Genomic DNA, 288358 nt, shown 5'->3' with positions numbered 1-288358 from the left:
TGCAGTCCAATATGTAGTACAATATATCCACGAATAGGAGGAGCGTTAATATGTGAGAGAAAATCTCAATGAAATGTTCATCACATTACATCATGCCAAGTTAATACCCTGATCAAACTGATCAAACAGAAGGGCGGGCGATGCCTTGCGGTGTCGCTTCTTGGCTCAGGAAGTGCTAACAGGTGTGCCTTTCTCAATGTTTCCATTCAGCGGTGATGAACAGAAACGGTGTTACATCTTCTCCACAATGCTTTATTTACTACCTTCTTAAATAGTGCAACCAGTGTAACCTATGTTCATTTGCAGAAGGTCTCTGCAAAACCTCATTGCGATCCCCCCGTGTGTTCAGAGCTGTCGCTGAAATCTGCATTTTTTAAACAGAGGGTGTTTGTTTGCCCCCTGCTGCTGATGGCCCTTTGGTACATAGCGTGCACGGCTACATTTGGCTAGCAGCTGAAGTGAGCAGTGCCCACCTGGTGCATCTGACTCATAATCTAAGATTTGCAGCCTCAGAGGAGGAAGACAGAAGGCCGTTATCATGCTGAGTGCACTCACTGACACCTACCCCTCGTTTGTGGCGGAAGTAGCTATTTATTTATAATTTGCTCTTTGCTTGAAGGATGTAAACATTACATTACATTACAGTACGTCATTTTGCAGACACTTTTATACAAAGCGATGTTACAATAGTACATTCTGTCAACAGTAGTGAAATCAACTGTGCAACACAGTCTACATCAACCAAGACCTTTTAAAAGGAATACGCAGCACTTGTCAATACTTGAAGGAATAAGTAGCATTAATTAGTTTATTATTATTATTATTATTATTATTATTATTATTATTATTATTATTATTATTATTATTATTATTATTATTAATATTATTATTAATAATAATAATAATATATATTTTGTAGAAGGATGGTTCGTTAGGGTCCAGGTGTAGCCTGAAAAGGTGTGTTTTTAGTCTCAGCCAAAGGATGGGTAGTGCTTTGTCCATCCTGACAGAAGGGGGGAGCTCGTTCCACCGTTGTGGTGCCAGGGACGAGAAGAGTAGCGAGCAGGATGAGCGACTTATTAGTTTTGAGCCCACATAGCGATGGAGGGGGAGAGGTGATCTCCAAAGGTGGAGGACCAGAGGGGGCAATGTGAGGTTTGGAACCTGACCATAGATTGCAGATAGGGAGGAGCTGTCTGATGTGCTGCCTGTAGGCCGAGTACCAGTGTCTTGAATTTGATGCGTGCCACTGCCGAGATGGGAAGCCAGTGAAGGGACTGGAAGAGGGGAGTGACGTGAGAGAAGTTAGGTTGGTTGAGCGGCATAGCCAGCGGCGTCCAGTAGCCACAAATGAAACTGTGGGGCATCCCGGTGGCTCACCTGGTAGAGCGCCTACCTACCACAAAAGCTAAGTCCTTCGCGCGGCTGACCTGTGGTCCTTTGCCGCATGTCATCCCCTCTCTCTCTCCCCACCTTTCCTCTCTGCCTACTGTCCTATCAAATAAAAGCCCCCCCCCCCCCCCCCCAAAAAAAAAAGAAAGAAAGAAAGAAAGAAAGAAAGAAAGAAAGAAAGAAAGAAAGAAAGAAAGAAAGAAAACTGCAGATGGGCCTGAATAAAAGTGGATGGGCTACACAATTCATCCCATAGAGACACTGCATGAAATAGGCCACGCCCATCACGGGAGAAAGAGCTCCATTCATGTCCACACACCAGTGTCATTTTCCTTGATTTAAACATAGCTAAAAGCTGTTGTGTGGTGGGCTGCACAGACTATAAATGTAAAAAATCACCAATTAAAGTTTTGTTTTTGTAATGTACTTACGAGCAAAACAAGGAAGCCATTGAGAATTGGCGAGAAGAAAAATGTGGATCTAGCTGTCAAGGAAGTAAGTTGAAGTGTTCATCTTCCGTATATATGATCTTTGTGTGCAACACACGACATAGGAGAACGCCAGGATTGGGGGGGGAGTTTGTGTTTTCCCCCGTTTTGTGCATGGTTTCTGAATGATGACGCGCTCCGGCAGTGTCTCTATGAGTGAGTGTATATTCATATGCAAACACATGCGCCTATCAGACCCAACAGAATGTCATAACAGCCCGGCACAGCTGCCAAATAATCTCACACCCACCAGATGCAGACGTGGCAGCTCAAATACAATCAGAGTAACTCATTGGTTCCCAAACACTAACGTAATACAGTAGTTAGCTTACAGCTGCAGTTACATCAGTGGTTCTGCCACGCCCCCTTTTCATGATATAGAAACATTTACCCCCAGCCCCCCCCCCCCCCACACACACACACACACACACACACACACACACGCACACCACACCCCAAATGTGCCTTCGCCTACCATCTTTGTTGTGAATGAATTATTAATTGCACTGATATATAAACTCTGTTCTTTAGTTTGTTTTGCTGAAAAGAATAAATAAAATCAACTTCCAAAAACATTTCATAGTATACAGTAAATTGCTTTCTGACATATTTCTTGTAAACATTCTTGATTATATTTTCACATTTAACTTAAAATCTTTACATTGAACAGTGCAGCAAAATGTCACCACTTTTAATTAACAGAGAGAGAGAGAGAGAGAGAGAGAGAGAGAGAGAGAGAGAGAGAGAGAGAGAGAGACTTGTGGGTACCCATAGAACCCATTTTCATTCAGATATCTTAAGGTGAGAGGTGAAGGGACCCCTTTGAAAATGGTTTTCCCCTCACCAAAGTTTTGCCTAACTTTGGCGTTATTTAGCCCCCTAAATGTTGGTATCCAACTGACATGGTTGGTACCAAAGGCCAATGGATGCCTTAGGTCTCCTAGTTTCATATGATACCAGACACTTCACTCTGGCTTTAAAAGTGAGCCCACTACGGCCTCTGAAATAGAGTAACTGGAGAAATGACCAGTCGAGATCACAGCGATCAGTCGGGATCACAGCGATCGTGCTGTTCGCACGTTCCTCTGCGCCCCCCAGTTTGGGAACCACTGGGTTACATCAGCACTTGATATAAAAATAGGCTGCGACGCCAACATCAAATTCAACATCAATTTTTTTTTAAACATGTTACGTCAAATGCACAAGCGTGTGCAGAGAGAGCCGAGAGAGGCCAACCAAACAAAGGGATTGGAATGAGTGTTTACATGACACAATTTGATGTGTTAAGTCTCGTGATTGGATGGGCCTTGTACTGTATAGGCTTTAGAAGTGGGTGGCCCACCCATAGCTATGCCCCTGAGTGCTTGTGCAGTAGGCTAAGCAATGCTGTTGAATGTCCAGAGTGAATCACACAATACATGTTCCTTAGCTTGCTGGGGACTGAAGTACCAACAGAAACAAGGCTAGGGCTTTTAAACACAACAGTTCTTTCTTACTCTGTTTCATGATTTCGTTTTTAAAGTTTTTTAATGAAAGAAAGAAAAGTAAACTACCACTTGGCAGCCAGAGCAACCCTCAGATAAATCAAAGCTTTGATCAACACGTCGAGGCTGAATGGACCGTGCAGGAGGAAGTTGTTGGAGGGCTTCCCCGGCAAAAGGGCACCGCACTTAAAATAGCTCCTTTATTTATTGTCCCACATTGTAACTGAACGACGTGTCGGTTGCAGCAGAAAGCCAGCAATGATTGTGTCCCAAGTTATGCAAAATGACAGGCGCTAAATCAAAGGAACATGGAACTACACCTGACAGGGCACACTGATGTGTTCATCCTGTTTCAGATGAGCAGTCAATGCAACCATCAATTGAATTCAAAACCCAGGAGGGACACATTTGTCACCATTTCTCCACTCTTCAATTTAGCAAAGACCCTCTGTGCGAGGAGATCAATGAGCCCAGCCTCCACCTCAATCTGTTCTAAACTAGTTATGTTGCCTCATGCTGCATGAGATTAACCAATCAAACACCTGAAAGATTGTCTTGTATGATCTTAGAGCCAGTAAAGAAGATGGATGTGTCTTTAAATCTAATAATCACATCGTTTTTTTCTCTCTCTCTCTCTAACCATAGGGAACCTGTCAATTCATTCAAGATTCATTTATAAAATGCTTTTAACAAACTGGTTATCCCACAGCACTTGATTGTGTGTGTGTGTGTGTGTGTGTGTGTGTGTGTGTGTCTGTCTGTCTGTCTGTCTGTCTGTCTGTCTGTCTGTCTGTCTGTCTGCCTGCCTGCCTGCCTGCCTGTCTGCCTGCCTGCCTGCCTGCCTGCCTGCCTGCCTGCCTGCCTGCCTGCCTGCCTGTCCACACCCAGTGCAGCCAATAAGACGCAATATAATATATTTCACACCATGCCAATCAGACAGGCCTTAGCTTTTACTCACCCTTGATTCAACTTTGAACCGACCCCACCCTCCTCCTCCATTAGGGTTTTTGGGGATATTTTAGGTTTCAATCAGGAAAAATTTCAGAAACTTGTCATCACTGGAGACGTATATTGTATTAAATCTTACTTTCCATGTTTCCTTCTTTGTGACAGACATAGGTAACAGTAGAATCACCATTTTATGTTGCGATTACATTCAAGAGAACTTTACTACTACCAAGCTACAATACAGGGACAAAAGTTGATAGAGAATTAGGTTGTGGCTTTTTCTTACGTTTTGTAGCAACACCTGGGCTAAGACTATGTAGTGATTCACAGAGATGTCTACCTGGTGGCTGCAGGCCCCTAAGTGGCTGCATCAATTGTTCAATGGGCGGGGCTAACTTGGGTGTGTCGCCTTCCGGCGTGACAGGTTAGTGGTTTTCACAAACTTTTTTTGAATGGTGAGCAGCAACAAATATCACACAGCATTTTAAACACCTGTCAGTGTTGTGGGCAACATTCACAACACATTCACGATACTGTGTTGCCTGCCATTTTTTCATCAACCTCTTTTCCCTGCCAGAGTTTTGGGGCTCCATGGTCAAGGAAAACAATAACATAACCTGCAAAAAATCATAATTATTTCATCATCACCGAAGAGGCTTGCACTTCAGAGGCCTTGCTTCTCGCACTGTGAGTGCAGCACTAAATAGCAAATTAATCTACTGTCCTCTGTTTGCATATTTTATGATCCTCCAGATCTGCTGGAGTAAAGATCTGTCAGTGGGCCATATTTGCGCCAGCAGGAGAGGGAGCTCGCAGCGTTTACGAGTGTTCAACTAAGTCATTATAGGTAGTCTTTACAAGACCACCCTTCACACAAATGAATAGACGTGGCATGGAGAAATGCATGCACAGCTTGCATGGTAGCCTCTTTCAGTTGGCTGAGCATTTGTGTTAGTGGCCAAGGCTGACAGATTTGCTTCCTGAATAGGGATGCCTGAGTACACACCTAGTAATGGCGGCCAAGAAGTATTCAATCAGAATCTGTTAGGATTTCTGCGGTTGACACTCCAAACGTTGTGAATTGTCATGTGGACTGTCATCCTCATACATATAATCCTAATTTTGTCAAGATCTTCATCATTTAGTCAGAGAAAAAATTATAATCTGCTAATCTCTCCATATCCATAGGTGGTACTAACCTATGGCAATGATTACTCTCTCTCTCTGTTGCTGTCTTTCTCTGTGCTAGATGGTGTTGCTTGTCAAATTCGCCCAAGTCTCTCTCTCTCTCCTCCCTCTCAATCTCTTTATCTCTCTCTCTTTCTCTCTCATGCACACACATACTCTCTCTCTCTCTCTCTCCCTCATGCACACACAGACCCAGTGAACTATTCCTGCGCTACTGAAATGTCATCAGTGAGAGTGTGGGTGAAGAGAGAATAGGTAATGACTACACTTGGCCAGCGCCATGGCAACAGTTTCAGCTCATGCCTGTCTGTGAGAAGCATTGGTTTCCAGGGGAGGAGGGGGAGAGGGAGGGGAGGGAGGGAGGAAGAGAGACACACAAACAAACATATCAAGCCATGCCTGTCGCATAGAATAAACCCGGGAGGGAGGGAGACTGGGACGACTGAGACAAAGGTGTTTCCCTGTATGATGACAGCATCCCCTCTGCTCGACTTTTCAGCACGGCTTTAGAAAGAACGCTTCAAAACGTTGCCCTCCCTCCTAGTAAACAACAATAATAGTCTCACTACTTTGGTGAGTCTCAACCAGACACTCGGTCATTCATGCGAAGCGGGTCGGTGAATTATAAATGGCAATCCCACTTTGCACAAAGCAAAACAGTGCCCCTGCGTGAAGGCACGGAAGAAACCCCTTCGCCCTGCGTCAAATCCTCGCCGAGCGCCACAGACAAACACAAGAGCATTGATGCAAAGATACAACGTCTGGCAATTTAGATACAAAGACTCCAACTGGAGAGCTAAATGGATTAATGGGTGCAGACTAGAGGCTTGGTTGGGTTCTCCTCGGTCCATGTTTCCCCCTCAGCCATCGCCACAGACAGGCATGAAAGCCTTATCAAGTGAACAAAGGCGGTCCAGCCCTTTTGCCGAAGCGGTTCACACCCCTCTCTGACTGCCTCGACAACATATAGACTTGCACTCTTCAGTGGAGTGCTGACACTCAATGGACAAAGGAATGACCACAAACAGCTGCTCGTCTATTCAGTATTCAGAAAGGAAAAGGGGAACATTTTGTGCGATGGGTCCTCTTGCGAGCGCACCGCTGACACACAGACAAAGCACTCATGTCACATTTGCTTAAGGGAAGCCACCCAAATGTATGTAAAGAGAAATAGTCTTTTACCTTTCTGGGTCTGCCCCTCATCCATATCCTCTTCCATGCTGCTGCTGGTTCTAGGTTTAGAGCAACTAGAGATGGGAGGGAAAAAGCCTTTTTGGGTTTGCGGGTTTGAAATCGTATTTCTCTTCGGGGGGGATATCAGCTGATGGGTAGTCCACACAAAGCACTCCCGCTGTCTTTCTCTCTTTCTCTATTTCTTTCCCACTCTCTCTCTCTCTCTAGGTCTCTCTGCTGAACCCTGTGAGTGCTTGTCAGCAGTGATTTCTGTCAAGTGGTGGGGGCTATGAGAAGGATCACTGAGTCGTCGCGCTGCTGCCCATTGCGAGCTGCTGTGGCAAGTGCTGAAAAACCCTCCTTGGTCCCTGGTGGAGGAGCCAGAGAGGAGGGAGGAGGAGGAGGGGGCAGTCAGAGGGGGGTGGGGGATAGAGGGGGCAGAGGGGGGGTCTCGGTGGTAGTCAGAGAGGACTGCGTGTGGGTGTATCAAAAGATGGGAGGGCGGATTCTAGGCAAGGCAGGTGTGTGAAAAAAACATTTAAAGTGGTGCTTGTGGGTAACAGACTGAGCAGCAGTTGATATGGACCTTCTGGCTGTGTCATGTTGGGAGAGGGGGGTGTTCAGGGGCGTTGGTCATCCTTCCCCACCCAGCCCACCCTTATCACCCCTGGCTCTCTGAGAATGGTTAAGCCCGTCTGCCCCCTTGGCGGTGGGTCTACTGCATTAACTCAACCTCTCCTTAAATATGGGAGGGGGGACATCTGATTTCAAAATGGGATTCTCCTAATCTTATTAGTCATACAGATTCAATTATACCATCACCAAGGAGGTGTCAGCAGATCCTTATCATGTAAATGCACGCTTTATGGTGGTAAGAAAGCAAGAATAGGAGACATATACACAATGCAGTGCATGTATAGACTTACACTGGACAAATATTTGTCATTGTGAAAACCTCATAACTCCCAATTTTCATCATTTTCAAATTCTAACTTAACTTGATGAATTAGATGCTCCTCTATGGGCTGAGAAAGTTCTATGCCTCTTGGGTTCATGGAACCTATTCAAAACATTGGACAAACTGGGACTGTTTATCTTTCTAAAAAGTTGACATTTTGAAGATGTGTTTTCACCCGACAACCGCGACTCGAGTATGGTGAATAAGTCTGTATTATATTTGTATCTCTACACTGTGCAAGAGGGCTTTCTCACTGACTTGCAAGTCATGCAAATAATGATACTGTTATAATAAATCAAAGTTTGTTGTGCGGAAAATACATCTGTTCAGTAGCGATCCAGCCCAGACAGTGTGACAGCTACTGTGTGCATAATTTGAAATGCAAAAATGGTCAACATTTCGCTGGCCGAAACCTAGCAGTCTTATTATAGTATGTAGATAGAGTACTAATAACTTGTGAGGCGATTCACACATCACACTGATATACTGTAGACACAGCCAGATCACAGATCGATTCACACATCACACTGATATACTGTAGACACAACCAGATCACAGATCGATTCACACCTCACAATCACACTGATATAGACACAACCAGATCACAGATCGATTCACACATCACACTGATATACTATAGACACAGCCAGATCACAGATCGATTCACACCTCACACTGATATACTTTAGACACAGCCAGATCACAGATCGATTCACACCTCACACTGATATACTGTAGACACAGCCAGATCACAGATCGATTCACACCTCACACTGATATACTTTAGAAACAGCCAGATCACAGATCGATTCACACATCACACTGATATACTTTAGACACAGCCAGATCACAGATCGATTCACACCTCACACTGATATACTTTAGACACAGCCAGATCACAGATCGATTCACACCTCACACTGATATACTGTAGACACAGCCAGATCACAGATCGATTCACACCTCACACTGATATACTTTAGAAACAGCCAGATCACAGATCGATTCACACATCACACTGATATACTTTAGACACAGCCAGATCACAGATCGATTCACACATCACACTGATATACTGTAGACACAGCCAGATCACAGATCGATTCACACCTCACACTGATATACTGTAGACACAACCAGATCACAGATCGATTCACACCTCACACTGATATACTATAGACACAGCCAGATCACAGATCGATTCACACCTCACACTGATATACTGTAGACACAGCCAGATCACAGATCGATTCACACATCACACTGATATACTGTAGACACAGCCAGATCACAGATCGATTCACACATCACACTGATATACTGTAGACACAGCCAGATCACAGATCGATTCACACATCACACTGATATACTTTAGACACAACCAGATCACAGATCGATTCACACCTCACACTGATATACTGTAGACACAGCCAGATCACAGATCGATTCACACATCACACTGATATACTGTAGACACAGCCAGATCACAGATCGATTCACACATCACACTGATATACTGTAGACACAGCCAGATCACAGATCGATTCACACATCACACTGATATACTTTAGACACAGCCAGATCACAGATCGATTCACACCTCACACTGATATACTGTAGACACAGCCAGATCACAGATCGATTCACACATCACACTGATATACTGTAGACACAGCCAGATCACAGATCGATTCACACATCACACTGATATACTGTAGACACAGCCAGATCACAGATCGATTCACACATCACACTGATATACTTTAGACACAGCCAGATCACAGATCGATTCACACCTCACACTGATATACTGTAGACACAGCCAGATCACAGATCGATTCACACCTCACACTGATATACTGTAGACAGCCAGATCACAGATCGATTCACACCTCACACTGATATACTGTAGACACAGCCAGATCACAGATCAATTCACACATCACACTGATATACTGTAGACACAGCCAGATCACAGATTGATTCACACATCACACTGATATACTTTAGACACAGCCAGATCACAGATCGATTCACACCTCACACTGATATACTGTAGACACAGCCAGATCACAGATCAATTCACACATCACACTGATATACTGTAGACACAGCCAGATCACAGATTGATTCACACATCACACTGATATACTTTAGACACAGCCAGATCACAGATCGATTCACACATCACACTGATATACTGTAGACACAGCCAGATCACAGATCGATTCACACATCACACTGATATACTGTAGACACAGCCAGATCACAGATCGATTCACACATCACACTGATATACTGTAGACACAGCCAGATCACAGATCGATTCACACATCACACTGATATACTGTAGACACAGCCAGATCACAGATCGATTCACACATCACACTGATATACTGTAGACACAGCCAGATCACAGATCAATTCACACATCACACTGATATACTGTAGACACAGCCAGATCACAGATTGATTCACACATCACACTGATATACTTTAGACACAGCCAGATCACAGATCGATTCACACCTCACACTGATATACTGTAGACACAGCCAGATCACAGATCGATTCACACATCACACTGATATACTGTAGACACAGCCAGATCACAGATCGATTCACACATCACACTGATATACTGTAGACACAGCCAGATCACAGATCGATTCACACATCACACTGATATACTGTAGACACAGCCAGATCACAGATCGATTCACACCTCACACTGATATACTTTAGACACAGCCAGATCACAGATCGATTCACACATCACACTGATATACTGTAGACACAGCCAGATCACAGATCGATTCACACATCACACTGATATACTGTAGACACAGCCAGATCACAGATGGATGGATGGATGGATAGAGGCATAGAGAGGGATGGAGGATTGAGGGCTTCATGTTTGGACAGATGGGTGGATGGATGGATGAACAGGCAGGTGGATTATATGAAACTTTAATGATCCCCGTGGGGAAGTTGAGTTGCTGCAGCAGCTGAGAACTGGATATAGATGAGAATTAGATTAGAGGGTTGAGGTTCCCATGCAGGTCTGGAAAGTCCGGAACATTAAATAGTTTGGAAAATGTTGTGATTCAGGTCCGATACACACATAATTATAGCTTTTATGTTGTTGTAGACCCGTTTTGAGTCCATAGCTGTTGTTGATGTGAAGAATAATGTTCAGATATGTGTACGGTAGAGGGATGCTCATTGGGTCTGAACATACTGTCTGGGAAAAATGTCATTTTAAAATGGCAACCATGTAGGAACCCTGCCAGGCTGCCAATCGTCTCACATAAGCCCTTTTCCCACATGCGTACCGGAAAATTACCTGTGTCAATATCGGACATTTCCCTTCACACCTCTCCTCTGGCATGTGGGAATCTATCAGCGAAATTGCCTGTATGTGGGGGGGGGGGGGGGGGGGGGCGGCACTGCAGAGCGGGTGGGGAGTGACGTGTCGGCAAAACTCCGAATGGTGAAATAAGTTTGCTTGTTTATCCGTTCACCTGCGTCGCGTTGAAGCACTTTTTACAGACTGGCTTCATTTGATGTGTCCGGGCTTGCCTTGGCTGTCGGCAACGTTGCTTAGTCCCTGTCGGGCTGTGACTGAAGGAGGAGGACGGACTGTGGCCAGAGAGCGAGCAGAGAGTAGAGGGGAAAATCAGCACACACACACATGAAGCTGACATAGGCTACTGCTCTTATTATCACAAGATCATTTCGCCAGTTTGCTTTAATGTGCGCTAATGATTAGATTATGCCCGCTGGAACATTAAGCAACGTGTGTACACCTCGCCCATGAGAGTGTCGCGCAGAATATGAAGATAGACCGGGGACAGATCATGACAGTGTTATGTACCTCTGCGCTGCTGCGTGAGACTAGAGCCGTCTGGAAGCGAGAGAGACCAGGAGGGAATTTATTTTGGGAAGATGCTCTGAACAATTTTGACGACGTGGAATGGAAGCGTCATTTTCGCATGTCCCGGTATTACGTGCTGAGTCTGGTCCGACCCGCACGCAAGATCACCCGGTGGCGAAAACCACTGGAAGCGCGTTTGCGACTGGCAATAGTCCTTTGGTGGTACGCAACACCAGGGGAATATCGAACAATCAGCTGTGTATTTGGTGTTGGACTGTCTACTGTGTGCAACCTGGTCCACGAAGTCACAGCCCACTGATAGCGGAAAATGACTGGACCCCTTTCTCACCTGTCTGTCTATCGCGGCATACCGCTCTTCTGACTAGCTCAAAACTGGTGAAATGGCCGCGACGACGGGGTCGCGCTTATACCGGCACGGCGCCTTTCCCACATGCAGCCATTTGACCACGTTCCGGTCATTTTGCGGTACAAAGCGCATGTGGGAAAAGGGCTATACAGGCATTCTGATATTTGTCATTATGAAGAACAATCTTCATCTCTACAGTGATATGACCTAGTTAGCAGGGGCAAGATGTCTATCTGCATAAATCATAGTGAACACCAGACAAAATCTTTGAAACAAAGGTCTGGATATGATATGGAAATGTTGCAGGTGGAATGGAATGTCTAGGAACCCTGCAAGAAGAGCTTTCTGAGGATAATACAAAAGTAGTGTAAACACACCAACTGAAGCATTGAAGAGAACACAGGGATTTGGCAGTAGAGTGAGGCACATATTGAGCTATCTCAGAAGCAGTAGAATAGTGAAATCTGATAGCGTACAGTGTAAGTTTAACTGTTATGTAATGTGTTAAGGTTTAACCATGTAGGTGTTAAGACGTAATCTGCTGCTATAAAAAGAACTGTGGGCGATGAGTGATTTCAGATCAGTCATACTTGAAGCATCAATGCTTAAGTACTTAATTATTTGTGATAGTAAGGTGGGAAATAAGCATGATTTGATGATGAGACAGCTTTGCTATTTACTGAATTTGATTGACTGTCAGAATGCATACAGTAAGTTAGCCTAGGCCTCCAGCTGTTTCAAACAGCGGTCTGGCATACACCGACCAACAGACAGAGACACTGCGATCTCTCCATATACAGACGAACATTCACCAAGTATTGCTGCTGCATCTTGTTGGCTCATTTTTGGCAGTTTGTAAGTAAAAAATAATAATATAATTATTGTTGTTTTAAACCGTTTTTCCATTGTTCTCAGTGGTGATTGTAGAGTCTGTTGGGGCCTAGCCTGGGTGAACCCAGCCGCCACGTGACCTGCTCTCAGAGTTCTCAGTCACTAGCGTAGTGACTGAGAACAGGTCTGAGAGCAGGTCACGTGGAGGCTGGGTTTACCCAGGCTAGTTGGGGCCCTAGGCAAAAATTCCAAAAGGGCCCCTCCAACCAGCATTCATTACCAGCATTTGGTCTAATTGTGTGCCCTGCTTTCATAGCATTCATAGCTTAACTGATAGCTTATCTATAGCCAGGTTAACAAACAAACATGACACCATTGCTAGGTGAAGTTATTCAGATATCTCCCCTTTGGGGATGGGAATTTCATGCATTTTCCTTAACCGCTGCACACCTTAACGATCAGTTAATCAATTAATTGTAAAAAATATCTGTGGTATTGTCTCTGCACGCACGATGCATGCTCCTATCGCCTAGTATTTATAACTTTTATTAGTGACAGCGTCCAAAGTCAGCGTCCAGCGATAATGGAACGTAACGTGACGTTCAGCGGCGATGCTCGTCGGGCGATCATAAATTGCCCCTGGAGTTTCATTTTGATAATGGCATCGCAATATTTACATTAATAGCATTTTCGTCTTTTAGTGTGTAATGCTTCCATGCTCTTTCTTGTCTCCAAATGAATGTGTTAATAAATTATTGGTTAAAATTCTTTCTGTGGCACCCTTGATTAATTATTCAGTCTAATATTCCATATTGCCCACATGGACTAATCCTGTGTCCATTGAGCCCTTTTTTTTTTGCTACAGCAGTTGTGCTAAACAGATGCTTGGGGGAACTCCCTGTTGTGATTCGTGCTTTTGCCAAGAGATGAGATAAAACTGTTTAAATTGCACAACTCTTTTGCCAAAATCTTTTTTTTTTTTAATCTTCTAGCACTTGTTCTACATGCTAAAAAAACAAAAACACTGTGCACTGTTGGAGACTTGTATATAAGGTCAAGTCCTTATCATTGAGAATAAGGATGCTTTCTCACTGGGAACGATTGCTTTCGTTCCGTTCCGTTCCGTTCCGCACCCGGGAACGATTGCCCCCCCCCCTCCCCTCTCCCCCGCTGGTCAGCTTTCACATTACAACATTTCTTCCGCGCTCGAAAACGGAACAGAGTGCACTTGCATCATCAACTATGCCTGGAGTTTATCTTCGCCCGTGTGTTGTCTATGTGGTTCGGAACGGTTGGCTTTCACACTCGCAAGTGCTCCGTGCCCGGGCACGCCAATGCGCTCCCCAGACCACCTTTTCAAGTGGATCCTGTCACGGTTCCCTGTTGCGCACCCGGGCACGGAACGGAATGGAACGCAACGTTCACACTCGTCAAACGTTCTGAAACTGGGGTCAATTTATGGACAAGTGTGCTCGGGAACGGTACCGGGGCGCCAGTGAGAAAGCACCCTTAGAAGAAAACTCCAGCATGGTATAAGGAGGTCCTTGTGTGGGCATGCAGTGAATAAGATTCGCTGTAAGAGTGCGATCACACCTACATGGTCTTTGGTCTGAGCCATTGGGAACGTTTACTTGCATTTTGTTCATTTAGGTTCACACTGCGGAACTGTAAGCAAAGGGCTTGTACACAAAAGTCACATGGACTAACAAGTAGCTTGTTTATTGGAAACCTGTAATCAAGGTTAGAGATTTCAGCAGCGGTGGTTCTGGGCAGGTCAAAACAAACCCCATTCCAGTTGCTGTAAATTGAGCCAGCATGATGGACTCTGCTCTGTGCTCTTTGGCAGTAGGGCTGGGTATTGAACTTTGACACTTTTATGGTATCGACCGAACTACGTCAATACTGCCGAGTATCGATTCACTCCGAGTATCGATTCACCAAATTTCAATACCTACGAGTGCATCTCGGTTTTTCCGAGTTGTTCTTGAATGCAGCATGAGCATGGCGCACACGATTATGAAATAATGTTCTAAATAAATAACAATGTTGAGATTGAGAAGTTTGGACTTATTTTTTACAACTGAAGTTATTATTATTTTGAATTACAGAGAGTAAAGTATCGGGGGGAAAAGTATCATTCAGGAACCAGTATCGAAGTCAAGGTACCGGTAGCGGTATCGATATAGAACATTTTTGAACGATACCCGGCCCTACTTGGCAGTAATTGAGCTTCTAAGAAATCACTTAATTTGAGCACCAGGATCAGCATAATTTCCCTCAGCTCATTTTGTCATGCTAGGCTTTCCAGACATGAGGAACTGCTGCCTATCAGATGTCAACATGTGTTTCCTTAGAGCCAGAAAACCCTGCGTCTTTGTGGTCATTCCCTAGATGGTCCGCATTGCATGCTAAGTCTTAACGCTCTTGGGGGACAGAGACCCACATATTCAGGCATCTCCAAATGTTCCAGAGTTTCAATAAACTGCTGCTTGGTATCATGTACCCTTATAAGTCAGAAAAACATTTATTTTCCCAGTCTTATGCTATATTTAACACCTTAGCTGTAGTGAAAATATAAGCGGCCTCAGACACATTCTGCCGTGCGGCAACATCTTCAACATGAGTTATAGGGTTAACATTGTAGCAATACTGATAAGGACATTTCTGACATGTTAACAGGCAATTTACTTTGCAGTTATCATTAATTACCAATTAGCAAATTAATTGCCAGCCCACTGAGTTTTATCAGCGCTAAATTCTTGATTTATAGGCCTACATAACAATGAAGTGTTTAATTTTGAGCTTTATTTCCCCGTTTGTCCTTTAAAACCAAACATGCCTTACTTGTGTTTGATGAAACACAGCATGGAGTCTGTGGATTTCTCTGTTTCGAGACGTCCATGATGTTTATATACAGTAGCACCACGCCCACGTCCTTTATAAACAAAGAGGCAAGGAAATCCAGTTTTACACGAAATGGGACGTTTAAGTGCTATTGTTTGCATGTGGCACAGGGGGAAAAAATATATTAATTTGCAATTAATTTGATTCAGTCTCCTGGGATTTAAAGAGTTGACATCAACAGGCTCGTGGCTTCTTACTCATGCATGTTCAACTAAATTGAAAATATGCAAATAAATAAAAGCAGTTCATTAGTGCTCAGTGAATAAGGAGACATCAGTATTAGAATATCTTAATATGCATGTGACTTTTCACACATTTGTGCGCGTGCACACACACACATGCACAAACACACATGCACACATACACAAAGCGCCCCACCCTTTGGCCACACACTAGCTTAGCACGTCTTTGTATGGTAGACTTGCTGTGAGCGATTGGGGGAGGGCTTTTTTTCTAGGGGAATCCTTAGCTTACAAAGCCTCACAATACCCCCCTGGCTAGTCGTGTTCCTGTCTGTGCTCCCAACAAGGCGTTGACCCCCCCCCCCTCCCCCCCTCCCTCCCTTCACACTCTGGGTACCCCCCCCCCCCCCCTCCCTCCCCTCACACTCTGGGTACCCGTGATGGAGGGGAAAATGCGGCAGATGGTGGAACATTCTCTTATCGTGGGTTTCTAGCATCAATTGTCTGGCACCTCCCATCTTCATCAGAAGTGATGCGTAAGAGTGTCGTCTGTGTTTGGGCTGATTTTGGAGCATGAATGTATGCATAAGCTACTAGTATGTTCTGTGTGTTTGTGTGTAGGGCTGGCCCATGTGGACCAACAATCTCTGTATTTTTAGGCTGAATGGTGATACACGATATATATCTCTGTATTTTCTACGATGTGGGCTAAATGTCAAAGTCACATGTTAGATGTCACAAAGCAAGACTGTGATCAAAATAAAATGCAAAGACAGACAGTGTTTCCTTCCCTGACTATTGGTGCTTCCACAAAATGTTTACACAATGAGATTTTTAATAAATGATCCTCAGTAATGTGGATATAGTGACTAAGTGGGTAAAGGCAAATAATACAACAGCTACAACATTCTGGTAAGTTCAGAAAATGACATCACTTTACTATAATGCAGCCTTTAAAACCAGGAAAAGACGACACTTATGCCAATATTCAAAATCTAAGACGATATCACGATATCGATATATTGCCCAGCCCTAGTGTGTGTGTGTGTTTGTGTGTGTCTGCACATGAGTGTGTGTGTGTGTGTGTGTGTGTGTTTGACGTGTGTGTTTGACGTGTGTCTGCACATGAGTGTGAGTGTGTGTGTGTGCGTGTGTCTGCACATGAGTGTGTGTGTGTGTGTGCGCGCGCGCGCGCTACAGCCAGCACCCATGCTCATGACCAACAGAAGGAGCCAAAGAAGCTCACAGTAAGCTTATTAATGTCTCCTGGTCGCTCTCCAGTATGGGCTCACTAGTTGCCATAGCAACCAGCCCCCAGATACTGTTCGATAGGAGCGGCGAATAAATAAAAACATCACCCCTGTAACCCCCGTCGGTGCTTTTTGTTTTGCTAACTCGCATAGGCGTCACACCTCGTTCAAATCAACATCCCGCTACCCTTTTCATGGAAAATAGCCCAATTTGCTAATCATGATGATCGTGTATAACACAGTGGGGAACATTCTTTAAAAAAAAGAAAAGAGACGGAGAAGTCCTCCATGCTATTACGTATGACACATGTCCATGCATTTGCACAAACAACTTCCTGTTGACCGAAAAAAATCCTAAATTCCAATAGGCTACTTATATCAGCCAGTGACTGCACTAATTGGTCTTAAGTGGCGATGTGTGTCACGCCCAGTGAAGCTGAGGGAACTCCAGAGACACTGAAAGATTAAGGAGGTCACATTTTACAGCAGCACTGAGGGAAGCAGGGACAGAGGCTGCACTAGCCGCTCACTGCCATGGCAACAACATGGCTGCCTTTGAGAGAAACAAAGAGCTATCCTGTTTGGTTTTTCTCTCTTGAAAGGGGGAGCTCTTTTAGAAATCTGTTGGTCGGTTAAATAGTTTGGTACTTCAAATATGAAATATCGACTCTTAACACAACGATTGGTTGCCAAAAACTAAACAATACTTTTAATAGCTTACAATACATTACAGTAGACATTTGCAAAACTGGAGAAATAGTCATATTGAATAATACCAAACCCTGCAAGAATGTGTAGCATTTAGGAGTCATCTAGATGTTTTTAATGTGTTTTGAATATCATTACGGTGCATTAGCTTTGGATAATTTTTGAATAAAATTCAATAAATATATCTGCTCTATTAACATTCTCTTTGTGGGCTAATTTGAGGCTATACTGTTGCATGAATATGACATAAAAGCCATATCCTTCAAAATCCAATCTTTGCACACTTTGTAGGAATAGCATTGTATTACATTAGATTACATTTGATTCATTATTTCAGTCATGACATGGTTGACCCATATGCTGCTTGCTCTGTAGACCTATTGGACACACTCCAGAACACTTTAAGAGTCAAACTCCAGTGAAGCACGGCGGTAGCAGTAATCTGAAGATCATCTTTGGCTAATACTCTAATGAGGCTTTGGTGGAGATCATAACATGACTGCATTGTCTTATGTCTCTGTTGATATCTCCGCCTCTCGGAGCACATGAGAAGCTGGGCAGGCAGCCAGAAACACTTAGCATCCTGTCATCCCCTTTTTCACCAGGTTCACAGCTCAAGTGCACATTGAGGGACCAGGCCTGCTGAAAGATTCAGGGCTGAACAGAGCAGCCCTGATCTAAGTGAATGTGAATGGCCTTGTCACTGGAAAAACCTAACTCATGTATTCCAACTAGGTCTGTATAATGAGGACATTTGCTTTGCAAATTGCATAGATCTTCATTAACTACTTTGGTTCATTGGTAATACATAGGAGATGTTTAATACATAGACCATTTTGAAGCCTCTAGTTTGGCGTTTTGGCCGCTGCCATCTTTGTTCTCACGCAGCTCGCGCGAGACCAGGCGTTTGTTTCCCACAGAGCTGTAGCCCCGCCTGCTATTGGTCCGTGAACATGCGATCACTGGACAGGTGTCCTGTCAATCACGCCCAAAACAGTATTTCTTTTTTTAAATCATCTATTTGACTCTAAACGGGTGAGTTATATAAAATTCACCCCCTGTACAGTTGTCATGAAAGGTGAAATTAGCTGTAGAGAACAAAAGCATTTTTTGAACCAGGCTGTAAACATGTTGTTTACGGTATTTATGCTGTAGTCAGGCATTTTAACATGGAGTTGAATGGGGACTGACTCACTTTTGCAGCCAACCTCAAGTGGCCATTTGAGGAACTACAGCTTTTATCACTTCCGCATAGGCTTCATCTGTCCAAGTCCGAGCTTGCCGCCTGATGGTGGTTAACAAAATAATGAGGTTCATCCAGTAAGACAATGTGTCAGAGCCACAATAAAATATATATTTTAGCTCACGAGGGAAAACATAAGAGAGCTAGCTTACTAGAAAATGGTTACTAATTGTCCATTCAAGGAACTGCTGTTTTTAGTACTTCCGCATTGGCCTCAATGCGACCAAGAAAGCCTGCCACCTCGGTTTAATATAACATGTGCAGCATCCTGTCAGCAGTTTCTGCAGCTATTAGACCGTAAGTTGGAGTGGTGACGCAACATTACAGTAATAAAGGACGTGTGTGTGTGTGTGTGTGTGTGTGTGCGCGTGTGCGTGTGCGGGCGGGCGGGCACACGTGCATGGCCCCTGTGTATCATCTTTTAGGAGGAAAGGCAACCAAGATAATGGAATATCAGCAGATTTGATTCAAAATAAATTCCTAGGCTCGGCTGCTGCGCGGCCTTGCTCGCCCGCTGCGCAGCGTCGCATACCCAGCTCGGCTGCTGCGAGGCCTCGCCTGCTCTATTGGCATGCGCAGTGCACAATTGTGGCTACACTAAAAGAGTGCATTCCCAAAACTATACATTCATTTTGGAGATTCAGCATTCAAAATCTCTAATAGAGCAGTGGTTCTCAACGTGGGGTCTGGGTCCAGGGACCCCGAGGTGTCCTTTAGGGGGTTCCAGGGGTCTCCAGCAAAAAGGGGAATCATTTATTTTCACTATAATTCCTTTCATAACATACTGTAAGTAACACAATGACAATGTTTGACTATTTTGGTCATGGGTTTGATACACTTTGTGTAATAAAACATCTAAAAGCAGAAATCTTATCAGATGGGGGACCCTGTGACAAATGTGGTTATGTGGTCTAATTTGTGTCATTTTAGGGGGCTTTAAAGTGAAAAGGTTTGACAACCACTGATATAGAGGATCCAGGATCTACCAAGGACTACAAACTACTCTGATAAGTTTGGTTTGGCTTTTTAAGAGCAGGTGACATTTATCATCTACTTTACTGTCTCATGTTGGAACATAACAAGACATTTACCAAGAAACAGGACAGGAAATAACTTTAGTCTTTGCACATCACAGTGACTGGTAATTAGCAAAATCCAGCGGCCAAATTTACTACCGTACTTTACAAGCCAAATCTCCGAATCATAAATCACATGATGGCTAATGGAGCGGCCAGCCTTATGAGCCACAGCATAGCTGGTGGTAATTTTTCACAAAGCCTAGACGCTGTATGCAGATGGAACTAACAGTCTGTAGATAGCACCGCTGAGACAATGGGATGTAGCCATGGATTCACAAATTGGTGTCGTCATTCTGAATAGCAGCTGAAGCACTCAGCAAAATGCAAACATGCTGAGAAAAGTCACTCATATATGTAATAAGGTGGCTATACAGGTCGTATTCCATTTTTCAAAGGTATGGCTACAATTGTGTGGATTTATATTCCAGAAAACACTGAGCAAATCATTTAGATTCTCAGCCTGCTGTCCCTGTAATTGCAAATGAGATGCAATGCTGCCACCTCCTGGTGTGAACAGATACAGCTCAAACATGAGTGCAAATGTGAGCGGCTCCATCATTTTGAGTCACATTGACCCCTCAAACCATTTTGAGTTACTGGACAGAAATAGTGACCAACATACAGAGTATGGAGAGAATTACCTTCTCTTTGAACCTACAGCTTGACAAGTACTGTAAGTACTGGGAGAAATGGATTGTGTTTACATGTACGAACTGAGTTGAATCCCCCACTAGTAAGTCTGTTTTGTTTTGTTTGTTTTTCTATTATGTTCTACTTGTGCTTTGTTTCATGAAAATTTACAAAAATAAAGTATAAAAAAAACAAAAAAAACATTTTGAGTTATACTATTGGAAAGAGGAAAATGCAAGCTTTCTGGTGATGTCAAAATTAGCGAAAGATCGAGTCAGATTATCTCTTGACAGTTTCCAAACTGTTTTCGAGAAAAAGGGCCTAAGTATGACAAAGTAAGCTAGTTCTGTAAGCTGGTTCTAGTCACCCTACATTTATGAGCCTCAAAACTATATTTAGCTTTCGAATTTCACAATAATCTTTACACAGAATGAAAGCAGAAGCTTTATTTTATTACAATGTGGTGAACCCCAAAAATCAGCAGGCAAACATCAATATTTTCCTCATAAAATCACGTTTCTACACAAACACGCCAGCGCGACATCAGACTCATTTTGATGAAACACATGACCAATGGTTGAGGCACTGAAACATGACCTACGCCATAATAACACATAGTAGTGTCACCCCTTCTTTTCAGAGCAAGTCATACTTCAACCTCACCATACAACAGCAGAGAACAAGTCCCTTCAGTCTCTGGGAGCATCTGGAAAACAGTATAGCTCCACTCCATAAAGATGGCAAGCAAGACTGGCAGACAATGGCAAATACAGTGTTAAGTGCAACCAGGCGCGGACTGCATAATCGGGCACATCGGGCAAATGCCCGGTGGCCTGGCCTGGCCTGAGAAAAAAAAAAAAAAAAATTGGTGCCCACAGTCAGGCCACTCACTGAACAGCAGGCCAGGCGCCGCCTACTGGTTTACTAGTGGTTTTATTACTTTATTCAGGGTTAAAGTGGGTGCATCTCATTGTAAAATTGGACTCTGCCCAAATTGGGCTTCAAACGGCCCAAATTGGGCTTCAAACGGCCCAAATCTGGCTTCAAACGACCCAAATTGGGCTTCAAACGGCCCAAATCTGGCTTCAAATGGCCCAAATTGGGCTTCAAACGGCCCAAATTGGGCTTCAAACGGCCCAAATTTTTCGCCGTCGCCCTTCGGACGCCGGCACGCGCATCGGCCTGGCATGCTTGGTATCTAATGCCCGGCCTGAATTATGATCCCAGTCCGCCCCTGAGTGCAACTGCATTTACAAGGAAAGTGTAACACAGAAGAGGCATCAATGGTCGAAGGAAAACATTACAATGACTCTTGTTACTACAATTGAATGCTTCTTTGTATCCTTGTCCTTTGGGTGTTCTTCAACATCAGGAGGTTTTCTTAAAAGACCCCCCAAGATACACACACGCACGCACGCAGGCACAGGCGTGCGTACATACACAACCTCATGTGTTAGGGCAGTATGCAGTATATCTAAGAATATGGGAGAAAGCATAACTTTATTCACTTTACGTAACCTTTTCCCCTCACACTAAAGTGATGTTTGTGGAAAATTTGAACATCAAGTTATTGAGTCATTACTTATCAAAGGGATTTGATGAGTAATGACTGAAGGGAGTTAGACCCACCTAGCAACACGATTCCACGAAAACAGTCTATAATTGAAATTGAAAGATTAACACTTGGCACTGAAAAATGTGCTGTTTGAAAGTGAGGCAGTATCACACCTGCTTGTGCACCTTACGAACACATTTGTAAATTGAACTGTAAAAATAAACAATGTAAATACCAACCAACTGTACAGGGAAGGAGGTCATATTCTATTCTTATGTTACTGCCCTGCTGCTCCCAATCAACCTCACCTCTGCTTGGTTAAAATGGTATAAACCTCCTGCACAGTGGATGGTCCCATCGGTGGCCTCCTTCATCAGGTGAAGCTTCTGCTTTTGCAAAAACTGGGGAATTACATTTTCAATAAATGGCCTCAAAATAGACTAAAAAATGTCTGCAAGTTGAAGGTGATGAGACACTATTATGGAAATCCACCACTGCCCGGTTCACTTCCGACCCCAGCTGGCTGAGGGAAAGTGTCCCAGACCCAGACAGAGATCTGCAGCATGCAGTAAAGTAGTGTATCAGCGTAAGAACTCTCATGGGTCTGGCGTTGAGACTAGCTTCTCGGCGACCACTCATGGTCTCCTCTGACTGCTAAGAACCCTGCTAGTCACTGCTGTGCTAGCAGTGGACAGACACTGCCTAAATGGCTTATTTTGGTATGCTGATGCAACATATGAACACCAGTGATATACTGAGAAGAAGGGAATCTCTTGCGCTTCAGCTCCCCCGCAGAGGGAGGACGGTGCTTCTCAGAACAGGAGGATAATCACAGAAAAGGAAGAATCTGGAGCACACGCGTCACTGCCCAGCAAGCAAAATTACGTCATGATAACGTTGTGATGACGCGTTCCAGTGACGTTCAGGACTAGGCCAGATCACAGGGTGATTTGGGGATGATTTAGACGTCTACGCGGGAACGTCAAGCTGACGTAGAAATATGACCGTTACCATGAATGGGCATGTTCAGTTATTCTGCTATGTACACAGTGTATATTCAGCAACTTTATACATAAAGCTATAATTGTGTCCAGATTAACAATTTTATGCTACATTTTCAAAAAATATAATACCACCCCGTGTGGGATTTGAACTCGGGATCTACAACTTACAGGCCGGCTATTCTACCGCTACGCTAACTATTTGCTGAAATATTCTGCTGTAGGTTGGAGTAATATAGCCTATTGTTTCAAAACATGGACCCCTTGTTATTTTTATACCAGTATAACATCCAGTCGGGACAGTTTTATTAAAAACGATAGCTAATTTAATTCAAAACTGAATCTGGAAGAATCATTGAGGGTCCCCTCAAAATTTACAAGTGTCACCAGCCTGTACGTTTGTTTGCCAATGCTCCTGCACACACAAACAGGCTATGAGACACGGATAATACATAGCCTACCGTACAGTATACGATAGGATTATGGTAGAAACTTGTTTTTTATTTAAAACGTTGGCGTCAAGTCTGACGGTCCCTAAGCACTTGCGCACCGCCCGCAGCACATAGAGACCAATGTTATTTGTCCAGCTCGGAGGATCATTTAGGTGAAAATGAGGTTGTAGCTCGTTGTCTACCTTACTAAGATGGGGAGGCGTCGTGTGTGCAGTACACGCTTCGTTTATGAGCTATTGATCCGGGAAGTGCGAATCTGTCAATATATTTCCAACTTTACCGAACTTTTGTGGATCGCACATGTAACAGTTTACAATCTAAGCAGAACCCCGAAACACATGCTACAGCATGCAACTCCCAACTCAAATATTTACGCCTTGCAGTGTATTTTCTCTTTCAAAACAATCTGGCAACACGATATGCAAGTGAGACAATTGCAGGAGCAGGATTCGCCCGCAATTCATCTCCTCGTAGTCCCACCTCCACGAATAAACAGTTTGTTAATCAGCAGATGTCCGCAACTGCTGATCACTCGGATTTTGGATAAAAAATAGCCCAGGCTGAGAAATACGTGATTGATTGCAGCCATTTAGTTATCCTCATGGATATTTCAGTGGTGAGTGAAATTAGTTGGATAGTGATACTTGGGCCAGATCTGACTCGTCATGATATGACTTGAGCTGGCCCCAATTGGGCTCTCTCGATTCGTCCGGGTCCGTCCGTGCTTGCTGGGTGGTGAGATGGTTTCTTTTTAATAGGCTAAGTGCACCAACGTTTCGACGCAACGCGTTGCGTCGAAACGTTGGTGCACTTAGCCTATTAAAAAGAAACCATCTCACCAGTGACCCGGGTACCAGTGATATACTGTATGTATTCTGGCCTTTCTCTGGGTGTGATGGGGGGGGGGGTTTCCATGTTTGTCTATATGCATATTGGAAAAACCATATTGGTTCCACCTCATTTTGGGTCAGGAAAGCCCCTGGAATTGCAATAGGTTTCAAAATGTTTATTAATCATCTACTGTATCAGTGTACAATTTAGAGTACATTAGGTATAAAACGTGAAACTCTGATAACTATTGATATCGTATACATTGTGCAATTATATCACATATTTTGATTTTGTGTAAGGTTTTCAAAGTGCATCACCCTCTGGTAGCTATTGTAACTGTGCAGGCATCATCTAAACATTGCAAAACTAAATCACTACGTGTGTGTTTATATATATATATATATATATATATATATATATATATATAAACACACACACACACACACACACACACACACACACACACACACACACACGTGTGTATATATATATATATATACATTCTTATTTTTTATTATTTATCCAGGGAAAGCTTACTAAGCAGCATCCATGGCCTTTTTCATCAGCGCCCTGCTTCACATCCATCCAGGTGCGCACATTTTCACAGCCACAGTTTGGTGCTGCCTGTCGGCCACTGAGCGGCCCCTCTGTGACTAATTCCAATGAGCCGCCTTTTGCTGCTGTACTGACGGCTAGCTAAAAATAAATGGAGGATGAGTTCGGGGTGCCATTCGACATTAAAGGCGTTCCTCTCTGAAAGTCCCCCGGCCCGCTCGGCAGACGTCGTGCTTGTCATCTGTACTGCAGGTAGTTCCTGAGCGCGTTGGGCAGGCGGAGGCAGGAGAGGAGGTGCAGCCTGTCACGCCCCACACAGCTCCTGATGCACTGCCGACACAGCTGGCTCAGCAGCCGCGGCGTCGCTGGCAGGAGCAGGAGAGAGGGGAACATTTGTATTATGTGCTCCCACGCTCCATTTATTGACTGCTCCCAAAACCAAAGCCTTGACTTATGGCTGCAATCACACAACAGCAGGTGCTTTTCATTGGTGTGAATCACAGTGCAAACATTGACTGTGTTTAGCGCTACATCATTACATACAAGATACTGCCTCAAAGAAGAATGTCTATACCTTTACAGTGATGTAGGATAGGGATGCACAATATATCGGCAATCATATCGGTATCGGCCGATGTTAGTCATTTTTTTACATATCGGTATCGGTCCGATGTTGCAATGTTAATATCGGTTATCGGTATCAGCCAAATTCTTCACATTGAGATGAAATAATGCAGTAAATCTATGATTTATGGGCTTTTACAAATGTTTTTGAAATAAAGAAATGTATAACTTTTTCAAATTCAGTGTTTACATGTGTTTTTCAGTATGTACAAAATTTTATTATCATAGAAATGTGTTTTTATACAGATCACATCGACATCGGTAAATATCGGTTATCGGCCATAACAGCAATCTTAATATCGGTTATCGGCATCGGCCAAAATTTTCATATCGGTGCATCCCTAGATACAACAATCATGTAGTAGGTTATAAAGACCCTTCTACCTGCAGTGCTATTTATCCATCTATATTGTTTTGTGTTAGTTGCCTGAGTTTTGGAGATGTATATATAAAATATAACTATTTTCTTTTGACCAAAATACTCCCACTAGCTGCTGCTGCCCTAGCTGCTCCTATGCAGTCTCATGTAGGAACTAGCTAGCAGCTAGCGGGTGTAGTTCGGTCAAAAGGAAATAGTTCCTACATGAACCTGCTCATAAAAAGGTCTGTGGATTATCTTGAGTAACCGGGTCATGATTTCTGGAAAGAGACATTGCTGTTGTTGAGTTTATCAAATGTATTCTTTTGGCGCTTTGAGCACTACAAGCCGAGTGCCATCCAGTTCCATTGTATTGGAGAGAAGGCAGAAACTCTGCGGCAGATATCTCCAAAACTCAGGCAAATAGCACAAAACAGTATAGATGAATAAATAGTACCACCACAGGTGATTTTAGGGTGAGCTGTCCCTTTAAGATAATTATTTAATATCTGTTGGTGCAGACATTTGCTTTGCATCTCAAAATCTAGCAAGCTAGCACGCAGTAGCACACACACACACACACACACACACACACACACACACACACACACACACACACACACACACACACACACACACACACACACACACACACACACACACACAGTTAAAACAAGTGCAAAGGCCCATTAGCATGCAAAACACAAGTTACAGGTGAGCCTGTACCTGTACATGTACCTTCATAGAGTAGGAGGAAGCCCTCTGTGAGACTGCTGGCTGGAGCCACCTCTACTGGCCTCTGAAGCTCCAGGTTCCTGGCGTTAATGTCTGCACCAAAGTCCAGCAGCAGCTTGACCACGGCTGTGCAGTCTCCCTGTGCAGCTGCGTGTAAGGGAGACTCCAGGGATTTGCCTTTCTGTACATTTGCCCCTGTGTGCAGCACAGCTTGGTGTTACTCACGATGTACTCCTGGTTAGCACGCTGTGGCTAGCTGTGTTCGTTGTCTCCATCTAGGGATCATTACTGTATCATCATGATTAAAGATCCTCACCTTCCCTCAGGAGTTTCCTGGCACACTCCAGCTCTTGGCAGACGCAGGCCGTATAGAGCGCTGTGCCCAGGTGAGGAATGTCCATGTCCACATCGGCCCCCCAGGTCACCAGAGCCTCCACACACCCGCTATGACCTGGAAGTAATGGAGGATGAAGACAGTTGTCATTGTATGGCAGAGTGTTAATTAACACATTGACTGCCAGCCGTTTTTTTCTTGCTGTAGGTAGCTTCTGCCAAGCCGTTTTTTGAGGATTGTGGCTCATTTTACAAGAGCTGAGGATTATTTTCTGCTTGGAGTTTGTGAACATACAATATCTCAAAAGTACTAATAGAATGTGTACTTTCTCTGTCTAAAAGAGTTAGTTTGTAGAGTTAGTAGTTATGTAAGCATTAGCAGTTGAATACAGCATGGTTTTAGCGTCAGAAAAAATATTCAGAGATAAACGGCTTTTTGTGAAATTCGATAGAACTGTCACTTTAACCATTCATTTTTGGCTCTCTCTCTCTCTCTCCCTCCCCCTCTCGCTCTCTCTCTCTCTCTCTCTCTCTCCCTTCCCCTCGCTCTCCCTCCCTCTCTCTCTCTCTCTCTCTCTCTCTCCCTCCCTCTCGCTCTCCCTCCCTCTCTCTCTCTCTCCCTCCCTCTCGGGAGGGAGACGCACTAGGTTTAATCCTAGTGAGAGGGGGAGAGAGAGAGAGAGAGAGAGAGAGAGGGAGGGAGGGAGAGAGAGAGAGCGAGAGAGAGGGAGAGAGCGAGAGGGAGAGTTGCTTCAACTCCTCCCTCTTCTTGGCTGCAGCGGCCGTCACAGTCTCAGTGCTTTGCTGCTGTCCTGTGCCTGTCTGCACGGCCGCTGTTTGAGGAAGTCGGCATGGACTCGCTCGCTTCTTGGAGTTTTGGTTGAGAGAAGCTTTTGCGATTCTGGTCATATTTATGCTGCGTGTTTCAAAGTGTGTTCCAACTGTAATCTATTATGTAAATTTGCAATCCCGCATCGCCAGCAATCAGCGCGAAAAAGAAAGCGTTTTCCCCCATCCATTTTCATGAGAATGGCTGGGGTGAGAATGGCGTGACAAGTTAAAAAAAATGCTTTCCTTCCTCTAGTCAGGAGAGCACTGTTGCCACTTAGTGGGTCGGTGGAATGGGTTGTAAACGTTCGGTGGCTCCAATAATTATATAAGAGATGTAAAAGGGTTAGATGCACATCCCACGGTCAAAAAAAAAAAAATCATTTTTTTGACGACTCTACTCGTCGTTGGCAGTGAACAGCTGGATTGTGTTTGACGACTCAACTCGTTCTTGGCAATTAACGTGTTAACTCAACTACGGGCAATCGGAGAGTGCAGACCTCTGCCAAGGCCAATAGTCCATTCTGCTATGATATGCAAATTCCGTGAGTCGGATCAGAACCGCTCCAAACTGTAATTGGTTTCTTCCTTGGCCTACTGTATGCTACACCAGTGGTTCTCAACCTTTTTACACCAAGTACCACCTGAGAAATTAGTTGGCTCTCCAAGTACCACTATATGACCGATGTTAAAATACAGTCTATTCAGCTGCACAGTTTACGCAGGAGGCGCATTTATTCCTAATAACATTATTTATTGTTAACTTTTGTCAGCCACAGGCACAATGTACAAAGGGTAGCACTAGAACTAGCAAACTCTTCCACACAATTCTCATACAATGCACCTCAGTAAATGAGAACATAACCGTATCATTCTCACACAGCAAGTGAGAAAATTTAGAACTTTATATCAGAGCGAAAAAATTAGCTGCTTAGAGTTTAAAGATAAATAAATTGAATAAGAAGTAATTTGTACTTCACAGAGTTAACATACAGTGTACATCTTCACAAGTAATTGATACGGGCAACAACAACTGTATGGAAGGGCGTCGGCCGCCGCACCTGTATAAATAGAGAACATACGTGGCACAGGTAACGTTATATCAGTAAATGTACTTCAAACTCTCTCTCTCTCTCTGGAGGGTGCTTCATGGCGCCCTGGCGACCAATAGGTTTCTAGCCCGGGTTACTCCAGGGGTCGGCAGCGAATGTCCTTTCTGTGATGCCAATGAAACTGTTGTACATGTTTTTCATGGATGCCGCCGTTTGGTACATGTTTTTTATGAATTCTCTAACTTTGAAACTTTAGACGGTCGCTGTAGCGCCACCATTAGGACTATTGGCACCAACTTTCTCATCAACAAAGTTTGGCATGGGACTGGACCTATGTGCAAAGTTTGGTTTATTTTCATGCATGGGAAGTCCAACTTCCCGGGAGAATAATAATAATAATAATAACAATAATCGCAAATACAATAAGTGGCCCTGCCGCCTCGCTGGCCTGGCCACTAATCATTGCAGGTATCAGTGGATGCATTTTGCTATGGTACACATTATGTTGTGGAAATATACCTTTGCTGGTAGCTTGATGGATGGGTGAGGGGTGGTATACCAGGGTCTGGGGTTTGGCTCCATTTTCCAAAAGGACCTCTGTGCATGCCACACTGCCCACTGTGCAGGCGTTGAACAGGGGAGTGAACCCATCGATAGTAACGGCATTGACCTGAAGAACACACACACATTTTTATTCTTTTTTTAGCCTGTGTTTAACCAGGCAAGTTGACTAAAGCCATTTCTAAACATGCAGTGAATTCCTGAACATATCCAGACATTACACAGACGGCCTGCATGTTTAGCAGCAAATGTCTGTTGTGAGAACAAATGTCTGTTATGAGCGCGCTCCCGCGAACACGGACTTTACCCACCCAAGCCCCAAGTGCAAAGTCTGTGTCTAGTTTAGCAGCTCCCGGCTCATTTCCAGAGCGTGGAGTGAGCAGGCGGCTGGGGGTGAGAGGGAAAGCCAGCGAGACAAGATGATTATAGCCTAGACTAGGCTAGAAACAGCTCCCAAATAGACTAGATTATTATAGCCTAGACTAGGCTAGAAACAGCTCCCAAATAGTTATTTTTTTAAGTGATTTGGTCCTTAGAGACCTGAGTCTCTCCAGCCTTATAACAGAGATCATGTCTGTCAACTACAATTGGAAAGAGGGTGAAGAGGGGTTTTTCCATTCCTTCAGAATGAGTTTTTTGGCAACAGTTGTCCCCAGTGTCAGAGACTGCTGTACAGCTGTAGGGAAGTCCAGAGATGTCTCCGAGCAGCCGAAGATGGTGAGTTCTGCCTCCGGCTGAAGGGTTATTTTGTAGGCCTTAGAGTACCAGTCAAATATTTTTGCCCAGAATCCCGTCAGTGAAGGGCAGAACCAGAAAGCATGAGACAGAGTGCCCTCTGACATCTGACACCTGTCACACAGTGGTGAGACAGAGGGGAAGATCTTGTGCAACCTTTGCAGGGATGAGGTTAGGCGCGCTTCCACCCAAGACAGCCCAGCAGGCTGGTCCGGTGCTCCCAGAGAATGGGCAAGTATAAACTTGAAAAAAACGTTAGGTCCAAAAACCAAAGTAGGCCACTGGAGCGCACGGATCCATTTATAAAAGTATTTTATTCAAAAACTAACGTTTCCACGCCATGCGTCTTCATCAGAGTTATACAGAACAATGAGCATTTTTTCCATATATATCACCTCCTTCCAATCAGGGCCAATCCAGCCCAGGCTGGAGAGGGAGGGAGGTGAGAACAAGTGTAATTGACAAAAATGATAACTCATTTACAAGATATATTACACAGGAACCAAAACACCTCTTCAATAGAGACAGTTTACATCAGTGATATGTAAATAAATCACAGTAGGCTAATAATAATAAAAACCCCATAAACGCCTTCCATCAGCAAAGTAAAGTTTGATTATAGGGATGGGAGAGGAATAGGGAGTGATGGGAGGGACCAATATGTGCAGGAGGGCGGGGTTTCCACCTTTTATTGAGTACCTCTGCACCTCATCTTGTGCAACCTGTTGGTTAATCAGATATTGACATTCAGACATTGATATTGATATTGATTGATATTGGCGTGACAGTGGGAGTTTCCGCATCTGGCTGGCCCTGTCCTGAACTGGGCCCAGGCTTTTTCTTCAGCCATGCTGGGATTCTATCCCGTAGCACAGCAGGGAGTCTATCCTGCACATCAGGCATACATTTCAGCACTGCAAGCCCAACAGCAACAATCACCAGAAGCAGTACAATCGGCACAATTACAGCAGCAGTAGTCTTGCTTGCCAGACTCTCTACAGCAGCAGCAGCACCCCTGTTAGGTGGAGCTGGCCAGAATGGATTGTCATGGGGTTCACTCTCTTTGGCTCCAAGCCGGTTCTTCATTTGGCAGGAGATATTTTGGACCTCCTGCCATCTGTCATCATTGGTTATCTCCTTCAGCTGCATTGACTCTTCCCAGGCTCCACCATTCTTCCTCCAGCTATAGATGACTGGTCCAGCATTTGTGATGTCTCCATCACACCTCAGAGTGCACTTGGTCGAGGAAGAAGAACAAGATGGTGGCATACGTGACACCGAGGGCTTTGGGACTTCGACTAACCAGAATGGATTGTCATGGGGTTCACTCTCTTTGGCACCAAGTGGGTTCTTCATTTGGCAGGAGATATTTTGGACCTTCTGCCATGTGTCATCATTGGATATCTCCTTCAGCTGCATTGACTCTTCCAAGGCTCCACCATCCTTCCTCCAGCTATAGATGACTGGTCCAGCATTTGTGATGTCTCCATCACACCTCAGAGTGCACTTGGTCGAGGAAGAAGAACAAGATGGTGGCATACGTGACACCGAGGGTTTTGGGACTTCGACTAACCAGAATGGATTGTCATGGGCTTCACTCTCTTTGGCACCAAGTGGGTTCTTCATTTGGCAGGAGATATTTTGGACCTTCTGCCATGTGTCATCATTGGATATCTCCTTCAGCTGCATTGACTCTTCCCAGGCTCCACCATCCTTCCTCCAGCTATAGATGACTGGTCCAGCATTTGTGATGTCTCCATCACACCTCAGAGTGCACTTGGTCGAGGAAGAAGAACAAGATGGTGGCATACGTGACACCGAGGGCTTTGGGACTTCGACTAACCAGAATGGATTGTCATGGGGTTCACTCTCTTTGGCACCAAGTGGGTTCTTCATTTGGCAGGAGATATTTTGGACCTTCTGCCATGTGTCATCATTGGATATCTCCTTCAGCTGCATTGACTCTTCCCAGGCTCCACCATCCTTCCTCCAGCTATAGATGACTGGTCCAGCATTTGTGATGTCTCCATCACACCTCAGAGTGCACTTGGTCGAGGAAGAAGAACAAGATGGTGGCATACGTGACACCGAGGGCTTTGGGACTTCGACTAACCAGAATGGATTGTCATGGGGTTCACTCTCTTTGGCACCAAATGGGTTCTTCATTTGGCAGGAGATATTTTGGACCTTCTGCCATCTGTCATCATTGGTTATCTCCTTCAGCTGCATTGACTCTTCCCAGGCTCCACCATCCTTCCTCCAGCTATAGATGACTGGTCCAGCATTTGTGATGTCTCCATCACACCTCAGAGTGCACTTGGTCGAGGAAGAAGAACAAGATGGTGGCATACGTGACACCGAGGGCTTTGGGACTTCGACTAACCAGAATGGATTGTCATGGGCTTCACTCTCTTTGGCACCAAGTGGGTTCTTCATTTGGCAGGAGATATTTTGGACTTTCTGCCATGTGTCATCATTGGTTATCTCCTTCAGCTGCATTGACTCTTCCCAGGCTCCACCATCCTTCCTCCAGCTATAGATGACTGGTCCAGCATTTGTGATGTCTCCATCACACCTCAGAGTGCACTTGGTCGAGGAAGAAGAACAAGATGGTGGCATACGTGACACCGAGGGCTTTGGGACTTCGACTAACCAGAATGGATTGTCATGGGCTTCACTCTCTTTGGCACCAAGTGGGTTCTTCATTTGGCAGGAGATATTTTGGACTTTCTGCCATGTGTCATCATTGGTTATCTCCTTCAGCTGCATTGACTCTTCCCAGGCTCCGCCATCCTTCCTCCAGCTATAGATGACTGGTCCAGCATTTGTGATGTCTCCATCACACCTCAGAGTGCACTTGGTCGAGCAAGAACAACAAGATGGTGGCATACGTGACACCGAGGGCTTTGGGACTTCGACTAACCAGAATGGATTGTCATGGGCTTCACTCTCTTTGGCACCAAGTGGGTTCTTCATTTGGCAGGAGATATTTTGGACTTTCTGCCATGTGTCATCATTGGTTATCTCCTTCAGCTGCATTGACTCTTCCCAGGCTCCATCATCCTTCCTCCAGCTATAGATGACTGGTCCAGCATGTGTGATGTCTCCATCACACCTCAGAGTGCAATTAGGAGAGGAGGGAGAACAAGGCACAGACACCAAGGGCTTTGGGACTTGGCTCACCACATTAATCTTATATGTCTTGCTCTGGAGTCTGTTGTTGAGTTCCACAGAATACTTTCCACCATCTTTTTCAGTCAAACGTTTGATAACCAAACGTCCAGTCGATACATTCAGTTCTGTGCGGCCTTTAAATCCTGCATAGTATTCCACAGGCTCACTGATACTCTGGATCCATTCTGCCACCAAATTTACCCCGTGTTTCCACAGGATGCTGGTTAGGGGTTTGGAAACATCAGACGTGTCTGGCGTCAAGTCAAGTGATCCTTCCAATTCAAAGTATGTTTGCTCCTCTTGGGCTAACATTACCATGGAGACCAACAGCAAGAGTGTCAAGAAGCAGAGACACACACATCTGCCCATTTCCACTGATAAGCCTAAAACAAACGGCTTCCTGTAGCAGCGTTGCCAGCTGGGAAATGTTGAATAATATTAGGGCATACCTCGTCTTCTATTTAAAATATGTTAGTCCTAGCATCTATGTGTTAGTCCTAGCATCTATGACATCACCGATGATGTCACCAGTGCAGTGATTATGACATCACTCCTGATGTCATGAGATATTCGTGGCTCTGATGATGTCACATCACCGCTGGGAATGTCCTTCTTTGCTGCTTATTGTTAGCCTGGCTCCAGACCTTCGAGGCCACGCCCACTCCACAGTTGTGAATTTGGCTTTCTGTGCAGATAAATGCCTTTTCTCCGGTTGAAAATCCAATGACGGGCACTGATTGGCTAACGCTGTTGTTGTCAGTCAGTCTTAACCTCGCGTCACCAGGCTCTTCTCGCGAGAAAGAGCCTGGCTCCCGCCCACAATTGATTTTGTCACCCTACCTGGTTCCGGCCTAGAGCCCGCCCTAGACCGGATGGGCAGTGTTTCTAGCTCGTCAACTTTCACGTTAACTTGACAATTTGACCCAAGTATCAGAACGGCAAACAACAAAACAAAAGATGGACGTACCGAACGAAGTTTTTGAAGAAGTTCTTTTAGAAACATTGCGGATTCACAATCTCACATCTTTTAAGCCAATACAGAAGCTTTGAATCAGACAATTAATCGAGGCAAGAGACGTCAAGCTAACGGCAACAAAGACGTTTTTTGGCGCACTGCCTTCCGGTGTTCATTCTGGTTCCGTGGTTTACGCCCCATGACAAAAAGCGGGATGAAAGGTGCCCAGACTAGTCAGTCTTGCCTGTGAGAGATCGCTGCCTGCTGGAGCTTTATCTGTCTGGGCGGGGAGTGACGTTACAGCGGCCACGGTAAGTGAAGGCCTGCTCGGCCACCCGCCCAAGGAAATGTCCCGGTGCAGCCTGGCCTAGCGGAGCTGTTGATAGCTAGGGGGATGTTGATAGATCTTGCCTCTAGCTTGCTTGTTATGTCCAAGTCACGTTTTTCGTCAATGGTCAAATTCGTTTTGATAATCCTTTGCTCGTTGATATAATTGTTTTACAACTGCCAAATTTAGTAGCCAAAGTAGAGATGCCTGCTGCGTCTGTTTATGTTATGCATGACTACTACTAGTGCAGTGCTCTCTAGTGATTGGTTTAGGGAAGCCCGAAGCCCGCCCCCCTCATAGAAATGCTCTGAGCGCAATCTCTTCTGAATATCAGGCTAGCTTATTGTAACATCACAGATGTCATCCTATCGATTATGTCACTCAGCGTTGTGTCATTGCTGTGACATCATCACTCTCCATTGTGATGTCATCGCTGTCAATGTCAATCGCCATGTGACATCGTCACTCCTCATTGTGATGTCATACATCTTCTTTGGTGTTTAACGGAGGTTGGCATCGAAATTGTTGCATTACCGCCAACTACTGGATTCTAAATGGACTGAACTAAATTGAACTACAATAAAATAAAATAAAATACCCGCCCACTTCCCATTCTACTACAAGTCTACAGGTGTGCCTAAACCAGGATGCACCCGCTTCTAAAATGCAATTGACTTTAGGGGTGGTTAACTTCACGAGCTGGTAACTGTGTCACAGCTAGCACTCAGGAATGGCTACCATACCAAAATATCATCTACAGACAATGTATCTGATCAAAAACTATAAGCAGGTTTTGCCACTTCGAGTGACACCAACAAGTGACATTTTGAGGTCTGGCCCATGGACTAAGAGAGTTGGAAAATGATGTGCATATCTGATATATCTGCAAAGAAATCCAATATGGTGCATCCTTGACTTACATTCGCTCCTGCATCAATGAGAACTCTGGTGCAGGTGACATGGTTTCCCAGGCAGGCCTCATGGAGCGGGGTCACATGGTCTATGGTCAGAACATTGACATGGTGGCCCTAGAGACAGAAACAAAACAGACGTCACAAGTCGTGTTTCCATTACCCTCATAAATGCGCGAAATCTAAATATCGCAATAGAAATTGGGTAATGGAAACACGTAAATTTCGAAAAACCTCCCAAATATCGCAAAACGTTTTTGCGCTCTCATGAGGTGGTTTTTCAGACGTGTCGATATAGCAGTTTATCGCAAAAGTGTAATGGAAACAGTTTTTTCGCATTAGCACGTCATGTGACCCATTCTGCTTTGGAAAAGCAGCGAAAAATGAGGAAGAAACGGTTCGATAAGCCGTGGCAAAACCTCCGCAGCAATGGAAAACTTTGAAGCAACGCTAGCAGAAAGACGAGTGTTATGCAAAATAAATATAAAATAGATAATGTTTAATGGCAGAAATCGGTCCATGGTGACAGGCTGCCTGTGTGCGTGCATTTGGCACAGCGCGAGATGGGGATGAAAAGCAAGCACACACCGGTGCGGTGCGTGCTCCTGACTGAAGTGAATACAGTGACTGTGAGTAATACATTACACACGTTTCAGGTGCAGTGTTATAATTATAATAGCTACACAACATTGTGATTATTGACCAAATCAGCCTTTTCCCCCCTCCATCTCTAAATCGGACCAGTTGTAGGCTATTAGGCTATTAGGCTTTTTTCCTCTGCCTGTCGCGCTCACTGCATTCACCGCAGCCAGCAACATTTTGCGACTCATTTTATTTTGAATTGATAATCAGGCTCGTTTATATGTGTTGTAACTTCATGTTGTGATTTGCATTGACCATTGGTTGGATTTGAGCATGCAGGGGACGGGATATGGGGCAGATCCACTGTGGCAGGCAGCTGCTGGTAGGCTAATGGGAATTGGGAATTGCGTTCAGGTGTGCGCTCCGTCAGACCAAACAAAACTTCAATGGAAACGCCTACAAGTCGCAATTGTACATTGTCGAAGTTGTAGAAATATCGCAATTATTTTGCGAAAAACTGCAATGGAAACACAGCTACAGATACTGTAGGTCTGATGTTTAGAGGAGCATGCAGTCATCAATACATCACTGTTTACAGCGACTTGGTTCTGGCCTGGGATGCCAGAATTTAGTGTCGAGACCTTCTGGCGGTGCCGCATGTCTAATTCAGTGAAACGTGTGTGATTAGCCATATGATAACCCCAGTGACAAACCTGCGTTCACACAAACCCCCTTATCTCTAGCATGTTAGTTTTCTTGGCCGAGGGATAATGACCTCATGAGACCCTGTGTGTTGGTAGTACACTGTAAATGTGTCACAGATGAGGCGATGGACATGATAACCCTTACAAAGGGATAGTGTCCACCTGTAAAAAGAGGTTCACAGATGAAGTGATGGACATGATAACCCTCACAAAGAGATAGTGTTCACCTGTAAAAAGAGGTTCACAGATGAGGTGATGGACATGATGACCCTCACAAAGAGATGGTGTCCACCTGTAAAAAGAGGTTCACAGATGAGGTGATGGACATGATAACCCTCACAAAGGGACAGTGTTCACCTGTAAAAAGAGGTTCACAGATGAGGTGATGGACATGATGACCCTCACAAAGAGATAGTGTTCACCTGTAAAAAGAGGTTCACAGATGAGGTGATGGACATGATAACCCTCACAAAGAGATAGTGTTCACCTGTAAAAAGAGGTTCACAGATGAGGTGATGGACATGATAACCCTCACAAAGAGATGGTGTCCACCTGTAAAAAGAGGTTCACAGATGAGGTGATGGACATGATAACCCTCACAAAGGGACAGTGTTCACCTGTAAAAAGAGGTTCACAGATGAGGTGATGGACATGATGACCCTCACAAAGAGATAGTGTTCACCTGTAAAAAGAGGTTCACAGATGAGGTGATGGACATGATGACCCTCACAAAGAGATAGTGTTCACCTGTAAAAAGAGGTTCACAGATGAGGTGATGGACATGATAACCCTCACAAAGAGATAGTGTTCACCTGTAAAAAGAGGTTCACAGATGAGGTGATGGACATGATAACCCTCACAAAGAGATAGTGTTCACCTGTAAAAAGAGGTTCACACAGATGAGGTGATGGACATGATAACCCTCACAAAGAGATGGTGTCCACCTGTAAAAAGAGGTTCACAGATGAAGTGATGGACATGATAACCCTCACAAAGGGACAGTGTTCACCTGTAAAAAGAGGTTCACAGATGAGGTGATGGACATGATAACCCTCACAAAGAGATGGTGTCCACCTGTAAAAAGAGGTTCACAGATGAGGTGATGGACATGATGACCCTCACAAAGAGATAGTGTTCACCTGTAAAAATAGGTTCACAGATGAGGTGATGGACATGATGACCCTCACAAAGAGATAGTGTTCACCTGTAAAAGGAGGTTCTTCAGGGCCAGGAGACGGCCCTGACACGCCGCGTCATGGAGGGGCGAACGGTCCGCCCAGGAGCCTGCAGTGGAAACAACATTTTAGCACTTCTTTTGACATTGACATGATTTTAGCCATTTAGCTGATGAGCTTATCCACTGCAGCTTGCAATGCATGCAACAGAGCTTGTCAATACAAGTAGATAATGCTATAAGCCTTATAGTATCCTTATAGTATAAGGATGCTCATACGGGGTCTGTGAATCCAAATGTCGTTCGACCCGTTCAAGTCTCATGAGAGTTACAGCGTCCACATGAACACCACCAATCACCATTTATTCTCGGCCGTGCAGCGGCTTGTTCGTCCTGCTGTTCCTCTCTCTCTCTCCTTGTCCGCTCTTCAATTTCGGCCAACTCTTCGCTTCAAGCGTATACTCTGGCTCAAATCGATAAGGGCGGCCATCGTATTCAAAGTCATCATCCATATCCTTGAAATCAGACAAATATTCTGCCATTTTTCACAAAATCTGGTTGTGAACAAGACAATAGTCGCGGGGGAATGGCTCCTGTGCGCAGGTAACTTCAGAGCAGCCGGTGTGGAAACTCTCACGAGACTTGAACGGGACGAACGAGATTTGGATTCATAGAACCCCGTATGAGGAGACCAGAACAGCCCGGAGGGGTACAAACAGCCTCACGGATCATATAATGAGGATATGGACCGCGGCATGACAGAAAAAGTGTTATTTACAGAGGGCATGCAGCTTGCCCCGTTTGCGACCGTTATACCCTGTTTGAGGACACTACTCTGAGCTAAATATCTTCTATGGGCATCCGAATGAAACCAAAGTTATTTGGGTGAATAAAACATCATATTTTAAGCTGGAAATAAGGTCTGGAGTGTAAAAAACTGAATTCTCCTTTAAGCTGGCTTCCCACCCGCAGACGGGGCCAATTGTGCCTGTATGAACGCCCGACCAAGCCGGACGCAACACGGGGGCTCGAACCTGCAACGCTCATGGTAAGCAGGGAATCTACCGCTGCACTACCTACTGTACCCAGGTGCAAAACAATTTTTTTTTAACTGAGAATTGGTGGAGAATGTCGATTGCAGAATGAGTCTAAAATAGTTATAACAAATACTTAAGTTATAACAGATAGCTAAAATTACATGTTTAACTGTTAACTTGATCATAATGCCAAACTGATCATAATAGAAAATAGTGATCACTACCAGTGCACCAGTGAAAACTTGTTTTGCACCTGGGTGCAAAACAACATGATTGTTGTGTCGCATGTTTTACCTCATTGGTTTACCCCTCATCCTCATCTACTTGTGTGTTTAGCATATTCACATGTGAAATGCATGCAAATAGATAAGTATTTTGCAAATTGTATTGTTGATCTGTTGTAGCTTGTTTAGGCTTTCAGATGGGTGAAGTTGACCACTTTTTAATTGTCCTGATGCCGTAGACTCCACCCATTTGACACTCCAAACAGGTCAAAACAAACGTCACACATTTGTTACTGCCAGCTGAGAGATAAGGTGTAATTATTAAATGTTATTACTTTTGTCATAAATCTCACAAGGCACACCTGAGTCAATGTCCATAATGACGGCAGACGCGTTCCACACAGCAGCATTATCATTTTCCACCATTTTTAGTCATACAGTAGAATTTATGGCTAATCATCGACCTCATATACTTTCTATTAAACGCATGCCATTTCATCCATGCAGACCCCTTTCCTTAATAATGACGGACATTAATTTGAAGTAGGAGTATAAAAGACTCAGCGAGAGACATCAAACAGATTTCTCAGAAGAAGGAAGACCATATCTACAGGAGCGTGACTAAGACCCAGAACCCGGCTAATTAGTATTCCATGGAGTGACTCCACTGTGAATGAACCGTTCCAGTGAATGATAGCTACAGATTATGTCGTCATGTCTCTCTCTCTCCCCGTCTTCAAACCGCCTGGCCCAGAGAATGTGAAGTGTGGTTTTGGTTGTATGCTGTCTGTCTGTCTGTCTGTATATGTGTGTGTGTGTGTGGGGGGGGGGGGGGACTGCATAGCTCAGAATGGAAACTAGGGCAGGATGGGGGTGGGAGTTGGCGGGGGGGTGTAGATGCCATGACCCTGTTCTATTAATACATAAGAGAAATAAAAGCGTCAGCCTACTGTGTCTTGCTTAATGTTGCATTTACAGCCAGGATTTATAAGCAGCTATTAGGTTAATTAAAGAAAACTAAGGAGTACAATTATTATCGTTCAAATTTCTGCTCATCTGGATCCAATGTGAATGCCATTAATGACCTATACTCACGGGATAATGATGATACATTATTTATAGCTAGTTTGTTTACACTGGGCATGGGAGGGGTGTGTACTAGGGCTGGGCGATATGGACAAAGTCAAATATTGCAATATTGTTGACCAAATACCTCTTATCGATATTGCGACAATATTGTAAGGATGCCTATTGTTGCTTTCACAAAAATATTTACACAATGAGATTTTTTATTTATAAATAATCATCAGTAATGTTAATATAATGACTGATGGGTAAAGGCAAATAATAGAACAGCTAGAACAGTCTGGTAAGTTCAGAAAATGACATCACTTTACTGTACTGCAGCCTTTAAAAAAGACAACACATATGCCATATCACAATATTATGATATCCAAAATCTGACGATATCCTATTTCATGATATCGATATATATTTCCTATTTTTATGTGGCTTCATGATGGACCTACATGAGGTCAGACACACTCAACTGCATTATTTGTAGTGACTGTCCACTGAAATAACACATATTATAGCACATAATATACAGTATTGCTACCAAGGCGAATGTCCATAATGATGCAATGTATAGCAAGGGAGAAGCAACTGTGAGGAGTAATAACACAGCAGCTCAGCACGGTCTGTCACACTACTCACTGTGTTGTTGACCGTAATCATAGAACTCTGCTGATATCCTGGCAGCCTCTTTTCGGTTCCCACGGATAACGTAGAAGTATGTCAGCAAGTTGAGGGATATCTTGACAAAGAGCTTGAAGCAGAACAGCGCCAAGATGCTGAGGTAAACATTGCACAACTTGGCCGCAAAGGGCTTGTTGGTGAGTTCCTCTGTTGGGTCTGACATTTCCCCGCAGGCAGCAGTTTAACAGAAGAAGGCCTTTGGTTGTGCTGAAGAAGACCGGATCAGATCACTGCAAAAGCACTCTTAGCCTAGCTGCTTTTTCCACTACTGACTGACTGGCTGGCTGCTCCCCACAAACAGCTGCTACTACTGTGTGCCTGCGAGAAACTACTGCACATAATTTGACAATGTGGAATGTACACAGACAGACAGACAGACAGACACACACACCCACAGACACACACACACACACACACACACACACACACATAAAAGCTACAAATAAGAGGGGAAATTGTGCATTTTGGCATATAGCCTTTTTTTTTTACACCAATTTCATTCTGAATTAGCCGCTTTCAGAACTGTTTTTCGGGCATATGATGTCATCATCTCCACTCCACAGATGATGACATCATATGCCCGAAAAACAGTTCTGAAAGCGGCTAATTCTGAATAAGCCTGACTGAGACATAAGAATCAAAAGTAATATGCATCTGTCCAATCGACACATAATGACAGTCAAACCATTCCAACATTGTGAGCCAATTTCAAAATGCTGTGTAGCAGGTTCACTCGGTGAACTGAGTACGGTACATTTGGCAAAACGTGAACTTTAGTTTCTCTTTACAAGCGCCGCGCATGCGTACAAGACAATAATATTTCCTCGTTTGTCCGCGTCCGCGAGCATGCCACCAGCCATCTGAACGCATTTGTACTATCGCTATTTTTTCCCTTTTGCGACATATTTTAACAGACCTCCCGTTGACCAAATGAAATGAAGTGCAGCGAAGTGTTGTTTGTAATAGCAGCCGTTACCTCGTTGTTCCCTGCGCTGCTGTGTTGTCAGAATGTGAGCCTGGAGGAGACTGTAACTAACTTCACTGCCTCTTCACTGTATCGCGCTGATTTCGCCTCCTTCACAGAGCACTTTCGCCGTATCCATCAAGTCGGCAGCGAGGAATTTGATCGTCGTCATTTCTATTTTCAGGTAGGGAAGGACTGGAGAGAGGCGTAACATTCCTTCACACTCCAAAACACGCCACTCAAATACACGTTTGTCATTACTTTACAGTTTACACTAGTGATACAAACCACACCCCCTTCACCCCCCTTGCTGAAGGGGGGGGGGGGGGGGGGATTGGCGATTAGTACTGTTTTGACCATTATTTCTTGGAAAGGAAACAAATAATACAAAAAACAATAGTTTAAACAACACGTGATTTGGTATAATGTAAATGGTAGACTCATATGATATATTAAATCTGTAATTTTTCACTAGACATGTTGTGAACAAATGTAGCTTTATTGTACTTCAAACCTCAAACGCCATATTATTATGATAGTTGGGATTAATATTATTATTGTTACTATTAATGGTAGTAACCAGTAGTATTATAGTATTTCACCTTTTACAATTTAAGCAAATCTCCTTCAGACTCCCCTTTTTCTTCTTCTTTCTTTTCTTCTTGTAATAATAATAACTAGAAATCCGAGTGTGGAGAACTCTGGAGATGATGCGCCATGGGTGCAGTTATGCCTCACCCGCATCTCAGCCACTTTGCGGCCTCACCTGCTCTATTGGCATGTGCAGCGCACATGACACCACTGATGACATCACAACTGCCCAACTCGAGTGACATCACAGTTGGGCAACACCCTCAAAGCCAGAGAAACTCCAGATGAGCGAAACTCCGGATGAGCGTGCAAAGCTAAACACAACATGAGTTTGGTCAAACCCCCCAAAAAGTGCCCATGGAACATGAAACATGGAACATGGAACATAGTCTCCTCCCTAGGCAAGTTTATTTGTAGCACATTTCATACACATAGGCCATTCAAAGTGCTTTACATAAAATGGATAAAAAGAAAAGAGCAGTGTTACCAAGTAAAAAGGTCACAGTGCAAAATTATTAACGCTTTTTTTTTGCTTTGTGAGTGAAGTCATGTGCAGCATTATCTTAGATTATGCATTATTGTTAGTGAATTCTGAAAGTCTACTTTTACCGATTCATCCTTCTGGTGACCCCCCACCCCCCCAATCCAAATCAATGGAGTTAGGATAGCCTCACCGAAACCGGGTTGGAAAAAATTAAGTCAAGTCGGCCTTGCCAACTAAGGCAAATATGAAAAAAGAACACTTATTATACTGGTATCATATCGCTTTGCCACAGCTCACGTCCTTATTTTAGTCTTATTTTACCCATTCTCCTATAGTGAAGTTGGCTATATTTGGCTTCTCCTACAGTCAACATTAACGCTAACATACTGTGTTATTGCAGAATGCTATAAAAAGGCACGCATACCTGAATTCATTTTCTGCAGCCCCACCGTCTGCCAAGTATGGCATCAACCAGTTCTCTGACTTATCGCTGGAGGAATTCAGAGGTAGGCCGGCCTGAAATATTTTCAACACATACTGTATATGTTGTTCTGCAGAATTGGATTAGGTATCTTTATATCTATGATTATCATACAGTAACTGCATTTGAACTGTCTCCTCATTCCACAGATTTCTACCTGCGAGCCAGCGCTGACAATGCTCCTCTTTACTCTGGACTGAAAAGAGAGGGACTACCAGATACATTTGACTGGAGGGACAAGACTGTGGTGGCCCCCGTCCAGAACCAACTAGCAGTAAGGATTGATGGATAGAGATATATAGATAGATATTCAGAACCAACTACAGTAGCAGTAAGGATGGATGGATATATAGATAGATGGGCACAAAGCCAAAGGACACAAATTATTTGAGTACTCACGGCTCATAAATCCTTCTGGATCCCCTGTTCCCTTGTCTTGATTCTCCCTTTATGATTGAAGCGGATTTAATAAGTGAAATCAATAAGGGAAGAGTGGGTGGTCCTAATATTTTATACGCTTAGTGCATACTTATCTCCAGTCCTGTAGCAGTAGAGACCACTTTTAATATCAGTATTGATTTCTAAGGCCTTGAATCACATCAGAGAGGGGAAATAAATAAAAAATAGTGGATTTTACAATGAGAATTCAGCTTTTCATCATGGTTATTGGAATTTGTGCTGAAGAAATATACTGAGCTTCGTCTGATTCCGTTTAGAGAATGAGGTGACGTGTGCAAATGTGACACTGAAAACAGTTTTGTATTATTTATTTACATAATGTAATGTGCTTTCATTCAAGAAAGAAAGGTATCGACAAAGCAACATAGCCAGTAGCACATTTGAAATATAAACAGTTTCGTTATTAAAAATGTCAAAATGATACACAGCCCTAAAAGCGGAAAGTGTGTGTTAAAAACTGGAGCAGAGGAAAAGATCTTGCTCCGGGTGAACATGGTTTCTGTCAGTAGATGGCAGCAAAAACCAATTAGTCACAGTCCACTCACACTGGCTAAACCATTTAAACCCAGTCACTATATTCAGTACCCGACCTCAGTGTAAGATACCTTGCTAAAAGGCCTTTAAGAACCCTGGATTTGGTTTTAAAATAAATGTATATAATCCAATTAATGTGTTGTATTTTGTGTTAGGGTTCTAGACTAAACTAGACTTTTTTCTCACATCCATAGACTCCTGGCTTCAAATTCATTTTGGTTTAGGCTATCAGCTGTTATATATATATTTAGCGGATGTAGAATGGTTAAGGAATTCTATTCTCTATCAATAGCCATGTTGGACATGTATCTAAATTGCAAAGCACTCTAATAATTCTGTTGGGAGTGTCTTTTTTTTCCTCAATTTCTTTTCTTTTTTAAGAGACATTAAATTGATTTTGGCAGCAGGGTGGCAATGATCAGGGAGACGGTGTCCTTGAAATGAAAGTCCCAGGTTCAACCTCTGGGACAGTTTCCGCCCTGCTTAAAGCTCCAATGAGAATTGCATTTCTCACTTTCATGGTATAATTGAAGAAAGGGCCTGTGTTAGTGTAAAGTCATGTGCAAAGAGATAGACATGTTGGCTGCAGTGGAAGGTTTGGCTCTCACTCAGTCCTACAAGCTTTGTTATTATCTAACTATCAAAAACTAAAACAATAGTATGCTTAGTGTGTTAGAAAGCAACATCCAACTCTTCCCAACTGAGTTGAATCTTAAAGTTTCCAAAAGTAATACACTGACCTCTCTCCTCTCTGAAGGGCAGAAAGCAAAAAATATTATTTCTCCCTCAGGGGATCAAAAGAGTATCACAAGATATCTCTGGATTCTGTTGGATTTTGGATCTAGTCCTAAAGGATTTCCCCTACCTACATTTTCTCTTCATTGCTTTTTTCTTCTTCTAATAACGATCATTTCATGTGTGCAGTGTGGGAGTTGCTGGGCCTTCAGTGTGGTCGGGGCCATGCAGGCTGTCCAGGCGATAGGCGGCGCGCCGCTGGAGCAGCTCAGTGTGCAGCAGGTTCTGGACTGCTCCTTCCAAAACCAGGGCTGCAATGGAGGCTCCACAACCCGGGCCTTGAGCTGGTTAAAGCAGGTCTTTTATCCACATTAACATTTTTCTGTCCAGTATAACTTAGAATGAGTGCAATTTGGGCTGGGCAATTATATCAATATCGTGATATACGACTAGATACACATATTTGCGTAGGCCTACCCAGAAATCGCCGCCGTGTTGGTACATAGGGGGAAAAGGCTATGGGATTTCAGGTTGGGGATTTCCGTTAAATGGATGAAATAAGGTCTGTGGTTAACAAAGGCATGTGGGAGTGGTAATTTGTGTTCAGCAGGATAATCTTCAGAAAAGCGTTTTCTGAAAATCACGTTTAAAAAAACGCATTTATGCTTCAAAAGTCATAAAAGTGGTCCTCGTCTGTGGAGATTATTCTGCTGAACACAAGTTCCCACTCCCATAAGCTTTTGTTAACCACATACCTTATTTCTTGCATTTAACTGAAATCCCCATTCTAAAATCCCATAGCCTTTTCCCCTTATGAACCAACATGGCGGCGATTTGCTACTTTGGCTCATTCCTGCAGTACTCTATTGTCTTAGATTTTAGATCGTAATATTGGGATATGGCATAAGTGTTGTCTTTCCCTGGTTTTAAAGACTGCATTATAGTAAAGTGATGTTCTGAACTTACCAAACAGTTCTAGCTATATTTGCATTTAGCAACTTAGTCATTATATTATCCACATTACTGATGATTATTTATCAAAGATCTCATTGTGTAACTATTTGGTGAAAGCACCAATAGTCAGGGAAGGAAACCCTGTCTTTGCATTTTATTTTGATCACAGTCTTGTTTTAATAAAAGTGCTTGTGACGTCTCACATATGGCTTTGACATTTAGCCCACTTTGTAGAAAATACAGAGATATTGTGTATCGTCATTGAGCCTAAAATACCAAGATGTGATTTTTGGTCCCTAACTCCAATGGTAAAAGTCTTCCCTGCTGAAGATATATCTTACAAATACTGTATTTCTGTGTCCCTAAAATGGTCATCCATACTAAAGAAGCCCGTTTTCAATGATAACGTCATGTATTTACATTTGGTGGGGGGGATTGATCGCTGCTGTGAAACAAAATCAGGAAACTGCCCACATCAGGGTCTTCCATAAATAAGAGTGTATTCAAATAAGACACTCGCTGAGATCAAGTCTTTTCCTCGCAGACCAGAGTGAAGTTGGTGCCTCGGTCAGAGTACTCCTACAAAGCCATGACGGGAATCTGCCATTTTTTCTCCCAGTCACATGCTGGTGTTGCTTTGAAGGACTTTGCTGCACATGACTTCAGGTAACACACATTTCTGCAACTTCACTTTGAGTGATAATGGCTAAAAATTAACATTGAGGCGGAGTCATGTGGGATTTAATGTGTTTTTACCAAGGACAAACTCCTCTGTTGTTTACTGTGTCAACAGAGACATGGATGGTTCAGTAGCACAGAGGTTCCTGACTCTGGGCCAGTCATTTAGGCCCAAAGGTTACCTTGAGTTGAAGTTATTCAGATCCTCTTGATTTAATATTCAACAGAACATTTGCTTTTTAAATGTATTATTTACATTTTCTCATGTCTTGTCTCTGGACTGTCCTCTGACTGTTTGCAGTAAGGCATCAATACAAGGTGATGCGGTCATGGTTTTGGCCTTTGGGGGTTGATGCTGAGAAATATTTCTGAAATTTACAACCTGATGCTGACCTCTCTTGCTGCTCTGGTTTTTGGTACAGTTTTGTCTTTCCATATGCATGACCTGTATGGGATGGACCCTTTAAATGTATTTATTGAATATAAAAACTCATTGAATGGAACTTAGAAGTAATGAAAAATATCAAGATATATCAAGATGCATCTGTATGCAACATTAGGACAACCCATTATTTTCAGCCTTAACGCAAATATCGATGCCATGCTACCTTTTTAATACTACATTGATCTAGAAGGAAAAAATTTCTCTTGACCTGACCCTCTCAACAACAAGGTTTGTATTTTGCGGGGATATACAGTAAGTGAGATGTTTACTGCCCCATAGCACAAAATGACCATAACATGGGGGAATATCTCTGCTGATTGTTGTTTTCCAGTGGCCAGGAGGAGGCGATGATGGGCCAGCTGGTTGAGTGGGGACCTCTGATTGTTACTGTGGATGCTATCAGCTGGCAGGACTACCTGGGTGGGATCATCCAGCACCATTGCTCCAGTCAGCACTCTAACCATGCTGTCCTGCTCATTGGATATGACACCACTGGTGCGTACATATTGCTGCCGCACTGGCATGATTTTATTTATTTATTATAGCTTACATATTTGAAACTTGCTTTCACAAGTGGAGCATGGTTCACAATGTAAAGCTATTCTAGGCAAGGGCGTCCCGGGTAGTGTAGTGGGGTGCCTACCAACACGTGGGGGGCAGGTTCGCGCCCCCGTGTTACCTCCTGCTTGATCAGACGTCCAGGCACGATTGGCTGTGCCTGCGAGTGGGAAGCCGGATTAGGCGTATGTGTCCTGGTCGCTGCACTAGAGCCTCCTCTGGTTGGTCGGGGCGCCTGTTCGGGGCGGAGGGGAACTGGTGGGAATAGCATGATCCTCCCATGTGCTACCTCCTGCCGGTGAAGCTCCCCACTGTCAAATGAAAAAAAGCGGCTGGCGACTGCACATGTATCGGGGGAAGCAGGTGCTAGTCTACGGCTCTCCCCAGATCAGCAGGGGAGGAGCAGCGACTGGGGCAGAAAAAGGGGGAATTGGCCAAGTACAAATTGGGGAGAAAATGTGAGAAAATCAGGGGGGGTGGGGACTATTCTAGGCAAGATTAAAAAATGTTTTTATCACAAAGTGGGGGTGCAACGGAGGAGAGAAGAACATCCCCACTAATTGCGACCCCTTAGATTTGCCCTATTTGCCTAAATGAAATTCTGGCGTGACATGCACACTTCTCCACCTACAGAGATTTATGAATCAAAACGTTAAGAGTGTAACACAAGCTTTCTCCTGAACAGCAGAGAGCTGCGCTCTGTTCACAGAAAGCTGGACTTTGGTATCAAGCATCACAGACTAGCTGGCTTGGTAAACATGAGCATGCCGTCACATGTGCAGGTTACTGACATCGCATGACATGATATTAGGCTATTGTAGTATATTTTCCCCCCAAACAATTATCACTCGCTGCCATCTGGCACCACCAACGTAATTGCATACATACATACATTGTATGCATACATTACATAGTACAGCTTTAAAACACACAAACGTTTCAGAAATGCATAATTGTTGGTGTGAAAAGAAGGTGGTTCGAAGTTCTTGAAAAGTGGCCTTTGTGAAGACACAAGGGTTTTATCCGACATCGGAGAGATGTAGCCTGGTAAAACCACCCTGATCACATGACCTCACATTCTGTTTGGCCCTACATATCAGTCTGGACTTCCAGCCGCCCACATGGCACATGGATTTCTTGAAATGACAATGTAACCAATCAGGGAGAGCGTACCTGTTGATGGCGTGACCGGGCCAATCAGGGCCATCAGGTCATCAGGATGGTTTTACCAGGCTAGGAGACGTGTACTTACTGAACATAGCTAATACTTGGTTAGTCTTACATAAAATGAAAGATACTTAGGTAATTAGAATGGTTATCTCACTTGCATAAGTACTGATTTTGTTCTATTACTATTATTTTGTATTTGATAATTTACCTATTTTGTATACATTTGCGTCTTGTGGGCATTGTACAACAATGTGAGGGATTATGTAACGACAAAGTGAATCCTGTTACAATACACACACACACACACACACACACACACACACACACACACACACACACACACACACACACACACACACACACACACACACAAACCTACTGCTCTGTGTAAATAATTAAAACTGTGTGTGTGGTCTGTCTTAGGAGATATTCCATACTGGATAGTGCAGAACTCCTGGGGAACCACATGGGGGAACGAGGGTTATGCTTATGTAAAGATAGGTGGCAATGTCTGTGGTAAGTATGATTTTGCGCCTATATACAGTATGTTTTACTTGTATTCTTTTCCGGCAATATGTATACGTAACGACCCCCCTGGAGATTAATACACTGCCTCTCTGTTTGTCTCTGCCTAGGTATTGCAGATTCTGTGGCAGTGGTTTCTCTTTGACAACACTGTGTGTGTGTGTGTGTGTGTGTGTGTGTGTGTGTTTTAAGGTTGTCAAAAGTATTGATAGTATCAATATATATATATTTTTAATGTACACAATAGTCATTTGCAACAGTATCAATACCAGCAGTCCTTTCTCTTAATGAAAAATCAAACATACTACGGTACTGATTTTCCCCTCCATATCATTGGTGGGTATCCGTTGCATGACTAGAGCAGGGCTAATCTGCTGTGTTCTTAATGAGTTTTATTGGGCCTAGATACCACCGTGGTATCAACAGTGGTATATGAAGTATTAATATTTTCCTGGATGTCAGATCGAAGTTAGAAATTCTAGTATCGTGACAACCCAAGTGTATGTCTGTGTTTGTGTGTCTACTGCTGACAAAAAAAATATTTCTTTGCCTTCAAGTGTCACTTTAAATAGTTTTTTTATTGAAACATAATACTGTGTTACATTGGTATGATAAAATAAAACACTTTTTATGCTGAGAAATGTTGATCATAAACGAGTCATCAGCAATTTTACCACACATCACACACATACACACACTGTCAATAACACCAATAGATACACAGTACAAAAAAAGACATGTGGCTCAGTAAATATATTGCATAAGGTGTATAAGCGATTTTTTTTTACATACATTTACCTATACAGAGATCAATCACTGCACAAATACATAACAAAATTAATTTAACACCATAGTATACTTTACAAACAACACCCTATAGTACATTATTATTATTATATTAACATTATTTACATATTATGGTTTTAGTTTTACGCAGTGCAAATTGTCCCATTTTAGATGTCGAAATTGCGGAGACTATTGTTTTATACAGCAGTCTGATACTCCTGCCTAAGACACATCTCAATAGTCTGAAGTGGCTTCCTCTCTTTGACACCTTCCCCATGCTGAAAAACAAAACAAAAACAACAAACGAACAAACCTATTGGATTGGTGAAAACAGGTAACTGGTGTTGCATGGATGCTTTGATCAGCCACACTGCTTCGGCCAATCCATTTGCTTTCAGGTCTGCTATGGTGCACTTACATGATTTTAATGAGAAAACATCTCAAATCAATCTGAACGAGCCATCTGTTCCTGCTGCTATCTGCCTCTCACGGCAAAGCTTACAGTAACATAGTCTAAATTGGTCATTGATTTCTTGAGGGTAGTTTCTGTTTGAATCTGATGCTGAATGACTTGCACCTTATTTTTAATCAAAATCCAATTACTTTTACTTGCTGGAAACAATGTATTTTTAGTACGAATTTTATTGAGAAAACATAACAATGTTTTAATCTTCTGACCTTCCTCAAGTATGTCACAAGACCCAAACACTGCATGTCTTCTCAATAAAACGCACCAGTTTCTTGTTATTCTGAGGTCCGTTACAGTGAAGGAGAGGAAGCCAACTCAGGCGATTGAGACGTGCCCTAGTCTGAGTCGTCACTGCTGCCGTAGGAGCTGTCGCAGCACGCGGCCGTGTAGAGGAAGGTGTCCACGTTGGGGTCCAGCTTGGGCACCCAGTGCCGAGGCACCAGGAACGTGGCCAGGTTGAACAGATCCACAAACACCTTGTAGCGGTCACTAGAGGGGAAAGCAAATCCAATCAAGACTTTTGCTCCAAAATTAGATGCTCACAATTTGAAAAAGGTGAGTGACACGTACTGTACATGTAAAAAGATAGGGTAACTTAAATCTTGCTCAAGTCCTGCAAACGCTTTTACAGACAGGATCCTCTTAAGTATTGAATGAAAAGCTAAAAAAAAATCTCCCATTTTCTCCCCAATTGTACTTGGCCAATTCCCCTTGCTGTCCCGGTCATTGTTCCACCCCCTCTGCCGATCTGGGGAGAGTTGTAGACTAGCACATGCTTCCTCTGACACGTGCAGTCGCCAGCCGCTTCTCTTCACCTGACAGTGAGGAGTTTCACCGGCAGGGCGTAGGGCGTGGGAGGATCACACTACAGTATTTCCCCCAGTTCCCCTCCCCCCGAACACACCAGAGGAGGCAGCGACCAGGACACACCCTTAAATCCGGCCTCCCGCCCACAGACACAGCCAATAGTGTGTGTAGGAGCGTCTGACCAAGCCGGATGCATCACTGCTGGGAATTGAACCGGGTCTCCTCGGTGGTAGGCGAGTGCTTTTACCTCTACACTACCCAGACCCCGAATAGCTTTTTTTTTTTTATTATGTATCATCGAAATAAAGTCTTCAAATATACTCTCCATGTTTACATTAGTATGAAGTGACAATATGACCGGCTCATTTAGATAAGAGCAGAGCAGAGCAGTTCTGTTCTTATCTATATTCACTCTAAACTGTAGAGTGAGTATAGATAGGGGCAGAACAGAACTGCTAAAGGCTTTCAGATCCTTGCAGCGTTGTATTGCAAAGTGTGTAATTGCTATGCTCAGGTGTGTAAAGTGTAACATAGACTACCTGACAGTCGATCTCAGGTAGTGGTAGCCAGACGATCCCCCTGTGCCGGCTTTGCTGCCAATCATGCGATGCACCATGCATACATGATTGTCTAAAGCAAAAGACAGACAGAAACACCCATTGTGTCATGACCAGTGTTTTGGACCTGCATAATCTTCATTTCAGCTACTGCATCAATTGTTGCTTCTGCTTAAAAAGTGAGTGATAAAGCTATAGGCAATTTTTTTTAAAATATATTTTGACTTAATCGTTTTCCCCCTCTTGTTCAGGGATGAGCAGAAGCAGCCAGTGACCAGGATATTCCTGCGACGGCAGTAACTTACATCTCCATTTTGTCATGAGGGTGTCAATATCCATGAGGGAGGTGAGCAGCTGGAACGGAACCTGGAAGCGTGGCTCCTCCCTAAAGGTAAGAAGACAAGATTTTAGCTCCTCCCTAAAGGTAAGAAGAGAAGGTTTGAGCTCCTCCCCAAAGGTAAGAAGAGAAGGTTTGAGCTCCTCCCTATAAGTAAGGAGAGAAGGTTTGAGCTCTTCCCTATAAGTAAGAAGAGAAGGCTTCAGGATTTGAGGATGTACCGGTACTTTGAATGGCTGGTAAAGCAGTGCATGAAAAGCATGGTGGGTGGTGGTTAGAGAAGTGGGTCTGTGACTGGAATACCTAATAATATAGACAGGCTTGGGAACTGTGGAGAGGGAGAAGAATGAGTAATGTTCTCCTGCATCAGCAACTATGATCCTACAAAAGCCCCATGAGCATGGCCTCTAACCCGACTGCTCCACGGCCAGCAGGAGAAGACTATTTTGTCCTCGGCAGCTCCCAGGTGTGAATGTGTACAACCATGAAGCAAGCCGTTAACAAGATGTCAGTCATGTTTCCCTGGATGAATACATGTTAAAGCCCCTGGAAACCCAAATCCACAATAACATTCTAACTATGTCATTTAGGGTCTTATGTACATAATACTCAGCATCTAGAATTATTAGACATTAGTTTCCTTGTACTCTGTAGCACTTTGAGATTTATTGCAAATTAAAAGTGCAATACAAATCAATTTTATATTATTATTATTCAATCCAAATCTGAAATATTGCCATTTAAGTGTTTTTACTGTTTTATGTTGGGTTTTAAGTGGGCGTGGTTATGCTCAAGGCACAAGCTGCAAACCAATCAGGCCAATCAAGTGCCTCTACCCTGCAAATTAAAAAAATGCAACACAATGTATGAAGTTGTGCAGCATGGGGGGCGGGGCAGAGCACTGGGGGCACGTCACCAGACACGCCCACACAGTTTCAGAGCATTAGTGCATAGTTCAGAACTGCGTAGTTTTGCATGATTTTGAAAAATAATTTTATATACTTTGCAACATTTTTAATCATTCGAATTTGGCTGTGTGGTTGTGGTGTGACAAGCTCAAAACACATTTATTTTTGGTTTCCAGAGGCTTTAAGAAACAAATTAGGCCTTCATACCTGTAGAAGTAGATCATCAGAGCACCTTGGAGAGCCTTGTAAGAGAGCCGTCTCTCACCTAGTCAGACACAGGGAAATACACGACTTTCAAGGTAAAATCAGGCTGCTGGTAGAGTTAGAACCTAACATATTTAAAGCCCTGACCAAGACTGGATTAGAGAATATGGATTGGTTTGTTGTTTTAAGTCAGAACTCGGTCAGTAGTTGACCCAGTGCTAGAAGGAAGCACTCACCTTTGCTTACGAGATGGTCATGACGTTTTATATCAAACAGGGAAGTAAAGACCTCTCTCTGTTTGACCAGCTCAGCCATCATCTCCTCCTTCTCTTCAGGATCTGTAATTTTCTTTACAAAATAACCCCAAATGATTTGTTTTTAAATCTTTTTTGTCAATCATCTCTCCACACAAAACAAATCTATGGACAGCAAAGAAAGTTTGTTTTGGAATCTGGAAGGAAATCATCTTATACCTCGATTTTCTCCTTCTCTTTATTCAGCCCGGCGAAAATGTTGATTTCCAGCCTCTCCCAGAAATTGAAGCTATCCTGGTCCAAGCCAGGAGTTCTCTCCAGCCACTCCTGTGGAAGAACAACCCAAGGTTACATTTATACTCTATTCGCATTAGCAGATCTATGCTCTTATCCAGAACACGTTGCCATACATGTAAGTAGAATGTTACACCTACTCATGTATAAACTAGGTGTACAGTATGTCTTCAGACATACCTCGACTAGTTTTAAGAGTGGGGGTTCCTGTTCAGTGGCGAGCAGCAGCTCACTCTCATGGCCTTTGAAAGTGTCCCTGTAATGGCGTCTGTTGTACGGGACCCTCATGTTGTCTGGGACGCCTATCTTGTTCTCCAACAGCCGAAACTGGAGGCTTTGGAAGCCAGAGGCGGGATTCAGATATTCCCTGCACACACAGAGCACAGCACACAAATAACTTAAGCATATATGCACATACTGTAGGTCAGAGAGCAAACCAAAGGGCAAGGAGCACACAGTCATAAAGGGGTGCATCTGATGTTTTTACTGCGAAATCAAGGGTCAAGTTCAGAGACAGAGGTTATTTATAAGCCCACCTGAAGTCAAAGAAGTCCAACGCCGTCATTGTCTCCAAAACAGCAAACTGGTCGACCAACAGCCTGAATATCATCACAATCCTGTGGATGCGAGTGTTGACTTTGAGCATGTTGCGTTCATCACGGACCTGGAGAAACAGTAACATGTTCAGGAAAATAAGAACCGTATAATGATAGTTGTAGATGCATATCCTGAAAGTAGGGAAACAAGTGGTTGTGCACGATGTGTGAGAAAGTTCAAGCCTCTGTGAATGCATTTTATCTTACAACTGTTGTGGTGAATTTGAATCCGGTATCAATTCAGATTCTTTCATGACTGTTGTGGGGTGCAATATGTCAGTATGTGTCACTAGCTCCAGTTGGACATAAACGCAGGGATGTCTGCATCAGTGATTTTAACATCAAAGATAAACCAGACACTTTAGCCTGGATGATGATGTACCCTGACTGAACGACAAAGTCCAAATGTGTAGATAGGACAAGGATAGGTGTACTGCTATGGAATATAACTGGCATGTTAACAGCAATACTGTGTGATGGCAGGATAGTCTTTCCTTTCTGAAAATGTCTGATCTCCTCCTTTCATATGCTAGAAGGCTTTCAATCTTCAACGCTATCAGCTCAGATTCAATGATTTTAATTTATTGTGTCAAATTTACAAATTCAGATTTTATTCCAAAATTGGAAAAAATTTAACGATTATTCTGTATTGTGTTCAATGTTTTTTCTTCACAAACATAAATAATGAAATACACACAAAATAATTCTTTCTGCCCAGAATCATGACTCACATGTCCACTGATGAAGATCTCTCGCACCGAATCAAGTTCCCACAGAATCTGTTTGAACCATAGTTCATAGGCTGGAATATAACACAGGTGTCATAAAGCAGTTAGTATTATGTTACAACCTAAACCGATATAGCTGACTGCACAGTCATCGATAATCACAGTTGATCTGCATTCAGTCACTTACAGTAGTCTTTATTTGTTAAAACAAGTGGGAAAAACTGCATGTGGGGCGAAACAATGTCTTTTTTTATTAAAAAAATATATATATACGAAAACGAATGAAAGAAAAAATAATTTAAAGGAATGAATACAAAATTAAATTTGCAATTTTATTCCAGGGACAAAACAGAAGGAGCTGCAATTAAACAAGGATACAAATACAGTTAAAGCTACAAAGCTGGTTTTACCTTGATGGGTGACAATGAAGAGATGCTCATCATGGATCTTATTCCCCTTCAGTTCACTCTGTAGTACCTGGGCTTTGACTACTTTGTCAAGCTGAAAGTGTTGGCAGGAAATAAACAACTTCAATAACACAAAATGGACTAAAATGGAGGCCAATTCCAATCCGTATCAAACATAAAAAAGCGCAGTTCTGAAGGCTGATATGCATGAGAGGTGGTATTCTCTACCTGAAGGTAATCTCCATAGATGATACCTCCTTTACTGGCCTTGTTAACGCCTGCTTGAGAGCCATCCTCCTCCTCTTCTTTTTGGGGAGGTTTGTTTTTGAATAACCTGCCGTGTGCAGAAACAATGCATTGAGTAACTTTGTTTTTTCAACCGTTTCCATCTGTACAACAATTAGATTAGATTATGTTGAGCACTTAAACTAATGCAAGTGTTACAGGCTTGTGGCAAATCAAGTTAGAGAAAACACGTTTAAAAAGAATACAGCCATCGCTTAAAATGGGAAAATCTTTGAACGTAGCATCTTAAGTGTAACGAGGATCCAAACGTACAAATGCCTCTTCTCAAAGTATGGACATCCACTCATGACGATCCAAATGAGTTGCAGCAAAGTTATGATCCTCTTCCGCGAATAATATTTACTAAACTTGCCATAGAGACAATTCAGACTTTTAAAGGCTCACCTCATCCAATCACACGTGAGGATTAACTCGCCATCCGGCCCGCCTTTATTTGTCCCATCCAAATAGCTGTTGTTTAACTTCTATTGGTGTCACGTGTGTACTTTTCCTGCTAAAAGCACGGTCAAAGGACAATTTCCAAATAATATAATTACCGAAACAACTCACATTATATTTTTCTGCAGTTAGACATAATCAAACTGACATGAATATCAAATGTACTATAAGTATGAGTAAGTAGGTCAAGTTGACATTGTTTTTAAAATGCACAATTAATTCTCATAGCTTTTAGTTAGAATACAAACGTGTTGTTTTCAGGACACCTCAGTTCAGTGAGTGGATATCCTCAATGTTTACTCTAGCCCTTTGATGTGGATATCTGAATGTGTCCGTTTAACCAAATGTCACCACATTTAAGAGTGCAGTTACAGTAGTTTCGTGCATAAAATACAAAAAAATATGACCAAATTATGTGGTTGCGGGTACAGCAGGGTCAGATTTGATTTCCACATCGTCAATCAATACTAAAAAAATGCATTCCCTCATTGTACTGTTGTTACACACTTAAAGATAAATGCATTTACTAATGGCGTTATGTTAACTTTGTGGATGTTATTGTATTTTTAACAGATAATGAGATAAATCAACGTTCCCTGAACAGTCGTAAACATTCGTTTTCTGTCCATGCTTGTGCAATATAAGCTCATCCCAGGTATTGTGACCTGACCAAACCAAATCGTTAACTGACGTTAACTCTGTTGCTCACGAGGCTCCATCTGTAAATATTTGCAAGTTGGTTAATACTTAATATACTCCCTGCATAAAATCAGTAGGGTTCTGAAGGTGTGTGTGTGTGTGTGTGTGTGTGTGTGTGTGTGTGTTTGTGTTTTCTCGGAATATGATTGCACTATCCTCATGTCCCTGTACAGATTGTTGTCGTCTCGGAATTGACTGTTGAATCATAATATTGGCTCCTGACGTATGTACCTTAGGCATATGAATAAGTGAGTATTTCAAGCTAGTGTTTGTGTTGTTCCCACGCGGTGGATGAATCGGAGAGATAACGAGATGACTTACATACCTCTAGAGGGGGACAAAATCAAAGCCCAACCTGAGGTAGCCTTGAGCCCATAACGGATCAACTATATTTCCACTCCATAATACTCCTTTTAGGCCTGTATTATCAGCTGTCATACAGTTCATGGGAAAATATGTGTTTTGTTCTGCTAGACTGGTTGAAAATAATGATGAGTTCATGCATGGGCCTACCAGCAGAAACACTTCACGACACACTGGCAATCACAACAAGCGGAGCCTTTTGAAGAACAGTTAACCCAGTTTCATCAGTAAGATAAGATGCAGATCCCGCAATCAACGTCAATCTAAACCTCTCCAAGATCATTAGCTCTTGTTTTTCACCCACTCTCTTTGTAGACTTTTCAAGCAGAGTCTCAAAAGCCTGAGCAACTGTCCTCAGAAGATCAGAGGGATGATAACAAGCAACTATTTCTCAATTGGGACATGGTACAAGCCTAGCAAGCACTGAGGCTGCAGACTGAGCAGAAGCAGCGCCAGAATGCTTTGTTCTTGTTCCCGTTTTGCCGAGATGAACGGGAGGGATAGGCAGGGAGGATCTGCTCCAGACCAGATGAGACGATCAGCGTACATCTCTAAAAGGCCTTTTGATGGGTCGTCACGACAGTCGCGGTGTTGCGGGTCACCTTCTCCCTAAACTTGTAAATGACCGGTCCATCTCATGGATTGGGCGCACGTGCTATTTACGAGATTATCTCCAAGGTCTGGGTCAGTCACTGATTACAAGAATGTGAGGACATGGCCTGTAAAAGCACCATGAAATTTAAATGGTTTTCCTCTTTGCCTGACCCCGTCCTTGAACTCGGTACACATAGGTGTGTTTATATGTTTGTGTCCACTGTACCTTTGACTTCTTCATTCTTACAGCAATTTATTGAGACTTTTGTACACTAAAACCATAATAACTTTCACAACTTATGCCTACCCCACACTACAGGATTTTCAAATCCTTGAAGATTATAAAAATCTTGAGAGCCCACACACTACAGGACAGAGAGAGACGATTTTTTAACATTTCAATCTTGGGACACACACACAATCGCGTCTGTTCAAACGCAACCCCACACACTAGAAGATTATGCCGAAGATTCACCTTGGACGCAGGGCTCGACGTTAACTTTTAAAATGCCTATTCAGTGTGCGCACCGGGTGTAGTAGTGTCATTTCGTTTTCTAAACAAATTTTATTTTTTGTTTTTATAATGCATTTGCACTGAAAGGATTTGTTTAACTAATATTTGCGCGGACAGCCGCGTCCATTCGGGGTGTAGGCCTACTGTGCACGGCCAGGCGAAAACCGTCTGCACAGGTGTCTTGTGGAGGGGCTCGTCTGCTGATTTGACTCACTTTTCCGTGCGGACACTCGCCGATGCGGGAAGCTGAGACCTAAGCGCTTGTTGTAGGCTACATGCTTTGCAGTATAGCATTTAGTTTTCCGTCCCGTTCAAAGACGCACGGGTATTTCACCTCGATGACAATTTCCTCGTTCTTTGTTTATGTGCGGGGCTGCGAGCGGACGCGGACCAGATTATTTTGCGAAAAACTGTAATGGAAACGCAGCTACTACTGGCTCTCTGCTCAAGATGCAATCGCCTGTCGGGTTGTAAATATCTAATGCTGCCTACACACTAGAGGATTTTCAAATCTTAACCGATTTTAAAAACATGAGAGACCACAGACATAAGGACAATTTCATCAGATTTTAACATTAAAATCGCCTGAACGCACACACTAGACGATTCGGCCAGACTGCGAGACCACACACCAGCCGTTTGAAGTACAGACTCAAAGCGATTCCAGCAACTAGACTGTAGGCTGTTTATATCCCACAAAACCGCAATTTTTTCCCACAGACAACAGCAGATAGCTCTCTAAACATGCACCGAGCGGCGGGTCCACTTCAAGCAGGCAGACACCCTCGCAAAATGAGCTAAAACAACGTCCTGAGAGCTCATATTACAGCATATCCGCTCGCTTGAAGCAAACAAACCGCTCTGCTCGGCACATGTTTGGAGAGCCCTCCGCCGCTGTCCACCCTGTTTTAAGCTGCTGTGAGGATGCTGGGGAGAGAGGAGCTACATGGCTCTGCTGTTGCTCGTTTGTGAGCGCTGCTGCTGCATTAACATCCGGGTATGACACGTCGACGCGTCCCGGTCTGCTCGCTCTCATTGGCTATTGCGGGTTCCGTCGGAAGAGACAGCCATCGTAAATATCAAACATGTTTGATATGCCCGATTCGAGATCGGGCAGGCTCCGATTCAATCAATAATTTATTGACACCAGACACTTGACAATTATTTTGACAAAAAATCGGTTGAGACTAGCCTCGAATCGGGCCACGCCCCCCCGAGGGGAATCGGGCATTAAATCGGGCCTTTTATCCTCTAGTGTGTGGGAGGCATTACATGTTAGATATGCCCGATTCACAATCGGGAAGAGGCAGTCTTCCCGATTGTGAATCTTTGAACCCCACACACTACAGGATCATTTGGGAAGATTATCTGCCCGACGCGCTTCAAATCGGGAGCACCCCCGAGAAAATCGGTTGGGGGGAATCTTGGCCATAATCTTGCAAATTATCCTGTAGTGTGGGGTAGGCATTAGACTCCTAAACATGAGGGAGGAATTTATCACATGAAGCAAACATACACATCATTTCTATTGGGGCTCTTGCTTCGTCTTGCCTCACATATTAGCAATAATTAACACAAAACAAATGAAACAGTCTTTTGGTAAAATGTCTGTTTTGACTGGACTATATGGTCACTGGGTTTGGGGAGAATTTCAGCACTGTTTGTTTCTGATTTCCTTCACCTGGATGCTCATTGTGGGTGTTAAAAGGAAATTATGACTTACTTTTACAATGAATCAGATTTGGTGTTTCTGCAGCAAATGCCATATGAATTAGAAGCAATCAAGCCTTTTATTTAATTATTTAGTATGATATCTGGGCAACTGGAGTTGGTCCCCGGGTGCTACACTGCGGCTGCCCACTGCTCCTAGTTCTAGGAAGGTTCCTAGTAGAGGATGGGTCAAATGCAGAGGATGAATTTACCCATGGGGATAAATAAAGGATAACTTAACTTAATTCATAATTTTATTTTTGGGGCCGGTGTGATGCACAGCAGGACCCCTACATTCGACTCTGTCGCCGATTTGAGCACGGATTCAGGTTCTAAATGTCACTCCCAGCATGCATTTCGGCATAGTGTCACTCCCAGCATGCATTTCGGCATAGGCAGAGGCAGACCGCAGCAGAGAAGACGCCATAAGCTCCGGAAAGTTTTTTACAATTTAAAGTTTTATTTCATCACTAAATTAATTTCTGATGACTTTTGATGCCTACAAGCAGGGTAGTAGGTTTCAATAAGTGCCACTTTACGAACATTTATGGCAAAAAATGGCAAAAAGTTCCAGAGCACAATTGGCTGCATCTACATCAGCTGAGCTTTTTATTTGTGTAGTACTGCACGGACACGGAGGACGCTGCAGCTCCACACTACTTTTCTCGCGTCACCAGGCTCTTCTCGGCGAGAAAGAGGAGATTTCCCTCGGCTCGTGCACGAGCGGGGGCGAGCCCGGCCTTTGACAGAGAGAGAGAGAGAGAGAGAGCTCTGTGTCACTTCCTGAAAGTCTTCGCTCTTAAATGTTTATATACTTGGCCAATACGTATCTATCATACAAACAAAGCAAGCTGCCAAACGGTAATGTCTTCATTTAATTAATGTAGAACGCAAAACATCGTTGTTTTCATGTGTGTAAGCTATGGATGCATGTTGTGTGATTGTAAACTGTGTGCACTGTGTACAGTTTGCATAGACTGAAGGTGCGTACTTGTGCGTACATAATGTATGTTTTCTAAAGGTGTACTAACTCACTGTAAAACAGGGAATGTACAATTTGTCAGAAATTGATTAAAAAAGAATTAGGCCTAATTATTAAAATCACAAGTAACCCTAGTTATTGTAGAACCTAAATGGTTTCATAATTGGGAAAATAGGTCTAGATAAATAATTCTGTTTTGGATTGCGGTGCGTGGGACCCTTACATCATGTCACAGCTTGGTTTTCAGTTTGAGTGTGGAAGAGGCTGTCTGACAGAAAGAAAAAGCAAAAATAATAATTGGGGAAAAAATGAAACGGAATTTAGAAATAAATCTAAAGGATCTCATAGTTATACCTTGCTGTGTTTTGTCTGTGTATGAATAGTTGGTGGTACAGGACATCGCCATGCAGTGCAGAAATGGGAATTTTACCATGCACCGGCCCTATGCCAGGTTTCGACCTGGCCTTGTTTTTCAATCATTGCATCCCAAAAGAAATCAGTCCAGAAATTTATGAGTGGGGGGAAAAACAAAACAAACAAAAAAACGGATGTCTTTCTATTTTTGAAAGTTGTATGCATGGCCTAGTCCAGAGGTTTTCAAAGTGGGAGCAGGCTCCAAGCAGTTTCAGGGGAGGCTTAGTGAATGGAATTGGGAAAATATTACATTAGGTATTAAAAGGAGATCACATAGAACAGCCTAACTGTGTGTGATTTGGTTCATAGTTCAGAGATACACTAGTTTTGGGGATTTTGACAGTTTCCCCCACTTTCCCATAGTCGGAAGCAAATAAATGCCTTCAGACAGACCTCCTTTATGTATGTGGTGCAGTCTGAAGTAAGTCAAACAGCAATATCAGGCTATCTATGCTCAATTGTTGAGTGTCTATGGGATCAAATAACATAATCATGATCCCATAGGCATCCAGGAATTGAGCGAGGGGGGCTCCTTTTTCCGAGCTTTGTCTGGGGGAGGCCCACATTCTCAGACTTTGAAAACCTAGTCTCTTCACTGCAATTTTTTTTTATTGTCTTTTGGGATAAGTATACAAATGGTGTTTTTCTCATTGGTTAATTCAAAGCTAAAATATCTCTGCCTCAGTTAAATACAGAAAGGTTATGACCAGGACAGCCAACAAATGACTCTGCATGATTCAGTTGTCCCCTTAGGAGGGTTAATAAATTTACTGAACTTAAAACAGAGGAGGGCACAAAGGACTGGCATCACACCAAAACCTGGTGCTGTATTTCTCTCTGTCTCTCATTTTACCTTGGACAATTAATTATTCTCCATGTAAGGCAAGGCAAACTTTATATAGCACACTTCATACACAAGGAAAATCCAAAGTGCTTCACATAAAATAGAAAGAAATCCTCCCAATCCAACTCACCACAACTGCACTTTATGATATTCTTATGCATGCTGATAAAGGTGAATATGTTGGGAAAGTTATCAGTCTATCAGCAGTAGTATAAAGTATATATATATATATATAAAGTGTATGTGCATTGCTTGTATTTTCACTCATTATTTTGTGGGGAAAAAGGATGTCAATCTCTATTTTGTTGTTTTACAGACAATTACAATTTCCAGGGTGTTTTTTTTCTTAGGAGATTGTTACCTTAACTGGTGCAATGTCATCAATGGTATTCCTAATTTGACAATTAGTTTTCAACAAGGTCAATATAGTGCAATGCACAGTGGGCATTGGTAAAAGCTGCAGCATCATTGATGTAGTTTTGCCCTAGCTTGTAGTTGCAGATTTATAGACACATCAAAGAAAACACAGAAATGATATTGAAACCCCTAGTGATAATCAAGTCCAAGGTATGCCCCCGGTTGTGGGTGGGTTGAGACACCAAAAGCCTCTAGCAAAAATCTATGGAGAATTTGGACGTAGTTCAACAAAATACTGTAGTTGAAAGAAATTGTTCGAAATTTCAAAGTAAAAGCACAGTACCTATTCAAAATATGTAAAACCCCCAAATGACACCGGTCCTGCTCATTCTACTGCTAGTCAAAACACAAATGGGGAAAGTAACAGGCACTAACCTAAAACACTGGTTGTGATGCAGCAATGAGTGTATTGGGTCCCAGCTTTATATGGGAAAGAAATACCAGCTACATTGCAGCAGGGACCCCAGGCCATCAGTTGTTTCCTTCCTCAGTGTTGATATCAGGGAAGCTGGTGTGATACAGTGCGCGCGGCGCCTCCAGGATGGATGAAGGTCGAGAAGGGTAGAGAGGGGGGGGACGTCTGGGAGTTAGGGGGGCGCGGGGGATGAGAGGGGAGAATTGATGAGCGGGGCTTTGGGGGTGCTGGAGCCTGGGGAAGGGGTCGGGGGGTAAGTTTAACACCTGCATTCGCCAGTTCTTCCATCTTATTTATGAATCCCAATAGAGGGGAGAGGGAATGGAGAGCTCCAGGCTCAGGCTGTGGTGAATGTGACTGTAGTAATTCAGTGGAGTATGATATGAAGATATTTTATATCCTGACACACATCACGTCTAAATTGATGCTTTGTTTTCAGCTTATTTGTTTGACATCACACCTAACATTACCATTCGGTTCAATGAGATGACCATTCATTTGATTATTTAACTTGATTTTGCATGCATTCTGGGTTCCTAAGCAGTATGGAAAAGTATGGAATTAGATGTTAGTAATTTCCATGTCTGGATAAGTATGGAAAAACATTTGTGTTTCCAGACTATTGCCCAGGGTTGGATAGATGGATAGATATTTATTATCAGCATTGATGTTACTGTGCTAAGATTTTAGTTTATTAATTAAAAAAAGCGAGTGATTTGTAGCTTTGGGAAACTCAGAGTGAGAGCTCTTCCCACTGCGCAATCTTTATTAAAGATGGATTAAAGATTATCCTGCTGAACACAAAGTTCCACTCCCATATAAGCTTGTGTTAACCACAGACCTTATTTCATGCATTTTAACTGAAAACCCTAAAATTCTAAAATCCCATAGCCTTTTCCCCCTACCAACATGTCTGAGTTTGGGGTCATTGTAGTACCTCGCTATAATCTTCTGGCAAATATTTGGAAACATAGCACAGTTGGAAACAGTTGGATTTTAAACAATTTCTTTGCATAATAAACATCTAGCTATTATCGTGTGTGGGCCAGTGTAAAATACTGAAAGGTGGGGGAGATTTGTTGGTAAAACTTTTTTTTTAATGAAGTAGAGGAGGTAGGCTAATCAAACAAATAAAGAGAGCCTACAACTGAGATATGAACAATCTCCCACTCTCTCTATCTCCTCCTCTCTACCCATTTCTTCCTCACTGTCTTTCTCCATGTCCCTATCTGTGCCAGAGTGGACACACGGAGTAAAGTAAAAAAAACATTACTAGTAGAGCTGGGCAATATACGGATATGGGGATATGGCATAGGTGTTGTCTAGCTGTTCTATTATTTATTTTCCTTTACCCACTTAGTCATTATATCCACATTACTGATGATTATTTATCAAAAATCTCATTGTGTCAATATTTTGCGAAATCACCTAGTCATCCATAAAATATTGTCGCATAGGTGTAATTTACAATGGGGACATTTCCCCACCACTTTTCAACACAAGTCTGAGAAATCTGAGAGAAGTCTGTGGAATTTTGAAATGGAAATTGTGTAGGAACCCTGTTGAACATAATATGAGTTGTCTCAACATAAATAATAAAAAAACAAAATCAACCATCAACTATCAAAACAAATTCGGGCTCTGATGCGTAACCGAAGCATCATAAGGAATCTAGTGCTTCCTATTAAATGCAATAGTGTAATGATATTTGATTATGGCTCAGTTATTTCTCGTGTAACTTTTAATTCTAAATGGCTATGTTGTTGTATGCAAAAAATGAGGCTCAATTGAATTATAGAACATTTCCCCCCACTGCTCTGATGTGGTTATTGCATAATGATGTTAGGCCTTTGATGTTCTTGCAAAGTCGTGCCATCTCTTTTCTATCAGCCTTTGAAGTAGCGACCTGGTTGCTCGGCTGTGCTGCGGTCACAGTGTGATACTGCAGCAGCTCTACAGAGCCATGCCCATGCTGCTGATCATTTTGATATCATTGCTTTAGCTATTCCATTTGATGTCTCTTTACATAAACCTAAAGTGCATAGATGTGTTAAGCTCTGTTAGGGTTTGAGGATTTTAGTTGGTTTTCCAACATCTGAATTGCCATCCAGCAAAGTGCAACTGAATTATGCAACTATAACTATAAATATACGGTACTGTATATGCCTTTATGAAAGTGCAGTGATCATTCCTCGGTTTTATAACAAGTGTATTGCTATGATGTAGGTGGTTGAACACTTTCTGAACTGTGCACTTTGTACCACTAGGGAGCATCAGAGGACTTTTAAGATAATGAAAGATTTAATCACTTCTTATTTGGGGTAGCTCACTTGCTTATTTCAAGCCTTTTCAGTACTGGTGGGGGTTGAAACACTCTGTGTAGGGATAAGAGTTTAGTATGCATTCATTGTTTCATTGTTAAGGAACAATAGACAATAGCACACAGGGGAGCTTTCATAAGAGATTTCATAATGGGGTGTTGAAGGGGGGAAGTGTACTCTGACGGTTTGATGAGAACTCTGAAGGCCTATTACTCAGATCCTGAGTTGACAAACATTAAAAGAGACAGAACCTTTAAATATCTGAAACTTTAAGTTGAAGAGTCTGCGGGATGCTGGGGGAGCAGGTGGGGGTTGGTGGGGGGTAACAAAACAAAACAGCTTATACTGTATAAAACGGCCTTTGTGCAAAGAGCCTTCTCCTCAAGCTGGTGCAAAATGAATCACTCTCCTCAGAATGACTGCTTTGATGAATGGTAATATTAGTGAGAGAAAGCTAACCCTTTGGATTATGATGCTGAATGAGATTGTTTTTAGGCAACGGTCTAAATTTCAGCTTAGTTACACTGACACACCGAAATCTTTTCAGCCACAATTTACACAATTTAATTCAGAACGGCTTCAAACAGCTGACTTCAAAGCAGTGCTGGATTTGTCTTCTTTAGCTTTGTAGTTGAGATGGTATATTTTTAATCATTTATGTCATTTGTGTGTGTGTGTGTGTGTGTGTGTGTGTGTGTGTGTGTGTGTGTGTGTGTGTGTGTGTGTGTGTAATACTGAGGTCATGGAGAACTATTTAACCTCGTCTTTAGCAGGCATTATATCCACTTTGCCAACTTCGTGTCTTGAGTATACAGCTGCCTTACAAGGTTAGTTTGAGTAACCTGCCACTTTGAAAACACATTTTCTCCTCTGACAAAAAAAGGTTTGAAAACACATTTACTCCCCTGACAAACAAAAAACGGTTGACCTATTTCACGAAAATAAATGGCAAAACATTGTCCCAACTCTTAAAAAAAAAAGACCCCTTGCCCCAAAAATAACCCCAATGTCATTTTAATCCACGAGTGCATTTTAAAAACAAGTTATGATGATACCTACCGAGAACATGGATGTGATCTATATTTGGATCTACTGCAACCTTGTTTATGTGAGAAGGGTTCATAAAATATTTGCGTTGATGAAATATTCATCGGACAGGAAGCCAGGTCATAAGGCAGTATGCCCAATAAACACTAAATTTAGTGGAAACAATATTTCACTGCATGCTATAGATACATCACCACTTGTACATGTACAGGTCTCTGTTAATTAGTTCTTACTTCAACAGAGCTTTGTGAAGAAGCCTCATATTTTCCATACGGAGAAGAAAACTTACTTTAAACTGTAGTAAAAAAAAAACACTGCATGTCTGAAAAATGAAAGAAAAAAATCAAAATCGGTTGGACTTTATTTGTAATGTATAAACACAACATAAATTACTGTTAATATGACTAGTACGGACATTTATTGAATTTCATTAAAAAACCCATAAAACTCTTGCATCATTTACAAAACATGGTGTCCCTGTGCTATCCAAGACACACCTGTGCCTTTCCCCATCCCAACATAGGTACTTCATGCCTTTACTGTCCTTTGTTTCACAATGGATATTGGGTTTAAACATGTTACATTGTTTTTTTTTTCCTTTTTAAAGCAACTTAAGAATGAGACATTTTGATGTTTTACAGTGCTAAATCTGGTATACATAGTGGTTGTTTGGTGAGAATATCTCTAACATCAGAAGTCTTTGATTTTGACATTTGCTCACAGTCACTGCCTGATCTGCGATTGAGAAGCTCATGACTCACATACTTCTTCATTCCGGAGAAGTGCAGATATGCATAATGTAAACATTTCCTTTGCTCTTTTAATACTTCCTGTTGAACCAGACTTTACTTCCTGTTGAATCTCCATCAAAACAAGAAACATAAAACACCTAAAACAGTTCACTCTTTCCCCCCAAACACCACTATTCCTCTGCTCCTGGTGAAAGAGTCCAAAAGGCTTTTGTGCTACAGAGGAACTGACCTGTAATTGCCATGTTAAGGCTTGTGTAGTTATACATTTACTCTGTAGTCCCTAAGTCACAATGCACAGCATTGCTTTTGACCCCGATTTTTATTTTTTATTTAAATGTTTTAAACAAAAACACACTAACACATCTGTGTACATAGCCGCTTCTAACCTTCGATTACACTCATTTTGCCCACTAGTGTTTGTCTACCAAAACAAAGTCTCTTTGGCAGAAGATTCACTTCAGTTTGTTACCTTTTCCCAATTTCACTTTGTCGAAGAAAATGGATGTTATTCGCACTGTCTGCTAATTCTGGGTACTGCTCAATGGAGAGCACGTAGTACCCGTCATACCCCAAGACTTTGCCACTGCTCAGGAGCTGCCTCTTCTCCCCCTCTGTCCAGGGGCGGACCCCCTCCTCCCCATCACGTACTCGCTGCTGTTCTGTCGCCCACGCCCCGGCCAGGGCCCGCTGACGAGCCAGCTCCACGACCCGGACTTTCTCTTCGTCCACCGTGGAACCGTAGCGAATGTGAAGAGCCAGAGCCCCACGGCGAATCTCCACATCTGCGAAACGGCGAGTCCGACTATCCATGACTGTGGTGGACTGGGAAACGGTCACATTGACACCGTTCTCCAGGGTCTTGTGTCCGCTGGTGAGGTGCAAAGCAGCGAGGTCGGCATCTGGAAGGCCCGGCTTAACAAAGTAGTGTGTGTCTCGACCTTCGATAGTGAAGTGAAGGTCTTCCAAATAGAAGGCATTGTTGAGGATGGTTGCAACCTTGATACAGTCCTCACTGGCTACATTGAGCGTGTGAGTGTGCACACTGCCCTTGTAGATGGCAAACATCACAGCTCTACCGATGGGAGACGTTGCCGCTGAGAACCACAGCCAAGACTTTTCACCTCTGCGGCCGCGGGTGAGATGGACCTCTGGCAGGCGCTCAAATGACAGGAGAGAGTGCGCTTGTCTGGTTACCTCCTGCTGGACCCCAGAGATCGACTGTAGGAGAAGTGCAGTGAAACGTTAACTCAACATGCTTGAAACATGGCAGCACATGGCCATTTAGAAGCAGAGCTTTTCCTCTCCCTCTAAGATAATGGTGTTTTCAAGCTGTGTTCTCAAGCCGCGAGGAGATAAATCCCCCGTGACAATTTTGGGGCAATACATTTTGTGTTAAGGCCTTAAGTAGCCCAACATAAATAGCTTCCAAAAGGTTGTTTTAACAGCAGCAACACTAAAATGTGAAGAAGAAAAAAATAGTGCTAAAATGTGTTCAGTGGATAACCAAGGCAAGGTAGTGGAAAGTACACTTTGTGCTTGTTATTATGCAAATATGGCCCAATTAAAATTGATATGCTGTGTGTGCTATCAGGAAGAAACATCGTAGGGAAAAAAAGTATTTTGTTTGACTGATCCCCCACCCTATCAAATGCATATTGTCTGTTGGTTGGAGCAGAATTATTAAACAGACTCAGATTTTTTGCTATTAAATTCATTTTATGCTAAATATGTACCGTAAATTGTACCGTATAAGAAATGTTAATTAAACCTACCGGCAGATCATCCCAGAGCTGACTCTTCCTCAGTTCATAGGATGGCATGCTTAAGTCAAACTTTGGGACCGGAAAGCCAGGAATGGTGTTGTGTAGATGAAAGCCAAAGGTTACAAGCCAGCTATTCACATCTAAGAAAAAAAGATATGAAAGTTGCAGACAGTGAGATGGTTTACACTAGTTATATGAATACTGTATACATCTTCCTTAGATACTTTGTAAGGCAATGAGCTGAGGTACAAATATCCCCCCCCCCCCATTATTTTATTGTTCACTCAAGATTCTCTGGATCACGTGTTGGCTTGGTTCGAGCCTTAAAACTCGTTATATTTGGATTTATCGAAATGTCTATGGAGAAAGCAACAACAGTATCATAATAATTTCTTACCTGCAACATATTCTCTCAATTCATGCACTTTGCTGATGGGGTTGTTATTTCTGAACATGTATAAATTAAAAGGTCCTGGCTCTTTGCCAACTGTTTGCCAAGTGTTGACATCTGGGACAGTCCATCTTCCAGGCATTATGTCGTAGTCCCTCTCCCCAAAATGCAGCAGTTTGGTCAGGGGGTCATACAGTCCTCCATGGAACCCAAGCACGAGCTGAAAGTCTGGGTTTGAGTCGAAGTAGATCTCACCGAAGGCTGTGTACTGGACCTGTTTGACCAGGAGGCCGTTGCTGGTGAAGACAGCCAGGGGCGTGCCAGTGTTATCACAGGCAATGTAGAACTCCTCTCCGCTGCTTATCTCCATTGCAAACACGTGACCTTGGAGGTCATAGTAGAGAGAGGTAATCTCCGAACTGGAGTGGTTGTATACATGTGTAATCCTGGCGGGGTAGCTCAGATCTGCGTAAAAGTACTGCAAGTGTTGGCCCAAGCTAGTCTTGGTAGACACTCTACGCCCGAGTCCGTCGTAACGATACTGAATTGTCCACCCGTTGGTGCCCTTGCTGTAGACCCGCACCAGGAGTCCCTTGGAGTTGTACTCAAAGATTTCCGCTCCCCTCTGACGGAGGAAGCCGTCTTCGTCCATTCTGTACTGGACGTCCCCCAGGCGGGTGATGCGGTCTCTCAAGTCGTAGCGTAATGGCAGAAGCCTGGCACTGTTTCCTGGGTTCAGCAGGTGGAGGTTTCCGTTAAGGTCATATGTATAGCGCCACACCACTTTGTCGTTCAGGTATACGGTCTGTAGCTGGCCATCCACATCATACTCGTAGCCGTACTTGGTGGTGTTGGCAAAGGGGCCGATCTTGATCTCTCTCTTGGTGACCCGTCCCACATCGTCATACTGGAAAGTGATCCAGTACATGAGCGAACGGAAGATCTCATACTGGATCTCCTTGATGCGTCCGTGCGCATCAAAGTGCTTGGTGTAGGTCATGACCGCTGTGGATATGATCTGATTTATATCGTAGTAGATGACCCCAAACTTGCCAAACTGCTCCACCTTTCCGGAGATGTCATCGAACTGGTAGAGGTCGATGGGCAGTGGTGTTTCGTTGATGACGCCTTGCACGCTGGTGACGCGCAGGCTGCTGTCGTAAGTGTAGTCAAAGCGTGCGTTGACCATGCCGTCCTCGCTGAATCGGAATATCTGCCGGTCCACCAGGGGGCCCACTTGGCGGTAACGGATGGAGCAGATGAAGCCTTCATTCTGCAGGTTGACTGTCTTCAGCACGCCTGCCATCTCGTCGTAGGTGAAGCTGACCCTTGTGCTGTCATACAGGATCTCTGACAGCTTGTTCTGCCGGCGGTACCTGTACAGGATCCTACGGCCTGTACCAAGGTGAGAGACCCTCAGTAGCAGGCCATCTTCACTGTAGTCCACGGCCACCGAGGCGTTGCTCTCTGGGGGATGATACAGGTTCCTGTAGTAGCCCACTGAACGGATGGTCTGCATGGTGTAACGGGCCACGCTCGGCATGGTGACAGCAGAAAGCCGGTCCAGGGAGTCAAAGTCAAAGATGTACTGGCGCTGACTGTGCAACAGGAGAACCATGGACTAGAGAGAAGAGAGGAAAACAACACAAATGTTTAGAGTTACATAATTAACACGTTCACTGCCAACGACGTATTACTCCATCAAAAAAAATCCAACGGTTCACTGCCAATGACGTATTACTCCGTCAAAAAAATGTTTTGTTTTTTTTTGACCGTGGGATGTGCATCTAACCCTTTTACATCTCTTATATAATTATTGGAACCACCGAACGTTTACAACCCATTCCACCGACCCACTAAGTGGCGACAGTGCTCTCCTGACTAGAGGAAGGCAAGCATTTTCATGAGAATGGCTTCCTCGAAGCCATTCTCATGAAAATGGATTGACCAAAACACTTTCGTTTTCGCGCTGATTGCTTGCGGTCCGGGTCGGGATTGCAAATTTGCATAATAGATTACGGGTGGAATACACTTTGAAACACGCAGCATAAATATGACCAGAATCGCAAAAGCTTCATCAAAGCTCTCAACCAAAACTCCAAGAAGCGAGCGAGTCCATCCAGACTTCCTCAAAGAGCGGCCGCGCAGACAGGCACAGCAGCAGCAAAGCAGTGAGACTGGTGACAAGCTTGTGACACGGCCGCTGCAGCCAAGAAGAACGCCCACGGAGGGAGGAGTTGGAAGCAGAGGGGGGTTTCCTGCTGTTATGGAGGAAATTACTGTTCAAAACTATTGTTTAGATGTCTGACGTCTTACTGATGCCAAAAATGAATGGTTAAAGTGACTGTTCTATCGAATTTCACAAAAAGCCGTTTATCTCTGAATAATTTTTCAGACGCTGAAACCATGCTGTATTCAACTGCTAATGCTTACATAACTACTAACTCTACAAACTAACTCTTTTAGACAGAGAAAGCACACATTCTATTAGTTATTTTGAGATATTGTGTGTTCACAAAATCTTAGCAGAAAAGAATCCTCGGGTCTTGAAAGATGAGCCAGAATCCTCAAAAAAACCCTCTGGCAGAACCTACCTACAGTAAAAAAAAAACGGCTGGCAGTGAATGTGTTAACATTCAATTCAAATCAATTCAAATCATTGCAAACATTTTGACCAATACGATACTTAAAATAACAATTTGGCTGATAGCCAATACCGATAAATATATTTTTTTTACCCCTTATGTGGCAGGGAGAAGCAAATCTTCATTCTAAACAAATAACTGAACTATTTTAAAAGTTTTTGAGCCCTTCATCTTACTATCTTTGAATGAGCACAAATTCAATCATACACATGTAATTATGAAACAAACAACCTGATATAACCTTCTTTCACATGAAAAAAGATTTTGTGAGAAATAACTTTCAAAAAACTTTGAGAAGAATTTGACATGGCCATAGATTGCTAGGTGCGTGAGTCTGGTATCCAGGCAGAAATGATGTGACCCACTGGCTAAATATCAGGCACTGCAATCGGTGAATGCCATCCTTTTTGCTGATAGGCTAAACGGTTTCTCCACTTGAAATATTAAATATTGCAATATAAAGGTGCTACATGCAGTATTTCTACATCAATAAATCCTTACTGCATTAATTTTGCACAAATAATTTAGCAGAGATACTACTATAGCATAAAAAGTGTAAAAAACAAGACCATCGCCGAGAAGATGGGCAGCCTCTACACGACAGTATATTTTAGGTTGGATTTCAAAATCGGCTGGGTTGCAATGCAGTACAAAGGGAGATGCTTTAAGGCAAAACAGGGAGAGGGCTCTGTTTGCACTGTTCTCCCACTGCAAACAGAGCTCAAACTTTGAGACTTTCTTGCCGTGGCAGATGGTAGAACAAGTGAAATCCCGATCAATTATCGACTCTTCTTAAAAAGCTAGGCATGCAGAGTGACACCAGAGTGTGAGTGGGGACAAGTCCTGTCGACTCCTAAGAGGAAACTGGGTTCATGGGAAATGTAGTCTTATTTTAGAGCAACAGCAGCACTACCCAGAACACTGGCATGAGATAGGTTCTACTTGTCTAAGCCATGCTGTAATCCTTTGTTCACAGTGATTATACCAAGGCATCACAAGTAATTTGACAATGATATATTGATGCTTCAAAACGATACACATACAGCTGTCAAAACTGAGAATTCTGCTGGAAAAGATGATGTTCCTTCGTTTGTTTGCTAGACATGTTAACCTCTAATTATTGTCTAGTTAGTAAATTGAACATAATGCATCTGACAAAAAAAATAACTGTTTACTTTTAATTCCAACAAGAGACTTATTTAATTAATTTCTATGCACTTTGGATTACAGTCCGTCTTCCAAAGCTTTACCACCCTCCCTGTTAAAATGTCATGCCCAGTCATCCGTTACAGCACGGAGGTTCCCCATGCTCCCTGAGCTCTCTGTGTTCTGTGTCAGAGTGTTGACATGGTCTCCCCAGGTCACGCAATGAAGGGATGATGCCAGCAGTGGCAAGGGACATCTCTGCATGGCTTCAAAAGAAAGGGTTCTAAGATCCATTTGAAGAGTATGTATGTAACAGAGAGAGAGCGAGAGAGAGAGAGATATTGCAGTAGCATACAGATTGTGTTATTTTATTACTCAGCTTTGTTGAATACTAACATCCAGGTCTATTGTTTCTGAATAGCAGATCACTGTTTCACATAGGAGACTGCTGTTTCACATAGCAGACAGCTGTTTTACATTATATCACTATAGTCAAGAAATCTGGTCGATTTGGATCATTTCTAATCAATTTAACTCGCGACACCTGGTGGCAAAAACCCACCGTTAACCTAGGTTAGAAACATGGAATATTTCCATTATTACTTTGGAGAGCATAACACTTAGATGACTGGTTAAAGGCTGAATGGCTTGTTGCTATGGTTGCAGTTGTGCTAGTGGAGCCCATGGATGCTGATTTTAGATTAGGAACTCTTACAATTGAGGCAGTCGTGGACATTTTTGAATGCAATGATTTTCCACCCCCACCCGCACTCATTTTTCTTACTGTGTGTCCTGTTGGTCTCAGGCAAATAAGACTGCTTTGAAGCCACTCAATGGACCCTTTTCACGGGGGCCATTTTGTGTCGAAACGGCAGAATAAACACAGTTTGCAAACAAAACACTAATGAGGGTTTCCAAATTCAAATCATGGAAGTTGGAAACCCTCATTAGTGTTTTGCTTGCACCTGTGTTAACCCTGCCTTTTCGACGCAAAATGGCCCCCGTGAGAAGGGTCTATTGACCTCATAAGCAAGTCCTTAAAATCTTTGATAGGAAACCATCCAGTCTTACAGTATTTACATTTCTCTTTACAGCTATAAGCTCACTACTGATCTGAAAATCTGTTAAGATTTTCAGATTTTCTCCTGTAAAGTTAAAAACTGTAAAAACTGGACTGTAAGCAATCATGTCTGCATTTGTGTGTGTGTGTGTGTGTGTGTGTGTGTGTGTGTGTGTGTGTGTGTGTACGTACAGTATGTGCGTGCAAGAGGAGTTTAGGGGAGGGGTAGGTTACTTTGCTCAGGGTTGAGAATGTTATTATGAATGTCATTGTGTGACTTCATTGTTTTGCACTGTTTTTAATGTCTATTTTTTATGCGTAGTTAGTCCCTTAGGCAGGTAGACTGCCTAAGGGACTATAGATGGAAATTAGCTAGTAGCTAAATCTGGTGCAAAGCAGCTCTTCTCATTAACTGAGATTCATGTTTTTCTACATGGTCCTTGACAAAACAATATAACAAGGCTAATGTACAGGGAGCCGGTCATTATAGCAAAATAAGCCCCTTAAGGCTAATCTCCACGTTGTGCTTAATTGGCCCTGTCAGGGTGTATTTTGCAATAATTACCAGCATCCTGTACATTATCCCTCCATAACATTTCCTCAGATCATATTCTTTTCTCACCTTCTCCAGGTAGGTGTAACTCCATGTCTTCCCATCAGCAAACACTCTGGACACCAGGCGGCCCTGGCTGTCATACTCCACTCTCTCGGTGGTGGGGCCTCTCTGCAGGGCGCTGATCTGCCCGCTGCTGCCGCGGCTCACGTTAACGGGGAGTAGCTTACTGCTGGGCACCCAAAGCACCGGGTGGCCTGCTGTGTCGTAGATAATCTTTAAGAGGAACTTCCTGTGGTCGTCGTAAATCTTCTCCGTCCTCAAGGTGCGATCATAATCGACGGACAGAATGTTCCGTCCATTCACCTGCAGAGAGGGTTTGATTTCAGTAGGTGCAAGACAAAATACTAATAGTAAACAACTCATAATAATAATAATCATAAACATCTTATATAGCACTTTTGAACAATGGCTATAAAGCACTTTATATAGATTAAACAACAGTGCAAACTCAGAGTAGATTTGTTTTGATATTGGTTGGTGGAGTAGTTCACATGTTCTTTGTCGTCGGTTGCGTTTTAAAACGGCATGAACTGAAATTGCCACCGCGGCCGTCAGGGAGATTAACAACCTCTTCACGAGCTTCATTAAACTGAGAGACACTCTGGCAATCGTTCAGGTCTGCTTAAATCACAACTGGAGAGGAAAATTGCTGTGAGGCAAAGTAAGCACCCAAGTTAAGTTCATAACGTAAATCATGCTGTAAATCTCAGTGTCGCATTCTGAGGCGGGGCAATAAGAAGATGTGAACTTATATACAGTACTGGAATATTGATATCCTCTTTATCTGGAACTTTAAATGTTTATGTGACCCATAAAGCCCTAAGGACAGAAAGAATTGCAGCTACATTTTGCAAGATTGAAGACGGTGACATACAGTAGCAGCTAATGACATAAAATAACTTCATAAATTTTGAGCACGCGTGACCCCGGTGGGAATTGGAATCGCAAATTGTCAAGAGTGTCAGTGCTATGCTCAGAGCTACGCAAGACCACAGAAAACATCCCCTTTTATTGGCACAGAGGCTACTGATGATTTGCATGCAGCAGTAAAAAATAAAATAAATAAGTAATCAGACTTACTCTAAGCTTGCGTCCAAACACGATCACTTTCCCCCTGGCTTGTTCTTTGCGGAAGCGCCACTCGACCAAGTTTTGCCCGCTCTCCCCTGGCAAGCTCATGTTGCGTCTGGCTACCGTCGGGTTGGCAGCGCCTGCCAGGATGTGGGGCTCTGTCTGGTAGTGGGTGTCCATCCCGTTGGCATAGGTAATCCTTAAGGAGTTGTCAAAGCCCACTTGATAGCTGCTTCTACATTGGTCTGGTGATGGGGGGAAGGCAATTAAAAACAACGGAATGGCTAATTATGTTCAAGACTTAGTGTTATTGACGATCCCCCGAGAGCATTGGTTGCATTCAGTGGTGCTAAAAGTAACTTATTACTTCAAATTAGACCGTTTTCTGATCAAAGGGATGAAAATGAATAAGGCCTTAGAAATAGCTGGGCCATCTGGCTCTAGGCATCCTGGATATCATTTAGCTACAAGGTTGGTGCGTCTCCCTGACACCCAAAAACCCACACACTGAGAGAGCAATCATTTACCCGGTAGTCTTGTCAGACCCTCTGAGCTGTGATGATACATGACTTAAGCTTACTCAACATTGCCCCGGTGACCCCCTGAAACAATGACAAATAACCACCTTCAAAATGGCCGCCTGGCGCTTGTATAAGGAAGGTGCCTTACCCTGAGCCAGAGTGTAGAAGGCACGGATGGTCGAGGTGTTCGTGGTGATACTTATTTCCTCCTCCGTCAGAGAGCTCTCAATGTCCACGGTCAAAGCGCTGTAGATGTCTGTGTACAAGTTGTTCACCATCCCGGTGGGGAACGTCACGTTCATCAGCCTCCCTTCACTGTCGTAGCTGTTTGACAAAAAGAAGATTACATGACAAAGCTTTGAGAGGTACAAGGGCTTCCTCTCAATTATCAACTTGTTGAACAAGAGCGTCTATTTTCTTGTAATTAACGTGTCACATTTTCATTATCGCTTTGGAAAAAGGTTCCAGTTTTCAGCGCATGAGAGAAGGGGCTGCCGGACTGACCCAAAGTGCAAACTAATATTGGATAGGGGTGAATGACACACATCTCATCATCTGTCATTTTTTTAATATTAAAAACACCAACTTGTAATGAATTCAATTATGTGAATGATCAATCTACCATATAATGTCAATGGAATGCTTTAGCTATTTTAGTTAAACTGACAATATCATTTATAACAATGTGGCAAAACATGACAGCATATTACACATGGGTGAAGATTTCAATCCCCAAAGTGCACACTAACAAGCACACACAGGCCTCATTACATTGAGCTGGTTAGAAAAGTGCATTATACTCAAGTCATTAGATGAGTTGGTCATTATATCAAACTTTGCTTTTTAAATGTATGAATATCAGCTCAACATGTAAGATGCATTTATAATGCTGCTCTTCAGCCACCTGGCCTCCAGCAAAATAATTAATACATGAAACATGATTGATACTCCTGGTTTAGTCAATTGGAAAAAGAAAAAGTGGCATCCTTGATGGATATTGGGTTATTATAAGACTAACTAGGCTATTTTACAGATCTGAGGCACATTTTATAATTAGGTTTCAATTAAGTGTGCACCCTAAAGCACTTTGCAGGTAAGTTACCAATTATAGAGTAACCTGGTCCTGCGCTGAGGGGAGCAAGAACACACACACACAGACCCCCACCCCCTCTCACACATGCTCACACAGACACAGTATGAGTAGTACCGTACGTTCACTTCAGGACGGTGTCTAAAGCGCTTCAGTAGCAGATGAGGAGCTAAAGCAAAAGTTTGTTAAATAAATGCTAGAACTGTAAGGCTGCTAATACTGGTTCCTCATCCAATAGTCCATGAAAATAAAGCAATGCCTTCCTTTTTCTATGGGGGGGTGGGGGGACATTTTATGCTTTGACAGAGATAGTGAGAGAGACAGGGAGGTATGAGAGAGAGGTAGGGTAGGACATGCAGCAAGAGCCTCCAAATTATTCTTATTAGGCCTATTTTTTTTTTTACTTTTCTTTTGTCAATCGATTGTAAAGCGATGAAATGCATGTGATTTGTTTGAAAGGGGCTATATAAATAAAGATTGATTGATTGATTATGGTACACAGTCTACTCAGTGAGCCACTCCCAAGTCAATGCATTTTCATGTTTAAACTGTTATCTGCCAGTAGGCCTACAAAAACAATGCAGGGCTACAGAACGTTGTGTGCGTTTGCTTACAAAGTGGAGAGTTTGCATCAGTGTGCAGAACGTGGGAGTTATGTTCAATTTGTATTGTAGGCCAGTGCCATTAGAGATGCCGGGCGCCAAAATGAATTGCAACACAAATCTGTCTGACTTTGACATATAAAGATTTGCACAGATTGATCTCTTCAATCTCCAATATACTCACTCATAGAAGGTTGTCCAGCCAATCTCAGAGGTCTTTGTAGCCAGCAGACCGTTGTTGCCATGGTAAGTAAGAAGCACCAGCTCTTGGCCCTGAGCTGTGAGAGTTTTCAGTCCACCATTGGTCCCCATGGACAACCAGATCACCTGGTTGTCGGGGGCAACGATACGCACCGGCATGCGGTTGGGGTCTCTCCGGATTCTCAGAGTGTTGCCGTTGCTGTCGGTAACAGCTGTGATGTCATTCTCCGTGCTGTAGCTGAAGGTGTATTTGAAGTCGCCGGTGAGCAGGCTCGCAGTGTGCTGGTGGGTACCGTTGATGTCGAACACGTACAGCTCCTGGGCATCGGGGGAAGCCACCTCATAGGCAGTGGGACTGGAGACCAAAGTTGGCCCATTTCTAGAGATTGCCCGAATGCGGATGTTGCCCAGGTCTGCCACGTAGAGCGTCCCGTCTGGAGCTGCCACTAGAGAGGACGGGGCGTTGAGCCTGGCATCTTTGGCGTAGCCATCCCCTGTCTGGTAACAGTCACAGTTTGCATCGTTCTTGCAGTCGCAGTCAGAGGGCGCCCCGGCCAAATGCGTTATCTCACCATCCACAGAGACCTTCCGGATGCGGCTTTGCTTCCTCTCGTCTGTCTCGGCGATGTAGAAGGCCCCGTGGTACGACACGGCGATGGAAACAGCAGATTCCAGGGGAGTCAGTTGTGCCCTTTGACCTCCAGCCATGCCACGCTCCATCCCAGCCAACGGGCAGTGGATAGGTCGACCCGCTGCGATACTCACTTGACCGTTTTCTGTGATGCGCAGCACTATGTTGTTGTCCAGGATGTATAGGGAGTTGTCCATAGGACTAACCGCTAAGTCGGTGGGCCACTCCAAGATCACCTACAATACAAGACATCATTAGTCTATAATGAGGTATTAAACCTTTTCCATGAGATAAACATCATTATCATTTTGAATTAGAATTTAACAGCTGTTTACTTAAAGTAATAACCCGTGACATTTTCATTAAAATGTCTGTTTTGAATCTACCAGAGATTAATTTAGCACAACCTATACCCTGCACACTGGTAGAGGTAGGCTATTAACACACTTAAAGCTGTTCCTTGGATTTGTTGAGAAGGCTTCAGATTGAAGTTTTATATCGCCTCATGTACGTGGGAAATCTGAGCGTTCAAGTAGGCTAGACATGAATACCTATTGATGTTATGCATGTACCTGCTGCTCTTATTCAGCGCAACTTACAATGTGTGGGCAGGGAAGATGCTTCAGCAGGTTGATAGAGGCTGCTGCATGACTCAAACCCGTGACCTTTTAGTTACAGTTCAGTCTCTCTATCCATTATGTTAACCTGCCATCCACAACTGAGAATATGTCAAAGGAGCTGCTAGAGGGAAAAGCAGAGTCAATATTTAATGAAAGATCCTTTGGGTTAAGATGAGCTCCTATCTTCACTGCTTGTTTTTAGCCCCACTTTCCAACTGCAACTCTGACTTGAGGCTGGCGATACATGAATTTAAAGACTCATTTCTGCCACAGTGAATGTAGGGGTCGGGCTTCCTCAGATCACACCCATTTTCGAACATGACTGTCATCTTTATGTCAACTACACACCTGTAACATTTCGTGACCGCATCTTGCACGGTTTTGATGCTATCGCGTTTCCAAAATTGTGGAGGGGCCAATGTGTCTGTGTGGGGGGAAGGGCTGCTCGGATCACGCCCATTTTCGAAGTCGACCTTCTAGCTAGAATCTAGCTACAGCTTTAAAAAAAAAAGAATAAAAACAGGAAGGGAGAGATGACAAATGGGCTTAAAATTCACCATGGCCAGATGATCCTTTATGCTTCCTCTACTGTTGTAAATGGAGCGGCACGATGGCCTAGTAATTAGTGAGGTCGCCCCCACCTGACCGGACAGTCGGGGGTTTGATCCCCTGTGTGGCACAACCCCTTCAGTTGTAAACCTGTCCACTGGCCGACCCTTTGCCCAACAGAAGGCTAAAAGACAATTTCTCCCTTGTGTGAATAGTAAAGTACATATCGCATCTAATAAAATCAAATTTTAATTATTTCACACACAAAAACATAGAGCCCCATTACCCACATTTTGGAAATGTGAGCATTGGATATTACTATCCAAAGCTATAATCCAGGCAAGCCATTACAATCTGCTTGGGACAAACGTGCCACTGAACTGTAAAAAGCTTCATTGTAAAAGCAAAAATGACTGGTCTGGCCTCCAAATGTGTAATTAACTGTCAAAATGGTCCCGAATGGTGCTTTTCCATCATGTGAGTAGTAATAATACAAACCGCCTTCAAGGCTGCCCACTAGTTTCCTCTGAGCCAATTATCGGGCTTGGATGCCTCAGGATCAGATGGTCTACCCAAAAGCCAGAAGTCTTTACTGGCTCAAATGACTTGGTAATCTATTTGGCAATGTGGGCTCTGTTCTCTGTTTCTATTCTTGTCCCACTGATGATGTCATAAATCACTGGTGATGATATCAGTGATGTCACTTGAGCGTTGTGCATTGTGACATTACTGATGTCATCAGTGACATCACTGATGATGCCATCAATTATGTCATAAGTCACTGATGTCATCAGTGATGTCATAAGACTGATGGATGTAAACTTAAGGGACACCCACACCCCCACGCGCATATAAACTTAAGGGCAATAGCATTTTGTGAGCGACACAATAGAGCAGGCGAGGCCACGCAGTAGCCAAGCTGTGGGCGAGGCTGAGCAGCGGCCAACCTGCGTATGCGAGCTGCAGGGCGGGCAAGGCCGCGCAGCGGGCGAGCCTAGGAATCAAGAGCACGTGAGATGCCTAGTTAGCAATAAGTGGCATGCCTAATCCTCTGTCTGCCATCACATCCTTCTCTTCCTCTTGTTTTTGCACCTGTCAAAAAATCTCCTTGACTTTTCTTTCATATTGCCCAGCATTCTGCTATCCTAAATGGGATACAAGGATATTTGTGATATCTATAGTCAGGGTGATGTGGTTTTGACCCTTGCAATCCTTACTATTGATTTCTGTTGAGAGTTGATATTTTAACTGGACCCCTGGAAGACTCGTCTGTCACTTGTCCATCAAATAATGGAGATCCACAATAATGTTTGCATTTCTCGTGTAGTGTTGGTGTTCAGGCTTTTGAGGCTTCCTCTAATGTTTCACTTGTAAACTGCTCTGGATTAGATCGTGTAGTGTTGGTGTTCAGGCCATTCAGGCTTTCTCTAGTCTCGCTGGCCAGCCTCCCCTCCCTACCGTGAGAGGAGTCTGGCACCGCAGGTCTCCATAGTGGGATTGCGATGGGCGGCGCTTAGCGGCAGTGCCCTTGGAAAATAGTTTTCAACAATCCAACTTGCCGTTTTCAGCATGTAGCAACGAGCTAGCGTGTAGGTTTCTGTCGTTAGCTTGCTAGCTAGTTAGCGTTGTTGTTTTCACTGAGGCGGCAGGGCACTATTTACAGCGACACACAGGGAGGAGGGAGCAGAAGCCGCTCTGATTGACATGGTCGGAGCCAATGACAGAGTTTGTAATAAGCCGGGAGCGGACATCCGGCTGCCACCGAAACAGTCGCTCCAATGGGAGAGCAGCTGTAGAGCAGGGGAGGGTTCATCCCTGTTGCCTGTTTCCGTGGCGCCAGACTCCTCGGACGGAAGGGAGAGGAGGCTGGCCAGCGAGACTAAGCTTCCTCTAATGTTTCACTCGTAAACTGCTCTGGATTAGATTGTGTAGTGTTGGTATTCAGGCCATTCAGGCTTACTCTGTTTCACTCATTGTAAACTGCTCTGGATTAGATTGTGTAGTGTTGGTGTTCAGGCCTTTCAGGCTTACTCTGTTATGCTATGTGTGTTCTGAGTGCGAGCTGCTGTTACTTGTCCCAATTTCCCCCCGGGGATCATTAAAGTCTTTCTGATTCTGATTCTGATTCACTCATTGTAAACGGCTCTGGATTAGATCGTGTAGTGTTGGTGTTCAGGCGGTTCAGGCTTACTCTAATGTTTCACTCATTGTAAACGGCTCTGGATTAGAACGGCAGCAATCTAATTTAAATGTAACGAATGGACCGATAAAAAGCCCGATGTCATGTCTGATGGTGCACACGGGCAAGAGGTAGTAGGAGAAAGTGATCCTCTGGCAATTTCCTTCTCAACCACTCCAGAATTCACCTTCTGTGCAAACTAGATATACAGTAAGTCATGAACACATTCACTTCAATCTGATGAAAGGCTTTCTTGCTTTTTATTTTCTTCATGACTCATTTGTGCCAGGTGTGGAAACTCAGTGTTAATGGAGAAGAGTGGGGAATGAGGCGGGATATTAATGTTTGAGAGCAGAGACGAGAGCTACAGCTGTACTGTGGAAGAGGTTTCATGGTGTCGTAGTGCTATAAGCTATTTAATGCTGTGGCAGGACACTGCTTTTACACCACCTCATTCAATCACAGGTAGACAATTTAACTGGACAAAACCCGGTGTGATACTGCTGAAGAAACGCTCCCATTTGTGCTGAACCTCCGAGTGCGGCTTGGTGATGTGCGGTGCGACTGGCCAAAACCCAGACTTCCTTGTAGGGCAAAAATCAATCACCGCTCGCCAGATCAAAACAATTATTTTTCACTCCGTATCATCTGCTGTGAGCTGAAAACTCATCTCTTCAATCAACACTAAATCACATCCTCCTCCTCCTCCCTCATATTTTACCCCTTCAATTTCACTGAACATGGTCCTCTCTGTGTGTGTGTGTGTTGTGTGTGTGTGTGTGTCTACCGTACCTAATTTTATTTTACTATTGAACTCATTGGATTTATTTTTTATTTTTTTAGATGAGAACATCATCTGAATATCTAAAATCTAGATAATTGATGTAAATTCAAAAACAAAATTGCTCTCAGATGTCTTGCTGTCCCTTGAAAACCACTAAGTGTATTATTCATAAATGGATTAGTTCTAGTGTGGTTGGAATGTATACACCGTTATATATCACAGTATAAAGTCCACGATGAGTCATGGATGGGTAGTGTGGGGAAAGGGAAGCCACCAGGTGGCGCTGTGACATGCCCTGTGAGAGCCTGTAGGCAGGGTAAATCACCTGATTGACATCCATGCTGTTGTCACAGGTCAGAGGGCGGGCAGACGTGAGGTCGTTGGAACCCAGGAAAGTCGAGATGATGCCGTTTTGATCCACCTTCCGGATGGTGGTTCCATCCACAAAGTAAATCAGGCCGTTCTTGTCCACAGCGATGCCTGTGGAGATGAAAAAAAACAAACAAACTCACGTCACAGAGGGAAGAAGACGCGGCGCATCTGTGCTCGCATGACTCAGTGGACGCAACACGACGGATACATGTGTCGAGCTTGGCTTCCCATTATTCAGGTCACTGCAAAAAGCACAGCTATCAATAATTCACCTGCTGCTTTTCTGCTATTAAATAATTTCTCATGCAGAAGTGGGAAAGGCTGTATTCATACGGTATGTATGTATATATATATATATATATATATATATATATATATATATATGCGCACTAAAGCAGCTCTAAAAAACGGACCTCGGAGGTGGGGGTGTCAATGAGTGGTGTGTTTGGAAATTTTGTGACATCAGCGATCATCAACAATCTTGACTCCATTAGAGGAAGGGATGAGCGAGGGAGCGGAGTTGACGGCTTTGCTTCGGCCAGTTTTCGATGAAAGCGGCGAAAGACGGGCGGTTGCCATGGTGACAAACTGCGGACTAAATTGTCGGAATGATTGAGTGTCAGCTCAGGGTTGCAAGTTGGGGCCGATCTATTGTGGAGTTGTGGTAGCTATTTGTCCCACTCCCACACAGGGGAGAAATATATTAGCAGGCCACGCCAGGCCCCCATATCTCTCTATGTCACGGTGCTGCTTAATAGAGACCAGCACCTATGGGAATTCAATTATACCTCGCATGCCGTTTGACTATTTTTCACCCCGCCACGTTAAAAAGTGGTTTTAACGCGCTGTGATTTGGGATCTAATTCTAAAGAATGATAAGCGGTGATGTCGGGAAGATGCATGCACGGTGGAGGATCGTTCTTTTGCTTTTGGCACTTTTAAAAGATTCTGAATCAGCTTTATCTCCAGAGTGTGATTTATTTTTTAAATTAAGTCTTTAAAGGATAAGTTCACCCAAAAATGAAAATTCAGTCATGCTGGTAGAGGGTCGGGTGAAGTTTTTTTAGACCACAAAACGTGGAGTTGCAGCATTCTCCTAAATAGTTTAAGTGAATGGTGACCAACTTTCAAATGTAAAATAAATAAATAAATGAGAATGCCTCCATACTGCTCGCCTGGCATAATCCAAGTCTCCAGAAGCCCTGAGATGCTACGTTGACTTGAAATTACATTTACACCCTGTTTTAGCGGAAATCGTCACTGTAGCCATGAGCAGTCCCATTTTCACTTTCACTTTAAGCGCACTGCTACAGTGAAGAGTTCAGCTAAAAACAGTATAAATGACATCAAGTCAACTTGGGATCTTGGGGGCTTCTGGAGACTTGGATTAGGCCAGACGAACAGTATGAAGTTCCCCACCCCCACCATTCACTTAATTTGTTTAGGAGAATGCTGTTTCCCGTAAAATAACTACTTCACCCAACCTTCCACCGGCATGGGGGTGAGCAGATAGTGACAGACACTTCATTTTTGGGTGAATTTATCCTTTAAAAGCTGTCATGGAAGGTGAGTGGTTGGGTTTGACCTGTGGCTAGGTCCGCACATGATTGCTTGCTGCTAAAACATTGAGGAGCCGTGGGGGCCCATAGGGAATGGTTGGGAGCTGGCTATCTGACAGTCTGGGACTCAGACAGATGAAGACTGTCACTTTTGAGCAGAGCTCAGCAAATGTCTGTGGAGAGGAAAAACATTGAGCCATCTGCTCTTTCTTCTGTGGTCTCGGCTTCCACCCACGCCGTCGTTAGAGTCGCTGCCTTAGATTGCCTTCACTCAAACCTTTAAAAGCTACAGTAGCTGAAGCCCTGCCATTAGAGTTGGCATTCTGAGCGGGCGATGGACAGCCGAAAAATATCCTCTCAGCCCTTTTTCTTCCAGGAGATTTCATGGCAAAGTGAGCGATCGTAACACAATGGCTGCCTGAACGTGACCAACAGGTTGGGGATAGTTTGTACTACAGTAATCTAATAATAGCCCCTCACCTACACAAGATATGACAATACTTTAATCATTTTTGAAAGAAACATCTAATGAATAGGAATAATTACCGTAAGTAATGTACTAAAATATGTTTTTTTTAACTATAATCTTTTTTTTTTGACTGGACATATGAAAAGGTGATCAGTGGAATACAGCAAGATTAATTATGATGAAATCTAACTGAATACTTATTGGGGTAAAAAAAGCAAGAATTTTTTGAATTGTAGAAAAGGACAAAGTCTTCATTAACCTGGCTTCCTGAAGTCTCTTAAGAATATCCGCGTCGGTTTGGTTCTCACTTCTTTTTTCTACCCTCAACACATGATCCAGAGCCAAACTTCCTCTGTGGAAATCAATAGACCCAGGCAGCGTTGGCACAGAACCCAATGTGCCCATAAATCAAAATCTAGTCGCTGCCATCCATAACGGAGTAACTCATCAGCGTGTTCCGCCCCTCCATTCGAGTATCACATCTTCATTGGTTTTGAATGATACCTTTGGGTCCGGTGAGAAAGGCTTCCGGAGCTTTGCCTCCATCGCCACAGTGATTCTCATCAAAGGGCAGACAGTGCTCCCCGGTGCCTGCCACCACCTCTGCGTTGGCCTGCAGGTCCTTGGCCCCGGTTAAGGCCTTCGGCCGGTAGATCCTCCGGGAGTTGGTGTCCGACACGTACAGCTGGCCGGTTACCGGATCAGTCGCCAGGTAATACCGGTGTGCCGGGTTGTTGCTGCGTTGGGAAGAATAATTGAGTTATATAACTGCAGATGCTGTGTTGTGTTTTGTTTTCCCACTGATAATCCCATAATATGACAAATGTATTATTAAAATGTGATGAGTGAAATAATTTGAGGGGAAATGCCTCTAATAGACTGTAACCGAACTGACACCTACTGTACCTACCTAGAATTTTAATTTTCTGTCTGAATAAAACTGTCAAGAGTCAAGAGTTGATTCTACTAATACTCGGATTGTAAACCCCTGGTGGCGTTACACCTCTCCAAAGTGCCAACAATGTTTTAAGTATGCATTCGATTTTAAAGTGCTCTGTGTAATCTGTGTGGCCAATTATAAACACTTATTTCAAAGTTGAAACTGCTTTACTTTCATCTATTCAACCTTTTAGATTGTTCTCTTGGGAAGTGCTGGTGAATATCTTATATGTGTAATGAGATTAGGTAACCTTTTTTTATTTTCCATTTTGCATTTAAGGCATAGCAGAAAGTCCATGCCCATATTCAATCAGGTTATGTACTCAACATTTCAGTTTCATTCAGAATGTGATTTTCTCACACATATACAGTAAACAGTTAATTCAGGGTAACTTTCTATTCTATTTCTGACTGCTTCAATTAGCCTCGATGTAGCCTAGATGTAAACCTTATTATCAGCGTAACATTTGTAACAAAATTGCCATGCAAATAATCAAATGAAGAGAGGAATAATATATACTGTATTTTTAACATTGTGAAAACCTCAGCGATTTGTGTGAATTTTGGTGTGTGATTTTCCCACAGCAGAGGGGGAACGTGAAATAAAAAATGAGAATGGAAAAAGAGAGTGAGTGTGAGAAAGTGACAGGGAGACTTGTGAACATGGGAGTCAGAGAGAGTTTAGCAGGATACCTCAAAAATAGGGTTTTCAGAAAACAAAGCTCAAATGACAACTTTGGAGTGTGCCAGATCATTTCATTTATTATCACTCCCCTTTGGAAATTACTAAAATTGGCGTGTATTAACAACTCATGTATTCTCATTCTGCTCATTTAGGAGTTAAAAGGAGGGACAACACAGGATTGACTGAAATGTAAGCCAATTATGAAAGCCAATTTAATTATAGTTTTTCAGTGGCAGTTATATAAACTCAACGAATTAAAAAACTTGAATTAACCTTTTCTACTGAGGCAAAATAATCCATACAAAGCAGGTGCTTATTATTAATGAGCTCAAAACACTTCTTTTCATTTTCATGATTCACATTAACCGCCTTAATGTGAATAATAGCTTGCTTTACAGTAGTCATAAACATAGCTTCAATGTCTAACGGCACCTCAGTCAATACTGGTTGGCTTAGGAAGTGGATAATGTGACAGCAAAATAAATGTGGCAATGAAACATCTTTTGGAAATGATGGAGATGGTGTCATAAAACCTGACGGCTATTATGAGTGCTCAAAAATAGTTGGCTGCCATCAAATTCCTATAAAATAAAATAAAAATTCAACACAACATATATTGTGAACCCTTCCTTTTACAGTCACCCTGAGTACTAGATATTTACCTGGCAAGTAAAGTCAATTACAGCTACAACTACAAAGGTAAATAGTTGGAAATCACAGTTGAGAAACACATTTTCCTATCACTTTTCTTACACAGTTCAAATTATTACCACCACAACTGATTGAGTTATGGTAATTATATTCATAATTGACAGACCTATTTTTTTTTTTCTTTTTTTATACTGGCTACATTAATAATATCATGATGTATTAGTAAGAAAGACCTTTAAATGCAGTTGTCATACAGTAATGACAGGAACCTGCAAGTGCATCACAACAATCAGTGCTTTCTCTGACTTTCCAGCTTTGCGTTCTTGTCCAAGGCAATTTAGACGGCAGTATATTGATGCAGTGCATACTGTACAAGCATTCAGCAGAGATTGAATGAGAATATTTCTGCAGACCTGTATGGATGTAAGCAGTGTTTAAGAAAATGCACCATGAAATGAGAGGAAAAGGAAGTGTTATCAGTGCAAGGTCATTATTGACATAATTGCCGGTACTTACACAGAAACTGTTTCATAGTAGAATTGATGGGATAAAGAGAAGGTATTTCTGAGATAGTGTAATTCTAATTCTCTTGCAATTATGCTAATCTCAGGCTGTTACCATTTCTAAACTCTGACAATTACAATATGGTCACTTCAGCTGAATAACAACACATGTGTTTCAGTCATTTATCTGTGATTTCTTGCTATTTACCTACTAACTTACAGCTGTAAGGTCCCTGCTCTGACTGTTTGTCATATACACAGTCTTGGACACCACTGACAAGACAAAGTCAAATGATGCATCTCATTGCTGTATTCCCCATTTTGCACTAATTGCCCTAAGGGGGGGCACCACAAACTTACATTGTCAGACATTACATTCTCATGCACAATATCTTGGACGCCATATGGCACCTTGTCTTCCACTTTCCCTGCCGCATACAATCAAGAAATATGAGGCAAAATAATTTTGACTTAACTCTTCCCCCGCCAGCGTAAAAAAAAAAAAGAGCCACTCACCAGCAGTGTTTTTGATCATTTTCACTAATCTTTCAAGACCCACTGAATATTTTGTTCTATGAGGATGTTAACACTGAGGGCAGTGCTGTCCAGTGTTACACCAAAATATGCAGTACATGTGCATCAGTGAAATATGCAGTACATGTGCATCAGTGAAATATGCAGTACATGTGCATCAGTGAAATATGCAGTACATGTGCACCAGTGAAATGTGCAGTACATGTGCATCAGTGAAATATGCAGTACATGTGCACCAGTGAAATGTGCAGTACATGTGCACCAGTGCGTGGGCACAGGTTTCACTGCAACACCTGGTGCGTGTGGGAGCTCCAGTCTGTCCGCGGGAGGCGAGAGGCATAAGGTGTGAGAGCCGATAAACTGATGAACTGGCTAACTGAGAGGAGGGCTGACTTGACTACAATTGTCAGCGCCTGGTGAAGAAAATCCTTCAAGTTTGATTGGAATTGGTGGAGAGGTCTCTCTGCCGTCATCGAGTCCGCGTTCTCAGTGCCATGGGGTGGGTTAAAGCTGCAGGTACCATCTCTCTGACCAGCGAGTCTTTTCTATGCCTGTGGGAGTCCTGTGGCTTTCCTCTGCTTCCTGGTTTTTGGTGGAGCTTCACCATCGTGTGTTTTTAACCCTGGAAGTGCTACTATTTCACAAGGTGCCTAACAGAGACATCTATAACAGTGAAACCAGATTGCTGTGCACGTGATTGCCGATAAATTACATTCGATCATGTAAATGGCGGGGAAAGAGTTAATGTCTGCATCATCTTTTCTGTTCACATCTTAAGCTGTAATTAATTGGTAATTTTCTATTGTTAACTTGTATTTAACTGCTAAGGTAAATACCTAGGACTTATGGTGACAGTAAAAGAAGGAGTTATATTTATAGAGATGCTGTCCACAAATGTGACAAACAGTATGGAGAAAACAACAACGTTAATGCACATACCTGTGTCTAAAGTCTTTATTTCTATAGCGAGGTACAGACGGAGCAGGGAAAGATGGAGAAGAAATCAAGATTATTAAATAGTTCAATCTTAAAGGGATATTTTGACATTTTTAATTTCAGTTATTTATTTGCCTCGTCAGTTACACAGTTTTGCCACCGTACGAATAAGCTACTAGGTTTTCCTTGCTTTTCAGCTCAAAGCCTTATCAACATTGTTATCGTTCCTCATTGAAACGTGGGACACGGCTAACGAGCGCAGAAAGCAAAAGACAAATGGAAAGCCTTTTCTTGCAGTATCACAAGTGTCTAGTCTACTAGTGAGGACAAATAAACAGCTGAAATTCACAAGGTCAAAGTATCCCGTTAAAGATTTGTTTGGCAGAAAGTGGAGAGGGGACTGCGGCTGCAACCCTGTTACAAGCCGCAGAGAGGAAAAATAAGTACTTCTCCCCACCATAACGTGTCATCCTGTATTACCACTGCTTTTCTCAATGTGACCACCTCATATTGAAATATTGATTGTGCTACTTGTTACCCAGGCCACTGAAGCCAGTATCTAAATACACACTCTACATTGACAGCAGCAGCAGCAGCAGTTGAAAGACGTTGAGGGAATTCCATTTGTTTTGGTGGTTTGATAGTACGAGCAGCGTGCACTACAGTATCCGGATCTGACAGAAACATGTTGCATACTTTGAAGAGACCATCTGCAGGAGGCATCTACACATGCAAGCAATGAAGATAAGAGATCACACCTCTACTGGTTTATTATGTTGAACTGCCGCCATCTAATGTGGTCTATGGTTTCCTTAGTGTGTCTATTGTGTGAGACTACATTTAATATAACACAAGCGCACACCAGCGTTTTATATCTCTCGCCTTGTCGTAACGTGGCAAATGAGCTGCTTGGAAAAACAACCATTTTTAAACCATTATTTATTAGGGCTGTGGCGATTCACTTATCTCCCGATTCGATACTATCACGATTCTTGGGTGCCGATTCGATTTATATTGCGATTCTTAAGTATTGCGATTCTACGATTATTGCGATTCGATATTACGATTTATTGCGATTTTTGTTTATTTTTTTCTTTTCTTTTTTCAGTTTGTTTGCTTTTTTACACTAGATTAGAACATGGGAAAAGTTGAATCATACACTAGAGACTGTATATTATATATCATGAGTAGGGCTGGGCGATATAGTTAAAAACAGGGGCGGACTAGGATCATAACTCAGGCCGGGCATTAGATACCAAGCAGGCCAGGCCGATATGGGCCGACGCGCGTGAAATTTGGGCCGTTTGAAGCCCAATTTGGGCCGTTTGAAGCCAGATTTGGGCCGTTTGAATTCCAATTTTACAATGAGATGCACCCACTTTAACCCTGAAGTGTAATTATTACTTCAGACTAACTAATAAAGTAATAAAACCACTAGTAAACCAGTAGGCGGGGCCTGGCCTGCCTTTCAGTGAGTGGCCTGACTGCAAGCACCCACATTTTTTTTTTTTTTTTTTCCGATTATCGATTCTGGAATAAAAGATTGATTAAAAAAATCGTGACATTAAAAATCGCGATACTTAGGTGAATCGATTTTTTCCCCCACCCCTATTATTTATCTAGGGGAGAGTCTGCTGAGCGTGCAGCACGCTCCTTTTCAGCAGCCTCCTCCTGCTTCAGAGTGGCACAGTTATACACATGAGAGCTGCCAGGTACAACCACAGTGTTTTTACTGCTGGTCACTGAGCAGCTGCGTCGGGAGCATTTGGGAGAGAGGCACCTTGCTCAAGGGCACCTCAGCGGAGGGACGAGACAGCATTACTGATTCACTTTCCCCTCCTGGATCTTCCTAGCTGCTCTGGGGATCTGGACCACCGACACAGTACAAGTTTCTTTTTGGAGAGTCTCATCATCATATGCTTCATATACTGTACAGTATTTGTCAAGGATTATAAGTATGTGTCTCAGGGAGGATGATGGCACAATGTACATTAAATCAACTTCTGCCATTCTGAAATCAGCCAACTTGGGGGATGAGTCATTGGTGAGGGAAGCCAACTTGGCATGAGGGTGTAAATCATCCCAATTACACGCTGGAGACAGGATGTCTTTCCTAATTATGGAGATGGATAGGGAAAAGATTTCAAATTTGTATTGGGTAGAGAAAGGATGTGTATGACTGACATTCTGTCCTCCATTTTAAATCTCACTCTATTCTGTATCAAGTGTATGAGCACTCTCTCCACAATGACGCAAAGTGTAGAAATGTGAAGTGGGATCCAAACATGTCTATAAATAAACGCATCTGTACTTTTGTTTATGGATATGGCATAGCTTTTTGTCATGTGGAGCTTGAAATGAAAAACAAATATTTTGAAAATACTAAATAAATAAGATATGAAGAATCATCTTATGTCCTTGTATCCGATATGAAGAATCGTCTTATGTCCTTGTATCCTAACCATTTCAGGTTACACTAACCTTTCCTAACATTTGATGAAGGACGCAGCTTAAAGTCAGAAAGTTGTATGTAGACAGAGAAAACTCTTTGTTAGATACCCTCTACACAGGGACCCTATTTTGTTTTTCACCAGAAGCTAAAAAGCCCATCGAAATCGTCCTTGCGTTGTAAATCCAAACCAATCTGATATAACCTGCACTTCTGCTTCTGAAAACAATCGCCAACAACCAGAGCTGCGTGATCTTACCTGAGCTCCATGACACTGGTGACATTGCCAGTTGGGTAGATGCGGCGGATGTAGTTGAAATCTCCGACGTACAGACTTCCATCGTTGCCCCAGGCCAGAGCCACGGGTGCCAGCAGCTTGTTGCCTTGCGCCTGGCCGTTGCAGCTGGGGCAGGAGATGCTTCTGCGACGGCCGTTCCCCATGACAGTGGAGATCACAGGTGGCTGGAGAGAGATGAACTGGTTCTCCCCACTGCCTTTGTAAAGAATGCCTGGAAAAACAAAAGACATTTATACAGGGGGAGTCTCACTGCGAGCAGTGCTCTGTTTTTCAGGTAGGGGCGCCCTGTTCACATCCACACACACATTCACTGAACACACGTCTGATCTGCAGCTCCACTGGAGCAGTTGGGGTTAAGGGCACCTCTGTGATGGTAATGAGGGAGGGGCAAGCGCTGCTTTTTCACTTTCCCCACCCAGATTTATCCTGCCGGTTCTGGGGATTGAACCGACAACCTTCCGGTCACAAGCACACTTCTCTAACCTTTAGGCCACCATTGCCAGAGCACGGTGTATATTTGTCATTACCTGCAAGGATTGGACTAGAGTAGACAATGAGGTGAAAACAAGAACAAAGCTTAAGTAATTTAGTCAGTTTTGTCCTTGATTTAAGGCAAATTTGCCTTGTGACTTCTACAGTAGACTTGACTAATCACTACAAAACGACTAAAGTAGAACACATTTAAGTTGATTTAATATGCAATTGAAGGACAATTTCAAAAGGGTCCTTAATAACCACATCCAGGATCTGCTAGTTTACACATTTGTCTAATGGCCATTTCACTACATGGAAAATCTCTTTAGCAAAGTCAGATACATCCTTATGCTTTGGAGCTGACTAGACACTCGTTAGTCATAAATAATGATACAGCCTTACTTTGTTTATTACATTTGAATCTAATTCATATTAATGCTCTCGTAATAACTATTCCTTCCCTACCGTAATCTAAAATTCTGTCTACAAATAACTTGAACATTGATCAACCTCTTGCAGCTTCAAAGTGCTTTGAAAGCCCTAAACATCAGCCAATTAGCTGTACTTCTGAGGTGGCACCTGTGGCACCATCGAAGGCCACCCTCAGGGCTTTACGAGTCTTATGAATTCCACAAAGGTTCAGAAATTATGGCTCAAATGAGTTTACATTGTTTATATTAGTGTGAATATAGATCAGACAGTGATCTAGGGACTGGCTTTAAACGCTGCAGGGACAGGAGGCAGCACGCAGGCAAGCAGATAACCATCAATCCTACTGATGTATTGTAATGCTCCTGTAGTGTGTGTGTGTGTGTGTGTGTGTGTGTGTGTGTGTGTGTGTGTGTGTGTGTGTGTGTGTGTGTGTGTGTGTGTGTGTGTGTGTGTGTGTGTGTGTGTGTGTGTGTGTGTGTGTGTTATTATAGAAGCCCTTCAAATGGCTCTCTGAAAAACCAGCAGAATGTGAGCATATTTTATGTAAAGTAATGTTCTCTTAAACTTGACAGGGAGCCTGCTTCCCTCCAGTCACAGTGAGGGACTAAACATAAACACTGAGTTGCACCACCCCCCACCGGTAGCGCATGCATTTCACTGAGGACTGGAGCCACTAAATGTGGTGTGTCACGAGTACAGACCATGGGCGCATTTAGTGGGGTGGGGTGGGGGGGCAATATGATCATAAAATGTATATCCACTTTGCAGCCGCCCCCTCCCTCTGGAATACCCTTCCCAGTCACATCTGACTCATTATCTTTCATACTCGTATGTCATCTTTTCCCCCCAAAAAAAGCATTCAAAACCCACTGACATCATTTTCAGCAAAGTCCCCCCCCAGTATAAAAGTCTAAATCCGCCCATGGTACAGAGTAATTTTAGAAAAGTTGCAGATATAGCTGTTTTTTAGAGGGTAGGGGTAAGGCTGCGACTCTTCAAAGGAGAAGAAAAAACATCAAAGGAAAGAAGTACATGCTGGAAGCACTTAGTTAATATTCACATCCAGCATCAAGTTTAAATTCACACTGCCTCTGTCCTATTCATTAATGGATCGATAACGCACACTGAATGCCCACATAATGTCGTTCTCCCACGACGTTACTACGCGAGTCGCCGTTAACCCCGCGCGATGTATGTGAAATCGAGCGTGTGCCGCCATGCTGTTTGTCCCCTCTCTTGATTAGTTCCTCTCATTGATTTAATTGATTGAAGGGCGAATTCAAATGAAGACACGGTCTGCCGAGACTCCTGACAGGACGATCCCACCAATCCGTCTTTTGTAACCGGCAGCATTATACACGCGCCGCTAACAATGACGAATTGGTCCGGGTCCGGCGGACGGCGTTGTGCGTGACGCCATCAAACGCACGACCTTGGGACTGGAATTGAACTGTGATCCATGTGTCTGCTCACTGGCTGAAACAGAGGGTGATGATGAAACTCCCGCTGAACCAAAAGGGGTGACTCTGCACCTACAAACAGCAGAATGTGTAATCTTGAGTCTTAATGTGTGGTTGTGTAATCGACGACAAAGACATTTCTAATGCCCGGTGACCTGACGCGGTGTGCAGGACATGGATCAGTTGCAGCAGCAATACAGCGATCTAACAGTTTGGCTGGGCTTCAGCTAACTATATATATACATACACTGAGGTCACTTTGGCAGGCTGCCGCGGTCCCCCCGTTTACACTTCAATCAGAGTACACAGTACACACAAGTCTTCCCATAGGCTATTAGCCAGACTAATGGAAGGCAGTAAATACACTAATCAATCATTAGCTACCCCCCACTCTCTTTCCATACTTACCACACACTGTATGGATGCTACTCTCTCACTGTGACTCTCACACACTGAACACTGCCTTTCTAAATTTGGCATTTAGCTGTAGCTGGTATTCAGAGCAGCTTACGATGGGTGAGCAGGTAGGACGAGGTTCAGTGTTTTCCTCAAGGACGCATCATCATGACACCTGGCTATTGATGCATACTTTATTTTGAGTGGAAAATGCCTTTTGTGGTTCTCAAGTGTAGGGTTATAAATATTTTAGGCTTTCATTTCACACTGCTCTGGTTTTGAAACAGGGTTTAGCTGAAATCTACAAAACCAAATGAAACTTTTCTCAAAGATACGATACAGAAACTCTTGTGTACTGTATTGTATTGTGTTGTCTTAGCTGAGACAAAGCGGAACGAGCAGCACGGATACAGTTTAGCTACGTTTTTTTCCTCAGCAGACTAATAAACAACAACTGTCAATTTGTGACAGCGGTACTTGCAGCTTGGTCAGAGGGTATGGGGGGGTATGAGTCCTGGTTGCTGCACTAGTGGTCGGTCAGGACGCCTGTTCGGGGGGGGGGGCAGCACTACTGGCAGCACTACGTCCTGCCGGTGAAAACTCCTCACTGTCAGGTGAAAAGAAGGGGCTGGCTGGCGACTGCACATGTATCGGAGGAAGCTGGTGCTAGTCTACGGCTTTCGCCAGATCGGCAGAGGGGGTGGAGCAACTACCGGAACAGCAGGGGGAATTGGCCAAGTACAATTGGGGAGAAAATTGGGGAAAAACCCGAAAAAAGAAATCCCTAGACAAATTCTAACTAGTGAAAGAATGGTTATGACAGCCAATTAGCTCTATCAGGGGAGCGCCCAAAAGCCATAATCCATAATTAGAGATGTGTCCAATAATTGATCAGTATGAATGTGTGGAGGTGCGTTTTGGTTGTGGATGGGTAGACACAGATGTTTGTCATAGATGGAATAATGATAGTCTGGGGACGGAAAGTGGAGCCTGGCCCAGAGTCCCCTCTGTACATATGGCCGATAATTCCTAGCTACGCTGCTATGGCTGGTCTCTGTAACTAGCAGGCCAGCCTGCCACCCACACCAAGTATGTGCACTCACTAATTGATGACCCTTTGCTCAAGTGTTTTTCTTAGAATCATTACATAACATCTAAATGAGCTCAGGCTATAAATGGTGTGATACACGACATGAGATGTTTTGGATCAAATGCTATATGTTGTGTACAGGTATAATAACTAATCAAATAAATGATCAATGAAAAAATACGTGAATGAATCCCTAATTTGAGTCCTGTGGTGGAAAAAAATGGCTTCAACGCCGACATCACAGCATCCAAGGTGATTAATGGCACAAATGTTGAGCCGAGTCTCCGTACCTGAGAAAAAGCTCGAGCGCCCTGAGCAATGTCACCTTGGTGACTCCCAGAGAGTACAGAGAGATTGGTCGGGGCGGAAGAGCAGTGTGTCTTAATTGCACCCTGTCCTTTCTTTGCTCTCCTTTGCACTGTGTCATTCTCTAAGATACTGTACCACACAAGCTCGCACTGATCTGCCATGATAGAGGCTAAAAGCGGACAGGAAAACCACTCCTGGGGCTTGAAATGCAGTACGGCGCCGTGTGTGAGCTCCATGCCGTCTAAGATACTGGGCTGCGGCGCTCTGACTGTGTCCTATAAGAATGGGCTACGTTACCCCAGATAGAGACAAGTTGTAGATTGAGGAGAAGGCATATCCAGCAATTTGCCTTATCTAGTCCGACAGCCTCTGGAGAGCAGGGAGAAGGAGACTGCTTTTGCCGGAAAGGATGAGAGAAAAACTCTTTACTGGAACACATCACAGTCAAGCTCTCAGATGTTCGAGGCGGCGAGGAAATGAAGCGGGAGTGAGAAGAAAGAGTGATGGCAAACCTCTGCAGTCTGAGTAGCTGCAGTGGACCACCAGCTAGCCGTCTTGAGTAGCTGCTGCAGTGGACCACCAGCTAGCCGTCTTGAGTAGCTGCAGTGGACCACCAGCTAGCCGTCTTGAGTAGCTGCAGTGGACCACCAGCTAGCCGTCTTGAGTAGCTGCAGTGGACCACCAGCTAGCCGTCTTGAGTAGCTGCAGTGGACCACCAGCTAGCCGTCTTGAGTAGCTGCAGTGGACCACCAGCTAGCCGTCTGAGTAGCTGCAGTGGACCACCAGCTAGCCCTCTGAGTAGCTGCAGTGGACCACCAGCTAGCCGTCTGAGTAGCTGCAGTGGACCCCCAGCTAGCCGTCTGAGTAGCTGCAGTGGACCACCAGCTAGCCGTCTGAGTAGCTGCAGTGGACCACCAGCTAGCCGTCTGAGTAGCTGGACCACCAGCTAGCCGTCTGAGTAGCTGCAGTGGACCACCATGTCTGCAGCTAGCCGTCTGAGTAGCTGCAGTGGACCACCAGCTAGCCGTCTGAGTAGCTGCAGTGGACCACCAGCTAGCCGTCTGAGTAGCTGGACCACCAGCTAGCCGTCTGAGTAGCTGCAGTGGACCACCAGCTAGCCGTCGGGAGTAGCTGCAGTGGACCACCACTTTGCTAACATGTTGGATGAGGACATTAGTCAAGGTTTGCAGCATTAACCAATCAATACTGAGGCAGCAATGAAGGCAAACAGTGATATTTGGATTCATCTTCATGCCGTCTGAGGATATCGAACTGCATTCCCTGCCAAACCCATGTGACTCATAAATCTGAAATGTCAAGAAATGGCTGAAGTCGAGACTGAATAATTCAGTTTGGATTGAGAAAATGCGGGGGCTATACCTAGGTGCCTATACACGTCCTCTGTAATAACCATTAATACAGTATGTGTGTGAGGGGAGAGGTAGAGACTGCAGGTGGGTTTTGACGTGAGCAGCACTGTAAGAACCAGCACAACAACAACATCCCTCACAACTAGAAATAACCGCCTCGTGGGAGGTAAGACTCCACCAACAGGTCAACCTGCAGTTTACATGCATGTCTGTCCAGACTCATTACTGTATGTTGTGTAGTGCTGTCACTTCATTTGATCTTCTACAAAAACAGTGGAAGATCGTTTTCTCGGCTACAGTGGTAAGCAAAACATTGTGATGTCACAGTGAAGTTGACCTTTGAACTTTTGGATATAAAATGTCACCACTTCATAATTTTATTCTAGTAGACATGTATGTGAAATGTTGTCATCTTTAGGATATGAATGCTTGAGTTATGGCCAAAAACATAATTGTGATGTCACAGTGACCTTGACCTTTGACCAGCAAATTGTAATCAGTTCATCATTGAGACCAAATTTGTGCCAAATTTGAAGAAATTCCCTCAAGATTCCTAAGATATCACATTTACGAGAATGGCTGTACGTACGTACGGACGGACAACCCGAAAACATATTTTGCCGGTGCGGAGGCATAACAAAACATTTCACAATGGGATTGTAGCATGAAGCCCTCTTGGCTAACTGGTTATGCTCCTGACAGACAGGGGGGGGCAAACGAGACAAGAAAACAACTTTGCTTAACTATTCTTGAATCTTTGACATTTAGTCAGACTTCACGATCTAATTTAGGGTGTAATAGGACTGTGAGAAAGCCTTGGGGGCCTGTAGCATTTAAAAAGAAAAGAAAAAACTACACACCATCTGTGTTTTATTTCTGTCACTACTGTTTCTATGTACGTCGCCCATGACAATGTTCAAACAACACAGTCCAATCAAACTTTATGATAATCATCCCAGACACACAGCACAGATAAAACTAATATGAAACATAGCTCACATTAGCATACGTGATGCATGTAGGTATCTGTTGATCACAAAGACCCACATCTCGCAACAACTATGCCTCCAACTGTGACGCTTCCACACACTGAAGGCTTTGGAGAGGTGCGTGCTGTACTTTGACACAGGTGGTATGAAAGGCACCGCAGCAGTCAAGCTGTAGACATATTTCAATATTTTCTCATTCCTTTTTGCACACTCCACAAACTTTGTGCCCTAGAATGGCTTGACAGGTCCTATATGTCTGTCACTTTCAATGTTTTACAAAGTAGCCGGGCACAATCTGCATCATGGATCATCATCATCTGCATCACCGACTTTCATAAACCGCTTGTCTGACGCGTTTTCAACTCTCTCATGCGACCGACGACTGTTCTGCACAGTCTCGACTCTGAGGTTTGTGCGTGGACCATTACACACACAAAATGTATGTACGCGCCGTGTGGAATGAATAGTGCTGCGGCAGCCAAGTGTAGGTGTGCACGAAGAGGCTATTTACAAGACGGTGCCGGATGGAGTGTTAGGTATAAAAACATTCCTCGCCGTCTAGAGCTGCTCTGGAGGCAGAGATAATCTCATTGTTTTGCTTAAATTTCAGTTAAATTTCAAGCACAGTGTTTCTGGCTGAGCAGCGTCAGACTGAAGCCCAGAGAAAAAGGGCGAGAGAGGAGGAAGATGATCCAGTAGTAATAGATCAACAAAAAGGGATTGATTTGAAATAGAATAGTGCTAAATATTACCCTGTGAATTTCTTGACTGGGGGTTGGCGAGCACACAGACACACACCCGGGAAATGAGACGACTTCCTTCTGCTGCCCAAGGACAACTTTGAATGGAAAATGTCTGCTTATCACCATAAAAACACTTATAGTTCTAAAATTAAACCGTTTTAAATTATTTATTTCTCATAACACAGACAGTGAAGGCGATAAATCTGCACTTTCCTGCTGTATCTCGTACAGACTAGTTAAATTGAGAAGTTTGCCTTCCTCAGAATGATAAAATGTCAAGGGTTATATACTGTATCTTTTTGTTCAGAAAAATCAACATTTCAACCTCTCCATATTGCGTTTTTGACCTGATGATGGTTTAAAAATATGGAAGAAGGTCATGGGTTCATATTTCTTCAACGCTTCAGTCTGACAGCTCGGCCTAAATGGAAACATGCCACACTACACTTCGTAGAGCCAAACTGACCCACACGCTATACAGTAACACACCGTGTGTTTCTCCCACTCACAAATGGATGCAAACCCCAAGAGGTCACTGTTACTCAGCCCAGCAAGCTCGGCCTCCATCCAGCCGTATCTGTGAGGTGATGCTGGTCTAGGCCTCCATCCAGCCGTATCTTCTAGAAACCTGAGACCTGTTAGCTGCACAGCAATCAGAATGCACTCAACCTTTGAGAGGGAGGTGTGATTGTTTGCCTGATATGTCACTCAAACCGGAGTAGGCAGCATCATTAATTGAGCGAACAGCAGGAATGTACCTGATGTAGCCTGTGGCAACATGGCCGACATAAATATTGATGTCCATCATTTGGACAAAGCAATGAATGAAGCTGTAAGCCAGCGTGTCCTTGTTTTGAAAACTGAGCAGGGGCCGGTTGCACAAAGCACCTTAAGTTAACATTTTCTTTGAGTCCGAGTTGAGGTGTCCATGAAATGAAATCGGTTGCACAAGACACCCTTAAATCTTGTGCTTATGTTTTCCTTAAAAGGTTTAACCTTAAAGGAATAGTTTGGTTTGTTTGAAGTGGGGTCCTATCAGCTAGTTCGATACACTAACTGAATTAGGTACAGTGTTCTGGAGGCTGGGCGCAACGTGTAACGAGACCCGACACTCAGAGCAGCAGCCAAACCAGCTTTTTCTCTGTAAATATGTGGGGTCAAGAACTAAAACGTAATTTAGCCACCTAAAACAACGGCCACCTAAACAAATCAATATCTGTGTACATGCACGCTCTATTTTGACAATTTTCAGCGCTTTACTTTTCCGCCAAACAGCAGTTTCATTCGGCACTGCTTTTTCTCCCAACCGTACAACTACCGTATTCCTCCGCTAAAAGCCTGCACATAGCCGCAGCGCTGGATTACTCTGCAGATCAGCCGTTATTTTGGGTTCTTTTTATTTTTTTTATTTCTCCCGGTTTGTTAGTGAAGACACAACAAATAGAATACACGAACGAAAATATGAGTGATTTTGATAGCGAGGATGATATGCCATTCACCTTGGTGACAAGAGGATACAATTATGAACCAGAGAGAATACAGAAGAGGAACTTTTGCAGAGAGTGAACAGGCAGAAAGAGAGATGCGAGGAACTGCCTGCTGCCTAAATGCCGGGGTGCCCTGCAGACCTTTTTCACCATTCCCAGGATAAATTGGGGAAAACGTCCCAGACCAGAGAGGCCAGGTGACTTGTTGTCTCTAAAGTAAGTCAGTGTTTTGTCTCTCTTCTTCTAAGCCTTCCTGTTTTGTAAACCGCAGCTCTGTGCTCTGTCCAGGCTTTTAGCGGAGGAATACGGTAGTTGTACGGTTGGGAGAAAAAGCAGTGCCGAATGAAACTGCTGTTTGGCGGAAAAGTAAAGCGCTGAAAATTGTCAAAATAGAGCGTGCATGTACACAGATATCGATTTGTTTAGGTGGCCGTTGTTTTAGGTGGCTAAATTACGTTTTAGTTCTTGACCCCACATACTTACAGAGAAAAAGCTGGTTTGGCTGCTGCTCTGAGTGTCGGGTCTCGTTACACGCTGCGCCCAGCCTCCAGAACACTGTACCTAATTCAGTTAGTGTATCGAACTAGCTGATAGGACCCCACTTCAAACAAACCAAACTATCCCTTTAAGGGGAAGATTTAAGGGTGTTTTATGCAAACGATTTTATTTTATGGACACCTTAATAAATCGGCCCCAGGCCTTTATGTTATTTTTAAGCGGTTCAGCCGTGACGTGTGTGTCCATTTGTAGCATGAGGGGGCGGGGCTAGGAATATCATAGAGAGTCGGGGTTCGAGGGGTGGGTAGGGGGAGTGGCTTGGGGGCAAAGGAGGGCCAGGGCAAGGGGAAAGGGGCCATATAGTAGCTAGGGATAGGAAGGTCGTAGAGGTCACTGTTTTTGTACAGGTAAACAACACATATCATAGTGGATACAGTCTCTGCACACACAAGTGTGTGACAGGTGCGTCGGAGGAGGATATACAGTAGAACAGAAAACTCCAGAGAAGGGAGACGGTGTGCGGGAGTTTTCTGTTCTACTAAACAACACATATCAGAAATAATGTACGGTAATAGCTTTTCCACAAAGCTTCTATTTAATTTTCTCAGAAGACTACTCCTAAACCTGCACCTGGGTGTGGTTTTTTATAAACTACCGTAAATTCCGGACTATAAGCCGCGGCTTTTTCCCCGTTTTTTGGGCTTTTTTGGCCCCTGCGGCTTATATAACGGTGCGGCTTATCTATGGATTTTTTCAAAAAAAAAAAAAAAAAAAAAAATCTCTCTTTTTTAGCACTCTTTCTAACTATAAATCCACTTCTGTTTTAATTTCCTCTCTTGCCCTCTTTTAACAACATAACATAACATAACATAACACAACACAGGTAAGCAGAAAGAAAAAGACGAAGCAATCACCGCCATGAATGAGGAAATGACTCACCTGCTGGAGGCTGGAGATACACCGGCTTGGGCTAAACTTTTACTCCGTGAAACACTATCGATTAAGTCCGACATCGCTCAGAGGTTTGAGCAGCTTGAAAACAAGTTTGAAAACGTGCAGAAGTCCATCCACTCACTCACTAAAGAAAATAAGGCAACCGTGAACAGAGTTTCTAATGCGGAAAAGCGCATCAGTGCACTGGAGGACAAAAACAACACAGTGAGTCCGAAAGTGGATAAAATGCAAAAACAAATCGAAACCCTGCACACGCAGGTTGATGACTTAATCAGCAGGAGTAAAAGAAATAACATTCGCCTGATCAATGTAAAAGAGGGAGCTGAGATTGGTGACATGGACGCTTTCCTTGGCAAAATCCTGTGTTACATCCTGGACCTGAAGGAAGGCGAGAAACCACCAGAGGTGGACAGGGCACACCGGGCGCCTCGGCCACGTCCAGACCCTGGCCTGCCACCGAGGGCCATCTTCATCCACTTACTCCGCTGGCCCGACCGTCAACTCATCCTCCAGGCTGCGGGGAAGAAGCCCCTCACCTGGGAGGGTACGCGCTTTTTCGTCCGGCAGGACCTCTCCGCGTTGGTGCAACAGAAACGCGCAACATACAACAGCATCATCGAAAAGGTTAAAGTCAATGGATATCGCTTTGGCGTACTGTACCCAGCGAGACTCGTCATAACCATTGATGGACAGCGGCGGAACAAGAGCTCAAAGTGAAACTGCCGAATATCTTTTGAGTTGGACTGGTCAATAGTACTGTGAGTAACTAAAATAAAAAAATAAAAAACGGAATTCTCTCTTCTTTAGCACTCTTTCTAACTATAAATCCACTTCAGTTTTAATTTCCTCTCTTGCCCTCTTTTCACCACACCGCGGACACTGTGTGCACTGTAAAAAAAAACACAGGTGGTGTTGTGTTATGTTGTTTTGTTGAAATGTTAATAAATGGGAGCTTCCTCAAACAGCCATCTCTTGCCATCTCCTGCTGAAGATATATCTTACAAATACTGTATTTCTGTGTCCCTAAAATGGCGCATCCATACTAAAGAAGCCCGTTTTCAATGATAACGTCATGTACCGTAAATTCCGGACTATAAGCCGCACCTTTTTTCCCGTTTTTTGGCCTTTTTTGGCCCCTGCGGCTTATATAACGGTGCGGCTTATCTATGGATTTTTTCAAAAAAAAAAAAAAAAAAAAAACTCTCTTTTTTAGCACTCTTTCTAACTATAAATCCTATATAACTATAATAAGTTTTAATTTCCTCTCTTGCCCTCTTTTCACCACACTGTATGACACTGTATGACACTGTGTGCACTGTAAAAAACAACACAGGTGGTGTTGTGTTATGTTGTTTTGTTGAAATGTTAATAAATGGGAGCTTCCTCAAACAGCCATCTCTTTCCCGACAATCCCCTCTGTGCATGAACCCTTACATATGGTAATTAAACATTAAAACACAAAAAAAAAAAAAAAAACATTAAAACACCCGCGGCTTATAGTCCGGTGCGGCTTATATATGTAAAAAACAGTCAACTTTGCAGGTGCGGCTTATACACCGGTGCGCCTTATAGTCCGGAATTTACGGTACTGTTGTTTTTGTTCTTGTTTTGTTTTAAATGATCAAGATCTAGAGTCTACATAAACCTTTATGAATTTAATCGGCTACAGCAGCTGTTGACATTTTCTCTCTCTCAATAATGGCAAGACAAATCAGAAAGGAAATGCCTTGTGACTATCACTGTAGGTAACATCAAACAGTCCTACAGGTAGAATCAACCGTTTCTTAGAAACATTTGTTTTTCACATATGCTATGGCATATGCATTCAGCTGCCAGTGAAATCCAATCATCTATCTCATCTATCATCTAGCTCTGTGTCGGTATGCAGCACTGGGAAACTAGTTTGTAAATATATCTCTGCACCAATGTTACCAATACACATTCCAATACACATTCGGGCGCATTTATTGTACTTGGTGATTAAGTGATTCTGATTCTGATTCTATCCTAAGATTGGAGACTTAACGGTCTACATGTCTGCCAAATGGAATAAGGATTACCATGTATAGAATTGAGTATGTGGGCGATATTTATTTTTGTATGTTTCGATTCTGTGTCCGGCCACAGCTATACTGTTTCATGTGCGATCGGGCTGAAACTTTCAGGGGGTGTAAAGGGTACCAGTGCGGGTGACCTGACAGAGCCAGATTTTTTAATTAAGCTAATTAGCTAATGATATGATGTCATCAGTAATGATGTCAAAAGTTTAATTTAAATGGGTAAATAATAAAAATGAAAAATTTTGCTCCATAATGAGATGTCCGACATTTGAAAAAGCTGCACCTGTTACAGAATTATTCATATCACACAATTAAAACAAATTATGGCATTTTATAAAAGGATAGAAAACATAACGAACCAACCGCAAACTCCGATCTGACAGCATCTCTGCTGAGGGCCAAGTAAATATCAGCGAGCTGTGACCAAACTACTTTCAAGATGTGAGCTGGAGTGGGTTTAATGTCAAAACAAAGAGCTGGCATACTAACGATGCACACGATCCCGAGGCGTAAACTTCTTACTGAATCCACTGCTAGCACAGCCTACACAGTGGCATTGACTTCTCCAGCTTATATATAGTGCATGTCTTCTAGTACTGTAGCCAGATCGTTCGTGACCCAACACTATGTACATTTGATAGTGACAGAGTGACAGCTATCGTCTTGTTTCTACTGTCCTGTATATCGTACGCTTTCATCTTGAATGTGAGGTCCTGCTGCCCTTGTCCTGCACGTCACTACGTGCTGCGTTACTAGTTGTTGTTGACATGTCACAAAGACAAATCGTCGGACATTTATTGTGCTCGGCGATTAAAGTCATTCTGATTGATAGAGCAATATGTTAATTTAGTTTAGTGAATTAATGCAAGGGGTTAAACATGGCACCATTCGTCAGAGGCGTGAGCGCCCCCCTCTCCTCTCCAGCGTCTTCTTCCTAAAATAGCTGAGTTGTGTGGAATGGTAGCGAGCCCCGCGCACCCTGGCATCATCGCCACTGATTTATTCCATCATTACCGTGAATGATTGGCCCTTCAAAACTCTCCTCTATTATCTGCAGATGGGATGACGAACCATCTTTCATTTGGAGTCAAGTCTTTATTGCGGCGATTCAGGGTTAAGGATCACCTGTCCATAACCCTAAGAGACCACCTGTCTCTGACCCCCCCCCCCCCACACACACACACACACACACACATTTACATGCAGACAGTTCCGTTTTGCACAGACACAACTCTCTCCATGTCATTGCTTACCGTTCTGAATGTCCAATATGTGGTGTTTGTCCAACATCCAGCCCCCCATTGTGGAGGCATCCAGTTCGTAGCCTTGTAACGCCGCCGTCCTCTTCTCCCAGAGCACCACATCAAGGCAGGACTCATATTCATATCCCACTGACACTGCAAGTCATAATGGCAGACACACACACACACACACACACACACACACACACACACACACACCCACACCTCATGGTGAGCAAGGCTGCAACCTCCTCACCTGATGATGCCTATGGAAGTGACTATGAAGGTAATGAGGCCTGGAGTCTACAAGACATTCAGCACTCCTTGTGCTTTTTGCTCTATTTGTGGTTTGTGATGCTTCTCCATGATTGTGTAATTTCCTCCAGCTGGGATGTTTCAGAAGGCCCATGGGGTTTCTGCCTTTCACCTGCACAATTTGTGCGTGATTCCTCGCCTCTCGTTACTCTGTTTTATCATTCATGAATGCACAAAAAAAAACTGCTGATATGAATAATTGAAGCAATGAAAGCAGAGATCGGCTGCGTTATTGTAAACGCCATAATGGCTGAGATTTGGTTGCGAGCACATGCCATAAATGAGTCCTGCAGATTGTCTCATCAGTGATGCTTTTCACTGGAAGATGGTCTCAGCAGTGATGCTTTTCACTGGAAGATGAGACCTTTTGTGTTCAAGCATGAAAGCACTGTGACTTATTTAAAATAAATAATGAAAAAAAAACGTGTAGGTGTGTTTATTTTAGCCTATCACCTCTCCAGAGATTCCCATGAGTTCCTGTTGCCTGGCAACTAATAAGCTATAAGTACAAGTGATGTAGTTTGTAATAAACAATACAACTTCAAAAAAGATTGCACAGGATTACATTAGCACTATTAATTTATGTATGATCAAATAAAGTATTTGTTGAAGATTGTCATCATGTTTGTATTACAATTGTAATTATTGACTCTCCCTACTGGAATTTTACAGGCCACTGCCTCACAGGCAATATTTTATTCAGTGCACCGCTGCTGAAATATTATACATGCAAAACAAAGAAGTCAGCAAAAGAGCAGTGGCCTTCAAAAATGCAGCAGTCTGGGATTTCAAGATTTCACACCACCTGCTAAATCTTTATTACATACGGTAACAAAAGATGTCCCCGGCTAAATAACCCTCAATTTAAAAATAAAATCAATTTTCGGAGTTGAACTAAGGTTCATCGCCTGAAGACAAAGCAAAGATCCGATACTGGAGCTACCCTTGCACGACATTTATCTTCAGACAGCAGCCTCACAGCGGGAGACTCACCCACAGCTTCTGCCAGGCCGAAGACCTTCTGGTTGTAGGCGTCTGTTTTATCCCAGATGAAAGTGTAGGAGAGGTCAGGGAAGGCAGGGAAAGACTTCTGGAACTGTCGGCCCATGACGGCCACCATCAGGTGGACTTTCATCAGGCCAAAGGGGAGACGGTCCTGGGTCAGCAGCACCTTGAGGATGGGCTTGTAGCCAGCTGCCCTGGAGCTCAGGTAGACCAGGTTGAGGTCACTACCTGGTATGGCCACTTGCTCATGAAGGACCTGGGATTTTAATTAGCAGTCAGACTGATGCCAAAAACACGGAGCGGAGCAGGCAGATGGAAGTCAGGGATTTGACACATTTAAACGGAATGTGACACGGTCTGCTGAAAGAGGTAACAAGTAGGCAAGCGTGATACTTCCATAACCTGTGAAAAACTGAAAAGTGACCTTGGCCTACTTGATTATACCCAAAACACCAGTCCCTGTCACAAATGGATAGTCTTTAAATGTGTCACTCCTCCTACTAATTACACCATATTACACAGTTTTACATTTGATCATTTTGTCATTCAGTTGAATGCAACATGCCATGCATGGGAAATGTGGCTAGAGTTAGAGAACAACAGTCATACAGTCATGAAAGGTACCGATTGATAAGTCCAAAGTGTTTGACAAAACAAAATCACTCCTAAGTGTCATGTGTGCAAAATATTATCAATAGGTTCTTACAAACAACGTCATCTAATTACAGTGGGGATAATAAATTAATTATTTGCATAGAAATTCACTCATATTGGAATGGCACCACTATAACACTTGACACCTCTTACTCCCATTTCTCCACCACAGTCCCAATTCTTGACCAGGTTTCACCTCAAACTGAGGCTGCAGTCACACTGCAGTTGGAAGTGACATGTGACACAGATCTGATGTCTAATGTCTAGTGTCAACCGCAAAAAGCTGCATGGAGTCACATTCCGCAAGTCGGAATTTTGAACTCCAATTGAGGCAGGCAACCTCCATTCAACTTGTGTTTGAACCTTTGAATCAGAATTGGTCAGTGTTGCTGTGAGACAATTGAAGCCTTTGTGGAGATGTCTCATTTCAGTCAAGGCACATTCCATGATGAAATGGAAGTGTGGAAGTGAAGATACAACAAAGTTATGAAGTCTTTGTGTTCATATTGGTATCAGATTTTTTTTTTTTATAGATATTAACGGTCATTCATAAAAATCAGCTGTGGTGTGACAGCAGGCAGCCTAAAGGTCAGCCAGGTTTCTCCTGTGGCTCTTGTCTCACCTGGGTCTCAGGGATGATGGGACTGTCCTCTGGGGAGGTCTTGTAAAGGGTGGAGAGGGGCGTGGCCAGGATGAGGGGGCGGGGCCTGCTCAGACCGGTCAGGTAGCAGCTGGGGATGTCGTTCTCGTCCCTCTTCATCACCACTGTGTCCATTACATGGAAAACGTTCCAGGGAACCCACACCGTGCGGTGCAGCGTGGGGAACGGGGCGCGCTCGTAACTTAGAGTCAAAGAGGCGCCACCGTTGGCCAGCAGGTCAAACCTTCAAACACCATGAAATGAAAAGATGTGAGGCGACAGCCACTGGTAACACAAACTGTGTCATTTGGCAAAATGTATTCAGTACTACTATCTACAGAACTTTTTCTTCAAGTTTTCACATTTCCCCCCATTTTCTCTCCAGTTGTACTTGGCCAATGCCCCTGCTGTCCTAGTCGTTGCTCCACCCCCTCTGCTGATCTGGGGAGAGTTGTAGACTAGCACATGCTTCTTCCGGTACATACATTACATGCAGTTGGCAGCTACTTCTTTTCACCTGACAGCGAGGAGTTTCGCCGGTAGGACATAGCACATGGAAGGATCACGCTATTCCCTCCAGTTCCCCTACCCCCCGAACAGGTGCCCCGACCAACCAGAGGCAACCAGGACACATCCCCTTAATCCGGCTTCCCCCCCGCAGACTTGGCCAATTGTGCCAGTATGGATGCCAAGCCGGGGGTAACACGGGGTCTCGAACCTGCGACCCTCATGTTGGTAGGCAGGGAATCTACTGCTGCACTACCCGGACGCCCTATCTGCAGAGCTTTTGAGTGCAAACTAAAAATCCTTAACTTATCATATTCTAAAACTTCTCAAGTTGACAAAGCCTGATGATGTCTTTTCAATGGAAGAGAGCAGTTTTCCCTATCAAGTGTCTTCTCTCTAAGCACTTGGATCACTGGATCCAATGTATGACTTTTGTTTAACCAAGCATGGTGTGAGAAGACACTTAAGACTTGAATTTGTTTTGGAGTCTTGGCTTCATTTCTCCGGTGAACTGGTTTTAATTAGCACCACACTGCACAGGGTAAAAACTACTGGTTTGGAAATGAAGGGCACGTCTTTGAAGTGCTGCTCTATATATTCGGCTAGCTCCACTACGCAGGGGGCGTTAGCTCCACTACCCAGGGGGGGAAGCATCTTGTGTGGTGGTGACATTGCATGCAGTCACATGCACAAAAGCTTACACACCCATACACTCAAATGCATATGCACATCTCTCACACACACACAGACACTCACACACACACACACGCCCACAACTCACATGCCAACTGCCAAGCTGTGCAGCTGACCTGAAACCAGTGCCTCCTCAAGCTCTCTCCTCTCCACCATCCACTTTTGGCAGTGGGAGGCTCACAGCTGCAAGAGGCCAGGCTTTGATGGCCCCCCCCCACACACACACACACACACACACACACACACACACACACACACACACACACACACAGCCCTCCTCTCTTAACACCCTGAGCGGATCTGTTGGCTAACCAAGTGTGATTATCCCCTACCATTTATCATGCTCCATGTCGGAAGAGTTACAGGGCGGAATATGTGAAGAAATGAGCTAATCCACAGCTATCTGGGGACCCTACTGCCAAGGGTTGCGCTTCATAATAATAGCTGTACAATTCTCCGCCACTCATAAGCCTTTTATTTCATTCTGGCAACACATAAACAACACAGCTCCTTTCTGGTTCATGAGTGAGTGAATATCTCTGACAACTTTCCGCAAAATGAAGTTCCTAATCGTGGATTCCTTCTCCAGAATGTATGTGTGACATACAGTACATTTCTATTGTATGTGTGACACACAGTACATTTGTATTTGTATGTGTGACATACATTACATTTGTATTTGTATGTGTGACATACAGTACATTTGTATTTGTATGTGTGACATACATTACATTTGTATTTGTATGTGTGACATACAGTACATTTGTATTTGTATGTGTGACATACAGTACATTTGTATTTGTATGTGTGACATACAGTACATTTGTATTTGTATGTGTGACATACAGTACATTTCTATTGTATGTGTGACACACAGTACATTTGTATTTGTATGTGTGACATACATTACATTTGTATTTGTATGTGTGACATACAGTACATTTGTATTTGTATGTGTGACATACATTACATTTGTATTTGTATGTGTGACATACAGTACATTTGTATTTGTATGTGTGACATACAGTACATTTGTATTTGTATGTGTGACATACAGTACATTTGTATTTGTATGTGTGACATACAGTACATTTGTATTTGTATGTGTGACATACATTACATTTGTATTTGTATGTGTGACATACATTACATTTGTATTTGTATGTGTGACATACAGTACATTTGTATTTGTATGTGTGACATACAGTACATTTGTATTGTATGTGTGACATACCGGTACATTACATTTGTATTGTATGTGTGACATACAGTACATTTGTATTGTATGTGTGACATACAGTACATTTGTATTGTATGTGTGACATACAGTACATTTGTATTGTATGTGTGACATACAGTACATTTGTATTTGTATGTGTGACATACAGTACATTTGTATTGTATGTGTGACATACAGTACATTTGTATTTGTATGTGTGACATACAGTACATTTGTATTGTATGTGTGACATACAGTACATGTGTATTGTATGTGTGACATACAGTACATTTGTATTGTATGTGTGACATACATTACATTTGTATTTGTATGTGTGACATACAGTACATTTGTATTTGTATGTGTGACATACAGTACATTTGTATTTGTATGTGTGACATACAGTACATTTGTATTGTATGTGTGACATACAGTACATTTGTATTTGTATGTGTGACATACAGTACATTTGTATTGTGTGTTTGCACACCATTATGATGCAGTAATAGCGGGAGAAGGTTTGACTACACTGCGGGCAGATTGATTCTACCATTCCTGATGCAATGCATTTTAAACAGCCTTGTTCAAAATGGCCTCCACCACTGTGACATTTGCTTGAGGAATTGTTGTAGGGCACAATGTGCTGGGCTGCTGTTTCGATTTGCGAGCACTTTTTGGAGAAGTGCCATGACGACTCTCCTGCTGGTGGACAACTCTTTCTGTTTTATTTTAAATTCTTCGGTAGCACTCTGGGCTCTGCACACCACACCATGAATACAGTGGGTGTGAGGGGCAAAGGTCACACAGCCTACAACAGTGTACTTAAGTTTATCCGGACATGTGCTTGTTGTGTGTATCATATTTCACCTGCTTCCTGTATGTATGTATGCGTGCACAGAGACACACTTACATGCCGTCTTGTCGTGTCACGGTGTAGCCGTACTCCGGGTAGTGCAGGAACGACACGTTGACTCCAATCAGCGGCGTGGCGTCTCCCGTGAGGACCTGACCCCGGATGATTGACGCCAGGCTGCGCGGGTAAACAAACACAGAGAGAGGGCGCCAAGTCAACAAACAAACGCCAGCCGCCAGCAACAAGCGGCCACGACATCACCGCCGCTAAACAGCTGTTGTCCCATCGCCAAGGTTACGAGCGGAGGAGTCTGATTTACTGACCGTTAGAAAAACACACACGTCGGCTACGCTACTCGAGAAAACAGCCACCTGACGACCAAGATCCTTTTAAAAGCCCATAACTCAATGTGATGAGGTTTTTACAGATACTGAGGGACGTTCAGATTTAGCGGGTCGCCTTGTGCAAATAATGCAACATTGATATTCTGCAAGGATGCCAGCTAGGATACAAATGATCTTATACTTAAGCCTGTTTTGTGTGAAAGTAGTATTATGCAGAGACCACATGCAGAAGACTGTTTTTCTAAGCCTTGTATTGCTTTGAGGGCAATTCAGTTTGCAAGGCCAGCACAGAAAACCATGTGTGTCACAGACGTATACAACACATTATCTCGCCAACAAGATTCACAGTTATATTATTAGTCTGCTAAGTTAAAGCCAACTCAGTAAATTAAGTGTATAATACACACAGCAGATGGGCAGCATATCAAACATTTGTGTTAAACGGCATTCACAGTATTGTTAATATCAGCCTGACCTCATGGATATGAGAATTTCCTCCCTAAAAATCTTATTTTCAAGGTGTGATTGCTGCTTACAAAAACAACTTTTGTCTCATACCCAAGTCTTGCGGTTGCTAGTGTGATACATGTCTGTGCTTAACACTTATGATGAAAGCTAGTGAATCAGCCAGGGAATTGAGTTTAACCGGACTCTTCAACTCGGTTACAGATACCTTCTTGATGTGAGACATGGCACATCTCGGTGGCTGCCAAGTGTCGTCAAGAGGCACTTTATGAGAATTCAAAACAATGAATGCAACGCTCGAGGTCTCGAAGAATACGGAAAAGAATAGCGCCGGGGAAAAAATCAATACAAATGATTGGCCACAGCACTCTAGAGAGGTGAATTCGTAAACAGGGTACATGTGCAAACAGGATCTGACCGTAAGCTATATAGACATTAAAGATAGTATCCAGCAGGGAAACAGTCAAAAAAAAGTCGTGTTTTCTTTTTCCTTTTCCTTTTACGGTCTGGGGAGAAAGTGATATGCCCCCATTTTTAAACCTTTATTTATCTGGGAAAGGCTTGCTGAGCATATATTACATCCTCCTTCCCACCACACTCCATCCTCCTCCCCACCACACTCTGTTCCATTTGTACACTTACACACATTCACACCGGGGAGCTGCCAAGTACAACCAGTCTCCTACTGCTGGCCGAGCAGCAGCTCCACTGCAGGTGTGTGGGGGAGGATTAAATGTTCGCCTTAGGGCACCTCCTTAGGGCACCTCGCTGGTACAGTAGTTACTGTGGCATAGTTAGTTACTTACTGACATGCCACATTTGAAGGGAGGGCAAAGACAATGCGATATTTCCTCATCATCAACATTGAATCAATCTCCACTTCCTCCAGCGTGCGTGGTGCAGCATTTTGAAACAGTCTCCTCTCTGCCTTTGTCACTGGCGGCGAATGTGAGAAAAAGATGTCTCATTTGGCCACGTTATCTCCAGGTCATTACGGATATGCGACGGGCATGATCAACAGCTTGAGCAGCTCTTATTTCCTTCCCGTTACACGCGGAGCATGAGCATCCTCCATTCTTTATTTACCGTCTGGGGGGGGGGGGAGAAGGCCACTTAAAGAGCTCGGCGAAGGTTCGCTGCTCGTCTTCTCCCGCTGTCTCTCGATTAATCTTTTGAGAGCCAGGCCGATGCTACGAGAGCCGAGCTGACCCCCGAGCCAACGCCAAGTCGCACCACCTGCCGTAACCCCGCAGATGAATCATATCATGTGTGCATTCTTATCCGTCATTGTCTCAAGGCGGCTGTGAGAAACACCATTTGAAAAACCCAGTGGGAGACTTGTGTGGGGACATGCGATATGGCTGAGGGACAGAAAAAAAAGAAAAAAAGACCCACTAAACCACAACACGTTCTCTGTGCCGTACCAGGCAAGAGTTTACCGCTGAGTTCTGAAACCTGACCAGACTATGAAATCTGTTCTCTTTTCCTCCGCCTAATGGCTTCTTAACAGAGGAGGAAATGAATGACCTCTAACTCATTTCCCTTCTCTTTACCGTCAGATATGAGATGCTGAACGATGACACAAAACAGCCACTACTGCTGCTGCTGGAACACTTGATTCTCTTCTGGCATTATTCCAGCACTTCGGGCATTTTTTTCCCCCACATACTGTAAACTCTGTCAATACTGTAAAATGATTCACCCTATCACCTCAAAAACATGTTGCAAAAATATCTATGGCTCTCCGAACAAATTACACTTTAGATTATTGGATGACTGTTGCAATTAAACCCACTTAGCCACATTGTTTTGTTTCGTGTAGGCAGGGGTTGAACTCTCTTCCTCCGTAAAGTACCTCGAAAGGCAATTAATGTTGTCAAACTGAGTGCTATGCATGTTTGCGGAGTTTCTAAAATGCACCGTGATGTTTTTGTACTATAAAACTAACTTCTACAAGGAGATAAAAATGCAAATGGATATTTGGAGCTACAGAGCTACAGTAATGCCTCCGCCAGACACGGAATCCACAGTAAGCTGAAGACAATGAGGATGAGGATTACTGAGAACCCGACTGGGGGAAGAATTGCCTCATTCTATATTTTCAGTAAAGCATGCTATTTACATAAGGATTACTTTAAACTATTGGAGGAAATAGTCCTAAAGCCTTCTGCACACAGTTGACAATCATTTTCCTCTCCATCAGTCACAAAACAAACCCTGAACACATGTGAGAGTGCATTGAGGTTTCGGTGAAAAATGCAATTCTGGCTGCTCCGTGGGAAAATTGATATATCCTGCTGGTTTATTTATTGTGTGCAGTCTTCTTTTGCTTTTACGTCAAATGAGGATGAATTTGGGTCATTTCTTTGTCAATGTTGAACACCCTGGGACCCGTTTCTAGCCTACCTCGATGAGGTTAGGGGCGACGGGTGACTCGCCCAGCTGGTTTCTCATGGACCCCTTGCATGGGATCCCATGCACAACATCTATATCTATACAATTTAGAATGTGGGGAATGTTTGTTTGTTTAAAGTTCTGTGTTCGGCCACAGCTATGCCGTTTTAAGTGCGATCGGGCTGAAACTTTCAGGGTGTGTAAAGGGCACCCGTGCAGTTGTGTTCTTTGTGGAGCCCAGGAAGAAGAGTTGTGGCACAGAAGGGGATAGTAGTATATCAATTAATTGTCACTGTTGGTCGAATTTTTGTTGAAATATCTTAAACCTAGTCATGGCCATTGACCTGCAAAACACAAAAAGCTGTTACTGTTGTTTGACTTTGTAATGCAGTGGTGTCTTAACCCATTGATACCTGATGCATCATTTGTGTGTGTATCCCTTTAAGACCGTGTCTTAAAGGGATACACACACAAATGAGGGATATACGCGCAAGTGTCAGTGATATACACTGCATCAGGTATCAATGGGTTAACTCCTTATAGGATCTCTGCGTTGGGCCTGATTTCACTGTGGTTGTCTGTTTCAAGGTAGAATAAAACTCTCACTAATGCATCTTAACTTTTAAAGTGTGTAAGCCTGAACTGCTACAGTACACTTAATGACAAAATAATAAGATCAAAAAATGAAGTGTGAAATCTGAGGTTTCCAATGCAAAAAAAGAAGATAGTCTCTCAACTTGCTGCACTCCCCATGCCCCCCGTCTCTTGATCTAAGAAACGTAATCCTCATAATTTGATCGCATAAGGACTGTTTTAGCAAAGAACAAACTCATCCTTAAGATACTTAATCTTTGCCAGAAAAGATAACATCTGCTTGTGGCAACAAAGACAACGAGACGTGAGATTCTTTGAAGTTTCAGAGGAGTTGCACAAACACAGGTGTCTCTCCTGATTGGAAATGAGCCGGCGCCAGCTAGCGTGATGCAAATGATTAAAAGTGCTGTCAGTAAAGTCATGAAGCTGCTCACCTGCTGTTGAACGGGTTATCCCCGGGTACCACATGAGGGCCACCGGGACCGATCAAGAAGCTGACGCGGTCGTAGAAGGACTTGGCGGGGGGCTGGGCAGCGGCCGGGCCTTGGCCCTGGCCCTGGCCGGCGATGGCAGCGGGGTCGGGCGAGCCGCGACAGTACGTCTGACCCTGGCAGGCCACTTGAGTGCAGCAGTCTGGGTCCATGCAGTCGACCAGCCCATCTGGAACACAGGAGAGACAAGTCAGGACAGGAGAGACAAGTCAGGACAGGAGAGACAGTCAGGACAGGAGAGACAGTCAGGACAGGAGAGACAGTCAGGACAGGAGAGACAGTCAGGACAGGAGAGACAGTCAGGACAGGAGAGACAGTCAGGACAGGAGAGACAAGTCAGGACAGGGAGGGAAATGTAAATGACCTTATCGTGTCGAGCTCCGGTGCCCCTTAACAACTTCAACTCAAGTTAATTAAAGTGACAGGCAGCAAAGTATGAAGTATTTAAAAAGTCTGTCACCTAATATGAACTCTGTCTTAGCAAAAGTTCTGCAAAGATGTTGATTAGGGCGATGAATTAATTAGAAATCAGTTTCAGGACTGGGTAGTACAAAGGTTACAGTCAGTGAAATACAATATAGCGCTGTGCTTACAGCTGCAATCGACAGCTTTTCATCATCTGCTGCACATTTTAAGATCAATTGTTTTACAATCTGCTCTCTGACAACATTTGCATAATGTCAGTGATGTTGAATGTATAATTGATTTGTTTTGTTTGTTTGCACTCTCACTTGAGGCGCCACATCGAAGAAGACGTGTTCTAGTAGCTATTGCTCGTTCTTACCTCCCTCGTTATCCTTGCCGTCGGAGCAGAGCGTTTCCGTGGCGACGTCGCAGCCCAGCCCTCTCCACCCTGATTGGCAGATGCAGTGCCAGACGTTCTGATCCAGGACGCACCTCCCGTTGTTGTTGCACAGACCCGGGCAGCCGTCTGTCGACACATTGTGTATCCGTCAAACACCCGGGCCAATCACAACGGGTCAAACAGTGGAGGGGGGGGGGGGGGGGAGGGGGAGGGAGGGAGGGGACAAGAGCAGGGTGGTTTATACTGGACGGGGGCAAAGGAGGGACAAAAATGATAAAAGACAGTATCGGGTGAACATACAGTACAATACACCTCTGACAGGACTGGGGGATGGGGGGAAGAGGGGGGGGGGGGGGGAGGAGTCATTGTCGTTTCACATGAGCTTCAGGAAGCTGCGCAGCTACTGCAGCCAATGGGAGGGCAGGAGGGAAATGGCTGAAATCTGTTTATTCACTGTTAATACCGCTGTGCCAATGGGATGGTGCAAATCATACGGCTGCGTTGAGAGAGAAAAAAAAAATCCACTCCAATTTTGGGTGGTTTTCATATTTAAAATGATGGTTTGCACGATGGTTTATGAGTTACAGTAAGATAACACTAGTCGCACGGAATGTGTCACTTTAAAATCAATGTCTTGTCTTTTTGGAGATACTGTACACGTGGCTTTCATCTGACAACAGCAAAGGTAAATGAGCAACGGGCCCATAGCGAGTTCAACACAGGTGTTTTGAGGCACTCATGTGAAGTAACAGCAACTTCAAAGGGAAAAAAGGCAAGTACATCCTGTATGTAAATAGGAGTGTGGGAGGGTTTTCGATCTAGAGTCTCTCCACATTTACAACACAGAGCATTTTGTTGCCAGATCGCATTCCTTTTAGGGAGGGTGAGACAGAGAGAGCCCAAACAGAACTAACCACACCGGTGTTGTTGGTGTTCAATCTGGCAGACACAGGGACTTGAGACAGGGGAGAAGGAGGGACCGTGGAGTTGAGACAGGGGAGAAGAAGGGACCGTGGTGGAGTTTGCGTGAGGCTGGTTCAGACGGACAGGGGATGAGGGGACATACAGTATCGGGGGGGAGCGGGACCACAGCAGGTAACATTATGATCGACTGGGACATAGGACAGGTGTATATACGCCGTGCTAGGGAAGACAGAGAGCAGGGAGGGATTGTTTGTGACAATCTCCCTTAAGGGGGGGTGGGGGGGTGGTAGTGGTTCAATTTACCTTTATATCCTATCTTGACTGCTCCTATTACACAACCGAGGAAAGGGAAAACATTTGGAAAAGAAAATTACTTATCTCTGTGGTGGCAGAAGGTCTAAGACTGACAAACACATTCTCTGATTGTAACTTACAGGGAGCACACAAAGTGGGAGCTGTTGTACCTGCCAGCTTGTGGTAAATATCTGCAGGGAAGCTGGAGGGGGAGTTTTTCCTCAGGTGACTGTATCTTCGTGAAGGCAACACACATTTTGGCCTCCGGTTCTAATTTCAAGCTCTTCAGCGTGCGTGTAAGTCACAGTTGTTACGCTGATTGGGGGGGTGAGAAGCTAACGCTAAGTATGAATGACAGGATTTGACTGATGCTACTGGCAGAGAAAGGTAAGCGGTGAGCTCGCTCGCTTCTCGCCCAGAAGGGGGAGTTCAAATGCTTTGAGTAACAGCAGCCAAAAATAACTAGGTGGTGTTCACTTGGATCAGAGGACATTTGGCATGAAGAGTATAATTTCTAGAGTGAAATGAGAACGTTAAAGTGTGTTTGTTTTTTTTACCTGATACTCTGGAGTCCAGGGCTAGACAAGTAAGCCGAGAGGGAGTTGGAGAAAGAGACAGAGACAGATAAGCAGGCAGACAGACAGACAGACAGACGGACGGACGGACGGACGGACATAAAATAGAAACGAGAACGAATATAAGTAGGAGTTAGGCAAAGACATACAGAACAGCGGAAACACAAATAGAAAAGGAGAGCAAGTGTGTGAGAGAGAGAGGAGAGATGCTGCAGACAATAGATCCGTAGTTGAATGTAGGAAAGAAAATCCAGTATTTGGCAAATTGTAAGTGAAGAGGTTAATGAAAGGAGCTAACGATTAATCAGAATAATAAAAGCTTCCATGGTAAAGAGACTAGACGTGTCTGTCCAAGCACCTAGCATGGTGCCTATATGTCTACATACAGTATGAGGCAATACAAATTAGAGCTGGGCAATATATACATATTATATATCAATATCGTGATATGAGACTAGATATCGTATTATCGCGATATGGCATACGTGTTGTCTTTCCCTGGTTTTAAAGGCTGCATTACAGTAAAGTGATGTCATTTTCCTTATCACACTGTTCTAGCTGTTCTATTATTTGCCTTTACCCACTTAGTCACTATATTCACATTACTGATAAGTTATCAAAAATCTCATTGTGTAAATATTTGGCGAAAGCACCGGTAGTCAGGGAAGGAAACCCTGTCTTTGCATTTTATTTGGATCACAGTCTTGTCTTAATAAAAGTCGGCTTGCCTTTACATCTGAATGTTTTAGCCCACTTTGTAGACAACACAGAGATACATATTTGTTGTATCGCCATTCAGCATAAAAATACTGAGATATAATTGTTGGTCCATATCGCCCAGCCCTAACACACAGAAATTAATCTTAACATCTTAGGCTGAATAAAATATTCATCGTTAACGCTCTCCATCTGTGGTTGAGACACTAACACAAAGACCAAACATACTGTGTGTCTCTTGATTTCAGAGTCTTTGATTTTGCTCTGCAGGACGACTGGGACTGTGGTGTGTGTGAGAGCCAGCTTCATCTGCGTCGGCTTCAAACACACTGTCTGCTCGTCACAAGTATGTATGCGCATTGTCCTTCTGATAAGAATACATCACGCAGCCGCAAACTAAACACCCCCACAGACACACACACACACACACACACACACACCCCCCCCCCCCCCCCCCCACACACACACACACACACACCATTTTTTTTTTCCAATTTTGCCATCATCCCCACTTCATTGAGTCCAACCAAAAGGCACAGCGCTGAAGCCACAGAACACTACGACGAATCAGGAACACCTTAATGGTAAAGTGCAGCGCTGAGAAGGCAATGAGAACGGGTTAAGCCTTGCATATGAAAACAGGATCTGGGATGCCGGCGACAATAGCTCGGCCGAGGAAGTCCCTCCATTCAAGTCGTGGCCATGTAATGTGATTAAAGGGCGCTTTGTGCAAATGGCAGTTATTCAGGGTTTTGAAAGAGGAAATAAGCTCCCAGTTCTCTAAGAAAAGGTAAAGTGCTGCTTATTCAACGCCACTGCATCCAATGCAAGGAATTACTTTCCTGACGGGGGTCTTAAACAGGAAGGAAGAAAGAGAAAAGGGGACGGCGGCGTAGTCGGCAGCACTCAGGAGGGAAAGATTAATAAGATCAGGAATGTGACCCCGGCCAACGCTCGCTCGCTGCAATCTCTCCTCCCTCAGAGATGGCGTTGGGCTCTGCTGCACGGGGGAGTGCTGCTGAACCTCAGACTCAGAGATGGCGTTGGGCTCTGCTGCACGGGGGAGTGCTGCTGAACCTCAGACTCAGAGATGGCGTTGGGCTCTGCTGCACGGGGGAGTGCTGCTGATCCTCAGACTCAGAGATGGCGTTGGGCTCTGCTGCACGGGGGAGTGCTGCTGATCCTCAGACTCAGAGATGGCGTTGGGCTCTGCTGCACGGGGGAGTGCTGCTGATCCTCAGACTCAGAGATGGCATTGGGCTCTGCATGGGGGAGTGCTGCTGAACCTCAGACTCAGAGATGGCATTGGGCTCTGCATGGGGGAGTGCTGCTGATCTTCAGACTCAGAGATGGCGTTGGGCTCTGCACGGGGGAGTGCTGCTGATCCTCAGACTCAGAGATGGCATTGGGCTCTGCATGGGGGAGTGCTGCTGAACCTCAGACTCAGAGATGGCATTGGGCTCTGCATGGGGGAGTGCTGCTGATCCTCAGACTCAGAGATGGCATTGGGCTCTGCATGGGGGAGTGCTGCTGAACCTCAGACTCAGAGATGGCATTGGGCTCTGCATGGGGGAGTGCTGCTGATCCTCAGACTCAGAGATGGCGTTGGGCTCTGCACGGGGGAGTGCTGCTGACGAGAGAACTTGTAAATACATAATTAGGGTTTCAATAGCTTTGGAGAGCCGCAGCTTTGTTTCACCGGGAAGATGGCGTCACGGAGCGGCGGTTCGGGGGAGGTTGACGCTTGGGGGAATGCTACTTGACGCGGCGTGTCAGGGTTTAACTACGCGACCTCTGACCCCTCACCTGCAAAGGGTGAGGTGTCGAGGAAGTTTGGGCTAAAGGTCAATAGGAAGTGACATCTCAGAACTCATTATCCTCATTAATGCCGGCTGAAGTGCGGCCATTTCAGGAAAATTATATTCCAAAGAGGCCTTGTGCCGGCTCCTCTGCTCCCTCAATACCTGCCCTCGACTCGCTAATACAGCCGCAGCACTTCAGCTGGCAAAAAGGTGGAATATATAAATGGAGGACAGACAAAGAGACACAAAGTGGATGTTAGGCTGTTACAGAAAGAGAAAGATTCAAAGATTGGAGAAGGAAAGTGAAGGATAGCCAGCCAACATGGAGGAAACACCACATTTTTCTTTCTGTGGTTTCATACAAATACATGTCCGTTCTGCGATCTCTATTTTATTGTGTTTATCTTTTATTTAACCGGGTGAGCCCCATTGAGACTGAAATCTCTTTTTCAAGGGAGGCCTGGAAGGAGACTCTGCATTGACGATTGATATAATACAGCCGTGGTTCACTCGACACCCCGTTTCTCCTTGAACATTTGTTATATTTGATGCTGTAAACAGCCGCGGGCAGTTGGTCTTCCTAGAAAAAAAATCCAAGAAGGGATGCTTTCATGTTTTCACAAGCCACAACTGCTGCTTCGCTGTTTGTGCTTTCACGTTTTCACAAGCCACAACTGCTGCTTCGCTGTTTGTGCTTTCACGTTTTCACAAGCAACAACTGCTACTTCGCTGTTTGTTTGGAATCAACAGAAGAACTGGGTAGTTAGCACGGGCAGAGATAGATAGAACAAACAAAGAAAAGAGCGCCACCTACAGTACAGAAAGGAAAATACATCACAGTACTGGACACACTCTTTGATTGACAGGTGATCTCTGGGAAGAGCAGGGCAGCTTAGCACCAAATGGAGAGATTATTGTGTTCAGTCTAGAAGAAGAAGAAGAAGAAGAAGAAGAAGAAGAAGAAGAAGAAGAAGAAGAAGAAGAAGAAGAAGAAGAAGAAGAAGAAGACGTGTGTGTACTGTGTAAGTACGCATACACGCACACACGTGTGTGTTTGTTTGTTCAATTTTGTTCATTGATTGTGTTTATTTACAGTAGATCTAGCTAGACACGTTCCCTCTAAAGCCCTCTGAGACATGCTTGTGAATTACGGCTATATAACTTGAACTTGTGTCAACACGTATTGGATAGATGGAAAATCATGTGCTGCATAAGAAGTGATGTGATGTGTGGCAGCAGCAACAGAATCCAGCGTTGTGAGCTGCCTCTTCAACATACTGTATGCTTTAACCTGCACTGAAAAAGAAAGTGAAACTCATGCTACATTTTTCCAGCCGTTAAAAAACAACAACTTTAAGACTAGGCTACAAAAGGAAATTGGTGTGAGCAGACGTGTGAGCACACGGCGTCTCACCGATGGTGCAGTGTTCTCCGGTCCAGCCTTGGTGGCAGTCACACTTGCCCTCTCTGCAGACGCCGTGGTCGATGCAGCGCGGGTGACAGTCCCTCTGCTCGCACTCCGCTCCCGTCCAGCCCTCCTCGCATTGGCACGCCCCGCTGACGCACGAGCCGCGGGGACCACAGTCCACCACACACACCTCTGTAGCAGAGCAAAAAGCCATGCATCACACACACTGACAACCGTGTAGAGATGTAGCTTTTGTACTGGAGAAAAGCCTCGTCCTTACGGCACGCTCGCTGAATTGCAACTAGGGATCGAGCTCTGTCTTTTCAGGCTGGAAGTTACAGGAAATGGTCTGTAAACAAGTCAGCTGTGGGATACTAGAGTTTCATGTTCACTTGGATCTACTACTGTATAACCTTCAAGAAACAATTGTGTACTGTATCAGGGTTCCTACACATTTTCCATTTCAAAATGCCATACTTTCCCAGACTCCAATTTCCAGACTTCTCTGTAGATCTTTCAGACCATATTTGACAGTACAAAAAGCTAGATGTCTATTATGTAAATAGACGGCTTTAAAATCCAACTGTTAAAATCCAACATTCTGACTTCAGTCCACACTCCTACGCAGAAAGTTGGACATGAAGTTGGACGACGTTCCACTGTCAATCTCCGCCCAAAGAGGAAGTACTATTATTACCCCCATATTTTTTCAGTCTCTTTTATAAATAAGAACCGAAAATGAGTTGAAAAAAGTAAAGTAGTTTTCACAGCGTTCCACTGAATGCACCAGTGTTCAGAGGCAGATAGGGGCGGGATTTAGGTGTGACGACAGCGAGAAGTGAGCCTGTGATAGACGTGAAGACAGATGGTTCAGCCAATCACCTGCCAGGTAGACTTTTGAAAAGTGCTGGTCCTTTTCAGAGGCCGAGCACATTCCCAGATGGTTCTGTCAAATCAAACCATCTGGCAGCGTCAGGTTATCTGTGCAGGCTTCACTGCATAACTAGATGTTCAGACAAGCTTAATATTTGGTTATTTGTGATGCTATGTATGTATGTATGTATATATATATATATATATATATATACACACATATACACATGCAATTCAAACTAACAGAATAGGGGCAATAGTCTGTAAACACAAATATTTCTCTATACCGTATTTTCTTTTTTCCATACTTATCCAGGAAATTACTAAAAATCAAATTCCATACTTTTCCATACGGCAGGTGCAGGATCGATGTGTGGAGGGAGGTGGTTTATATATTGACTAGACTGAATCAGAGAGTTTATTTACACTTTGCATTAATGCATCTGCAGCTACTGAATACATCATCTGGTGATTAGGTAACCTGTGCTGCCCACACACCGTTGAAAAGTTTGTCAAAAGTAAACACCACATGCTAATATGAACTTTATTCTTAGCACAGGAGACTCAGAAAACCCTGCCACTGTTCCCTTATTATTTTTTTAAGTTCATCTGCAATGTGTGATCATATTTAATCTAAGAAGATAAACATAATTACTGGCATCTGTTGTAGTAGCTAAGCTTTTTTTTTTTACATGCGAAAATGTCAAGTCTTCACTGCTGCCTCTTGCTTTATTCATCTCAATAGACTTCGACATTTTGTTTTTACCATCCCCCACGACCCCCGACCCCTGGGGAGAGTTGTAGACTAGCACATGCTTCCTCCGATACATGTGCAGTCGCCAGCTGTTTCTTTTCACCGGCAGGACAGGACATAGCACACGGGAGGATCACACTATTCCCCCCAGTTCCCCTCCCCCCCGAACAGGCGCCGCTACCGACCAGAGGAGGCACTACTAGTGCAGCGACCAGGAACACATACCCTTAATCCGGCTTCCCACCCGCAGACATGGCCAATTGTGCCTGTATGTGCGACTTGTACACATCTTTTGTGTGTAGTTTTTGCGCTTTTGAGTGCAGAGTGGACTGTATAATTAACTGCAGAGGTAAACGCTGGGAGTCGGGTCAACTCATAATTCTTCAGCTATGAGGGCTCAGAAAGAGCAGAAAGGCACACATTAATTTGTGTTATTTCCTGGAACATAAAAATGCTCAAATCACTGAATCTATGGGTGGTAAGAAAATCACCGGTGTCTACCCGAGGAAAGCTAACACTCCGCTAAAAGCTCTATTCTTGGGTGAGAATAAAAAAAATTACCCTTTACTGGAACCAAGAGCTGCCATCAAGGCTGTTGAGTGGCACAGCTATAAAGCTTTCCACTGTGACAATGGCTGTCACAGTGCTGGAGGAAAGGCAAGTAGAGCCTTTTCCTTGATGGATCTCAATAGACTAGTGCACATTTTGTGTGTGTGTGTGTGTGTGTAGTGTAGTTTGTGCTTTTGAGTGTGAACTGCATACTGGAGTTAATGGGCTACATGCACAACTCCACTTTTCCCTGAAATTAGTCCAGCTTCTTTATTTCCTGTCCTACACTATTGGATGAAGTGATTAATGTCAGGTGTGCTGCAGTCACAACAATGATCAGGCACACCTGATTCATCAGTTCATCCAATAGTGTAGGACAGGAAATAAATAAGCTGGACTAATTTCAGGAAGTAAAGGAGTTGTGCATGTAGTCTATCGGAGAGCTAAATGGCAAAGTCTTGAGACCTGGGGGGGTGCTGCTCCCCCTAACAGTACTTTAGAATGAGGCAATAAGTCAATAGAAAGATCAGCAGGAGAAACCTTACCTATGCATGGTAGTAGAGTTATGGTTTCAGGATAATGTCATCCCTCAAGTCTCAATAGCTTTGACATTGTATTTGTAAAGCACATGATATAGTACAATACACCACAGATACACTACAATAAACCAAGAGCTGCCAGCAAATGACATTGAAACGCATTCAAATGAAATGAATGCATGTTAGAAAGCACAATCAAGACGAGAGATGAATGAACATTATTATGATGAACATTACAAAGAAATAATAGGCATCCGGTTATTGTGTGATATGATGGTAGACAGGTGATATGTTTAGCAATTTCAATCTACTGTAAGTGAGATTTACTCTGCATCAGATTCTGGGAAAGGTTTGATTAGCTTCTCAACAAATGGTCCCAATATCCGCTGCAATTGTAGCAACCGCTTCTTTCTATCAAATGGCATCAAAGGCTACACGCTGAAGTTAAAGTATTTCTTTGAATAATGGAAATAAAAAGTAAAGCACGCACATCCACTTGATGAGCAGGTGTATGACAAAATAATAATCGGTAATCAATAAAAGAATGTAGACTTCTCCCAAGTAGATTTATCTTTGACATTTCGGTTCACAAACGACCTTCTTTGAATAATAATCATTGGTTTCCGAGTACAGAACACAGACTCTATTGTCTGTACGGAACACAGGTTATTTGTCTTTTTCCCCCTACAGCCATTTTTAGCTCTTCTTTATCAAATGGTCCAGTAATTCCAGAAGCCACTTTATTACCTGTTTTATAGATGGAGACGTTCTCAAAAGAAACGGGATCTGTGGTGACTGTGTGGACAGTGAGGAATGACAATGCAATGACTTTATTTTGGAGACTCTGAATGCTCATTTGCGTGGCGTCTTCTTGGCAGACTGTCTGAGGCCATAGATACTTAAGTGCACTGCTTAAGTCTGGAGTGAGTGGGTCGCAACTCCGATTCTTCAGCTATGGCGTGTCAGAAAGAGCCGTTCTCATGAATTTGTGTTATTTCCTGGGAAATAATAAAAATGCTCAAATCACCGGTGTCTACTAGAGGAAAGCTAACACTCTGCTAAAAGCTCCGTTCCTGGGTGAGAATTAAACAAAAAAAAAATCATTTACTGGAACCACGAGGGCGGCACAGCATTAAAGCTTTCCACTGTGACAATGGCTGTCACAGTGCTCGGGGAAAGCAGCTCTAAGTATGTCCTCCATTTTTAAGTGACTAGATGTTCCAGGAAATCTATATCGTCCTATAACTGAAAAGTTGGTGACTTTTACAAAACTTAGTATATCCTGAAAGGAAAGCAAATTAGCCAAGAGACATCATTCTGCCCCCAAAAAATGTGACAAGTCAAGGATAAAATAGCTACTAATTTTTTTTTGTCAAAGCACGCCCACCCCATTCCCTGTACCGGGGCTCTTTTAACTCACTGTTTCCATCTCTCTGAATGGAGTTTTTCTTCGATTGAGAGACCTTGGATGGGTCTGATAAAGTCTAGACGACACTGTAGAATATTAAGCACGCCTCTGGAGGCCCACGATTCCAAAGGGATACCTCCTACCCATAGAATCTATGCAATCAATTTTTCATTAGTGCAAAAGTGTTTATCTGCTTTTAACATGCCCCTGACTTGAGCTGGATAGGTTGTGGGCGGTCGATCCGTGCTACGCGCTTGTTAATTAAAGTTTATTTAATTGAGGGCTGACTGCGGCATTAATTAAGAGAGAATCCTCCACCCACCCAGGTGGGTAAACTCCCCCAGCTTTCGGACCGCACCGAGGCCAAGCCTGCCCTTCAACGTTCAGTTCTGCTATCGACAGCCGGGAGATATCTTGCTGAGTGAGAGGATTGTGGCCACGTTTTTCGAAAGCTTTAACAGAATAACCAATTACCTCTCTTTAAGAATGCGGACTGAAAGAGAATCAAGAGAGACAAAAAAAAATCCCTGTTCACCAAAACAATCATTCTTTGTTCCTGGGCGCCGACCAAGCAGGCAGCATGCTGCTTTAGAGGTCTGCACACGCATCTATCATCTCAAACGCACCATCCTTATGCTTTCATTTTCAATTTTCACGTTTCAGCCAAGAAAAATAGATTTGACGGCCTTTTCTGCAGACAGAAAAACGCTGAAATTCCTATATTTAATTCTCAGACTTCATACGGGCTTTGTGTGTGGGGCTCTGGGACTCACCACACACTGAATGAGTCTATTCTGAAGAGGGAAACGGCGCATAAATCACCTGCATCATAGGCACAGATAACAGATGGGAGGGGCCAGCCTTTGAACTAACATGTCACCTACCTGTGTCGAAAAGCGAAACCCCCTGAATACCAAGCTCAGTAACAAATGAGGGGGCTCTGTTCTCAGCAGATGGACTAAAAGATTGTGTCAGAAAAGCTGCTCTATAGCTGCAATCTTACAAATGATTTTTCTCCCATTTTCTCCACAATTGTACTTGGCCAATTGTCCCGGTCGTTGGCCCACCCCCTCTGCCGATCTGGGACTGGGGAGAGCCGTAGACTAGCACATGCTTCCTCCGACATGTGCAGGCAGTCGCCAGCCGCTTCTTTTCACCTGACAGCGAGGAGTTTCACGGCCAGGAGGTAGCGCTATTTCACACTATTTCCCCCCAGTTTCCCTCCTCGCCGAACAGGCGCCCCAGCCGACCAGAGGAGGCACTACTGCAGCAACCAGGACTTATATCCCACCAGCTTCCCACCCGCAGACATGGCCAATTGTGTCTGTAGGAACGTCTGACCAAGCCAGAAGACGTACCGCTGCCGGGAAGTGAACCCGCCTCTCCAAGGTGGGAGGTGAGTGAGTGCCTTTACCTCTACACTGCCCAGACACCCAAAGCTGCCTGTCCTGAGCAATGTTAATAATATTATGTTTCATTCTAAAATGCTACAGATCCATTCAGAAAACAAAAGGTTCCCTAATGTTCATTGTTCTATTTAAAAAATATAGAATCTATATTTTTAGATGATTCAATCCCCAATAATGTCACCTACAGAAACTCAAGCTTTATCAATAGAAAATCCAAGGAAAAAGCGGTCACAGTATTGGACTATTTGAATGACAGGTGATCCCTGGGAAGTGGAGTACATTAACACCACAGCAGCGAGCGCATAGCACCAAAGATGCCAAAGCAAATAAAAACACACCTCTCAGACTAACAGCTTTCCACTCAGTAATTAAAAGAAAGTCAAAGCAGTATGTTCTGACCTACTGAGCAGTCGGCTCCGGTCCAGTTGGCCTCGCAGACGCAGCTTCCCGACTCGGTGTTGAAGGTGCCGTGAGTGGAGCACTGCTCGGGACATGTGCTCTTCAGGATCTCACAGCTGATGCCTCCCCAGCCTGGGTTACAGTGGCACTCAGCATGGTGACAGGCGCCGTGACCGGAGCACGCCGGGTCCACACAGTCCACTGAGGAGCAGAACCATCACACAGGACAGACACGGCCATTTAACACTTCAGACGGTCGTCCACACAGTCCACTGAGGAGCACAGCCACCACAGAGGACAGACAAGTCCATTTAACACTTTAGACGGGTCCACACAGTGCACTGAGGAGCAGAACCACCACACAGGACAGACAAGTCCATTTACCACACAGTCCACTGAGGACACCACAGAGGACAGACAAGTCCATTTAACACTTTAGACAGGTCTACACAGTCCACTGAGGAGCACAGACAAGTCCATTTAACACTTTAGACGGGCCATCAAACTTACTCACCTGCAAATACACACCAGACGCTTTCACTGTCTTATCAATCAAATGTGATTTTTTTGTAGAATGTAATGAACCTGTCAGACAGTTCAAATTGAGCAGTCCTCTCCTCTGTGGTTGCTGGTGGTAATCTTCCACCCTGCTTGTGACTTTCAGCCACTTCCCCTATTACAGGGTGTGTCCAATGTAGTGACAGCATAATTATGCACCATTAGAAGTACTAGGAAAAGGAGCCCAATTAGTGTCTAAACAGATCCAATCAATTACTATCATTAACAATTTGCAGATCAAGTTGCTGATCTGGGTTCATAATTGGCAATTATGACCAACATGATCAACCCGTTACCAGGAAGGGCTAATTAACGACACTATTGTACTTCCTCTGAAGCTGATTGCTCTGTGTATTTACATATTCGCTTGGACACTGATATTGATCGTTGACCTGAACCGATTCATCAAACCAGAGACCTAATGATCGAAAAGGAATATCCGGAATCAAAAGGAATTTCCTTCCCATATTGCTTCCCTCCAAAGGAAACCACAATATAATCATTTGCTGAACTCAATAGCATTTTTTCACATCAGGTCAGTGACCTGTAGATGTAAATCTAAGCTGATAATTGCCTTTAGACTGAATGAAGATCAATGAAGTTAAACGGATTGAAGGGGAGGGGGAGGGGGAGGGGGGGGGGAGCGCCCCTTTTCAATAACAGGAGAAGTCGATACCATTGACTGATTGGAACAGGTGTCTTCTACTCTCCAAGATGATGTGATGGCATCAGTGGACAGAAAGTCGTTCCAGGGGAAGAGAGAGTTGGTTTGTACACACGCTATCGATAACAACCCCCAAAGAATTATCCGCTCGGTGGAGTTGAAAACACCAATTGTTTCACCAATGGGCTGTGTCGATCCCCCCCGCGAGGTTCACACAGAGATATGCGGCACCTAGCTGCTTGAAATCCAGTGGAAAGAAGCTCTTCGCTTTACCTTGCTCGCAGTTGCTTCCCTTGTGGCCGCTGTTACACACACAGCTGCCCGCCACGCACAGTCCGTGGCCGCCGCACTGAGGGTCGATACACTGGGCGGTGGGAACGTCGCACTCTGTGCCCTTCCAGCCGCTGTAGCACTGACAGCGCCCCCTGGTGTACTGGCCATTCCCGCTGCACAGGATCGGACAAGCAGCTGAGGAGAGGTATGAAGATATTGAAGAGTTTATTGCCAAAATGTAAAAACAACAACAAGAAGAAGAAGGAAACAAACGTGTTCAAAATTTTGAGTCAGTGTTTCCATTTTGTCAACCAATGACTTAACCCATTGATACCTGATGCAGCATTTGTGTGTGTATATCCCTTTAAGACCACGAACTGCGTCTTAAAGGGATACGCACACAAATGAGGGATATACATGCAAATGCTGCATCAGGTATCAATGGGTTAAGTTAGTTACTATCTTTTAAGTTGAGGCATCATTTTGTAAGAGTAGGTCTCTTTTCAAATGGCTGATATCTTATTTTGGAAGACAAATTGACAAATAGATGCAATGTACACTACGACAAAGAAAACATTTTTTTTAAATTATTTTCACGTTCAATATCTAACTAAACACAATCACAGAAAATTGAACAAACTTGTAGAAGACAAGCATAGCAAAAAAATAAAATAAAATGGCAGGAGCAGATTTGAGCAAGACAAACAATAGCTATTCTACAGCCTACCCTACCCTTTCACATTTTAGAATAATAGTAAAGACAAAAACTATGAAATAACACAAATGGAATTATGCCGTGACCGAAAAAGTGTTAAACACAATATATATTTTAGGTTCTTTGCCTTGACGGGAAAGGTAAGGGATTTGTAAAGACATTCATACATACAGTAGGCATCAACTTTACTATTTTCACAAAAACTCTAATTTCCATGCATCATTGTATAGTTGTGGACTGTGTGGCAGCTACAGCTACAGATGATGCTTCTCATAGCTAATCATGAGCGGTCAGGATAGGAGTTACTAAACGGTCAATAAATACCTCTGGAACAGTACGGCCCAATGAATCCTGGGAAACAGTGGCACGACCCGGCCACACACTCTCCGTTCCCGTAACAGTTGTGTGTGCACTCCGTGACCATTTCTGTAGGCACAACAGAGCACTGAATCATTCTGGAAGTCACACCTATCAATAACTCATCAGCTCATCATAATGGAGTTAAAGTGTAAAAAAATTATATTTTGGAACAACCCAGTTGCTAAATCAATAAAAAAGCAATCTTGTAGTGCCTTATTCAAAGTGTACGAATCTTCCATTTTATACCATATTGCTGTAGAGAGAGAAAAAGCATCTGCATTTTATTTTTTCAGAAATGAAGAAATAAAAAAATAGAAATGAGTGAGAAAAATATTTTCTCCACTGATGCCCAGTGTTTTTAAATTCCACAATGACTTCTTCCTCATACCAAAGCTTTCATGGGCTCAGGAGTCAAGACTCTCATTCTACATAAATAACCACATAAACCATCAACTTAAATAAGAAAATCCCCACCAAAACTGCAGTCACATGTATTTTTATTTTTTTTATTTTTTTACTGTCTGCTTTCTAAGCATCTCTTATCTGCAAAACCCTGGAAAAAAGAAGCAGCATGGCATACATTTACAGCTATTGTCCACATCCCACTAAGGTCTAAGCCTCCATAACATGTCTGCTGCAGCCAGACTATCCCCCTCTAAGCCACTTTAAGTAACAGTCACACAGCAGGCATTTTAAATTACCCCAAATAATTCTATTTCCTTGACATATTTCCCTTCCCCCTGTCAGAAATCCCCCCGACATCACCCAAACCCCCCTCCCCCCACTCCTGAATGACTGATCATGCCCACACAAGCAATGCAATCTCTCTCTTGAGTGTTTACAGCTCTGTAAATCCTCTCTGAGTTGAAGTTAATCTGACACATCCTACAGAAAGATCTCGTGTTCATTCAACAGACCATCGCTCATAAGGGTCGCCCCCAGAAGACCGGGACCCCCTTATTTTGATCGGTGTTAAGAGGGCAAACTTTTTTGTTATTACTCTGGCCTGCATTGGATGTTCATCGAACCGTCGACGGACCTAGGCAATTTTGACCGCTCGCACGTCGATAGCTTCATATTTGTAGCGCTGGATCGATGGAACTCCCCAAAGGAAAAAGAAAAAACATGAACTCAACCTTAGTGCTTTTCCTACCCGCGAAACCCGCAAGGAAATTTCACAGACTTCAGAACACTGAAGAGGTTGTTAGTAGTTGGGATGGATCAATGCTGTGTATCATCTAGTCTACTGTAGTGTTGAGCACAATAATCCACTGCCTCCAATAGACTCACCACCTACATAGCTCCAACTTTGAAAAGAGCATCTTGTTTGTGTGGTAGATAGACTTGCTAACACCCAACTGTATGTGCATGCAGGCACAAATATTAGCAATAAGCAATTCCAATGTCATTATTACACATTAGGGATGCACAATGTTGGACTTTTTTTTTTACGAGATCCGATATGACGATACTTTCCAATTCTTTTGGCCAATTGCTGATACCGATATATGCACGCATTTTCCCCCCCACCTAATTTCAGAACATCAAGTCTCTCCTGTAGTGGAATTAACACATTATCATGCTTACTCCTGTCCTGATGGCCCACTGGCAGATGCAGACATAAATCATGCAATGCTTTTAAAAATGTACACATTCCCCGGGCAAAATAAGAAAACTACTTCACCTTAGGTAGGTTATGTAAAACATGCCATATTTTTTTTATGTAATTTATTTTATTTTATTTTATTTCAAACAAAACTGTCAGATAAATTCATTCATTCAAGCATTAAGTCAAGCATTGAGCATTTGGACATAATTAACTCATCATTTTAATCGGTCATATTGGCAGAAACATTTCCGGCTCATGCCGATATTTCATTTTAAAGCCTTTACTGGCTGACACTGATGACATGCTGATATCATCGTGCATCCATATATACACATCATTCAATCACACAGTCACCCGCTGCAGCAGCAGTGTCTGTGCGTCGTACCCTGTGTGATGGTGTGTGTCTGTGTCTCGTACCCTGTATGATGGTGTTGTAGGACACTGCCTCCAGACTGCGGCCGTCATTATAAAAGGCCAGGTGCCACACTCCCGAGTCCAGGTACTGGATGAATCCGGCTTGGTGCACGCTGACCGGGTGCTCCAGCCGGGCCCTGGTCTCCGGTTCGTTGGGGGTACGGCGCTCTTTGGCGATGAGCCGGCTGCCGTCCAATAGCTCTACAAAGTCATACTGCAAGAAAAGACCCAGAAGACACATTCATTCATTAACCGCTTATTCCTATTCAGGGTCACAGGGTGCCAGGCCCGGCTCCAGACCCAAATTACAGAGGGGGCATTTAATTAGCTTGAGGGGGGGGGGGGGGCACTCCAAGGGGGGGGGGGGGTGGACCTTGGGAAAGGAAGGAAAGTGGCACCTTACACACTTTTGACAGGAAAGTAACCAAATTAAATAAGTAGTGGGTGGAAATAATCATTAGCTTATTCTTAGTTAAACATGCAGTTTTTTTGAACATTCAATAAAGACAAATAAAAAATAGACTATGACTCGACACCCCAAGTGATACACACATGTTATGAGAGTGGTATATATACCCATCACATCAATATCCGTTTCAGTGTAGAATGTTAGTTCCTTGCTCTGCTCTCCCCTAGAGCGAGCGGAGTTACCAGGGGAGCAGTAAATCTTAAATCTTGTTTTCTTATTTGGCCGGGCAAAGACGGGGAATGGGTGGGCACGGCCCGGTCTGGCCCGCCCCCAACGCCGGGCCTGCGGGGTGCTGGAGCTTATCCCAGCATGTGCTGCCCAGAAGGCAGGGAAAAACACACAAACCATGGAGAGAAGATGCAAACTCCACACAGAGAGGAGTGGGGCTGAGGATCAAACCCAGATCTTCCTTGCTGTGTACAAGCAGCATCTACCATGCTGATACGCAGAGCTGGTATTTGATAGTCAGACTAATTAGACTGCAGGAAAGGGATAAGTGATTGTAAAAAGTTGTTTGATGTCTTGCCACAGTGTTGCCACAGTGATCTCTTGTGCCACAGTGATCTCTTGTGACACAGTGATCTCTTGTGACACAGTGATCTCTTGTGACACAGTGATCTCTTGTGACACAGTAATCACAATGATATCTTGTGACACAATGATCTCTTGTGACACAGTGATCTCTTGTGACACAGTGATCTCTTGTGCCAGTGATCTCTTGTGACACAGTGATCTCTTGTGACACAGTGATCTCTTGTGACACAGTGATCTCTTGTGCCACAGTGATCTCTTGTGACACAGTGATCTCTTGTGACACAGTGATCTCTTGTGCCAGTGATCTCTTGTGACACAGTGATCTCTTGTGACACAGTGATCTCTTGTGCCACAGTGATCTCTTGTGCCACAGTGATCTCTTGTGACACAGTGATCTCTTGTGCCAGTGATCTCTTGTGACACAGTGATCTCTTGTGACACAGTGATCTCTTGTGCCACAGTGATCTCTTGTGACACAGTGATCTCTTGTGACACAGTGATCTCAGTGATCTCTTGTGACACAGTGATCTCTTGTGACACAGTGATCTCTTGTGACACAGTGATCTCTTGTGCCACAGTGATCTCTTGTGACACAGTGATCTCTTGTGCCACAGTGATCTCTTGTGACCCAGTGATCTCTTGTGACACAGTGATCTCTTGTGCCACAGTGATCTCTTGTGACACAGTGATCTCTTGTGCAAAACGTGCTTTAGATGCAGTGCAGTTTTCTACCTGGCAGTGAGCGGTGATGCCCTGGCCTGTTGTGGTCAGTGCTGGCTCTGCTCCTCCCCCCCGGGCACTGAGTTACAACCGCTGCCCTCATCTCTATGAACTTATAGTGCTGACCTCAGCCCCTCCTCACCTGCATGCTGCCTCTCTTTCTTTCTCTCTCTCTCTGTTTTCTCTTGTCATTTTCACTTGTTTGTTTGCCCATTCCATGACTCTGTCCCAAGGTTTCTTCCAAGTTTCCCTACTGAGTTTTTCCTTGTGTGCATTCATTGTCTAAGGCCCTAAATCACATATATAGCTCTACATTGTAGGGCTATATAAATAAACAAACTAAACAACAAACTAGACTTAACAACAATCTGAGAGAAACTCATGAATGTCACACTGCCAGACACAACGAGAAAAGGTTAATGTATACAGTCCATTTTCCAGCAACAATAAGTTGTATGTCCCATTATTCAGCTGATATGGCCTTGGGCAGCTGTTGAAAACTATCTATTATGTAAAATTAACTCTGATGGGGACTTGTACAAACACAGGCATAGTGTTGATTTTGTACACTCTCAGAGGCAAATTAACACAGACATTCCGAGACTTATAATGCACTGTTGTCCATGTATAACATATACATAAAAAGAGATTCATTTTTATATATTTATTTGGATCCCCATTACCCACTAGAGTACCAAGGTAGCGACTACTCTTCCTGGGGTCCACACAATAAAGAAAAGCATCACATTGACTGACTGGACAATATTGCTTTTAAAATCATCTTACATAGGAAAATACTAATAGCATTGCTATCTGCTGTTTTGTTAGTTTGATATTGGTGTAATTAAATCCTGCAGCAAATAGACAGGCAAACATGCAAAGCTTACATTTTCTTTAACTAAAGGTTTTTACAGTAATGCTTAACATGATATGGGAATAACCACTGGAACGACTTGACAGTTAAAAGCAACAACTGTGTTCACACGTTCAAACTCGTCCGAAGCAGGGCTGCAACTTCATTGTCGATTAATCTGGACTAATCGATTAGTCATTTGGTTTATAAAATGCCATAAAATGATGAAAAATGTTGATCCCTTTCTGTGTTGATGTCTTCTTTTGTCCTGACCAACAGTGCCCAACCCAAAGATAGAAGAAATAGAAAATTTAAGATGCTGGAACTAGAGAATTTTAGTATTTTTTTATCTTAAAAATTTGTAATGATAAATCGATTATAAAAAATAGTTAGCAATTACATTTCTGTCGATCGACTAATCGATTAATCGTTCTAGTGTGAAGCATCAAGGCACAATGGTTTACAGCAAACCCCCCCCAAAAAATGTAAAGCACAAATGGATGGGAAAAGTGGGGGGAAACTATGGGTCCGGACCCAATTTGGGCCGCGGACCCGTGGGAGGGTGGGTCGCCAACTGGTCGTCATGGCAACTCATTACCGTATGTTTTTTGTGAGTTTGGGTCCCAGCAGGGAGACACAAAATGCATCTTTTGGGTCCCAAGATGAAAAGGTTTGGGAACCCCCTGCACTACAGTATATTTAAAATGCAGATATATTATTATCTACAAATTACAGCAGATTTGTTTGTTTCCTCAAATCCCCAAGTATTATTACCACGAGAAAGCTAATAAAAAGAGCACTTACAGGTAGAATACAGCATATAACTCATAAATAACATATACTGCAGCTCATATACTTGCCTGTATAACATGGACACAGCATAATCACATCAACAGTCAGATTTGGGGGGATTTACAGCGTAAGTAGGAGTAACGACTCATTGCTGCCAGCTGAAGCAGGCAAAGCGGTGCATCTGCTCTCTCTGCACCTGCTCAGCACCTGAACCTCATTTTGACTCAGACTGGAGACTGGAGAGGAGCGCAGCACAGAGCAGCTCAACCCACGCCGACAACTCCCCGAGCTCAAGCTAAGAACCAAAACTAGTCCTGTAGGGTGCAGACGAGTACAGCAAGTACAGACAGAGCCGCTGGCTGACAGGGCTCCTGGCTAAAACACACTGGAGGATATATTCTCTAACACATACGGGCACTTTGGCTGCTTTTTGGAAGAGCTTGCATTTGAAAACAAGGATATGGCTGTTTGCAGAAGGCTTTGAGTTAATTAACTGCGAAGACGTTGATTTTGAGTGACACTGAACTGAGATGTCAGATTTTAATTTCAGGCACACACAACCCAACTTTGCTGAAAAAAGTATTTTTTATTCTTTTTTATTTATTTATTGAATGTGTGAATAACGTCATCCAGCCACATAAAAACACAATTGATTTCAATATGGTTGAAAGAAGTAGGGGCGGAAGAAGACGATCTAGATCGGAATAAGGATCTAGTGCTCAACATTGTGACACACGTGGACGTCACCACCGACAACCTTTTCAATTGCCTTGCACACAGATACAGATTGGGAACAACGCGTTAAGCAAGAGGCAGGGGAAGTGGCCGCTGTGAGCTAAACCCTTTGGAGTGGAGCAGGAGGGCATGGGAGGGATATTAACCTGGCGGAGGTCGACTTCTTTGTGTTGCTGGCCGGAGGGGTAAGTAATAAAACAGTTCATCCCACAAGCCCTCAGCCTCCTGGCCAAGTGCATACATCTCGATCAGCTAGCCCCCCCGACTCATCGCAAGCCAACAATAGCAGGGAAATAACAGGCAGGAAGCCAAGCATGGAGAGAGACGGCCGGACACCCCGCGGAGAGGGGGAACGCTCCCAGCCTGTAAATTCTTCCACCTTTAGATTGAGCAAGACACTCAATAACAAATCAGTGTCAATCCACAACCCTCACCCCCCCCACACAAAAAAAAAAACTAGATCCAACTAGAAAACTTTTTTTTCTTCTTCACAACTTCGGTTTGTACCAGAAGAGACAGACACTCAATAGCACACAGAGGAAGTCTATTATCTGACAAAGGTGGGAAAGCTGATGCACTTAAAAGTTGCTCTTGTCTTCCCAGCTGTGAATACAACCAACAGTCAATATCTCTCATTGGGGTCTTTCATGCTCAGTTAAGTAAATGCATCGATTTAAGCTCCTGGTACCCGAACAGAATGCAATCTAAAGGTGGAGACAGTGTCCGGCATTGACAAGCTTGAGTGTCTGTGCAACAACCACTCCGGACGTACATTCAAGTAGCATCTTGTTCATTAGTACTCTTTGATTTTGTTAGTTTTCTGCCCTTTTTCACCTTGAAAATGCGGTCCCGCTCACCTGTTGTCACTTGCATCGGACTGTTGTCCAAATACTGGCCTTGAAGGAGAACTTCACCGAACAACAACGCTGATTTATTTTGCACATGATCTCACACATATCCGAAAACTGTAAACAGTTTTGCAGTCATTCATTTAGTTTGGCAGAACAGTTTTGCAGTCATTCATTTAGTTTGGCAGAACAGTTTTGCAGTCATTCATTTAGTTTTGACAGTTATTGAGAGTTGATTTGAGTTTTGGATATGTGTGAGATCATGTGCAAAATAAATCAGCGATGTTTTTCGGTGAAGCTCTCCTTCACTTGAGTGCTCGCCCATCTTTGCTAAGAGACAATGTCAAGAAGGGCGAGCTAAGAGCTTTCGCAGTCAAGTGTGGTGGAAAATAACCGTTGTCCGAGTGCTTCAATCACCATCGGCAGACACCGGACGTTCTGATGAGACGCAGCAGACATTTTTTCAAAATTACTTCAATTTGCCAATGACTAGCGTTTCATGAAGGGAATACACAAGCAGACAGACACAGACAGACACAGACACAGACAGACAGACAGACAGACAGACAGACAGACAGACAGACAGACAGACACCCAGGCCAAATAGAGAAGAAAGCTAACAAACTAAGCTGAAACTCATGTACACTCGTGTACACTACTGGTCAAAAGTTGGAAACACCTGGTTGAATATACTACAGGTACGTTTTGATCTAAAGGCTATGCTTAAATGTTTGGAATTTGTTTCTTAGACAAATTTATTTATTTATTCCCAAAGCCTTTGACTTTACACCTAGGCAAAGGATGGCTAATTTATCAAATCTAAAATATAAGATTTTGATGTCTTTACTATTATTCTAAAATGTGGAAAATAGCAAAACAATAAAGCAAAATTTGGTGTGTCCAAATGATTGACTGGTAGTGTGCCCAAATTCAAGTAAGGAATGACATAAAGACAGATATACGTAATGTCGAAGCCCCTTCAGTCTTCACCTGTGTGTGAGATGGTGCAAGTCCTTTCCGCCCATACACTCCTATGAGAGCGTTCTTCTGCACCGAGATGTTGAACTTGAGGAAGCGCGGCTGATCCATGCTCAGTCGAGAGCGCCAGAAGACGCCTGGAGGGATGCTCTGACCCACCCGCCGGCCGATCTCCACCTGGCCCGTGTCTATGGAGCTGTTCTCCTGGTGGAGCACGGTAGTCCTTCCTAGAAGACAGACACACACACCCACACCAAGATCATAGAAAGATTTACAGCATCAGAAAAACCCACAGTTGAGGGGATCAAGCGAGACATTCATCCCATCAGTTTCAAACCTTACACTCCCATAACCTTCCTGTGTAATCTTGATTATTTTAGTATTTGATCTCTGGGTATCAGTAAAACCTGCATTCTATTTTGTGCATACTGTAATCTTACTCCTTTGATCCAAGCAGGGAGCGAACAATTAGATAGTCATCTCTTTTTCAAATGAGCGCTGGCCAAGCAAGACATGATTAAAAGTAATGGTTCCCTATTGTCCATATGATGCACCGCTCATTAAAAAGAAAAGCAAAGACCAAATTGTCTCTTTATAAGACTCCAACGGGCCCCATCTCCCATCTTCTGTGTGGTGCTGGTGACTCAGAGAGCGAGGCTTTATATCAGATAAGCTCCAAATGGAATCGGTCAAATATACTGGGCGCTACCTGGCCAGGGCAATAACAGCAAATCAAAACAATTTGGCAGCGAATGATGCCCTTAAACTGTGTCCTTACTGCGCCAAAGATGGGAGAAATGGCCGCTATCAAAATGACTCATAACAGCGTCGCCGGTACGGCGCTGTTACGAGAGCAGGTGACATTGTTAAGGAGTGAAAAATGTGTAAAATGCACTCAAATCTCCACTGCCTATAGCTCTATTAAAGACAGAAGAGGCTCTCTGAATTAACTGTGCCAATGACTTTCAGCTCGTTAGGCGGAAGAGGTATGGACATCCTGGAACCTAATAACAGTATTTAGCCGTCACTCACAAGATGTGTGTGTCTACAGTACGTGTTTATACGCGCGCTCGTGTGTGTGTGTGTGTGTGTGTGTGTGTGTGTGTGTGTGTGTGCTTGTGCTTGTGCGCGCGTGTCTCCCAGTCTTCCAGTGTTTGCATATCGCCGTGTTCAATGTGTAATGAGGCCATTGCCTGTCACTTTAGCTTCAGTCAAAGTGAAGACTGGGAGCCAAGTTTACCTCTGGGGAGAATAATAGCCGGCTATCGATTGCCTTTAAACAGTCCAAAACCTGCCTCGTGCTATCTTAATTAGCAGTACTTATGAGGATTTAAATCTAGCCCAGTTTAAACAATTGAGCTTTTGCCTGGCCTCCTCAACTCAATTAATGCTTTCGTGGCCGTGCATGTTAAACACCTTAGTGTGCTTGGAGATTAATTTGGTGGCGTTTGCTGTAAAGGTGAGCTAGGATGGCCTGTCTGCTCGCTGCTGAATACAGAGCTGCTCCACCACGAGGATAAGGCGGTACAAAGCTGTCTGGAATCAAGTCTATTAATATGCGTAAGGTGGCAGGATCGCACGTGACTGTACAAAGTGATTTGGGGCAGTGAGCATGAGAACGCTTTCTGTCACTCGTCAGGCCGAACACGTCACTGCTGTCAGAGAAAAAACATGTGAATGCAATTTGCCTTTTTTTTTTTTTTACTTTTTAGGTTTACAAGTTAATTACATTTAATTGAACTGTTTCGGTGCTGTTTCACGACCCATGAAAACGGGTAAAAATCAAATAAAAAATCAAATTTGAAAAATTTGGGCCGCATTTTCAGGGTTAGTGGAGAGAGTGGAGAGAGACAGAGGCCATAAAAGGCAGGGCCAGATACAAACCCTGGACTGGACTTTGCCTACATGGCAAACGCTCTACCAGTTGAGTCACCGGGACAGCCAAAATAACACGACACCAATTAAAAAAAAACATGGCACATCAGTGACAAAGAGCCTTACTTCACGCAAAAAACATATTTCTAAATGATTCCTCCATAACCATATTAATTTTTGCATGACTACTCATTACTTCTCTAAAAGCTTATTTGAACGTCAATCAATAAATCTACTGTCAAGGTTTATTCAAATGTCAGTTAATCGTCTTCTCCTCACCGCTGTCAGCAGACAGAGCCGTCACTACGCTCGGCTGAGTGGGCCCCGCCCCCGTCTTCCCCACTCCTCCGTTTTCGAAAGCCGGTTGGTTGTCCAACTCTTGAAGCTGCCAATTGAGGCCGAAAAGGTGCATTGCTGAAATACACAAAAAAAGCAGCTGTGTGGGCTTACAGAAATGGATGGGAGGGGGGGGGTAGGAAACAAGAAAAAAATCAATTTAAGCACAAATTAACTGTGGGTGAGCACGATGCATAAATCCACTGCAAAAAAAAAGTGAGTTTAACTTCCAGCATTTGAGTTTTTTGTTGAGTGTACACAGTGCACTACCGTGGGTGGCCTTCACGTAAGCACGCCGCTGAAAGAGGCCAGACAAAGTCATTTCAATCAATACGTAGGAACCCTGTTGCTCGTGCTCGTTTCCTCGGGGAACGCTGTTCATTAACGTGCCAGAGTGTCGGCACACAAACGTAGCAGCAAAAGGCAGCAAGCAGGCAGGATCTCTATTTTCACACTAAAGCTTTCACTTCAGACAGCCACGACGATAAACAGGGAAAAACTCTTCAACTCCCCGAGTCTAATACAAAGCCAGGAGGACACAGAGACACAGCTACATGTGTGTGCGAGGGAGTGTAAGAGAACGACGGGGAGAAATATCGCTAATGAATTGAGTTAGGCGAGACGGACGCAGCAGGAGAGCGTAAGATGCTGTTGGAAGCAGCAACACCCTAGCTTTCTCTTACAATAACTAAACTGTGTCTGGGTTTCATTTGGCCAAACCTGCTTTGTTGTCACAGTATCGGATGCGATGCTTTGGGAAGCTCAGGTGCTTCTGTGAGCGCAGCACAGAGGGCCAATCTCCTTCAAAGTCACCAGCCAAGGAACATGCTGAGGAAGCATCTTGATTTCAGACCATTTGATCTGCGGGAGGAACTTTTTATCCAACTGCCTCGCTGGGAAGATGGATATTGACTGCAGCAAATTACTTGAGAGGTGGAGGTAGGGACAGAGACGTGGAGGTAGGTGGAGGTAGGGACAGAGAGGTGGAGGTAGGTGGAGGTAGGGACAGAGAGGTAGCGGTAGGGACAGAGAGGTGGAGGTACTGTAGGGACAGAGAGGGGGAGGTAGGGACAGAGAGGTAGCGGTAGGGACAGAGAGGTGGAGGTAGGGGCAGAGAGGTGGAGGTAGGGGCAGAGAGGTGGAGGTAGGTGGAGGTAGGGGCAGAGAGGTGGAGGTAGGGACAGAGAGGTGGAGGTAGGTGGAGGTAGGGACAGAGAGGTGGAGGTAGGGACAGAGAGAGGTGGAGGTAGGGACAGAGAGGTGGAGGTAGGTGGAGGTAGGGACAGAGAGGTGGAGGTAGGTGGAGGTAGGGACAGAGAGGTGGAGGTAGGTAGAGGTAGGGACAGAGAGGTGGAGGTAGGTAGAAGTAGGGACAGAGAGGTGGAGGTAGGGACAGAGAGGTGGAGGTAGGGACAGAGAGAGGTGGAGGTAGGGACAGAGAGGTGGAGGTAGGGACAGAGAGAGGTGGAGGTAGGGACAGAGAGGTGGAGGTAGGGACAGAGAGGTGGAGGTAGGGACAGAGAGGTGGAGGTAGGTGGAGGTAGGGACAGAGAGGTGGAGGTAGGTAGAGGTAGGGACAGAGAGGTGGAGGTAGGTAGAAGTAGGGACAGAGAGGTGGAGGTAGGGACAGAGAGGTGGAGGTAGGTGGAGGTAGGGACAGAGAGGTGGAGGTAGGTAGAAGTAGGGACAGAGAGGTGGAGGTAGGTGGAGGTAGGGACAGAGAGGTGGAGGTAGGTAGAGGTAGGGACAGAGAGGTGGAGGTAGGTAGAAGTAGGGACAGAGAGGTGGAGGTAGGGACAGAGAGGTGGAGGTAGGTGGAGGTAGGGACAGAGAGGTGGAGGTAGGTGGAGGTAGGGACAGAGAGGTGGAGGTAGGGACAGAGAGGTGGAGGTAGGTGGAGGTAGGGACAGAGAGGTGGAGGTAGGGACAGAGAGGATATCAAATGTGCGCCGGCGGGCCAAAAGCGAGATGGAACAGCTGTATATTTCCTGTCCACTAACTATGATGCACCATTTTGTGTGAAACGTAAGCTTTTTCATCAGCTGTTCTGTATGGATGTGAGTCTTGGCTCAAAGTCCCCCTTAAGCCAGTGATATCTCTCTACATGACAGCAGTGAAGTCCCTTCTAGGGGTGAGGTCAACAACACCTAACCTCACCTGCCTGATGGAGGCAGGACTTCCCTCTGTAGAGGCCCTAGTGAGAGAAAAGCAACACAGGTTTTTGACTAAGATGCAGCAGCGTCAGGGCATGCTAGACGACCCTCTGTGGTTTGTGCTCGAAATGACAAGAAACCAAAACAAAGTCATGATGTCACATATAACTGAGATCATAGGAAAGCGCAATCACATTGATAGTGACCGTAGAGAAATTGTCAAAAAGTTGTGGGCACAGGAGGGAACAAGGTACAAGACCTACCAAGCCATCAACCCAGACATGTCCGTTCACCCACTCTATTCCAGAAATGCACCATTTATAGAAGACCATCTCAGAATAACGTTCACCCGGTTCAGGTTATCTGCTCACAGATTACGAGTGGAAATGGGGAGATGGAGCCATACTCCACCTGAACACCGTGTGTGCTGCTGCAGGAATGGCATACAGAACAAGGAACACATACTTGTGTGTCCTCTCACACAGGAGATAAGGACAAAATATGGACATGACTCTACCCAACTGAGTTCTATCTTTGTGAACACTGATCAGAGTTTTGCTCATGTTGCATGCTTGCCTGGCAGAGTTGGAGCGCCAGCAAGTCTCAGTGGATTTGATGTCAGTATTGTATTTGTGATTATATAATTGGACTGATGTATAGTATTGTGTTATTTATTTAATTCTGTGATTTTTTTTTAATGTTTGGACCCAAATATTTTTAATATTTTGTCAATAAAAAAAACGAACTAACTATGGATAACGCACGCACGCACAGCCAAATCAATCAGCAGCTTGTTAAGAGAAGGGGGCGCATGTTTTGTTTAAAGGCTGCCACTGATGAGCCAGTACTTTGAGTTTCTGCCTGGCATCAATTAGCTTTCCTATGAATCTCCAGAATCTACTAATAATAACCCTCTCTATAATCATTCATTATCGAATGTAATGCGTATTACTCCCCAGGTGAATTCTCATCATTCATTCTGGTCGGTGTTTACATCCCACCGCAAGCCAATGTGGATGAAGCACCATGCTTGCTCGCTGACCAGACATTGCACGTGGAGAGGAAAAACCCAAACTCCTTTGTGTTGTTTGTCGTCCTCGGTGACTTCAATCATGGAACCCTATCCCATGAACTCCCCAAATACTGTCAGCTGGTTAAATGTCCGACCAGCGGAGATAATGTATTGGATCACTGTTACTGCATCATAAACAGTGCCTACCGTGCCATCATCCCCCACACTCCCCTGGGACACTCAGCCCACGACGCCATTGTCATTTGATTCCCACATATAGACAGCAACTAAAACTCGCTAAGCGTGTTGTGAGGACATCAAAACAGTGGACCAGTGAAGCTGTGGAGGACCTCCCTCCGTGCATGCGTGCACTGTACAGACTGGGATGTATTCAGGGCTGTCACGAACAGCCTGGATGAATATACTGAGACGGTCACATCTTCTATCAGTTCCTGTGAGGATAGCTGCATTCCAACACGCTCCACAGTAAAGTACATCAACAAAGAGCTGGTTCACTGCTGGGAGCTGCAGGGAGCTCAGACTGGAGAAAGAGGAAGTGTTCAGAAGTGGAGAGACAAACAGCAGTTTAAAAGAGTGCAAACGCAGGTTTGCCAAGGCAATACAAGCTGCTAAATGCCTGTATTCACGACTCCATCAGCAGGTCTCGGACAACGATTCAGCCTCTGTTTGGAGAGGATTGAGAGAGATCACAAATTACAAACCGTCGGCCAAACACACAAAAACAAAACTGTTATCTAGCCAGCTGCTTGAATGGGTTCTACTGCCGCTTTGACAGACAACGCAGCCCTGACCCCTGACCCCATCCCTCCGCGACACCTCTCATCTGCTCAACCAGGCCACCAACCCCTCCCCCCCTCAGACCCCTCCCCCCCTCAGTCCCCTCCCCCCGTCAGACCCCCCAAACAGCTCCAGTCCACCTACCCGGCCGTTGAAGTAAGCAGTGCAGGTTTGCAGGTGCCACCCTTCTCCTTCACCCCCTCTCTGACACTGTGTTTCCAGCGTGTGTGTTCTCTCCACAACGTGCCAACATGTCGATGTCGCCAATGACTTTTCTTTAACTGTGCATGTGTGTGTGTGTGTGTGCATGCATGTGTGTTTCGCCGTCTTTGAAGCGCTATCGGCCTCGAGACGAGACACTCTCTCGCTGGGGGCGGGGCCTAGGCTAAATCTCGTCCACACATCTCTGTGCTCGAACACACATAGTCACTGCTTACAAACTGCTTGATCAAAGGAGACATGACAGCTAGGTGAAATGACGACATGGCTCAACGTGCACACAAACACTTCTGATCATTTTGCAAAATATTGTGATAATGATCATTGTTCATGATTTACTTGGTCTCGGTTTCAGAAAACCAAATTATTTTACTGTACTATTGCACCTTAACACATATTTTTCAGTTGTTTCAGTGCAGTATTTCTCAAAGTTGCAGCAGTTTGTTTTAACTCTCACTGCTGTACTCTTAGACAAAACTTGCCATACTCTTACAGAAAACTTACTCTACACAAAATTCACAATAATAAATAATTCCTACATTATTACCTTAGGGTGCAGCTACAAGCCGAAGGCAAACTTTGCACAGAATCTGCACTCGTCATCTGCTTTAAAACCACAGTATCTCTATCTAAGTCTTGCACGCTTTTTGCAGGTGCGTTGCACATGCAGACAAAGGTTGTGATTGGTCACAAAATATCATTGCGTGATATACGACACCAGGAAGCAGGTGGATTTAAGCTACACCCAATACTTCAATATTGCATTATGTCAACAGCTTGCCAACAACACTTCGTTCAACTAACCGTTGAAAAACACATCAATAATCTCAACAACCTTTTTCTCCATTTCTGAAAAGTTACATTTTCTGATGCAAGGTTTCAGGAAACTGACCATAGAAATAGTTTAATCCAAAGTGAGAAATGTATGCACTTTTTTTTACAAGTGATTGTTAAGACAAAATAATAATTGATGCTACTTTTTAAAGAATAGTATTAGTAGGTTGATTAAGTCCTTGGTTGACCGGATGATAACACTTTTATATTTTGTATAGATATATTGAATGGCGAATGTCAGATAATGGTTTTGTTTTCACATTGGAAATGAACTCTTCCTCTGCACTGTTTTGCCAAGTCTTATATATTTTCTGTATACAAGACAAGTACGGTAGCGCTATGGTTGTGGTAAGCGGTGTTGCGTTTACACTTTACCGCACCATTGTGACAAAAAAAGAGCTGAGGCAGGAGGCAAAGCTCTCGATCTACCAGTGGATCTCCGTTCCTGCCCTCACCTATGGTCATGAAGGATGGGTCATGACCGAAAGAACAAGATCACGGATACAAGCGTCTGACATGCGTTTTCTCAGGAGGATGGCTGGCATCTCCCTTAGGGATAAGGTGAGAAGCTCAGTCATCCGTGAGAGACTCGGAGTACAGCCGCTGCTCCTTCGTGTAGAAAGGCATCCCGGTGGCTAACCTGGTGGAACGCATACCATAAAGGCTTAGTCCACGCAGCCGTCGCGGGTTCGAATCTGACCTGCGGTCATTTGATGCATGTCCTCCCCTCTCTCCCTCCCTGTCGCTCTCTATAGCACATACTGTCCTATAATGTCCCAAAAAATTATCTAAACAAAAAAGATAGATAAAAAGAGAAGAAAGGAGACAGTTGAGGTGGTTCTAGCATCTGGTAAGGATATATATTGTATTAATAGGAACTAATAATCTTTTAATATAGGAATTGCAAATGTATTCAATTTATATAATCAAAGATGTTCAATGTTCAAATTTGATTTGAGAGGTTAAATGTAAAGTTAAGACAATTACCAATACCAGCAGCTTCAGACAAACTCAACTGGACTTGGTCCTGATTGGCTCCCGTCACTTGCTGAAATTGTTCCAGTTCGGGTCAGTTTCAGCTTTTGAAGTGGAAAGCCTCGACTCAGCATATTTACCTCCTCTCAATTAGAGGAGCTGGTCTTGTTGGCCCATTAGAGACCAGTATTGTGACTGTTGTGCCTGTGAGGATTTACTCTTCAAATTCAATCAATAAAAACCCTTTTAAATACAATATTTCTTTGCAAAACATCAGGAAAACTGAGTAGCACATGACCTGTAAAGCATGGCACGAAATATGCACCAGCCAGCAGCCAAATGCTGGTAGAATATGCAAATGGGTGTAGATTTGCTCCACTCACCAGCCAAAAAAACAATGGAAATCTATTGAGTGGCTGGTAACGTTCACTATCCATTTGGCTGGCAGACAAATGTTGCATCCTGCCTGGAAGCTTTATATAGAGAAGTTTACATCGTTGCCATGTTAGCACAACGATGCAGCGTGAATCAATAGGTTAGCATCTGTACATGTGTGTTTGTCTCTGTGTTAATGGGACTGTCTGCCAGTTGACAGTGGAAAGTGGTAAACTATGAGTGCATGTTCTATTTATCCATCTATCTCTTTGAGACATTGTACCTGGCAGGTGAATTGGTGGCAGATGAAAGCGAGAAGAAGTGGACACCTGAGGCAAGTGGCAGAGGGGCTGCTTATCTCTGACACACACACACACCAGAGGAGCTCAAACACCAGACAGACACACACTCAGGAATGAGGCCAAAACTGCAATTCCATAAACAGCCAACAGGTCTAGAGAAACAACAAGCGATTGTTGGGATGAGATTGCTGTAAATGAATCCAATCCGCTACAACTGTCTGCCGGCAACGACGAGTGAACAAATGACAGATCCTGAGCCGAGCTTTTCCTCATGTGAACCCAGAGTTGTTGTGGCTGGCATTCCAAATAAAAACAGCAACCGATTCTCTCACACACAGCTGAAGTTATGCTCCACCCCCCCTCTGCCAATCTGGGGAGAGTTGCAGACTAGCACATGCTTCCTCCGATACATGTGCAGCTGCCAGCCGCTTCTTTTCACCTGACAGCGTGGAGTTTCACCGGCAGGACGTAACGCGTGGGAGGATCACACTATTCCCCCCAGTTCCCCTCCCCCCTGAACAGGCTCCCCAGACCGACCAGAGGAGGCGCTAGTGCAGCAACCAGGACACATGAATCCGGCTTCCCACCCGCAGACATGGCCGATTGTGCCTGTATGGACGGCCCGACCAAGCCGGAGGCAACACGGGGGCTCGAACCTGCGACCCTCGTGTTGCTAGGCAGGGACTCTACCGCTGCACTACCCGGCCCGGGTGCCTTCAATCCATACACATTTTATGAAATCAGATCATGAATAACAGGTAACAACACAGTCAAGTCAATAAAGGGATTGTGGACATGGATGTTGATAGAGCACATTTATGACCTATCCTTCCTGAAGAGGGCACTCCGCTCTCTATGCGCCAATAAAACATTGGTTATAGCATCTTCACAACAGAGATGTATTTCTCCTTATACGACTGTGTCACACCCCCCCCGCTCTCCATGCTGCATGAATCCCTATATCTCTGCTCAGGAGGAAAGTCACAGCAAGATTAAGGGCTTGGATGACAAGGGAGGCCATCAGGAGACATGAATCTCTAACGCTTTTATTGCTGTGGTCAAGACTCGAAAGGTTAGCAAGAAGTCAGCTTTGACACATGCAGTAAAAACACACACACCCAATGGCCTTTTCATGGGGAATAATGCCCAGCGGGCGCGTTTGTTTCTCTTCCCGGCCAAGTTAAAAGCACTTCCTGTTTGACAGAATGAGAGAGGTTTTTGGTTTCTACTACAAAAAAGACTTTATGGACCAACGGCTCCTTTAAAGTTGTGTTTGGGGCTGTTTTCCCCACGGGGTTTTCCTCAACTTCTGTTTGCTTTTTGACGTTGCCATCTGTGCTGGCCGATGACTGTTTTAAGAGGAGCTCCGGAGGATATGAACGGGCCATTTTGTTCTGTGAGCCGCAGATCAGAGCTGCAGGGACGATGATGCACGGCCCGTTGTCAAAGGGAGACGCCGTCAGGAATGTCTCCTCATCGGGGATATGTGGGCATATCTGACTGATAGCTTAGATAGACAAAGGCGACTGAATCATATCAGGACATCTGCAATTTCTGCAAAAGGAATGGCACCGAAGAAGAAAATACTCTTGGCAGAAATCAAACTATATAGATAAAGAGGCATGTCGGGCTCCATTCCCTCTCGTCAACTTGTCTATCATTTGTTACGTTTGGCAGAATAGACTGCCTAATGGCTGTCTAATACCTTCTGAGATACTGGAGGCATGTCTCCTTTCCAGAAGACTGAAAGAAATAAGTTTTTTCAAGCGCAGAATTTACACATTTTTGATATACATGAGTGACAGCTTGTACCGCACCTATAAATCAGTAAAGTATTCAGTGACACCTTTCATGCCAAAGCCTGGGTGAACACTTGATTCTGATTGTTTCTGAGCTATCCAGATCTGATTGTTTCTGAGCTATCAAGATCTGATTGTTTCTGAGCTATCAAGATCTGATTGTTTCTGAGCTATCGAGATGTAATGTAAATGCTCCCTTAAGCCATCAGCTGATGCACTCGTCATCTAAAAATGGGTGGATCTTGCACTTGGACTTGATTAGGTATTCACTAAGGCAATGCGTCATTTTCAACAAAACACACGCTCTTACCGATGCAGTAGCAGAGGATGATTGACAGCACGACAGCGACGCCCACTGCGATCAGGGCAGTGCATTTCCAGGAGCAGTGTTTGGGAGACTTCTTGAACTTGAAGGCCCCTCTGGACAGGCTGTTTCTGGGCAGAGGGCGTGCCGGTGTGGAGTAAACCGTCCCTGTTGCCATCGTGTAACCTGGGGACGCCGCACCAAAGAAAGGCGTCGTTCCTGTGCCCGTTTTAAAAAGGAAGTGTCTGTGGAAACAAAACACAAATCCACCACAAGAATTAGAGGAAAAAACTAGGGCTGTCAATCGATTAAAATAAATATCGCATGATTTCCATAGTTAACTCACGATTAATCGCAAATTAATCGCATTTTTTTAATCTGTTCTAAATCTACCTTAAACCAAGGTAGGCTACCTTAAACCTGAGAGCTTTGTGCAAAGATGCACTGTTGTATTAATATGGGTAGCTATTATTATTAGTATGGGTAAGTATTTGGCCATTGGTAATATTGTTATTATTGCTACTAGTTACTGGGAATACACATCTCTCAGGCTGCACTGTGTGAAGTTAATTGGTGCTATCCTCTACATCTCTCCAGCCACAGACAGCTGCGTGCATGCTCTCTCCCCCCTCTCTTTCTCTCTCTGTATCTCTCTCTCGCGTTCCTGTTCTCCGTCGGTCCCTCTCTCACTGCCTGTCTGTCTGTCTGTCTCGCTTTCTCTGCCTCTCTCTCTCCCTCTCTGTCTCCCCCCCCCCCCCCCCCGTTCTCCGTCTGTCTGTCTCTCACTCTCTCTGCCACGGTGAGACGAGACAGACGGGGAGAGCTGACGCGCTCCCTCTCTCTCTCTCTCTCTCACCCAAAATGCAGGACATCTTTCTCAATTTGAAGCTTAACTTGCCAATATACCCATTTTATTCCTCCTTTTCTGATCACGGAGATTTGTTTCTGCTTGATATCAACGTTAATGCTTCCTGATTTCCAAAACTACGGCGTGGACCAAGGCTCAAACATCACAGAACGTGCATGCGTTAATCGCGCGTAAAAAAAATTAGTGGGGTTAATAGGAACGATAGTTAACGCGCGATTAACGCGTTAACGCTGACAGCCCTAGAAAAAACACAAACTGGTGTAAAATTAGTACTATTACATTTCCGTTTGCTCTTAACCCATTGATACCTGATGCAGCATTTGCGTGTATATCCCTCATTTGTGTGTGTATCCCTTTAAGACCGCGTATATATATATATGTATATAAACTATTGATAACAATGATTGCAGGGTGGTTAGAGAGAACATCCCAAGACAGGCTCGATCTAATTATTGTAAACATTTTCCTGAGCAAGAAAATTAACCCAATTTGCTCCTGACCCCGCTAGTTAAATGCATCTACACATGCGTTCCCTTGGAAGATGACTGACCTCCTCTATAATAATGTACTATGTATGTAACCTTTAACATGTTTGTAATGTCTTGACTGCTCTATACCCCCCCCTTTTTTATTTAATTTGATTTGATTGAATTCTGTCTCATGTTTTTTGTATTGTGTTGTGTCTTGGTATACGTTATAATGTCTTGTCTCTTTAAATAAAATTAAAAATATATATTGGTAAAAAAAAGGGTCCATATGTGTGTCTCAAAGGGTTATGCGCAGTGGTGGAAATGGGGGAACACGGGGCAACAGCGTTCCCAGAGAAGAAGTCGAGAGGGAACGGGGTAACGCCGGCTGACATGACCATCTTTCAGAGGCTGTAGCAGGCTCATTTTTAAAGCTAGGGTGATATCCTCTGACACTAGGAGACATAAGGCATCCATTGGTACCAAACATGTCATGCTAGCTTGCCAGGAAGTTTAACACTCCAAAGTTAGACAAAATTCTGGCGAGGGAAACACTGGCATGGCCATTTTCAAAAGCTCTGTTCTCCGTTAAAATGTTTGTGCCGGCCACAGCTATGCCGCTTTACGTGCGATTGGGCTGAGACTTTCAGGCGGTGTAAAGAGCACCCGTGCGGGTGACCTGACAGAGCCAGATTTTTTAATTAGGTGATTGCCATAATTACCTAATGATGTGATGTCATCAGTGATCACTTGAGCAATTGAGACAACTGATGATGGCATAGTGACATCACTGATGATGTCATTAGTGATCACTTGAGCAATTGGGACAACTGATGATGTCATAGTGACATCACTGATGATGTAATCAGTGATGTCATACCATCACTGATGATGTCATCAGTGATGTCATACATAGGCATTGTGACATCACTGATGATGTCATCAGTGACACACACACACACACAGACACACGAGAGAGACTGAGGCAGAGAGGAGAGGGAGGGAGAGGGGGAGAGAGACTGAGGGAGAGAGAGGAGAGGGAGAGGAAGAGAGAGGAGAGGGAGAAAGAGAGGGGGAGAGAGACTGAGGGAGAGAGAGGAGAGAGAGAGACTGAGGGAGAGGAAGAGAGAGGAGAGGGAGAAAGAGAGGGGGGAGAGACTGAGGGAGAGAGAGAGAGACTGAGGGAGAGGAAGAGAGAGGAGAGGGAGAAAGAGAGGGGGGAGAGACTGAGGGAGAGAGAGAGGGAGACATTGCGTGCGTGCCAATAGGGCAGGCGAGGCCGGGCGACGGTCGAGCTGCGTATGCGAGCTGCAGGGCCAGCTCGGCGAGCTCCAGGGCGGGCGAGGCCACGTAGCAGGCGAGCCTAGGAATCGAGCATGCATAGCGTGCGAGATGCCTAGTTGCATAATTCATAATTCATTGGCTATGATTGGAAAGCTGAAACTCTTGTGGATTCAATGAGCCCAATTATTACATTCATGTGTGATGATGTTAGTTCTCATAATAGCCATTTCATTGTAGTGAGACTATTTTTTTAAACTTGACCTCACAGTATAAAATCACCTACTGTGTGACCTCTAGGATAATCACAGTCTCATGAAACTTTACAACCACAAACTAAGTCGGGCATTCAGGAGATGTACAGTATGGCTTTCCTAGGTATACCCAAGTAGGGTTCCCCCAGTAAAAGCTGCCCATTTCCACCACCGATTATGCAAAGAAATGAATTCCTAATTCAACTGTTTTCAGCGTGGAAATTCAAGTAGCCAAATTCCTGAGATTTCACCAACATACTAATGAGTCCCATGTTGAAGACATATTGCAAGAGGAACAGGGCTTTCATGTGATATCCCCTATAATCCTGACATTGGAAGAGGTGAACAAAAAGCACCTCATAAAAACAATCATCTCCCACTTGCCCTTTTACAACTGGGCCTCTGCTAATAGCCCATTATACCTGGGGTAATTAAGAGGGTTTAATCAAATGCACTACGGAGTGATTGTCCTATTAACTTTTAAACCCCACGTGAAAAGCTCTTAAGTAAATGAATTAAGCCTTGTTGCCACTCTTGCCACTACTTAGAGATTAATACCCCAATGCCTTTAGGCCTCAGAATACGACCAGGGAAATTGGACAGATTGACCATGCATTGCAAATACTCTTCCAATCCAGAGCCCAAGAATTTAATTAGAAACCACTATATGTCCATCCTGGGGGGGAGGGGTAAGGGGGGGCACTGCCTCATCTTTGCCATGTTTCTTCTAAATTGCTACTATTTGTGACAGGGACTGGTGTTTTAGCTAGCAAGTAGGCCAAGGTAAAAAAAAATTTGAGAGAGAGATTATGAAAATGTAGATTGTAAGCTTTCAAATGATGTGTCATACATTGAAATCTGAAAATAGTTGAAGAAGGTAATGCTTATTTGAATGTTCGTCCTCCTAAAAGCAACATTCAGAGAAAATCACCCTGAAAGTTGGTGAACAAGCTTAGCTCGCTACAGTAACAAATTCTAAGTATTTTGTGATCCTAAAACTATTGTGTTATATTGAGTGCATTCTTCCACTTCAAAATTTAGGTAATATGTGTGTGTGTGTGTGTGTGTGTGTGTGTGTGTGTGTGTGTGTGTGTGTGTGTGTGCGTGTGTGCGCGCGCGTGCGTGCGTGTGTGTGTGTGTGTATGTGGGGGGGGGGAGGGGGTTTCATAAACAACATTTGATCTTGATTTGTGCGATTTAATTTTGTCGACCAACGACTCATCTGATAATTCCATTTTAAAAAGTGCCATAGATGCAGTTTTGAAATGGTGGATAAGTAATTTTGGAAAGAAAAGTCAGAAAAAGAGTTTATCACACTTACTATAGCTTTATGCTTAACAAATCACATAAAAGGTGTCATGTTTATGACAAGAGAAATGGCTCATTAAGCAGCCAATGTGCACACTTTATACCTCCGATAAGAGCACACCTCCCTTTAGTTGCTTCTCTCTCCGCTTCCTGCTCACATCTTTGATTTTCTGCTCAAAGTCTTAAACAGTGTTTTATACACAAGTCAATTAGTCTGAGTTTTATGCTTACTATATATATATATATATATATATATAATATATCCCAGGAGGAGTGGTTGCCATGGCAGCCGCTAATTCAAATACAGCAATAAACTGATCAAGCAGTATTTGGTGATGAATTATTTGTGTGGCGTCTGTGAAGTCTCTATGCCTGATTCTAAAGATCAATAAACCCTAATTGTGTGCATAATCCACAGTAAAATCTATAGGTTAAGGACTGCAAATCTACATATAGTGACATTTACATAGGGTTGGGTACCGAAACCTGGTACCACTATGGTACCGGTACCTTTAGAACCATTACTTACCGGTCCAAATTGCAACACAGATTTAGGCGCCTCAATTCGGTGGCATGCCCGAGCTGCCGAGTGAAATATCTGCCCTCCGGTGATCTGAAACCGGCGCTACACGCACCTTCACTAGTACCACTTGAAATATTATTTCAATTAAAAAAAATCCACTATAGATCTGCTTTAAATTTAAAAAAAAAGTATCGTTTCAGGCACCGTTTTTAGCACCGGTACCGTTTTAAGCGTATCGTTTTAGCACCGGTATCGGAAATATATGAAACTATACCCATCCCTACAGTACAAATCAGAGTTTCCCATACTTATCAGATAGTTGCGGTGAGTCACCCTGCCTTAACAAGCTGCCAATCCACCTACAACTATGTCAGTAGTTTGGAGAGTTGTGTTTTCGCATGATTGTCTATCTATGCTGTTTGCAGAGGCGTTTTCACCTTGACAAGGATAAAGCTGGAGGAGGCACCACTCCAAATACATGTTAAGTGAAGTGTAATCAATCTGATTAGTTTATAATAGAGTTTTACCCAAACAGGATTGTTGCGACGTGCTTTACAGAGGAGGACACAAATCAAAACCCTAAAATACAATATATTGCTTCTGCATTTCCGCAGCAGCACTGAGGCTTCAGCTACTTCCTATCTCCGGAGAACATGTCGACGGGCTAAAAACTCCTCTGATCAATTTGTGGCTGAGAGAACAAATGTCAGATTTGGATCGTCTAGCTCCTCTATGGGCTGATTGACATGTGCTGTCACGGAGACAGGGATTCCTTTGAAAGGTTACGGCGTGTCACGTTGGAATGACAACGCTGTGGCGTCTGGAACCTGGGGAAGGCAGATTACTCTATCTGGAACAATCTGGGCTGTATCTGCCGCAGACTGGAACATGCAGTGGAGAAGGAATTGAGGTCAAAACTTGCACAGCGTCGGATGCAGTAGACGGGTAGTCAGACAGACAGACAGACAGACAGACAAATAGACACCCCTATCTTGGGAGTTAAGTGTAAGAGGACGCAATCTGATGAGGTAGACAGAAATGGACGTGGGCGTGTGTGTGCACACGCGCGTGCATGTGTGTGTGTGTGCACACGCGCGTGCATGTGTGTGTGTGTGTGTATGTGTGCGTGCATGCGCGTGTGTTTGTGTGCAACTATGCTCTCTATGGCACGGAGGCAAATACATATTGCAAGTTGCACAGATGAGCTAGAGACTATCTCGCTCGGTCGAAGCTTCCGCGCTCTCATTTTTGCCAAGATGGGAGTACTGTATATGATGTTCTTATGGCAACCAATCCGAGGATAAATCTAGTCCATTCAAAGATGACTAAAAGCATACTGGTTGCAATTGTGGAACACTTGGCAATATTGAAAACTGGTTACAGAAGTTCTAATATTGTGAAATAACTATTGTTATTGTGCAAAAAATCCTAGGACAGAAATTATTCAGAATAAAACATATTTAAACAAATGACGAAATGCTGTTTATTTTTGCTGCTTGCCTGCTTTTGGTTGGATGAAACTGCATGAAACTCCTAACAATGCAAGAAAATCCAATAATTACATGATGGAAGACTGAAAGCTATGAAACCACACATGTACTGTAATTAATATTTAACATTTGGCACTCTGGGTGGTTTCAAACTCCAGTTCAGATATATCGCCCCCCAGAGAGCCCGTTTGATTTAGCACTTCACATTGCTCATCATCAGTATGTACGGTGGAATTGTAAGTTGTCAAAATGTTTTTGTACCAATGTCACCACCAAGACAAATTCCTGCACGGAACAATTATTGTACTCCGCGATTAAAGTCATTCTGAGGGTTTGGACGTTTTTCATGTCACTCCTTTCTCGGCAGCAGACTGAACGGGTCCAAAGATGAAGTGCTTTTGGACATGATGAACAAACAGAGGAGCGCTGTAAATGTCTGCGGCTATACACGCCCGGATGACCGACTGTAATTGATTACAGCCAGTGTGACGCAACAAAGCACATTGCTATGCTAATCCAGCCAGCGCTGTTGATAGCAACGTGCTGAGTGAGAGAGAGAGACATAGGAAGAGACAGGGGAGAGAGAGACAATCAAAGAGAGCGTGAGACCAAGACAGAGGCAATGAGAGAAAGTGGACAGACAGAGAGAAAACGATATAGAGAGAGGGAGAGAAAGTAGAGAGAGAGAGAGAGAGAGAGAGGGGCAGCAGTTGAATGGTGGTGGTGTGTGATGTGCAGTGTGCCTGTCTGTCCCATTGAGAAGGCTGTAACACAAAGGCAGCCTGCAGCGTGCTCTCTCAACGTTGCTTGTCATCAGGATGACATTTGAAAACATCCTGGCGGAGGACAAAAGACACTGGAGTGGGTGGATTTGTCTCTCTGGCTAAGCTCCAGCTGGAGGGGTGAAGGAGCAACACTAGAAACAATGCAAATCGGCGCCCTCGGAATATGTAATCTGCCTATTAGCCGCCGTTTAGTGTTAGCATTAGCATTTCAAGGTGAGCACAAGGAATAATAAGGCCTCTTTAATCCACCGCCGCCGCGCAAGACTGCAGATGTGGCAGGCGTCGCGGTGACTCTTTACCACCTTCACACTCTCTCTCTCTCTCTCTCTCTCTCTCTGTGGATGCTCCTCTCCCCCGTATCACCACCTGCCCTCTCACCAGAGGGACTGCTAGCAGATGCTAGCACCTCGTCGGTGTGCGATGCTATTTCAGTAGCGGTGTTGCTTCTCGTGCCCACGGCACGGAAATCAGTGTAGGTGCCATCTTGAGACTGTTTGCACTACGAATTTTTCTATTGAAGGAGTTTGATTAGGTTTGGCTTATGAAGTGCTCAGCTTTTATGCATGATCGATTCAAGATGGTCTTTTGGTGTCCAACCTCCAGGCCATTAATGGCCACTGTATTCATGACAATGATGCTGGGGACATTTACACCAGCCACTGCTAGCTCAATGGTGATGATGAGTTTAAGCTGCAGGCAGTTCATGAAAGACTTTACTTTGCTGTTCTCAACACAGTTGTCAGCTACTGTAGGCTCGTCTGGGTAGTGTACAGGACGGTAAAGCAGTCGCCTGTAGCACTCCGGAGACCCGGGTTCAATTTCCGGTAGCGGTACTTCTGGCTTGGTCAGAGTTAGTTCCTACAGAGTGCGGGTGGGAACAGACTGCGGGTGGGAAGCCAGTGGGGTATGAGTCCTGCTTGCAGCACTAGCGCCTCCTCTGGTCGGCCTGTTCTGGGCGGAGGGGAACTGGGGGGAATAGCATGAGTCTCCACCCATGCTACGTCCTGCCCGTGAAACTCCTCACTGTCAGGTGAAAAGAAGCGGCTGGCGACTGCACAAAGTGCACATGTATCGGAGGAGGCCTCCGCTACTCTATGGCTGTCCCCAGATTGGCAGAGGGGATGGAGCAACAACTTTACATACAGAAGTACATTTGGGGAGAGAATGGGAGAAAAATTCAGGGTGTGTGTGTGTGTGTGTGTGTGTGTGTGTGTGTGTGTGTGTGTGTGTGTGTGTGTGTGTGTGTGTGTGTGTGTGTGCGTGCGTGCGTGTGTGTGGGGTGTGGGGGGCTGGTGATGGGGGGTTCTTGATAAAAAACAACAACAACACAGGTGTCAGCTCAGTCTTTCCAGGGAGAACCCTCTCTGAAGTACTGGACACACTGTTTGATTGGCAGATGATTTCTGGGGAAGCTTATTACTTATTACTCAAGATGGACACAACAAACAAAACAAAACAAAGAAGAAGAAAAAATATATAATTGAGGATTATCACTTGAAATGCTTCTACTCCAAAAGGCCAGTTAGTTGCTAAAATAGCGGTGGCTTGACGCAAGATAATTTGATTTCATGTGTGTCAACGTCCAACATCCCACCCTATCACACCCACGCACGCACACACACACACACGCACGCACACACACACACACCCACGCACGCACGCACGCACGCACGCACACACAAAGAAAACCGGAGAGGTGAAACAAAATCCTATTGGGAATTCTCTGGGCTATTCTTTGGCGCCCCTGAGAACAGTTCCTAACACGTTTTCCGTCAGGAAAATGGACTGTCAGTGGGACGCCGTACCACATGATGATTTTAGAGCCCGGGCATAATTTCATTTCAGCCAAAGACTCCCTTGACACATGAATCCAATGAGGATTGACAGCACATTTATAACAGCAACGTGTGGCGGCGCCGGGCCTTCAAAAGAGTCATTTAGAAATGTCATAACGACTGTTCTAGCTCAATCTCATTTGATCTATGAGAAAATGCTGAAGTTGGTTCCAGGGCGTGTAAGAGTCGACGCCTACCTGTATCTTCTCCAGCAGAGCACTTATATACCCTATAGTGCATGCATGCTACAGCCATTAGAAATCAATGCCACACATATAGTCCATATTAAATAAAGGACTGAGGTAGTGCTCAAGAATAATTACTTCACAAGTGCATTGGGCTGTTTTAATCTCATGAGACATGGCAATTCGCATAATAATGGGATTCAATGGAACATTATATGAAGCTAATTGAAAATATCACTATTTCTATGGAGTCAGATGGTAAAGAGGGGAACCAGAGGGGTTTATTAAAACACTCCAGACACTTTAAAGATCTGAATTACTTGAGCACTTGAGAATAACACCGGAGCAGTAACAGAGCTCAGTGGCCAACTAATTGAGCCCTTTGAATGGAGTGGTCTTAGCATAAATAAATAAAAATGAAGTCCAATAATAAGTTCAGAATATATCTTCAGTGAAAAACCTGCATTTTTCATTTAGAGAAGTGATTACCGGTAGTTTCAGAAGATGACTCCAGCTTCCAAGGCTGTCATGATTTTATTAATTGATGTATGAATTAAATTAGTAATGTAGTTCTGAGAAACATAATTTGTGTTTATTTCAACAGTTATTCAAGAGCTGTATGTTTCTATTTGTTTATGTTAGAGTAAATATTTTATCCTCTGTCACAAAGAACAGCTGGGTCCTAAATACTTTTTCATCTGAACCGAAAAGGAAAGAAACAGATGCACATATGTTTAGAAACACACCTCAGTTCCAGTCCTTTTTAACCTCCAGCTGTAAAAGAGTCTAAAACAAACCTTGTGTCTTGATGCTGATGCCGCAGGATACTAAAATCAGTGACTTTATTCACTCTCACCATATAATAATAATAATAATAAGCACAACAGTTACAGAGTGCAGTCGAGAGAACATTGAAAGCTACTGGCTTTGAAAGCTTGTTGGTATTGAGTAAAATTAGCACACTCGTGCGTTGAGGACCAGCCTTTTATGGCTGTAAAACACATAATTGATTACGGTTAATTACTGTAAAAGTGGCTAATGACATCGACAGTGTGATGCATTTTCTAAAAGGCCCAGTCAGGGAAAACATACAAGGCAGCAAATATGACATTATCAGATTGTGAGTAAAGGCTTTTGCACACCAAGTCCGTATTTTTGTCCGAAATTGACGCACGAAAAAAAAAAAGAATACGATCTCATTTGTGTCAATCATCATTGACACACCGAGTCCGACAATTACGTCCGTCATTTAAGTTTTCGGACGAGGTTCGATTTTCTGCGTTTTTCGCATCAGTCAATAGATTTTTGCGAGCTGGTACCGTCTGTTTTCAGATGACGGATTAAAAAACACGCATACGAAAACAATCGGACTGTGTGTGCAAAGACCTTTACACTTACGTGTTAGGCAGTCAAATGACACTTAGAATTAGATGTGCCTTATCGAGAGCAAAGAGTGAAACTGTAGACAAAACTTGGATTGCTAGATACAGTACAGACCCATATAAGGACTAGGGCTGGGCAATATAATCGATACGGCAATATATCACAATATTTTATTTCCCGATACTGTATCGATACTTGGACGCCATGTATCGCGATATTATTATTATTATTTTTTCCAGGCCATGCCATGCCAGGCCTCTGCATCTGGTGATTCCCACCCCTAATCGATACTGTATTGATATTTCCCATATCGATGCGTTCAGTAACACTCGACACTCAGTAGTTTTGACTAAATTTGTCCACTAACTTATCAGTATAAAGTGATGTACATATTATTACACTACCTGGGTGGTACACAGTGTGTTGTATCTTTAGCTCTATTATTTAATTTTGAGTAAATTCTGTAGGATATCGCAATATATCGCAATATGTATCGCATCGCAATATATCGTGATACAATCGTATCGTGACCCAAGTATCGTGATACGTATCGTATCGTGAGATCCTTGCCAATGCCCAGCCCTAATAAGGACTAGGCTGGCCCAAACCCCTCCTGAAGGCATGTTTACATCAGCCTTGTAGTTTACCTGACACCTGCAGTTACACCTGCAGTTACATGGTGAACCGGGCCTTCCCTTTGGCCCGGGCGGTTTGCAGCGGCCTCCCGTTCCCTCCCACCGACAAGCACTTGATTCAGAGTCGGGCGTGGTGATAGTGATTTATGCCTTGGCCGATGATAGGTGTGCACATATTGTTTTGTCGATAGCACTAAGACAGCCCAAGGTCGCCGCGCGGTTGGTATTCAATCACCGCATCGTCCCCCCATAACGGGAAAGAGTCGCTACATATCCCGATTGATTCAGTCAGATCATTAAGGAGGTTGTTCCAAAAAAAATCCAAAGTTTAGAATCATCTAAGCCTTGGAAATGGTCGCTACTCACCGGCAGCAAAATATCAGGCTGGAATGCAATCATGTACTCAAGGCCATTTGTGAGTCAGAGCGCAATGTAGCACACCTCATTAGCCCGGGATATTTTGAAGCCACTGATGAAGAGAGATGTAATGTTAACTGATGTTTCAGGAGGAACGCCTGGCAGAGGCTCTCTGTACCTTGCACAGCAAATCTTGATATAAAACATAATCCACTTACAAAGTTGCTTGTTAAGTTATAGCCACTCTGGCAAGATCCCGGACATTCACATCATTTAGCCGTACACTCTGCTTCAGAGCGGATGGAATTTGAGGTGCATAGAAAAATGCCAAACAGCTCCCTCGAAAAGATGGTTGGAGACGCGATGCTTCTTGATTTCCCGTAACAAATCAAACGCTGCTATATTAACCCTTGACAGGCTGGTGGATTTGGGGGGGTCTAAGATGAGGCAAACACGCCTTCATCTGAAATGGGTAAATATAGCTTAATATAACCGTTCCTTACATGATTTAGAAAATATTATCTCTGGTTTGTGCAGAAATAAGTGGATCTAGGAAACATTTTGGAAGGACACTTTGACAGCTGCAATCTTTCAATTCTCAAATTTTAAACTAGCTGTCGAAGGCAGCGGCTTGGCCTTTCTCAAGGCAATTATTCAGTTACTTTACATCCCCTTCCTTTTTGTGTCAATGGAAACGGCTTCCTGATAACACCTGGAGCTGAAATTCCCAGGTCATGTTTAAAGTGCCCATTCCTCAGCACATTACTGAGCATTACTGACTCACCTGCTCTCCAGGGCCACATTGCTGCCCAGGACCCAGCTGTCCTGCAGCTGGACACATTCCGCCGTGCTCTGCAACTCGGCCGCCAGGCCGGCTGTGGGCGGCGGGCTCGGGCTTCTCTGATTGGCCAGTGAGCTGCGGCTCAGGGACGTGATGGATGGATGCTGCCTATGTGGGGGAGGAGCCGGTGGAAGAGGGGGTGGGCTTTGCTGACTGGACAGGTGGTCCCCTGATATATAGGAGAGAGAGAGAGAGAGAGAGAGAGAGAGAGAGTTTAAATACATTTGTAAACCAATCTTGCAGTGTTTACACAGTTCTGACTTATTTGTATTTAGAATTTCTAACTGAAAATGTTCTATTTCCATTCTGTTACCTTTACTTACCTGTATATATTTCCTTCGTCAGTCATTTAAGCACAAACTATTCTCTTTGTACCTTTTAAGTTAATTGTACCTAGTCTAATGTATATTATACTGTATTTGATTACAATGTTGCACAGCTGGTTGCACACGTATTTATTATATCTTTAATTGAATGCACATGTTTAAATTAACTTGATCTACGCTTATGTATATTATTTGACTGCAATGTTACACAGCTGTTAATACACACTTCTTTATTCTACTAGATTGTTAATTGTATGCACTTTTGTATGCACTCATTCCAATAAAGCACATTTGAATTGACTTGGGAGAGAGAGAGAGAGAGAGAGAGAGAGGAGGGGGGGGGGGGGGGGTTGGGGGGGAGTTTAAATATACAGTGACAAGAAAAAATGCGATATTTTTTTTCTGACGATTAAAATGGCGCCCTTGGTCAAGACGCCACTGGATTGTTACGAGACAGCAGATGGAGATCTGTCGTGCATGCAGGATATGAAAACACACTGTCGGCCTATAGCCAACAGCCTATAGCCACCTAACAGACCCAGAAAAGTAAATACAACCCAGAGCAAGACATTAAAATGGGATGCAAGGGTTGCAAAAAAAAAGAGTGGAAATAAGAGCCATTTTTATGGCGACACACATAATTGTCACAAAACGCCACGCGGCTGACAGTCGGGTTCTCTTAAACAGAAGGTCACTTAGAGAGGCAGCTGTTCTTTTATGAGCGCTTAACGCGATGTTTCACGTTTGATTACAGCCAGAGAAGACTCTCAAATAACTAATGACCAGAACATCCATTAGAGCTCTGGGAGAACAGGTTTTCCAATTTCACACAAAGCTGTGTAATTGGCCCCCAGAATGGCATGTGGTGATTATCTATCCATCTTCCCTGTTTAAAAGGTAAAAAACCCACACTGCTGACGATTCCGATTTGCTCCACTGAGCCCCAAATGGGTGCCGTCTCTCTTGCCTCACCGAGGCCTGCAGAAGATGGAGCGAAGCTGGACGTTGTGTCTTTAAGCGCTGTTGTTATTTTTGCATTGACAGCATGAATTTTTATGAAGCCTGAAGGGGTTAAATTTAGAGCATGTTGGAGGTCGGTCGGGCCTCTGGCGTATGATTTAAAGTTTGCTGAATCAAACAACGGCAAAGACCTTGAAACCTTCTGGCCGAGGATCAGGATCTGAGCTGTGCTATGACTGAACACCAGAACAATTGTATTTGAAATGACACCGGGCGTTGTTTCGAAAAGACATTTCAGTGCCTATATGCAAATGTGTCCTTGTCTATATGTGCATTTGCTTTTTGCTTCTACACAAAGCTAGCCTGTCGATGCAGCCCCGGATCTGTTCCACAGTGCCAGGAGGAAACTGTATGACATTCAAAGCTACAGATACATTTCCGCTGCTTCAAGGTAGAATCCTTCAGGCTAGTGTGTGTGGACCACTGGCACTCCTGCAGATTAGCATAATGTGTAGCGGCCGGGACAATGTGATAGAATCTGTGCAAGGAACATTGTGATAACGATGCTTACCAAGTGGGAAAATTCTTAAGTGTTAATTGCAGATCGGCAGTAACGTGTTGTTGTTTTTTGTGTGGGGGAAGGTAGTAGGAATAATTTCCGTTGCTGATTGCTTTCAGGATTTTATTGTTTTAGTAATTAATCAAGCAATAACTATTAGAGCGTCCATTTCGTAAAGCACACAGAGTACACACACACACACACACACACACACACACACACACACACACACACACACAGACACACATTTATCCAAAGCAACTTACAATACATTTTGTCAACAGTAGTGAAATCAACTGAGCAACACAGTCTATGTCAGCTAAGACTTTTAGAGGAATAGACTAGAGTAGCATTTATAGTAAGTAGTTTGAGAAGGAACATATTGAGTTAGAAGAAGAGAAGAGGAAGGAGGATGTAAGTTCAAGAAGGCCTGAAGCCTGAATGCTTGTGCAGAAGGGCGCCAACCTAAGATTAATTCATTCCCGACCTCTTATGTCCAGTGACAGTCCCAGTAGAAATAGGAAATTGCATTGGCATGTTGCTGTAGCACCTCTGGCCTACAGTAGGACGTACAGACCCAACCACATACTTGGGTCTTCCACAATGTTCCATTTGAAAGGTTACAGACAGAGCCAGAGCGGGAGAGGGACATAATAGAGTACCACAGGGATGACGTATTTTTGTAGACCAACACAGCTAGTCATGCTAGTCTACATGTAAAACAGTCAATGGGATTTTTGTATGGCGATTTCGGACGCATGACATAAGGTCTGTCGTTAACAAAGGTTTATGAAATAGCACACTTCGTGTTCTGCAAGATGATCTTCACAAATCAGGACCACTTTTATGAATTTTGTAGCGTTTTCTGAAAGTCGCAATTTAAAAAAATGCATTTAAATCCCTCAGCAGAAAGATATAGAAGATCTAGTACATTATTATGAAATAATTGTCTCATTGTCATGGAGTTGATGTTTATTTAGTTTAAGTTTATTTTTAACACACTCTTCAACAGTATATAACAATCCAGCACTAAAGCAGGAATGGCCTGGCTGGTACAATAACATATTTCCAATGCTGTTCACATCAAATTATTTGAATAAAACATTCGATCAAACTAGAAGGGAACTCGGAGAGCGCAGACCTCTGACAGTAGTCCAGTCTGCTATGATATGCAAATGTAGTGAGTCGGATCCGGATCCACTCCACATTTTAATGGGCTCTTCATTGGGCCATGCTACACCCTTCCATGAATTTTCCTGAAATTCGGCACAGTTTTTTCCATAATCCTGCTGACAAACAAACAAACAAACAAACCGAAAAAGTAATCCTTGGCAGAGGTAATGTGTCACTGGACACGGGCACAATAGGCAAAACAACACTATGCAAAACAGCAGCCGGGTAGTGGATCCTAGGGGGGAAGAATGCAGGTGATGATAGTCTATATTGAAGGCATGATGTTTACACATGACCTACTGGTACCACCTCTCCTAGCTCTACCGCTCCTTCCCTCCGTAGACACACACATTGATGCATGCATCTCCACATGTCTCAAAGACATCCGTGCCTGGATGTCTGTGCAGTGTGCACCACTTCAAGCTCAATCTTCAAAAGACAGAGCTACTCTTCCTCCCAGGGAAAAGATTGCCCTCTCACAGATCTCTCCATCTTCACTGACAACACTACTGTGTTACCCTCTCAATCTGCGAAGAAGCTCTGGTGATCCTGGACAACCAAGCTGTCCAGCTCTGCCTTGATTTCAGCGACTAGCCTCTCCTGTAGCTTCTCCCTGTATAACATATGTATGTATGTATAACACAGTACCTGATTTCTTTACCCCTGTATCTTATTGATTGATTTAATTTGTTAAGCCGCTGGTGCACCTGTTTGCTTTTTCTTTTCTTTTCCTTCTTTTATTATTATTTTTTTTTCTTTTCTTTTTATATATATATATTTTTTAAACTTTTTATTGTTTTAAATATATTGTCCTGATTGTGTTTTTGTTTTCATTATTAGTCTTTAATTTGTTTTTAAATAAGGTGAGACTCTATAAGCCCTTCCGGGTTTCTTTCCCTCACCTGCACAATTTCTTTGTATTAAGATACTTGTACTATCTGTTATTCTTTTTTTTTTCTCTGTGCAAATAAACAATAAACAATAAATAAACAATAAACATCTGCAAAATTTGAGAATAAACAAACAAACAATTCAGAACTCTGCAGCCCATTTGGGTGTTTTTCCGGTCCCTTCACTGTCTTCCCATCTCCACACGTATCAAATTGAAGACACTGGTACTGGCCTACAGGACGGTACACGAGACAGCTCCTCACCATCTGTAATCTCTGGTCAGGTTCCAAACCTTGCCTCGCTCCCTCCGCCACTCCACCCTTGCAGGTCGCCTCCCCCCTCCATCGCTACGTGGGCTCAAAAGTCGCTCATCCCGGTCGCAACTCTTGTCATCCCTGGCACCACAATGGTGGAACAAGCCCCCCCCCCCTTCTGTCAGAATGGCTGAATCACTGCCCAGCTTTCAACGGAGACTAAAAACACACCTCTTCAGGGTTCAGGCTACACCTGGACCCTTCTTGAACTAACCATTCCTGAACTTTCCTTTCTTCCCACCCTTTAAAGAGAGACGTTTGATTTCACTACTGTTGACAAAATGTAACTATTATAAGTCACTTTGGACAAAAGCATCTGCTAAATGACGTATTGTAATGTAATGTAATGTAATGTTATGTAATGTATCACTACCAATAGGTTACCTGCATGGATTGTAGGCTATGGTTGGTGTGACACAGGAAAGCCTTACTGTACCTGTCCTGCATCAACTGTATTGCAGGAGAAGAAGTACCGTACACACTCTGTCAGGCTCAAACTAATGAAAGCTGGCTGACACACCTGTCCTTCCTTATGAGGAGAATGGACTGCTAATCAGTTCCAATGGCCCGCCTGTTAAAGACGGCACCCTCTACCTATGAGTAGGAGCCATCACACTTCAATTAAACACCAGCAGCAAGGGGCTATCCATTCCAAGTGCGAAATCATCAGAAGCAAGTGAAACAAAAGATTCTGGAGCACACGGTCAAAGTTCGGCAATTTTAATAGGTGCAAACACGGAAGACTGATGTTTTGACACACACAGGTGTCTTCTTCAGAGTTTGACCGTGTGCTCCACATCCTTTTGTTTCACTAGTTTAACTCAGTCCCCTTGTCTGAGAGGCACCGGTCTGTCTTTGTCAGCTGAAGTGCTTTTTTTCTCTCTTTGTTTCATCAGAAGCAAGGACAGGTCTCTCTTTTTGTGGTTGTTTTTGTGTGTGTTTGTGTGGCCGCTGATTAGATTCTGATCAAACCCAATCAGGCATGATCCCACCTTGCCTTGTTCAGAGTCGACCAATTAGCAGAGATCATCTGTGCTATTTGGCGTCTGAAAATATAAAAGGCTGCAATGACATAGTGAAAATGAACACACAAGACAAGACATCCCACTCATCTCCCAGGCGAGGCTGTGAGCCCTATTAGAAAAGTGCTAAGTAGGCTAATAGCAATGTGGATTATCTACCAACGCTGGCTGTTTTACATCACCTCTGGGTGTTATTCCACTGTAAAACAGATCTTCAGCCTACAGCGGACCAGAGGTCCACTTCACTACATGTAATCACTCAAACACACACTAGTGTTACAGTGCAGTGTCAATGATGGGGTAAGGGAAGTGAATGAAGCAGAGGGTATACAGTACAGCCAAGAAAGGAAACATGGTAAGATGAGCCTACATGTATGGAAGTGGTGATGCCGGTGGTGGAGCTACTGTAGAAGGGATTATATTTAAGAAGATGAAGGTTGAGTAAATTATCTTCACCTGTGAAGAAAAGGTCAAAAACCAGTGGAATGAGTGTTCCTCATTATTGACTTTCTTTATCTCAGGAGATCATAATAACAGCAACACACACTTGAAAAACAATAAACAGCCCGTATAATAAAGCTAATGGAAATGCTGCATCTGTCCCCTGGTACACACACAGTCACACACCTGACCTATTAATATATGAACATATAGAATGGTGTATCACACACAAAGTGTTTTGTCCACCCACAGATTGCAAATAAACATTCAAGAAAGACACTGCACAAATCAGTATCCATTTATCTTCATGTGTACATATTGACATATTGACAGACAGTGCTAGTGTAACAGAGATGTTATTAGCCTACATGTAGAGAGAGCTTTCAACTTGACAACATTAACATTGTAAATTTCCCCAGGGTTACTTCCTGTTTCAGTGTTTGCCAGTACAATAACTGACAGGAGATCAGCTAGGTTCCAAACTGTTCACTAGCAACACACTTCTGTGAAAACCGTCTATAATTATATACTAAATCTGTTATTTTAATTTGTTTCCTTCTACTTCGTGTACCCCTCCTTCTCCGATCCTCTCAACTTCCTGCCCCCCAGGGTTGGGGTTATGCGGGGGCCAATGGGGGCTGAGCTCCCATAATAAGGAGGAGTCTGAGACCCCATGAAAGCACACACCTGTGAGGGTCACTAATATGTAGGGACACAGATATTGCACACACGCAATAAACAGTGCTGTCAGATTCAGCACTTGGACACCGCCGTTTGTTGTATCGGGTGCGAATAAATGAGCTGCTGTGTGTGTGTGTGTGTGTGTGTGTGTGTGTGTGTGTGTGTGTGTGTGTGTGTGTGTGTGTGTGTGTGTGTGTGTGTGAAAGAGAGAGAAAGAGAGCGAGAGTGTTGGATTAATGAGCAGTGAGGTCTCTCTCATAACTGTGGTGCCGACCACACAGTACAGTAGGCTGTGTGTGTGTGTGTGTTTGTGTGTGTGTGTGTGTGTGTGTGTGTGTGTGTGTGTGTGTGTTTGTGTGTGTGTGTGTGTGTGTGTGTGTGTGTGTGTGTGTGTGTGTGTGTGTGTGTGTGTGTGTGTTTGTCTGTGTGTGTGTGTGTGCGCGTGTGTATAAGTGTGACTGGCGAGTGCTTAAAAAAAGTAACCGACACTCATATTGACCAACCCCCCACACCACCCTGTGTGCCTCTAACATCAGATTGACTATTTTAGAGACCCCCACAAAACTCAGATTATAACTCGAACCCTGCTGCCCCCCCTTACCTCTTTCCCTCACTCTTTGTTCCGATAGGGAAGGTAGGTGTAACTTTTCCTCCTGTATTATATCACATTCCATCATCCTATAATTTCTTATCATCCATGTTTGTATTTTTGTAAGTCTCACCTTTACAAAGTATGGATGCACCTGTTAGTTTGTAGATTTCCATGTATCGATCCTTGTATGAATGTATTTTGACAAGCAACATCTGCTAGCTAACATTCCACCTTTTTCCTCGGTTTCATTTGTGCAGGATTGTGTTGGGCTACTTTATTTTTGTCAGAACAAACAGACGACAGGGCCAAAGGTCGGGTGGATGTTGGGTCCTCACACAAGTTCACCAGATACACAAGACCACATCTTGACTGTTCAGTAAACATGTTGCCCCAATTGACACATTGCTCATTCTGAGTGACATACTACCCATTAACATGTAAAGACATACAATACATGTAAAAAATATATGCAGTGCACTGAGTGCAGTATATTCTTACAGTATATTTGAAGAGCCGAAACACTTTCAGAAACACAAAAGTTGGACCTAAAGGCCCGTTCACACTTAGAACTATAACTATATAAAGAAAAGTATAAAAAGATTTAAATCGTTATTTTTTTATAGTTATAGTTATCTTTATAGTTATCTTTCTATAGTTTCTATAGTTTTCAGATGAACCGTCGTGCTAAAAGGCTTGCCTAAAATCTACCATGAAAGGAACTTCTTCTTCTTTCTTTTTTTGCTGGCAGACTGAACAGAACATGCTGAACACAACTGTCTGGAAACACAAAATCCAAAAGCCTTCAAAGGGACGGGATTTGACATGCGGCAAATCTGACTGCATAATCCCACAATGGGCTATGGGAAAAGCCCATGAGCTGAGTCTAACCTATGCATGGCCTCTGGGGGAAAGAAGTACACAAATCTTACCATATAAATACAACTGTGCTAGTAGAATAAAACTCTTCTAAATGTCTTCCACTTGAAAGTATGTGTTTCAGTGAGTTATAATGTATGAAATATTACAGTGAATCAATGTTATTTGCTTTGTCACATGGTAAAGAAAAAAGTATGAAATACTCAAGACTAAAATAAAGAAGGGACACTTAAGTGTAGAGCATATACACAAGCTAGATGGTGTAGAAAAATGGAGAAACTAAAATAAAAAGAATACAGAAAAATTGCAAGGTGATTCTGTCTTCTTTGCTTTATTCCAATAAAAGTGCCTTTAAAACAGTAACTGAGAAAGCGACTTGGACTCTCATGTTCATATCTGTCTATCAAAGGAAGAAGCCACAGCAGCCATAACAGTAATCCAAAATGGACGTTGATCTACCCAAGCCCCCAGGAACAGCTCTGGGCCGTGAAGCAATGGTGGCCAAGCCCGGTATTGCAAGTCACATGACACCCTGCAATCCCAGAAACAGAAATTCCTGTCTCTTTACATGGGGAAAGCTGAAAGCAGCAGCTGTAAATCTCATTGAAAAGATTTCTGGGTTTCACTCAAAGTCAAAAACAACATGAGTCATACAATTTTACTTTGTGAGCCAATTTTTCTCCAGAATCCACCAAGAACTGTTTTCTCTGGGTGGGCTCGCTCGTGAACGCAAGTAGACATGCATACATGACCTTGGGGCTGTACATCACAGAAGTAAAACCAGGAAGAAGAAAAAAAAACTTTCAAATGAATCGGTGGCCATTTCTCCGTTCAGCCTCCAGTTATATAGAACCTCCTTGGATCTACCCCTCAGTTTAACAAATATACACCCAAAAAACTCTTTATACAAGTTTAAGGAGTAATGGCATCGGCCATTTATTTAAGCCTTTGAGATATTACTGAGCACCAAGCTACGTATATGCCCTTTCAAATATTTAAATTAAAATCTTAACTCCACTGGGCTTTTGACATGATTTATTATTCATTAATTTTCCACAGTTACAGGAATTTCTCATCTTAATTATTTAACTCTGTGGGATCAACATCAAACCCGGTACTCGTTGCCTTAATGATTTTTTCCCCATTGAAAACTGTTTATAATTTTGTAGCACAAAAACCAGTCAAGTTACTTGATGAATTCAATATTAGAATTATAATAAAGAAAGGAGGATCCTGGAGCACTCAATTCACTGGAAAGTGATTTTAATAAGGTGCAGTGACTAACGTTTCGACGCACAGTGTCTTCGTCAGAGTCAAACTTCTATATTAGAATTCTAATATCAGAATCCATAAATGGCATGTTTAATTCCATATACAACCAGCCTTTTCAATTCAAATAATTTTTAAAACTTGGACTGTGCTGTGTGGCGGATCACGTACAGTGGCAGCTACCTTGAATTGGCCCTCCCCGCCAGCTGCCATACCAAAGACCTGAACTTTGTTAATACACCAGGACATTGCTTTAGAGAAGCTATAGACATCATGGTCTATTAAGAGGTTGAATTGGTTTATGTTATGTTGTGTTGTGTTATGTTAAAGTAGATCAGTTTAGTTTCTGTGTTATCTCTTTGTTTAATCTGCCAAGGATCTGGATGGACCCTGTCAAGGGCCAGCCGGCAGTTCAAGTTGGCTGCATCTGTCCACAGAGTCCGAAACGTCTGGAACAATGGGGATAACTGGCATCATGTATTATTGTATTGTACAGTACTTGCTCTCCCTGCACACAGCAGTTGTCGGAATGCATAATGTAAGGTGCCGTGTTTTCTGCTGTGCAAATGGAGGCTTGGGTTTGAATCCTATTTCTGACAAGCAGTTTTATGCTTGTTCAGTTGTCAGTCTATGATGCCAGATTTTTCCGGACAACCTGTTCAGCTGAATGTTTCTGTGTTAGCTCAGTCAGCAAAGCACGGCACCGCCAACGCCAGGGTTCAGGGTTTTCGTTCCGTGTGTAGTTCACTGCACTAACACTGCCAGGGTTGGGGGTTTGATTCCCACTGGGGAGACTCACTGCTAAAAAAATACTGTAAGCATAACAGTTATCCGCCAACTGGCATATGTTATGTTGGATTGTGGGCTATTCAAAAATAAACTAGAAGGGCACTCGGAGACCGCAGACCACCGCCACAAGTATTTTCCTTTCTTTTTTTAGGGCTGAACTGAATATAATTATTTTCAAATTCTAATATTCTATTCAGGTTTTCCACGAATATTCGAATGTGATGTCATCATGACAATCCCCCCCAACCCCCACTATGTTTTAATAAAGTGATTCTTCGGAAAAAATATGAGTTTTTTGTTAAATTACCGTAACTTTCTTTAATGAATATAACTGCAGTGAAAATTCCACAGACAGTACAGTGCAGATCTTTCTTCTTCTGATTCTTCCCCATTTTCTCCCCAATTATACTTGGCCAATTTATCCCCATGCTGCCCTATTGGCTGCCCCGGTCGCTGCTCCACCCTCTGCTGATCTGGGGAGAGCCGAGACTAGCACCATGCTTCCTCCGACACATGCACAGTTGCCAGCCGCTTCTTTGCATCTGACAGGGGGAGGACATACCCCCAATCCGGCTTGCAGGCACAGCCAATCGTGCCTGTATCGACACCCGACCAAGCCGGAGGTAATGTGGATACGAACCTGCGACGCTCGTGTTAGTAGGCACGGAATCTACCGCTACGCTACCCGGACGCCCGTACAGTGCAAATCTTATACTAATTGTACTAAAACACGCAGACTTTCGACTTGCATCGAAAACCTGTTGGCAAGCTGTGTGAAAATCTGTGCAACAGCGCTCGCAGGGTGCAGGCTCGCAGGGTGCAGGCTTGCATGCTGCACTTTACCCGATCAAATTTGAGTGGACATGACCGGTGTGCAGTCAAAACGTACCATTTTCAGCGTGCAGCAAGTTGCTACTTGCTACTAGCAACAAGCTAGAGTTGCTATTGTTGTTTCATAGCGACGGAAGGATTTGAGAGCGACACACAGGGAGTGGAAAGGAAATCCATAAATGGGCAGAGCCGGTCGGTTGGAGCCAATGGCAGAGCTTGCAGGGAGCGGAAAGGGATTTTGTTCCGCTGCCGACAGAGCCCCTTGAGTTCCGTTTGCATACACATGAAACAACCCTGCCCCCAGAGGTTAGAGGGGAAAAAACGTTTTTTTTTTTTTTTTTACCCATGGGTTCCCAGATTGCTAAAACACTGCCTTAAGTGTTGCCTTACCGCCACCTACTGGAACTGGATTGTTAAAGCTACATGTAATCCTGTAATCCAGTCAATGGATTAATTCCTTATAGATGCTGGGAATTGAACCTGGGTCTCTGCGGTGGGAGGTGGTGAGTGCTTTTACCGCTAAACACTACCCAGATGCTCCGCCAAGGCCAAGAGTCCACACTGCTACAGTATGATATGCAAATGTCACGAGTTGGATCAGATCCGCTCCCAAATGTAATGGGTTTTTCCTTGGCCCATGCTACACACCCTTCCAAGTAGTTTCACGAAAATCGGCCCAGTAGGTTTTTTTTTCTGTAACAGCACCGAAAACATAACCTCCTTGGTGGTGGAGGTAATAAACGAAAAGAAAGCCATGCATATGTTAAACAATGAGCCTTGAAGAGCTTTGAGCTTGGCTTTGTCTTCCATCAACACACACAGGGAATGAGGCTGGCCTTTAAAGTGCAGGCTCAGTAGCTGGGAAGTGGGAAGTGGGAAGGCAGATGAAACGGCTGTGTGCTTTATGGGCCTCTGCTTTGAAATCACATCAAGACGGATGCCTCCTTTTCATAATTCCTCAATGTCAACTTGTCATCATCTCCATCAGCAGCATGCTTTAAAGGCCCCGTTTGATTAATACTGCATGCCAATGCTGAGATGACAGTCTCATTCCCTTCTTAATGGCGCTTGCGATATCTATCAAATGATGCTTTACGGAGCATTGGTGTTTTTACAGAAATGCCTCCTGGAGTGGATCTCCATTTAGCCTGCTCTTAATTCTCAGTTTTCAGAGGTTTGTGGTCTGAAAGCTGACTCTTTACACAGAGTCTTTTACAAGTGATTGCTGTATCTCAAGTGTCAGCAGTGGGTTGTATTATTGACCCAAGGACGTCTGTAAGATACAGCGAAATGCCTCCACACACACACTGCAGTTTCATATTAAAACATGCTGTTTGCTCTGACATGCTAAATGCTATTCAAAATGGTTTGGGCTTGTCCATTCAAAGTATCAGAAAGGAGTTAGTGCCAGGAGGAGTGAGTGACCATCACCTACGAGTTCAAATCTTACGGCACATTTTTCTTGATCATCGTTTGTGATGCTCTTTCTTGATACTCTGATGTTTGGACCGATTAGCTGTCTGTGATGTTCACTCTTTGAAAATATCTTTTTTTGATTGGAAAACCGAATGCTGCGCATAATATTCCCACACCGAGTCGAGACACACAATTAAAAGGCGTTTTGCACTGTGTATGCTTGGCAAGCCTGCTGAAAGCCTTTTCATATTCATATTCATATTGTGTAAGTACTGCAAAAGGTCTCGTGCCACTTTACTCTCCATTAAGAGACTGATGCACCTGCTAATGGAAGCGAAAGGGCATTGGCTTGACTGGCTTGCCCTTCACCAATAGGAAAATTGCAATAATGTGTGTATCATCAGAATTCTATCCAAATAAATCAGAGCACTTGTACAGATAAGATCATCCATTAAAGTTTCCGGTATAGGCCTAGTATTTATATATGTACAGTATATGTTATTTTATTATTTGTTACTAAATAATTTCAACTATTACCAATACTGTACTTACTTGTCGCTCCACTTTTCAGATTTCACCAATGTAAAACTACTACCCAGCAACAACATAAAACATAACACATAAGACAAAATAATAATATATTTCATAACAAAACATGTTCAATAAAAATGAATAATGGATGAATTGCCTGATAAAATGTGCCATTTAGACCAGATGATAATATGTTTATTATGTCAAATCAATAAAGTCATGCTCATCAAGGCTGCACATTCATTAGTCTCCCATTCACTTTCATACAATTCTATTCTGGTGTCTAGTTGAAGGTTGAGCAGTGGCAGTATTCTTTCTTTGCATGGAAAAGGAGACAATAGCGGGATAATAATCATACTGAGAAGCCTTGGGTGGTGCGTGTGTGTGAGATAGGGGTGGGGTAGGTGGAGGGGGGCAGGACCCTGGAGGAATCCAGGACCATTAGAACAACCTTGCCCCAGGTGGGTTTTGGGGAATGACTCTGCAAACAGAGGGAGTTGGTACTTTACGGAGGCTTGCCGTTTTGAAAAGAGCTGTTTGAATTCCATCATATTTCCTGGCCCGCACTCCTCCCCTGGCTTTCTATCTGATCAAAGATCACATTTTCTCTAAAGCTATTTCTCTGCAGGCGAATCTGAATGTAACCTATATTTCAAGGATTTCGTAATCGTTGCGTTACAAAAGACGACACACACACAATGCACAATGCCCTTCACATCTTACAATATTAACCAAGATGCATTAACATAGATTTGAGACTACAATTCATCTGACATGGATACATTGTCACTAAACTTACAATGTTTTATTGTATTGAAGAAGCACTGCAAAATGGGAGCAGCTTCACATCAGCGTTTGCCCCCGCTCTCTCTCTCTCTCTCTCCCACTGTGTCTCTCTCCCCACGTTGCTACAGTACAGATGGCAGATCATGGTATATATGATGACTGCTTAGCAGTTCTTTCTGACAGCTCTCCGATTACATAGCAATTACACTCCTTCTCAAAGGCTGCTTTGACAATTAGCCTGCTGACAAAACGCTTACCGGTAGTTGTATTTACTCATGTGTGGACAGCTTTTGTTTCCTTGTTTGTCCAGAAAGATAGTGTACACACAGACACACACACACACACACACACACACACACACACACACACACACGCGCGCGCACACAGGTAAAATACAAAATTTTCTCAATTCAGCTCAAGTGACGTAGCTTATTTAATCCTGCAATTCTCATTTTTGAAAAGTACAACAGCAGAGGCAAAACCTGTCACAGAAAAAGAAAGAAAGAAAGAAAGAAAGAAAGAAAGAAAGAAAGAAAGAAAGAAAGAAAGAAAGAAAGAAAGAAAGAAAGAAAGCATGTGTTATTGTGGAATTATTTAAGGATTGCAGGTTGAAAAAAAGGTTGGCTACTTCAAGAGTAGTCATTTCCTCCAAAATAGCCAATACTGTAGTTGTCATGGCGATTGCTTGATGGAGCCATCAATGTCCGGCTACCTATTTTGAACATGCAGAGCTTTGTTGTTGAACACATTCTAAGCTTTAAATCACTGAATTTACTTCGAATGCACCGAGCCTGAATGAGCAAAACACCATTATCCAATAGTATTGTACTAAAGCAATATCAATTTGAATCTGTAATTGCTCAAAGAAATGGGTGTATATTAGAGAGCATGGAAATGTGAGGCGTTTACTCGGGGAACTATTCATATGCCTCCCCATTCATTTATGTCCCGCTTCCCTAATCACTTGAGAAAATGGGGTTGCAGGGGGGGAAAACATGCAGGGCTCTTGTGGTTGTAGTGGCACAGGCCCTTCGCAATGGCTGCTGTAATTGCATTTCCTGTGCAAATCACTCCGTTTGTGTGGAAAAAACCAGAAGAAGAGAGCAGCCGGCATCTAAAAATGGGGAACCCAAGCCTATCTTTTCCTGATTAATTGCTGGCATATTGTTTTCAACTGGAAGCGTCCCACTTGTACACAGAGTCATTTGTACACAGGTCATTATTTCTACAGAGTCATTTGCACATCGATTGTAAGGCAAATTTCACCTGGAGATGTAGACGGTGTGTACGTCATGAATGTACACAATAGAACGTATGATATGATCTGGTCTAAGTGTGTTTTTTTATATGAAGAGATTCCGTTTCAGCTGAGCACTCCACAAACATCTTGGCACTACGATTTATATTTATTTTGTATTAACCTTGATATCCCCACATGGTCCCATTGAGATTACGCCCCCTGCCCACCCCTCAAACCCCAACTCTTTCCCCTAGTCCCACCCCCTTCCCTCACACCACGCCCTCTCTCACCACCCACACGTCTCCTCCGGCTATGGCTATCGCCAGCGCAGCCATACATACACAGTAATAAAGCCTAGTGTGAACTAAGGATTTGACTATATGAAAACGGCAGCAGCAGCAGGGCAGAATCAGGGGCAAAGCCGATAGTGATTTCTTGAGTTTTCCTGTTAGTAAGTATATCATGAATGCAGGACACATTTAGCAGTCCCACTGCAGCACTTATCCTCCCAGACTGTTACAGGGAGAGATGGACGACGCACTGAAATGAACCCGCTGAACCTCGGTGCACTAGAGAACACACTGCTCGCACGGTAAAAACCACTTTATATGAGCATATTGGGAGTGTTATTAGATGATGTACTACTGTACACAGTACACAAACAACTATGAAAGCAGAGTACTATTTGGCGCAAATACAGTAGGTAAGAACAACAAGTTTTAGATTAATTATTTATTCATGCATTACAATGCCTGTCATTTTCTGATGTGAATACAATGCAGGAAAAATACATATATTATTACCCTGCCGCTAGAATTTGCGACTTCCTACAAGGAAATCTGTCTTCCCATGTGTGAAAATAAACCAAATTTTGCACATAGGTCCAGTGACAGTCCCATGCCAAACTTCCTCAACTGGCTATGAGGTTCATTAAGCCTGATGATGGTGCTACAGCAACCGTCTAAAGTTCAAAAGTTTGAAAATTCCTAACAAACCAGTCGTACAGTACGTGCTACAGCTTTGCAACTTTCACCAATGTTGGCAGTGAGCAGAAAGGTTCTTTGAGCTGCCAAGAATGATGAAGTCCATCACTCTGTTTTCCTCAACAACTGTCAAACTAATTCAACCTCCTCCAACATGTTTTTGTTCAATTGACACCAAACTTGCAAGGCTGCATCTTCAGACTGTCCTCCACAAACGATGCAGCCAGATTTTTGAAAGGTCAAAAACCAAAAATCCAGCCCACACAGTGCATCAAAATGTTTTACTGTCAACAGCTACTGCAAATTCTCACTAAATACATTTTCAATGCTCTCATGTAATCTACTGCAGTCAATGGAAACATCCGTTTTTCACTTGGAGCAATCAAACAAATGATCTATCTATCTATCTATCTATCTATCCATCTATCTATCTATCTAGTTGTCTATCAGTTATTCCCAACCTGTGGGCCACAAAGATGTTGCAAGTGGGCCACCAAATCATTTGTAAAACATTACGATCTTTGTGGGATTTTTTTATTATTATTATCATTATTGTGTATGAGAATGCATTTCTCCATTGTTGAATGATACCATTATTTAATTTCGAATAAATTATCTGTTAATTAGCATATTGCAGACAGCCCCTCACTTTTAGTTTCTGATGTCTGTGTGGTGCTGATGGACAGCTCCTTTATCGTTAACTCATTATTTGACCTCCGTACAGTTTATGGTCGGATGTGGGCCGCCGACATTTTGGAGATTTTCAAATGGGCCATGAGTGGAACAAGTTTGGGAAGCGCTGGTCTAGATGAAGTACACAAACTCTCAGAGAGTTGTCTGGATAACTGCATTTCTGACACTAGTTTGAATACTGCCTTTACATGCATGGCCAGCTGTTCTCCTGCACCCTGGTGGTTGGCTAAGTCATAGTGTGAAGCCAGCCACCCCTAACCGTCCCACTTCTCAAGGAGCTCCATCACACTGGTGGGCAAAGGTTGTGTGAGTTTGAGCCCTGGGTAATGCAGAATCAAAATGCTGGCGCCTACTCAGGCATGGTGCCGTGTGGCTGAGAGACACATGGTAATTATGATCCGGGCAGTTCTGCATATGTCTTTCTCATTCGTCCTCCCTCTCTCCTTCTTATTCTTCCTCTTCCTGCTCAAAATGCGCGGCCCCGACACCGCTGCTGCGCCACAGCTATAATTGACTTTAACAATCCCAGAGCATGTAGTGTATATTCCAGCAGAGCAGTCCCTGCTACAGTATGTCTGTCTACAGTGCTGGAGCTAACAGCACACTGCATGAAAATCCCCCTGCTTCCCAGAGAGATTTCCCGAGGCGTAGGCTATGAATTGATACCCCCACTGTTACATTACCCTACGCCACAGTGCAGAGCAGCACAGGAGGAGAAGAATAACTGCCGGAATCATTGGTTTATTGTTATACTGCACACCTACTACCGGGGCAGGCTTGTACTGCTGGAGATGTCAATATCCTCAATGGGCATAAACGATAGACTTTATGCGCGCAAACACACATTCACACACACACGCGCGCACGCACGCACACACACACACACACACATACACACACTTACACACACAGAGAGAGACACACACCTTAAGCCTCGCTCAGAAAAGCCTTCCAGCACTACTGATGTTTTTGAATCTTCCATCAGAACAGCCTCTCCTGCTCTCGGCAAGAGGAACTAGGAAGCAACCTGCAGATCCTCCGAGGCTCTGTGCATGCTCAATCAGCAACATGATATGGCCCAGGGCTCTGTGAAGGAGCCGCTGCTGGAGTCTTAAGACTGAGCAGCAGCACCTCAGTTGCTCTGGTGCCCATGTGCCAGGCTATAGCCAAGCCCGTTCAGAACTGTTCATCACACAGCATGTGCTGAGCTCCACCCTGAGGAAGCTGACTCTGCCTCGCACTCTCAAATCATTCAGGTTCAAGACTGCTGAAATTATTAAAGGTTGTTGTTGTTGAGCTACAACTGAAATATTGTTACGCGTCAAACGAGTCTTTCACTCGTGTTGTGAAATGCAGTCCCCTGTTCAAATCTCACTCAACTCTCGCACCCGCGATGCACGATATTGGATCTTTTTGCCGATATCCGATATGCTGGTTTTTTGCCGATAAAGTATGTGCATATTCAACATCAAGTCGCTCCTGTAGTGAATTAACACATTATTATGCCTACTCTTATCATAATGTCCCACTGGCAGATGCAGACATAAATACAATGCTTTTCAAAATGTACAGATTCACTGGGAAAAATAATAAAACAAGCTACTTCAACTTGGGTTATGCAAAACATGCCATATTTCCACTTAATGTACAATATGTAACATTTAGTCAAGCATCAAACATTTTATCGGCCTGTCATATCAGCAGAAATCTTCGTTTTGGGGCGATATGCCGATATTTCATTTGAAAGCCTTTATCGGCCGATACGGATGACGTGCCGATATCATCGTGCGTGACACTACTGTTATCTCACATCTCCACTCAGATCAAGATGGCTTTTTTGTGATTGTGATTAGTCAACCTGGCTGTTAAAACTTTAATCTGCCGCCACGTGCACCTCACCTCACGTCACGTCACGTCACGTGACACGTCACGTCACGTGCATATCTGCAGCATGTTACTAGCGCAATAAGAAAAGTATCAGAGCAGTCAGATGCACTGTCCTTCAAATGTCTCTAATGCTGCTTTGCTTGACAACAGCAGACAGGACTGCTCCAGCTCTCACTCACCTTAGAGAAATAGCACCTTAAGCCTCATCTGTCATGTATCGGCCGCAGCCTAACATTTCACTTTGTTTGGCAGACATTGATTTTTTACCCCCAAGGTGTTGTCAAGAAGGCATCCAGCTCATACACGCCTCCTCTGCTGTCTCTCCAGAGGCTGCTTTAGAAGCCAGTGCCGGAACAAACACGAGGAAGGGAACGCTCAGAGACATGACTACATTATAAACTGGAATATTGCTCTTTTCTGTTTTGGACACAGACATGAGAGAAGGTATGTGTGGGTGATGATAAGCCCAGTGCTTATGGAGGCAGCATTTCTCATAGCCCATTCTTGTCGTCCACTGACAGGTGTATTTTTGAACACTATTGCAATCAAGATTCTAAATTCTAAAAGTTTTTAAGCAGATATTCTACAACACAGGTATATCGACAAGATGACCTTTATTTACACCATAGAGATATAACTGACCAGATATCAGTGGCTATTGAAGGATATTGGATGTACCGGTATATCTTTTATATATATATATATATATATATATATATATATATATATATATATATATATATATATATATATATATATATATGTTCTTATCAATGTTAATGAGCACCAACATCACCAAGACAAATTCCTAGTATGTGAAAACATACCTTGGCAAATAAAGGAATTTTGATTCTGATTCTGAAAAGAAAAAAACGTATAAATGAGGGCAAAGTGTTCCACTGCAGTTACTCTCAGTCTCAGCTAAACCAAAAAACCACTCTCAGAACAGAAGACTATACACCCCCTCCCCCCACCTCACACCTTCCCATACACACACACGCACGGACGTTACACATATGCACGCACGCACACACACACACACGCACGCACGCACGTACGTTACACACATGCACGCACGCACTTCACTTCTAACCTAGTTGTGTAGTCCTGGAATTATATTCATTGACTGTCAGCGTATTAAAACAAATAGTATGCTAAAAAGAGCAACCGTATACCCCGTTTAAAAAATTACTTGGCAAAAGAAATGATCTATGAAGTACTTTTGAAGGTAACATCTAGATTTGCTTAGTACTGTTCTTAACGAAGTTTCAACATTTTCCGAAGTACAAGGAACAAAACAAACATACCAACAAACCATCAGTGATGATAAAGGGAATTATCTGCCAATAGCTCGATTTTACAAAAACTCACAAACCATAGACTCCAACCAAATTAACAAATTTATTGCAGCATAATGAAAAAATAGTTATAAGTTAGATGATACTTTCTAAAATACGTTTTCAGTTGTATCTTGCAAGACACCGGAAGGTCGGCAGAAGGAGATTTCTAAAACAGTTTTGGTATAGCCAGCGCATCCAGCCCCCATAGGCCAAGTCCTACAGTACATGCATAGGATAAATTAATGCCAATTATGATAGAGTAGAGTGTGGACTGTGGACATAAGAGTACAGTTTATTCTTACCTGTATACAGTGTGCGGTAGTGATTTGATACAGTGAACCAGCATAGCCCACTTCCCTCTCCGGGTCCAATTGCAGCTCAGAGGTCCCATACTGTCCAATATCTGATCTCTCATTTTAAAAAATCTGCCCCAATGTTAATACGGCGCAAAGCTGAGGTTTCACAAGCTCCTTTAAGTGCTTTTTGAATACATGTACAGTATATGTTTCATAAGCTACTTTAAGTCATTTTTGAATACATGTACAGTCTGTTTCACCACCTACTTTAAGTGCGTATTGAATACATGTACAGTATATGTTTCACAACCTACTTTAAGTGCTTTTTGAATACATGTAACAAGGTGCGTGGTACAAGGTACGTGCTTACACCAAAGAACTGAACTTTCTTACACCATGAGGGACATTTCTTTACAGAAACTAAGGACATCTAAATTACATACCGTAAAATACCAATTAGAAGCCGACTTCCAAATTGCCGCGGGTCCCATATATAAGCGGGGTCTGGATACATATTTTGTACATAAAAGCAGGTCCCAATTTGACGCCCGGTTAGTTTTTTCAATGTTTTCTTTTTACCTTTGCGACATCCTGTTGAATGCATCTCCCAAACACAACGAAGAAGAAAAATCGGATGAAGAAGACGAACAACGAGGAAACGGGAACAACGAGGAAAAAAAACACATGCACGAAACTTGCTGATCAAAATTCGTTTTCCGTCAACATCTGATGATTCTGAAAATTGTGTAGGCATTTCCTGAAGATTTTTATACACTAAAACCGACATCTCTGGTGTAATAATTATTTTGAGAAATGTGCCTATGGTATGTTTCCCTGCCAGCGGGCATAGAAGTCGGCTTCTAATTGGTATTTCACCGCACACTGCAGCGGAGGAGGCAGCGCATGCAGCCAGCGGAGGAGGCAGCGCATGCAACAAATAATCTGCTCACATGATGATCATGTTCTCTCACCTTCAGCGGAGAAAGTTTAGTGGTAAATACCGGTAGGTCACAGTTCAGCTCAAATTTTATTTGATTTCATGTACAGGCCAGAACTGGCATGCAATGTGCTCTGCTGCGCTGAGAGGGAGGCGCGGCTCTCCCCATAGACAAGCAATCGTGTGGGGGGCTGTAGCCAACTCATTAAAATAAATGGTTTAAATAAACAATTTCATACTATTTACAATCTTTGCTGAGCAATATTTTTGTACAAAAATAATTAAAGCAGGTCCCAAACTGCCGCAGGTCCCATATTGACGCGGGGTCTGGCTACATATTTTGTCAATTAACGCCCGGGCTAATAATTGGTATTTTACGGTACATTACAAATTACATACATTATATGGTTTATTAAGAGGTTGAATTGGTTTAAGCTAGGCTAAGTTAGGCTAGTTAGGCTAGGTAGTTAAGTTAAGTTATACAGTATCTTTGTTTAAATCTTTGTTTCTGCTACGGATCTGGATGGGCCCTGTCAAGGATCAGCCGGCAAGTCAAGGTGGCTGCATGTGTAAAGAGAGAGAGATCTCACAACACACCTTAAGATGTACTTTACAAAAAGAAAGGGAAACGCTTATAGTCTTTTGAATGTATGAAATGTTTACACAGTACATGACCTTTACAGATGTTACCTATTTCAAAGTACCCTGATTGCTGTCACCTGTTTTTCTTCAGCTGCCAATTGTGTTTCCTAGACCAGGTGGTTAGCGTCCTGCTACTATATATATATATATATATATATATATATATATATATATAGTAGCATGGCATGCATTAGGTGTGCATACTCACTGGAGAGGACTGCTGCTAGTAAGGAAATATCAGATTGGTTTAATTAGACGAATTATAATTTGCATCTTAACACGTTCACTGCCAATGACGTGTTAACACGTTTTCAGAATCCAGCTGTTGACTGCCAACGACGTGTTAACACGTTTTCAGAATCGATTTTTTTTTTTTGACGGTGGGACGTTGATCTAACCCTTTTACGTCTCCTACACCAGAATTGGAGGTATTGAATGTGTATAATCTATTTTACCGACCCACTGAGTGTCGACATGTCTCTCCACAGTAGAAAGAGGCGACCCAAAACTGGAGGGAAAAGCGCGAGGAAGCCGTTCTCATACTGTAAAATTGATGGCGAAAACGCTTTCACTTTCGCGCTGATGCACAGCGGTGGCAACGGTGGGGGGTTCCAAGAATAGATTGGATGCACACTTTGAAACACGCAGCATAAATATGACCAGAATCGCATCAAAGCTCTCAACCAAAACTCCACGAAACGAGCGAGTCCACCCAGACTTCCTCAAACAGGCAGCAGCCAGGCAGCAGCAACTTCGTTGTGACACGCCCGCTGGAGAGCCAGGGAGGCAGGAGGAGAACACACACGGAGGGAGGAGTTGGAAGCAGAGGGGGGTTTCCTGCTGTTATGGAGGAAATTACTGTTCAAAACTATTGTTTAGATGTCTGACTCTTACTGATGCCAAAAATGAATGGTTAAAGTGACTGTTCTATCGAATTTCACAAAAAGCCGTTTATCGGAATAATTTTTCTGACGCTGAAACCATGCTGTATTCAACTGCTAATGCTTACATAACTACTAACTCTACAAACTAACTCTTTTAGACAGAGAAAGCACACATTCTATTAGTTCTTTTGAGATATTGTGTGTTCACAAAATCTTAGCAGAAAAGAATCCTCGGGTCTTGAAAGATGAGCCAGAATCCTCAAAAAAACCCTCTGGCAGAAGCTAACTACAGTAAAAAAAAAACGTCTGGCAGTGAATGTGTTAAATCTAGTGGTTGCATAATGTAACATATATGCACTCATGGGGTATAAATCCAATATAAATAAACTGGGTCTGCATATTAGAACTGAATCTGGATCTGTTTAGTTATATGTATACTAGGATTTGGGTATTTCATGTACTGTAGGCATTTTCTGATTAAAAATACAACAACTCGGATATATTTGCAATAAATAAATAAATAAATAAATGTGTGTGTGTACATGTATGTGTGCGTGTGTGCGGGCGTGTGGCAGTGTGTGTTTGTGTGTGTGCGTGTGTTTGTGTGTGTGTATGCGTGTTTGTGTGTGCGCGTGTTTGTGTGTGTATGTGTGCGTGTGTGTGTGTGTGCTTGTGTGTGCGTGTGTGTGAAGAGTGAGGAGTGAGTGTGGAAATGGTGTTAACAACATTGTGAGAGAAAAACAACAGAAAAGCCAGGCTGTAGGTAGCAGCTGCGAGCCCACAGGGTCCATTCTGCTTCTCTGTAAACTTTTTCAATTTACCATCTTTATAGGACTGAACAGCGCTGCAGCTCACTTTCTTCTAAACTTGTAAACGAGGCAATTTGCCTTTGATGCCACAGCAGGCGTCAATTAGCACCTGTCTCACACCTGTACATCTGAACTGCATCGGCTGCTGAATGTGATGCCACCTTGTTGTGACTCTGTGCTGCTCAGAATGTGATGCGACGTCGTCGAGACTCGACTGAAAGGAGGGAGATATTCAACAGCGGAGAACCTCACATAGTGCTCCTCCTCGCCTTGGGCTTTGAACTCAAGAATATCTCAATGATCTATAGTCCATGATTAGAGAATGAAATGGCACACAGTGATTGCTTTTAAGGGCCCAACGACCATGAAACTCCACTTACACGACTGTGCAAACTTCAAGTAAGCCTTATTTGCACAGGACTCGCATTAAAATGACTAAAACAGCCTTTTGCGTTTTGTGAAACACATTCACAGGTCATTGAAATTGACTGAACTATCCAATGCCCCAGATACTGAAGCATCAGGGGATTTGTCCCTCCTGCCTCCATTTTTCATGACAGGAGGAAGATAGCAATCGCGTGTCGAGCAGAAAAGGAACCTGCGTGCCCAAAACAAATGCTGCAATCCTGCAGCGCTTGACTGCTACATGATACGTTTTATCAGGGGATCTGTGTCTTCACCAAAATACGCTCGGTCATTTGTGCTGAGATTTTCTGTCTGTAATTTACCCCCCCCCCCCCCCAAAAAAAAAACAGACATGGCAGCTTCACATCTCTAATTTGACATCCCTGGAACGTCCCCAGGTAATTTTGAGCTCTGTGCGAACCCAGTTCGCAGTGTTTCTGTTGCGACAGCAGCGCTATATTGTCAACTAATTGCGCTGGCCTGCCTCTCAGCGGCGCACGCAGCAGAACGTGTAGGACTGTGAGGCGTCTCTGTGCGCTGGAACAGACACTGATCGTCCTTCAGATGGGCGCCTTAATCATGTTTGCTTTGCCCCAATTAGATAAGGGAGAAGCGTCGTCAACAGTACGCGAGCTATTTGAAGTCTCTCCTGATGCTCCCCGCGCTGTCCTCTCGCTCAAAGGACGGCCCACGTTCACACCCAACTGAGTCATCTCACGCTGGAATCAGTCCAGCTCCATCCCTGATCGTTAACAGCCGAGGCAAGACTAACAATGGAAAACTAAGGGGTGAAATCTGAGGGAGAAGAAGGCAGCACATAGTGAAACTATAAGTTGTGAGTTTTTAAAAGGCAACAGCTGGGCACGTTCCAGCAGATGAGTAGTACTGGCCCCGGCCCATTATCATTTTGTATCTTCTCCAGTCTTGACCAGATGAAACGGTGCACGGCGTATTGATATGGCAGCGGTGCGACAGTTGGGTCTCCAGTCTGCTGCAGTCACACTTGTTCCCACTAACACGCTGCAGCCATAATGCACAATGGAGCGAGATTATTTGCATAAGCTTTCCATGTGCCTCCATAACCTAGTTTTCTATTCTTTTTGGTCCTCTGGAATCCCCCGTCCCAGTCGCCTACGAGGAGGAGGAGGACCGATAAAGACTAATGATAGGAGCCCCCATTTTAACTCAATCTGGCTGAGAAAATAATGGAGCTATTTGGAGAGGCAGGGGAGATGATGCTGCAGTTTGGAACGTGGCAATGACAGAGACGATAACGAATCTGGATTAAGATGCAGTACAGAGGGAGTCAATAGATTTGCTTCACAGCCAATCTGCGACGCTGGGCACGCGTGAATACCATTTGCAATTACACCACACTATCTCCTCTCCCTGTCAGCGCTAAAAAATTAAATCAAGATTTGAAGTTTAAAATTCAATTATGCAAATTTCATCACAAAAATAACTTATTCGACACAAGTGAGATACTCTGGCTGCTGCACAACTTCAACATGCTTGGGATGCAGGAGGGGGGGGGGACTGAAAGACAATGGATTTTGACCTCTTCCTGATGTTTATTCAAGGTACTGTCAATGATATAATCCGGGTGCTTTAGTTAGAAATCACATCTGCCACATTCAGGTGAAGGCCAATTTGTCTGCTACATATTCATAGGCGGCAATATTGATTAAATGTCTTGTCTGCCTAAGTATACACTGAGAAGTGTGAAAGCCCAGGATCAGTTGTATTGGGAATATAAGCGCAACAGAAATGCATACAGCAGATCCTGGGATTACGTGTGAAAGCTAGTACGCTAATACCCTCGGGAACGCTACCAGATCCGGCCGCTGACTGACGCCGAGGTCTTACTGTAGCCGACTGGCTGATGAAGGTGCGGTGCGCGCCTTTTGCGAGGAGTTGGACTTTGAAGTATCGCATGTTTTCATTATCGAACTGTAAGTCGTGCCTGCATAAGCACTGGCGGGGCGAACTAACCCGACGGCTACAGTAGCACTCCGCGGCAGAGGTCAATAACGACGACGGGGCGCGTTTACCGGGAGCCTGTGTGTTCCCAGAGTGGCAATAGAATCTCATTGTCAGGTGTTTAGTCAGATAAGGTCGCACACCCGCGGGGATTAGTGTCTGCTTTTCATCAGTGTAATGCTTTAAAAAACAGGTTTAGCAAAATGTGGTGGCGGATCAACCAATTTAAATGCTAAATCTCCTTTTCTCTCACAAGATTGAGGCCAGGGGCTAAACACATACAGATAAACAAATCAACGCAGCTGGAAGGACTTGGGGGAGAAGGCAGAATAAATGAATGATGACCCTCGCCACCTTTGTTTGTACAGGAAGTGCTGGGGAAATGGCGATATAGCTTAAAAGTGTTAAGGTGAGACTCCCGTGTTTGTCATGATGATCATACTTCCTCGTTTGAGAGGCACTGCGTTCACAGACAACACTAACTACACAAACAGAGCTCAGTGTGTTTCCCCTAGAAAAACTTTCAGGCCTGGAGGGATTTCGAAACGTACCCCGACCGCAACGGTGGGGGCCCTCGCTGGCGACGCTAAACCTTTAGCTAACCTGTTCACATCTATGTTCGCAAGGGCATCCCAAGTATCATCATACTATTATGGGACGCGATGCGAACAGTTGTATTATGGGATGTGCGTTTCCCAGGCAACGACACATCCCATGTTGACACATTCTGGAACAGCGCCGCACGCTGGCACAATGCTCCTAAAAGCAAAATGCTTATTGTTTTCAATGATTTGGCATCTTCTATTACTGTGAACACTGTCACCAGTATTGTTGTATTGTAATAATATGCCAGAAAGGTTTATTGAAATTTTGGGGAGAGCAGGAAAAAAAATCGAATTAAAGAAACAAAAAAAACATCTGGCCTGGCGGGGGCGTCGTTGGCCTGGCGGCTGTAGAATGGTAGGGGAAACACTGCAGAGCTTTACAAATCTGTTCTAATACAAGCGGGGATCATTCAGAGATGCTATTGGTCTCTGCTTAACGCAACACAGTCGTAGCCACTTATGTGAGGCAAGAACGAAATGCACCAGCACTGCTGCTCATACACCATCCATGGCAGTAGTTGAATTAGGGGCTAGCTGGGCCCATGCTGGGAAGTGACGTTCCTCTTTGAGAGCAGCATAATGATGGCTATCAATCTCTCCAGTGTCGAATCGCATTAGAGAACTATCAGGGAGGAGTACTGGAAAGAAGAACCGCCGAGAGACATCCTGCACCACGCCGGCATGGCACTGCATAAATCACAATGGTGGGACCCTCTCTGTGTCCAGGCTGAAAACTGTCAGGAGAAACTTGAGCCAACAGGGATGCGACTGTTATAGCCGGGAGAGGAATCCTAGCTGGTTGGCTCGCCACGATGGCAATGAACGCCAGCTCTCTTTTTGCGAGACATAACTGTCACGGGCTGTCTCATTTGGGATTCACATTTTTTTTCCTCTCGGGCCATTTCAAACGGTCGCTAGTGACATCTTCACTCATCTTTTTAACAAATACTGAGCTATGCACGGAGACAAAAGTGTCATCGATGCATAATCAGCCAGGCCTGAACAAAGATCCTCTGCTGCAGACAGACTCTCACTCTGCTGCTCGCTCGCTAGTTCTAAATGTACCGCAATAATGAGCAGGGGAAGACACCGAATTTAAAACTGGGTCTACATAACACTATAAACAGTGCTTCAATGGGTGGGTGAACGATTCATGTCTCGCTCAGTCTAGAACTACAGTGCATTCCCATCCATCAGAATTCCAACAATTCCATCCATTAGCTCGATCAATCGGAGCTTGCCCCATCAGTTTGAGTTAGTGTTGACTATCTCCACAGTCTGTGGCAGCAGAGAGCTGCTGCTACAAGTCGCTGGGAGGGAAGAAAATTCCACAAGCGAAACTTTATATTTTTTTACTCTCTCCGTCTACTATAGCAGCACACATGTCATAGTCAAGTGGTTTATGAAACCGTGTGCTCCCCAACTCCGCTCCTGCCGTCTAAATAATGAATCCTCTGCCACTAGCAGTAATCCTCTAGCAGCCAAGCCCAGAAATAGAACAGAGCCAGACGGAGCACTAGACTGCCCCCCTCCCTTCACCTTTCAAAACAAATAACGCCGATTCGTGAAAAAAACCCATGCAAATCGCTGACCCCCCCCCCCCCAAGTCATATTGCATCTTAACGATACGTTGCATGCATGTCCGCGGACAACAACAAAAAGTGAATGGATTGTCGGGCGATTTGCGGAAATTCCACATTCTTAGCCGCATCTAGGTCGTGACTTGAAAGTTTCGCTCGGCATCCATTTGAAAGGCAACATCAAAGCAATGGGTAAGCCAACTATTTCAAAAGGCATCAAGAGTGAAGCGTAAAACAAAAAGGTACAGTAACTGCGAAGGGCACCTCTGGCACCTCATACAGTATGCATAGCTGATAGGAAGACACAGAGAGAGAGAGACGGAGAGGGAGAGACAGACAGAGGTAGAGGTGAAAGACAAGTGGGAAAAGAGAAATTAAGAGAGAGGTGAACTTATATGAAAGCTAGCCTTAATTAGATGGAATGCTTTGCCCTCTTTCACAAATTCCTTCATGTTGAGCCAGAAAAAAGACCAAAGCAGTCGAGTCTGGAGAGAACGATCTGCCTAAGTGGCCTTTTATTGAAGGATCAAAAGCTGCCGTCTGCCTCTCGTCCCGTCCTCTGTCCCTGATTATGGAAACAGTGAAGGCGGATGAAAGGAGGGGCCAAATATTTTCTGACGTGTCCTATTGTATGCACATGTGATGACAGGCTATTGTATACAGATGTGATGACAGGCTTGGCATTTTGAGGTGAAACCCAGGAAGTGCCTTCCAACATCTCAGCCAATTACATCAGGGCAAAACTAGGACGGAGTGCACAAAGATCCATTCCAATTGTCTATAAAAGCTGGCAAATGTCTATGGTTTAGTCTTAGACATTTCAATTTTGTACTATAGAATATCAGTTATATATATACGTATATACAGTATATATATACGTATTAGGGATGCACGATATATCGGCAATCATATCGGTATCGGCCGATGTTAGTAATTTTTTAACATATCGGTATATATATATATATAAAATATACACATATACATATACATACATACACAGTATATATAGACACATACATATATATATATATATGTGTGTAAATGTGTATGTATGTGTGTATATATATTTATATATACTGTGTGTGTGTGTGTGTGTGTGTGTGTGTGTGTGTGTGTGTGTGTGTGTGTGTGTGTGTGTGTGTGTGTGTGTATTATATATATACGGTATATATATATATATATATATATATACTGTATACACACTGTATGTACTGTACTGTATAACTCACTGACACACACACACACACACACACACACATTATACATTTATACATGATATATACCGTTTTGTTTGATGTTAGTTTCCCTCCATGAAACTTTGTTTTTCAAAAGATATTATTATAGTCTCACAATTGGTTGTCAATGTGACGCCAAATGTTGCTCATCTGAGACTAAATGTAAATGATACTAGAAGTGAAGAAAGAATGCAGGCACATAATGATGTGATGTAAACGTGCTGGTATGTATGATGGTTATGTGCCTTCATCTAAAAACGTGTCAGATTCCAACACTTGCAGCGGTGCTGATTGATCAAGTGCTGCACTAATGGAAGCTGTGAGACTGAGGGAGATTAGATGGCCGCTAAGCTTTGACCCTGGATGTGAAAACAGCAAGGGCCGGGGATTGCTATCATAAAGCAGCTAAATGGCTTCTTTCACCTCCAGCTCTGCTAGCCACCCGCTGGCATCACTGTCTGGATAATGATGCCCGTAAATGTCCCTGGTAAACAGGCGAGGAGCGGGGGCACGGACCCTTTCCCTACCACCATTAAATAAGGTAGGTAGCGATCATTACCTTGTGAGTTTCCAGTGACTATGACAACGGCACACACACTGCGTGCGATGGGGCGAAAACAATTCCAAGAGTGGCACTTATTTGCCTGTAATAAATATTGTATATCAGCCTGTCAATGTCATCCGCTGTGTTGACGTGATGGAGTTTCCTGTCTAACCACAGCCAGTGCACATCATAAGAAGTATAGTAGTCGGTAAAACCTGCTAACTATAAAAGACTTACATTATCCTGGGTTTCAATGATGCCTTCTATTTATTTTAGTGTTGTCTTTGCATTTATAATGTATCTTTATGTATTTGATGTCTTGTATTGTTTAATATGGACCTGCGCTTGTGTCTGAAATAAAGTTTGAATTGAATTGAATTGAATTGAATTGAATTGAATTGAATGGACAGTTTAGGTGTCCCATCATGACAGTCTAAATGCGGTTTCCACCCTGGGTTAAAAACGGAATACTTGGATTTGTTTGGCATGAAAAAGGAAACATTTAAAGATATTGAATACCAGCACCCATATTGAGGTACCTACACAGTCTTTTTTATTTTTTTATGTCATTTTTATATGCTCAAAATAGGCAACGATGATGAGGAGGAGGAGGAGGAGGAGGAGGAGGAGTTGGAGGGGGGAGTGATCAGGTCCTTATTTGTGAATTATGTACAGTATAATTTGTAGGGGTGGGGGAAAAAATCGATACACCATAGTATCGTGATATTTTGCCTGACGATCGATATTTGGACACCAAGTATCGATATTTAAAAAATTAAATAATAATAATAATATATATATTTTTTTTTGCAGGCCATGCCATGCCAGGCCACCGGGCATCTGCCCGAAGCGCCCGATGGTGCAGTCCGCGCCTGCAGTGGCGTATTGAGTCCAGAGAAGCTTAATAATGTAGCCTACATGTGGGGCAAAAACAAAACAAAACGAAAAAACACTGCATGTTTTACTTCCGGTGAGGTCAAGGAAAAGGTAGGAAAAGGAGTTAGACAATATATCGAAATATCGCAATATTCAATATATCGCAATACTAGCATATCGCAATATCGCAATACTATCGTATCGTGACTCAAGTATCGTTTTAGTATCGTATCATGGGCATCTGGCACCCCTAATAATTTGATCTGCTAGTTCACTGTTGCATTTTCATATTTACTGTGTGTATTCCATAGCTACCGCTGCAATCTCTGTGCATTGAAACCTTGAAGTTACATCAAGGAAAAACAGCCTCCAGCCTCAGATCAGTTAAGTTTATATGAAAATCATCATTAGCATATTCCATCTTTGACTTGGAAACAATAAACAAAAAACCTCAGATGACAAATTTCCATTTTGAATTAAAGGGCAATTTCACTACTAGTTTATATCAATACTATTTTGACAATATTGAGGGTATAACTGACTCCCCCATGAATATGTTCAGCTTCATAATGAATGTGTTTTGTTTGAGCTGAATTCTGATGATAAAAAAGCAGTCTAGAAATTATATTTTCCCAACAGTCTCTCACTGAGGCATTTAGCCATGCCGATTTCTCATCCACATTATTTGAGTTTTAATTAACAACACGGGCTCAGTGTCTCCCAGGTGACATCACTCTGCGGACAAGTTCACACTCAAACACGTTCAGCCGTTACATCAAACCAAGGCTGTTTTTAAGCAGTGCAGCTGCTTTTATACAGTACGGGACAGGTGTGTCCATTCATTTGTAGCACAAGGTGTCCGTTTGTAGCATGAGAGGGATAGACCAATCAGGAGTAGCCTATGCATATGGAGAGGGGGGCAGGGGAGAGCAACATCGGAGCTCTAGGCCAATCAGGTTCCTGACTTTTTTTTGTCTTATGTACCCCTTGAGCTGTTTTGCCATGCCATAGTACCCCCTCACTGACGCGTGTTGATGACTCTACTAAATGTATTATATTAAACTCATATTAAACTGTTAGTAGCTAACACAAGTGATTATTAGATGAATGAACAGTTCTGACGTGTGTCAACGATGACCCATTCACAGAGTAGTGTAACAGTTGACACCTGACAGGGGCGAACTACTGGTAGTTGCACATTCTATTTTAGCAATGGGATTGAGAAATTACTTGGATTTTTTTTTTATCATTTTGGAAATAAATTGTAATCCCCAATCTTTCCACATACCCCCTGCAAGTTGTTCAAGTACCCCTAGGGTACGTGTACCCCTGGTTAGAAAACGCTGCTCTACGCCGATCCATGTTATGACCAATGTCAGGTCACATTCGCTCTAAAACTAAAAGGATTACTTTTTTTGCCAAGGAAAACTGGTTTCCAGGCTACAAAAACACATCCAATCTGCAGCGTTTGTTAAGATCAGAGGTGAGTTGTTCCCACACACATTATGAATGTTGTTGAAAATGGTATTTTTTTGTTCCCTGCCCCAATTGGCAGGATTTGTGTGTGTGATTAAATGTAGCAATGATTCCTTCTGTTAGTTCTTGTAATACAGTAGTCTTGTATCAATTTATAAAGACTAGACAGTAAAACATTTAAACAAATCAGCTCTTTCACATGGATCCCATCGTTCACTCACTAGCTCATATTAACGAGCTCCCATACCGTTCACTCACTAGCTCATATTAACGAGCTCCCATATCGTTCACTCACTAGCTCATATTAACGAGCTCCCATATCGTTCACTCACTAGCTCATATTAACGCAATTGAAGCACAGGGATGGGGATCGAGACCCGGTATCAATAAGGACCTGGTTCCAAATTACTCAAAACCCAAAAATCAACAAAGTCTGAGTTTATCAATAGTGTTATCAAGACTAGCGGGCCCTATAACATAACGTTATGTCCCCGACAGACGAGTTATGTCATTTACATCAAATCATTGGTGTACAAATATACATCAATTATCTAATAAAGTTTTTCAATTCAATTTAATTGCCTGCCAACCAAACAAAGAAGAATTGAATTCCCTCGCCAGGCTAGGCAAATTTCATTCTGTTAAGAAATCACAGACTCAGTTAAGTAATAAAAGCAGTACCAGTTCTGTTAAGAATTTATTATAATAGTCGAAAAGTATCGATAGTGGTATCGATAAAGACCATTAAACAGTCTCGAAAATGGTATCAGCATCAATAAAAATGAACGATCCCCATCCCTAATGATGCTGTCAAGGCGCTGATGTTAGTAGCTAAAGTAAGCATATAGTTTCTGTATCTGCCGACTATTTTAAGTCTACTTTTGTGTGTGTGTGTGTGTGTGTGTGTGTGTGTGTGTGTGTGTGTGCGTGCGTGCGTGCGTGTGTGTGAGAGAGAGAGTATGTGTGTGATTGGGTGGGGGCCAGGGGGTGACCGGCGCACCATAGTTACAGTATACTGTAGGCCTACAGTATGTCTGCACCTAAACCTGCACGCCTGGCTTACTTCAACACCTGGGTTTGATTTGTGAATTTGGATATGAAGAAGATAATATATAATAATGATGAAAAACTACAAGCATTATTTTACTTGTATTGGGGGGGGGGGGGGGGGGGTAAAACAAATACATAGTGGTGTTGGAATAAAGAAATGCATGACTAACTGGTCAGCTTGGCTTGGTTTTGATTTCTGAATTAGAATTTGGTAATTTTCAGAATAAAAGTCTCAGAGAGTGCTTGGCATTGCCCACAACATCCTGAATTCCTGAGAGTTAATTAGCAGACAACCACATAAAGAAGAACTGCTACAAAGTGAATGTAAACAGCTGCCTTCAAATTGTTTGCTTTATTTTGAAGCTTTCTAAAACAAAATTGGAGGTCCAGCACAATGTCTCCTCAGTCATCGTGTTATCTATGTTTGCCACGCCTTTCAGTGATTTAGCCAGGCTGGAATTACCGGAGGAAGTTTGGGAGAAACTTGGTTATATGATTAATTTGCGTAAAAAAGGAAATGCGCTAAGGTTCATGTTGATAGCTCTAGTCAAAACACAAACCGTTTTGTTTTGCTAGACTGACACTGATGCACGTGATGAAAACAAGTTTTTACATAATCTTGTCACTTAACAGCAGCTTTACATGATGGAAAATCAAAAAAACGAATTTCAAACTTAAACATTTTGCATCGTGGTTCCCTAAATTAAAAATGTTTAAATCAATATTAAAAATCCTATTGCGTTTCATCATGTTAGACTTGAGTGCACTTCATCTCAATCGTAATGTAGACTCAGCAGAGAAACTGAATTAGTAAGCTAATGGCATATTGGAGATTAAAAAAACATGCTCATTTCAAAGTTGGGGAGATGCATTTATGAGCTTAATTTTGAGAGTAAAAAGAGCCAATGTCGTTCATTTCCAGACTTCAGCACTGCAGCTCCTTCCTTGAGCTTATGCTTCAGCTTGGGACCAGGAGTTTATCCCCATAATAGAATGGAATAGAATAGAAAATGGACAGCATTGTGCTTTACAATGCCTACATTCACCCATTCACACACCCATTCACACCGATGGCGGCAAGCTACAGTACCACGCAGGGTGCTGGCACAGCCATCGGGAGCAATTTGTTGTTCAGTATCTTGCCCAAGGACACTTCGACAAGCGGACGGAAGGGAGCCGGGGATCGAACCACGACCTCTTTTATCCAAGCGAGTACGAGTAGTGAGCAACCCATTCTACCTCCGGAGCCACAGCCAGGGAATAGAATTGAAAAGAATAGAACATAATAGAATAGATATTCTAGCACCAAGGGGAATTTGTCTCGCACATAAAGAGATCCAGCAAGGCACAACAAAAACAGATACAGTGCTCATTCAATCATCATACAACAATTCATCCATTCATTACATAAATGATGTAGCAGTTCACCCAGACCATAATAACCACAGCATAATGCACAAAAGCCTGAGCTGGCTAAGGCAGTCGCTGGCCTTAAAGTGCTGATGGGTCTTTACCAGAGGGGATAATAGTCTGACGGAGCTGGATGGTGAAAGCATGTGGAAGTTATATATATATATATATATATATATATATATATATATATATACGGTATATATATATATATATATATATATATATATATATATATATATATATATATATATATATATATATATATATATATTTCCCTACAACAACGCCCCTGCCAGGCCAGAAAAAAAAGCTTGTATATATATACAGTATATATATATACATACACTGTATATACCGTATGTATATACGGTATATTAGATTTTTGTCCTGCTCTCCCCAAACTTTCAATAAACCTTTATGGCATATTATTACAATACAACAATACTGGTGTTGACAGTAATAGAAGATGCCAAATCATTCAAAACAATAAGCATTTTGCTTTTAGGAGCATCGTGCCAGTGTGTGGCGCTGTTCCAAAACATTCCAAAATCGTTGCCTGGGAAACGCACATCCCATAATACAACTGTTCGCATCGCATCCCATAATAGTATGATGATACTTGGGATGCTATTGCGAACAGGTTAGCTCAAAGTTTAGCGTCGCCAGCAAGGGCCCCCACCGACCGATTTCGAAATCCCTCCAGGCCTGAACATTTTTCTAAGGGAAACACTGTGTGTGTGTATATGTATGTATGTATATATATATATATATATATATATATATATATATATATATATATATATATATATATAGCTCAGGCCTCCTCAGTCTTAATGTGAATGCAAAGCAGCGTTGCACCACAGAGGATAGCCGGCATGGAAAGTGCCGCAGAGTCTAGCAGCAGCCCATTATGATACATGAGATTTAAGCAGTGATCTCTGCTAGAATGAGACATAGTTGCTTGGTCCTGGGTCTCTACAGCCCTCTTAAAACTTTACCCTCTCCCCTAGCACACAGCAGTTCAGCATGTACTGTATGGAGGGTGTAACAAACGTAGCCACCTCTTTCTCCAGGGATGTAAACCCACTTTTTCAGCATAATTACCACTGACATGTATAAAGATGGTGGGGGATCACAATACACCCACCTCCTCAGCAGTCATTGCCCACCCCCTCAATTACCCCTCCTGCATCACTGCCGGCCGCGCAGGCAAACATGAGCAAAAGCCAGCCGGGCAAAATGAAAAACACTCTCCAAACCGCAGCTGTAAAAATTACATAACTGATGGATGTTAAAATGAACAAATAAATCCACAACAACGCAATTAATCACATCCCACTCATTCGGGCAACTAAAAATATACGTGCCTTGCTCCACAGCTCACCTTGTGGCCCAAACAATAATTCATTGTGCCACACCTCATAGCATGCAACGCGGGGTCCGCGGAGGCAAGCTCGTTGCATGTACCTGCTCGTATTTACCTGTCACCTGTAAATGTATGTGGGACTGCCACCGTGTGACCCTTCTGCAGAACTCAGACTTCTTCTTCTGTTGATGCATCTGTTCTGCTTACATTGGCCACCACTCGCTACACACCAATTACTCTTAGTCTTTGTAGCCATTGGTCCTGCTAAGCACTTCAATCTGTCACTGTCTCCCAGGCCATGACGTCAAGCAAAAAATAATGAATCAAAGGGGGAGTCAAGACCCCGGAAGCAACACCTAGAGTAGCCTCACCCACCTGGCGTTTGCATACATTACCCATAATCCTTCATGGATGTCATGTTGAATATGGACAAGCACGGAATACTAAAATGCAACAGCAGTATCTTGAGGAGGACATGCCAAGTGATATACAAACACATGTCTCTTATCTTTGGGGTACAGTTTGAAGAGCTTAAGGCATGCATAATCATTTCATACATTATTAAATTCACTTTCCCCCCCCTTCATAATCAAACACTGCTCCTGAATGATGATGTTAGAGAAAATATTCACATTATCTATCTTCTGTACTTGCTGTAAAACAGCATTGCAATTTTTCACAAAACCCTAAAAATATTTCTGGGAACCCCTACAGTAACTTGACTCTGCTGAATTCCAAGATGCAATCTGCTTCCAATTACGCTCATTGTAGATATTTCCAGGCCTGTGAATATGGTTCTTGGCAAAGTGCAAAAAAAATATTTTATTATCAATGTACACGTGTTAAGCCAGTCTGGTGACATATATGCAATGCAACAAAGGAAAATGTCATTTTAAACACCACCCCCCTCATCAGCAATACAGAAGTCCCACCAGGGGACTGAGAGGAACACAATAGACTGTAGCTTTCAGCACTGACAATAAGGCCATGTTAATGGCAGAGCTGCTGGTGGCTGGCACTGGTCATACATAAAACATTATTTTTTGCCACATCCAAGTTGTTGGCAGCTGTTATTCCCGCTCAACTCTGGATCTGTCAGCACAAAATCACCGCCAACGGCAGAGGCTAATCAGCAATGTTATAGAATTGGGGTTCTTTTCCCCCCCCCCACTATCATGAAAAGAGGACTGTAAAGAAGTTGGTGTGTTACCTTAAACAAAGCCTGTAGCAAATTCCCTCAAGAGCCCCTCATCGATGTCCACTTCTCAGACTGCGATGCTGCTTTGTAGTGGATGTGCTCTCTCCTCCTCTTCCCTCTGCCGGTACCCAGCCTCGCACCGCACCGCACTACACCAGCAGCAGCACACTGACACACGCGTGGCACTCGAGCGATGCCAAAAGGGTTAAAACCTAGTGGACCGGAAAGTCACACCAGCATCCTTCCAGTTGCCAGAGAGCCACCGCTGCCTGCCGCACTCTCTCCTTCTCCTCCTCCTCCGCCTGCTCTTTTTTCTTTTTTCTTTTTTTTTTTAACTCAACCTATCTCGTGGGCTCGCTCTCCCCCCCCCCCCTCTCTGCTCCCCCCCCCCCCCTTCTCCTTACGTGAGATGCTAGACGAGTGCGCGGGGCGATTTGCACCACTCTATCATGGATCGTGTTACCCTGTCTGGCTCTGGCGGCGGTCACAGATGATAGGCTGAGTGAGGAGCCTTGCGTTGCGTGTCTGTGTGTGTTTAGCGCCCAAAAGAAGTGGATGGAGAAAAGAAAGAGAGAGAGAGAGAGAGAGAGAGAGGGGTTCTGCTCGCCTAAAACCCCCCCAGAACCTGAAATGGTCCCCATTAAGATGAGTGGGCTAGGTGACATGCTTTGAATGGAAAAACCTTAATGTGAATTCATGAGAGAGGCTGTCACCGAGTCGCGCGCTGGCCTCAAAGTGTCACATATGGACGGCATACAGGCAGTTTCTCCACACATTTCTCCTTCAGCTTGACAAGTGTTTGATTAGCTCCATGTTATAATGTAATCAGTGATTTATCTTTGTTTTAATGCGAACATGTGCTGTATAATGAATGTCCTTTGTCTTTGATATTTTCCAGAGTTCTGGAGTGTATTGCGGTTTATAGGCTGCACAAACTGCTGCAAAAACACGCAATAATGCAAACAATACCAGAGGCATTTGTGGTATGTATGTCAGAGGCATGTTACTATTAGTGCAGCATGAGTTTCACAACAGAACGCCCCCCAAATAATTCATTAACACCTCACTTTCACAGCGTCTCTGTCAAGCCCAGGATGAGAACTACAGTCAAGCTATATTTGATGTTTTCTTGTTGGCTAGCTTGTCAGTGTTGTTTCTTAGTTGTTTTGACAGCATTTCGAAATGAAGGCAAAACTATACGTCTGTTTATGAGACACTTTTACAAGTGTGGATCCTAATCAAAAGGATTGTTTACTCCGCATAGTCTTCTGTTAACTGGAAATGACTGCATCCTCATTCGTTTCTTTAAATGATTGCTGTTTGTTCCCTCGTCTAGTCAAACTAGAAGAGCATCTGAATGCTAGTAAACATGATCAGTATGCAGCACATATGTGCCTCTGATAGATTTGTGTCCTTCACTTGCTATTACCAACATTTCATAATTGATTACATTTATTTATATAGCACTTTTAAGTATTCAAGTATTCCACCCACTCACCCATGACTGCGGCATGAATGAGTTTATGAGTTTAAATGGATGCAGTGACTTTTGCTATATGTTTTGTGAATCATATCCTATCCTCTAATAAGAATGCAAGGTCTCTGGGCCCTAGCGTACACTTGCGCAGAAGGCATATGTGGTAGCGGTAGCGTTTGCGTCATGCCAGGAAGTAGAGCTGCAACGATTAATCGATTAGTCGATCGACAGAAAATTTATCGACAGCTATTTTGATAAACGTTTGGAGTACAATTTTAACACGTTCACTGCCGTGGACGAGATATCTCGTCAAGCAGAAACCAACGGTTGACTGCCAATGACGAGATATCTCGTCCAAAAAAAAAAAAAAAAAATTTGACGGTGGGACGTCGATCAACCCCTTTTACATCTCCTATTAAAATATGGGAGGTATTGAATGTGTATAATCTATTTTACCGACCCACTAAGTGGCGACAGTGCTCTCCAGACGAGAGAAAGCCAAGAAAAAACAGCCGCGTGAGGAAGCCATTCTCATGAAAATGGATTGGCGAAAACGCTTTCGCTTTCGCGCAGGGAGCTGGCGGTGGAGGATTGCAAATTTGCATAATAGATTATGGGTGCAACACACTTTGAAACACGCAGCATAAATAAGACCAGAATCGCAAAAGCTTCATCAAAGCTCTCAACCGAAACCCCAAGAAACGAGCGAGCCCATCCAGACTCGCCCAAAGAGCGGCCACCAGCAGACAGGCAGCAGCAGCAGCAGCAGCAGAAACTCGCTTGTGACACGCCCGCTGCAGAGCCAGGGAGGCAGGAGGAGAACACACACGGAGGGAGGAGTTTGAAGGAGAGGGGTGTTTCCTGCTGTTATGGAGGAAATTACTGTTCAAAACTATTGTTTAGATGTCTGACGTCTTACTGATGCCAAAAATGAATGGTTAAAGTGACTGTTCTATCGAATTTCACAAAAAGCCATTTATCTCAGCTTAAATTTTCAGACGCTGAAACCATGCTGTATTCAAGTGCTAATGCCTACATAACTACTAACACATTCTATTAGTTCTTTTGAGATATTTTGTGTTCACAAAATCTTAGCAGAAAAGAATCCTCGGCTGTTGAAAGATGAGCCAGAATCCTCAAAAAAAACCTTTGGCAGAAGCTACCTACAGTAAAAAAAAAACGGCTGGCAGTGAATGTGTTAAGAGAAAAGGTCTAAATTCTCTGATTCCAGCTTCTTAAATGTGAATATTTTCTGGTTTCTTTACTCCTATATGACAGTAAACTGATATTTATCTTTGAGTTGTGGACAAAACAAGACATTTTCTGACATTTTATACCAAAGAACTAACTGATTAATCGAGAGAATAATCGACATATTGATCGATTATGAAAATAATCGTTAGTTGCAGCCCTACCGGGAAGATACCAAGCGGCTTTGCATTCCCACCTGCGTGCTGCCCTGAAAAATAGGTGTGCCCAAGGAAAATTCTTGCACACTGCCATCGCACAGGTGAGCGCAAACAATTGTGTTTAGACCAGCTTTGACCCACACGCACCCACCGCAATTTACACCCGCGCAGCGGTAGTTTGCCATCTCTCTCTCCCTGTCTCTCTATCTGCGCTCCACTCGTCATAGAAGAAAAAATATTATAATAATTAATGCACTAAAAAATGCTTCAAACACTGTGTTAAATTTATAACTTCATAAATTCAGCTTCAATAGTTTACCTGTCATGGATGGGGTGGCTGCATGTAAAGGGGAATATTAGTGGAATATTCATGTCATGAAAACAGCTGAGTAGGAAATAGTGTGTTGTGTAGAATGTAATTGGTATACTGACAGAGACTGAGTGCTTATGACACTTTCTAAATGTTGTATTATTGCTAGATATCTACAATGAGCGATGCGTTTTGGAGTCCATTTGTGCACGGAGAACACCAGCATGCTCTCATATTATGGCGTTGTGCAAAATGTATTAAAGGGGATGAGAGAGGGGAATCTGATTGGTTGTGTGGATCTAACGCTCTGACCACGACTGTGAATAATTATTATACTACTTAAAGGAAGGTTTTATAATCTCTGTAATATAAAGCAGATGGACAGTGCTTACCTTCGGTACATGTTTTCTGCATCGAGTAATCCACAATTTAGTCTTGCTGGTCAGCCTCCTCTCCCTTCCGTCCGAGGAGTCTGGCACCGCAGGTCTCCATAGTGGGATTGCGATGGGCGGTGCTTAGCGGCAGTGCCCTTGGAAAATAGTTTTCAACAATCCAACTTGCCGTTTTCAGCATGTAGCAACGAGCTAGCGTGTAGGTTTCTGCCGTTAGCTTGCTAGCTATTTAGCGTTGTTGTTTTCACAGTGGCGGCAGGGCACTATTTACAGCGACACACAGGGAGGAGGGAGCGGAAGCCGCTCTGATTGACATGGTCGGAGCCAATGACAGAGTTTGTAATAAGCCGGGAGCGGACATCCGGCTGCCACCGAAACAGTCGCTCCAGCGGGAGAGCAGAGTAGAGCAGGGGAGGGTTTATCCCTGTCGCCTGTTTCCGTGGCGCCAGACTCCTCGGACGGAAGGGAGAGGAGGCTGGCCAGCGAGACTATCCACAATTTGACTGCCTGCAGAAACTCCGCCCCCGCCAGCTGATTATGGGTCATTAACGGTCCTTAAGGCTCTCTTATGCGATTCTCTGTGGATGTGCGCATACAGAAAAAATAAAAAAAACAATAACAGCCGCCTTGGAAGCCTCCCTGGAGCAACATCTGTTCACTTCCGCGTCCAGAATGACGCGGTAATGTAGGCGTCATTCTAGACGCGGAAATGCTTGAATAAACTGCGGAGCTCTTGGTGCAGGAAAACATGAAGACAAGGTTAAAGGCTGTCCATCTGCATAATTACTAACATTGTAATGATACAAAGCGGGTTGAAATCTTTAATCCAGCCCATTTCACCTTTGCGCCCCCGCAAATGGACAGATGTGCGCTGCGGAGAATAGCACGACTTGGACACGCCTCTAAGTGCATTAACGCCCGGCACTAATTGCCCAGCGCCACCACTGCGCTGAAATTTGCAAGATATGGACCTCTGTGAGTGAGTGAGATATTGTGTTCGGCCACAGCTATAGTATATAGCTATAGTTGGTCTGTGTGGGAACGCCCACACAATGTTACGATGGCTGGCGCGCAAGTGGGGTAAAAAAAAACATCTCAATGGGCTGACTCACCAAAGGACGATGCTGCGGCTCTACGCTACATGATTGGGGATTCTAGAGCAGGTACATAGACGTCTGTTCAGATCAGATGTGCGTTTACTGCAGTGGTTGAATCCCTGATTATGTCTGCCTGGGCTGGGCTAGCAGCTAAATGCTAATTATGCTGAATGGCGAGAACCGGGGGATTTACCCCACCCTGACCATGCCCCCAGCCAGCTACCCCAGCGTCTATGACGAGACACAGACTGTCTCTATGCCATTGTACTGTATGTGTGATTGCGCTGAATCGTTCAGGAAGTGTAAAGAGCACCCCCTGCAGGTGACCTAACGGAGCCAGATTTTTAAATTAGCTAATTAGGGGCAAATTTGCGATGGCTGTGCAGATTAATGGCTGAACTTGTGATGCTGCGCAATGGCTGCGCAGCTCGATACACTGCACGGGTATGCCCGCTAGTATTACTGAATGTCCAGTGCAGCCATGCCTTGTGTCAGTCAGGTTATGCAATATTGATAAAGTAATCAGACGTAAAATGTAAAACGTAAAATAGCTTTTCCAATACCGATGTTTTATTTCGACCTACATAAACTTGGACTTGTCTCATGGTAACTCTTAAGTAAAGTAATACAGTGAGTGCAGTACATCATAACTTATTATTGCAAAATCAATTGGGCTTTTCACTTTTCAAAATCAACGTCCAGGTTAGCCTGTAATACTCTGTTTCATTAAAGACTAACAGCTAAAACAGCATGGACTGAGAAGACCTCTTTGAAAGTGGACATCAAAAGTGATGCCTCTGGGGTCGAGACCATTTCTTTGAAATTTCCCAATGCTACCGCACACTGACTCAATGAGATTGGCTACGCCTGGAGGTCCAAGAGGAGGAAATATGTTACGAGTCGGCCCCCAGTGCTTGTAATCCAGGAGTGCCCCAGTTCTGTATGGTTTGAGTGAAATTCATATTGAGTGGCCCAAATTATTATATTCATCATCCTGAAAAAATGCTATTCGGGATGCAGTATAGGACAGGCTATTTTAAGATGGAAGCATATCTACATTAGTCACTTCGGAGAAGATGTCGATTTCTATTCTTTTAGGAATAACAGCGGCCTCATTATGATTCCCACAGGGTGCGTCTCAGCAAGGTGTTAGTTTTAAAATTGGAGACGGTCACATGTATGTAAGTTAATGCCTCGTTCACAGCCTATTCCAATGTAAATGTTCATGTATCCACTGTTCATTTACCACTGACCTAGATTGTGTTGAAATTACCCTATATAGCCTCGAAGCAGGATAATATAATAGAGTCTAAAACGCAATAATATTCGTGCATGTTTTGCCAAGTTGTCTGTAAGGGACAATAAGCTGTAATGGGAATATACGGATCAGAATGAATGTGTACAAAGGGCTTGGCTGTGAATAGAGTCATTGGGGTTGGTAGTGTACTGTATGCAGTGGCATCAGAAGCGGTAGAGGGCTTGGGTCTGGTCTGCTTAAGGAATAAACATCAATCTGTTGAAATATCTGCCTTTTGACCGTCACCCGTCTACGTTTCTCCATCCACTGTCAACGCACGATTAGCCCAAAAGCCCCCTGGACGCAGAAGCACCTACCGCTGATTTTCACTACAGCAGCACCATGTGCAAACAGAGCGGGAGGTTCACTACAGCAGCACCATGTGCAAAACAGAGCGGCAGGCGCGGACTGCATAATCGGGCGCTTTGGGCAGATGCCCGGTGGCCTGGCCTGGCATGGCCTGCAAAAAAAAGAATTGTTTGTGTGCAGGCCAGGCCACTCACTGAACAGCAGGCCAGTATGTATAAGTGTTCCTAGTTGCGCAGATTGCATGCAGGCAGTCTGCAGGCAGTCAGGCAGGGAGGAATGAGTTAACTTTTCAGTCAGAAGCTGCTGAGACCCCAGCACGGGTGGGCGGGGCTTGCTGTTCAATGGTGCCAAAATGGAGAAGAAAAGAGGTGCAGAGAGGTGGAAAGCAAGGAGCCTATGTTGTGTCTTGGCCTAAACTACAATATCAGTGGTAGACAATTGTCTATTGCCTCTAGAATATTCGAGAGAAATTAAATTAACACTAATTTGTATTTATTTATTTATATTGGGCTATATAAAAAATCCCATTGGTCAAATGTAAACAGTAGTGGCTAAACTGAAAGTATGGGTTGGATTGCTTTTGGGGTTTTCTTCACAAAAGTGGAGAAGGAGGCAGAAGCAGCACTAGCACTGCAGCAGGTGCTCCTGCAGAGCTGGAGGTGGTGTTGAACTCATCAGAATCAGGAACCTTCAGGTAGGCCACAATTTCAGAGCATAAAGTGAAACATGTAGGCTATATGCTTATTGGGGTAAGGGGTACGGTGGCGCAGTCAGTAGCGCTGTCGCCTCACAGCTAGAAGGTCCTGAGTTCGATTCTCGCCTGGGACGCTGTGGGCGCTGGAGTTGTGACCCCCCCATATCTTCAGTGCCTACTGCCCAGGTGGGCTATCTCGTCGAAAGGGCCTTTCTGTGTGGAGTTTGCATGTTTTCCCCGTACCCCCCAGGGGGTTCCTCCGTACATAACCCCCCACTAAAAACATGCAGAAGATCGTCATCCGACCAGTGACGACAACATCTGAAGTTGGTGAACTTGAATGATGGTCCCCGGGCGCTGGAAAGAAATAGCGACCACTGCTCCTGGCCTGCCCCCCGGAGGAAAGGACAAGCCTGGATGGGTCAAATGCAGAGGACATATTTCACCGCCCACCGTCAGCATGAGTGTGTGTTGTGGCCGCATGCATGTGTTGTAGTGTGTTCGTGTGACAATAATGACGGGCTTCCGTCTGAAATCGTTTTTTTTTTTGCTTTCTCATGAATGTGCTTTATGGGATTATCAGTAGGACTGCATAATACAGTTTAAAGTGGAGATGAAGCAGTTTGATTTTTTTGTATTTGCATTTAACCTCAGACAAGCCAAGACAGGACACTGCACTCTTCCTTAAATTAAGTTTGCTGTGAAGCTTTTGTACAGAGGCATGTTTTTGTTTTTACGTCTTCATATTATACTTTTTTTTTTTTTTTTTTCCAATATGTTTATTGTCATTTTTTCCCTTATACACAACATACAGTGACAATACAACTTAAAAGACCAGACATTTTACAACACACACACACACACACACACACACACACACACACACACAATCAACCTGCAACAATTCAAACTAAATACAGATAAACAAATCAAACACTTCCTCCATATTGCTCACTTTTTTTTTTTTTTCTTTTTTTTTTTTTTTCTTTTTTTTTTTTTCCCAAATTTTCAAGCAAGACCTCCGCCTCCATCTCTCATGAAATGCATGTATGGCTCCCAGAGCTGAGCAAAATCTTTCCCTTTGCCCTTAGCAATGTACGTTAGTCTTTCCAGGCCAATACATTCAGAAAGTTCCCGTTTCCACATTTTTAGTGATGGCGCATCCATATTCTTCCAGCAAAGTGCGATAGCTCTTCTGGCTTGAAGAAGTCCAAAGTCCAGTAGTTTAGCTTGTTTTGTTGTTTGCACAAATTCCCCCGGATAGATACCAAGCACACAGAGTTTGACATTAAGAGGAACCTTAATATCAAAGATCTTTGACAAACAATTTATGACACTCTTCCAGAAGTTTTGAATCTTTGAACATCCCCATAGACAATGAATTAGAGTACCTTTTTCTTCCAAACACTTAGTACAGACATCAGGAATGTTAGCAGACATGTGGTGAAGTTTGACCGGAGTTATGTACACCCTCATTAACCATTTATATTGAAGTAATTTAAACCTTGTGTTTATTGTTTGCTTTTGTGCTTTTAAACAAGCATCACACCAATCTTCCTCATCAATGTCTTCTTGTATGTCTGTTTTCCAAGCATTTAATTTATCTAATGATGATTCAGTGCTATATTCAACCAACATGTTGTAATACCTAGAAACATGGCCTTTCCCTTCTAAATTCGCAATTGTCATCGCTTCAAGTGTTGACAAGGGTGGAATACATGCCATCTGTTCACATCTCGATGCCATGAAGCTTCTTAACTGTAAATATTTAAACAAATGCTTTTTAGGTATTTGGTATTTCTGACATAATTGATCAAAAGAAAGCAAAACATCTTTTACATACAGATCTTCAATTTTCTGAATACCCTTCATACTCCATAACTTAAATCCTCCATCCCTTCTACCAGGTTTAAATTGTTCATTGCCCCAAATAGGAGTATATTGTGATAGTACTGGCGTGTCACCTATATGTTTGTGTGTTGCATACCAAACCAAAATGTTGTTTTTAAGAAAAGGATTTTTTGTTTTTTTTCTCAATGTTTTAACATCCGAGGAGTACATATACAACTTTAATGGTAGATCTGGAATGGACTCTTGCTCAATGCTTACCCACGCTGGGGGTGTCGTTGTACAGAAGTAATATGATGCTGAAGTCAATTGGGCTGCCATATAATACCATCTAAGGTTGGGAAGCTGGAGTCCTCCTCTCTCATAAGGCAGGTAAAGAAGTCTAAGGCGGAGTCTAGCCCTCTTTTCATTCCAGATAAATTGTCTAAACAATTTGTCAAGCTTGTCATAAAACACATTTGGTAGTGGCAATGGGAGTGTTTGAAAATAATATAAAAATTTTGGTAAAATTGTCATTTTTATTAGATTTATTCGCCCTACCATAGATATAGGTAAACTGGACCAGCGACTCAATGTTTCAGTTACACTGTCTACCAGGGGATCATAGTTCGCTGAGATTATCTCCTTGAGTTCAGGGGTGATTTTAATACCCAAGTACCGAAATCCCTCCATGGTTGTTGCAAATGGAGTACTGATTATGGGATTATGTCTTTCTTCTTTATTGAGAAACATCAATACTGATTTGGAATTGTTAATTTTATATCCGGAGAACGCCCCAAAATTGTCAATCAGAGTGATCAGGTCAGGTATACTAGTTTTTAGATTGGTTAGAAAGAATATAATATCGTCTGCATATAAAGATATGCAATGTTCTCTCCCACCAATTGTAATACCTGATATTCCTATATGTGCTCTCACGGCCATAGCTAGAGGTTCGATTGCTAGTATGAAGAGCAACGGGGAAAAAGGACACCCCTGCCGAGTAGACCTCCACAGACTAAAAGGTTTTGAGATGTTATTGTTGGTTAGGACTTCAGCGGTTGGGTTTGTGTATAGTAGTCGAATCCATTTGAGAAAGGTCTCGCCTAGCCCAAATCTGGGAAGTAACTCAAAAAGATAATCCCATTCGATCCTATCAAACGCTTGTCGTGCGTCTACTGATAGCATTGCTGTGTCCTTTTCATTATGTCGTTCATATAGTATATTCAACACCCTTCTGATGTTGTGATAGCCCTGTCTATTTCGTACAAAACCTTGTTGATCATCAATAACCAGCTGAGGAATATGTTTATCCAACCTACTAGAAAGTGCTTTGCATAGTATTTTTGTGTCACATCCCATGAGACTAATTGGTCTGTATGATGAGCATTCATTTGGGGGTTTGTTTGGTTTTAATATTAAAGTTATTATGGCTAATCTTAATGAATCTGGAAGTGTTCCGTTAGTAAATGATTCTTCAAACATGTCAAGCAACGGCCTCACAAGTCGTCTTGAAAAGGTTTTATAGAACTCTATTGGTAGCCCGTCTGGTCCGGGTACCTTTCCGCTGTTCATGTTTCCCATAGCTTCATAGAGCTCCTCTACTGTTAGTGGACTATCCAATGTTCTTTTTTCGTCATCTGATATAGTCCGAAATTGCAATTGGTCTAGGAATGTAGTTTGAGCTTCTTTATTTCCGTTATGTTCTGCTTTGTATAGCAATTTATAAAAGTCTCTAAAACTATTGTTTATCTCCACAGGATCCATAGTCAAATTGCCAGCTGTTGACTTTATACTATTAATTGCTCTTTCGGACTGCATTTTCTTTACCCTCCAGGCCAGTAATTTACCGGCTTTTTCTCCTTGGTCATAGTATGTTTGTTTAGTCCACATCAAACTTTTAGCCACTTTGTCTGTTGTCAATTTATCATATTTAGCTCTCATTATGGATAGGTAATGTAATTTTTGGGGGTCATTGTCTTTATAAATTTCGGTCTCTACCTCTCTAATTTGGTTTTCTAATGTTTGTAATTCTTGGTTTTGCCGTTTGGTTTTGGAACTTGTGTAGCTAATAATTTCTCCCCTTATATAGGCTTTAAATGCCTCCCATCTAATGCTGGCTGTGGTTTCGTCCGTATTTAGTTGAAAATATTTGTCAATGCAGTTCTCCATAAATTTAACAAAGCCTGGATCCTGTAACAGATAAACTTGCAGTCTCCACCTGGAACACCGCTCCAGTCCACCCAGATGTATTTCCATAGACACTGTTGCATGATCACTAATTACTATACTGTTGTACCAGCATTTTTTAACTTTAGACATTAATTCCATGGAGATTAGAAAATAATCAATGCGTGAATGAGTTTTATATGAACTTGAATAACAAGAGTATTCCCTTTTACTTGGATTCTGCGCTCTCCAGACTTCAATCAACCTCAGGTCCCTCATATAATTAGTCAGTGTTTTTCTAGTTTGTACATGAGTTACATCAATTTGGGTGGATCTATCCAGTACTGGGTCAATGGTACAATTAAAATCCCCTCCGATGACATTGAGTCCCTCTAAGGCCGACACAGTGAGAAATAATCTTTCAAAAAATGATGGGTTGTCCTCATTTGGACCATAGATATTTACAAGATTCAGTTTCTGTGACAAAATATTACCCTGGACAATAATATACCTTCCATACGTGTCCTGGGTAATTTTTGTCATTTGAAATGGAATTGAACGGTGAATGAGAACAACTACACCCCTTGCATAGGTATTGTATGAAGCATGAAATACTTGGCCTGGCCATCTTTTACTCAGTTGATGTATGTCTGAAGGAGTCAGATGCGATTCCTGTAGAAAAACTATTTTAGATTTGAGATGTTTTAACCTGTTCAATACCTGCTTCAATTTAGCCAGCTTTCTCATTCCCCGCACATTCCAACTTGCAATATTAATATCCAAACTACTTCCCATGTTTGTCCTCACAGTAAATGATTATCTTGGCATAGTATAAAGTCATGAAATTGCATTCTCTTTTTCTTTTGGTGCAAGCACACGCACGCACACACACACACACACACACACACACACACACACACACACACACACACACACACACAAAATGACGTAAACTGCCCCCCCCCCCCCCCCCACCACCCACACTTCCCCAAACGAAGTGCTATACTTCCCCCTTCTGTGTATGGACATGAGAGAGACGCTGATCCACACTCCTTTGAGGAGCAGCTAGGCTGCATGGACTCAGCTCTGAACAGGAGAACCATCAATGACCAACAACCGCACATCATGTGTTCACGTTAACCCCTTTCTAATTGAAATAATAACTGAATAGTAGCGCACCTTCAACTTGCTGGTAAAAATAAAAAATAAAATAAAAATATATAACAAAAAGTATGTACAGCTACCATCTATTAGAGCTTATTCAAGCCTGAAACATAGTGCAAGTAACCTAATCCACAATGCAATCATTATTTGAGACTCTATAATAATAGCCGAGTCCTGAGTGAACAGCTGTCCAGCCTATCATTGTGCTTCCGGCTTAGTCTCAAAGTTTGTTATGATCGGATTCAGTGATCGTTAGTGGATTTACCGTAGTGTTGCGCGTTGAACGCTACTTGATGTCATGATGAAACTTTTCGGCATCTTGTGGTGTTGAGAAGAGATGAATCCTCCCTCCATGTAGCACTCTGATCTTGCACGGGTTGTATTGGAAGCCTCGGAAGGCTCCCATGTCAACAAATAGCTGCGTAACAGTGTTGAATCCGCGTCGGACTCGGACCGTTTCTGCTGAAAGATCTTGGGCAAACGAAATCTTGGCTCCGTCGTGTGTGATGTCTCGCCGTCTTGTTCCCCGATAGACTGATTCTTTCTCCTGGAACTTCAGAAAGCGGATGAGGACCGCTTTGCTTTGGTTAGGCTTTGCTGGTCCCAGGGTGCGATGGACACGCTCGAGAGTGAAGGTTTTATCCGGGGTCAGGCCAAGCCACTGTGGCAGCATATCGTTTACAAAGTCAAAGAGTGGTCGGGTCCCTTCAGCTCCTTCGCGTAAACCAAAGAGCCTCAGGTTCTTCCTCCGTCCCCTGTTCTCCAGGTCGTCTGTCTTTGACTCGAGGTAGGCTATGCGCTTGGCGGCTGACGTTAACTCTGTTTCGGCCTTCCGCAGCTGGTCCTCCGCTGTGGATATGCGCGCTTCAGCTTCGTCAATCCTTTTGGTGTTTGAGGAGACATCTTGTTCCACGTTGATCATTTTGCCCTCCAATGATGTTATGGAGTTTACTACGTCCGTCAGCCGGTTATCGATGCTGTCCAACTTCGTTCCGAAATCCGCGCGGATTAATTTCAGCTCAGCTAGCACCGCTGCTATATTAGCCATCTTGCTAGCGTCTGTGCTACTGCTAGTATCAGTCGGCGGAGTTGTCTCAGCTGTTATACTGCTTGCCGCGCGTGCTCTAGTAAATATTTCGTATGATTTCTTCGTAGAGTCGTTTGACATAATCGATGTCACAAAACTTTTTCACCTTACCCAGTGCGTTCGTGGGGTTTTTAATCAAAATAACGTGCGGTTGTCGGAGTCTTTTAGGCTAAGCTGCCATCTTCATATTATACTTGGTTATCTGGGCAATGTTGAATTCTATTAGTGAACAAATAGGTAACATAACATGTAACATCACGTTAGCATTATATTCACCAATTCTTGCTTCAAACGGCCCAAATTTGAAGGTCGCCGGCATGTGTGTCCGCGTGTGTTGGCCTGGCCTGCATGGTATCTAATGCCCGGCCTGAATTATGATCCCAGTCCGCCCCTGCAGAGCGGGAGGTTCACTGCAGCAGCACCATGTGCAAACAGAGTGGGAGGTTCACTACAGCAGCACCATGTGCAAACAGAGCGGGAGGTTCACTACAGCACCATGTGCAAACAGAGTGGGAGGTTCACTACAGCAGCACCATGTGCAAACAGAGTGGGAGGTTCACTACAGCAGCACCATGTGCAAACAGAGCGGGAGGTTCACTACAGCAGCATGTGCAAACAGAGTGGGAGGTTCACTACAGCACCATGTGCAAACAGAGTGGGAGGTTCACTACAGCAGCACCATGTGCAAACAGAGTGGGAGGTTCACTACAGCAGCACCATGTGCAAACAGAGTGGGAGGTTCACTACAGCAGTAGCATGTGCAAACAGAGTGGGAGGTTCACTACAGCAGCACCATGTGCAAACAGAGCGGGAGGTTCACTACAGCAGCACCATGTGCAAACAGAGCGGGAGGTTCACTACAGCAGCACCATGTGCAAACAGAGCGGGAGGTTCACTACAGCAGCACCATGTGCAAACAGAGTGGGAGGTTCACTACAGCACCATGTGCAAATAGAGTGGGAGGTTCACTACAGCAGCACCATGTGCAAACAGAGTGGGAGGTTCACTACAGCAGCACCATGTGCAAACAGAGGGTTCACTACAGCACCACCATGTGCAAACAGAGCGGGAGGTTCACTACAGCAACACCATGTGCAAACAGAGTGGGAGGTTCACTACAGCAACACCATGTGCAAACAGAGTGGGAGGTTCACTACAGCACCATGTGCAAACAGAGCGGGAGGTTCACTACAGCAACACCATGTGCAAACAGAGTGGGAGGTTCACTACAGCAGCACCATGTGCAAACAGAGCAGGAGGTTCACTACAGCAACACCATGTGCAAACAGAGTGGGAGGTTCACTACAGCAACACCATGTGCAAACAGAGTGGGAGGTTCACTACAGCAACACCATGTGCAAACAGAGCGGGAGGTTCACTACAGCAACACCATGTGCAAACAGAGTGGGAGGTTCACTACAGCAACACCATGTGCAAACAGAGTGGGAGGTTCACTACAGCACCATGTGCAAACAGAGCGGGAGGTTCACTACAGCAACACCATGTGCAAACAGAGTGGGAGGTTCACTACAGCAGCACCATGTGCAAACAGAGCAGGAGGTTCACTACAGCAGCACCATGTGCAAACAGAGCGGGAGGTTCACTACAGCACCATGTGCAAACAGAGTGGGAGGTTCACTACAGCACCATGTGCAAACAGAGCGGGAGGTTCACTACAGCAGCACCATGTGCAAACAGAGTGGGAGGTTCACTACAGCACCATGTGCAAACAGAGCGGGAGGTTCACTACAGCAGCACCATGTGCAAACAGAGTGGGAGGTTCACTACAGCAGCACCATGTGCAAACAGAGTGGGAGGTTCACTACAGCACCATGTGCAAACAGAGCGGGAGGTTCACTACAGCAACACCATGTGCAAACAGAGTGGGAGGTTCACTACAGCAGCACCATGTGCAAACAGAGGGTTCACTACAGCACCACCATGTGCAAACAGAGCGGGAGGTTCACTACAGCAGCACCATGTGCAAACAGAGTGGGAGGTTCACTACAGCAGCACCATGTGCAAACAGAGTGGGAGGTTCACTACAGCAGCACCATGTGCAAACAGAGCGGGAGGTTCACTACAGCACCACCATGTGCAAACAGAGTGGGAGGTTCACTACAGCACCACCATGTGCAAACAGAGCGGGAGGTTCACTACAGCACCAGTGGGCGGGAGAAGAAGAAGAGAAGTGTATCTGCATTGGTAAAGACGCTGCAGTAAATCTGAACTAAACAATATAGGATGCAGGCCAGTATTTTCTCCACTTAATATTCTCCAGCTAGAGGAAAAGGGGGGAAATGGGCTCTCATTTCCACTAAAGGGTTGTTGGTAAAATGATGGCTATTCACTGCAGCTTGTGAGTATTTTGACATGCCGAAGCCGCGTGAGATGCTGGGTTAGTGGGGCGTTGGGGGGCGTGGGGCGTGGGCGGGGGGTGCTAGGTCTCTTTGCTCTGCTTGGGCTCTATGGTCTCAGTCCAGCTGGCCTTTACAATATGGATTATGTGGCGCCGCAGCCAGGCTCTGGCTCCATGGGGGGCAGGATCGGGTGCCCGGCTTCGGGCGGACTCCCTGCAGAGACCCCTGGGTGAGAGGACGCCGAGAGCCCTCTAGGTTCTCAAGGCCGGATCATTCAGAGCACCGCGGCGGATGCTTCCCACACTAGCACCACACGTCAGCATGTGAAAGAAAGCTAGCAACTACACACACAAAAACAGACAGTGAAAAGGGGGATGGTGCGGGTGGGGGGATGGGGGGGGTGCTGCCACAGCGAGGAAGACGCAGAAGCAAACAACCCCGATTGTGGTTCAAATTCGCCAGTGCGTCATGCCAATCATAACGCCCGCCCCCGTCGAGAGAAAGGAAAGGTAAAAAAAAAAAAAATTGAGAGAATCTTGCGAGTGCAGCAGTGCAGCCGATTTACCTTTCATAAAAAAGTCTGTGGCGATAATAAGCATGGGGTGTGACAGCTCTGTGCTGCTGCAGCCACGACTGAAGTTAACCACAGGTCCATAATGTCGAGTGCCAGTAGCAGACACAAAGGTCTGAACGCTGGGGCGCCTGACCAGCTAGCGCAGCATGGCTAAATGGGGCAGGTGATTTCCCATCTCCTTCGCTGCCCCTCGGGGGACAGCCAATCACTGCTGGGGAACTGTGGCGCCCCAGCCAGCATGCCAGGCCCCGCCAGTGAGCGGAAGGGCTAGCGAGGGAGCTGGAGTCTATCTGGGATCTATGCATTATTCACAGGCACCGCTGCTACGGCACTAAGACCTCCACAAAGGGAAAGGCCTCAGGTTCCATCAGTGCCGACTTGTTTCCAATCTATTATTGATGGCAACACTACACCAGACTTTTCCCTGATTTACTGGATTCTAACATTGTTTTCTATAATAAAGACTATTTCCAGTAAAGTCGCAGCAAATGAGTGGATATTTCCTAGCAGAACGCCTGCGGGTATTTCTTTCATTGGGACCTTTTGTAATGGTGCTTTAGTTACACAAATTATGCACAGTATTATTATTATTGTTGCTAAAACGAACGTCACGTGTGCAGTGTATTCAGAATCAGAATACAGTGTACATACACACAACACGGTAACACCGAGACCTTTGCGCAACTCATCGATCATGCCAAAAGGTAGTTTCCCATGCAAAATTAATTTCAGCACGGAGACCTCCAGTTAGACCTAAGTGAAATAAATGAGCTATCCAATTACGCCACGTTATTATGATCACATGTAGCCAGTGAGAATGCAGTGTGACAGACTTTTCCATCAGCAGCTCGCCTGTATCGTACACCGTGCCTCGGCCAGTCGGCTAATGGCAAAACGCCACAAATTCCTCAAGAAATATTGATAGCTTCCGTTATTGCTGGAAGTCAGGGGCTGCTTGAATCCTGCGCCTGCTTACAGCTGTCAGCCACTGTTTGTTTTATGTTAGCGGGCCGGCGACACACTCTTAACCCTCACAACACAGACAGAGATCTATCGTGTGTCCTTAGATCATAACAGACCATTCATCATATGAATATGTGCGTGCTACTGCAGCGTGAAATGGTGTAATTACTTTTTGAGGGGTCCTACGCTGTAACGACTAGAGATTGATCATCAGAACCGGTCATCAGACGTGAAGTGCTACGCCATTAGCATGTTTATAGTCTTCAGCTGTACCACTATCCATTATCACCAACAATAAGGCAAATTATCCACTATATCAAGATTTTTTTTTTAATCAAAATGTCTTAAAAGCTCGAGCTCTTGAACTCGGAGGCAATTGCTTTGCCTTTCGTGGTCATGTCCACATTATTACCATGCACACACATCAAAGACCTCTCCTAAATCTCCCCGGGAAACACGATCAATCTGCTCAGTATGCGTGGCTGGGACAGCGGGCCATCTCTTCCTTTGAGGATGTCGACGCGCGTTTGACCGATGCGGAGTCGATCCCCCAGATTGTGGCTAATCATCATTACGGGCTGCTGAAACAATGACTTTCCTTCAGCTGTCTCGGCTTCAAGCAGGACACCAGGGATCTGCAAGGTTTTCTTATGGTGGCTTAACGCCTGAGTCTGGATTTAAGGAATTAAGGCAGACTTGGACACAACAAAATGTCTACTCTGATGATCCATCCATCCAAGTCATCAACTATGGCCTTGCTTGCGGTGTGAAACTGTCTCATGAATTGCAAAGATCTGGCCATAGATATTGTAATATTCGAGAAAATGTGACAATTAAAAGCCTGGGGCTGGCTTCACTCGTGTGTGTGTGTGGGGAACCCCATTTTATACATCGCCGGAAAACATCTGATGACTGCTGCACATTCCTTGAAGGAAGGCCAAAAATACAAGGAGGGAAGTGAAGGAGGCCAGATGCAAAGATGGACACTAGTTTGGGAATTCTCCAAAATGGACGGCGGATTATGAAAAATGACTTCCTCCACGCAGTGCTTAAAGGTTAGGTCTCTATTACACGCAGAGCCAAATGTCAGCGGTATCCCCTGAAAGAGTGGACTGTGATATTAATGGCGAGTCCAGGGAATGGGCTTCCCCTGACTGAGTTTCCCCTCCACCAGACACATTATTCATTTGGATGTCAGCCGGCACCTGGTGCATGCAACACCAACATCTACAAGCTAAATGACGGCCCACCCTGATCGCCAGGCGCCCGCCGAAATGAATGTTGTTCCTGAAGAAGGATAATGGAGACTAAAACTACTGCCACAAGATCATCTAAGAGCTCCTCGGCGCCTGCTGCACAACTCAAAGTTGTCGCCCAGGACATATCACATTAATGCGCACTTCTCTAGCTAATATCGTGTTTCATTTGGTTCTTAGTTATTTCTAAAGGAGCGGGTGAACTAAGAGCGGGGTCTGTGACAGTGCTGCCATCAGGAACTGCGCAAAGACTATTTTCCTCCTCCCGTTACAACGGTGTAAACAAAATAGCTTTCATCTTACACTGAAAAAGTGTTCCTGCAGTGTATCCAGTAGTAGAGGAAGTAATTCACTGCTCAACATATAGTACATACACTTTTTATGTTTTTATGTTGACCACAGAAACACTTCCTGAGTTCCTCAAAGCAAACATCTACACATTATGCAATACAGGGATGCCACATGTCTTAAAACATGAATGACAAAGAGTGTTATGTTGTTTGGAAATATGATCGACTGGGACAGAGTGACAAGATGATTTAATATATGACGGTGCTAGTCGTCAGTCACAGACCCACCACCACTTTATCTAAAACTACAACATGGCTTCTTCTGTGTGAGCCAGACTGTGGTGGTGGTGGTGGATTATTTGTGAGTAATATTCTTTCGCCGCGGTAAATATCTCGTGTCATGCGGCAGAGGGTGGAAGAAAAATTCTCTCTGAAGTCATTTTAATGAAGTCCCAAATGTCATCCTCATACTTCTTTCAAGAGCAACCACCAAGAAACTCTCTAGAAGCCCCACAGACGGTCCCTCGATGCATCTTCAAGTGATTTGAAAACAAGCTGCTTCTGTGAAAGGAGGGGCTGAAAAGACCCCCCCCCCCCGATAAAAAGGCAGTAAGTAAAGGAGGCAGTAAACAGGTGGTTTGCACCATTATAGAGGACCATTATAAAGTCTATCTTCATGATGAAAGAGATTTGATGAAATGCTGAGGCAATGGCGCGCGCTCTGATTAGGGTTGCCTGGGAATCTCGCTCAAGTGGATGTCTTTTGTCTCCCTTGGCATACAAGACACACAGAAAGATATTTTTTTTGGTGCCAAATCCATGCCAAAAATTACCTTATCCACTTGCAATCGCCTGCAAAAAGGTTAATAGAAAAAAAAACCATTACGGTGAAAAATGACAATGTAATTCATTTTTTTTTTTTTGCAAGTGCAGTGAAGAGAGCCAGGCAGAGACTGAGCTTAAATTAGAGCCAACAGTTTTTTCTCTCAGCAATAGTGCGGGTGGGAGATGGGGGGGGGGATCATCCCATTAGTGGGGAACTGTGTGGTTGTGTCATCTTGACATCACGTTTGAATCTCCTCAACTCTGGATTACAGATTTGTCTCTGCAGTAATGACTGAAAGACTGAGGCATGCTGTTCTGTTACAGCAGCTATTATTATTGAGTGGAATCAGCAAGAAGTTCCACATAAGCAACTCAATACAATGGCAAAATGTCTAGTTTGACGAGTCATTTCATCCTGCATTGTGTCACCTTATTATTATTATTATTATTTATTTATTTATTTTTTGCATTAAGTGGGGGGAGGAAATCCACCAATTGGGCGAGATACTTTCCTTTATTTCCAATTATGCAACTCAGCTTGTTTTTGCATTGTGGACCAAGTGATCTCCCATAGGTCTATTTAAAGATGCGTTCTGTTGTTAAACTGCATCGGAGACAAGACGTGATAGTATGTTATGTTTTAAAGCTGCACTCAGGAACTTTCCACGTTGACGCCTGCGAATGACAGCAAGAGGTTACTGGAGAGAGGAAAAATCGTATTTCCCCCTGTCTTCTATACCCGATTGTGCTTAGCCAATTAGCCCTGCCAAGCTGTCCCGCTCGCTGCTCAATGCTCATTGCTCCACCCGCGCCAGCCGCTTCTCTTCACCTGACAGTGAGGAGTTTCACCGGAAGGACATATATAGTGCGTGGGAGGGAGGATCACGTTATCATACCTGCCAACACTCCCGATTTGAGCAGGAGTCTCCCTATTCTTAACCCTTTCTCCGCCTGCTGTGCTCCCGATTGGTAATTTCTCCCCTTAATCTCCTGATTTTTCAATCAAATGTCTGTAACAGGTTCCGTTTTAAAGCCAGAGTGACGTATCTGATATCACATGCTAGCTTGTCGGGAAGGGGACTAAATAATGATCCATAGTTAGGCAAAATTTTGACCAGGGGAAAAACTATTTTCAAAGGGGTCCCTTGACCTCTCACCTCAAGGTATTTGAATGAGGATGCGTTCTATGGATACCCACAAATCTCCCCTTTACAGATAGGGAGGCACGAGCATTTTTTGACAAGGCAGCATAAATCGACAGAACAATGGATGACATCACTGATGGAGCTTCAACAGACCTGACTGATTTGATTTGGGGGGCGGGGGAGGGGGGGTGCATTTGCCAATAACCCCAGAAGATCTCCCTATTTTGCACAGCCTAATGTTGGCAGGTATGCATTATTGCCCCGAGTTCCCCTCCCCACTGAACAGGTGCCCTGACCGACCAGAGGAGGTGTGTCAGTAAACTGCACACAGGACGCTCATGTTGACCAGCCCGGCTGGTCTGTGATGCTTTATAGCAGAGGGATGACATGACGGACTGGAGGTAACAGAACTAACTGTTTTCTCTGCGGAGCTCTCACTTGCTGCTGTTTATATTCTGCACGCTTTTTATTTCGCTCTTTGAATCCTTATTTCCTGTGGGCAAAGCAGTGTCCATTACCCTCGAAACAGAGTGTCTTTTGGGCAATTATTGCAAATCTATGGGGTCTCAATTAGGGGTGATGAGACGGACTCCTAATTGTAGGCTGACAATATGAGGGCATTTGTACAATCAAAATGGCTGAATGATTGATAAAAAAAAAGACATATTGAATATGACAAGAGTCAGAATAGAAATGTATTGCAGAACTATGCATCCCTATGTTCACATCAATTTCAAGGCGTTCAGAATCTCCCAGCTCTTTCCCCAGTATGGTGATTATTTCTCTCTCTCTCTCTCTCTCTCTCTCTCTCTCTCTATCACTCTCTCTCACTCACTCGCTCTCACTCTCAACCTTCCCAGCCTCCAATGCAAAATTGCAGACAGCTCCTCCGGGTAATGTAGAAAAAGACAATAGGTGGAAACTGCTCTAACCTATTTGCCAAGTGGTCTGTCATCTAATGCCCCGGTGCTGCTCTATTGTCTAATCCTACTGCTGAGGCCTCTAAAAGGATACATCAGCCTAACAAGATGAATGGGCTTTGACCTCGGAGCTGCTAAAAGCCAACCTGGCCAATTTATCTGAATGACCTCTCTCCTCTTGGCAGAGAGAGAGTGCCCTAACCTCTCCTGGAAACCTTTAGGCAGGATCAATACACACGGGCAAAATAATCCAAAACAAGGGAGGCCATCTGGAAGTTGGGATTCAACAGCTCATTGCCTTATCTGACCCCCAGAATTATGTAGTTCAAGACCCTCTGCTATGTTTTTTTTTAGCAGTTTAAAACATTTCTCACTGGTCTTTAGAATAAGGTTATGAATTATGTTGCAAAAAAAACACTCATCCAGGCTCTGTTGAGCCTCTTTATGCTCTCTGTTTCTACATCTACGCTCATTAGCTATGCGCAGTTCTGAGTGGAAGGGATGCTCTGATTATGAGGCACTGCTCTGATTGGCTGGGTGAGGGTGCAGACGCGGAAGAGTTCCACTGTCAGCTGCTTTCTCTTGAACATGACTACTGAAAGCTAAGCTGTGCGTGTATTAGTCAGTCAGTCAATGATATCAGTGAATGACTGGATCGGAGCAGAGGAAAAAAGTGTGTCGCAGAGAAGTTAGCAGCTGGCAAACAAATGTATTGAAACAGGGTGGGAATTTTGTCATTTTAGGAGCAAGGCCATCTGGCCTTCGGCCTCACAATTTTTCTTAGGGCACAAGGCCACATGCCAGGGCACAAAGGCCACTGCTCTATTGACATTGTGAAGAGCGATTTCTTTGAAATGTGTGTTAAAATGAGCCAATGACCCTGCTCCCACCCTGGTATGGAAGAAGTGGTGTCCTGTGTGCTGCTTCCCCACCGACTGCTGTGTGAATGAAGTGGGTCATTAGTCCCAAAGTAAGTGAAGTTAGACTTCAGCACTGGAGGACAACAAAACAACTCCCCTGTGCTTCTCGACTAACGGCACCGTCTGGGGGGCTGAGCGGGAAAGATCAACACTTGTTAACATGTCCATGTGGCATTTCGCTAATGTTACAAGTCATATCAGGAGCAAAATAAGTAGTCAGGGCCATGTCTGAGCATATCTGCTTTGAAACTGTTCTCTGCTCTGCTATCCATTAGCTGCAGCTACTGTATCTAGGCGTCCGGAGCAGCGGCTGTTCACCTCTCACCACCAGTCAAAGCCTGATGCTAGCTACTAGCTACGCGTTAATTTGATTAAATTGACACTTTTTAAAATAATTACTATTGAATGGAATAAGCAGGAATAAGCACACACGTGCTGCTAAAAGGATCGGGTAGCTAGTGACATCTCATCTGGCTCGCAAAGTGGCAGCAGGGGCAAAATGTCTCTTACAGGATTATAGGCTCCTTACGCTGTGGACACACAGGAGGCGGAAGCGCAGAAGCGCGGAAGCGAAGCACACTGGCTGTCCACACAAGCAAGCGCCTGGCTGTCCACACAAGCAAGCGCCTGGCTGTCCACACAAGCAAGCGCCTGGCTGTCCACACAAGCAAGCGCCTGGCTGTCCACACAAGCAAGCGCCTGGCTGTCCACACAAGCAAGCGCCTGGCTGTCCACACAAGCAAGCGCCTGGCTGTCCACACAAGCAAGCGCCTGGCTGTCCACACAAGCAAGCGCCTGGCTGTCCACACAAGCAAGCGCCTGGCTGTCCACACAAGCAAGCGCCTGGCTGTCCACACAAGGAGCGCCAGTGTTGACAATGTCAGTGTTGACATTCTCCCTGCTTCACAGAGCGAGTTCATTTTTGAATGGATTCACCAGAAAACAATCAGTTCAACTTATTCCAGTGTTGGAGAATGCGTGCTTTAGCCATCGAGAATTGTGAACCTTGGCATCGGACCATCGGACGCAACGCAACACAACGCAACGCAACACAACGCAACGCAACACAACGCAACGCAACGCAACGCAATGCAACGCAATGCAACGCAACGCAACGCAACGCGAGCACTGGAGCATCTTTCCATGCTGGTAAAGGAATCATTCCTTCGATGGCTGACGTCTGATGGCAATGCCTGATGCCCGATGCAGGGCAGTGATTGGTACACTGCATGTTAACGGTTAAAAACTGGATTTTCATCAGTGAGGGTCTTTAAAGTGTAAACACACCCAAAGCCAAATGTTTGGTGAAGCCTGACAGTACTCAATAAGTATACAGGCTAGGGCTGCCCCCTCCAGGGCGATTGGTCGATTGTTTGGTCGATGTGATCTTGGTCGACAAGATTCACGTTGGTCAGACAATCGCTGGTGTTAATAATTTCGTCGGAGACATTCAATTTCATAAAAATAAAAGCGATCCGGAACGAAGTAATGTGCCGCAGGGAGCAACACGGACCTTTTATGGAAGCGCACACAGGCTAGAGACAGGCTAACTACAGTTTGCAGGCTATCTAGACTGAAAGGAGAGCAACCAGCAGCGCGATGGAATTAACAATTAAATCGGTCAGCTATCGAGCACAAACAATGGACACGTTTCAGTTATCCACCTATGAGATGAGAATACAGTCAGTGAGACTGGACGTCCTCAGAGATACACTCCAACTCCAGTAATGTTAAGACTGTTATAAGATGTTACTGGAATAAATCGCAAAAGCTGTCTAGCTCTCCTTTCTGCCAACTAATTAACCATGCCACGTGTGCTAACGTTTATAACCATAACCATCGCACACGCTTTCTGAAAGCTGTTTCCCACTGCAGCTGAATATGGCCAGGTGTTGCACGGCACGCTGATCAGTCTGTCCATTCCAGTAATGTTAGAAAGCTGCAAATAGCTTTTATTTATAATGATCAGCTATCAGGTATAGTGCACTCAGTACACTGCAAAAAATAAGAACAAAAAAGCACACTGCAAAAAAAAGTTTATTTTATTTTTTGTTTTGTTTTTTACTCTGTTTCAACCAATCGATTGGTCGGAGCTGGGGACGATTTCTGGTCCACCAGGATAATCCTTGGTCGAGGGCAGCCGTAATAGAGGCTTCGCCAAACATCTGGGTTGGGTTGTGTAGTTAGTTACACTATATCTATCTATCTATCTATCTATCTATCTATCTATCTATCTATCTATCTATCTATCTATCTATCTATCTATCTATCTATCTAACTCTGAGAGGGGATAAGTAATGCAAGTAATGTAATGTAACACAATCTGATTTGTGATTACACAATTTTTTTAAATACATTTTTTTCTTCTACTGATTCATCTGTAATTTTATTATGTAAACTACAACCAAAGCTATTCATGGCAATAAGGCTTCCTGGGTCTGTAATATTGAGACGCCCATTTCGAGGGGAAATCAGAATCCTTCCACTAAATTAAGGATTCCGTTTCATGTTCTTCTTGTTGTGTTTTCCTCAAGTCAGATAATAGATAAAAGGCACGGCTTCAGTAGGTCGCGGCGGGATACAAAAGAAGAGACCCTTTGACAAGAGAATATGTTTTCTTTCTTTGAGCATGAATCACTTTACATGGGATACAATATCAATCGTTGGCCTCAAATCCATATCTGCAAAGTGCTTAGGTTTGCATTGGTGATTAGATGAATTGAACTGAGAACAGTGTGTTACTCGAGCATCCTCTCACAGCCCTGATACATAATGCCTCTGCCTGCCTCTGAAGTGACCACAGTTTCAGGAGGCTTCGCTCTGGGAGCCTGGCCAGAATGCTTTCTGTATTCCGATACCATTCATTTTTAATCAGGGACACAATATTCCTCCAAAGCGCTTCCAAGCTGCCTTATGGCGACACAACTTCTAGTTTGTTTTAGATTTTAATTGATTTGGTTTGAATTCTCCTCAATGTCGCGCGCATACGTTGACCGTTAATAATATCGCAAAAAAAATCCTCACTGAGCACAGCCGGTAACGCCCATTTATAAGATTTCAAGGTTTCGCATCTTCAGCTGCTCTATTCTTGTCACAGAATTATGCATTTTTCCCACTATAGAATATAGACTGAGAGCAACTGAAAATATTGTGTGTTCAGCACATTTCACCCAGTTTTTTTCCCCCCTGTCTATGTGGCCGACTCTGAGCTCGATTCAGTATGCAGTGGAAGGGTTTCTCCACATGACTGGTGGGGAGAAAGGACGTGCGAGGAGCAGCGCAGGGGGATCTTCTTCGGTGGTATAATGAGTTTGACAATGAAAGTGACACTGCGTCCTCCCTGGACCTTGTCATGTGATCAATCATAGCAATGGCTCACCATTTCCTCCTCTAGACGCTGACCTTTCTCCCTCATGTAAAGTAAGTGTGTGTGAGGTGTGCGTGCGTGTGTGTGTGTGTGTGTGTGTGTGTGTCTATCTCTTGATTTCATTGTTCCATTGCCATCTTCCCAATCAGTCATTTAATCCCCCTGTATAGCCATAAGACTGTCCTTTAGCACAAAGGTTTTTTTTTTTCTTCTTCTTTTTTTTGAGAAAGTAAAAATGGCCTATAAAAACGCCCCACTGAGGGAATAGTGATCTATTTTATTCTGTGGTATAAAACTATTTTCAGCACGGATAACACACTTAGAAAATTTGTGGGAGTGACATGAGGCTTATATTTAAAATACCATCACCTGCGCAGCTTACAAGGTGATTTGATACAGTTATTCCGGTGGGAAGCACTGCCAGGAATTCCATGCATATATCAGCAGTGAGATTATTTTAAGGCATTTTCCCTTTTATTTCGTGGCACGGAGCACAGAGTGACAGAGGCGGCGATGACATGCAAAGGAGGGCCACGAGCTTGACCCGAACAAAAGGTACAAGGTTTCCGAGAGGAACACACACACACACACACACACACACACACACGCACACACACACACACACACACACACACACAGACGCCCGACGAGCCTCTAGGACACCTCATCAGTAGCCTACTTATTTCCTGGGGTTTTGCATAGTTGGGCTACTCAGAGGGTTAATCATAACAAAATATTCATGTCTTGTTACTATCAAACTCACCTTCACAAGCTTCCATGTCTGAAATAAGACTCCTAGATCCCTTTTTTAAAGCTGATTTTCAGGCTAAATTGCTGCTCTCCATCTACAAGGCATACTGTACAGTGCTCTATAATGGCTTTTTAACAATGTCAGTGTCAGATCAATACTGCGCCTCATTGGGGGAAAATGTACAGTAAATCAGATGCATAAACCAGTGGCCAAATCTTCAATCTGCATTGCTGATTTTTAAAGGCTTTGGCAGGAAAGTGATTTTAGGTCACTGGAGAGCGCCGGTATATTGACAGCGAGTTAAATTGTACGACAGCGTGGCTGAACTGAAATATTCGATAATATTGCGAATTTTATGTTTGTTATGAAGTTGCTTTCATGTCAGTCTCTATTGAAAAAGAGATTTTATTTTATTTTCAGGTTCAATTCAACCTGGTTAAATTTAACAAAAAAAAAATTGACTAATGCGTAAATAAAAGAAAAAGAAAAAACTAAATAACAAATAAATATTATACTACACTACCAGACTAACGGTGTGTTTCCTATAAATATGAAGAAAGGACTCTGAGCCAGGTAGGTCGTTTTTGTGGCGAGCTCGTATCAGATTGTAATAGCGCGGTTCGAGCTGAAATGCTCACGCAACGTAAACTAATTTAAATATTAAATCAAGGTCTTCTCATCAAACATTTATTCGTGTGTATAAAAGACGGGCGCACATTCCAAAAGCCAATGAAAATGGTCTAATTTGCAGTTAAAATGTGCTTTTAATTGCTTGTGTCAAAGAGCAAATTAGAGCAGCTGAACATAATTAATGCAATATATTTTTGCACACATTTTCGTCATTATACTATAGTGGTTCATCAGTCTATTCAACTGGGTTAAGTAACCATTGGACAGTACTATTAAAGTGAATACAAAAGTGATATTTTTGGTTCGACAGAAAGACGTCCTTTACCATAACAAAATATCAGAATCAGAATCAGAATCACTTTTATTGCCACAGTATGCAAGTTACATTTGTCTTGAATTTGAATTTGTCTCGTTAGTGTCTGTATGCAGCGTAGCGGTCACATCAATATACAGAGATAAAGAAGTAGGAAGATAACTAAAGAAAATATGTTCTTATATTAAATGTATCTAATATCAAATGTTTACAATTCATGTCTTTAGTTGACACTTAACACACTTGACACACGTTAAGTGTCTTTCAAGGACACATTGGAAACATTGGTTATATGGATTTTAACCTGCAGCCTTTGTGTTAAAACCATTAAACCAGCTCATTCAAGGGTATGAGAAAAGCAAAGATGTGTGATTATATGATGCGACAATGAGTAAGCAAGGCAAAGCAGAAGAAGACTACTTTTAGACCCTCAGGTGAAACTCTCATCCTGAGCAACGTACAAAGACTCCCGACAGGAGAACCACCTGACATTCCCAAATGTTTGATTTCCACCATCCGAGGCGGGGTGAGGACCACCACAAAGGTCAACGGCGCCGGCACCGCGGCAATAGATGTAACAAATATTCCGGTGTCCCTCGACGGGGAAGAGAAAGGAGATCACAAAAAAAGGAGGACGTGAAACCAGATAGATCGGTGGGTCGGTGCTGGTCTGGGGAAAACGTAACACCCAGAAGATCGCTCCAGGAAACGAGAGAAAATCCATTTCAACAAATATGAAACTAAAATAGACCTAGATAGATACCACATCCTCACACGGCCGTAAGTTCTCTGTCTTTCCAAATAGAAGTTGCATTTACTTTTTACATTTTAGTTTTTTTTTATCCCACACACTTATCCCGGGTAGTTTACATTGAGTGCAACGGTAGATAAGCTTCAATTACGAGATTATCGACTTCACATGCAACCGATAGGAAGGACTGCAAGGGTCAAAGCCAGAGTGCCTTACAAGAGATGTAACACATATCCCTGCACATCCTCTTACTTTTCACATCTCACAATAGTCAAGGTGCAGCACTAAGGGTTGGCTCAACATTTTTACTACCTAATCGCTAAGGGGACCAACCGCTCATACATGTAGTTGTATTAATGAGCCGGTCATACATGTAGTAATGAACCGGTCATACATGTAATAATGAACCGGTCATACCATGTAGTAATGAATGAACTGGTCATACATGTAGTAATAATGTAGTAACAAACAATACAACTGGGCCAAAAGTGCTAATCCTTATTTCGCCCACTAATACCCATACACTACAATATAGCTGACTCTTTCCATGTCCAATGGTAACACAATCACCCAATTAGGCTGCGTGATGAAATGGAATGAGCCATTTTCTCTTGAGTACAGTAAATAGCCGCTCTGGTAATTGACGATTACAGCATAATTCCATATCATAATAGCATGTCCTGCAGTCTGGGACACACGTGGGATTAGAAGAGGAAAACTAGAGCGGCAGGTTGAGTCCGTGTCGTCAGCGATGCTTATAGGAAATTTGTGTAACACTTTACTGTCAAGTTGAAGTGACCGAAAGAAGATCTTCAACAAAGTATATCACCCTAAGATTAACCCTTATATAACAACAATATAATAACATACGACATAACATGACATAACATGACATGACATAACATAAACCAATTCAACCTCTTAATAAACCATATAGATGTAGAGAAATGTCCCGTATGGTGTAACCAAGTTCAGTCTTCGGCTACCACAGTCCCTATGCAAATTCTGCTCAGTTAAAAATAATTTCAATAACAAATGGTACTTGAGCTGCCTAATGTCCCACCATAATCACCATGATATATTAAACATAGCCAGTTATGCCAATGAGGTCGTTAATTAAGCTAATTAAACCATTCATTATCAAATATTCCTATCAGCATCCGTGTATTCATGTAACACATATAGGCGGTATGAATATGAACTCTGTGTCTTAAAGCACGAGTTACGAAATTACAGCAGTTTCGAGAAAAGCAGTTTTTCTTCATTGAGATGCAAATTTATACAGCAAGGTCTACAGGGGGAACATGTGGTGTATGTTTTGTTCCTGAGCGTTTGTACACAGAGGGACAGACGGACCATGACAACATAATGTCCATACCATATACCATGCTGGAGGGACTGACATACCAATGGAAAAATGTAAATCTATTGACAGTCAATTTGTCATCCGCTCCAATCATGGTTTAAAATGGACAGGAGGACCACAACACGGAGAGCGGGTCACCTGGCGACCACGCCTTCAAGAACCAAGCAAAAATAGACGCCGGGCGTCGTCTCCTCAAGACAAATGAGCACAACACCCGCCACCACACCTCGACACGTCACCGCTGTGTCCCACATCCCTTGTCACCCTGAGATAGGCAGCGGCAGCGATGTGAGCACTTAACGAGTGACAGCGCCAGCAAGGAGGGAAATGATGACAATAAATGACGGCAATCAAAGCGCACCTCCTCTTTTGATGAGGCGGGAGATGAGCTCCACCTAAAAGCCCAGACACTCATTCCCCGGCTCCTAATGAATGATGGAACTCGGGGAGTTTTCATCAAAGCCATCGCAGATGGTCAGCCCGTTTTTGACCAAAAATAACTCATTTCTCTCTGTGGTCGGCGGCGTGCGCCATAGTGAATTATGAAAGTGGGGAGGGAGGCGACGATCAATACAGTCTGATTCCACTGTCACAATACAAGGCACAGATCTGAGACAGGGGTTTGACAGATGGCCTGTCACCTTTGTCAGTATGATGTCGCGTGTGTGTTTTCTCATCTCGGAGGGATAAAGTGTAAGAAACTAGAGTCCCACATTGGCACATTGACACAGGCTGATATTGGCCTATCACAGATCGCTATGGCCGATATTTTTTTATTTTATTTTGAAAGTTATATAGGCAGCATTTTATGTATATTTTATCCTTTTTCTGAATTCAAGTTCTATATGTGTGTGTGTGTGTGTGTGTGTGTGTGTGTGTGTGTGTGTGTGTGTGTGTGTGTGTGTGTGTGTGTGTGTGTGTGTGTGTGTGTGTGTGTGTGTGTGTGTGTGTGTGTGTGTGTGTGTGTGTGTGTGTGTGTGTGCACGCCCACAGTATATATATTTATTCTATTTGTTTTGGTTTTTTATAATTATTAAATTCCCAGTGAAGTTCACTGTTTCAGTGCACTGATTTCATTTGGGACAATAAAGTGTATTGTTAAAATATCCTGCCTCGATTACATTATCTTTGTCACAAGTGATATCAGCCGATATGGAATTTCTTTATTCCCTAATATCGTATCGGCATCACCCCCAAAAATCCAATATCGGTGAGCCCTAAAAGAAGCAACATTCAATTGCTATGCGTCTGCATGAGACAGAGAGAGAAAGAGACAGAGAGGGAGATATCACAATGGTATTGCATACAGAACAGCATGTCGAAGCTTCCATACCACCATCCAAAACCCTTTGGTGCTTGATGTGCTACTCTATAACACCACATTGCTGTGACTTCACTGATTTAATTAACCTTTTACTCGCACGGTTCACACAATGGATCTGTGAGCTATACTTAACTGTCAAATGTGTAAGACTGCTATGTAGCTGTACTCCAGTGACTTGGATAAATGGAAGTCGTTTAGTGACCCATGGACATGGCAGCACAGACATACCTCCACATGAGAATGATAGAAAGGACTCTGCACAGCCACACTGCTCACCCTTCATGAATACATGCAACTGGGCATCTTTTAGGCTGGAAAACGAGGTTTGGATGGCAGGTGCGGGTCAGGCCTACAAGGCCAGATTAGGACCCCCAGGGGCCCCTGGACACTTACGCTCCCCCCTCCCCCCATAACATTTCACTCGGGGGGAAGAGGTCTGAGTGAAATATCATATGGTCTCACCTGATTCTAAATATAACAGAATCACTTTGTTTGACCAAGTAAAACTATTCTTAGAGCATTTTCCAAAATGTCTGGAAAAATGAATGGTTCACCAGTCACCACTTGCCTACAGCCATCCAATAGCAATCAATCATGAGACTTAATCTTCTTGGAAACTATTTTTAGTTAGATTTGTCATTTGTGTCATAGTTCTGTGGAGTCCGACATGAGGCAGACTCTTTTTGTTTGTTTTGTTTTGTTTTGAGGGCCCCTTGGGCACCTGCCCAGGTTGCCCATATGGTAGAGCCGGCCTTGCAGTCCAAGCGGTGCTTCTGTAACAAAGGATGACAGCCAGGTGTTAGAGCGACAGTGGCTTCTCCTAACCAGGGGTCATCAGGGGTCAGCAGGCGTCTGGCCACTCCCCCTGAGCAACAAAGCCCATGTGTGATGGTTAATAAAGCCGAGTCGAGCTGTCATAAGGAGCTGCAGTGCTGTAGCTGCAGCATCTAACAAGTCCGTGCAAGCTGTTTCACACCCTATTAGGAACACAACTCCACTGGGCCATGCTATGTTTCTGTTGCATGCAGTCATGTTTATCAGGGCTATTGTATTGATTCAGAAGCCTGCATAGACAATCTTGGACCATTGAACCATGGACTTAAAGTCGAGCTGAAATGAAAAATGACTTTTTAACTATTTTAGATCACATTCCTGGTCATACAGTGAACCGATTTCGATCGTGAGAGACTAGTAGTGGGTAAAATTGAACAAGCAAGCTTTATTCACAAATGGCATGGCAGGTAACTTTTTTGGCGTAATGACTCCATGATAAGATTGTAATCCCCCCTCACCCCGTAGGGAATTCTTCAGGAGTCAAGACGTTGGTGGTGGACTGGGGAGGTGGGTGGAGCAAAACACAGCTCCAGAGAAGACGATCAGCCCAAGATACACCCAGCCACTGAGGCAACAATCCGGAAGGGGACAATGATGTGACACCACGGCTACTGCTCACGTCCTGTTCGGTGATTGGCTCAGTAGACGGAGATGTATGACATCACAAATGACATCACAGCAGCAGTTATGACATCACCGATGACATCAGCAAGTATGACATCATCGATGACATCACCGATGTTTTGACAGATGACATGGGCTGATTGGCTATTGAGGATGGGGTGATTGATATATGGTGACGTGACTGGGTCTTCATTCATGAAACTCGGTCCGTGAGACCCCATTAAGAATGAAAAATAAATTAAAAATCACAAAAATCCAATTTATTTGGTTTTTCACATCAAAAGGCAACCATACTGAGTTCATAACTACATCTACAGCATCTATCTACAGTGTGCTGCTGATGTCAGGTAGTACTATCAATCTTCATGACTAGGAGAACAATTCCGAGGAGGCAACATGGCTGCCTACATGGATTATAATGAACAGTTTCATGTCCACATCTATAAAACTTCAAAATGTGGAATATAACCAGTTTGGATGCTGGTCAAATACATTTTACGAATTTAGGGTTCAATCACCTATGATGCACAATAGAATGTTTTTTCCACCCTCCTTCCCATGTTTCTTTGCATCCCTTGAGTCACACATCACATTTTGGAGGGTAAGAATGCATGTTCAAACTAGGGGGAATAGTGTGATCCTCCCATGCGCTACATCCTGCCGGTGAAACTCCTCGCTGTCAGGTGAAAAGAAGTGGCTGGCGACTGCACAAGTATCATGTGCTAGTCTACTCTCCCCAGATCGGCAAAGGGGGTGGAGCAACAACCAGGACAGCTTGGCAGGGGCCCTTTTCACAGCAACCGTTTTGAGGTGGTAAAGCAGGAAGTAAAGCATTATGTAACCAATAACATTAATGAAGGCCCTGGTACTGGAACAAGTAAATGGAATGGAACCATCATTAATGGTTTTGGTTGCACTTGCTTTACTTTCTGCTTTAATGGCTACTGTGAAATGGGTCTATTGGCGAAGTACAATTGGGGAGAAAACGGGGGAGATCCGGGGGGGAAAAGGCATGTTCAGTATATTTTCTACTTTCAATTTTATTCGCCAAGATGGTGAAACAAATTCCAGACTGTATCTTACACCGACCATGCTAGCCAAGCACGAGTGCTTGTCTGTTAAGCCCTATTCGCATGGGGCTAATATTGGACGCCGAAAGATTTGCAATAATTGCAGCACCCGTCTGTGATTTTAATCTCATGCGAATCTGTCTTTAATTTTTTAAGCAAAAAACTCCAGCAGAAATTAACTACCATATTTTCGCAAAGACGGTCCCCTGATCATGCTAATCCTGTGCAAGTCGAACTCTCAGTAATATAACTTTGTTTCGTTTTTGTAGAGGAATGTCTTTTTTTCTCTTCTTCTTCTTCTAGATAACATTATACGATTTCTATCTTCCTCCTGTGATGAAAAATGGAGGCAGTAGTGGAATCCATTGAGGAGGGGTTTGAATGTATTTCCATCACAAACTTCCGGTTTTGCTTTGCTAAATCCTAACGTGACGAATTGTAAAATCTTGACCTTCTACAGCTGTAACCGCATCAGTGATTTCATCAGATTTCATTATTCCATGTGAATGCCTTTTCACGAAATGCAGAGGTTGGAGGTCATTCATTAATTACAGGATGATGTCCCCGGTCCCCAGATAATACTGCTCCCCGTGTGAATAGGGCTTTAGTGGGATAACCTCTTCGTTCCCCTCGGAAGCCACAAATCTGATGCTTTTATTGGTTGGAGTTTTTATTTACACCTCCTGGTACAAGATGAAGTCACCACTAAATATTTTCCATAAAGTAAAGATAATAAGATTCTTATGTAAAAATATAACATACTACACCGTGGTTTTGTTATTTGTTCGGGCATTGGGCAAAGTAATGAGATTCTTTAAAGGAATATAATACAATATTTGTCATTTTTTTGTCAAATAGGTTTATGGTATGATAGTTGAAATTAGTTACAAATGAGCAAACATGTTTTTTCTTATATACGTCTGACTATAAACTCTCACTAGGACATATGCATAGCTATAATTTATTAATTTGTTAATTTATTTGTTAATTTATTTATTTACTTAAAGTGCATCACTGTAGGCATTGGCAAGTGGATCATCAGTGGAAAAATGATCATTCATTATTTAAGGTAATAATTTCATCAATAGAGGAAGCGAGGGGAGGGAACAGCGTTTGTTTTGCCACTTTGGTCAAGACAAGCCGGGTTGTGTAATGTTCATATGGTCTGTGTGTGTGTGTGCGTGTGTGTGTGTGTGTGTGTGTGTGTGTGTGTGTGTGTGTGTGTGTGTGTGTGTGTGTGTGTGTGTGTGTGTGTGTGTGTGCGTGAGTGTGAGTGTGCGCGTGCGCGCGTATAAAGATCATTGTGGAATTTGACCACATGGTGTATGGTTTTACAGCTAGGTAACAAATTATATGTATCAATCAATCAATGTCATGATGCACTAATCAATCAATATCATAATGCTCTAATTAATCAATATCATGACACTGTAATCATTCAGTATTGTTTTCAAGGAGTTCAAAAAGAAATCCATGGGATTATTATAACCATCAGCACAAGCTACTCACCAGGGACCAGTAGTCCTGACAACCAATGATAAATCAAAATTCAAATGGTCTCCAATAGTGTTTTAGTTTACTGTTTTTAATGCACAATATAGCCAACATTTCACGTTCCATCATTCATAATCCTACTATTCTACTATAGAATGAGGAAAACTCTGTCCGTCATCCATTTCTCTCCAAACCGGGTCGGCCAATCAATCTGGAACTGCACATGCATTGAGCGTTGGCATAGGCAGGGACTGACAAAGCCGATCTTTCCATTTTCCCAAATTTATTTTTGGCAAGTCTGCACGGTGTATGCGAGGGTATGGACTAGTCTGTCACGATTTTGAAATGTTGCTGTCATTTTTGTTTTTCATTGTTAGTTTTTTCCAACCCATTTTTATTCAAAACAGAGTGACTAGTTTATGGAGTGCCTAAGTCACTCCCTCTTCCGGGTTTGGCATAGGGCCAAAGGGATTTCATTCTCCATTCATTTTTCCCATTGACGTTTCTTAAAATCCTGATACAAAGAGTTGTACTTGGACAAAAAAAACCTATTCAACTATATTCACAATCACCACAGAGCATAGAACACGGCTATTCAATTACAAATTCAATTGGGTCAGATTTTAAAAGCGGGATTGTAGCTCGGGCCGGACATTTTCAGCGGTCTATTTAAAACTTCCTCTTTTTTTATGACAAATTGAACGTAGCAAACATCAATGTGTGTTTATTCATCGTTTCATTTATGAAAAAATAATAAAAAAGGTCACATATCTGACGCAGGCACATCACAGACAGAGCTATCACTGCAGTGCACAGAACCAGAACAAGTGCATAAGAGTTCTTTCACTTACATGCAGAAGCACAAATAAAGGAGAAGCTCCTTGGGTCATGAACAGAGGAACACTGTGTAGCTGAGCGGGCCATGGGGGGGGGGGGGTAGGAATCGTGTACTCCTTTGTATCTTTCTTTTGTACTAATTGACAATTTAAAATTCACAATATATCTTTGTGGTCACATCTGAGCCACAACAAATTGCATAAAACAGAGATATCACGGCAAAGTGAGTGCAATAAGAGTTGTTTCTCTTGAAACAAAAAATATATTTTTGGTCACATCTGACCCACAAGGTGAGTACAACAGAAGGAAAAAGAGCTATCAATGATACTAGTCCACTAGTAGTCCAGAGAACCATAACAAGTGGCAATAACAGCAACCAATACACACACACACTGGCGCGCGGGCGCACACACACACACACACACACACACACACACACACACACACACACACACACACACACACACACACACACCTCCTACTGCGTTTCTTAAAATCCTTATACAAAGAGTTGTACTTTAACAAAAAAAGCGATGCGCGCGCTCCTTTCTAGCGGCCCTCGCCACGCCCACTGAACTCTCCTCATCGCTCATTTCGACCATACCTCGTTGGGCTCGCAGACGCAGCATGCATACTATAGCGCGCGAGCTCGCCCGGCCTCGCCCGCTACACGGGCTTGTATGCTGCCATCTGCTCAACTAAGCAATTGTGCGCCGTGCCATCCGCTCTCCGACTATAATGTGCTGAGATATGTAACGTTAGGCTACACTGCTAACATAGCTTTCTTAGTGGGAGAAGTGGCATTTATTGTTCTGAACGAGAGCAGTGACCTTTGACTCCTAAGATGCCAACGAAATGCAAAGGCATTGGTTAAGTGCTGCCAGACAGGCAACAGCGAGCGTTGCTTTTTATTGAGTTCAACAGTTTGTGTGTGAAAGTTTGATTCAAAATGGTCCAAACATACAGTGAGTACGATGATCCCTACCTTCTTAACATTAGGCATCCCGCTATGTTGACTTTCTTTTTTCTTTCTTTTTTTCTTTCTTTCTTTCTTTCTTTCTTTTCTGACATCACTCCAAAAATCCAGAAAGTTTGGTGTTTCTCAATGTGGTGCCGGGAACGTATTCTTTAACTACCGCAACGTACTCATTGCAAATTAAGCACTATTGGTCTGGTGTTTGGAGATGGCCATAAAATAAACCAGTATTTGCCAGTCCAGTCAAGGCTAAACGGACGGTTTTCATCACGTCAACTTTACACTTTGGCAACAACGTGTTGTAACATGGGTTGGCATTTGCTAGTTTACACACAGTGTTGCATTCAGTGTCTGCGGGAGTTTCTGAAGGCAACATTTGTTTGTCTGCATTTTATGCTTGTTCTTAAGCGGTACAGCGGTGAACACACACAAAGTCACGTTGTGTGTGTTCACCGCGATTTGGGGGAGTTCACCGAGATTTTGAGGAGACTGGCTCGAGGCGACAAGGAAGGGGGTGTGGCCCCGACCCCAGCTCCCCCGAGGCACAGGGCCGGCGTAGAGAGAGAGAGAGATGTCAGTAATGTCTCGTCTCGAGGAGTGGAGGACGATAGCGTTTCGTCGGTAATGCACACACGCACGACACATTCACGCACACGCACCCACGGTTTAAGACGCATCTGGAAATTACGGTAATGGCGAATTCATTTCCTCATTGACGAGACTTTGGCACGCTATGGAGAGCGCGGCTTGAAACACGCACAAGCCAGTAACGCACACACAGGCACACACACACACACACACACACATGCACGATTGCACACACGCATGCATGCACACAGCGCGGATGGGCGCATGTACGGACGCACACACGGGTCGGACATGCACAAAACTCCACAGCTTACTTCAACACCTGGGTGTGATTTTTTGTGTATGATTAGTTTATTTTAGTTAATTGTTTCTCCAACACTACATGTACTGTTATTTGTATTGTATTGCATTTCATAATAAAATGGGGGGAGTGAAATGTTCTATGGTCTCTTGTGATTCTGAATATAGCTGAATCGCTTTTTTTGTCCAAGTACAACTCATTTTAGGGATTATAAGAAACATGAGGAATGAATGGGGAGTGAAATCTCTTAGGCCCCATGCCGAACCCGGAGGAGGGCGTGAGTGACTTAGGTGCTGTACACCAGTGTTGACAAACAAAGATTATGACACATGACATAACCACAGCTTTTTCACACTCAAAATATGTTCATCACACACACTGCCAGCTCTGTAGGAAAACCTCAGAAGAACCAACAGACGGAGTGAAGAGAAATGTCTTCTAATCGATAAATAAACCATGTAAACTAACATCCTAGACTGTCAACAGGATTTTAAAAACACTGCAAATAAGAACTGGGCAATTGCAAAATGCAATATCAAACGTTTTGGAAAAAGTTGACATGTAATCTTCGACAGCTCAAATATAGATCTACTCACAGTGATTTTTAAAGTGGAGTGGTAACTTCACAGAATTGATTTTTTCAGTTTTGCATTTAGTTTGACAGTTACTGACAGTTGATTTGAGTTCAGTTGTGGATCAGTGATGTCAGTTTGTGCGGGAATGAATATGAATGTGCGAGATCATCATCAGCAAAATAAATCAACATTGTTTTTGGCGAAGTTCTCCTTTATCTCTTGGGGGTTGACAAATTGGCACTTTTCCTGACTGGGGTTTCCATATTCCAGAGATATAGAATGATATAGTTCAGAGAATGTCTCTTTTTCTGGCCAAAAGCATCGACTACAGCATTTCATAAAACAACCATTCAAATCCTACAGTGGCTGCATTCGCCGGGTCATTTCAAGCAGCAGCAACACGACGATATGATCACTAGCGCTTCCTCTTTAATCTCATCTTCTGTCTCCTGGATCATGGAGGTTAACATTAGCAGACGCTACGCGCCGTGAATGTGCCCAGACTTTGGTACTTGTCTGTGTCGAACACTCTGTAGAACAGAGCGAATTAGAATGAAATACTGAGTTCATTTATGAATAAGTGGGGCTGAACGGCCCCTTGTCGGAGCTTCAGCATGCATATTCAGTTGATGGAAACCTTTGGATGGGTCATTTCTCTTGGCTGCTTCATTAAATAGTGAAAGTCAAAAGGGCAAAAAGAGACCAAGATCTATAGAGGTGGAACAGTGCTGATTCTCTTCCCCCCCTCCGGCTCAAAATCTGGATAATGAAGAAAGAATTTAGGCTCCAAAAATAGTTACACACCCTCCAAAAAAAAAACGGGTAAAAAATGTAAATCACACCGAGACCCAAATCCTTATCTATGGAACAGTCTCAGGGTATTTAAAAGGGATATGCAGACAGTTAGGAGAAAAAAACTTTAACGGTTAAACTTAAACTATTTGGCCCACTTTTGAATGTCTCCGCTTCCACGAAGTCAATTTCCCATTTAATTCTCCATTGACGTTTCAGACGATCCTTAGGCTACACTGTAGAGTTTTAAGCCTGGATCAAAGCCAGCCAACTAAGAGATGAATCGTGGAAGCAAATAAATAATGAAATAAATTGATAAATAAATCAAACTTCAAATCAAATGTTTTATGGTCACAATTCATCTACTAGTTGGCTGGCTTGGCTCCAGGCTTAAATTCTTTTTATAAGGACTTTCTGAAACGTCAATGGAGAAATTAAATGAATGGGAAATTCACTTCCTGGAAACGGAGCCGTTCAAAAGTGGGCGGTCACTGTTGCTTGAGAAAAAGACCCAAAGCACTGCAGGTATTGTTTATTTTCCCTATACTTATAATAACAGAGGCAGAGGTGTGTGTGTGTGTGTGTGTGCATGCGCGCGTGTTTGTGTGTGTGTGTTGTGTGTGTGTGTGTGTGTGTGTGTGTGTGTGTGTGTGTGTGTGTGTGTGTGCGCGTGCGCGTGGGTGTGTGTGTGTGTGTGTGTGTGTGTGTGCGTGTGCTTGGGTGTGTGTGTGTGTGTGTGTGACGGGGGTGGGTTTGGACGCTCTAAGCTCGACAGAGGGCCTTTTGAAGCAGACACTGCGCTGCTTCGGAGAATGGAAATGATTGGTGATTGGGTTTCGCACTTGGCATGTACAGCAATAAATATGACTGGAGGTGAGCGCTAAGCAGGTTAGGGTTATGTTTACTGGCACCTCTGCGGGTCGGCGGAGCTTTTAGTGACTCGTAAATGTATACAGTGTACTGGGCCAACGCAGACGCCACACATTGGAACAAATACATTGAGTTGAATATTGATGCCATTTGAAAAGGTAAAAGACTTTGCTCAGTTCTGCCTGGAGACAAGCTCACAATGATGAATAGAGAGGGAAAGTGAACGTCACTTCCTGCTTAATGCTTATAAAAAGAGTTTTACTTGGTCAAACAAACGGTTCAGCTATATTTAGAATCAGGAGAGACCATAGAACATTTCACTCGGACCAAAACTTTAAAAAACTACATCGAAAAAATATTTTCTTTATTTTGGTCCGAGTGAAATGTTATGTGGTAAAAAAATAAATAGCGGATGAAAATATCTGGTACAGTGCTGAAGCAGGAAGTAGGCGGTCACTTTGCCTCTCTATTCACCTTATTCTTTGCCCATACAAGGACGCTTCTGCATGACGTCATTTCGTAATCGTCTTTCCGGTTTTAAACACGGAAGTAGAGTACGCCTACCGCAGTCATTTTTAGACTTGCCAAAAAGCTGTTTTCAAGCAAAAAAAAAACCCAAACTGTTTTAAAGTTTTAATATTTTTCGGGTGAGAACGTAACATGTGACCACTGACCAGTTTATCAGAATAACGCCTATTGGAAATCTTTAACGAGCAGCGAGGACCGGGAGCGCTGACTGTGCTGACACCGGTCGGACTAGCTATCTGTCAAACCCTACTGTAGGCTACTGGCAGTGAGAAAACACTGTCGACGTTCTTTTGTAACTAACGTTAAATGCCGACCGGGTACAGCCATCGGCTCCTCGCAGCAGTAACGCTATGAACATGTAACTGAAGTTGGCCGCAGTGTAGCTTCTGAATGTTGCCAAACTTCATTCATACTGACGTTTTGTTTTGAAATTGGCCGCCAACTAGCGCTGAACCGGAAGAACAAATACGTTCCGTGTAATGCGGAAGAGAGAAAAAGTGGGCGTGGTGAATAAGGTGAATAGTGCCAATACGGCCAAAAATGACTTGTCTCAGAATGTCACACTGTAGTCAATGTTTTCAGATTAAAAACTGATACTGTAGCACATGAAAACAATTCCCTTTTCCCCCTCTCCTTAATGTTCTGCCAATGAAAGTGTAATCAACCATAATTAGCTTAACTGCCTGCCACACTTTAAGATCATTGCCTTCTTAAAATAATTAGAGTTTTACACTGAATGTGTGTTATAATGGTGATAACTCACACTGTAGACACGAATATTATGATGAATGATAAACAAGGTTTTTTCCAGAGAATCAATATCAACATGCAAAGCTATTCAACACTGCTGAGAGGATAAATTCAATGATGGAATCATAAATCTATTGGCTTAGAGCAGAAACTAATAAGAGGCAATGCAATAACATCATCAAACACAATTTTACATTGGAGGGGAAAAAATAATGCTGCTAAAATCAGCCTTGAAGTGCCATTTGAAGAGGATCAAAATAATATGCAGAGCGATCCAAATGCTTCTCCAAACTCTAAACTACGGTAAGTATTCTCAAATATGAAATGGTGGGACACACACACACACACACACATGCACACACACACACACACGCGTGCGCACAGAGAGCACCAAATAGATTCAAACAACTTGAATTCCAAAAAACAATACAGATAACATTACACAGCGATTGTATATTCATTGCCTCCATTTGATACACCAAAGATCAGCCCTCTTCAGATGGAGAGCCTCAATCCTCCAGCTCAGGTTTCCAGTGTGATCAAATTTGCACTTCAAACCATTGAACCCATTTAATCAGCCATTGTGCATACCCGGTCAACCGCTGCAGAATTTCTAAGCAAAATCTCAGGCTGAGGCATACAAAGCTATCTTTGATTACACGCTAGCCCGTGGGGAAACTTTATCAAACTCCTCTGCTTCCCCCCGTGGAGAGGAGCAGGTGACTAGCAACCACTCAATTGGAAGACCAAATTATTTTCCGCACGCGGTGCAGGAAGGAACGCGCCTTTGATCCGCAGCGAGGCAGCTGCAGCACATGCCTCCCCAAACACCGCTCCCCACCAATCACGTTCCCCCCCGCTCGCCTCCACCAATCAGAGCCTTTTTCCTCCAACATCAACCACAATGCAACCAAATGCTGCTTTTCAGCATAGTTTTTCTTCCCTTTGGAAGGCCAATGACAGCGTGCAAGCGAATAACGTTTTCTTTTTCTTTTTTCAAGAGAAGAGGAATGAAAAGTGTGAGCGACTCACCCATCTCATTGTCCGATTTATTGTCCATTTCTGTGTCGCTGAGGGTAAGCGCCGAGTTGGAGCGACTGGAGAGGCATGAATTTTGCCCAGACTTTGCCCCCCTTCCCCAAAGAGCCATGGTGGTACGTTCCGGTGATCCAGGTTCATGGTTTTCCGTAGCGACCGGTCCTCTCGAGTAGCTGCTGAGGGGGTGGGAGAGGCCCGTCTCAGGGCACAGAGCCAAGCCTCTGCGAGTGGACGGCTCGCAGATCCCCAGTTGCCTCAGTGAAAACGTCTGGCCTGTGAACGACACCGGGTGTAAAGTTAACAAACCAAGCAACAAACACGCTTTAACGAGCAAAACCGGGCCTGGTTTTAAAACCATTCAAACGCTTCACCTACAAGAGCTTATAGGAAGTGGGACACTTTCCTCCAGAGCTGTTCGACAGCTCAACAAGATGCTCAAAAAGCATTTGAAATAAATCACAGAGGAGCTCAAACTGGCTCCTTGACGTCGTCTACTGAGATGTCTCCGTTTAATTAGATGAGCCCGAAACAATTCACCTGGAAACATCTCGCTCTTTTCAAAGGCGGAGAGAATCCCATCAACCGTTGGCCAAGAGACGCTTCTCATTTATTGGATCATTTTCCTTCCTTTACTATTACCTTCCTTAACACGTACACACTTTTGGCAGGCATGCCCTGCCTTTTAAGACTACTGCTGTAAGAATGTGGCTTAGAGAAAGAAGGTTAGAGAAAGAAATGTGTGACAGAGAGAGAGAGAGAGAGAGAGAGAGAGAGAGAGAGAGAGAGAGAGAGAGAAGGGACAGAGAGAAATGGTAAATGGACTGCATGTATATAGTGCTTTTCTAGTCTACCGGCCAGTCAAAAGCGCTTTACAACAATGCCTATATTCACCCATTCTCACACACACACACGCACACGCACAGGCACACGCACACGCACACACACACACACACACACACACACGCACACTCTCACACACACACACACACACACACACACACACACACACACACACACACACACACACACACACACACACACACACTGATAGCGGCAAGCTAGCAAGGGTGCTGGTGGTGCAACCATCAGGAGGAATTTGGGGTTTAGTATTTGCCAAAGGACACTTTGACTGGAGGAGCCGGGGATCGAACCACCTTCTGAACTACAGACGCCCCAATGAGAAAATGAAAATGGGTACGATACTAAATCACCGATAGCTTTAATCTCAGAGAAGATCTGAAGACAAAATTAAAATGTCAATGTGTGTGTGTGTGTGTGTGTGTGTGTGTGTGTGTGTGTGTGATACAATATGAAAAATGAAAGAAAAATGTGATTAGTTTTCAGAAACTCTGTCAAACAGCCTGTTTTGCAGTAAATCATTGTCAATCTGGTGTTCTGTTCACTTTGAGTTACTTGAGGCATTGGCATCACTGCAAATAAAATAATACTCTGTCTTCAAAGCCTTAGCAACAGCTAAAAATAATAATCAAATAAATAATATAATACAAAAAAAGGAAAATAAGAAAAATAAACAGCATGAGAGCTTTACTCCAGTAATAGGAAATATTCTTATAAAATAACTAAATCTAAAAATAGTTCACTCACTATCATATCTGACATTTAAACATTTTTAACCAAATCTAGTCATCTAGTAGATAAATTCGTTCAGCCATCTTGTCATGATGACACCCATAGCCGATGGCAAACATGGTTATTAATGTGATCCACCTAAAATTGAAATTATTTTAAGTGAAAGTATTCCATGCACACTAAATGTTCCCTCTTATTATTTTTCTGAAAAAACACACACATTAGAGCAGATGTAAGATGAGAAGTGTAAAATAAACTACTCTCAGAATGTAATGAATTACCTTGAAAGAGTCAATCAAGGTGAGTATCATTGTATTAAATTGATGGAAATCACTGTTCACTGCAGTGTTATTAATCTCCATTTTTATGAGGATATCAAGGTCAGACCAATAAACATTTGTCCAACAAAAATGTTACACAATGTTTAAGATGCTCACGACAATCTATAGATATTAGTGTTTGTTTCAAGTCAAGTTTGAAGTTACAGAGCAATGAGATTTGATTTTGTCCCCTATAAGTTTTGCTGTTCATAAGAGACCTTTTGTTAGAAATGGTTTTGGGAAATGTTTAGAGGTAAATTTCTGTAACTATACTGAGCACATCTGAAAATGTTAACTTTAGCATAATATATATTGCAGAAAAAAGATTTCCCAATATCTAATTCCAAACCAATATGAAAAGGTCAAAAAGCCAAAATATGCTCAGTTGTCTTCCACAAATAGATGAAAAAAATAAAATCTGGCATTTGCTACCATTTTAAGTGCTCGTTAAAATTAAATGCCCCAATTTTAATAAGAGATGAAGAAAACTAGCGTTCGTCTCACAATAATCCTATTAAATCTAAAGTGGACACCAATTAGCACCAAACACATCTATGCAAGTTATGGATAGGTTTACTAATTGCAATTTAACGAGCCAAGAGAGTGCCATAAAATAGAATAAACTGCCCAAAATATTTAATTATGGATATTAGAGTAGTTTCTAGCAGCTAATTAAAGGGGAACGTTATTTACTGAACATCTTTTTATTATCTTATCTTATTATCATAACATTATATGGGTATTAACATTTTTATAATGTCAGAGTATTACCCTGGTGCGCTGTAATTCACCCCAAAGTTCTACTTTTTCTTTCTTTTCTCTGTTTTTCTTTCTTTTTTCAAGTTCAAAAAGCGAAAACTGTAAGACGCGGATTTTTAGACATCAGTAAATGAACATGGAGACAGGGATTTTGTCATTTGTTCAATTTACTAATGTCTGACCAATTGGCATCTTTCCAAACGTGCAGAGGCAAAGTGGAAGATGAATCTGTAAGATGGCAATTTGTTAGAGTTACTGAGACATTGAGAAATGGATGCTGGGATTTTGTCATTTGTTGTATTTACTGATGTCTGACAAATTGCCAATTTATAGATTATCTTCCACTTCTCCTCTGCAAGAGCTGAAAGAGTACAATGCCAGGAAGTGAGATGTTGGAGATGAACATGGGGGGGAAACACAGTAGTGTGTTGTTTGTTCCATTGATCTACAAAAATCTACTGTACTGTACTACGCCATAACCTCTATTAATCCATGCCTGCCTCAATAACTAACACATTGGGCTATTATGGACTTGCATCTGAGTGGACCTGTCAACTTTTCCCGGGTTTCTCCTGTATTTTTGTGCTCCCGGCAATTTCCCATATTTCCCTTTTTTTTTACAGTCAGTTATACAGAGAGAGAGAGAGAGAGCTAGAGAGAGAGAGAGAGAGAGAGAGAGAGAGAGAGAGAGAGAAAGAGAGAGAGAGAGAGAGAGAGAGAGAGAGATGAGATCATGGCCTTTTTCCATACCAAAAGCTGGTCTGGCACGGCGTGGCGCGGTGCGGCTGGGATTTGTGTTTCTATTATAACAGGGCTGAAGAGGGTGTGTCTTTAATGACGCGCTTGTCTCGAGCATGGGTCTTGAGTGGCAAAGCAGCCTTGTCTGTGTCAAAAGTCGCAGCTGAAACGGTGGATTAACATTAGCATTTCCTTGCAAGTCCTTCAAAATAAAACGAAAAAATAAAATAAATGCCTTCTGTTAGTTTGTCAGTGGAGACGGCGGGTCCGAGCAATGAGGATTGAGGATTGAGGAGCAAAGAGGGTTTTAAAAACATCTTCCTCTCTGCTTTCTCCACCACAGACATGAGTTTAGCATGGCTCTGCTCGCAGGACAGCTGGGGGGGGAGAACGGAGAAGGGGAGGGGGGGGGGGGGTGTCATCACGGGTTGGCTGCGGTTGGGCTGCTCGCTTGGAGGTGGGGCCGGCGTGCTTTGGCCCCAGCCCACTCCGGAGGTAGTCTCGAGCGCGGCATGGCACCACTTGGCACATAAAACAGTGAAATGGAAACTGAAATCAGCGTGGTATGGCATGGCCAAATGTGTCAGTGGAAACAGTGAGAGAGAGACAGGTGAGTGAGAGAGATAGTTGAGTGAGTGAGTGAGAGAGGGAGGTGAGTGAGAGGGAGAGTGAGTGAGTGAGTGAAACAGGTGAGTGAGCGAGATAGAGTTGAGTGAGTGAGTGAGAGGGAGGTGAGTGAGTGAGAGAAACAGGTGAGTGAGCGAGATAGAGAGTTGAGTGAGTGAGTGAGAGGGAGGTGAGTGAGTGAGAGCGAGGTGAGTGAGTGAGTGTGAGAAAGAGAGAGAGGGAGGTGAGTGAGTGAGAGAGAGGTGAGTGAGTGAGTGAGTGTGTGTGAGAGAGAGAGAGAGAGAGAGAGAGGGAGGTGAGTGAGAGAGAGGGAGGTGAGTGAGTGAGTGAGTGAGTGAGTGTGTGTGAGAGAGAGAGAGAGAGAGAGGGAGGTGAGTGAGTGAGAGAGAGAGAGGTGAGTGAGTGAGTGAGTGAGTGAGTGTGTGAGAGAGAGAAAGAGAGAGAGGGAGGTGAGTGAGAGAGAGGGAGGTGAGTGAGTGAGTGTGAGAAAGAGAGAGAGGGAGGTGAGTGAGAGAGAGAGAGAGAGGGAGGTGAGTGAGAGAGAGGGAGGTGAGTGAGAGAGAGAGAGGGAGGTGAGAGAGAGAGAGGGAGGTAGGTGAGTGAGTGAGAGGGAAGTGAGTGAGGCATGCCCTCACCCCCTCGCAGATGTCAGTGTCAGATGAGCATGAGCTGATAAAAAGGTAACAGAAAAGAAAGGAATCCTTCCAATAATAAAAACGTAACGGTGGAGCAGAGACACTGAGGGACAAAACATAACGTCCCGTGAAGCTGAGGCATCAAAACGTGCAAAAATGACTGACCTTTTCTGTAGTGCATCTTGCAAGCACCAGCAGCATTTCAATTACAGCACCGCTGGAACAGCATGAGGACCAGAGGCTCAGTGCCTCTCTCTACTGTACATGTCCACCCCTTTACTCCACCTGGCTGTTCATTGTTTAGAGTTTATTAAACAACGTTGTAGTTTATTAGAGTTTATTGTTGCCTGGTGTTGTTGGGTCATTTCAATATTTATTGTTGACAGTTAAAATGGCAATCCCTGACTGATTTCATCTTTATTGATATAGAAGAATAGATTATATTGCCTTTTCAAATATAGCCCTTTAAACTGTCTGGCTGCATTCATGCACAGGTACAGTACTGTATGTGTCAATGGGGCGGGGAATGTGGATGGTAGAATACTGGCAGGCTGGATGTGGGCCAGTCTGTGTCAAATAAATAAATAAATAAATAAAAAATCAGGGCAATTTTCTTCTGATCAGATACCAGCAAAAAAAAAAGGGCTAAATGTCTTTACTAGACACTTGGGAGACCATCTGTTTCTGACCAGAAGTATGTTGGGAAAGAAGCATGCATTTTGCAAAGTTTAGGCTGGAGTTTAGTATTGGTCACGGTGGGGGGAAAAGATCACAGCCATGCTAGTTGGTAGATCTCTGGAACCGAGAGATTATTATGGTCTGGGGCGCCCCAGTGGTTCAGCCGGCCTGCGTTTGAATCTGAACTGTGGCCTGTTGCCACATGTCATCCCCTCCCTCTCTCCCTGCTGTCCTATCTAATCAAGTTCAGTTCAGTTCTAATCTAATAAAGGCAAAACACCCCAGAAATAATAAAAAAAAATAAAAATAAAGAAAAGGTATGCATTTGAAGGTTATGAAAAAAATACTACTAGTTACGAAAATGCAAGATTGAAACAACTTGAACATCATTTGGTGTGACTAACCCGGCCGGCTGTAGTCTGGAGCCTCCTTGTGGCCCTTGTCCTTGACTCTGCCCCCGAACAGCATGCGTGTGGGGTCATGGTCGAAGGCCGGCAGCGTCTCACTGGAGCTGTAGGACTTCTGCGTGGGCACGCGCTCCCGGCACGCTCCCTCGTCCTCCCGCTCGGCCGAGGAGGCGGTGGTGTAGCGGCGCTCTCTCTCGCGGTCTCGCTCGCGGTCTCGCTCGCGCTCTCTCTGGCTCTTGGACAGCGAGCAGAAAGGCCGCTGCTCCTTCACCTGTTCCATGCTGCCCGCATACTGGGTATCCAACCCCCCCTCCCCCCTCCGCTGGATGACTTGTCTCTTTCCTTTCGTCCTTCTGCTTGTTGTGATTCTACTCCTGTACCGTCCCCCTCCTCCTCCCCCCGCTCCGCCTCCAAACCTCTGCGGGTCGGCCTGTCGGTCAGTCCGTCGGTCCGCTCAGCCCTCCTCCCACTGCACCTGGAGAGAGAGAGAGAGACAGAGACAGATAGAGAGAGAGAGAGAGGCTCAGATAACACTAATCCATCTGCTTCATCTTCAAAAGCTCAGACTTATCCCCCCCACCCCCCTCCCCCCGCTCGCTGCCCTGCCCCCAACACTGCCACCCCACCCTGAAACCTCACCCGCCAACTCTTAGCACGCATCAGTTCCCCCTTTAAACTGTAGATCATCATCCAAGACCAAACATCTCCTCCTCCTACTCCACACACTCCCATTATTTATTTATTTAGTTGTATTACTTTTTTTGTTTATTATTTATTATTATGATTATTACCGTACTATTATTATTATTACTATTGTCATTATCATCATTATTATTTTTGCTTTATTTTTTTTTCAGATTTCTTTCCTCTGATATGAAAGGGATTTTGTGGCCTAATGTGGAGACGTATTGAGTGAAGTGTGGAGGCTCACTGAGGGAAATTAACCCCTTGTTTTGAGTATTGAAGTGTTTACAGTACATTGCATGGAGATGTGGTATCTCCACTGAAAACTACTGAATATTACGGTCAAAAATCATCAGATGTTGTTTTTTTTCTTCCCCAGGACAATTTGGGGAGGCGTTTTTATATTGCTATGACCACCAGGGTCCTGAAATTTACACCCGCCAAGTGGCAAATGCTGGTAAAAAGCATCTTTGACAGATAAATCAATAAGTCATCCATCATAGCATAGTATAATGCTTCTCAAAATGCTCTCTTGTAATTTGAGCTCTGCTGTACTTCATGCCCGATTATAAAGTTGGCAGCGTGTGAGTAGGCATGCTAGGCCAGTGTGTGTTTCTATACACAACAGAGCACTGATAATGAGTAAGATGACCTACTTCTTTGAACTTAATTATTTTGTTCAGGAAATTTATTATTTTTTATCACATTTTTATCCCCCGTTAGTGCTAATTTAATTTATTTATCCTGGTTGCTGCTCCACCCTCTGCCGGTCTGGGGAGAGCCGAAACTGGCTCCATGCTTCCTCCGAGACATGGGCCAGTAGCCAGCTGCTTCTTTTCACCTGACAGGGGAAACTTCACCGGTAGGACATAGCATCACGCTATTCCAACGAGTTCCCCTCCCTCCGAACATGCGCCCCGAACGACCAGAGGAGGCACCACTTCAGCGACCAGGATATTGCATGTTTTGGTGAAGGGGTTTCTATATGAAGGAAACCCCCAGGGGGCACGGGGAGAACATGCAAACTCCACACAGAAAGGCCCTTTCTGTGTGGTAAATGTATTCTTGACTGATATTTGTATTTTGTTGACCAGCTCTAGGCAGGTGAACCAATTAGTAAGTTGTAAACAGCTGCCTCGGCTCTCTGAAACCACCGACCTCCAGTATCAATATCACATTAGGCAAAAATATAATTTTGCCCATTGCGGATTCGCTGTCTCTGCCTGTGCATTAGATATTAGTGCATTTTATATGAACTATACCGGAATGTTAAAATCTATATTCAAATAAATACGTCCTCGATGCTGGAGACATTTCTCTCAAACGTGGACAAGGAGGGTGGAGTGAGAACATGACTAATCCACAAAGACCCTCGGGTGGAAGGCAGCCCTGGTGTATCGCTCAAGTGTTTATTACCAGCCATTTTCCACTGGCTCTTGATGCGCACGCACGCACGCACGCACACAGGCACGCAGGCACGCCCGCCCGCACGGTCACACGCACAACATTAATTTCTCTCCCGGCTGAGCTGTTAAGACTAGAGTATCAGACACCTTCTTTCAACAAATAAGATCCACTCCGCTTCACATGGAGCATCAGAACCTTTCCAATGAGGCCAGGATAGCATACTATATCGCCTTATAAGACGGCAACCCAGGCCTCCAAGAGACTCCCCAAAACCAGCAGCAGGATCGGATGGAGTGTGGGGGGGGGGGGGTGTTGTGTGTCGTTTCTAGGCTTCTTCAAGGGTCTTCGCTGGATATCACTCTTTTCCCAGATGGCTTGAGATGCAATCAGTGACGCACTCCCGCCTTGTAACCCTGATACTTGACTCCTTACACAACCACTCTACACACACAACACCACCCAACACCCCCATCACCCCATCCCCCCCAAACACGCAGGCTTCAGCTTTACGATGCTACAGGACATAAAACAATCGGACTCGCATGCCATCACTTTCTGCAAATTGTAAACACCCGTCCAGATTGGCAGATTAATGTGCAGGATGAGTGCAAGCAGACACGCCCAGGAGCCTCCCTGATTACAATCCCCTTCTTCTTTATAGACTTGTAAAGAGATTCACAGGCTGATAACGGCTAATGCGACGAGTCGTATCCGCTGAGCCACTGGGCCCCGGTACAGGGGGAATTAGATTTGTGTCCTCATCATCTAGAAGCCCTCCAGGGGCTGTAATAGCGAGCTGATTCGGATGATGGTGAGGGGGGGTTTGGGCAGGTTCTCTCAAAGCAAGGTGAATGACCGGGCCGTGTCCCTGTTTAAACATCTTGTCTTTGCTCGGAGCACTCAAAGGGACCGACCCAATCGTTTGCACAGCCCCATCAGAGCGACCTGCATGGAGACAGGCAAAGCACATGGGGACACTATTTGGATACGAGAGACACATTCAGGTTGTTGCTGCGGGTTTACATTATACGCCCATCCCGAGATTATATTCTTGGGGGAATTCAAGTGGATTTTTCCACGCCTTGAGTTGAGAAAATATGAATTAGGCCACTTTACACAGAGAAGAATTTGAGTGTGTGTCTTGCCTCGATTACACAGAATTTCCCTCTGGTCACCCCTACCGAGATTTATGAGCTTCTCCATAGCAGCCAGCAAGTCGGACGGAACCTACCATGTTTCAATGTGTTCATTTAATATGGAAGAATGAAGCGAAAGCACGCTCGTTTTTTTTCCCCTTTTTTTTTTTAGTAAATCCATGTCCCCCGTGTTGTGATTTTTTTTGGTGGCGGTCAGGTCTATATTCGCCGTTACCTTTGATCATGCCCGTGAATCAGGACAGCTAGTCACCCGTGACCGCTCGGAGGAAGAGTCGACACTGCAAAAATGAGTGCCACACGGGGGTCCATTGGCGAGCCAGTGAGGCAGGAAAGAGACAGTTCATGATCTACGTAGCGTGGCTCCACACAAGTCCCAACGACTCCCATGCCAGTTGAGTACTGCCCCCCCGACACTTGGTACTGTCCTACACCTCTGCACTTCTCTGAAGCATGAACCATAAACCATCTGTATAATATGCTGTGAAGAAATATGTCCAAGTCAATTCATGCTGGACTTCATTCTAGGCTCTTCGGGGGGCTGCTGGAGAGATTTCGAGGATTTAAGTGAGTATTATTCGTTTCTGACATAGCTTACTAATCACAGATGAGAAAGGATATGTCTTTTTGATGCTTGGAGCTTTGGATTTAGATGAGGTGAGCAAAGGGGGAGGGCAACCTTCCAAGATGCCTTGGAACCAATAAGTCATTTTATGGGAAATTAAGCAAGTAAGTAAACAAACAAGCTTAAATGGAGCTGATCCATGTTCCTGTCGCCAGCACACAATGCAGAACAGGTGTAGCAGCAGCAGCGAGCGCTGACCAGAATGCTGAAGCGGCAACTCTTCCCCCAAGCCTTTGTTCGTAATTATATTTCCGTGGACTTGCTTGCTCTACATATCAACTGCGATCTCCCAGTTGGTGACCTCTGTAAATAACGGTAATAAAGAGCGCGCTTGTCGTGTCCCTCCGAGGCAATGGGGGCTGTCAGCGTGGGGCCTGGCCCCGCCTCCCTCCTCACCTTGTTGCTGGACGCCTCGCCTCGCGGCCCTGGGGAGCGCTGAGAGAGTGGCTGATGGAGCTGCTGGAGATCAGGGCCGGCTCCCTTTAACACAGCCAGCACCTCCAACAATAGCCGGCTCTGACAGCTTTGCATAATTCATCTTGTCGAGACTCTCCCCCCCCCCCCCTTCCTCCTTGACGCTCCTCTCTCCCTCTCTGCTCCTCTCTCCCTCTCCTCTCCTCTCTGCTCCTCTCTCCTCTCTGCTCCCCGTCCTCCTCTCTCCCTCTCCTCTCCTCTCCTCTCTGCTCCTCTCCTCTCCTCTCTCCCTCTCCTCCTCTCTCCCTCTCCTCTCCTCTCTGCTCCCCGTCCTCCTCCTCTCTCCCTCTCCTCTCCTCTCTGCTCCTCTCCTCTCTGCTCCCCGTCCTCCTCCTCTCTGCTCCTCTCCTCTCCTCTCTGCTCCCCGTCCTCCTTGACGCTCCTCTCTCCCTCTCAGTTTCTCCGGAGTTCTTCTTTTCCCCCCCGTGCCTCCCGGGCGCTCGGGGAAGGGGAGAGAGAGGGAGAACCGGGGCAGTGTTCCATCAGATGCTGCCTGTTTCCCCCTGACACCGGTGATTTTGGAGACACAGAAGTGTTTGTCTGCAGCCCGGAGCCCAGCGCCCGGTGCATCATGGATACCATCTGAACCAGATTGTGTTCATTCTTTATCGAGGCTCGCCACCTAAATCCCACGCCGAGGGCCTATTACCTCCATCAACAAGGAACGCTGTGCAGATGATCAGAGTTCCTGATTAGATGCTCTTTGTGTAGCTGAATTTCAAGCAAATAATGCTCAGAGTCTTTAATTGATGTTTTCTGCTGAGTTTCATACCAGGGTCTGCGTGAATGCTCTTTTCTAATTGGCAGGCAGGTGTGCGTTAAAACCATTTAAAGCACACATAGTTGGGCTTAAGTTAAGGTACAGGACGGGGCGTCCGGGTAGTGTAGCGGTAGATTCCCTGCCTACACCAACACGAGGGTCACAGGTTCACGCCTCTGTGTTACCTCCGGCTTGCGCGGGCGTCCATGCAGGCACAATTGGCTGTGTCTGCGGGTGGGGAGCCGGATTGAGGGTATGTGTCCAGTGGTTGCTGCACTAGCGCCTCCTCTGGTTGGTCGGAGCAGAAGGGAACTGTAATCCTGTGCTACGTCCTGTCGGTGAAGCTCCCCACACTGTACCAATGCATGCACATAGCATTACACGCATGCTTAGAGGTGCAGTGAAACATTTTCCTCTGCATTTTCCCCCATTCTGACTCATCCTCCTGCACCGGCTCGGTCAGGAGCGGTGGGCAGCTGCACTGAAGCGGCCGGGCCCCGGGGACCAACTTCTTCCAACCGCCGCCTGTCAGAGGACCATCTTCAGGCATGTTTTTAGTGGGGGTCCATATTGATGTTATCTGGAGGAAACCCCAGGGGAGCACGGGGAGAACATGCTAAGTGTAATCTCTGTTCTAAAGTCATCTGCTAGCACCCGTATCAGCCTGTATAGCCCTGTTGAGTCAACCAGCCAGCCAGCCAAAATGGAATACAAACGACACAAATAAACACAACACTGCCTTGCTAAGCTCAATCAATGTTGTATCCAAGATATCTGCTGAAAAGCTCATTTTCCCATGGACATATTTTAGCTACTACAGCTGTGAAATTCATGTATTCTTAAGCTAGTAGCATAGATATAGTCAGTCTGTGTGGGAACGCCCACAAAATGTTAGTATACGGCTGGCGCGCGAGACTAGATGGTGGGGTAAAAAAAAACATATATCTCAATGGGCTGACTCACCAAAGGATGGTGTTGTGGCTCTACACACTACAGGATTGGGGATTCAAAAGGAGGTTCATAGACGTCTGTTACGTTCCCTGCGGGGGTTGAATCCCTGATCCTGTCTGCCTGGGCTGGGCTAGCAGCTAAATGCTACCTCTAATGCACTGGAAGAACGGGAGGATTTACCCCACGCTGATCCATTGAACACGCGTCTATGACGAGACACTGACTGAATCTATCATGTCACCTAACCGGCTTGGTTGTAAAAAGGGACTAGAATCATTCCTTGTCATGACAAAGCTAAGCTCTTGCTTCATAACCTTTTAATTTTGAATGCAAAACTTTCACCAAACGTGCAAATGTTTTTATTTTATATTGTTGGCATGACGGCGACCATGATGCTCATGAGTGACCATGGCATAAGTGGGATAATCATCATGTAGGTGTGCGTTAAAACTGTTTTAATGCACTTCGCCTCCATGTTGTGCATTAAAACCGTTCATTAATGCACACCTACTCGTTGACGACCCCTTATGCCCCCTGTGATATGGACTGAACATTGAGATAACATTTCAATTTGAATATTACCATCATTTCTAATTTCCACATCTACAAACATGTACAATCATTTGTATAGTCAGTATAAGCACAGGGAGAGAAATAAAAGCGAGACAGAGAGAGTAAAACCCTGACAGCATTTACCAGCAATTAAATTTAAAATGGCAGCTATATCCTTAGCATGCCGGTGACAGATGAGCAAAGTAAAGTCAGTGAGACACCTCACTGAGGAAGGATGCTGAAGCTGTGTCTCTCTCTGTGCACACTGTAAATGCAGATGCAGCCACGGAGCAAAGTGATGCAGATTTCTAATACAGACATTTCAGGTTAGAGTTAGCCTATTCAGTGCACACAGTGAGCGTGAAGCTTCATCCCTCATTGTTACAGCACATTTAGAAGAGAAATAAAACACGCTATGAAGATAAATCACTCACACAGGCTAAGCTAACCCCACTGTGTGTTTTTTCCAATGTGCTTCTTTTTTTCTAGCTCCGATTGTCTGTCACTGGTAAATCATAGCGGTCAATCTAATCCTAAACCATTATAGCTGTTTGTGTTTTTGTCTGTGTGAATTAAATAATAAAAAAGGCACCTGCCAGCAACTGGGATACAACATAATAAGCTGAGCAAGGAGGGATGTTTACAAATCCCACAAATAACCCTTCACCAGTGACAGTATGAGTTATATATTCATTGAATCTTTAGTAGGAAAAACGCAAGCGCAGCCAAATTCACTTTTTTTTTTTTAAAGTGTAATTGCTAGGTGCGTGGACTCTTGAATTATAAGAAAGCAGAATTGTATCATGCTGGTTTCTTCTGCAGTATCTCACTCTAGTATCTGAAATGATAATAGCATGTTATTCAGTGCAGCCTATATACACACAGGCTCCAGCGTTCATCTGGATGCAAGGCTAGTACTCGTACAGTTATTGAACTCAAGTCCTATCAAAGTAAGCACACTCCCTCCCATAGCACACACCCAATTATAGCAGATGGTCTCTCTCACACTGCTAGCATCGCTCTGTTATTCCACATGGTAAGGAAGTACTGATCACGTTCAGTTAATTGAGATTCCTACAAGATGGTGGAAGCAATTGTCCTCTAATGTAGCCCACTTGCTTACTCATAATGAATTGACTGCATGGTGTGCAGAAACAACATAAAATCAACTCTGCAGACCTGTGGCACTTCACAAATCCACCATCGACCCGTCGTTATGGAAATAAATTAAATTGCGGCTACAGAGCAATCAGAGTGCCATGGAGGAAGATTGAAAGAATGAAATTCAAATCAGATCTGCTGCCTGCATCGTATATTTGTAAACAAAACAGAATGGCTTCTGAGACCTATAATGACCCTGCATGCTGTGAAAATGAAAAACTAAATAATTAATTATTGTAGGGGGTCCTAGGTTAGTATCTTATTTGTTTCAATCAACAGTGGTGTTTCTAATTACAAAATGCCAATCAAACCTCTGTCTGGCGCAATGGTCCAACAGGGACATCTTAACCAAGACAAATTATTATCATGGCACCGTTGTCCATCAACACAACAACACTCTGTGGGTGAGTGGGTGAAATCATTACCTCTCAACTATATTTGAAATGCGGTGTGCGTGTGAACCTGGCCACCAGATACAAATTCTAACTCTAAAGTGCTGACATTGGATGCCATTCAAAATGCATCTCATGTGTTTATACAACAGACCTCCCCCTCTTTTTACCGCGCCCAAGAGATATGGAATATATATAGCAATTATAAAATGGCTGCAGACAACTGAATGACAGGAGGGGAAGCTTCAACAAAGGATACTGCAACGGGAATGCAACCCCTCCTCCCTTCCTGTGAATGCTCCAAAATGGCCGACCGAATGAAGACTTTGCACGCATCTACAGGAATCAAAATACACACTAATAGAGTTAAGACCAATACACGCAATTTTTTTTGCACTTAACAGAGAATAATATAATGAGTGTGTTTTCTCCTTAGGGGGCATAATGGTGCCACATCAAGCACCCAAAACATAAAGAAACTGGAGGGTTTTTTTATTCCCGGGTTGTCAGCATTTTAAGGAGGCGTATGTAGGTCATGATGGCACACTATCAGAATACTGAGAGAGACTGCAGGCCTTATTAAAGAAAGATCCGTCTGAAAATTCACCCAACATCGTGCAGCTGTCTCCACTTCCAGGGCTGAAAGTCGGAAAGTCTGGAAGTCTACCCCGTGGCGATTGGCCCCGTCCGACTCCTGAACGCACGCCACTCTCCGCTGGAAAGTCAACGGTTACTGACCTGTATCGCATTACACGGTCACGGAGGCATCCGTTTTACACTCCTCAACGCTCTGATATTCAATATTTTGCTCTTCTTCGCCCTGCTGCCGACAGTAAAAAGATGGAGATGGTGAAGTGTTGCTGAGTGGGATCCCACGTGAACCCCCGGCGCCTCCGCCTTGCCCCCATCATCGCTCTTCGTCACCCGCCGGACCCGCGGCTTTCAGCATCACAAGAGGTCGCGTCAACTGAATTATTGAGGCCGTCAAGCAGCTCCATCGACGGGCATAACTGACGCCCAACGTCCCACTGGGCTGTCCAAAGGCCACAAAAGACCTGACCTGAGGCCTCCTGACAGCTCGCAGCTATTTCTGAGAAAGCCCAAAGACTAATATCGCTCTGAGTAAGTTAAGTATAGCCAAATAGAAAGGGGAAAGAAAATCTCTCATTAGAATTCTAAAGTTATGTCAAAGGCGCCACGAAGGGCACCGACCGCACTCTGAAATGTTTTTGCACGTCCAAAATAAAAACCACTTATTTCATCATTATCTTAATGCGAGTATGGTCGATACATAATAATGAGTAATGCAAGAGCCAATGAGAACGCAGTAAAAGTGTTTATACGTAATAGTTCTTGACAGGAAGTGTTTGCTGTGTAACGTCCTTCAGACGAGGCCTGGCTAACCTGAGATGTGATGTCTGCACTTCACAAATAGGTCCAAAACTGTGCGGGGAGCGTTTCCCCCTCAAACACGCTCTTACAAGCAGAGAACTCCATGCATTTCTGTTTGCTTCTCCCTATGACAGAACCACACACATTTCCGTTTGCTCCTCCCTACTAGGCACAGCCCTGAATCACACAGGGAGAGTGGTACTGTTGCCCCACTCCTCAATCTTACCACTTGGTATTGACCCAAAAAGCCCAGCAGAGCATGCTGAGCCATAAATGTTAATCTGTAGGTTACAACAGTGTGTGAGCCCAGAGAGCCTGGCCCAGCACCACAGCATCCTGTGGAGAATCGCAGGTGGCCTTCATCACAGGCCGCGCGGGCAGAACAGCGCTAAACACTAAAACAAACCAAAGCTGCCGACCGTGCTCGTAGCTTAGCGAGCGTGCTTTTAAGTCAACCATACTTGGCAAAAAAATAAAAAAATAAACATACCTTCCATTTCATCGCAAACAACTGCTGGACTGCTTCTCGATATGTGTCTAAACACCCACACAACATATGTGTAAAAACACATTTACGGGCAGAGTGAGATACAGGAATGAATTCATGTTATAATGCACAACAACACGTTACAGTGTAGAGGCCATGCAGTGACGCTACAATAACCAGGCGCCGACGAGTACAGCAGCTGTTCCCCTGAGAACACTGCTCGCTTGCTTCTCCAATCAAAATGCAATGGCTGCCATCACATCCTATTTGAACAGATATCTGAGACGGAAAATACCACATAAATGCAAGGCTTTTAATCTGACACATTCTACTATACTATTCTATTTCCTTCGCAATTAATTCTGCCATGTTCTTTGAGGCATCCATAATTTAATCCAATAAAACATGTGTCTGACCTAGAAACTTCAAAATGTACAAATCTGTTTGATATAATGTTCTATTTCGGACTGGCTTCAAAAACACGGCCAGCGGTAAGAGTAATACAGCGCTAACGCAGGCAGCTAGTATCCTTAGCATGCTGTTGTGTTTTTCCATGCTGTTTTTTTCTTCTCCTCCGCTCGTGCAGCATACAATGTAGTTAAGGAGCACAGTGGTAATGCATCAAGTGCTGTCACTAAATATCCCTACCATAAGCACATTTCAAGAGCATGCAATCACCCCCCTCCAAATCCTATAGGGTGACTTTCTGCAATCATTTGGCAGGTTGCAGGAGAGATTTTTTTTTTTTTTTTTGCCAAAGAGTAAACTTTGCTGCAAGTGTCACATCACTGCACCGATCCCATACAATCCTCCGGCTTGTTAAACGACACATTTCACTTTTGCCATTTATAAACAACCATCCATCAACAAATATGTCAAGTCTGTCCAGTCACGCTGCTTTCAAATGTCATCCTGTTAAGCCCAGTGAGTCACGGTCGGTTCCCCATGTCAAGACCTCAAATAAGGCATGAAAACCATATATCATGTCGGCCTATTGTCATGGAGGGGGGAACAGGTGAGACAGTAGCAGCCTATTCTCATGGAGGGGGGAACAGGTGAGACAGTAGCAGTCTATTCTCATGGAGGGGGGAACAGGTGAGACAGTGTAGCAGTCTATTCTCATGGAAACAGGTGAGACAGTGTAGCAGTCAATTCTCATGGAGGGGGAACAGGTGAGACAGTGTAGCAGTCTATTCTCATGGAGGGGGGAACAGGTGAGACAGTGTAGCAGTCTATTGTCATGGAAACAGGTGAGACAGTGTAGCAGTCTATTCTCATGGAGGGGGGAACAGGTGAGACAGTGTAGCAGTCTATTCTCATGGAGGGGGGAACAGGTGAGACAGTGTAGCAGTCTATTCTCATGGAGGGGGGAACAGGTGAGACAGTGTAGCAGTCTATTCTCATGGAGGGGGAAACAGGTGAGACAGTGTAGCAGTCTATTCTCATGGAAACAGGTGAGACAGTGTAGCAGTCTATTCTCATGGAGGGGGGAACAGGTGAGACAGTGTAGCAGTCTATTCTCATGGAGGGGGAACAGGTGAGACAGTGTAGCAGTCTATTCTCATGGAAACAGGTGAGACAGTGTAGCAGTCTATTCTCATGGAGGGGGAACAGGTGAGACAGTGTAGCAGTCTATTCTCATGGAGGAGGGAACAGGTGAGACAGTGTAGCAGTCTATTCTCATGGAGGGGGGAACAGGTGAGACAGTGTAGCAGTCTATTCTCATGGAGGGGGAACAGGTGAGACAGTGTAGCAGTCTATTCTCATGGAGGGGGGAACAGGTGAGACAGTGTAGCAGTCTATTCTCATGGAGGGGGGAACAGGTGAGACAGTGTAGCAGTCTATTCTCATGGAGGGGGAACAGGTGAGACAGTGTAGCAGTCTATTCTCATGGAGGGGGAACAGGTGAGACAGTGTAGCAGTCTATTCTCATGGAGGGGGAACAGGTGAGACAGTGTAGCAGTCTATTCTCATGGAGGGGGAACAGGTGAGACAGTGTAGCAGTCTATTCTCATGGAGGGGGGAACAGGTGAGACAGTGTAGCAGACAACAGCCAGCCAGGCAGGCAGTGTGTTAATAGCAACAGATTAAGAGGGCAACAATTATGCTAAGTAAATATGACATGGAGCCGATCCGCTGAGCCCAGGGAAGTGCGGGCTAGTTTGTCAGGCTGCATTAACCTTCACATGTTTGCTTTGATGTGTTGAAACAGGCAACGTGGACATGCTGTTTGCCATATCAAATGTGATCATTTCATAAGGTCATCGTTTCTTCTGCCGATGTCGGCATCCGCAAGCAACAGGGTGAGATGTTAGCTCTATAGGAGCACAGGGCAGTGCACACACTAGTGATGCGGCGATATGAGATATGAAATTTCACATTATGGTAGGGTACGCTATCTGCCTAAAGATCACTGTATAGGATATTTCATGGTGTAAATAAATGCCCCCCACTTTTAATTAAACGCACTATGGCCCGTAGAAAAAACACACAAGTATTTTGCTTTGAAGAAAAATATCCTGATATTGAACTGAAACTAGGGTTGGGAATCAAGAACCAGAACTGTTTAGAACTTAGTTCCAAATTGCCCAATTGAATCGGATGCCTCCGAGGTTATCAAAGGTTTTCAATTCCATGTTTCTCTGACTGTTGCACATGCGCACGGGAAAAACACATCCTGACGTCAAACTCTGTGTCGACGCTGCTGGAGACTTGAAGGAGTCATGGTGGAAAAGAAGAAACGGTCCAAAAGCGCGGCTTCATTTCATGAAGAAATATGACAACAGTTCTACTTGTAATGTCTGTGAAATGATCATTATCGAGGGCGGAAACACCATATTCTTTTAGGGTATATCCTTTTAAGAAGAGGAGCATTGTAATGTATTTTAACATGTTCAAATGTTATTAGGCAGACTCAAGAGGGATAATGAAACAGCTGCGTTGATGCTGAAAACCTGTGTAGGCCTACTTTTCCACACAGAAAATTGATCAGGAATCAATAAGGGAATCAATAAAGAATCAGACCGATAAGCAGAATCAATAATGGCATTGGTATCAATAAAATCGGATCAATTCCCATCCCTAACTGAAACTGATATGTGAACGTTTACACAAGGCTCCTCCTCCATTATGAACTTATTTGTAGTGGCGCATGCGTGGCGGCGTGCGTATTGCGCAATGTGCAACATATGGTGGGCGCAGTATTACAGGGAAAGCTTACCGTGGTTGCTTGATATCATGGTATATCCCTTTAAAGTACCATTCTCAAAGTGGGGTCCGGGGACCCCTAGGGGTCGTTGAGGGGGTTCCAGGGGGTGCCCGGCAAAAAGACGAATCACTATAATTCCATCCATAAGTAAGACAATGACAGAATGTATGACTATTTTGATCATGGGCTTCATACACTTTCTTGAATAAAACATCTAAAAGCTAAAGTCTTATCAGATGGGGGACCCTGGGACAGAATCTTATCAAATGGGGGTCCGTGGTCTAATTTGTGTCAGTTTAGGGGGTCCGTGACGTGAATAAAAGTTTGAGAACCACTGCCTCTAAACAGTATATTGTTACAACCGTAGCGTAGCCCACACACCCTCTGATCCTCGAGGAGCAGGCAGGTGTGAAGGGACATTTTTAAAAATCTATTTAAAAAGAAAAAGAACAAAATTGTTAGGGGAAGCATTCAAACCCTGCATTATCCCTTAGGGACGCTGCGCTCGCTCATCACAGAATATTAAATTATCTTTAGAAATAGTTCAAGATGAAATTACTCGCGTCTGTAAGCAGTGGCAGTGTTTTTGCATTGTGTGTCGTTATGTGTGCGCGTACAGCCCTTTTCTGATTTTCCACAAGTAATGAAATGGCTTTTAAGCCTCAAGCACACTAGAAGTGGCCTTGAGAATATAGCCTGCTCTCGACATTATCAGAACATCTAGTCACCTGCTTTGATTAAGCGGATTAAAAGGCAATAAGTTTGAAGCACAGGCATTAGGCTGAGGCCTCAATAAGGCTTCACACAGCACAGCAGCTAGGCTAAATGTCTCAGTGCTACACGTGTAGCGACTAGCGAGTGCAATACTCTGATACTATAGCATACACCAGACAACTAGGTTATTGCTTTTCACTGTACAGCAACAAAAAGGTTTTCGACAGCCCAATAGGCACTGCTGCACTGAAATGTAGTAGCCCATTTCTCTCTCTGGGTGTGTTTTTACAAAGGTGGAACACAGGGAACGCGTGTGTGTGTGATTTCATTTACCCCGGATGCTGTTAGTAGTCAGTCACAGCCCTGCTAGAAGCAGAACAGCAGAACTACAAATAGACATGTGTTAGTTTGATGATTCTGTCTGGTGAAAATGACTCATCCACTACTGTTACCATATAACACCAGAAACAATCACGCAAGGTCTGGTTGTGGAAATTCAACCTAAATGGTTATTGACATCTTGGAAAAGATAATTATGCCAGTTGCGCCCCATGTCATGCTCAATATAACCCAGTAATTGTCATGATAATGCTGTTATAGGCTGGAGCACTGAAGACGGACTGTTGTTCTGGTCGTTTGGAAGCCTTTCCTCATGCAGCTCAAAGCACAGCCACAGGCAAAACAGTATGAGAATATTGATCACTTCAAAACATATCGAGGAACACGCCATCCACTTTACACCTAACAACACACTCCAGCTTAGTTTCTCGTTTCTTTTCCACAAAGCATGGGCTATCAGTTTGCTTGAAGAGGCTATAGCCTAAAGTGCTGTGATCTGCACAGCACCATGCCCTTCAGCAGGCATAATTCACCACTGAGAGCCATAGCATGGAAAATGTTTATTTATTTTACTATTCCGGGCCAGCGCCAAAGGAGGAATACAAATCAGAAAAGGCTCTCTCAAGTCTCAACTGCTGTTAGTTCCTCAACAGTACAGCCCTGAATCAATTTGGCGAGGGATACTTCTCCTTCTGGGCTATCATGTGGATTCAGAGGGGTATGTTTGCAGATGGCTTAGTGCCTACACCACCACCACGCAACAACACAAGCAGATCAACACTGCTGCTCTCTGACTCATGCCGACGCACAGGAACAAGTCACCGGCTTGTGAATCCCACAGACCGAAAAAGGCGCCAAATGAACTCTGAGCTGTAATCCAAAACATCTGGAGCAATTAGCAGCACTTTTAGGTCCTGAAATAATCCTACTTCTCCAAACAAAGTCAAAGCACGACACAATCCCTGAAATTACACTTTACATAATATTCATGACGCCGGTTGTCAGGCAACCGCCCCTTTTCTCCAATGCGCAAAATTTTACCGATGTAAGAAGTAGGGATGCACAGTGATATCGGCGCGTCATCGGTATCGCCCGAAATGAACATTTCTGCCGATAAAATTACACTTGAATTATGCCGAAAAACCCCGATGCTTAAATAATGCTTGAATGAATGAATAAATCTTACTTTTGTTTGGAAATAAAAGGTTACATGAATAGACAATATGGCACGTTTTACATAACCTAAGTTGAAGTAATTTTCTTACAATGAAAAGCATTGTATTTATGTCTGCATCTGCTAGTGGGCCAACATGATAAGAGTAAAGGCATAATAATGTGTTAATTCATTACAGGAGAGACTTGATGTTCTCTGAAATTAGGTGGGGAAAAATGCACGCATATATCAGTATCAGCAATTGGCCAAAAGAGTTGGAAAATATTGGCATAAGAGATATCGGCAAAAAAAACAATATTGTGGATCCCTACTACTAGGGATGCACAATATTGTTTTGTTTGTTTTTTGCTAGGTTTCCTAGGGATTCCCTAGTATGAGAAGTTAATCTTCTGCAGGTATGTCTGACCCAAGAAGCTATGGATCCTTGTACCAGCCTAGGCCTCATGCAAATTCAGAGACTTTGATGCACCTCCGCCACCTGAGGCTGAAAGCACAGATTTGGTATAGTTTAACATAAAAGGTGAGTGTAACCCCACCGGCACTTGAATTATTAGCAGGTACAGCAGTAGATTGAGCGGGTTAGCTCTCTGGAAGCGATTTTGATTTACATCCTAGTGGGACTTCTCAGCCTTTTATATTGTATTTTATGTGCAGATGAATTAACTGATTGGACCAAACCAAAGCCATCCCACAGTGACCATGGAGGAGGTGCAGCTCTGCTTGGTCAGAGAGGTCCAGAGAGGATGCTGCTGGAGTGAGAACTGATGGAGACTGAGAGGGGAGATTATGTTCTTTCTCATTGTCATTACTGAGGGAGATTGTGTTTAATGTAGCTTGGAGAAAGCAAGGTAATACGAATTTACACATGCTTCTCAGTGCCAATTTCATTCTCAAAATTACATCAAGAAAGAAGCAAACACGTTGCATAGCACGAACTGGGAAAACCAATTACAGCACTTCCTAACTTTTACAGACTGGATTCAGAGATAGTGCATGTTATTCCACAAAGTGGGAGGCTACATAGAATGTTGTAAATTATCAGTTGGACTCAGAAGCGCACATCCTCAGCTCAAAGCTTGCACTCACTGAGGCAGTATTTCTGCAATTAAAAAAAAATCCACTTGTGTATAAACCAAAGTGGAGTCATTTGAACAAGACTCGAGAGGCTTCAGGACAGGAGGGGGGAAAGAGGTCGGTGAAGCCAGCCGGTACCCGGCAGGCTGCTTCTCCAGGGGGACTGTGAATATTCCAACAGAGAGCCCATCATAATAACCAACCCAGACAGACACCATTAACAGCGAACCTATATCATGTATTCAAATGACGCGGACGTGGCACTCAAAATACAGCGGGTAAAACAACACGCATCTTACCTGCGTGGGTTTGAGGCAGCCTGTCCGAGGAAGGAAGCGGCACACAAACTTCCAGCAGCGGTGCGCCTTGCTCTGCTCGCGCTCCGGACAAACTTGCAGACAGCAGCGGGCAGAGTGCGTCGTGCGCGCGCGGTGTCCTTTCACAGCGACCGTGCCAATGGCACCGTTGAAATTCTTCGCGTAAAAACCTTGTGCAATTCTTGTCAGTAAAACCCCATCGCCTCGGTGATAATGACACTGGGAAACCAGCAGCAGCCAGCAGTGTACACGACCGCTTGGATGTTGCGTTTGGTTCTCAGGAGGAGCAGAGAGCGAAACAACCCGCTTCCAGCTTCGTGTGGGGAAAAAAACGTGGTGCTGCTAGTAAAGAAATCTTCCACCGGTCATTCCACACAACACGAGTCGCTCCAACACTTGCAACAACAATCCCGGCCGCCGGTGTCCCCTCTTTCGCAGAACGGTAACGATAACACGCACACACTCGTGTCTCCTCTCCGGTCCCCCCCCCCAAACCAAACCACAGGATGTTGTGAAGTCAGAGAGTGTCCGGTAGAGCGTCGGTGCTGTGGAGGCTCACGAGCCGACCAGCTGCTCTTTTGTCCGGTCTGCACTTGTCAGCTGATAAAATGCGCATCATGCATCCAGGCGGGTAAGCAGCGCGCGCGTCTGGGCTGCCTATCATCAGCACCCATCCATGTAAATAAAGGAGACTAAAGAAAGGGAACAACTATGACCTCCAGCTGGTGACAATGCAGACAGCCAACAACAATATAAGAACGAAGAAGAAAATACATTTTCAGAGAAACATGTTTTCCTTATAAATTGTCATTATAACTTGAGGGCACTTTGATGCTACCACAAAGCTTAGGATAGTACATTCTGTTCCATAAATGGATGGGTAAACTGAGTTGAGATGGGTTTTCCCTTATAGCCAACTTGCCTACTTTCTCTCCGCATAATGCACTCTTTTCTCCTTTGTGTTGGGTGCTGTTCATTAAGCTTTATGCCTACCACCTGCTGTGATAGGCTATAATTGGCTAACTAACTCATCTGCATTTTCTCACATTCACTTTGACAAAACTAAATAAAGGAAGAGCAGGTTTGCCACTGCATGTGTGAGACTATTTCAAGCTGTTAATTAAGCCGTTATACTGTGGAGAAACAAATAACTTGTTCAAACTATAAAACCTTGCACAAGATGGGCTATCAAATAGGCCTAGGCCTGGTTGGTATTGGTTTGCTCCATCCACCAGCAGCATCTGTAGTGAAAAGCATACATTAAATTGCATCAAGAATAATATGCAAAAGTATGCCCATTTTGAGTCCTGTCAACCCATTAAAGATTATTGTTATGCTCCTAGTTTTTATGGCTCACTTGCTCCCATCATGTCTGTGACATTCATTTGACATCTAGATTCATGGACATACTTTGGCTGTTTATTACCCCCAATTTAACTTGATAGGCCTCTATCTCCTGTGTTCATCGACAGAATTTAAGTAAAAACGCAAAAAAAAGGAGACACTATAGAACATTTTTGGAGTGAAAACGTCATCTCGATGAGCTCCAGTTGCAGAGATAAGTACACTTGCCCCCGAGCCACTTTCTACCCCGAGTTAAACCAAAACCACATTTACTTTGAATTAGCTTTGTGATTGAAGAAGACATATGAGCCCTCCTATCTGATAGGCTTCAAATGATGGCATTTAAGGGATCGACCGGGGAAAGCAGAGTTTCATTAATTACAAAAGCAACATCCAACTAATCCCAAGAAGGGCATTTTGAGGCCACGCCGCTGTGTGGGTACTGAGAGAGAGAGAGAGAGAGAGAGAGAGAGAGAGAGAGAGAGAGAAAAGAGAGACTAACAATACCAATGCAATGGTAGATCAGAGACTTTCGAGTTATGGTCCGCAGGCCCCTGGCTCAATAGGGGGGCCACTGCGGCAGTTCTGACTGGGCAGTTTTTTTTCTAATCCCCTTCCTGAAGTTCCGCCACGTCGGACCACATGCGGCGATGAAGTTATCACTGAGGACAGCTTTTCTCTGAGCAAAAACCCGCCCTGGCCTCCGATTCTCGATTCTTCTATTGTAGCCGGAGCACATCAAAAAGTTGCCTCCATCAAATGGCATTATCTGCATGAAAGGCAACTGCCGCCCAACAATCTATCTGCGACTCTGCCATTGGATCTTCAGTCAAGGGCATTGCAGAAAGGAGGGGAGAGAAAGGACATGGAAAAGGAGAGGAATTCTTGTAAGGGCTGTTGAAGCCAATACACCCCTCCTACTTCCACCCCCTCTCTCCTCCACTTCAAGTCAAACTACTTTTTCCCCTCCTCACTGCATATTCTTGGGGGCTTTCGAGAGAGAGAGACAGAGACACACAGAGAGAGAGAGAGAGTATGTGAAAGTTAGATTCTTATAGCAACATTCACACATTTCACCCGCAGGGTTTTTCCTGCATCAGGGAATTTTTGGCACCCCTAAAAGAGGTTTTGGCCACCCCCCCAAAAGCCCAAGGCAAAAAGAAATCGGATAATGACTGATATATTTGACTTCAGGGCAACCCTGACTGCATAATAACTCAAAATCAAGCATTTTACTGTATAATTTTGGAGAATTTCAAAGTTAAATTCCCACATGGGGTGCTGTAAAAACACAATGTTACATAAATTCTCACAATGACCGATATATTCGAGATCAGGACAACTTTGACTACACACCAACTCAAAACCAAGCTTTTTTATTTTTTTATTTAGAGAATTTCAAAGTTCAAGTCTCACAATTGTCCATTGAAATGACTTTATCCGACCTTTTGTTTCTATGTTTGTTGCAGATGTATTGTTTTCAGCAAGGCTTTAGTTTCTCCATGCACACTCGCAGTGCATGTCCGTATATACAGTCTACTGTGCCCTCTATTGGAGGCCAGCCACTTCAGCATTCAAATTCAAAGGCTCACCACAGAGTGGGATGAGTGCTGCTCATGCAGTAAACAACTGTTTCACACGAGAAGAAAATTAGAAGAATCTGACGAAACGAAAGAGAATAGCATTTTAATGGAAATGTTAAAAGTTTTTGTTTACATTAGATTGTGGCAAGCAAACAAACAACAGATTTTAGATTTTTTTTTTTTTTTTTTTATCCGTGGGTGAACACACCATGCTTCCTGTAGTGCAGAGGCTTTTTTTAGACTCGTATGGACAGCCACCAAACTGAAGTGCGGTAACGTATACCCTATTATTTGCTGCCTTAGCTTCCCAGGCTACCTATGGCTTGGCAGGGAGACTGCTTGAATACACAAAACATGAACCAGAAACTTCACCACTGAAGCCCAGGAGCATAGCATACATTAAAGAATAAAAGGCCGTATCTGGCTTCAGCCCTGTATGTTTTACAGATGTACGGTATCAGCAGAGAAAACAGATGGGCCACACCAGGGGGACAGAGAGAGCTGTGGAAATTGTAAAAAAAAGCAACATTGACAAATGATGCATACATTCCCTTATACGCTTCCTATGCAGCATGTGGAGATGTGTCCCCCTGGGTCAGACAGTGAGTGTGACACTGTGTCCCCCTGGGTCAGACAGTGAGTGTGACACTGTGTCCCCCTGGGTCAGACAGTGAGTGCGACGATGTGTCCCCCTGGGTCAGACAGTGAGTGTGACACTGTGTCCCCCTGGGTCAGACAGTGAGTGTGACACTGTGTCCCCCTGGGTCAGACAGTGAGTGTGATGATGTGTCCCCCTGGGTCAGACAGTGAGTGTGACGCTGTGTCCCCCTGGGTCAGACAGTGAGTGTGACGCTGTGTCCCCCAGGGTCAGACAGTGAGTGTGACGATCTGTACCCCTGGGTCAGACAGTGAGTGTGACACTGTGTCCCCCTGGGTCAGACAGTGAGTGTGATGCTGTGTCCCCCTGGGTCAGACAGTGAGTGTGATGCTGTGTCCCCCTGGGTCAGACAGTGAGTGTGATGCTGTGTCCCACTGGGTCAGACAGTGAGTGTGATGCTGTGTCCCCCTGGGTCAGACAGTGAGTGTGACGATGTGTCCCCCTGGGTCAGACAGTGAGTATGACGCTGTGTCCCCCTGGGTCAGACAGTGAGTATGACGCTGTGTCCCCCTGGGTCAGACAGTGAGCGCGACGCTATGTCCCCCTGGGTCAGACAGTGAGTGTGATGCTGTGTCCCCCTGGGTCAGACAGTGTGACACTGTGTCCCCCTGGGTCAGACAGTGAGCGCGACGCTGTGTCCCCCTGGGTCAGACAGTGAGCGCGACGCTGTGTCCCCCTGGGTCAGACAGTGAGCGCGACGCTATGTGTTCCAAACGGTGTCCCGTCTTGTCCGATGTCTGTTACAGAGCAAAAGCAACAATAGCCATGCACTCTGTATATATACAGTGTATTATACTCACACTGTAAAGGCTATTGCCTTTTGTGGGCCTAGTATTGTGTTGTTCCAACTAAACGGACGTGTATAAAGGGATTGGACCAAACCTCTCTTTTCAGGTGGAAATGAATCCCTTCCAAGGGGACAAAACCGCTTTCACCCTTGGTTATACAGGAGTTTATGGAAGGAACTTGCTTTTTTGGGTTGTTTTTGAATTCTCCAAACCACATTAAAAGTTTGTGCCAGCCGATATAATGTATCTAAAATGTAGCCATAACCATAATAATATAACAAGATGACAGTACTTTCTAGCACACACACAAAGTCACCGTTGGCTCTTGCAAAGTAATGTGAAATTTATTCACAGTGGCCTATGTGATGCAGATGGAGATGGATGCCTTTCTTTCAGATCTCAAGACGGCGCTGCGAGAAGAGGTGGGAGGGGCTTGCTTTTCTTCCGAGGCCATTTTACAGACATTTCTATTGGTTATGGGAAGGTCGATATAACCCCGCCCATTTGGAACGAGGAACTAGGGAGGCAGAGAAACTCAAGCAGACACCTCATAAATATATTCAGGCAAATGAAAGGGGGGGAAATACTTGAAATGTAGATCAAAATTTGAAACTCTAGTATAATCATAATAATGATTTTGAATGATTTGAAGATTTATATATTTTTTTTTGTTAGCTGTGTTGCTATATCAATTACCCCCCTCCCTCCTGGAATCTTATACTTTTGGTTCACACACAAAAATAAATAAGTGAATCTCTCTTCTTTCTTTATTTAACAAATAAAATCAGTTCAAAGTTTGTAGCCTGAGGTGAGAGAATGTAAGCCATCACATCAGCGTTCATTAAGGTAAAACACAACTTTTAGAACTAAGAGAAATGGAGTTGAGTTGGACTTTTCACAACGTGGCTAACAAATTAAAATCACATATTTTTTGATATATCAAACAGGTCCAATGTCCAATTCTCAATTCCTGAAAAGGATGGACAGCCTCAAAGAGACCTGTGGTATAACTTGTTGTACGAGGCCTTTTTAATTACATTCAGTTAATTTCAAACGTGCAGAAACAGTGTCCAGAGATAAGAGCCCGGGGAATGAGATGTGAGGGACAGTAGCAAGTATACTCTTTACTCTATCAATATGCAGCTGGTCAGTATAAATACAATATTATATCAGTTAATATCTGTTTGTGGATTCATAGCGAATGGTGAAAAACACAGATCCCTTCGCAGCAGGCATCATTCCACTTCATAAGTTCATAACTTAAATTTTTACGATTTTCAATGTTTTTTTTATTGATGTTTTTATGGTCTACTGGGTAAAATTGGTAGCCGTAGGCAAATGAAACCCATTCACAGCATGTAATAAAATTTGAAAAAATGCAGGATGTGAAAATAAGGCTGTTTTCCTCCAAAGTTGACTCTTTGAAGATGCAAGCAATTCCTTTTCACAGCAGTGATTTACTGATTAAAGAAAAGACATATATATATATATACACACACACAAACACACACACACACACAGCTGTATATATATACGGTATATTTAAGCAATATAGAATGAGAGCAAGTGTGTTGTGGCGAATATATCCCGCTGATAAGCTGATATCCCACGAGGCCGCAGGCCGAGTGGGATAACAGCTTATCAGCGGGATATATTCCACAACACCACGCAGCTCGAGTGCTATATTGCTTTTATAAAACGGTTTCCAAGTATAATAATATAATAATAATAATACTATAAGTCCGACTGGCATGGTATTCTGATAGTCAGTTGAAACACTACTGTAAGGCGGGACCTCTAGCAAGAAGATAGACGTGCGGGTGATTTGATTGGATCGTTCTGGAGACTGAAGTTGACATTGGCCAATCCTGGCGCTTGCTGAGAAGCTGAGAGCTTTCTGGAAACCCCGACAGGCAGCTCGAGCGCAGCACTGCATCCTCAGCGCTTGCTGAGAAGCTGAGTGCTTTCTGCAAAGCCCGACACCAACTAACGTTACGGGGTTAAATGCGGGGTTAACAGCCTTTCTTTTGCAAAGAAGACATTAGCCCACATCTATTCTTGTACAAAACATAATTTTCTGCAAAGTATTAGTAAAGTTATAAGTGAAGATCGATTCACAAGGATCTGACAGCTGTCTCCGCCATTTGTTTTTTTTTAGGTAACCAAAGGCTTTTAGTAAGAGAGTTGCCATGGCAACCAATAACCCATGGCCATGGGTTATTGGACTCGGTTACTGGATTTATACAATGGCTGTGAACCAATCAGATTACTTGATTTGAGAGAGCCGTTTTATAAATATATATATACACATACATACATACATACAGTACATACATACAGTGCACTCCTCTTATAGTGATCACTATAAGCGGATGATCATTATAACCGATTTTTTTCTTTCTCTTGATTTCTCATGCAGATTACATCTAACTGACATGTGTATATGTATTACATGAATACAGTACATATAAAGTAAAGGAATGTTATTGACTTAAAAATCCATACAGTAAGTCAGGCCTCCAGCTGTTTCAAACACAGCAGTCTCACGTAGACTCAGTCTCACATGTATACTGTATGTATATATATATATACGGTATATATAGTACACACTTGTTCAGTGAATGATTTGCCCCATAGATGTTCTGAGAAGTCATATATCTATAAATAATTGTGATTGTCCATTCAGCTGTATAGTAATGCCCTGCAATCAATCTTTAACCGCACCACTTAAAAGTAAGTAGAAATGGCAGAATCATAGTGTGGCAAATGGCTGTGTGGCAAGGCAGAAAGACCTTGAACATGGGTCAAGTGAGTGGTTTTCTTTAGAAATGCACTGTGTATGGGAAAGAAAAGGAGGCACCGACAGTCATGCAATCAATATCTCCTGGCTTTCTTCTCGCAGCAGTGTATTGGTTCATGCTGAACGCAGGTCAGATGTTATAAAGATGGTGGTCTCCTGGATGGTGGTTTTCCGTTTTTCTTACTGTTCACTTGACATGAAGGATCAAAACAAAACATCCTCTTGTGTCAGGTTGAGGGGGAAAATGGTCATTCAAGGTCACTAACTTTTTATACACATTGTCTATTTGGGTATGCAGTAAGACACCGCCCGCTGCTGGTCTAATCCTTGAAGTCAAAAGTATTCTACGGCGTCCGGGTAGATTCCCTACATACCAACAAATAGGGTTGCAGGTTTGAGCCTCCGTGTTACTTCCAGCGTCCACTCCATACAGGGACAATTGGCGGTATCTGCGGGTGGGAAGCTCGATTAAGGGTATGGTATGTGTCCTGGTCGTTGCACTAGTGCCTCCTCTGGTCAGTCGGTGCGCCTGTTCGGGGGGCAGGGGAACTGGGGGGAATAGCACGATCCTCCTACGCAATACGTCCTGCCGGTGAAACTCCTCACTGTCAGGTGAAAAGAAGCGGCTGGCGACTGCACATGTATCGGAGGAAGCATGTGCTAACTCTCCCCAGATTGGCAGAGGGGGACAGCAGGGGAATTGACCAAGTACAATTGTTGAGAAAAAGGAATCTGATTGAGGGGGGAAAGATTGTGGGCTCTATTCTCGCCCTGGCCTTAGGTGCTAAACTGGCCTTAAACGCAAAAAAAAACACGCTTTACGCCTGCCTACCGCTGACTCGGGAGGACACTGTCATGTTTTTACACCCCGAAATGTGCTTTACGCTGAAGAGGTGTGGCGCAGTGCCAGAATAGGCCAGAATGGGCGTTTCGGCCTTAGATACCAGCCTAAAGCGATCTTCCCAACGGGCGTTAATTTTGCGGTTAACGCTTTTCAAAACCAGGTCTTATTCAGTGCACCGGGGTCGGGGATGCACCCACAGCGTTATCCTATTTTGCGGACATGCCTTTCCAAAGCAACTCTCAGTTGTGTCTGCATGCTCGTCTGATACTGACTTCTCCCCCTCTCTCTCACACACTTGCACTCTCTCTCACTCACTCTCTCCCTCTCATTCTCAATCACTCTCTCTGCCGCTATCTCACTCTCTCCCCCCTCTCTCTCTCTCTCTCCCCCTCTCTCACTCTCTTTCAGTCATCTTCTCATCCCCTCCTGACTTACATGATTTTTGCTTCTAGGGCTTTTCTGACCGGACTGGAGTCGCTCCACGGATCGGAGCCTGGAAGGGAAGAATGTGATTGGTTTACTGGAGATCACCAATCCAACACTTTTGAATAATTCTATGCTTAAAAAGGCGTGGTTAAATGGTTAGCGCTGCACATTCTGGCGTTTAGCATCAAGGAAAAATTTGGGAATGCGTGTGACCACGCCCACTAATAGCGCTGCGGCCAGCCATAAATGCAAATTTAAGGCCAGGGGGGGGGGAATAGAGCCCTGTGTGTGTGTGTGTGTGTGTGTGTGTGTGTGTGTGTGTGTGTGTGTGTGTGTGTGTGTGTGTGTGTGTGTGTGTGTGTGTGTGTGTGTGTGTGTGTGTGTGTGTGTGTGTGTGTGTAATATCAAATATTATTTCTGAGATTTTTCTTGAAGTTACTGGTGCAGAGACAACTGGATTACATAGCTGCACATAGTACAAAGACAACAGGACCTCAGACACATGTGGTCTCACAGTAGCCAGACGTAGATACAATACATAATATACATCAGGAACACAACTGTGAAAAGTGGTTAACGCCCGCCCCCCAAAGAGCCATGACAGACATATGAATTGACCAACCACGGACGGCATGCCGGACTTCCGTAACAGCCCAGCCAATCAGATTTTGATGCCCCATGCTCCACCTGACTTACTTTACTTGACGCTCTTCCCTAGCCAGTCACCTGGTCTGTCAGGTCACAGCCTTGAAAATGATATTTGTGTTCTTCATTAACGTGTGAAAACCAATTTTGAAACCAATTTTGCTATCCATTAAACTGTAGCCATAATTACACAGCGAACTAACTGCACTGCATGTCGCACTAGAACTGCTTCTCTACATTTATAGAATTGGACTGACAGTCTGACACTGCTCCTGAATCTTTAAATGAATGATGTCAGTGCAGTCTTCTGTCTTAGTGAACACTGTGTGCTGCAGAGTCTTGCACTGCTGCTGAGCTCCTCCACAGCCTTGTGTGCCAGCAAGTAGAGTTCCACTTCCCCATCGTTGACTCAAGAACACTTCTATAATCATATCTGTATTTTTAGAATGAATGGCGATACACACACACACACACACACACAGCCATATATATATATATATATATATATATATATATATATATATATATATATATATATATATATATACTGTATATATATACTGTACATGTACTGTATATATATATATATATATATATATTATATATATATACTATATATGTGTGCGTGTGTGTGTGTGTGTGTGTGTGTGTGTGTGTGTGTGTGTTGTGTGTGTGTGTCTATACTGTAGGTATTTGATATCACAAGCACTTTTATTCAAACAAGACTGTGATCAAAATAAAATACAAAGAGAGGGTTTCTTTCCGAGACTATTGGTGCTTTCACAAAATATTTACACAATGAGATTTCTTATTTATTTTTTATTTTTGATCCACATCAGTAATGTGGATATACTAAGTGGGTAAAGGCAAATAATAGAACAGCTATATAGTCTGGTATGTTCAGAAAATGACATCACTTGATTTTAATGCAGCGTTTAAAACCAGGAAAAGACACTATATAGCATGATATTAAGATATCCAAAATCTAAGACGACATCTAGTCTCATATCACAATATTGATATAATATCAATATATTGCCCAGCCATAAATCCAAGACCAGGTCGAGCTCGAGGCAAGACCAGGTCGAGCTCGAGTCAAGACCAGGTCGGGCTCGAGTCAAGACCAGGTCGAGCTCGAGTCAAGACCAGGTCCAAATGGGTCCGAGACCAAGTCAAGATTGACACCAGAGCAAATCAAGAGCAAGCCCAACAAAGAGCAAGACCAAAATAGTCAATAATACACAATGTACAGTCTCCACGTCTTAAAAAAAAAAACATTTCAAGATTTCCATAAGGATCAACAGAGATGTAGAGCTATCTGCAGGTGCTATATCTAATTAATATACATAACTAATTAGTGCATATGTTTTTGACTAATCCATGCATAAAAGTTTGAGGACCATTATATACAATACACAGGTGTAATCACCTAAACTGTTTGTGGCACTGGGGAGAAAATATTATAAAAGGTGGGATTTAGGTATAGGCAGGAAAACGTCGAGTCAACATCCAGCAGAAGCCGAGCGCGAGGCGTCAGAAAAGGGACTACAGTCCTGCCTTTAATCTAATGTCGGCTAAGTGGACCATTATGTTGTCCCTAGTCGTGTGGCCTGGTGCAATATGCAATAACATTCAGTCAGAGAGGACTAAATGTAGGCAACTTTTGAGTGCTAAAAGTGCCAGGGTAACAAAACAGAGCCATGTTTATCATAGCCGGAATGAACCGTACTGTACTCGGGGTAATGAAGAGATATGTCCTCCATTACGAGGCCATATTCCTGCTGCAGCGATTAGAAGCCTCTCCAGAGGGGCTCTATCACAGGCTTTCATTGAGTCTAGACCTTTACAAATCTTCATATCCTGCACAATTTTCATAAATTGTGCCGGATATGAAGTATAATGAGCGCAGTTGACATAACTATGATTTATTGTCTCGCAGGCTTACCAATTTCACCACTGCACTGCAAATTATGAATGTCAAGGGTTTAATCATATTCATGCATATTCCCAACAAGGGGAATATGATGGGTCACGTGAGCAAAATGGCCTAAATGTCTCTCTCTCTTTTTTTTTTTATTGTAGGTGTTGTATGATAATACTCGCAAACATGCAGAGCACTAACAAGCTCCCTGAGGTGACCACATATTGTTAACGGTGAGCACTGAGCAATATCTTCCTAGGGATCTTTGGGACACAGTTCCGTGTACAGAGGGCGAATGCTGCTATTACAACCACTCTGTCTTCAAAGACATAATTATTACAATTACAACATCGTGTGTGTAATTTGTATTGTTGTGTATTAATTTGTAGTTTGTATTAATAGCCAGTGCAGTGAACTTGTGAGATGTAACCCTGCTTTTGCACTAATTCAAAGCATGTAGCTGTGCAATTATGTCTTTGTTCTGTAAGTATGTATCACTGTACAGAGGAGGTGGATAAATTCCATCCCAGTTGCCAGAGTAAAATGCCGGCATTGTATGTTTCTGGAATCCATGAATATGAACATTTCTGAATCGGAATGAACATATGTTATGTCTAATATCACGTTTCTAGATATGTGAATATTAACGTTATATACATCATAGTCTAGCCGCTAGACTCTGACATTTATTACGTTAGACTCTAGCAACTGTCTCATGTTGAAGTATGTCACTGGTGCCTAAAGGGCATAGGGGCGGGCCTGTAGCGTCCCCATCTTACAAGTGAGAGAGCGCTAGTTTGACTCCTGAGCGAGCTTTAGTTGCCGAAACGTAACCAATTTGTTTTATTGCCTAAACATAACCAAAGTTGCTGTATTTGTGTTTAAAGTTGGAAAGTCTGTAAGGAAGTTGTTTCGTTGATATTGTGCATATCCTACTTTTCAAACATGCCAGCGTTTTATTCTGCCGATTGGATAAATTCACATAATCACATCCTCCGATGAGGCTTATCCGAAATGATAATGGGGGTCTCGACCGAATTTCATGAATGAAGTTCCAGTCACGTCACCATACTGTATATGGCACCATATGTCACCCCATGCTCAATAGCCAAACAGCCCATGTCATCTGTCAAAACATCGGTGATGTCATCATACTTGCCGATGTCATCGGTGATGTCATACTCGCTGCTGTGATGTCATCTGTGATGTCATACATCTCCATCTGCTGAGCCAATCATCGAAGAGGACGTGAGCAGTATGTATAGCCGTGGTCATCCCTCAGTGGCTGGGCGTATCTTGGGCTGATCCGTCTTCCCTGGTGCTGTGTTTCGCCATTCTTCAAGTCTCCTATCCTCCGCTGCTTGATCCCGTTATTTAGTCACCTGTAATTGTGGGTCCACTCAGTGTTGACTATCACTCTCAGCATGTCCATGTCGGGTTATGAAGACGAGGAATTCGCGCAAGAGGATTCGGCGCAGTTCAAGGACACTGTGTTTCGTCCCACCCACCTCCCCAGTCCACCACCAACGTCTTGACTCCTGAAGAATTCCCTTACGGGGGGGATTCTCTATTCTAGTCTGAGCAGATGCCCTCCTCTCTCACCACAAGAAGAGGGTCATCTTACCATGGAGTCATTACGCCAGAATTAGTCGCCATCCCATTTGTGAATAAAGCTTGCTTTAATTCAATTTTACCCACTGGTCTCTCATGATTGAAATAAAATTGTTGCTGCATTTATTCGAGCTCCTTAATCCGGCATTGACAGCAGTGAGTCTCTTGTACAAGTTGAAATCAACATCCACTCATTCACAGCCTGACATCCTTTTCTTACATGTTTTCCACTTCATGACGGTCTAATAGTGACCAGTCAATTAGCTCCTCCCCTTGATACCTTAACTCATTGAGTGCCAGCCACTTTTGGAGAACGGACGCTCCCAGTGCCAGAGTTTCAGAGCGTTTTCAGTGATTTCTCGAGGCCCACAGAATATTGTGTGATATTACTATGTAAACACTGAACACGCACAAAGAACGATGAGACTCTATTCTATCATCTGCAAAAAAAAGTTTATTGATCCCATTTTCCGTTCTTTAGTTATGAGCCGGAGAAGATAGCTTGATTCATCCAAAAATAGCAATTTTTTTCTAGAAGCTGAGATAATTGGCCTTTTGTGAAATTAATCATTTCAAGCACATCACTGACTCTGAAGCTAATCTTTTCTAATGTAGTCACACCTCAAAAATAATTTCCTTCAATAAAACAGTTTAGGCCAGGGAATTTTGTTTGGCAGAATAATATTTTTAGCTACAACCAGCAGCGCTGGCCCCTGCGTGCGCTGCTGGTTGCAGCTTCTTGCTGGTTTTGATTTGCTGCTGGTGGGCATCGGATATTCTGGCTTGCGTTTGTCAATCCTGTCCTGCTGCCTGGGTCTGTCTGGGTGTTGCGTGCTGCTCTGCGTGCCCCCCCCCCCCCCCGCCCCGCCCCGCCCCGCCTCGCCTCGCCTCAACTGCACACTCCTCCTCCTGTCTGTGGTGGCTCTCTGCTGAGTTTGCTGTGCGCACAGTGAAGGGTGCGGACAGCCAGGCTTTTTTACAGCGTTCCGCGTGTGTTTGTCACCGGCAACGATGCTTCCAGTTGAGCATAATAACAACTCCACGGTGTGGATGTGCGGATTTGCTGTCGCAACCGACACGGAGCGGCTCAATTGTGGGAGCAGATTGGCTGCTGCAGGCACGTGCTTCAGCATATCGATGCATACGGATGCGATGCGATTTCCGTTTCCATAACGACTTCTTCTTTGTTTTTTCCTTGCCTTTCTGTTATGTGGAGAGCACTGTCGCCACCTAAGGGTTCTGTAAAATAGGTTAGACACATCCAATAGCTATAATATTTGTACATCAGAGGCAGAAGGCTTTGATCGACGCCCCACCGTCAAAAAACGCAATTGACGAACATGTCCGTCCTTGGCACTCTACGTTACTATTTGAAATGACGAACATGTCCGTCCTTGGCACTCAATGAGTTAAGAACCATCGAGGGCGTCGTTGGCGATGGATGGCATATACAGACCTACAGCGCTCGCCCATTGTGGGGAGCAGAGAGCGAGCATCGGTAACAGCCTGTAGAACTATTGACATGATAACATTTGAGTCTGCTGGGCAACAGTGGCACCGAGCTGCGATAAATTGAGACGAATGATCAGTCGATGACAATTTCCATAATCGTTATACCTTCCGTAATTCATCAAGGTAATGATACCCGCGTCCCTAATGTCACATTTATTCCATTTTGTGTGGAGCGGCAGGCGGAGAGCGACCCACGACCGCCTCGCCCCACCCCGCTCCAAAAGGATTGATTACACACCAACTGCTTTTTGCTCCTGCTTGTGAGTGCAAGAGCAATCTGTTATTCGACCAAAAATAACAATGAAGGGGATGGGAAATGCAATCTAATTCTACTCTTTCAACTTCCTCTCTCTGCCTGTGACAGGCAAACAGGAGGCCATTACAGTTTAGCGCTCTGGCACTGTTTGGGAGCCAGAGGGAAGGGGAAGGGAGAGATCTCTGCTTCTTGGCTCTCTGGAAACATATTGAGATTCATCATTGCCGCATCCCATCTCTCATCTTCCCTCTTTAATGACACAATTTCTCCTTGACAATTATTCGTCATTATTGGCAAACGGTTTGCAGCCGGAGTGAGAGCTCGCTGTGATTACACACGCGCGCAAGGTCTCTCAAGATTAATTCCCTGGCCGCCTGTCTTGCATATCTCTGCAGAAACGCACCTACGCGCAAAAAAAAACTCAATTTACAGAGGTGGTCTCCAAGCTGCGACCTTTTCCTCAGTGTGAATGGTTTTATCCATTCAAAGCTCCACTATGCTCGCTAAATCCTCTACGCTTTTCTAATGGAGGCTGTCATTTAAAAGGAAAACACCATGACATCTGACAGCGCAGCACAGAAATCATTGACTTTTAAAAAGTTAAAGTGGCTGAAGGCTGAAAGAATAAACAAGGACTCCACAGTAGGAATTCCAGGGAAAAAAAAAGAGAATGCAAAATGACATAATCAACATTCTTCTGCTCTGCTCCTCTTCAGATAGAGAGCAGCATGTTGTGTCGTGCAGCGATGTCAGCCCGCTGATAACAAAGAGGCTCGCCTTCATTCAAATACTTTTCTAAGGCAGTGGAAGAAGCCGAACATCAATACCGACGCTGTTCTCAACATTTCTCTGTTCTACTTCGATGGGCCCTGCTGTAATTACAAACAAATGTGCCAGAGAGCCAGTGATCAGAACGTAGATTTGATGCTTCTTCGAGATCAGTTTATTTTAGTTCAGGTTTTCTATTCATTCACATGGACCGTCTACAGGGACTCTACTCAGGAATGAAACAGTAAAAACAAACATTTATTTTCACTGTGGTGCTTCATCTGAACAGTGGAAGCAGACTGTGGGTTTGTTTACATGCCTGGCTTACCCCAATATTACTGTCAACATTTTACTCCTCTCAGTTTTGGTTTAGGCCATCTGTGCAAACTCAGACTCACACAGCATTTATGGGTACTTTTTGATGCCAACAAAAATATATAGGCCTATATTTCTCTCTACATTAGAAGTAACCTACTGCTCAGTCAAAGAGGGCGGCTGGCAGCCACATCTTTTGCATGCTTATTTTGCTGGCAGATCTTCCTGTCTGTGGGCGGGACACAGGTGGACAGACATACTCTGTTTACTGCTTTATTCATAGCAAATCACACTCCACAGTCACACCAAATCGCAGGGTAAAGGAAGGTGCGACCTGAATAAGACTGTAACTGGAGTATAGAGAGGCAAAGTGGCCGCCTACTTCCTGCTTCAGCACCGTACCAGAGATTTTCATCCACCATTTATTTTCCCATAGACATTTAGTGAAATGCGTATAAAAATAGTTTTACTTTGTTCAAACCAAATGCTTCAGATATATTTAGAGACAGGAGAGATCGCATAACATTTCACTCGGACTAAAACGTAAAAAAATTTGCGGATTTAAAGAAAATATTTTTTCGATGTTTTTTTTTACGTTTTGGTCTGAGTGAAATGTTCTATGGTCTCTCCCGATTCTAAATATAGCTGGACCGTTTGGTTTGACGAAGTCAAAGTATTTGTATAAGCATTTTATGAAATGTCTATAGGAAAATAAATGGCGTATAAAAATCTCTGGTACAGTGCTCAAGCAGGAAGTAGGCGGTCACTTTGCCTCTCTTTCGCCAGGTTGGGCCCGTTTACTGGATAGCTCTGGGGCTGGACTATTAAGAAAAAGAGAGCATTTTTTGTCTCAACTTCGGGGGGGCGGGGGTATTCTCAAAAACAATTCAACATTTCATCAACTTGCTTCTTATGTTTCTTCCTAAGAAAAAAATAACAAACAAATGGTATTCTTAAAATGAAAGTTCTCAAATGTGTTATTATCTGTCTTAAAATTACAGTGAAAAGATAAGCCTCTAATTTCATCCATTTAAACAATTTTCTTTCAACATTTATGGTAGAGCTTTATTTTGATAAGCCCAAATTTAATACTTATATAAAATAATAAAATAATGTCTCATGTCTACTATGGGGTAGAAAAAGAAAGAAAGAAAGAAAAAGCGAGCAAATTCTTATAGCAGCAACCAATATTTAAAGAGTAACTTCACCCCCGGTCTGAGCCTAACTCCGTCTCCACCCACTGCATAATAATAATATAAAAAAAGCATAATTGCATGGTTCTGAGAAGGGGAGGCGCTGAGGAGGGGAGCGGAGTGGGGGGGGGGGGGGGGTATATGGAGTCTGAGGCCCACACAGTTTTGATATGTTTGGAGTCGATCTCCGTTTATTCTGACAATATAAGTGAATGTTCTTTTCAAGCAGTTAGCGGGTCTACATAACATGGGGGTCTTCTAGTTAGCATTAGAGCTGTGTTAGCAGTGAGCTAAGTGAAGCAGAGAGGCTGTGCTGGTGTACTGGCAATAAATTGTTGAATGGATATCCTGGACTGTGAGTCATTGTAGAATCCTTGACATTATTACGGAAGTAAACAACAAGCTTCCTTTCAATATGTCAAACAGCCGTGCGGAGGTCAGTTGCATTCAGTTCAGGACTCCGGAGCGACACCTTCGCCACATCCCTCGCTTTGCCGAGCTCCGACGCCGCAGAGCAGGAGTAACGTTAGACCGGGGAGAACAGGAGCCACTAACCTGATGCTTCCAGATGGTTTGTTTTCACAGAACCATCCGGAAATATGCTCGGCAAACCTTTGAAACAGGCAGGCACTTTTCAAAAAGCTATAGCTTTTTGAAATCACTAGCCAATCACCTGCCAAGTATAGTTGGCCAAGTATACTTGGCAGGTGATTGGACAAACCATCTGTCTATGCCGTCTATCACGGGCTCGCTTCTCGCTGTCGTCACACCTAAATCCCGCCCACAGCTGCCTTTGGACACTGATTGGTGCGAAACCACTGGTGGTTCAGATTCAAACCAATACCTTAGAGCGTGACAAGATGGATTTGTCATGTGATCGTGATCTCATGATCTTGCACGAATCGGCTGCCTTGTAAGGTTAAGGAGGCGTGGCTTCAGCAGCTGCAGAGCGGCGCGGCGCAGCAGAGAAGAGCTGGACTCAGGCAGCCACAGAGCGGGGAGGACGAGGAGAGAGGAGCCACCGGGTTCAACAGACGAGAGTGGGCAGCAGTAGAGAGATGAGCCGGCGTCAAGCAGATGTACCCCGGGGGAACAGACGGAAAATACATGTAGCTAAATATGCTAATAGCTAGAAATAGCTCCTGTGAATGTCTCATCTCGTCTCGATCAGTGTGCTGTCACAGCAGGGTGGGGGCGCTGGAGGAGATGTTGGTATAAACTTTGTGATGTAACATACTTTAGTCCTAAACGGTCGAAAGTAGCCCTACGTCAGCATTGGCCCCGTGTTCTCAGGGCTGATTTTTAAACAGCAGATGACATGTTGATCCATTTCAACCCATGAAATGCAGATTTCTTTTGATATAAATTTGGTCAAAGTCGATATCCAGCATTGATGTGTTTCACATACTGTAGGCCAGTCAGTCATATAATTTAGTTTACAGCTAAGAAGAAAAAGAAAGAAAGAAAGAAAGAAAGAAAGAAAGAAAGAAAGAAAGAAAGAAAGAAAGAAAAGGAGTGAGGTGGAATTTCTGACAAATTTCAAATAGCCGACCTCACTTCCTGTCATGAGATCATCAACAAACAAGCATGGAACAGTTTGAAGAAAGACAAGCAGAGGAAGTCCACTATTCTATTGACTCCAAACTTGTGTATGGACTCATTCTCATAGTAGTCAAGTTTAAGTAGACTACGCTTTCCTCTGTGATTTAAATAAAATGTTTTGACCTTGTTCAGCATCACTATCTAGTGCAGAGGTTTCCTTAAATGTTTTTCAGCCAAGGACCCCTTACAAGATAGAAAACATACCGGGGACCCCCTCATTCTGATTTGTGATTTTGGGCTAAGCTCAATTGTTTCCACGGTAATGTGCTTGACTTTTAAATTGATAGGTTTGTTAGATTAGAATGTAATCCATGAACCATTTTAGATTTAAAGCATAAAATATTTTCGTTGAACTATCAAGCTTTTGCAAAAAAAAAAAAAATACAAATAATTATATATATATATATATATATATATTTATTTATTTAATTTAATTTTTTCCTGAAAACTTTTCACGTATCCCCTGGCAAAGTGCCACGGACCCATGGGGGTCCCTGGACCTCCATTTGAGAGCCACTGATCTGGTGTACTTATGGTGCGCTCTCTGTGCAACCCGCTGCAGTATGTCTGTAGGCCTATACATGCTCGACACGTCTGCAGGAGTCGCCATCCAGGAGCCTTCTGAGTGTGTCTGTGCATGTAATTTCGACACCAAGGCACAAGAATTCACACCATCACTTGACTGACATGCTATTGACTTATCTCTCCAAACCTCTAGACAAACTGTCAATACCAACATCTCTGTAATGGCAAGCCCAGATCAGATGTTTGTTTTGGAGTGATGGACAGGAGTGGGGGAAATGGCGAACGGTCCAGGAGCCACGTCAGAGCAACATTCCCATTAAAACTAGCTGCGCGGTGGAGACTCAGCGGAAGTTAAGTTGACTCTATAAGAAAAATAATTATCTCAACACCTTTCGGAGATGAGAGAGGAGCTTCCACAGCGGCCTGGTTGAGCACTACAGAGGGGCAGCAGCAGCAGCAGCGGGGAGTGGATTTAATTGAGTGGAGATTGGTCTCCCATGGCATGATGGCAATGAACCTTTGTTCAATCTCATGCTCTGCACTGATTTCTGATTCCTTTATCTAAGTAGATTCCCATCTATTAGGTTGTCATCAAATCTCTGATAGTAGATAAAAGTCATATTTTTCTGAGATAATGATGTTTTTTTTCTTCTTTTCTACACAGTGCCTCGATGCTTTGAATTAGCTTTGTTGTATGTGTTTACAACAACTATTTACAGATAATTGGATTCCCTCTATTCGGCACAACCTTCACTTCATACACGTTGTTTTAATTGACTTAGCAAAGAATACTAATAAAAGATTATGGGTGGGAATCACCAGAGGCCCGACAATACAATATTATCACAATACTTAAGTCACAAAACGATATTATTGCAATTTTAAAAGATCGATACAGTACTTGGTGTCCGTGTATCGATACAATATTGCAACGCAGAATATCGCAATACTACTATGCTGTATTGATCGCCCCCCCCCCCCCCCACCCCTAGTAAAAATGCGTGAGAGACTATCGAATGGATGGATCTGTTTTTACATCTCTGCACACAGGCATAATTTCCATCAAAGAGCTTTAACAGCCATATGTCCTCATCACATGTTTTTGCTGTGTATAATGTATGATGCATTACATTGATAGCATGCCTAATGTTCGTATGTGAAGCAGAAAATCAATCGTGTTTATATTTGCTGACCTGAACCCGTGTTTGAATAGACTAATCGATTCCTCATGCATCTCTTTTGGATCGATACTCGTATGCGGGGGAGCAGAAAGCGAACGTGCAGCTTGCAGGGGGTCCACTGGTGTCTCCGAAGATAGTAAGAGAAGCATTCAGAGGAGAGGAGGGACAGACCTTCTAAATAAAGAGGCCCTGATTATGATTTCATTCTGGTATTATTAAACTAATTTCGTATAGGTTTGGGCCAACAAACTATTAAACCCTGACACTGAGATAAGCTCGCTCTCATCTCATATAAAGGCAAGTAGTTTGACTCTTATTCATCAAGACTGAAACCATTTTCACAGAACTGTCCCTGTATCTAATGTGATTAGAATTTGACCAAATTAAAAGGATAATTCTGCAGCTCCATGAGTAATTCAGGGTTAAATGCCCTGCTCAATGTTTCCTCAGTTGAAGATTTCCCCCCTATACTTTTCAATAATCTAATCATGAGAAAGCTATTTTCAGCCATTGTTCTATCAACACTATGGTAGATACTGTAAGATATGGTTTTTTGCATTTTGCCTTGTGAGGCAACTGGGTTAGTGCGAGATCACAAGATCATGATCACATGACCAGTCCATCTGGCCACACTTCAATCTATTGGTTTAGAGGCAGCTACAGGCGGGACTTAGGCGTGATGACAGGCAGAAGCGACCCCATAATAGACAGATGGTTTCATCCAATCACATTTCCCGAGTGGAGCGAGTTCCCAGATGGTAATGTAAAGCAAAACCATCTGGCAGCGTCGGGTTCAATTCGCTGATGACGTTTTAGTGAATCAAACTTCATTATGTTTTAGGATGGTTCTTTTCCCTTTAATTATGTCGTCTAAATTAAGGGTATATTTGCTCGTTATTGTAAGTTTTTGTCTATTACTTGGGGAAAAATAGTGCAACCTTTTCCAACCTTGTGCTAATATAAGACTCTTTCATTCGATTTACCAACACAAACAAACATTTTTACAGCCTCAAAATACATTCCATAACTCATGTTTAGGCCTACCTGTCACATACTGTCAGCTCGTGTATCAGGAACTGTCCAACTAATTGACAGCTCCTGATACAAAGTCTTCATATCAGAAAGTCAGTAGTGTTTCATCCTTCAACTATGGCTTTGTTGCAAAGTGTCACTGGAGCTATATTGGAGTAAAAGCACAGATGGGCTATTTGTCTTTCTTGTCAGAAATCTAGTCGTCAGCTTTTTGGGGTTTATGTCATTATGCAGCAATGATTTGTGTTGTGAGTTCTGTGTACGAGGTTTGACGCAATCGTTTTTCTGTGTGTGCTCCAAAGACAGCAAGGAGAGAGGCTGAAACACTCAGTAACAGGAGGCCAACTGTGATGTTGAGTCTGTCTGTCTGACTGACGTTTCTCATGATAAATTCATAGCCATGACGACGAGGCTGAGTGACTCTCGGGGGGGCGCGGGTTAATTTGCCTTACTGAGCCAGGAGTGGTGGCCCTATGACAAAGAGCCATGAGTGGTGGCGCTATATGACGAAGCAGAATGTCACCATTTCGTTGTGGCGTAGAAAGAAATAGGCCATGAAGTGGCTGACTCTTTTGGACTAGTGTACATGATAGCAGAGAGATGCTGCTCACCTAGCCATGTCTTAAATAGTGGGAGCTCTAGTTCATCTAAATCTATTTTCAGCTAAACTCTATATAGACCTCGTCTGATCGATGACCAGCCTTCTCAGGTTGAGTGTGTGTGTGTGTCTGCAGGGAAGGTAATGTTCTCGCTCACAGGCCAGTGTCTGCTAAAAACTTAAAATTCAACAGCAGCCACTTTCACTATTTCACCAAGCAGCTCCATTTTTCAAAACGGAATACACCCTCCAAATAACGATGGGTTTTCTGCCATGTTGGCTGAAAAAGTAAATAACCTTAGCGGCCGCAGCCAAATGCTTAGAGGGCTTGACGGCTAGTGGGTGTTAATTTCTCACCCTGGTCCTATAAAGCCTGGATGAGCAAACTGCCTGCGGGGGCTGTTTATGTCGGTGTGTGTTCTGATCTGAGTAGGCCTACCTCATCAGTAAGCCTACCTCATCAGTAAGCCTACCTCATCAGACTACAAGGGAGAATTCCTTGAAAGGTCCCATCTTGTGTTAAACAAGATTTCCTTGCTTCTTTGATTATAAAAGACCTGGGCGTGCTATATTATATTGATTATAATATATTATATTGATTATAATATATTATATTGATGATAAAGGAGCTGGGTGTGCTATATTATATTGATTATAATATATTATATTGATAATAAAGGACCTGGGCGTGCTATATTATATTGATTATAATATATTATATTGATTATAATATATTATATTGATTATAATATATTATATTGATGAAAAAGGACCTGGGCGTGCTATATTATATTGATTATAATATATTATATTGATTATAATATATTATATGGATTCTAAAGGACCTGGATGTGCTATATTATATTGATTATAATATATTATATGGATTCTAAAGGACCTGGGCGTGCTATATTAGATCAACATCACGGAAGTCTGTCCAAACGAGCCGTTTTGACTTCCGTGACATTGTGACATGACAAAGTAACACTCATTTCATTTGCCCGCTTACAGCACAGCCCTGCCAACTGCATATGGAAGAGCAAACCTTGTTGTCTGTAGCATAGCTGTGTAGAATGGGAAAGCAATACAGAAAACAATCAACTGCACCAAAGATGGACTTATAGATTTGAAGGGGGGGGGGGGGGGGGATGGGGGGTTGCAACAGAATTCATAACTTCAAAGACCCATGAGACATGTTTTATACAGTTAAAAATAGCAAGATATGGGATCTTTAACATTTTAAATGGACATCCCTCTATCTACCAAACAATTGTAGTTTTTCCTCAGCATTATCATTGGCTTTCCTCTTCAGTGCTGCCAGAGGAAACTAGATGCACTTGAGCTGCTTAGCGTCCCAAGCTAATAAGCATGATGTATTAAACACAACCAGTTATGCTAATGAGGTCAGAGTGTATTAATGAGCAAATATTTCTACGTCAACATGCTTCACATAACATATGGGTGGTATGAATATGGACTCCATCTTAAAGCACTAAGGAGTTATAGCAGTTTCAAGAAAATCTGTTTTTCCTCACTAATAACAAAGTACATTTATGATAATCTGCTCTGCTCTATAAGGGTTAAATGTGGTGTGGGTATGAAGTTCCTATCATGTATTGTTATTGAGTTTTTATGTTCACAAGAACATGTGGAAGCGACTAATTACATTTACTGAATTACTGTAATTGAGTAGCAACACATTGTGACATAATGACAAATTGTGGAGCTCTTTGCAGTGCAGTCAGTCATGCAAAGAACGGAATAGTAATTTGGCTCGACTCTGTGCACTTGATTTGGTCACTTCCAGAGACCATATAAAATATATGGCGTCACACATTGTACTCCCATTTTGAAGCCTCCAGGTTGGCAATTTCGCCATCGCCATCTTGGTTATTTTGAGCCAGAAGTGATGTAAATTTGGACGAGAAGAGCCGCAGCGTGGCCCGCTATTGGT

The 288358-nt window shown here is 43.6% G+C and overlaps 5 protein-coding genes across 5 annotated transcripts in view; 1 reads left to right on the top strand and 4 right to left on the bottom strand.

Moving 5' to 3' along the window:
* The window catches only part of gpm6aa (glycoprotein M6Aa), a gene marked incomplete at both ends in the record, with an annotated part of 27703 nt that extends 20984 nt beyond the window's left edge, over positions 1-6719 (bottom strand). Inside the window, one exon of the mRNA XM_083651321.1 lies at positions 6683-6719. Coding sequence (XP_083507447.1) covers positions 6683-6719 — 37 coding nt within the window. The remainder of the gene's footprint in view (positions 1-6682) is intronic.
* Positions 6720-25116: 18397 nt separating this feature from the next.
* On the bottom strand, positions 25117-41332 carry asb5a (ankyrin repeat and SOCS box containing 5a; the record flags this gene model as incomplete). The annotated part of the gene is made up of 7 exons (XM_083652408.1): positions 25117-25461; positions 26817-27008; positions 27130-27264; positions 29546-29696; positions 35700-35807; positions 38181-38260; positions 41128-41332. 7 exons carry the CDS (start codon positions 41330-41332, stop codon positions 25334-25336), a joined length of 999 nt encoding a protein of 332 aa, XP_083508534.1. The 3' UTR covers positions 25117-25333.
* Positions 41333-42104: 772 nt separating this feature from the next.
* ctso (cathepsin O) lies at positions 42105-49970 on the top strand (the record flags this gene model as incomplete). Its single annotated transcript, XM_083651742.1, has 8 exons — positions 42105-42317; positions 43609-43714; positions 43839-43963; positions 45607-45774; positions 46916-47037; positions 47826-47989; positions 49646-49738; positions 49858-49970. 8 exons carry the CDS (start codon positions 42105-42107, stop codon positions 49890-49892), a joined length of 1026 nt encoding a protein of 341 aa, XP_083507868.1. The 3' UTR covers positions 49893-49970.
* A 1318-nt stretch (positions 49971-51288) lies between these two features.
* On the bottom strand, positions 51289-56715 carry tdo2a (tryptophan 2,3-dioxygenase a). Its single transcript, XM_083652407.1, has 12 exons — positions 56653-56715; positions 56323-56428; positions 56098-56188; positions 55691-55761; positions 54900-55027; positions 54544-54730; positions 54289-54396; positions 54052-54163; positions 53819-53876; positions 52672-52751; positions 52349-52439; positions 51289-51491 (listed from the first exon to the last, which is right to left on the bottom strand). Exons 1-12 carry the CDS (start codon positions 56685-56687, stop codon positions 51338-51340), a joined length of 1221 nt encoding a protein of 406 aa, XP_083508533.1. The 5' UTR covers positions 56688-56715; the 3' UTR covers positions 51289-51337.
* Positions 56716-67630: 10915 nt separating this feature from the next.
* LOC310789869 (teneurin-3) lies at positions 67631-242310 on the bottom strand. The gene is made up of 27 exons (XM_083651572.1): positions 242178-242310; positions 162967-163192; positions 150818-151056; positions 141984-142118; positions 139842-140056; positions 133904-134114; positions 131842-131943; positions 130803-130997; positions 129308-129508; positions 123383-123568; positions 117636-117782; positions 116795-117020; positions 112621-112740; positions 109274-109535; positions 107986-108253; positions 106690-106833; positions 93136-93385; positions 90431-90451; positions 86684-86916; positions 84105-84259; positions 79000-79883; positions 77272-77447; positions 76612-76847; positions 75538-75834; positions 70071-71685; positions 69683-69813; positions 67631-69128 (listed from the first exon to the last, which is right to left on the bottom strand). The coding sequence occupies exons 1-27, from the start codon at positions 242293-242295 to the stop codon at positions 68376-68378; spliced, it is 7746 nt and encodes a 2581-aa protein (XP_083507698.1). The 5' UTR covers positions 242296-242310; the 3' UTR covers positions 67631-68375.
* Positions 242311-288358: the final 46048 nt, after the last annotated feature.

The sequence above is a fragment of the Poromitra crassiceps genome, assembly GCF_964638095.1.
Source record: "Poromitra crassiceps genome assembly, chromosome: 15".
In the NCBI taxonomy this organism is placed as follows: Eukaryota; Metazoa; Chordata; class Actinopteri; order Beryciformes; family Melamphaidae; genus Poromitra; species Poromitra crassiceps.
Note: the sequence above shows the minus strand (reverse complement) of the source record. Positions and strands in the feature narration are given on the sequence as shown.

Coding starts and splice junctions, on each gene's coding strand:
- tdo2a (XM_083652407.1), bottom strand. CDS start 56,687: ATGAGTGGATGTCCATACTTTGAGAAGAGGCATTT. Junction 56,189..56,322: donor TCTATGGAGATTACCTTCAG/GTAGAGAATACC, acceptor CAACACTTTCAG/CTTGACAAAGTAGTCAAAGC. Junction 55,762..56,097: donor CTTCATTGTCACCCATCAAG/GTAAAACCAGCT, acceptor GTTATATTCCAG/CCTATGAACTATGGTTCAAA.
- LOC310789869 (XM_083651572.1), bottom strand. CDS start 242,295: ATGGCTCTTTGGGGAAGGGGGGCAAAGTCTGGGCAAAATTCATGCCTC. Junction 117,021..117,635: donor CGGCAAGGATAACGAGGGAG/GTAAGAACGAGC, acceptor CCTGTGTTCCAG/ATGGGCTGGTCGACTGCATG. Junction 77,448..78,999: donor GGCTGGACAACCTTCTATGA/GTGAGTATATTG, acceptor TTTGTCAAACAG/CTACGACAGTGAAGGGAGGC.